At 34.9% G+C, this 288,358-nt stretch overlaps 1 protein-coding gene across 5 annotated transcripts; it reads right to left on the reverse strand.

Annotated features, from left to right (window-relative positions):
* Nucleotides 1-495: 495 nt before the first annotated feature.
* RAP1GDS1 (Rap1 GTPase-GDP dissociation stimulator 1) lies at nt 496-151,009 on the reverse strand. 5 transcript variants are annotated; one of them, XM_081303968.1, is made up of 15 exons: nt 150,827-151,009; nt 122,270-122,377; nt 98,632-98,754; nt 93,426-93,551; nt 60,635-60,781; nt 47,202-47,330; nt 42,682-42,807; nt 33,691-33,834; nt 33,104-33,235; nt 30,102-30,236; nt 29,140-29,265; nt 28,140-28,276; nt 9,737-9,863; nt 6,493-6,621; nt 496-2,310 (listed from the first exon to the last, which is right to left on the reverse strand). In XM_081303968.1, the coding sequence occupies exons 1-15, from the start codon at nt 150,828-150,830 to the stop codon at nt 2,183-2,185; spliced, it is 1,821 nt and encodes a 606-aa protein (XP_081160094.1). In that variant the 5' UTR covers nt 150,831-151,009; the 3' UTR covers nt 496-2,182. The 5 variants fall into 5 exon arrangements, with proteins under 5 accessions (XP_081160094.1, XP_081160093.1, XP_081160096.1 ...); XM_081303967.1 differs by having other exon boundaries at nt 28,140-28,279; XM_081303970.1 differs by lacking the exon at nt 60,635-60,781.
* Nucleotides 151,010-288,358: the final 137,349 nt, after the last annotated feature.

The raw sequence follows: 288,358 nt of genomic DNA on the forward strand, positions 1-288,358 counted from the left end.
CTGCTCTTCCAGTTCTCTCCCTTGGTTTTAACAGTGGCCTTTAAACTAAAATTAGTAATAGCAGATGAGGAATGGAACAGTCTGTGTTCTCCCAGAAACTGCTGTGGTTTAGTGTACTAACTGCTGACCCTGTCATCCTATGGCACAGCCTTCTGGTCCTCCTGTAGAATTGGTGATTTGACCTGCACTTGGTTTTGCTGGAGCTGGGGCACTAGAGTTATTAGTGAATTGATTGTTGGCAGCTAGCCCAAATGGTGACTTCTCTCAATTCTATGATTTTAGGATGTTTCTGTTTTGAGGCTTGCCTTATAATGCTTTTCAATAAGGACAGATCACTTATCAATCAAGTCTATCTGGAATGAATTCAGGCATTCTGGAAACTTCATAAGTAGGAATTCATTCATTTCACCAATACTTATTGAGTACCCACAATGAGCAAATACATGTAAAATACACAAATAAACCGAATGATACTATTATAGTTTGATACACTATTTATTAAGTTATTAATATGGATAGTCTATTATGTAACATTACAGATGTCTTTCAAAACCTAACAAAATAGAGTCCACTATCCAGCCCAGGAGAACAACAATAAATACAAGATCATTCTTACAGAAAGTGTAGCATAAGCACTCACAATAGTCCCTTAGAGTTAGATATCAAAGGGAACAATCAAAAGGTTCTTCATTAGGGTTTTAACATTCTTGAATTACAGCTGTATGAGTCAAAAGTCCAACTTAGATCACACAGAGATGGGCTTCTCAGGTAGAGAGGAAGGAACTCCTGTCCCCTCCTTGGCAGCCCTTTTCTGCTGCCTTGCAGTCCTGGAGTGAAGCCCAGCCTCCCTTGTAGGCCAGTAGTGGTCAAACCTGGGTATGGGGAGAAGGCAGATGGGTCACAGGGACATTCTGATTAATTTACAAAGATCGTGTGTCAAAGCTCTAAAAACCCATAGTGTATTGGCAGTGAAGAGTACACTATATTTTGCCAAGGGGTTCTTCTCAAGTCTTGGCTTTCTTACAGCCTATAAGATTACTGTAGTTCTCAGTGGGAAAGTGGAGTGGGAAACCCGAATAGTGATTAGTATATGAGGCCACCTGCAGGATGTACTGGACTGACTACTATGGCTTTTATAACCTGCCTTCCTTTCTTTAGTCTAGACAAGCTTATTTTCTTCATCTTTCCTCCTATGTCTCACTATAAGGCTTAAAAAGGACTATGAAAGATGAACTTCTTGCTTTCAACCTGAATAATGAAAGACAGAAAAAATACATTCTTAAATGTGCTATACTCAATTTTCCTCAGTTGAAAACAAATGCCAATGGCTTTTAAAGACAAATGTTAACAATGCCAATTAAGTGATGGAAGGAGTTCTGAGATGAAACTACACATATATCAGAATCTAAGGTTCCACAGGCAAAAACTTAAAAAAGGGATTCTTTAACCTCTTAGTGCTAACCACACTGAAAACTACAACTGTTTTCAATATTAGGCTATTGATGACCGTCAATTAAATATGGTATCAATCAGAAACCTCAGAAGTCTTGCCAAGGTTTTGGCAGTTTTCAGTAGTCTACACAGTTAGGAACAGGAAAAATCATAGGATAAAGAGTGAGCACTGGAATTTTATTTAACTCTAGGTACCATGGGATTGACATTAGTAGGTAGGACTAATGAAGGAGCAGCCATACAATTTGTTTTGGTCATTGTGCTTTCCAAGTACCCCCCCCCCCCAAAAAAAAAAAAAAAAGAGAAATGGAGCTACTTTTTTTACTATTCAATTTCATCTTCAAGCTAGACAGATCCTGCTGCATTCTTTGTTTCTAATTTACCAGTACGTTATTATGTGGTTTACTGCATGTGAGGAGCAAGTCATTATGTTGTACCAAGTTTACATCATCATAGGACTACAACATGCACATTCTACTTAATGTAGCTCAAGCAACAGGAATACAAGAGAACAGTTATGGGTGGAGACTTGTTTTGACAGTCATGTTCACACTAACTATGGGTTTAGAAATCTTATTAGGCAGGTACCTACAGCAGTTCTTCAATTGATATTGGAACATTACACGCATGCACAAGTGATGTGGTAGAGAATGAAGTGGAAGAGGCAGCTGGATGGAGGACAAAGGGGAAATTAGATGGGATGGTGCCGCGTGTCAGGGAGAGGCAGTTCTCAGCTTTCCACTGTGAGTCTCTGCTCTGTTAGGGAGGCCTGTTGGGCAACACTTTTGTTCTCATGACTGCGAAGTTTGGATACAACATCTAGAAAGGCCAAATCCTGCACTTCCTTGTGTAGAGATTCTGGAAGGCAAAAACAAGATGGCAGATGTAGTTGTGTTAGGTAGTTTTAATATCACTATATAAACTAGGAACAATTCTAGGCATAGAAATGTAATAAATCAGAAACTATATTTGAAACATTTTTATAAAGAAATCATGCCAAGGTCTATAGTCTAAGGTCAATTAGGATAATGAGTTATAATTAAATACAGTTCATTGTATGATCTCAAAGTTTAGTTATAACTGAACCCTATTCACCAGTTCAAACATGAAGTCCAATGATTTAATAATGAAACCCTTAGAATCTGTTTCAAATTAATCTGGTAGCAAATGAAGTTTATACTTCACATCATTCCAACAAATTTCTGTGACACCGGGCTCCCTTTCAGATTTCCTGTCCTCGTGTTTCTGGCTCTGTTTAACCTTAATTATAGGAAAATATCAGATTCCTTTTAAGACTGAGAATCTACTATGGAAGGGGGAAACCTGATAAATTAAATCAACACTTCTAAAGTTCATATATTTATTTTGATAGGACTGACATCTAATACTAGAATCAGTATTTTTAGTAAAAATGGAAATGATTCAAGGAAAAAATCTACAAAACAATCCTGAAAAAGGACAAAATTGGAGGTCACCACTTCAAAACTTGATATAAAGCCACAATAATCAAAGCATCATGGTGCTGGTACACAGACACACATAACAGACTAATAGAAAGGAGCTCAGAAATAAACCCTCACATATGTGGTCAAATGATTTTTGGCAAAGGTGCTAAGACAATTTAATGAGAAAAGGACAGTCTTCTCAATGAATGGTGCTGAAGAAACTGGATACCACATACCAAAAAATGAAGTTGAATCTTTGCTCTATTTTGAGCTTATTTTTGTATATAGTAAAGAGCTAAAACTTAGTGTTTAGAAGAAAACAATGAAAAAACTCCATGACCTTGGATTTAGAAATGAGTACTTGGATATGACATCAAAAATACAGGCAACAAAAGAAAAAAAATAGATGAACTGGATTTCATCAAAATAAACCCTTTGCGCAACAAAGGACATTATCATGAAGTAAAAAAGCAACCCACAGAATGGGAGAACATTTGTAAATCATATCTAATAAGAGATTAATATCCAGAACATAAAGAACTCTTACAACTCAACACACAAAACAATTTTAAAAATAGACAAGGGACTTGAATAGACATTTTTCCAAAGAAGATTTATAAACGAGCACATGAAAAGATCTCCAACATCCCTACTCATTAGGGAAATGCAAATCAAAATCACAAAAAAAGATAGCACCACACACACATTAAAATGGCTATTACAGAAACAAGAGAAAATAAATATTGGTGAGGATATTGGGAAACTGGAGTCCATATGTTTTACCTGGGGAAAAGTTAAATGGCCCAGCCACTATGGAAAACAGTTATGGCAGCTTCTTAAAAAATTAAACAGAATTACCAGCAATTCCACTTCTGCATATACACCAAAAAGAACTGAAAATAAGGATTCATAGAGATAATTTTATATTTATCTTCTCAGCAGCATTATTCACAAGAGCCAAAGATGGAAATAATATAAATGTCCATTAATAGAGGGATAGACAAAAAAATTTCAACCTTAAAAAGGAATGAAATTCTGATATGTGCTACAACATTGATGAGCCTTAAAGATGTATGCTAAGTTAAATAAAATATCTGTCATTTTGCGTCTTATCATTTCACTTATATGAGGTGTTAAGAGCAGTGAAATTCATAAAGGCAGACAGTAGGAGTACATGGGGAGCTGTGGTTTAATGTGTACAGAGTTTCACTTTGGGAGGATGGAAGATGGTATGGAGATGAATGGTACACAGCTTTAACTATACTTAATGTATTTAATGCCACTATGTACTTAGAAATGGTTAAAATAGAATTTTGTATATTTTACTGCAATTAAAAAGTAGCTCAATAATTATGAACATGCTTAAAACAAATTTTTAAAAAAGTCTTATCAAGGAAATAGAAGATATAAAGAATAAGCAAATGGTATGATTTTAGTATGATTTTTAGAACCATAACTAAAAAAAAAAAAACCTGACAGGATTAACACTGGAATGTAGGGAACAGAAGAAATAATCAGTGAACTTTAAGACAGAACAGAAGAAGCTGGGCACAGTGGCACACACCTATAATTCCAGGAGAGGCTGAGGCAGGAGGAGGGTAGGTTTGGGGCCAGCCTCAGCAATTTACTAGGGATGTAGCTCAGTGGCAAAGCATTCCAGGTTTCAATCCCCAGTACCACTAAACAAAACAAAAATTGCTCACTTTAAACACCAGAAGAAAAAAAAAAGAGAAAAACTAAATTCTCAGGAGCTTTAACACTATAACTAAATCTCTCATCAGATACCTGGAATGAGACAACAGGTCAGAGCTACATAAATACTTGAATAAATAGTGGTAAAAGACATGACCTATAGATGCAAAAAGATAAACAAACTTCACATATGATAAACCCATGTCATAAATGATATGTCTAAAATGAAAACATTTGGGAGACCGAAATGACGTACAATGGCTGTCTCATCAGAAGCCATGGATACCAGAAGAGTCTAGAAGAAAGTGGCATAGCATTTGTTCAAGTACAAAAAACAAAACTAGGAACCCAGAATAGTCTATCCAGAGAAGACACTTTTTAGGAATGAAGGAGAAATAGGAAGGAAAAACTATAAGCTGTTAGTAGATTACTTAACCTAAAAAAAAATGGTTAAGGGAGTTTTCTGATTCAAAGGAAATGATTAAGAAAAGGTGAGGGCAGGGGTTAAATACAAGGGTAAATACAGTAGATTTTCCCTAAGAATTTTTTTGTATCACATTCAATTAGTGAAGCAAAAATTACGAGAGTCTAGTTTTAAATGTATATAGAGAAAATATTAATGACAAATTATAAATACGAAGAGTACAGGAACTAGAACTTGTCCAAGCAACCTACAGAAGGTCTGAAAAAAAAAAAAAAAGAAAAATGGAATTGTACACTTAAACCATAAGAGATTGGTCATGGGCTGAGGATATAGCTCAGGTGCTGCTTGCCTCGCATGCACAAGGCCCTGCATTCAATCCCCAGCACCACACACAATAAAAGATATCAGTCGTTACATTAAATGTAAATATTCATACCAATCAAAAGGCATTGGCAGAGTGGATTATAAAGCATGACTCCACTAAATTATCTACAAGACACTTCAAATATTAACGATACAAATGGAAATTGGAAAGGTGGAGGGAGATAATATGAATATAATTCAAAAGAAAGCAGGAGCAGGGCTGAGGCTATGGCTCAGTGACAGAGTGCTTGCCTAGCATGTATGAGGCACTGGGTTTGATTCTCAGTACCACATATCAATAAATAAAATAAAGGTCCATTGACAACTAAAATTTTATATATATATATATTTTTTTTTTAAGAAAAAAAAAGTAGGAGCAGCTATGTTACTGTCAGATAAAGTAGAATTCAGTGCAAGAAAAAATGGAGAGGTATATTACATAGTTACAAAAGAGTCAATCTATAAAGGCACAGCAATCTTAAATCCACACAAATAGAGTTAAAAAATATAGGAAGGAAAAACTGACAGAACTTGGGGGCTGGGCATATAGCTCAGGTGGTAGAGTGCTTGCCTCACATGGTGGACAAGGCCATGGGTTCAATTCCCAGCACCAAAAAAACAAAAAACAAAAAAAAACAAAAAAAAAAAAAAAAAATTACATTTGAAGATTTCCACACTCTTCTCTCAACAATTGATAGAATAATTAGAAACCCAGCAAGAATATAGGATACTCAACACCATAACCAGCCCACAGGATCTAATTGGAATTTAGAGTAGAACACTCTACCCAACAACAGTAGAATACACATTCTTTTCAAGTGTCCATGGTACAAATACCAAAGATTCCTTGAACAATTCCTTAGGGAGTAGCTTAGCATACGAAATCAGAACTTCTTTTTTTATAAGTTTCATTGACCCTAAAATGTTATTTTATATAATTAACTTGTTTTTTGCTTTTATTTATTATATGATACTTTTCATTATAAAAAATCTTTTGGGAGAATTTTCAGTGTAAAAGAAACCTATAATCTCCATAAACTAATTTCTAATGCTATTTATACACAAAGTCAGCATTTATACTTTATATTTGATGTCAACCATAGAAGAAATATTTACCAGATCCCATGAGAGCACAGATCAAGACCATTGAATTATATATGATTTCAGGAGCACTTCTCTCATCTGCTAGCAGTCTGTGTAAAATCTGTACAAGCTTAGCACTTTCTAGATCTTTTTCAGCAGTTCCTAGAATAGCAAACAATTAAAATGTAAGTTATATCCACTGTGTATGAACCAAGTACCCTTAGCTAACCACTGCTGCTGTTTCTAGAAACTAACCATGTGAACCTTTCCAAAAGGGAAAATATTAAATTCAGACCTTGTGAAAATAGTAAACAATACTAGATTTCAGGAGTTTTGGCTTATGATTCATCATTAAAACATTCCTCTTAATAAAAGGCAATTTAGAAAATAAGACAAACATGCTTATACTAAAATTTACATGGAAAAACCATAGGCCCTAGAATAACTAAAACAACTTGATGTAGAAGAATTTCTCCTATATTATTATTATTTATGATATTAAGGCATATAGTGTAGCTACAGTATCAAAACAGGTGGAGTGATTGATGAAGGGATAGACAGATACACAGATCAAAGGAGCTGAATAGAGGACGCTCTGGGTTCCCACACATATATTATCAATTGGTACTTGACAGTGGTACAAAATCAATTCAGTGGAGGAAAGTTTTCTCAATGGTGGGACAGCAATTTGAGGTACAACAAACAACTCTGAACTAAACCTCTTACCTTATACATATATTAACTCAACATGGAGCACAGGCTTACACGTGAAACGAAAACCATGAATCTTTTAGAATAAAGAACTTTCAAACTTCCATAGGTGAAAAATATTAGAAATGGGCAAAAGAAATAAAATACGGATTTCACCGAAGAATATAAAGATGGCAAATAAAGACATGAAAAGATGTTCAGTATTGTTAACTATTAAGGAAATAGTAATTAAAACTAGAGATATCACAATATAGCTGTCAGCATGGCTAAAATAAAAAAAAATAGTGATGAGATCAAATGCTGGTGAAGATTCAGAGAGAATTAGATCACTTATGTAGTGCTATTGAGAATGTAAGGTGGGACAGCCACTTTAGAAAAGAGTTTCAAAGTTTCTTTAAAAACTAAACATGAAGCTACCATATAACCCAGCAGTGTACTCAGAGACATTTATCTGGAAAAATGAAAACTTACGTTCATACAAAAATCTGTATGTAAATATATTTATAGCAGCTTTATTTTTTAAAGCCACAAGCTGGAATCAGCCTAAATATCCTTAACAGAGAACTGGGTAAACAAGCTGGTACATACATACCATGGAATTCTATTCAGCAGTACAAAAGCATGAACATGAACATGTACCATTGATAACAAATGAGTCTTAGGAATTATGCTAAGCAAACAAACAGACAAAAGAAGCCAAGCCCCCAGAATGACATACTTTATGATCTAATTTATGTAACATTTTGAAATGATTATGTAACATTTTGAAATGATAGGTATAGAAATGAAAGATAGTTTTCAAGGGGTTAGGGACAAGGTGGATGATAAGAAAATAGGTACTGTTATAAATGATTCACTCTATATTACTACTTGCAATATATGTGAATACAGAGGCAAGGGTCTACTTGCCTCTGTGTGAGAATTATGGATGTTCATAATCTTTATAGGTACTGTTATAAATGATTCACTCTATTACTATTTGCGATATATGTGAATATAATTATCTTTAAAAAAGAGATGAAGATTCTTAAAATTCTATTATTCCTATTATATAAAAATTTATAGTGATAATTCCTTAACATAAGATATTCTATAATGACATAAGACTGGAGAAATATGCTTTCCAAAGCATGTTATACATCAAAAAGGTAGAATGACCTTATTTTTGTATTTTAGGCTTAAGAAGCCTAGGAAACACTAGGTTTCAATAAAAATATGCATCTGTATTGTCATTTTATATAGTTCTATATAAGGTGACCAGACTCAGAAACAAATTATCAGCTATCAGGAAGTTCATGAAACTACCTTGTTTGGAAGATACAATATATGTAGGACATAAAACCAGCTTCACCTTAGGCTGGGAGATCAAAATATTCTTTAATTGCTCCCTTCCTGAACCATTTAAAATTAGACCAGCGAAGATGGTTTGATACCACGTCTTGATTCTCAAGGCCTCCGCACTTAGAGTGTGTGGACTTCTAGAGAGACTCTTATAATCTACCTAAACAGTGGGAGGCTAAGCAAGGACCTCCAAAGCATCTCTAACCATCCGCCAAAGTCATTCTCAGTCTTTTTATCTTTCAAATTGAAGCATTTTTACATTCTACTTATAGTATACGTATAAGTTTTATAATTATTTAAATTAAGATGACAAAAATTCACATCTTATTTATAAATCTAGTAAATCTTACACTAGAGGAAGATATGCCATATTTCTCTTCTGCTTTTGCCTTCTCAAGTTGATGGGTCTACTTGCCTCTGTGTGAGAATTATGGATGTACATTATCAGTAGGAATGAGAGATGCGTTAATAGTGTTTACACATATGGCTTAGAACTGGACAGGACATGCCTACCAGTGTATAGTTCTTCATGTAAAGCAGCCTTAGGCCTTAATCACAGGCTGTATGACATTGATACACAGTCCATGAATAACTGTATCAGTCCATTGGTTCCTGAGCCAAAGGTTGCTTCCCATATGTTAGGTGTGCATGAGTTAGCTTGGGTGGAATACTGCCCACAGGGATGATGGAGAAACTAATGGAATAATTTGGACTGCTTTTTGGAAGTTTTGAACACAAAATATGCAGTAGAGTGACAGAAGATAAGAATTTAGAGAAGGCAATGCTACAAAACAATGGAAACCATGGTGATAGAGAAGATGAGCAAGAGAGAACTCTAATAGAATCAGAAGGGATGGAAGAGAATCTCTGGGTCACAAGAAGAATGACAGATTCTTCACTTGCTGTGGTATTCTAAGCATTATTTCATTTTTATGTAAAGCCTACCAAAAATGTTTTCTATATTCTCTAAGTGGCTATAAACTGAGATATAACCTAAAAGTTAAACTTAAAGCATTTCCCTAAAAATGTTAACAAAAACACAACCAAAGGAAACAGCTATGGAAACAAACTATGTAATATGATTTCATTTACTCAGATACAAGGACACATACACACTGGCAAAATGCTTCTGATTAAGGTTTTATGTGACTTTTATTCCACTCCTGTACTTCCTTTTATCCAAGTTAAAAATAGAAGAAAATAAGTTTGTCACTGAGGTACTTACCCAATTCTAAAGCTGCTATTAATGCCAAAGCAACAAGGGCTTCATTCTGCATTATTACATGTTCACTAGTTGCCATGGTAACTAGATGCTTGATGCCACCACTCTGTACAATGGCTTTAATTACATCCTAAAAATAAATAAATAGAATTATAAACTTTAATTCTAAACATAAAAAACAATCATGTTACAATCAGTTAATTCAGATTCATTGTTGAGTGGTTTTTTGACAGAGTCCTGTATGAATCATTACATTTTAACCATAATTTTTTTCCTTCATGGAAGAAAAGGAAAAAGCTTTTAGCTTTAAATAAATTCATCAAAAGATGACAAACTGCTTGAGAGAAAAAGACCATTGCACTTCATATGATGGAATAGAGGCCTAGAAGCCATCAAAGTCAAAGAAATAAAAGCTCTAATGTCCCCAAATGTTGAACTACCTTAGGATCAACAAAAGAGAAATAAAACTTGGAATTAAAAAACAAAATAAAACTTCTCCTTTTTAAATTTTTATGATAGTGCCAGGTAGTGGCTCTCTTGGCTCTAGGTAAAGCTTTTATATGAAAACATTTTTTTTAAAGTACCTTTTACCCCTTGACTCAATCTGATGGAATATGAGAACTGAATGACATGCCAAAGGACTGAACAGAACTTTAATCAAAATTCTTTCTGCCCTCATTTCTCATGGGGCCTAGAGCTCTGCCCTTCTACAAGGGAGAGGAAGCAGTGAGCTCTGGATTTAATAAATCCCAGTGCCAACACTGAGTCTGAGCCAACTACCAAGCCTCTCCCATCCCAGAGACTTCATCTTATGATGCTGGGATGATAAGTGTATCTCTCACACAATTTTGTAATAATTACAAAGTTATAACATGAAAACACATATAAGGATATCTGGCAAAAATCAGATGGAAAAAAAATAATCACACTTATTTCTAGTAACCATTTAGTCTTCATTCCAGTGAGGGTTTTGTTCTAGAATTCTTAGACTAAATATGATTTAGTGGGAAGTGTCAATTTTAGAATATTTCAAAAGTTGCTTTCTTTGCTAGTTTTCACTATTTTTAGTAATATGAAGTAAGCTTTGTATATTTTAAAAAAGTAAACTGTCAAAGTTAGCTTCAGTGTTATAAAACTAAATTTAATTACAGATATTTATTTCAAATTGCTTAAATAAGGTTTCCTTTATCCTTCCATCTTATTTTAAAATTGTAAGACAACTATTTATCAAAAATATCTTTGTTCTGTGCCTAAACTTGTTTAGTGATAAAACATTCTACCATCAATGAAGTCTAAGAAATGAATTTTTATGGTAGCTATCTATATTCTGGCATCCTGTAAGTCTTATCCTATTAACTTCTTTTAGAAAAGCAAGAAACTACCCTTTAAAGTCTTTTCTAACCTTCCAATTTACTGCTTACTTGGTGACAGTTTATTTGAATCTGATACATAATTCTTAAAATTAGTATTTTACAAAAATATTTATGAATTTTATAAAATTTTATAAGTTTCACACAGAAGCTGACTGATTAAAGAGCACAAAACATTCATAGATACATATGCAGTCACCTCAGGAAGGTCCTTGGACTGTCATTTCATCCTCTATTTTTCGAGTCACCCTGAAAAGTCTGCAGTGGTAGAAGAGCAGGGAATAAACAAGGGAGGGCTATTCATTTCTGATGCATAAACTTTCCTTAAGTTCAAATACAGGTGCTACTTCATCTTTTCCACAAGTAAAAGCTATTTCCTTTTAAAATGCCTGCCTTATCTCTAACTACTTTAACAAATGTTTATTGACTAGCTACTCCGTGGGGTTGCTTTGCCTGATAGAATGTGGGATAAAAGAAATAAGGCATTGTACTTGAGTTATATGACAGAAAAGACAGTAAAATTGATGGCTAATCTTTTGGAGCAATGATTTTATGCTGGAAACTTAAGTGAGTAGCTTATGGATAATAGTTCCTTTCTATCCTGCAGAAAATTCCATGAATTACATATTATCTCCAGCTTACACATGAAGAAATTGAAGCTCAGATTAAGTTATAATGTTTGGCGGGCTGACTGATCCGTGCGGCTACAGACGGCGGGGCACCACCGAGAAGCGACCAGCAAGCAGGGAGAAACGGCTCTGTGGATTCTGTGGAATCCTGCCAGTTGAGCCCTCACTGACCCCCAGGCTGAGTTCGGGATTTCAGATGGGGAAGGAAGCGTTACAGTTCTATCCCCCACAAAGGAAACTCCACCATCTTGGAGAGCTGAAGTAACCACCGCCACTCTCTGACAGATGCAACAATAAAACAGGTGTGTGTTACTCAGCTCATCTCCCATACAGTGGGGAATTCGAATAAAATCTCTCCTAGGCTTTCCTGGGGAGGGATTATCAGAGCGAGCCTGCATAAAGACTCGGGGAAAACAAGAGAAACCTGACCTTCAACTCCCCCTCTCAAAAGCAGCGAAAACGAAACCTGTCTAGCCAGCGCTGGGGGAGGCGCAAGTGGAAAAAATCAAAACAACAGAGTGCCGGGGATCCCAATAGCCACCCTCCACACCCAACAAACGGCAGGCCCAGAGTACAGTTTGAACTGACGAGAGGCATCACTCAGGGGAAATCTGGTCTAGCAGGAGAAACCAGGGGACTAGAGGCCAGGCCCTCGTGACTGGGCGGCTGGAGAACGCCCGCCCGCCGGCAACAGCCGGCCCGCCCACCGGCGACTGACTGCGCAACTAGAGATTGCCCGCCCGCCGGCAACAGCTGGCACGCTGCCTGTGCCACTGGGCGGCTGAAGACTGCACGCCTGCCGGCGACCAATCATCCGCCCGCTGCCTGCTCGACTGGGCGGCTGGAGACCGCCCGCCCACCGGCAACAGACGGCCCGCCGGCTGCCCACACAACTGGGCGGCTGGAGTCCGCCCGATCGCCGGCGACCGGGAGCTGAAACCAGCCAGAGACAGTCCAGTCCCACCCCCCCATTCGGACACCCCGGCAAGGAGCCTGGGGCCCGCCATAGTAGAGAGGTACCGTCACTGGAGCTCGGCCGTCGGAATTCCTTCCCAGCGGAATCCACTTTAGCAGGCATAGTCTACCAACACAAAGGAGAGACAACAGAGATATACAAAACCAAAACAAATCTATAGAAGAGAGCAGAAACACAGCAATAAAATAGAGCTGGAAAGTAATGTGAAAATCATGAAAAAACAAGGGAAAAAAGGAGTACAAACAATGTAGGACAACTTAATTCTACAGGAGGACCTAGAAGCATCAGAAACATGGATAGGGAAAGAACTCGAGGCATACCTAACTCAGATGGAAAGGAATATTAGAGAAGACATGAGACAGCAAGTCCAAGCAATAAAAGTATATTTTGAAAATGAATTAAACAAACAAATTCAAATGGCAAAGAACGAGCTTTACCAGGAGATAGAGATCTTAAAAAAAATCAAACAGTAATCCTAGAAATGCAGGAAACTATAAACCAAATTAAAAACTCTAACGAGAATATTACAAATAGACTAGATCAAGTAGAAGTCAGAACATCAGATAATGAAGACAAAGTTTATCAACTTGAAAAGAATATAGTCAACACAGAAAAGATGCTTAAATCCCACGAGCAATCTATTCAAGAGATGAGAGTCCTCGGGATAGAAGAAGGCATACAGATTCAAACCAAAGGAATGGACAACAAATTAAATAATTCTAGAAAACTTCCCAGAGATGAAAGATGGAATGGATTGCCAAATCCTGGAAACCTACAGGACCCCAAACATTCAAAACCGTAATAGACCAACTCCAAGACATATAATTATGAAGACAGCCAACATACAGAACAAGGAGAGAATATTAAAAGCTACGAGAGAAAGGAGGCAGATCACATTCAGGGGTAAACCAATTAAGTTAACGACTGATTTCTCATCACAGACTTTGAAAGTGAGAAGATCCTGGAACAATGTATTTCAAACGCTGAAAAATAATGGATTCCAACCAAAAATACTGTATCCAGAAAAATTAAGCTTCAGATTTGACAATGAAATTAAAATCTTTCATGATAAACAAAAGCTAAAAGAATTCGCAGCCAGAAAACCAGCACTGCAAAGCATTTTGAGCAAAATACTACAAGAAGAGGAATTGAAAAATAGTGCCCAAACCTAACAGCGGGAGGTATCTCAGTAAAGTGGGAGGAAAATAACCAAAAAGTAAAAACTAGCCAAACTAAAATAAATAAATAAATAAACATGACTGGAAGTACAAATCATATTTCAATTGTAACCTTAAATGTTAATGGCCTAAACTCACCAATCAAGAGACATAGGCTAGTAACCTGGATCAAAAAAACAAATCCAACAATATGCTGCCTTCAGGAGACTCATATGATAGGAAAAGACATACACAGGCTGAAGGGAAAAGGTTGGGAATAATCATACCACTCACATGGCCCTCGAAAGCAAGCAGGAGTGGCCATACTCATATCGAATAAAATCAACTTCAAACCTAAGTTAATCAAAAGGGATAAAGAAGGACACTAAATACTGTTAAAAGGAACCATCCACCAACAAGACATAACAATTATCAATTTGTATGCACCAAACAATGGAGCTGCAACGTTCATAAAACAAACTCTCCTTAAGTTCAAGAGTCAAATAGACCACAACACAATAATCATGGGGGACTTCAACACACCGCTCTCGCCATTAGACAGATCCTCTAGAAAAAAGCTGAATAAAGAAACTATAGAACTCAACAGCACAATCAATAACCTAGACTTAACCGACATATATAGAATATATCAACCATCATCAAGTGGATACATGTTCTTCTCAGCAGCACATGGATCCTACTCAAAGATAGACCATATATTATGCCATAGGGCAACTCTTAGTAAATATAAAGGCGTGGAGATAATACCATGTACCATATCTGATCATAATGGAATGAAACTGGAAATCCAATGATAAAAGAAGGAAGGAAAAATCCTACATCACATGGAAAATGAACAATATGTTACTGAATGATCAATGGGTTACAGAAGACATAAAGGAGGAGATAAAAAAATTATTAGAGACAAATGACAATACAGACACAAACATACCAGAATCTATGGGACACAATGAAAGAAGTTTTAAGAGGGAAATTCATTTCTTGGAGTTCTTTCCTCAAAAAAATAAAAAAACCAACAAATAAATGAACTCACACTACACCTCAAAAACCTAGAAAAGGAAGAGCAAAACAACAGCAAATGTAGTAGAAGACAAGAAATAATTAAAATTAGAGCAGAAATCAACGAAATTGAAACAAAAAAAAAAAAACCATTGAAAAAAACTGATAAAACTAAAAGTTGGTTCTTTGAAAAAATAAATAAGATCGACAGGCCCTTAGCCATGCTAACGAAGAGAAGAAGAGAGAGAACTCAAATTACTAACATACGGGATGAAAAAGGCAATATCACAACAGACACTACAAAAATACAGAAGATAATTAGAAAGTATTTTGAAACCCTATATGCCAATAAAATAGAAGATAGTGAAGATATTGATAAATTTCTTAAGTCATACGATCTGCCCAGATTGAGTCAGGAAGATGCACACAATTTAAACAGACCAATGACAAAGGAAGAAATAGAAGAAGCCATCAAAAGACTACCAACCAAAAAAAGCCCTGGACCGGATGGGTATACAGCGGAGTTCTACAAAACCTTCAAAGAAGAATTAATACCAATACTTTTCAAGCTATTTCAAGAAATAGAAAAAGAAGGAGGTCTTCCAAATTTATTCTATGAGGCCAACATCAACCTGATCCCGAAACCAGACAAAGACACTTCAAAGAAAGAAAACTACAGACCAGTATCTCTAATGAACTTGGATGCAAAAATTCTCAATAAAATCCTGGCGAATTGAATACAAAAGCATATCAAAAAAATTGTGCACCATGATCAAGTAGGAGTCATCCCTGGGATGCAAGGCTGGTTCAATATACGGAAATCAATAAATGCTATTCACCACATCAATAGACTTAAAGATAAGAACCATATGATCATCTCAATAGATGCAGAAAAAGCATTTGACAAAGTACAGCATCCCTTTATATTCAAAACACTAGAAAAACTAGGGATAACAGGAACTTACCTCAACATTGTAAAAGCTATCTATGCTAATCCTCAGGTTAGCATCATCCTAAATGGAGAAAAACTGAAGCCATTCCCTCTAAAATCTGGAATAAGACAGGGATGCCCTCTATCACCACTTCTATTCAATTTAGTTCTTGAAATACTAGCCAGAGCAATTAGACAGACAAAAGAAATTAAAGGCATAAAAATAGGAAAAGAAGAACTTAAATTATCACTATTTGCGGATGACATGATAATATATTTAACAGACCCAAAAGGGTCTACAAAGAAACTGCCAGAGTTAATAAATGAATTCAGCAAAGTGGCAGGATATAAAATCAACACGCATAAATCAAAGGCATTCCTGTATATCAGAAACAAAACTTCTGAAATGGAAATGAGGAAAGCCACTCCATTCACAATATCCTCAAAGACAATAAGATACTTGGGAATCAACCTAACAAAAGAGGTGAAAGATTTATACAATGAAAACTACAGAACCCTAAAGAGAGAGAAGATCTCAGAAGATGGAAAAATGTACCCTGTTCATGGATAGGCAGAACTAACATCATCAAAATGGCGACCCAAAGTTCTCTACAGGTTTAATGTGATGCCAATCAAAATCCCAATGGCATTTCTTGTAGAAATAGATAAAGCAATCATGAAATTCATGTGGAAAAACAAAAGACCCAGAATAGCAAAAGCAATTCTAAGCAGGAAGTGTGAATCTGGAGGTACAGCGATACCAGAGTTCAAACTGTACTACAAAGCAAGGGTAACAAAAACAGCGTGGTACTGGTACCAAAACAGGCAGGTGGACCAATGGTACAGAATAGAGGACACAGAAACCAATCCATAAAATTACAACTTTCTTATATTTGATAAAGGGGCTAAAAACATGCAATGGAGGAAGGATAGCATCTTCAACAAATGGTGCTGGGAAAATTGGAAATCCATATGCAACAAAATGAAACTGAATCCCTTTCTCTCGCCATGCACAAAAGTTAACTCAAAATGGATCAAGGAGCTAGATATCAAATCAGAGACACTGCGTCTGATAGAAGAAAAAGTTGGCTACGATCTACATACTGTGGGGTCAGGCTCCAAATTCCTTAATAGGACACCCATAGCCCAAGAGTTAATAACAAGAATAAACAAATGGGACTTACTTAAATTAAAAAGTTTTTTCTCAGCAAGAGAAACAGTAAGAGAAGTAAGTAGAGAGCGTACATCCTGGGAACAAATTTTTACCCCTCACACTTCAGATAGAGCCCTAATATCCAGAATATACAAAGAACTAAAAAAATTAAACAATAAGATAACAAATAACCCAGTCAACAAACGGGCCAAGGACCTGAACAGACACTTCACAGAGAAGGACATACAATCAATCAACAAGTACATGAAAAAATGCTCACCATCTCTAGCAGTCAGAGAAATGCAAATCAAAACCACCCTAAGATATCATCTCACTCCAGTAAGATTGGCAGCCATTATGAAGTCAAACAACAATAAGTGTTGGCGAGGATGTGGGGAAAAGGGTACACTTGTACACTGCTGGTGGGACTGCAAATTGGTGAGGCCAATTTGGAAAGCAGTATGGAGATTCCTGGGAAAGCTGGGAATGGATCCACCATTTGACTCAGCTACCGCCCTTCTCGGACTATTCCCTGAGGATCTTAAAAGAGCGTACTATAGGGATACTGCCACATCAATGATCATAGCGGCACAATTCACAATAGCTAGACTGTGGAACCAACCTAGATGCCCTTCAATAGATGAATGGGTAAAAAAAAATGTGGCATCTATACACAATGGAGTATTACGCAGCACTAAAAAATGACAAAATCATAGAATTTGCAGGGAAATGGATGGCATTAGAGCAGATTATGCTAAGCGAAGCTAGCCAATCCTTAAAAAACAAATGCCAAATGTCTTCTTTGATATAAAGAGAGCAACTAAGAACAGAACAGGGAGGAAGAGCATGAGGAAAAGATTAACATTAAACAAAGACGAGTGGGGGGAGAGAAAGGGAGAGAGAAGGGAAAGCATATGGAAATGGTAGGAGATCCTCAATGTCACACAAAATTACATATAAGAGGTTGTGAGGGGAAAGGGGGAGGGAAACAAGGGAGAGAATTGAACAACAGCAGAGGAGGTAGAGAGGGAAGATGGGAGGGGAGGGGAGGGGGGATAGAAACGGTAGCAGAATACAATAGTCACTAATATGCCAGTATGTAAAAATGTGAGTGTTTAACCGATGTGATTCTGCAATTTGTATTTGGGGTAAAAATGGGAGTTCATAACCCAATTGAGTCAAATGTATGAAAGATGATATATCACGAGCTTTGTAATGTTTTGAACAACCAATAAAAAAAAAAAGTTATAATGTTTGCCCAAGGTTAGACAGTGATTTCTGATACAGCCCAGGCTTGAATCCAGAGTTTGGTTGGCAGATTCTCGTTCTTATCCACTCATGGCCAAAAATGCATAAATATATATAGTAAATTCATAGTACCACACAGAGATGGTCACTTAATGTGATTTGAAAAGGCTCTATGAAGGTATTTTAAAGTTACATTTTAATTTCAAGATATTTTTCCAAAAGGGAAGATTAGCAAAACTTCACAAGAGCAAGAAGGTTCCTCTGGAGAATGACCCATATTTTAAACGACAAACCTCAAAAATGAATCCAGAAATTATCAAACTGTTTCATTTGTAAAAAGTAAATTATATATATAAAATGAAACAGTTCCCTAGGGAGTCCTTCTGAGTAAGCTCTAGATGTCTCTGAAAAAAGTCTCTAGAAATTCTGGAAGGGTTTTGTGGAGTTTGAAACAAAGTTTTGTTTTATTTTATCGTTTGATTTCTCAAGATTTCTTATTGAAAACTAAGCCATATGGGCTACGCTAACAATTTCACCTTCGTATTAGCATTTATAGTCTCTTTTCTTTATTATTTTTTTGCTAGGGGATACCAGGGATTGAACTCAAGGGGTACTTGGCCACTGAGCCACATCCCCAGCCCTGTCTTGTATTTTATTTAGATAGGGTATCACTGAGTTGCTTAGCACCTTGCTTTTGCTGCGGCTGGCTTTGAACTCAAGATTGTACTACCTCAGCATCCCGTACTGCTGAGATTACAGGCATGTGCCACTGCATCCGACTGCCTTTGATTATTGAAACAAACTTAAATTCAAGACTTTGGGGAAAACTGTATAAAAAAATTGATTCTAACAGAGTATTGTTAGATAAGTTTAGATTTGAGATCATCATTTAATAAGATTGCAGGTTGGTGTAACCACTGAGTCACTTAACAAAAATTTTCTTTTTCTACATCATACTGTCAAAGCCTTCTCAGTATGGGATTTAAATAAGTGTTTTTTTGATGAATGATCAAATGACTAAATACATTTATTTAAACAGGTTTATAGCTTAATAACTGATGAATGTTGAGCTCTCAAAGGGTTAAAAAAAAAGTGACTACTTCAATAGGCAGGAGATTTTATAGGATTGCGAGTTCAAAGCCAGCCTCAGCAAGTGTAAAGGCCAACTGTGTTTCTTTTCCTGTTTTAAAATATCTGCAGTTGGAAGGTCTAGCTAGTTGGTTAGGAGCTCTAGTATAAGACACTCTTTCAAGTGAAGGTGTGAACTTACCTATGGGCATAAGCACAAAAATACATTGCATATGGCTCAGATGAGTTAGTACAGACTTTTGGAAGACTAAATTTTTAAGAATTCAGGGTTACTTGAAAGAAAGTATAATCTTCAAAGTTTAGAATTAAACACACAGGTCAGCACACACATGGCTGATGTCTTGTGAGACATGGTGTCCTGCTTTGCAGTGGGTTAGTACTTGGCAACTCAAAGGCTTCTCAGTCATGGAAATGCAAGTTGAACACAACAGCAGTGGCAGTTCACACAGGAAAAGTCCAATTTGTCAAAAATAAAAATCCACAAGTTCAACTGGAAAAGAAGAACCCCAAAACTGGAATATTAATGCTAAACATAGGAATCTAAAATCCTTAGAGAAATTCATAACTTCCCAAGGTTCCTTTTGGACCCATAATATCATGATATTTCCTATTTAGAATAAACTAGCAACATTCATCACCAAATGCCAAAACCCTGAAGTTCAAGGGCAGTACTACAGGATTAGAGGTGGATTCCTTAAGATTTGGACTCCGAGGCAAGTTCTTGAAGGCATAGTGAAGTTGCTGGAATAGTTGTTTCCCCACATAGTCCCTTCACAAATACTAAACTGGATTCTGATAGGCTCATCCTTTAACAGAAGAGACATCTGAAGAGATGAAGAGAGATGGACTAGAAAGGGATATTTCTTTTATACAATACCCACAATACAGTGATTCTACCACAGTTTAAATGCCATTAGATACTACAAAGAGGTGGGGAAAAAGCAGATGTTGAAGTGGAACTCCAGACAGGTTACTCATCCAGTATTTTGTAGACCACCTTCAAAAAGAACTGCACCATTTTCCACTTGAGAATGAGGTGGTCAACAAAGGGGACTCCTATTCTTAGGAGGAAGGTATCAGTGTCCACAGTCATGGAAAGATTGAATTATTCCAATGCTCACCAACTGGTTTGGCAGTCCACAGTTGGTCTGATGAACTGGCTAGGCCCCCAAATAGATGAGACTACAAAGGACTTTGGAGAGGGGGAGAAGGAATATCCTTTTTGTCCAAATGGTACTGGTATGTACCAGTGATTGCAATGAGACACTTCTTGAATTGCACATCAAGTATTCTCAAGTTTTAGCTAATAGGTATGAAGTTGAAAACAACAAAAGAGGGGAGTCTCACTAGGTATGGTGGCCTACACCTGGAATTCCGGTTGTTTAGAAGGCCGAGTCAGGAGGATTGCGAGTTTAAAGCCAGCCTCAGCAATCTAGTAAGGCCCTAAGCAACTTAGTGAGACCCTGTCTCAAAATAAAATATAAAAAAAGGGATAGGGATGTAGTTTAGTGGTTAAGGCATGCCCCTGGGTACAAGATCCAGTACAAACAAGAGTCTTTTAATGGAAATCCACTGTTCTTTAAGGCCTTGGCCAATTAAATTCTGTCAGTAGGAAGACTAAATCCTTGTCACAAGTCAGTAGCAGTCACCCATCCAATAAAATAACTATTCCAAGCAGTACTGGTTTGTCCAATCTATGAAAATTCTGTCAGTAGGAAGACTAAATCCTCATCACAAATCAGTAGCAGTGAGCCCCACCCAAGGAACTCATGTAACTAGACACATGCTCAATACCTCTGATGTGGAGGAGGACAGTAGAGACCAAGGAAGTGGGTCACATTATTATAGACACAGCCTTTGAGCAGAGACTGGTTTCTTCACAGAACTAGAAATTAATATGGAAGCACAGGAGACCCCAAAGCAATGTCGAGCAAAAAAGAACAGAGCTGGAAGTGCCACACTACCCTCATTAAAAATACACTTCACAAAGGTGCCAAAAACATACACTAGCGAACGGACAGTCCCTTCAATAAACAGTGTTGGGAAGACCAGATATCCACATGTAGAAGACTGACCTTGACCCCCATCTTTCCCTATACAAAAGTCAAATTAAAATGGATTCAAACATAAATATAACAAAGTATGAACTACTAGAAGAAAATATGGGGAAACACTTTTAAAACACTGGGATAGACAATATTTTCCCCGTCAAGACCCTAAAAAGCATAAGAAACAAGCAAAAATACACAAAAGAGACTATATCAAACTAAGATGCATCTGCATAACAAAGGGAAAAGAGTAGAGAATCTACGGAATGGAAAAAATTGTCAAAAAAGATTATTATTCAGAATATATAAGGAACTTAAACAAACAAAACCCAAAATAATCTAATTTAAAAATGGAAAAAAGATATAAATAGACACATTTCAAAAGAAATTCAAATGTCCAATACATTTGTGGGGGGAAAAAAAGCTTAATTTCATTAGCCACAGGGACATGCATGTCAAAACTACAATAAGGTATCACCTCACCCCAGTTTGAATGGCTAACATTAAAGAGACAAAAATAATAAATGCTGGCAGGAATATAGAAAAAAGGGAACTCTAAATATATCACTTATAGAAATATAAATTCATACAGTCATATATGAAGAACAGTATGGGGGTTTCTTAAAAAACAGATCTACCAAATGATCCAGATATCTCACTTCTGGATATATACATATACAAAGGAAATAATATCAGCATATCAAAGAGACCCCTATATACCCTTGTTTGTTGCTGCACTACTGACAAAAGCAAGATATGAAATAGACCTTAGATGATAAAGAATATGTAGTGGCTGGGTGTGGTAGCACATGCCTGTAATCCCAGCTACTCAGAAGGCTGAAACAGGAGGATCCCTAGTTTGAGACCAGCCTGGGCAACTTAATAAGACACTATGTGAAAAAAGAAAAAGGGGGTTGGGGCTGTAGCTCAGAGGCAGAGCGCTTGCCTAGCATTTGTGAGGCACTGGGTTCGATCCTCAGCACCACATAAAAATAAACAAATAAAGGCATTTTGTTCATTTATAACTATAAAAAATGTTTTTTAAATGATAAAAAGAAGAAAGAAAAAGGACTGGGGATGGTGCTCAGTGATAATCAAGTGCCCCTGTGTTCAATTACTAGTATGAAAAAAAATGTGTGTATATGTATGTATAATTACAATAGATTACTGTTCTATCATGAAAATAATGATATCCTGTTATTTGTAGCAAAATGGATGGAACTGAAGATCATTATGTTAGTGAAATAAGTCAGACATAGAAAGACAAATACTGCAATGTCTTCTACCATGTGAGGATGACAAAAAGGTCAATCAGAATGTATACTAGTGATTACTAGAGACTGGGAAGAGTGAGGTGGGGGCATAGGAAGAACTTGGGGAGGTTGGAAAATAAAGTACCCAAACACAGAGATAGAAATACCAAGTCCTGGTGTTCTTATGGCACAGTGGGGGGAATTATAGCTTATAATAACCTATTATATATAAGTGAGGAGGTTGAAGGCTCCAAACACAAAGTAACGATAAGATGAAAACACTAATTACCCTCGTTTGAACAGTACATATTGTACTCATGTATTGAAATATCACACTGTACCCCATAAATATGTGTGATTATTAATACAATATTTTAAATGTTTAAAAGAGATGGAAATGTTTTGTTTATCCTGATTTGATCATTATGTACTCTACATGTATTGAATTATCATGCTATACTTCATAAAAATTTGAATAACTAAAATAACACAAAAGGTTCAAGATGCACATCACATTGCTGTTAAGTAGTGACGCAAGGATTCAAAGTAGTATTCTGACAAAGTCATAATGTTATGTAAAATAAATCTGGCCAGGTGCCCTGGCTTGTGAGGTGGAAGCTTCTTGCAGATGGAAGCTGCCATAGGACAACACAATTCCATTATGTCAGTTAGCTTGCAACCTGACATCCAGACTGACTATGGGCCTTTGTATGAGGCACTTTACCCTTCCATTTCCTTATCTGTGTAATAATTTGGATGAGAACGTTATAATACCTTCCAGGTCTGAACTGTGACTTTAAATCCATTCCCACTAATGGAATGGTTAAATGGATGGTTAAATTACTGTATTATGTTGGTTGGTCAATGACCCAAAAGGGGCTGGGGAAAGTGAGAGGTCAGATGAGGGAAAGGGAAATCTGTGATAAATGAAATTCAGAGAAGTACCTTAAAATTCTCAAATTTCAACTTAGTATTATAAGCATTTGAATCATTTAGGCTCCTAAATATGGCTGTTTAAGAGTTGAGATAAATTTTTTGTCCACCCATGTTCTGGTTGTATTAATACTATTGTTTCATACTGAACTGATGGTTCATTATGAATTAATAGTGGCTTTGTTGGCCTTTCTATTTCATGTAACAGGAATTTATCTAAGAGTTTATTTATTTATTTTTTCTTTTTTATTCTGGTACTTTTTGTCATGAGGCTGAGTGAGGTTGCTTAGTTCAGCAGTTTGTGGACAGGCTGGGCAACACAATGAGACCCATTAAACATTAAAAATACTTTCTATGTAGGGCTGGGGTGGCTCAGTGGTACAGCACTTGCCTGGCATGTGAGAGGCACTGGGTTTGATCCTCAGCACCACTTACAAGTAGATAAATAAAGGCATTGTGTTCATTTGGGGAAAAAAAAAATCTTCTATGTACCTGAAGTGACTCTGACTTCAGTGGGTCATCCAAGTGCAGATTCAGATGTAGGTGAGGAGTCACAGGCCTCAGGTCACTAAGATCCTCACAGTGGATGCAACCAGGGCATTCTAAATCAACTTTGGCTGTTACCAACATGAATGGGCTTATAAACACAAAATGCCATAAGGATGACAATCACCAAAAGAGTGCTGAAAATGTTCCTATTAACACCAGGTTCTGCCTGCATAATACTGCATATTGGGCTCTGCTCCCTTATCTCCACCAGCATGGAGCCTCCCTCCACCTGCCCCACCAGGAGGTTACCCAGGTCCAGTTATAGTCAAAGGCACACTGTGTAGCTCTTTCTCAGGTCACTACTGGAAAGAGGCAACCAAAACATCTGTCTCAGTGTTCTAAATTCAGATACAGGAAACATGTCTCTGTTGCTTAATCTACTTAACAGAATGGTAGTTTGCCTTACACTAAACTATTAATAAGAATTCTCATGGAATGAAGCAGAGGATAAATGGTAAACTCTCCAAGTACAGGAAAGTGGGTTGGGAATAAGCAAGTGAGGGAGTGTTATCTGGACCTCTTCTTTTTGTGACTTTTGATGAATAGCACAACCTAGCTGGTACCAAACCCCAAACATGGAAGTACCTTTAAAACCACCTTTTCCAAACTGAAGACCTAAAAAACGGAAAGATCTCCCATGCTCTTGGATAGGCAGAATTAATATTGTCAAAATGGCCATACTACCAAAAGCACTATGCAGATTTTTTAAATGCAATTCCCATTAAAATTCCAATGACGTTGTTCATAGAAATAAAAAAGGCAGTCATGAAATTCACTTGGAAAAATAAGAGACCCAGAATAAACAAAACAATACTTAGCAAGAAAAGTAATGTAGGAGGTATCACAATACCAGACCTTAAATTATACTACACAGCAACAAAAACAACATGGTATTAATACCAAGACAGATATGAAGACCAATGATACAGAATAGAAGACACAGAGACAAACCCCAAATAAATACAGTTATCTTATACTAGGCAAAGACACCATAAACATACATTGGAGAAAAGATAGCCTCTTCAACAAATGGTGCTGGGAAACCTGGAAATCATATGTAGCTGAATGAAATTAAACCCTTATCTCTAACCCTATGCAAAACTCAACTCAAAGTTGATCAAGGACCTGGGCATTAGACCAGAGATCCTGTGCCTACTAGAAGAAAAAAACAGGCCCAACTCTCCACCACGTCAGCTCAGGAATAGACTTCCTCAATAATACTTCTAAAGTGCAAGAAAAAAAAAATCAAGGATCAATAAGTAGGACAGCATCAAACTAAAAAGCTTCTTCACAGCAATGTATGAGAGAGCCTACAGAATGGGAGAAAATCTTTGCCACCTGCACCTCTGACAGAGTGTTAATATCCAGGATATACAAAGAACTCAAAAAACAACCCAATCAACAAATGGGCAAAGGAACTGAACAGGCACAGAAGAAGAAATATGATTGGTCAACAAATATGTAAAAACAAATGTTCAACATCTCTAGCAATTATAGAAATGCAAATTAAAACTACACTAAGATTTCATCTCACTCCAGTCAGAATGGCAATTATCAAGAATTCAACTAACACTAAATGTTGGTGAGGATGTGGGGAAAAGGTACATTACTGGTGGGACTGCAAATTGGTGCAACCACTCTGGAAAGAAGTATGGAAATTCCTAGAAAACTTGGAATGGAACCACCATTCGACACAGCTATTTCACTCCTTGGTTTATACCCAAAGGACTTAAAATCAGCATATTACAGTGAGGCAGCCACATCAATATTTATAGCAGCTGAATTCACAATAGCCAAGCTATGGAACCAACCTAGGTGCCCTTCAACAGATGAATGAATAAAGAAAATATGGTATATATATACAATGGAATATCATTAAGCCATAAAGAACAATGAAATAATGGCATTTGCCATTAAATGAATGGAACTGGAGAATACCCTGCTAAGTGAAATAAGCCAGTCCCAAAAGACAAAAGGCTGAATGTTCTCTCTGATATGTGGATGTTAACTCATAACAAGGGAAGTGGGAAGTACAGAAGTTCATTGGATTAGACAAAAGGGAATGAAGGGAATCCAGGGGGCATGAGAATAGGAGACAGTAGAATGAATTGGACATAGCTTCCCTATGCTCATATATGAATACACAACAGGTGAAATTCCACATCATGTTCAACCATAAGAATGGAATCCTAATTGGAATTGGCTGCAATCCATGTATGTATAATATGTCAAAATCCACCCTACTGTCATGTATATCTAAAAACAACAAATTAAAAAAAAAACCCTCTTCCTGTAACCACTTTTACTTCTCACATTTTCTCAAGTCCTTTTCTTTTCCACCTTTACTAATACTAGTCAGATGAACCATTAAATGAAACAATTACATTTTTTTCTTTGTGACAAAAATGATTCATTAGCAATTTCAAACTGTTCCACCCCAAACCTTCATTCAGGTCTTTATTATCTCTCATATATATATTTTTGTAGTAACTTTTAAACTGTTCTTCCTGCCTCCATTAAATCTTACACTCATCTTTCTAAAGGAAAACCAAATGGAACTTCTGGTTAAGAGCTCCCTATTCTCTAGGGAAATCAAACTCATACACTTTAATTTGGCCTATAATTCATCTTAATTCCTGATTCTCATCCTTTCTAGCCACTTTCTCTATACAGTCCATACTCCAGCAATACTGCATTTGCAGTTTTCTTCTAAAACTATGCCATTTTACAACTCCCCTTTTGTACTGTATTCTATGCCTGAAAAGTCGCTCCCTTACCTTCTTTTTCCTTTCTCCTGAGAGATTCCCAGTAAACTGTAAAACACCATTCCTTCTGTGATACCACCCTAGACCAAACAGCTGTGGCTGTTCTTTCCTCACTGAATGGAGTGTGCAGCTTTATGATGTACTCAGTTGTTTTCAGATCTGTACCTCACTAGACAGTTTACTCCCTTAAAGTAACAATTACATTTTACAACAATGCAAGCATTCAGATACTATCTGTTCAACAGGTCTAAGAGACAGTATGATGGAGCAGGATGAAGCGGGTATCAAAGGAGGCCATTTTCCCATTAGTTCTTTACACTTTCCATCTACTTAGTCCTGTGTTGGTAGCAATGACAATGAATGAACTCCTGGCTGGTCTGGGAAGAGGTAACAGGAAGGCCCTGGCTAACGTGTCTTTCCCTAGGCTGTCTCCATATGTCACACCTGATGGGAAACACTCCTGCGTGAGGGTGAAGTCTATTTATGTGAAAGAGACTTCCAAAAATGAAAGGATATATTTATTTTTTTCTCTTATAGTTTTCTGTGTGTACTATAAATAAATGGAAATGGCTAGTGAATTTGAATTCTAAACTATCTTTCTTCTCATACATAGCCACTATTGCAGTTGTATCATGAAAAAAAAGGCTCACCTTAGAAAAGAATATTTAAAAAGATATTAAAGCAGCCACTACATTGCTAGACTGGGTTCCCATCATTGTGACCTTTAAATTAGTTCATTTTTTCAGTCATATAGCTACTAGGTTGGACACTGCCATAAGTATAGACTGGGCATCATATACCATCTAGATATCCATTAATTTCTCAGTATTAGTAGCTGGCTTAGGTCAGTGCCCACTACACAGAAGATATTCAACACCGATGCTGGTGATGGTAAAAATAATAGTAACAATGACAGAAGCAACAGCAACCTCTATTTACTGGGTACTTCCTATGTCTCAGGTATAAGTTGGGTTCTTTGTATGCATAATCCTTACAACAGTTTTAGATGGGTATTATCTCAGTTTTTATGAAATACCTAGATGTGAAGAAACTTGATTATTTAAATGAAAGAGATAAAAACTCCTTCTATTTGGATAGATAAAAAAACTCTATCTTCATTTTCTCTAGTATACTTACATAAATGTATACGTAAATATACATTTACGTAAGTATACTTAACGTAAAATGCATAAAAATACAAGTTCATGATATAGGATCTACAATGGTGGTTTCCTAAAAGGCCACTCTAACATTTTTTAGGTGAACTGTATTCTCTAGAACTTACTTTTGATTTACTGTGGCGTATGAGGGCAGAGAGCAGTCTGTTCGACTCTCCCATCACACCAGCATGATCTTTGGCTTCACACCATTCTACCAAACGTTCCACTAGCTTAACATTTCTTCCCAGTTGTTCAGCAGCTTCTGCTATAGGAAAGAAGACAAACCCAAAAGGAAAGAATCACTGAAGGGCAATCAGCTGAAATAACTGGAAAAGATATAAGAGTGTGGGCTGGGGTTGTAACTCAGTGGTAGAGTGCTTGCGTAGCACATGTGACAAACTGGGTTAGATTCTCAGTACTACAGATAAATAAATAGAATAAAGGTATTGTATCCATCTTCAACTAAAAATATATTTCTTTTTTTAAAAAAGATGTGAGCTTGAAGGAAAATTATATGTCTAAAAACACAGCTCAATAAACTTTAAGAACTACAAATACTCCTCACCTGATGGGTTTTTTTCTATAAATTTCTATAAACTTTCTATAAATTGTGAACTTTTATAACAAAACACAAAAATAAATGACTTCACACCTTTTCGGTTAAGCTTGGTTGTGTGGTAGACTGTAATAAAGGGTTTTCTCTATGCAATTAATATAGAGAAGGGCTTAGAATTTAAAAATAAGTAAATAAACATAATTCATTCTTAGGAGTGGTTTTCATTACTGTTTTTGCAAATAGAAAAATTCTCTCCCTGTTTGCAAAAGAAAAATTTAAAAAGTTTGATTTTGAAGACAAAGTAAAAGGTATGAAATGTCAAAACACCTCAGGAACTGATATCCAACATAAAACCAGGGTTATATAAATAAAGAAAAATAATGTAATTTCCATTTAAAGTCAGCTATAATAAGCATGAAAATTAATAAATGAGATTTCTAAACCAATCTCTTCTTAACTTTTTATTTGCTATTTGCTTTTATGATAATATAATAGTGAAAGCTAAAAAAAAGTCATTTTTCAATGAGGGGCACACTAAAATGTAATGCTTGGGATAGCATTTCTCTTACCTTGTGCATCTATTAACATTCTTAATGTTCCCAGAAGTTTGAACTGAACTGGGGGCATTTCAGATTTAAGGAATTTCAAAACTGTCTCTGTGACTCCAGCTGATAACATCTTTGCTTTATTTACCACTGAAAAATAGAGAGTATGGTTAAAATGGTGTAGCATTCTTAATAATAAATATTCAATTCAATAACATTTATTGAGCTCTTTCCTTTAGCTTTAAGGCCCCAGGTTATATTTTTCTATTTAGAAAAAATCCTGTCCATAAATTTTAAGAATGGTGTGTGTAAGTATCCTGTTTATAGGAACAAAACAATACAAAACATACTGGTTTTTTAAGCCCAATCTCTAGTGTTTGTCTTTGACCCAATTATTAATAAGTGATCAACATTACAGTATATTAAAATAAACTAGTAAGTACATGTGAACAAAACCAAATGCATATGGATTAGATCTTCAAAGAACCACACAACTTTACCTTACCAGAAATTTACTTTTGGAAAATAAAATAAAATAATAATTTTAATTATTTTCTGTATTATTTCATGGCCCAACAGTTCCTAATCCAAAGACACAGTAAGGCTATTTTTAAAAAATTACATGTCTGCTTGTAGGAAAAGACAAAAACCTGACTAAGTCTTTCTTCAGGAGACTTTGTTAATTGATGTCATTATTTTAACTTCAACAGAAGATACGTTAAAAAGCTTAACTGTACAAATATAATGAAAATGTAAGAGTTCACAAAAGGTAATAGAATCTCTGATCTTAAAAGCAAATATTTTTGTTTTGTCTCAGAAAACTTATTTAACATGATTTTCATTTATTAGTAACAAAAATGTCAACAATTTGAAGACTATTTTTCTTTTCTCGGTCAGGGAAGATCCACAAATCACACACAGTAAAAGTCTTTCAAAAATGATGTATTTTATTTTCTACATAGCTGTCTCCTATTTTTAAGTCTTACCTGGAATAGCCAGATTTCTGAGGGCACTTAGTGCTGCATGCTGTACAGTGACATTTCCATCTTCTACATGTCTGTCCAGTAAATCCATAAGTTTTTCTACAATTCCATTGTCTACCATATGAATACAATTTCCATCTGGTAAAAATGAAAGCAATTTTCTTCCTTTAAAAAATGTTTATGAGGGCTGGGGACATAGCTCAGTTGGGTAGAGTGCTTGCCTTCCATGCACAAGGCTCTGGGTTTAATCCCCAGCACCATTAAAAAAAAGTTTATGAATATTTTGAGATGCTGTTGCCTGCTCATTACCTACTTTAGAGAAAATGAGGCTACAACAAAATGAATTCCAATTTTTTCCCCATCAGATTTATAGATTTTTCTATTTCTAGAATGAGATGTCTGATTATAAAGATGCTTAATTTTTTTTTTAAATCAGAAAAATCCCTATTTTAGAATCTTATAATTTACCTATATATGCTCAAATCATCCCATCCACTAATAATTTTTGTGTTAGTTTTAGCAGTCAACTTTTATCATGGCTGATACTTACATTATTTTTTAGTGAATTTTTCAAATTTTCCACATTTAGCTTTTTTTTTTTTTTTTTTAAAGAGAGAGTGAGATTGGCTGGGGTTGTGGCTCAAGCGGTAGCGCGCTCGCCTGGCATGCGTGCGGCCCGGGTTCGATCCTCAGCACCACATACCAACAAAGATGTTGTGTCCGCCGAGAACTAAAAAATAAATATTAAAAAATTTCTCTCTCTCTCTCTCTCCCCTCTCTCACTCTCTCTTTAAAACAAATAAATAAATAAAAATAAATAGAATTATTAAAAAAATAAAGAGAGAGTGAGAGAGGGAAGAGAGAGAGAGAGAGAATTTTTTTTTTTAATATTTATTTTTCAGTTCTCGGCGGACACAACATCTTTGTTGGTATGTGGTGCTGAGGATCGAACCCGGGCCGCACGCATGCCAGGCGAGCATGCTACCGCTTGAGCCACATCCCCAGCCCACACATTTAGCTTTAATACTTATCAATATTTTTGCCAATCTTCTTAACTCCATCATTAAAGAGTCATTCTCAAAAACAAGAATAAATAATAAGATGTCTGCCACTATACTAACATGGTATTCCCCCATTCAAAAATTCAAAATCGGAACTGCTCCAAAAACCAAGTTTGGGGGTACTATCATAACATTATTGTAGAATGCAAAATTCTACATAGACCTCAGGTGATAGATCACAGTCAAAACGCAAATGCATTAAAAATAATGTTATGAAATTTCTTTTAGGCTATGTGTATAAGGTATGTAGGAAATATAAATTTCATGTTTAGACTTGAGCCCTGTCATCAAGATATGTCATTACATATGCAATATTCAAAAATCTGAAAAAATCCAAAATATGAAACACTTTGGATACCGGATACTCAACCTGTATTGTATAATAATAGTTCACACTGGAATAAAATCAAACTAAAAATCAGCATTTCCTAGACAAAGTGCAAGTTTCTAGAATGAATGAACAGTAAAATAAATATTCTACACTAAATCAGGATAATTCATACTAAAGTTTTATGGGCCTAAGAGTATAAATTAGGGCCCAATAACCCTAGGATGAATACTCAGCCCAAAATAAAATCACCAGGCACAAATGCATATCAGATGTACACCAGAATGGGACTCAAGTTTACTAATCTCTGACAAAGTATTCAAAAGAAGCACTGCATGATTATTGTTTGTGATATTTTAACTATTAGAAATTAGTTGAATTACATAAAATATGTAATTTTTTTATGAAAGTCACTATAAGTATTTGATTTCTGAAGAATTAAGAAAGCAACACACAAATTTCTGAGCTCTTAGTTTTAGTGCAAGTGACAGTTCAGCAAAAATTTTAAAAATGTAGAACATCTCAACATCTCTAGCAATTATAGAAATGCAAATTAAAACTACACTAAGATTTCATCTCACTCTAGTCAGAATGGCAATTATGAAGAATTCAACTAACACTAAATGTTGGTGAGGATGTGGGGAAAAAGGTACATTGCTGGTGGGACTGCAAATTGGTGCAACCACTCTGGAAAAAAGTATGGAGATTCCTCAGAAAACTTGGAATGGAACCACTATATAACACAGCTATTTCACTCCTTGGTTTATACCCAAAGGACTTAAAACCTGCATATTACAGTGATGCAGCCATATCAATGTTTATAGCACAGCAGCTCAATTCACAACAGCCAAGCTATGGAACCAACCTAAGTGCCCTTCAGATGAATGAATACAGAAAATATGGTATATATACACAATGGAATATCATTCATCCATAAAGACCAATGAAATGATGGCATTTGCCAGTAAATGGATGGAACTGGACAATACCATGCTAGGTGAAATAAGCCAGTCCTAAAAGAGCAAAGGCTGAATATTCTCTGATACGTGTATGCTAACTCACAATAAGTAGAGGGTGGGGAATAGGAAAGACAGTAAAATGAACTAGAGATAACTTTCCTATGTTCTTATATGAATACATGACATGTAACTCCATTATCATATACAACCACAAAAATGGCAAGTTATATTCCACGTATGTATGTCAAAATACATTGTACTGTCATTTTTTTTATTAGTTGCTCAAGACAATACAATAATCTTGACATATCATACATTTGATTCAAATAGGGTATGAATTCTCATTTTTCCACTTGTACAGATTGCAGGATCACAGTGGTTATACCTCCATGTGTATACATACAGCAATCCTAGTGTCAGTTGTATTCTGCTGCCCTCCCTATCCCCCCCTCCCCTCCCATCACTATTCTCTGCCCATTCTACTGTGACACTTATCTCTCTCTCTCTTTTTTTCTTCCCTTCCCCCCTCACACCACTGTATATGTGTTTTTTAACTAAAAAGAATAAAAAAATTTAAATGAATAAAAGTAAACATTTTTTCATAAGTAAAAAAAATGCAGAACATCTGATTTACAAAGGAAGAACTAATATGTTTACCATTTCTGGCAAAATTTGCAATTGCCAATGCTCCAGCAAGCTGTAGCTGGTGGTTATTCGATGGAATCCAAGAAAGCACCCTTTGGAACACGTTGCCTTTTCCTCCTTCAAATAGTTTCTGCATGGATTCATCTGGGCATAAGTAAAATAAATAGTTAAAAAAGAGAAATATAATTAGGAGTAACAAATCCATATCCCTAAGTAAATATGTAATTGCAACATTACATACCTCATGAACTATTAAATTCATAATGGAAAAAGCAGTGTCTATTTTTAATAAGCTTTTAGTAGGGGTTAGATAGAATTTTCCTAGAGTAAATTTTGTAGCCATAAACTTTCATTTCTTTGGTGCCACAGCTATCTCTTCTTTATGACAGCTTTTCATATACTGGAACATGACAAAGATTCCTCTTTTTCTGGTTCATCATCTCTAGTACTTTCCATGAGGTATTAGGTTTCAAAATCATCACTTCAACAGGAAGTGAGATAAGAAAATGAGGAAATGCCTAATAATTATATCTACAGAAAAAACTTAATATATTTAAAAATTCTGACAACCATATTCTTTGACATAAATTATAACTCACCTCCAAGAAGTAATAACACCATTAGATCTGAAGCAGTCTTGAGCTCAGCAATGTCATCCTCCTTGTCACTATCCACCTTCTGCTGCACAATCTCTAGGAGGCACTCAACAAGGCCTGCTTCGACCAGTTGTAGTTTAATAGCATCTAAAGAACAATGAGAACAAAGCCACCACAATTTTAGAAGAAATAGAGCTCTACTACAGGCGATCCATTATAAAGAACTGTAGCAACCCAGGGAAATGCAGAATTTAGATAAAACACCTTTTCAGATTTGAGTTTCACAATGAAACACTTGAAAATACAGTTTAATTACACAAAAACTTTACCTCATTTTTCTATTTGAAATTGTTTATCCTTTCACAATGTCTCCCAGCACCTAAATGAATCAATTCTCAGCTCTGAAGGCAATATCACTCTACTATTATTTTAGATATTATATTTTAAAAGGCGACACTATAAGTTACATATTACATATGCCTATATACACACACCTGTTATATAAACTTAAAATACCTTCACCAATGGAATGTTAAAACAAAGCTATTGAAAAATAAAGAAATATTAATAAATTTTAACCTATGTAACAAGTATATTTCCTGTTTGTATATTTCTAGGGCAATCAATCTATATTTTAATGACTTTAATGAAGTAAAAATGCTATAAGGAAAGGATATTTAAAGCATTAGGGATGTAAAGTCATATTTTTAAAAGGACTTAAGATTTTCATTATGTATAGATGTCACATTTTTTTATCCATTCATCTATTGAGGGGCATCTAGGTTGGTTCCACAGTCTAGCTATTGTGAATTGTGCCGCTATAATCATTGATGCAGCCGTATCCCTATAGTGCGCTCTTTTAAGGTCCTCAGGGAATAGTCCGAGAAGTGCGATAGCTGGGTCAAATGGTGGATCCATTCCCAGCTTTCCCAGGAATCTCCATACTGCTTTCCAAATTGGCCTCACCATTTTGCAGCCCCACCAGCAGTGTACAAGTGTACCCTTTTCCCCACATCCCCGCCAACACTTATTGTTGTTTGACTTCATAATGGCTGCCAATCTTACTGGAGTGAGATGGTATCTTAGGGTGGTTTTGATTTGCATTTCTCTGATTGCTAGAGATGGTGAGCATTTTTTTCATGTACTTGTTGATTGATTGTATGTCCTCCTCTGAGAAGGACCTGTGATTGGGTTGTTTGTTATCTTATTGTTTAATTTTTTGAGTTCTTTGTACATTCTGGATATTATGCAGCACTAAGAAATGACAAAATCATAGAATTTGCAGGGAAATGGATGGCATTAGAGCAGATAATGCTAAGCGAAGCTAGCCAAGCCCTAAAAAACAAATGCCAAATGTCTGCTTTGATATAAAGACAGCAACTAAGAACAGAACAGGAAAGAAGAGCATGAGGAAAAGACTACAGTAAACAAAGACGAATGGGGGGAGAGAAACGGAGAGAGAAGGGAAAGCATATGGAAATGGTAGGAGACCTTCAATGATACATAAAATTCTAAGAGGTTATGAGGGGCAAGGGGGAGGGGAAAAAAAAGGGAGAGATTTGAACAACAGCAGGGGAGGTAGAGAGGGAAGATGGGAGGGGAGGGGAGGGGAGGGGGGATAGTAGGGGATAGGAAAGGTAGCAGAATACAACAGTCACTAATATGGCATTATGTAAAAATGTGAATATGTAACATATGTGATTCTGCAATCTGTATTTGGGGTGAAAATGGGAGTTCAAAACACAATTTGAGTCAAATGTATGAAAGATGATATATCATGAGCTATGTAATGCTTTAAATAATCAATAAAAAAAAAGAAACTAAAAAGAAATTCACCAAAAAAAAAAAAAGATTTTCATTAATTTAAAGCTTTTTTGGGTCATAAATATATGGTGATTCATTATACTAAATTTTATTTCAGAATGTATTTTAAAATGTTCATAATAAAAGTTAAAAAAAATATAACTTTGAAGCTCTCTAATGGTTAACCAAAAAAATATTTTAGAACTATATACTAATTACACTAAAAAATTCTTCATAGAAAAATCAAAATTTTTACATTCCTGTTATTTTTTTTCTTTTCTTTAGATCTTATAATCGTACACAGAAGTTGGGTTTGTCCTGACAAATTCATACATACATGGAGAACGATTTCAGTTCATGTTCCCCACTTTTTTCTCCCTTCTTCCATTCTCCTTCCTCTCCTTGATTTCCTTTTTCTCTTCTTTTATATTTGACTGGTTCTTCATAATGTCCTGCCCTTCTCTCCTCATTTCCTTTATTTTATTATATATTCTGCATTTCCTTTATTTTATTATATATTCTGCATAAGAGGAAAAAATTTGACCTTTGAGTTTCTGAGTTTGAATAATTTCACTTAGCATGACGTTCTCCATTTCCATCCATTTACCAGCAAATGCCATAATTTCATTCTTTTTTATGGCTGAGTAGAACTCCATTGTATACCATAATTTCTTAATCTGAATGGATTTCTTAATGCTGTCTATTGATGAGCATAGGGGTTGATTCATAATTCAGCTCTTGTGAATTGTGCTGCTATAAACATTGAGATGGCTCTATCCCTATAGTATGTAAACTTTTTACATCCCTAATGCTTCAAATATCCTTTCCTTATAGCATTTTTACTTCATTAAAGATTTTTTATTTGGATCCATATCCATCTCCTGTTAAGAACAGATACAGCTTATTAATCTTTATTTTTAACCTAAACTGGCTTATCTAAATGATTTGAATTTGACACTTAACCCTTCAAATCCCAAGTTTTAAATTCTGCAAATATAATAAAATTTCAAATATTAAAGTTATCACTAGTTGGTATATTTCTTGTTCAATTTAAGTTTTAGCTGGGCCTGTTAGTGCATGCCTGTAATAATCCCAGCTACTTGGGAGGCTGAGGCAGGATGATCGCAAGTTTGAGGCTAGCTTGGTCAGCTGAGCAAGAACCTGTCTCAAAAAAATATAAAGGGTTGAGGATGAAGCCCAGTTGTACACAGCCCCTAGGTTCAATCCCCAGTAACAAAAAACAAAACAAAACAACAAAATCAAAAAAAAAACAAACCCACCAATAAAAAATCCAAATCCAAAAAACAACCAACCACACCCCCAAACCCTCCACACCCCCAAACCCTCAGAAACCCTCAAACAATATCAATTTAAGTTTTTATAGGTGTTGCACATCTAGGACAATGGGACAAAATGAATTAAGAAATACATTTATAAAGAGTTTTAACTTTAAATTTTATTTTTTGATCATTGATTTCCCTAAGCTGTATATGCACACATATACAGCAATCATAGTTTCAGATTCTCATTTGGAAGAAACAAAGACATAAACATATATTGGATACTTAAGACACATATACTTAAGACTTTGATTGCTAGGCAATTTTAAAGTATAAAAATATAGCTTTTTACTATTACCAGGAAGATCAATTCTCTCTTGAATATTGTCTCAGAATACACAGAATATGCATCCTGGAATACTTTTATAAAGGTATACTTGTACTGTGCCTTGGAAAAAGTAGGGCGTTTCCTTGGTTACACAGTGCTAGGGTTAGAAATGTGTAGCAAACAGAATTGAAAACCATCATAAAAAAATATTTAAAAATACTACATACCTTGAACTATATAAATTCCGACATAAAATTACTCTTCTTTTTATACCAAGAAAACCACAATGATATGCAAAGGTTTATCCAGAAACGAGTTTTCAAAGCTATCCCTTCACCCACTGGAGTGGAGGTAGAGGTAGAGAAGGAAACAAACAAACAAAACCCTCTGATTCCTATGCATGTCCAAGTTTGTCAGGATGAAACCAACTACTATGTAAAACCATAAAAATCTACTAAAAAAATAAAAATATTGTCATTCTCAAATACTGCAAGGAAAATAACAGGTAATTCTCTGGTATAAAATTGACTATTCCTGGCCTTCACTCAGTTTTATGCCAGAGAATTACCTATAGTTTTCTGTAATCCCAGCAATTTAGAAGGATTTCAAGTTCAGGAAGATTTCAAGTTCAAGACTAGCCTCAGCAACCAAGCAAGGCCTTAAGCAATTCAGGAACCCTGTCTCAAAATAAAAAATGAAAAGGACTGGGAATGTGGCTCCCTGGTGCCAGCAAACAAACAAAAAGATCATGATTATGTTTTCACTTTCTAGAACCATCAAATGAGATAAAAAACAAATTTGTTCCTAAAGAAAAAGATCTAAGGCAATTAGAAAATGTAAAATATGTCAAGATTAAAGATCATAGATCTTTATTCTTACAGTTTGACTGTAATCATGAATATATTTAGGAGGCTTAAACTAAATTAATTAGGACTAGCAGGGCATTCTGGCAAAGTAAAAAGCCAGCATATTTATCATTACCATTCTGTCCAAGAATACCCGTTTGCTTATATATATATAAATGCATACATACATACATATATGTATCATATGTATATATGTGTATTAAATGACTTTTTAAATTGTGAAAAAACCCATAAATGCATAAGAGTGCAGAAAATGTAAATGTTAAGCATAATAAATCATTAGAAAGAGAATTACCATGTATCTATCATCTAAATCAAGAAATTAATTGCCAACAATCCAGGAAACCCCTTTGCACTTTTCCCTTACTGATCATGAGCACCTCCCTTCATTCTTCTCAAAGCACTACCTGGGTTGATATTGTAATCACTTCTATATTTTTACTGGTTTACCAAATAAAGAATCATTTCTGAAAACTGGTTTTGTTGCACCTTATGTTGAATTTCACATAAGCCAAATAGTACTTTTTCAGCATTGGTTTTCGCCTTTCAGTATTATGAGATTCATATACATTAATGGTTCTAGCTATCTTTATTCCTTTTCATAATGATTTTTCCATTATTTGAATATACCATGTTTTACCGATCATTCTACCTTTAATGGATATGTGTTGGTTCCAATTATTTTGTTATTATAAATAATGCTGCCTTGAACATCCTGGTGCGTATATGCACAGGTTTCTTGGTGTATTTCTTTTTTGGCGGGGGTATACTGAGGATTGAACTCAGGGGCACTCCACTACTGAGCCACATCCCCAACCCTATTTTGTATTTTACTTAGAGACAGAGTCTCACTGAGTTGCTTAGCACCTCGTTTTTGCTGAGGCTGGCTTTGAACTCGTGATCCTCCTGTCTCAGCCTCCTGAGTCGCAGGGATTACAGGCGTGCACCACCTACCTGGCCTAGAGGTCTATTTCTAAGAGTGGAATTGATGGGTCATAGGGATGAATAGCTCCAACTTCAGTAGGTATGAATTCTGAATTGCACCATTTATACTCTCTCTGGCACTTAATGGTTGATCCCACTGCTCCACACCCTCACCAATACCTAGAATACCAAACTTTCCAGTAGCTAGATAGTGGTATTTTACAGTGGTTTGGTTTTGCATTTTCTGATTGTTGTGAGATTTGGGTATATTTTCCCTCAGTTTTCTATATTTTTCTTAATGATCTGTGGGAATTTTTAATACAGTTTTATTAAAATAAAATTTTGCTATTGTTATCTAGTAAAACCACTTCTGCCAACACATTCTCTTCCAGTAATCTTGGCTATTCCTGACCTTTGGGAAATTTTAATTACAACCGCACTGAGTTTACAAATTGACAGAGAGATATGATATCATTAGAATACCGAGGCTTCCAATCTATGAAAGTGTTACAGTTTTCCACTCATTTAGCTCTTTAACTTATCTCAATGATTTCTTACAGTTTCCTCCCAGAGATATTGGCAAGTCTATGATCAGTTCATTCTTAAGTGCTTTATTTATTTTTCATACTAAGATAAACAGTTCATTTTAAACATTCTATTTTCTGGGTTTTTCTGGCATATAGAAATACACTTTATTTTGGCTTCTCCTTTTTAGATAAGAAAACTTATCTAAATTCTGATTTACAGAATTGACCAATATATTCTTTTGAATTGAACACTCATAATATTATCTTTGAATAACGACAGTTTTATTTCGCTTTCTTCCTTCATTGGGCAGTTCTTCAACACAAAATTGAATAGAAGAAGTGGGGCTGGTCCTCCTTACTTCCAATCTCAAGGGAATGTTTTTTATTTAACTATTGCGTGTTATATTTTCCGTAAGTTTCTTGTAGAGATTCTTTTTAGATTGAAGAAGTCCTTTGCTAGTACTGGTTTGTTAAGAGTTTTTAAAAATTGTGAAGGGATAATGTTAGCAAATTTTTCTTTTGAATCGGAGATAATATAATTTCTCCACTATAATTAAGCTGATGAATTATACTGACTGAATTTTGAATATCAAATTGCTTTACATTTTCAGAACCAATGCAATTTGGCATGATTAACTTTTAAATATATTCTGATTTGCTACAGTTTCAAAAAGAATTTTGGATGTATATTTAGGATGAGACTGGCCTTTAATTTTTTTCTTACATTATCTTTATTGGGATTTGGTGAAAGGGTTAGGGTTAGGGTTAGGGTTAGGGTTAATCTTGATTTTGGTTATTTGTGCTTTCTCTTTATTTCCTCACTGCTCTTACTGTAGGGCTTTACCAATTTATTAAGTCTTTCTAGACTCAACTTTTGGCAATTTGATGCTTGTGGTACATTGCATGTTTTCTTATTTTTTAAATTTAGCTCTTTATATTCCCTTCCTTTTGCTATCTTGGGTTTATTTTCCTTTAAAAGCATAAAATGGATAGTAAGCTCACTGATTTTAGTTTTCCTCCTTTTCTAACATGCATTTGTTTATTTATTTTAATTAATTTTTTTTAGTTTTATATGGACACAATACCTTTATTTATTATTTTTATGTAGTGCTGAGATTCAAATGCAGTGCCTCACCTGTGCTAGGCAAGTGCTCTACCACTGAGCTCAACCCCAGCCTTATCTAACATGCAAAACATTTCTAATTTAAATTTCCAAGAATAGCTTTATGGGCATCACATCAGATTTGAGACATATGGTATTTTAATTTTCGTTATTTGAAAAATTTTTGATTTCTATTATGATTCTTGTTTGACCTCTGAAGTAATGAAAGTATACTTCTTAATATTAGTGCAGATACTTCCTACACACTTAGGTCACAGAACTTCCCATGGATCCTTCTATTAGATAAGTAGTTACATATTATTTTTAAAAACTATTTTGGTAGTTACCTTAAAAACTGAAATCATGGAATAATGAAAGTCATAACAGTATCTTCTACATAATGCATGGGTCTTAGATTCTAATTTCTTTTACTTCTCACCTGATTTATATGCTCATTCTGTGGTATATTTTAAATTAAGTACTATCCATTTTAAACCTCACAATTAAATTAGTTGCTTTTTTCCCCTTTTTATTTTTGGTCTTCATTCTCCTGCATCTATATCATTTTCCTTTTATCTAATGGACCAGCTTTATAATTTTCTTCAATGAGGGTACATTGGTAAACTGAATCTTTAAAATCTGAACACCTTTATATTGCCTTCATTTTTGGAGAGTACTTTCATTTAGAATTCTAGGTTGGTTCTCTTGCTACATAGAACATGGTGTCCCAATGTCATCTTGCACAGTTGTTGTTGAGAAGTTAACTGTCAAACTGTTGTTCCTTTTAAGGTAATCTGTTTATTTATTTTTTCCTGGTTTAAGATTTTGTCCTTTTTTTCCCCTGCATTTTCAGTTTGATATAACCTAGACGTGAATTCTTTTTTGTTTCTTTGGTTTGAATGTCCCCACCAAAACTCCTTTTGAAATTTAATCCCTATTGTGAGGTATTAAGAGAGCAGAGACTTAAACTGACTGTGGCATTTGAAGGTAGAATCCCTGGGAGGTAATTAAGGTTAAATAAAGCCATAAGGGTGGGGACATAATCAAACAGGACTGTGGTTTTATAAGAACAAGAGTGTTTTTCCTTGCCATGTGTTGATGCCCTACAGAAAATTCTCACTAGCAACAACTTCTCCAGATACATCTGCCCAATCCTGAACTTTCCAGCCTTCAGAACTGTGAGCTGAATAAACTCTTATTCTTTATAAATTACAGTTTGTTTTCTATTGCTATGATTAAGTACCACAGACTAAGATTATTTTCATGTCTTAGTTTCATTGGGCTTTTTGAGTCTTTGATATCTTTCATAATTTCTGATTAAGCTTCTGCCAAAATTTCTTTAAATGTTACCTCTCTGCACACCTCACCCCCAAATTCTACACTCCTTCTGAGACTCCACCTCCTCTTTTATGTAAATAGGATCTGCTTTTCTTTACATTTCATTCTGAATTCCTTTCTAATCTACCTTAGTTCGATGATTCTCTATCAACTGTATCTAATCTGCTGGTAAAACCACCAATTAGGTTCTTAATTTTGGTTGGATTTTTCAATTCAGCATTTTTATTTGTTTTTAAAATCTACCATGTCATGTTTTTAATTTTCCAGTTTCCTTCTTTTAAATTTTTAAGCTTGCTTTCAGTTCCTTGTGTTAGCTCTTGTGTATAGTGCCATCTCCTTATGTGCCTGGTTCTCTTTGATTTTGTGCTAGACATTGTATTTGAAAAGTTATTAAAGGCATGGTTTGCTTCCTCTGATTCACTCTTTCTTCTATAGTGCATTACAAAAGATATTTTGTGCTCAAAAAAGGGAGTGGTTTACTAATATTCTCATTGTTGGCCAGCCTGGGACTTCAACTTTTAACCTCTTTGCCATACAAGGGTACAGATATGGAGTTTGGCTTTTCAGCTGCCTTTTCCAAATTGGAACAAGAAAGTGTTAGCTACAGAAGCGTCTTTACTCTTTAAAAATCAAAGGATCTTGGAAAATAGCTTTCACCCATATATAGTTATGGAGTAGAAAATGTAGCTGAAGTTAGAGATACCAAAATAAAACTTAATAATATATCAATAATAATACAGGGAAGGGTTTTGAGTTAAAGAACTAGTAACTAAAACCTGAAAAATTTTACATGATCAAAAGTCAAGAGGTACATTTATTTTCTTACCATTTTCTGCCAATGGAGCAAGAACTTCAAAAATCATTTCTCTCTTATCATGTTCTATTTGTTTCTTGAAGAGTTTTACTAGCTCTTCAGCAATATTGGTACTAGCAAACTGTTCTTTACTTGACTCTGAAAAATAAAGAAAAAAAATTTAGAATAAAGAAAGTAAAACCCAGAAATTTGTTTCCTGTTAATACTTAGTCATTTTGTACTACTACTAAATATAAGCACACTTCAAATACAGGAACAATCAAACTAAGGCCCTTGAAAAAGAAAAATGTCTAAGGCTCTAGAGAAAATATTCTGGCTCAATTATATTTGAGGCTGTAAGAAATGTTCACTAGCGTGATATATAAGTCATACAACAACAAGAAAATTAGTAGGTTATAAAATTCACAGTGTCAAGTCTTTTAGTTGAAGAAAAACTGTTTAAAACAGATTATATGTCACAGAATAAAGGATGACACCATCTTATCTTTAATGTTATTAAAGTGGTATGTTTCTGTACTGGTCCTAACATAAGTATAACTTTTTGTTGTTTTCCTTTGGCGGTGCAGGAAGGTTTGCAGTGCTGAGAATGGGCCTTGCAATGCCGTGTAAGGCATTTGATGACTACTACTTAAAGGCCAATTCTTCACAAGTACTGGGGGAGGGGGATCTCATTCCCCATTCCCTCTCCAGTATGTCCAACCTAGAGCCCTTACTCTGGAGCTTCACCATCAATCAGTATTTAAATATGTAAATTCCTCACATATAAAAATTAAAAACAACTTCCTTTCCTCTACCCTCACTTTATTCATCAACTATATCCAATAAAAAATTTTTTAAAAGTAAATCTCATTCACTTTTGCAAACAAGTTTGATACCATTGTCTACATATATTGCCTCTAATTTCTTAACTCACATGCATTCCTAAGTGCTAGAGTCACTTTTTGTCAAAAACATTTCTAATAAAAATGATAAACCACAGAAACTTGTATGGTTTTGCTCACTAATAATATATAGTAGCTTAAAGATAAAACAAAAAATAGCTGACAAGTGAAATTTTTTTCACAATTGAAGGGAGAAAAGAAAAATCCAACTCTGCCTTATTAAGCCTCATAAATTTTGTGGGATTAAAGATGTTTCCATTTGGGGACCTACAAAGAAGAATGCATCATCAGAGATGGTGTCTGATGCTACAGAAGGAAAGTAGATTGTCTAGGGTCAGTGAGAACCAGGAATGTAAGAAAGCAAAGAACCAAGTCTCAAGGAACAGGTACTTATAGAGATTTGGTGGAAAAGAAGGAGCAAGCATAAGAGACTGCAAAGTGTTGAGTGGGCCATAACCCGCTTACATGGATTTAGATATATTTGTCCAGTATAGTAGGGACAAGAGCAAGGCAGGCAAAGTTGTCTTTAGAAGTGTCTACTTACCTGTTACTTCCCCTGCCAGGGCAGCCCAATGCATGCTGGGCAAGCATGCTATCATTAAGCTATATTGCCAGCTCCTGTGCTGTTTTGGGGAGCCCAGATTATTTTTTCCTTATTAATTTGTTCAATCAAAACTTCCATTCCCCTGTTGCTTCTAACATTATTGTAATGTATTTATGTACTCATTCATGTTATCATTTGGTTAATAAATAATACATGCTAAGCACTATCCAGTAAGGTATACAAAATAAGACTGAAGAATAATTTATAAGAGGTGGATAGAAAATTAAAAACACAATAACTTTGGCTACCTCAAACAGTATTAATGTCTAAAAACGTTGGTAAACAAATGAAATACGGGGCAAATATTTTGCCTGTTTCTGGGTTTTTTGCTTTTGGCAAACCTTTTACACTTTTCTAAAGAATGACTGGATTCAATACTGAGTCATTCCCCTCCTTTTAGTCTTCTAATACCATTTTTGTAGCAATCTCTGAAATTCACAGAGCTCAGTAAAAACACTGCTTACAAAACACAGGCTGCTGGCATAATACAGATTATAGAACTTTAAACTATCAACTTGCAAGTATGTATTAACAAAATTTTCATAAATTCTTAAACTTGATAAAAATCTTTTTACATATCAATTAAATTTTAAATAACTAATTATTTTCAGCCTAAATAAAGCAAATGTTTTAGTAAAATCAGTAACAGATAAGCTATACATATTATACATATAGTAAAAATAATTATAAATATTCAAAGGAGAAGAGAGTATTTGAAGTGTCACTTAAAGATACTTTGTGTGAGAATTCAAGTTTTTTTTTAAATATATAAAAGACTATTCATCTCGAGTACCAGAGTAAAAAAAAAAAAAATTGTTGTTCAAATGATTTTCACATAATAGGAATGTTATATTTTTCAAATGCCAAATTGTAATCCACTAAGTTATAAAAATCAATTTAGGTTTGTGGACCAATACAATAAAAAACAGAAAATAAACTATCAAAATGCACGGAATATGGTGAAGATTAAGTACTGTTTAGTTTCAGGTGTGTTTATGTAATAAGTGGTGATACAAAATGCATTTCTTATTGTGGGCCACAATCCAAAAACTAAAAAATATTGCCCTAATATAAGCAATTTACAATATGGATTTCTGTGATGTGCTTTTGGAGAAATGTTAATATTTTATATTTGTATTATAATTTCTTAACACAGAAGAGCTATATCAATATTTCTATATTGAATGATTAAGGTTCAAATATGCAAGAGATTTGTGTAATTTCAGTAAATTAAAAACACTAACTGCCTTTTATAAAATTTCTCTCCCAGAAGGAAGTTCTCTACTATATAAGCATGAATTCATAGTACTAATCAGTATGACTAATTACTAGTAAGTCACATATTAAATACATCACTGGGTTGAATTAACTGTAAAAATTAGGCCCTATTTACTTCATAGGGCCACTATAAAGGAGAAAGAGGTTTAATACAGATTCAGGACCCTCCTTTATATAAAGTGCAGGACTCTTGCAATGAATACTCTAAAGTCCCACCCTCTTCCATGGTAATATATTCATTTCACTAGAGGAGATATAGTAATCAGTAAATGCTTCTTCTTGGCTCTTACAGGAATAAAACAGTTTATTGGAATATAGTGAACCAATAACCTAACTCCCTTCGCATGAGATTAAGCAGGAGGTCTGCATATTTCCTGAAGTCAAAACTTTTACAAAATTCAGACACATGACCCTAAAAAGAATAAAATAATCCTCAGTGAGCAACTAGAATTATATAAGCTCTAATATAATTTATCTAAGGATTGCAATCATTTCCTTAATTGGTACTAACTTTTTCTTAAGGTTAGGAGAGATAAACTCATCAGTCTTTGCTTTCCTCCACGTATTCCTAAAACCTTAAAAGGAAAGGGAACTTCACAGGGTGAAGGATGACTTTGTTGTATTTTCTATATCATCACTGTCCAATAGACATATAATCCATTTTTAAAATGTAACCACACATGGCTGGGTGCAGTGGCACACACCTGTAATCCTAGTGGCTTTGGAAGGCTGAGACAGGAGGATCTCGAGTTCAAAGCCAGCCCCAGCAATCGCTAAGTAACTTAAGTGAGACCCTGTCTCTAAATAAAATACAAAATAGGGCTGGGGATGTAGCTCAGTGGCTGAGTACCCCTGAGTTCAAACCCCAGTGCCCTGCCCCCAGTGTAACCACATATGCAAATTAAAATTTCCTTATAGACACAGTAAAAAAGTAAATGAATATAGGCAAGATTAGTGGCTATTATGCAGGTCAATGCCATTCTAGAAACTACTCATCCTGAAATATAAAAGTAAAGGACCTCCAGTCTTTGAATATGATGAAACTGAAGGTAAATTAAGAGAGATACTTATATTTCTGGTACAAAGACTGACAGACACTATTGGTATGGGATTACAGCATGATTTCTGATTTATTTCTACCAACTACATTGGACACACCCTACAATCCATTTAAATGATGCAAATTAAGTGTGAAACACTGAATGAATGTTCTTTCCTTTTTTGGTCTTATTTGAATGGTAGGGGGAAAAGTGTTAATCAGGCTAATATGAGAAAGAAGAAAAAAACAGAGAAGAAAAAATATTCATAAATATTCAGATATGACCACTGAATAAAAATGATTTTAAAAAAATCTCTGATAAATAATTCCTATTTTTTAAAGTTTGACATCAAAGCAAAGATATAGTACTAAAATGGAGATTTCAATGTGTAGTGTCATGAGCTTTGAGTTAGAAAAATTAACAGAGTGTTGCTGCTAATTCAAACTAAGATTTGTCTTTTTTTTTTTTTTTTTTTTTTTTTTTGCCAAGTTGTGGGAAGGAAGGAGAAAGGGAAGGGAGAGGAAGCAAACAAAGAAGGAGGGAAAAAAATACATAAACAATACCATCCATCATATGATCTAATTGGATCTTTAAAAAAAAATTTAAACAAGTATTTCTACTACTTAAAACAACATAATCTAAATGGATTTGTGGCTTTTCACATTTAAATAAACATGTATAACTGCATTAATAAGTTCATGACATTTGTGGTTCATGACTCGGACTTACCAAGTTCTGCTAAATTACCAAATGCAACAAGACACATTTCTGTAAGAGCCGCATTGTGGCAGTGGATGCCCAGTAATTTCACTAACGTAGGGATAACACCCATATTGATAAGCTGAGCTTGAAGGGAATCTGTAAAAAAGAAAAAAGAAAGAAAAAAAAGGAAGAAAACTGTTCACATATCAATGAACATTAGTAAGAAGAAAATACCTGTTATTCTCCCTAAACTCAATGCAATTGCAATTACAGTAAAGGAAAATAAAGTCCATTCATATGGTTGACTAGAACATTTAAAAGCCAGTTCAGAATAGAAGGGTTGAATTTTTAATCTTTTCAATGACCAAAAGAAATTTAGAAATGAAAATAATTTAAAGAATATGTAATTCACTTTTTAAAAAAAGAGGGTCTTATACCTTTAATGATCAGGATTTTATGATGTATAAGTAAACATTACCATTGACTTTTAAATGAAAAGGTTAGACAAAGTAACATTTGCATTACAGGAAATCACAGAATATATGAAAATCCTAAGGAAAATAGTAAGTTTAGTAAAGACCAAGAAAGGAGATAAAAAACCTTTAGCATCCTTTAACTGTATTTCTTTATAGTAAAAAAAGAAAATTATATAATACATAAATGATTAAGTATATGCAAGCAGAATGTTCCTTGATGACTGCTAGGAAGAAATATAGTTTTAACAAGGCAAAAATGTTTTTCTTTTCAAAGCTTTATCTAATTATAATAACAGATCATTTCAGTCAAAGAGATGGTTTGAGAAGTGATGAGAAACAGGTCAATATGACCTTGTCATTAGTTTGCCTGCATTTTCTAAGCAGCAAATTGGTTTTAAGGTACTAAACATGCCCTGGATTTCCACAATAGTTCTTTGTGGACTTACAGAATACCTGCAGCAAGCTTGAAGGTACATTAGCCAAAATGAAAAGCAAAAGTACTGCCTCTTAGGATAAGCTGAGAGAGATATGCAAACATTTGTGTTTTTATGCAAAACACTATATTAGCATCAATAACTGGTTCATCCAAAGATACAGTAATACTCTTTCAAAGTTTTCTTTTTCTTTTTAAAATAACATGCCATTTTCATTCTAATAATTTTCTCCATTTTTTTAAGTTACCTATTTGGAATCTAAAGATAACACTGTTTTCTACAAAACACATTTTCCTCATAGTACAAATCCTTGATTGGGTATGCTTGCTAATCTCTATTATTTTCTATAGTTTATTTATTTATTTATTTATTTATTTATTTAATTGTTGGTTGTTCAAAACACTACATAGTTCTTAATATACCATATTTCACAGATTGATTCAAGTGGGTTATGAACTGTAGATAAGGAAGGGGGTAGGTGATTATCAGAACACAAAGGCCGGTTTGAGCTGTCTCACATGCCAGTTGATTACTTGTCTGGTGGACTTTGTTGTTAATTCTTCCTGGCTTTTAGACTGAGGTATGAAGAGATAGCCAATAGAAGCTTGCTGCCCCTGAAAACTGATGAGTGGGTAGTAATTACAGATAATTATCTGGTTTGGTTGTGGGGACCCATCTATACTAGAAAGGAGCTTATTACCAAAGCAAGAATAGAAGATAAAACTGAGAAAAAGGGAAGGTTAAAGTTTAAAGTTTAAATGATGTAATAAAATAATTCTAAATTTTGTAATGGAATTATGAATTTTATTCTAAATGGAGATTGAAAAAGGCTATATACTTAACTAAATGATTTATTTTTATACTTTTGATATAATTTTTTCCTTAAATATATAATACAGCAATCAATAGATGGTTCACAACACTTACAGGCAAAATACTTATGTTATAAGTTATAGTGTTATACCTCCATGTCATATGGGCAGAATACTTGGCATTATGATTATAATTTTATAATGGTCATGCACCAAGGAGCTTTCCAAGTTAGAAATTATTTTGATTACTTACCAGTAGAGTTCTTTATTAGAGGATCACCTCTGCATATCCTTGTTCTTTAGCAGTGTATTTATTTTTTAATTCATTTTGACTAGCTTTTCAAATACTGCAGAGCTGCTGAATTATTAAAATTTCAGGTATGTAAGCGTGAGCACTAGCGCATGCATTGAGTGTGAGTCAAACTCTGCTCTATGTCTGCAGATATGTAAGCATCACACACCCCCTCAGTACTGTTGGTACAATCTATAAAAATCCAACAGTCCAGGGACATCAGAGGAGTAACACGTTTTGTGAAGGAGATAAGAGGAGAATGCCACTTAGAAGATGATGTTCTCCATGTTTTCCTAACTTGGCATCTCTATCACTTTCTTGGACTGCTTTTAAAATGCTATAAATTTTGGTTCCAGGAAAAAGGGGGGCAAAATTTAAGAAATGTTGCAGAGCTTAACAAAGTCTTTAGCATACAAATTGCACCAGTAATATCTGAAATTATAGATCAGGAGAAGTAGCACAGTCAAATGGCAAATGACGTGAATTGCCATAATTCATGAAAATCACATTACTTCTTGAAAAAGAAATTTTAAAATTAATCAGGAGCTAAATTAAGTATATGCTCACATACAACACACATACCACACACAAGGGAAAAATATACATAGTCATCCAATTGGACAGACTCTTTTTGGACCAACTGGGTGCTTTCTTTTATATCTATTTCCATAATGATAACTAAAACAATTATTCTACTCAAATAATTCTAAAATTTGTCCAAACTGCACTCAAGAAATTCTTCTTGGATAATGAAGACCCACAGGAGAGGGAGAAAAAGACCTTTACTCAAACAGGCTTATATAAATTTTCATTTTATGTTAAAAAAAAAAAAAGCATCCTAAAACATGGTTCTCAAAGCAGGACTCCTGAAACCTCTTAAAGGATCACAAAGTCCAAATTCTTTTTATAAAATTACCAGGACATTGCCTTTTTCACTATGTTGACATTTGCATTGACAGGATAAAAAGAATGGTAGATAAAACTGCTTGCACTTTAGCCTGAACCCAGGCAGTTACACCTCATTGTGTAAATAGCTGTCAGATTCTTCACCATGACACACTGTAGAAAAAGATGCTTTTCTCAGAAATTTTGTTTTTGAAAATGTTTTTAATAAAACATTATGTATGTTAATATAATGAGCTTATTGTTATTTAAAAATATAATACAAGTACTTTAAATTTTCTCTATTCTAATTTCCACTGCAGTAAATTTTGTTAGATATTACCCATATAAATTTTTTTGAAAGCTTCAAAAATTTTTAGGTGTTTAAAAGGATCCAGAGACCAAGCGTTTAAGAACCACTGTAAAAGGATTAGCTAATTTTTACGAGAAATAGAAGAAGGGAAGAAAACATGGAAAAGACATTCTTAAGTTCAAAGATGTGCCTGGCAGATGTAAGAACATTAAAAAAAAAAAAAGGATAAAAGTTTAAAGCATTTAGGATCCCAAATTTTGGTGCTTAGATATTTTGAGAGAAATTACTTTAATAAAGCACCTGAATTTCTTATTTGAATTTCTCTTGTTTATTTGAACAGGAGGTCTACCTAAGGGTAGGAGAATATTCCAGATTTAGTCTGTTTACTTATTTCAGTTATAACAATGTTACCATGAAGTAGGTTTTGTTTTGTTTTGAATTACGTAGGCGGGCTGGGGTCCTATTGGTGTAGACAAGTTAATTATTAATTATCAACAGAAGCAAATGACTAGTTGATCACTTTTTAAAAACCTGTCCAATGAAAGCTTATGAATGTTCTTCAAATAATAATTGCTGACACCCATACTAACATGAATAAAATCAGGAATATGACTTCTAGTTGAAAAACCAACAGAAGAAATTCTTAGAACCAGAAATAATTCACATTCTCTAGATATAATGGAGGGAGTATGTGAAACAATTGCAAGACTAAAACTTTTGCATCCCTCAAGAAACACCAGCAACTCCAGGAAAATGTTTATCAGAGCTCAAAAAACACAGCAATTCACAAAAATGCAACCCAGGCCCATACATAGCAAACACTTATGTGTGAAAGACAGTTTTTAGACAACACAATGTCATAAACGTCTGAAGGCTTTTAAAAAAATTGCTCCTGACAAACATCACACACAAATATTGACCAAAATACAGATTTACAAAACTACATAATATCAAGATGACACAGGCCCTACATGATCTATGGGGGGGAAGAGGAAGAAAGGCACTGAGGGGGTGCAATACAGATGCATATACAAAGAGATATAAGGCAATCAACGCATGCGCTGGTGTGAACACTTACCTACCTACATTTGAATTTCAATGGTTCCAAGTTCTTCAGGTCACACTCATGGAAACTCCAAAGAATGGAGATCTGGAGAGAAGATCTTAAGTTGAAGAACCTTTATCCCCCTGAGTTTTAAGTTTAATGTTTAAAACATTGGTATAGACTAGGTTATAGATCCAGAAAAGTATGCTGTGAATTCCAGCAACTCAACTATAAGTTATGTTGATCAATTACTAAAAATAAGTTCTTAAAAAGATTATAACATGTTTACCTTATTCCTAAGGCCCTTACAGACAATGTCATAATATTATTTTTAACTTATTGGTAAATAGGACTTAAGAAATTGTGTCAAAATAAAATACAATTCAAAATATAGTCTCTACATCAGTATGTACATTATTCATAGTATAAAGTTATGATATTGTTATCTATAAAGCCTTTAAAAAAACTCATTCTATAGTCAATGAATTATACATAACAGCTGAGACAGTAAAAACAAGAAAATATGTCTTGGTGAAAAATTCCAATATAATTGGCTTAAAAAAAAAAGCCTGCCTTTGACTAAATTGAACATCTGTATTTCCAAAACCAACATATAAAAATTGAAGATAAAAACTGATGTAAGAGTGAGGTGACACATTGGATGTTAAGCAGGTTTCAGCTCTGTAACAATGAAAAGGAAACTGACATACAGCCACCAACAGAATGAGTAGTGTTAAAAACTTCACACACAAATGTGCAGGTACAAGTACAGACTTCATTGTCAGTTTCATAGTCTGTATCCTTTAGCTGATTGATCAGGAATGTGGAGTTTTATTCTAATCTAGTGTTGAGGATGTAAGACTCATTAGATTATTTACATGTGTTCAAAATCAACTTCAAATCAAATAAAGCCTTTTTTACACAAAACATGCACATGTGTTTTGCACAAAGATTACCCTTTAATTCTCACACAGACACACACAGAGATTTCAAAAAGAAAGAAAACAAAGGAGGAAATAAAGATCTTTTAGTATTCAGAACACTGGAGGTTCAAAACAACATATTTATTCAAAAAGTTCATTAAAAAAAGAATTCAGGGGCTGGGGCTGTAGCTCAGTGGTAGAGGGCTCATCTAGCACATGTGATGCCCTGGGTTTGATCCTCAGCACCATATAAAAATAAATAAATAAAATAAAAGCATATTGTCCAACTACACCTAAAAAATAATTTTTTAAAAATTCAAAAATGTTTTCTGGAATCTGAAAATAAACTCTCTGCACTGCAAAACTTCCCATTGGTAACAGTTCTAAAAAGACTGATGACAAAATTACATGCATGAGAATAATGAAAAATAGCAGCAACAACCAAAATCTCCAAAGCACAAGATGTAAAAAATGCTTTTTTATTTTTCTTAGGAGATCTAACACAATACACTTTCTGTTCTCAATCCAAAATGATACCTAGTGAGTATGTCTTAATTTAGTAGGTAATTTTCCCCTACTTACTCAAGGTTAAATTATTTACTGCAGATCAACTCTTGTTATAATGAATAGTGCTGCAAATGACATTTCTTCACATACATCTACTCTGATTTTAAACTCAATGCTTTCGCCTCAGGAAGAAAATGGTCTTTACAGTACTAGTCCTTTTTTCCATTCTCCCAAAAGGGCTACTAATAGTTGTTGCTTAAATAAATACCTTTTATTAGGAATACCAGTTTGCTCTAATAGGGCACGGATAAAATAATGTACACAAGTTTAAGTATACACCTGAACTTTTGTATAGTGAACTAAGCTAAATGCCAGGTTAATTTATATCCCAACATGCATTCTATAAACATGTATTTTAAAACATAAATAGTCCTTAATTTTAAAATGATTATTGGCTTCTAAAATAAAAAATTCTAGTGACTCTGGACCATTTTATGATTTGGTTTTTACACTTTAAAATCACATTGTTCTGTCCCCCTCTCTCTCACTCTCTCTTTAAATAAAAAAAAAAAAATAAAATAAAATCACATTGTTATTTACAATATATGAATTATGTTAAGAAGACACGTGTGCATAGCCAAAAAACTTTAAATTTCCTGTCAATATCCTTGTTTTTCAAATAGTATTCGACTTTTTTTTTCCAGTAAATGAAACAATATAGGAAGTTCAGTGTTAGACTTTATTTGTTGTTAAAAATCTGGATTGCTGATTTTTTATAAAGTTCATTTACACAATGATAACTTTCTGGCTTCAGTTTCTCTCTGAATGGACTTTTAAAGTGTACTAATTAGAGGGGCTGGGGATGTGGCTCAAGCGGTAGCGCGCTTGCCTGGCATGCGTGCGGCCCGGGTTCGATCCTCAGCACCACATACCAAGGAAGATGTTGTGTCCGCCGAGAACTAAAAAATAAATATTAAAAAAAATTCTCTCTCCTCTCTCTTTAAAAAAAAAAAAAAAAGAATTAAAGTGTACTAATTAGAGATGCATTGGTATTTGATCAAAATCTATTATTCACCTTGGCTTTTAGCCTCAGTACTTGAAAGGCCAAATGGCGGAACACTTATTTCACTGCCATTCCTGGAACCTAGAGATTTGTGCATAATCAATGGTCATGTCCTTGATAATAATCATATTTCAACTAGTATAGCAACATAAATAATAAAAATAAGACCTAGTCTTTAAGATTTATTGTTATTACCTTAATATTCATTTCCAAACAAAAGTAAGCATTCCATGCACAGAAAAAATTTTCCCTATGTGCTTCATATATTGAAAATTATTAAATCAAATAGAATATAAATGTCTATTATTTGAATATTAAAATGCTGCAATAATTAATGATGGATAAACTATAAAATATAAAAACCAAATCAAGCAGAATAGAATATTCTCTTCAGAATTTACAACATAAATTGTTAGGAACTGGTTTTGATTTTAAATAAATTCCAGCCAAACAATAAGTCTTTAATTAAAATGTCCAATTTGGAAACTCTTTACATTTTGTCAAGTAAAAAATAAAAATCAGAAAACCAACTTTGCTATTTCAAATTTTCACAATGAGGAAAATCTTTAAAATAATAACATCTATGATTAATCATCATCAATCCAGACATAAATCAAGTAAAGGAAAGAAAACCATGTTAGAGAATGAGGAACCCCAACTATAGTTTGCTCCTCCACTTCCCTGGGTTAAAGACGGCATCTATGTAGTACTACAATGCCAAATGTGCTACCACTGCAGGAGCAATCTAGAGGATGACAATGCCAAGAAAGTACTGCTCCTGTGATTATGTAAGGCCAAACTTAAGTAGTAGGCTACGAAAAGTACTGACAAAATAACTACAATAACCATTTCACTTTTATGAGATAAAATTTTAGATTTCTGCATTTAGAAGTTTATTCTATAACAGTTAAAGCTGAATATTAAAGCCAATATTTGAACATGTAGAATTATACCAAAATGTGCATTTGATACACTTCTGCTAATAAACATGTTCTCAAGCTGTCCCTTAAAAGTATTGTTGTAGCAATAGTTTAGAAGCGTTGTGACTAAAAGCTAACCTAGTCTAACTGGTTAAACTTAGTAGGCAAAATTAGCAAGAGGCACCAGAGTAACTGCTTTCAGTGAAACTACTTTTTGACTATAACAGAACTTCAAGAATGCAACCTGCTTCAGTCAACTGATTAGAAAGCTTTGTTGGAGACAAAGTGAAAATTAAGAAATTTATTAACTAGCTTGTCTTTTTTTGTACAAAAGTAAATAAAGAACAAAAGTAAATAAAAAAAAAAGTCTAACTTAAGTGCACAGTAAAATATTTAATGCACTTAAGTAATTTAACATACTAGAGTATTTTAATTTGATAAGCTGGGCTCTGAAAGATGTGAACTTAATATTAAGTACATCCCCCATGACTGTATAATCAGAAAAAAGATGAACAGAAAATCCATTAAAAACAGTATACTAGAAAATATCATTTAAAAAAGACGATTGCAAAGATACAATGTTACATTTCGAATTTTTCCCCCTTAGAGTATGACAAAAAATTCTAATACTTATGAAATCCATGAAGTATCAGTTGGCTTGTACTCATAGTAAGTAAATTTTGGAAACAGTTCCTCACTCATGCAAATCAAATCATCTTTCTAAACATCTAACATTAGAGATGTTCCTGCTTACCTGCAATAAAGCTATACCAAAAATATAAAGAGAAATGTGTAGTTCAGGTCAAAGTGCTTTTTAGTTTTAAATCAATATAATTTCTTATTCATTTCTACTCCTTCAATTTTTCAAGTATGAAGAAAGTTAAATTAACCCAAGTTATTGTACCGGGTTCACTGGGAACATTAATAGTATGATTAAACATGTAAAATTATTGAAACAGCTGTCAAAATCAACTATGCATTAAATGATCTTTAAATTGGATACTTCACAGACCTAAATAACTGAGTTTAAGTACTAAGTTTAATACTAAATATAAGTTGTTATCCTTCAATAACATACCCCATGAGTTACATTTCCTACATCACATAGATGGCTTCCCTTCAACTACATTTTTGTTACCACAAGTCCATGCAGTGAATAAATGTGAAAACTACCATGAACTACCATGAAGGTATCTTAGAGAAATTTCAGGAAACCATAAAAACAACAAAAAAAAAAAGGAAAAAAAATAGAAATTAGTTTTTCAAACACAGGATGTTAAGATAGTAGAGAAAAATTAGTTCAACTTGTAGAAATCATAAATATGTATAAAATATAAATATATATATATATATCATATACCTACATATAAAAATACAAGTCAGACGAAGAAGCCATAGAGTATGAATATTATGTTAATATAGAAGGGATTCACTTTTCTTTTGAGATATCACATTTACTACTTCTACTTTTTTCTTATTGTACAGCTTATGTAAAACAATTAAGTTCAGTATTTATTGTTTATCATCATTTAAAACTTCCTTTAGATTTATAAAATCCTTTCTTCCTATTTTGTGTCTCTAGCATAACTGTTATTAACAAAAAAATTACACTATCAATTACAGAGTTTTCCATTATTATTAATCATGGCCACCTGTAATATAACAATGCTTGACCATGAACAGAGGAAACCAGAACAAGGTATTATTCTGGTCTCCAAGTGCTCTGCTTAAGATTACATGCTTGTTTCTACTCAAATCTGTTAACACATTTCAAGTGTACATATGTAGACTTATCAAGTTTGTGAATCACCTATGTAAAATTTTTTACTGCAGTTTTGGAACTTGCTACCTGTTTTCAATGTTCCTTTCTGCTACTGGCATGGATCTGGATAGGAAATATAACTCTAATATACTGGGAAAGAATTTATAAGGCTTCTAACTTATTTAATGAAGAAACTGCTTTCCAATAACATATTTCTCTTCCAAGCCCTGATTTTGTTAATCAAAGTTTTAGACAACACTAAGTATTCAGAAAATTCAACCAAGAAATATTTTCCAAACTATGCTCTAAAAGAGTATAATATAGATAAGTCCCTAACTTATGATGGCTGGACTTGAAGTTTTTTGTTTTGTTTTTGCTTTATGATGGTGTGAATATAGCACAGTGAATCCCAACATCAGGAGTGTGTATGTATACACACACACACACACACACACACACACACACGACACTAATAAGAAAAACTATAAATAAGTAGCAGAAAGGTCAGTAGAATAGAAGAAAGGGAGCAGGGATGATAGGAGAAGGAGGGAAGTGCTGGGGACTGAATTAGAGCAAATTATATTCCATACTTTTGTGATTCTGACAAAATGTATCCTAATGTTTTATATAACTAAAAAGAATCAATTAAAAAAAAGAAGCACATTGTTGGAAGAAAGGAGCTTGAAAGTTTTCATCATAAAGAAATGATAAACAAGGGGATAGATATGTTTAACCTGATTTAAATACTATACAATGTACATATGTATCAAAACATCACATCATATTCATAAATATGTACAATTTTAATGTTTTTATGCACCAGTTAATTTTTTTAAAAAAGGTTAAAATCATTAAAAAATACACAAATTCAGTGTGAGGCTATGAGAAAATACAAATTTTCATAGAACAGTTCTGGATAAGTAGTGGGTAGAAGCAAAGGAAAAAAATCACTGTTGGGTGTGGACAAAATGGAAAAGGAAACTTAAGTATAAAATAATTTGGTGCTTTGCCAAAGTGCTACTTTTCAGGAGGAAAAATTCTTCATGAAACATTCTTTTTGAGGTGTGATTAGTAAAGATTACTTATTTGGCACAAAGTGGACACTGAATAATATTTGTTTAATCATAAAACATCAAAATAAAAATAGTTCAAACTTTTGAATATCTCCTGGGGGCAGTGGCTAATCCCTGTAATTCCAGGGACCAAGGGAATCTGAGGCAGGAAGATCAAAAGTTTGAGGTCCACCTCAGCAACTTAGTGACATACTGTCTCCAAATAAAATAAAAAGGGCTGGGGATATAGCTCAGTTGTGAAGTGCCCCTGTGAAGTGACAATTCACAGTAGTGCAAAAAAAAAATAAAAAATAAAATCGTACAAAAATGAATAGTATTTTCATAATATACCTGCCTTATCTGTTTTCAGTAAATTTGTTTTACTCTCTATTCAAAGGATTTAAAAAGTGGATGTATTCAGAGTTTCACTGTAAATATTCTAAGTATCTGTCCACTTTGAGGACTAATAAACTATCTGAAAATGTTTTCTTCAGGGAAAATGTTAGTGAAACTTTGTGAGTAGTTTAGTACTATCTTATCTGTATGTTTAACCAATTTTATCCACGGAGCTAGAAACTCCCTAACTATGGACAAGGGTTAGGTTATTGGGCCCAAAGACACAGTTAATTTTTCTGTGGTAGTAGAAAGGAGGTATTTAACACTCATAAAATATACAGATGAATAGCAGTGGCTGTGTACTAAAATTTAATGGTAAATCACATAAAAAGGAACTTCATGTGCCAGTGCTAATAAAAGTGCCTCCTGAGATTCATAAAGCTCCATTTTTTGGAGGGGTATGTCAGTGACTCACCTAGGTGAACAGGATTAATATCAGATGTTCTAAGGAAGGCCTAAAAGTTAAGTCTTTAAAAACAAATTTTGGTGAAAAAAGTAAGTAAATAATAAATACAACAATAAAGGTGTTTAGCAGTCATGTAAAGTAAACTAAACAGGACATAAGTTAAAGCATTAAAAAGAAAATGATTCAGTTCACAAACTAAGAAGCTCATGACAAAACAGAAAAAGGAGACAGGGAAGACAACAGTTAAAAGTTTGGTGTTTGTTTCTTAAAAATACTAAAGATAATTTTTGTTTTATCTACTAAATTTTAAAAGGTAAATTCAATGTGCAATGCTTGTAACAAAAACACCACTTGCCCCATAATAATATGAGGAAAGTTAATATACCTTTCCAAAACATCCAGATTATTTCTTGGGAATACCTGAACACTAGAACAAAGGCAACTCTTTAAAAAATTATACACACACACGCACACACACACACACACACACTATTCAAAGTCTGCATACTTTGCATTTTGTTAATCATCACCTTCTCAGTACACTTTCCTATACACTGAAATTCTAGTATAGGACATTCTACCACTTAGCACTTTTTCTACTTTTTCAAGTATCCAAGCTCAAATGAAGTTAAAAGGTAAGAAAGCAAGATGAATGACTGTCCAATGATTTCTTAATGCAATTCAGGTAGCTGTATACTAGGGTCAAATTTCATTTACCTAGGAGCTAGCAATTCATTTTGTAGATTACCTGAACTTTGTCCTTTCAGTTTCTCCTTTCACAGTTAAGGTATTTTCTCTTCAAAAAGGATTCACCAGAGAGGAAGAAAAATAGAAGTAACTGACCATATAAAGTTCACCAAATGTTATTAGTTCAAGTTTAATATGGTGGCCATTTCATTAACAAAAACTATTTTGTATTTTAGAATGGATAATTTTAAAATTTAGAGGTTTAAAACTGGTTGCCCTTGAGCAGGATGAGACTTAAATAATAATTTCTATTTAGCCTGTACAATTAAAAAAAAAGAAACCCAACATTTAAAATTCATCTGTTGTATAAAAAATCCAGATTTTCAGCTTCCTTCCTCCCCAAATAAAAATATTTGACAGTATTTGGCTAAACTGTAACACATTAACAGCTAACTAAATAGTAGTAGCTTTTCCCTTTAAATAAGACAAGGGCTCTTCGATCTGCCACAGTCCCCACAGCTCACTGTCAATAACAACTAATGTTATATGTCAGTAGTCATTTCTCAAAGTTTAACTTTTTTCTTTTTAGTTATTGAGAATACTTCTTTAGAGCCATAAGTACCAAAAGTTTAAAAAAAAAAAAGGAAAAAGAAAAAAGAAAAGTATACTGAGGGCCATGTACTTGTAGAACACATGAAAGTATAGTATCACACATTCATTAGGCAAATAAAATGTCTCTATAGAATGACAACAATGTAAAATGCCATTATGAAACCAACCACAGAAAGACCTTATTTGGCTTACATGCCAGGAACATACTAGAATTTGAGCGTTTGAGCCACACAGTATTTCATATAAGACGATAAAAAATGAATGATATTTTTGACATAAAAATGTTATGAATTTTTAATATCATTTTAATATTCATCTAATTAATCAAATAGGCTATCTTAAAATGGGTAAAAAGCTTTTAAAACTTGTTTACAAAGAAGAAACTGCTGTTTAAAAATACTTTATCCAATTTCTAAAATGAGCTAACTGTAATTACTTTGAACTTTGTTTTTCTAAAGCCAGATTTTATTAAAGATTCTTTTTTCTTTGAAATAATTATCTAGAATAAAATAATTTTACTTCTAAAGACAATTTTATGTCTTAAAGCTACTTCTGGCAGTAATAAAAGTAATAAACTTTTTAATATTGCTTATTTTAAAAACGTTCGCAGCAAGAAAGCTTAAACCAACCACAGCATTTTTTTTTTTTTAGGTTTGGGATTGATTAACAGCAGCCACCATTCAAATACTAGTGCCATTTGGTGAATGAGACCATTTTGTAATTTTCAAACAATTTAACTTAATGTGAATTAATTATTAATTTTATATGCCCTTATGAATTCTTTGTTCATAATTTTTCAAAAATATTTGTTGTGATTATAATAAAAATGATTTTGAATTTTTCCCCCAGAGATAAAGCAAGTTTTCAGTTTTGTTTACCATTCTCATTGCTATAGTTCATCAGCATGCCACAAAAGACAGTCAAGAGCTTCTCATTGGCGGGATCTGTTATACTGCACAGTGACCTTAAATGGTCAATTACAATCTGTGCACCACCTGCTTGGTCAACTGCACTTCTGCCCTCATCTGTAAAACAAAGAGTTAAATTAAAAATAAAACAAAAAAAGAAATGTACCTTATAATTTCAAATACAAAACATAACAGTGTTTGTTATTCCTTATTTAGTGAGTAAGGAGAAAATAAACATAGGTGGGACACTAAATATGTCTTTTTTTGGGGAAAAAAAAGAACAAATACACATGGAAATGGGGGTGGGATGGGAAAAAGAGACAATCACTTTTTATTCTAAGAGAAAAAGATTATCCTTATTGTCATCATAAAGGAGCTTAAGGCATCTATCCTGAAGTTTATGCTGTGAAACTTATCACCCCCACCCTCATTACAAAAGACAATTCTGTGTAAGAAAAAAAAAGGAACTAAGTGATGTTCTTTGGTAGAAGTTTTTGTTCTCAGCTTGGAAATCATTAACTAAATCTTCTTATAAGTGGTATTATATAGGACACAGTATAATTCAAGATCACAATATGTAATTTCTAAGTTTTAGTACCAGGGTCTTTTTAATAGCATTTTCTATTGTCCAGAAGCATATTCTCTCTCTTTGTTTTTCATTCTTGGTTTGTATTTCAATACTCTTATTTCCCCTATTACAGCTCATACCAAATATATTTCAGTATCACAATTAGTGTTCAAGCAATGGTCAAATATTCTCCATTATGTATACATCTACATTTCATAGAACAAATGTCATTTAACTGTTAGAACATATGAATAGCTTTGGAATATCTTCTAACCACTGAACGCTGAAATGGAAAGAGATAAAAGAAAGATGTCATCTTTCTAAATCTGACCTCCTTATATAAAATATGATAGTCTCTAGAACAGTGCTGTCCAACAGAAATAAGTGAACCAAATATGTAATCTAAACTTATCAATAGCCAAATTAAGAGTAAAAGAAAAAAGGTTAGAAATTAATTAATAAAATTTTATTTGATTTGATATATCTAAAATATCAACATGCAATGAATATATACATTATTAATGAAATATTTTATATTCTCTTCTTTGTAACAAATCTTCAATATCCATGTGTATTTTACTCTGATCTCAATTTAAACTAACTACTTCAGTTGCTCAATAGCCAAATTTTATGACTGGCTACCATAATGGACAGCTCAGCTATAGAAAGATAACAAAAGAATTAGTACAATAGCTCACAAGGTAGTTATAACTATGAAGTTAGTAAACAAAAGATTTTCATTTTCCTAATAAAAGGAATAATATTAAGATCATATCTTTATAAGTGATGCTGAATATCACTGAATTAGACAACAAAATTATAAATGATTTGTTATGGTATACACATGCTAATATTTCTCAGGGAAATAATTTTGCAAAGTTTTAAGGAAATTATCCTAAAATAATAAACAAAATAGTTTTGTCTATTCAATTTCATACCATGTCTACTTAGTTTTATTGTACTGCTATAGATGCAGAACAGGACCCTATGCTCATTAGCTAATTAGATTACAGAAAATTCTTATATTGCCAAGGTAACTAACTAGTTAATGAACCAGCCAAAATGTCATTTAAATCTCACTTAGAAATATGATTTTCAAAGTTTCATTTTCCAATAAAATAAATAAAATTATCTAAGTTATTAGGCAATTTGGACATAGATGATGTCTCAGGAATGGGATTACCAATCTACACCCTTGACATTTAATAATATGAATGTACACTATCTCCCATTCTTAAACTGCAAGCTCCAATAGTGTTTGATTCTAATTGCTAAGGAAATATGGGCTTTCAAAATATAAACTGCACATGCTTAGGAAGAAATTTCAGAAAATAGCTAATTATTTTGTGAACCTAAAACAAAGTTTAGAAACAAAGTGGAGCCTATTTGATGTAAAATTTAAAAGCTAAACTAGCTTCCTATCAACACTAAGGCAGTCAATACTCCAAAATTCAATAATTTAATCAATTTTAAAACAAATTTACTCAACAAATTTGTGACGCAATAAATATGATCCTAACTACAATCAGAAGGTAAATTGCTTATTTGTGTTTCAGAGTCACAATGCTTTTCCTCTCCCCTTCTCCTTCCATTCCTGTTTGAACTGTCTATAATATAGTACTTTATTCATGAGTCACTGAGAGTTGGTTACACAATATAAGTCTAACCTCTACATTAGGGAAATTATTACCAAATTGGAAAAGAAAAAGAAAACAAAGTACATATTACAATAGTTATCTGAGTTCATGAAATATTAACCACCACTGCAGGAATGTTTACACAGTTTCTTGGTTATTATCTTTTTTGACAAAACAGGGAAATAAAGTGAAAGAGGATTTTAGTAAAATAATTAATACACTCTAAAGATTCAAAGGAATTCATACATAATGCTGTGTTCTTTTACCAAAATCATGACAGAATTTTAAATACATACCAGAACAACTGTCATTACACAGGTCCATATACACTGGTTATCTATAATCAAGGTAATTCCATATACCATAGTTATACTACCATATTATTACTGATCACTTAAAAATAATTTCTGAAAAGTTCATTATCATAAACTTTCATATTCCTGAATGAAGGTTCACTTTTGGCTTTTTAATAAGTAACATCAAACTTGTGAAGCATCTTGAGCCTACTATATGGTATAGATGGATCTTAATACTGGATATCCTAAACAGAATTTTTTGAGAAAGGTACCAAAGAATTTTTCAGAAATGAGTCTTTAAAAGTAGATTCTCAGTTAAGGCTCAGAAAGTGTTATTATCATGCTAACTAAATGGAAAAAGCAATAGACCTTTTAAAAAGAATTTTTTAAATTTTGTTGTTGATGGACCTTTATTTTATTTTTTTATATGTGGTGCTGGCTATTAACAATACATTTTCCATCTTAATTTTTCATAATTATGAGGTATTGAAGAACAGCCTGCTACAGGTCATGCTACATTCTTTAAGAGGGAGGACCTGTCAGAGAAAGAAGTTTCCAGCATAAGTATGCTCTTTTTTCAAACCAGATAACAGCAGAACTCTGCACTTCCATTATCCTTCTGTAACCAAAAGCGAGAAGCAATAAGATTTAAGTATTAAGGTTATGTCTTATGAATGAAGGGGAAAAGTATTACTAGCTGGTATTCTATTATCAGGTACTAACTATACAATAAGGGTGAGGAAAAGTCCTAAAAAGCAACCACTGGGTATAACTTTTATGTTATAGTGTATCCTGCTTTGGATTTACTTCCCTGAATATGCTGTCCTTATTCATGGACAGCAAATGCCTAACATGTAGTGGGCATTAGATATTATTTGAATGAATGGGGTTATTTGGCTAGATTTTGGTTAATTTACCACTGATCTTGAGGGCATGTGTATATATTAGTGTGTAGGAGAAAACAGAGGGGTGAAGAAGAATAATAAAAATCATTTACTTGTTTTACTCTGCTTTAAGTGCCACTTGTTCTCTATATATTTAACTCTGCTTGTTTCCTGAACTCTATGGATGGAATTAAATATGGAACGAAATAAAATAGATTCATGTATTTACTGTTTTGTACCTAGCTTTTTCACTCAATATTATGTTTGTGAAATCCATCTGCTTTTTAAATGTTTCCTTGTTGAATAAAATTCACTATATGAATATAGCACAATATTTGTCAGTTCTTTAGATTTTTATTTGGGTTGTTCCTAGATTGGAGCCATTACTTGCAATGCACAGACAGTAATGTTGGATCACAGTCTGTATGTCTTCCATATTGTGAATAATGACAAATGAGTTTCCAAAGACAAGTGTACTTTTCCTTCAGCAATGTGAGAGTTCTAGTAGCTCCACCCATTCACTACCCCTTAGTGTTAATTATTGAATTTTTAAAGCTTAGGCAATTTGATGGGTAAGGTTTAACCAAGCCCAGAACATACAGGTGCAAAGACTGAATGTCAGTTCCTTATTCTTTATTTTTAATAGGGCAGTAAATTTAATGTCAAGAGTAAACAATATGCATATATATTTTAAAAAGTGGTTTAAAAGTTGAGGAGGAAGAAGGCAGAGAGATAAACAGGAATACAGATACATAGGTATTAAAATCAAAAGAAAAAAATGAAAAGGAAGCCAAGTAGCTGGAGGAAACTGACTAACAAGTCTTTGTATCATTAGACAGAAATAACTGTGGAACTTTCAATACCCATGCTTATAGAAAACTATTACATCAGCAAATACTCTGTGTGTTTTATAATTTCTATCAATATTGTTTTCTAAAAAGAGACATTAGAAGGCTCTAATCTTTGAAAGACTGAGGAGGAAAACTGAGGAGGAAGCACTCTTTGAAAATCTTAGCTCTACCACTTCCCAGCTGGGTGACTTTGGACAATTACTACTGAAAGTCTCTGACTTTCTATTTTCTCAGTTATAAATGAGGTGTAGTAAGACTTATATGAGATAAAACATAAAGGCTCTAATACAGTGTTTGGCATTTAGAAAGAACTGGATTATCAGTTCCCTTCCACCTCTCAGTCTAAGTCAGTCACTTTTGCCTCAATTGTCTACCAATAAGATGAAAGTGAGTTCCAGAAGAATGCTTTTGATATAAAACAAATCTGTAACCTGAAATAGCATATTTTCATCTGAAATTAATTTTTCAGAATATTAATGTTTTTATAGTTTAAAAATCTATATAATTTTCAGGCTGGCATCAAATACAAACAATGCATTATACCTATACACAACTGATATTAGTTTTCCTTCCCTTTAATTATTTGTATAATAAACGGGGATGGATGCGTTGGGGAACTCCTGTAATCCCTGCAACACAGGAAAATGATGAAGGGGATCACAAAATCTGAGGGCAGCCCAGCAACTTAGCGAAACTCTGTCTCAAAATACAACAAAAAGGGCTGAGGATATATCTCAGTCATAGAGCTATAATAATGAGTTCAATCTCCAGTAACAAAAAATAAAACAAAAACAAAACAGTAATAGGATCCTGATTTCCTATGCACATATCCACTTAAATGACTTACTTCCAACCAGAAGTTAGGATCCTTCCTGACATCAGGAAAAGTTACCGGAGTGATGATTATGACGGACAACCACAGAAAATCACAAGTGCATGAGATTAGGAAACAGCAACAGCTGATCACACTGAAAAGAAATTTTTATCTAAATTTTGTTAAAAATTAAAATGAAGAAAGGTGAGAAAATTTTGTATGGATGAAGATACTACTGAATAAATTACCTTTTGTTTTTAAAGAAATGTTACTTCTAACATTCTAGAGTGTCCCTGTTTTTGTGCACTGGATCCTTCTCTCTGGATTTTATAAAAGTATCCTGCATATAATACTCTCCAAGTGTTAACAAAACTCCCTGTGCATATACACACATACACTACAGTAAGCACTTGGTGTCCTACACAATTAAAGGCAATACATAGCTACAAATGCTTTTTAAAGTTACTGACAGCCAGAAGAATGAAAGCTAAGGCACTGAGGAGCTAGACTGTTAATTATTATTATTTTTTGCGGTACTAGAGTCTGAACCCAGATCCTGCACCTGCTAATCAAGTGCTTTACAGTGAGCCACATCCCCAGCCCTACAAATAACTTTTATTGGAAATATAGTGTAGGGGTAACCACATGGTGATTGGGGAGTTAAGAAGATAAATTAGAAAATACACTTTTTTTTCTTATATTTTAACTTGGATTTTGCTGAAAGAAATCATAGTCAAGTATCAGCACTATGAAGTGGAGAGCCTGAACTTAACTCAATGCTCCCTCAATGAACACTTTAAAAAAAAAATCTTTATTTTTTTAAATTGGCGATTGTAACTATACCTAATAGTGGGATTCACTATGCCATACCTATACATGCACATAATCTGCTCAATCTAAACACTATTTTAAAAAGGTTTATTGCCAGGCTGGGGTTGTGGCTCAGTGGTACAGCACTTGCCTAGCATGTGTGAAGCACTGGATTCGATTCTCAGCACCACATATAAATAAATAAAACAAAAGTCGATCAACAACAACAAAAATTTTTAAAAAACATTCTTTTTAAAAGGTCTATTGCCTTTTCCATTTAGTTAGCATGATAATAACACTTTCTGAGCCTTAACTGAGAATCTACTTTTAAAGACTCATTTCTGAAAAATTCTTTGGTACCTTTCTCAAAAAATTCTGTTTAGGATACCCAATATTAAGACCAATCTATACCGTACAATAGCTCTCTAAAATGCATACTCAACAGAAGGAAGTTGTCTGACAGAATGCATTTCACATCTAAACATTTCAGGGTTTGATGAAGTAAAATACAACACAATTTTCATATCCATATGTAAATAGCCAGGCCTAGTGGTATGTGCATATAGTCTCAGTTACTCAGGAAGTTAAGATAGGAAGATTAAAAATTGTGCCCTATGTGTAATAAGAATTGTAATGCTTTCCACTGCTGTTGTGTATTTAAAAAAAAAAAGATAGAAAGATCACTTGAACTCAGGAGTTGAGACCAGCCTATATAAAACAGTGAAACCCTATTTCAAAACAAAATACAAACATATCAAAACTCACAGAAAGTCATAAATCCATTCATTGAGATCTGTAAAACTCCTAGAGAATATGCTTTAGTGACAACATTTAGAAATGTAGCAAAATATGAACCAATTACATAATCTTTAACTTTATAAACTTATATGCTTAAAAACATGAACAAGCCCTTAACTGCTCTATACAGTTGATTCACACGTCCCTGTCACATTACTCATCGTCTATCCAAACTCACAGGTTTCTAAAGCTCTCTCCCTTTCCCAACTTCTGTATTCTTAATAGAAATCATGTTTTCTACTTCATGGAAAAATCAGAAAATATCAGGTTTAATCTTCTTCACTTTTTCACTCTCTTCACTATTAGACATGGAATCACATGCATTTTCCACAATTTCTTTAGTTCAGTTATTGCTAATTAACAGTAAAGAAATTAACCTTATTCACAATAGCCTAAAAAAATTGTTAATGAATCTAACAAAAGAGGTGAAAGACCGCTACAATGAAAACTACAGAGCACTAAAGAAAGAAATTGAATGAGACCTTAGAAGATGGAAAGATCTCCCATGCTCATGGATAGGCAAAATTAATATTATCAGACTGGCCATATTATCAAAAGCACTATACAGATTTAATGCAATTCCTATTAAAATCCCAATGACATTCTTCATAGAAATAGAAAAAGCAGTGGTGAAATTCATTTTGAAAAAAAAAGACTCAGAATAGCCAAAATAATCCTTAGCAAGAAAAGTAAACCAGGAGGCGTCACAATACCAACCTTAAATTATACTACAGAGCTATAGTAACAAAAATAGCATGGTATTGGCACCAAAACAGACACATAGACCAATGGTACAGGACAGAAAACAGAGACACACATAAATACAGTTATCTTATACTAGACAAAGGTGTCAAAAACATACACTGGAGAAAAGATAGCCTCTTCAACAAATGGTGCTGGGCAAACTGGAAATTCATATGTAGCTGAATGAAATTAAACCCCTCTCACCCTGTGCAAACTCAACTCAAAGCCAATCAAGGATGCAGGCATTAGACTAGAGACCCTGCGCCTAAAACAAGAAAAAGTAGGCCTAAATCTACATCCTGTCAGCTTAGGAATTAACTTCCTTAATAAGATTCCTAAAGCGCAATAAATGGAATGGAATCAAATTAAAAACCTTCTTCACAGCAAAGGAAACAATCAAAAATGTGAACAGGGCGCCTTCAGAATAGGAGAAAATCTTTACTACATTCACCTCAGATAGAGCATTAATCTCCAGGATACACAAAGAACTCAAAAAACTCACCACCAAAAGCAAATAATCCAATCAATAAATGGATAAAAGAAATTAACTAAAGAAGAACAATCAAACGATGAACAAATCAATGAAAAAAATGTTCAACATCTCCAGCAATTAGAGAAATGGAAATCAAAACTACACGGAGATTGCATCCCACTTCAGTCAGAAAGGAAATTATAAAGAATACAATCAACAAGAAGTGTTAGCCAAAATGAGGGGGAGAAGGTACACTCATACACTGCTGGTGTGACTGCACACTGGTGCAACCACTCTGGAAAGCAGTATGAAGATTCCTCAGAGGGGCTGGGGATGTGGCTCAAGCGGTAGCGCGCTCGCCTGGCATGCGTGCGGCCCGGGTTCGATCCTCAGCACCACATACCAACAAAGATGTTGTGTCCGCCGAGAACTAAGAAATAAATATTAAAAATTCTCTCTCTCTCTCTCTCTCTCTCTCTCTCTCTCTCTCTCTCTCTCTCTCTCTCTCTCTCTCTCCCCTCTCTCACTCTCTCTTTAAAAAAAAAAAAAAAAGATTCCTCAGAAAACTTGGAATGGAACCACCATTTGACCCAGTTATTCCACTCCTCAGTTTATACTCAAAGGACTTAAAATCAGCATACTACTATGATGCAGCCACATCAATGTTTATAGCAGGTCAATTCACAATAGCTAAACTATAGAACCAACCTAGATGCTCTTCAACAGATGAATGGATAAAGAAAATGTGGTATATATACATATGATGGAATATTACTCAGCCATAAATAAGAATGAATATGGCATTTGTTGGTAAATGGATGGAACTGGAGACTATCATGCTAAATGAAATAAGCCAATCCCCAAAATACCAAAAGCCGAATGTTTTCTCTGATATGCAGATGCTAACTCACAATGGGTTGGGGTTGGGAATGTGGAAAAATAGAAGTGTTTGGGGTTAAACAAAGGGAAATGAAGGGAAGGAAGGGGGAATGGGAATAGGCAAGATAGTAGAATGAACCAGACATTACTATCCTGTGTGCATATATGATTACATGACCAATGTAATCTATATCTTGTACAACTGGAAGAATGATAACTTATACTCCATGTATGTAAAATATGTCAAAATACATTCTACTATCATGCCCAACTAATTATAACAAATAAAAAATATTTTAACAAAATTGGCAAGAAGGAATAACCCATGGTTTATTCTGGGTCAAGGCACCCTCAACATCATTCCATTTATTTTCTTCTTTAAAATGAGTGTGATTTTTATTGTTCTTTTTTTAAATTGGTTAAAAATATCTGTTTTCAAAAAATACACATACCTGTATTCATTATTTTAAAAAAAATCAAATGACAGAAGTTCAAAGAACAGAATACATGCTAGTTGAAATAAACAATTTAGATACCACTTTTTAAAAAAAAAAAACAGAAAGTGAACTGATTTACTTTAAAGAAAAGGCAAAACTTTCAACTTAGATTTTTTTTTCTTAATATGAGGGATTGAACTCAGTGGTAATTTACTACTGAGCGACATCCCCAGTCTTTTCTTTGAGGCAGGGTCTTACTAAATTGCTGAAGCTGGCCTTAAACTTGTGATCCTCCTGTCTTAGTTCCCAAGTCACTGAGATTATAGGCATGTGTCACTGTGCTTGGCAAGACTTTTCAAGTAAAGAAACCTGTACACATTCATAGGCTAAGGTTTGTAAGAAACTGAGTGGAAAGAGTACTTGATGTAATTCTGGGACGAGTCCTAGATGTCCAAAGGAATTTTAATTTCTTTGCTATCTAAGATTTGAAATATTAACTAAAAAATATCAGTAAGGTAGAAATTTTTAATATTAGTAAAGTTGTTATGCCATTGAAGTAATGACTTATAAAATAACGATAAGGTCTCTAACTTCTGGATTTTGACAAGTTAGACTATAAAAAACCTTTTAATATTTTTCAATTTCCTGATCTGGGAAAGGGGGAAGCAGAAGCAGTTGACTGATGAGGTTTTTTTTTTTTTTTTTTTTAGCTCTACGGCTCTCATATCTGTCTTCTGTCTGATACCATTTTGTGCATACAGAAAATATTTACTATATATAGCCAGTGGTTTGCTTTAGTGGAAACCTTCAAATATTGGTATTTAAGCTTCCCTATTATTAATCATTATAATTTATACTTATTTTTATTTTTTTCCAATTATTACTAGAAACCATAAGGTCTTGTGGCAAAGTAAGCAGAAATCTTTCTTCAAGGTAAGCTAGTAGGTGGCGAGTCATGAAAAATTATACTGTCCAGAATAATTTTTATGTGTTCTTTGTTATCTTTAAAAAAACCCTGACATTTAATTTTTAATTTTTTTTATGATGCTAGGAATGGAGCCCAGGGCCTTGTGCATTCCAGTGGACAAATATTCCACCACTGAGCCATGTCCCAAGCCCTGAAGTATTCTTTCTTAGTAAGAATACATGCTTAAAGTCAAAGTGTTACAATTTATGTCCTAATCATCTACTAGTATTAGATTTTAAAAGTGATGGACACTATAAAGATGCCATAAAATTTATTTTAATTGAGTTCCTCATGCTTTGCCTTCAGACTCCATTGGTGTGCCACTTTTTAACCTCTAAGAATAGTTTATTTTGACAGATTTTAAACATGTATAATATATATACTAGACAAGAACTTCAAAATAATAGACACAAATTATACTCATTTTCAATAGAAGGACACAAATACTACTTAGTTTTTAAAAGTCAATACCAGTCAATTTTTAAAACTGAGATTGGAATCCTAGATTTTTAACTTCAAAGAGTCTATTAGTTCTCAGCGCACAGCAGCCACGTTACAAAATTCAGAGGTCAAGCTAAATAAAAAATATTATTTAAAAATCCCCAAACTATGCCATCATGATTTAAGAGAATGGTTAAATTATTTAATTTCACCAAAATTCTGTGTGCCAAATATTCCAAATAAGAGGCAAATGAGATGGGATTCGTAAATGTTTTCCTTAAAATGTGATTTTAAATTTAGACTATTAGTTGCTATCTTTAAATTTACCTGAATTAAAAAGGAATCAATTATCTAAATTCTTCCTAAAACATTAAAATAAAAATGTACAACACAGAGATTTATTCATGAGTATATCTTCTTAACATGACTTTTTAGATTTGGTACTTTAATATTTTTATCTATATAAGATATTGCTACTAATATGGGACAGACATCATTCCTACTCCTTATAGATCAAACTGTGTTGCTCAAGAGTATATTTTTAAGTCCTACCTGCTAGTACCTCCTTAGAATGTGATATAATTTGGACACAAGGTTACTACAGATGTAATAATTTAAGATGAGGTCATACTCGAGTAGGGTAGGTCCTTAATCCAATATGATTGATGTCCTTGTAACAAGAGGAGAAAGATGCAAAAGGAAGCCCGTGTGACAGAGGCAGAGATCAGGCAGAGACTAGGGTCATGCTTCCATAAGCCAAGGAACACCTGTGGCCATGAGAAACTAAGACCAGGGAAAAAAGCCTCTTCTACAGGTTTCAGAGGGAACAAGATTCTGATAACATCTGGATTTTGGACTTATTGCCTCTGGTGCTTGTAAAACAATACATTTCTCCTGTTTTAAGCCAATCAATTTGTAGTACTTGGTTAAATACAGGAGCCCTAGGAAACTAATAGTGCTCTATATAAACAACATGAAATATTCAAACTTCACATTTTTTAAAAACGTATTGTTTAGAAATCATTTTTTTTTACTCTGCAGGTTCACAGGAATAGTGATGGATGCTCTGTATAGAAATAAAAAATAAGATGGCTGCAGTTTAGTCAAGAGACAGAGAACAAAACCACTTCTCCAAGCCTCAGAAATCACATTTGACAGGGTACAGTTTACTTCACAGATTCAAATTCCTCAATCTAACTTCAGAAAAAGAATGTTGTTTGGAAAAAAAAAAAAAAAAACTGTGCTTACAAGACCTCACATTGTGACAGCTGTCTATCCTGGGCTATCTGCTTACTTGTGACTTCTGAAGACTCACTGCTTATTGACAACCCCCTGGGGACAGCCTCCTACAATCAATGATGTGTAGTTTAAAGTACGAACAGACCTTCAGCACCAAACTACATCCATTCCAAACTCTGTGATAAACAGAACCAACCAAAAATTATTTAAAACAAGTTACTTCACCTCACTCCATTGTCTCTTTTTTTCCCTTGAAAAACCCAGTCCTTCTGACCCTTGATGGAACATTTGTTTCTTTTCCATCTGAATCTGTGTCTTCAGATTTGAAACTCCATTCAATGTATTCTGTGTTTGTTTTTATTTTCACATCATTTATGATGTCTTGATTATATCTGCATGGTTCTTGTAAAGAGCAGTCCACCAATGGGAAAGGAGCAAAAACAAAGGAGCACCTGTGGTTGCAGGCGTGCATGAATGGCTAACTGCTGAAGGGAAAGCAGGAATATTAAGAAAGAGGACCTAAGTACAAGGTAAGAGTGGCCCTGTAGCAAAGGAATTTGAAGAAGATACCACACTGATGTAGAGTTAATTACAACAAAATGTGTATTAAGTATTTTTATTCTTAAACCAGTGCTCAAGTTTGAAACTTGGGGTGTTTTACCACTGAGCTGCATACCCAGCCCTATTTAATTTTTTATTTTGAGACAGGGTCTTGCTAAATTGCTGAGGTTGGCCACAAACTTGCGATCCTCTTGCCTCAGCCTCCCAAATTGCTGGGATTACAGGTGTGTGCCACTATGGCTGTCTCAAACTCAACTCTTGACTAGATTGGCTTGACCTCTACCCCACATAAAGAGCCAAACATCAAAAGAATGGTGATCATTTCCAGAGGTTATATACAGTTAATCTAAATCTATATTGATTTTCTACATAGAGTATTCAGCATCCAATAAGAAGTTGAGGTTTGTTTTTAAAAGAGAAGGTAAAATCCCAGAGTCAAAAGATGAAACAACTAACAAAACCAAATTCAAAAGTGAGCCATATGTTAAAATTATCAGACAGGGCTTTATAATCAATATATTTAAGAATCTAGTAGGAGAAGTGAATAACATCCACAAACAGATGTTGGATTTTAGAGAAAAATGGAGATTCTGTCAGAGTTAAATGGAAATATTTGCAAAAAACACAATATCAAAGATAAAGAATTACTCCAATGGGCTGAATGGGAGGGTCAGAAAAACCAAGGAAAGAATCAATGAATTTGTAGAATAAGAGAAATAATTCACTGGGCACAGTGGTACAGGCCTGTAATCCCAGCTACTTGGTAGTGTAAGGCAGGAGAATCACAAGTTCAAGTCCAAACTCAGCAACTCAGTGAGACTCTGTCTTAAGATAAAATAAAATGGGCTGGGGATATAGCTCAGTGTATAGGACTTGTCTAGCATGTGCAAGGCACTAAATTTAATCTCTGAGAGTGGGGATTGGAGGGGGAGAGAGATAGATCGATTATAAAAGCTAAAACATGAAGACACAAACACAATGGGCAAGGGGACCTAGAGCACCCATGAGATGAAGGAACATAGTGAATAATGTAGACATAAATGAGACTGCAGAAGTGATTGGGGATAGAAGAAATATATGCAGATTTAACCACTGAAAATTTTCAAATACAGTGAAAGACATCATCCAGAGAACCCCAAGAAAAGCCAATAAGACAATTAGACATATCTACACATATCACAGCCAAGGTGCTAAAAACCAAAAGGAGAATTTCTTGAAGGCAAACCACAGGAAAAAAGAAACATTTATTATAGAAGAACAAAAACAAGAAATACAGTAGATGTCTCATATGGAATTATACAAGATTGAAGTTAATGGAATAGCATGTAACTTACAACCCAGAATTATATACCCAGTTGGGGGAAAAATCTTTAAATAAATAAGATGAAGTAAAACTTTCTTTCTCTTTCACCTACCCCACTTTCATCTTCAATTAGCACTAGGATTGAACCTAGGTGTGCATTCTCAGTCCTTTTTATTTTGAAATAGGGCCTTGCTAACTTGCTGAGGATGACTTTGAACTTGTGATCCTCCTACCTCACCCTCCAGAGCCACTGGGATTACAGGTGTACACAACTATGCCTGGCTTGAAGTAAAAACTTTTCAACTACAAAAAAGCTGAGAGAAGTCATTGCTGATAAACTTATTATGTATAATTTATTAATGTAAGTTTTTCAGGCAGAAGACTTACAATATTAGACAAAAAATGTGGATCTACCCAAAGACTAAAAATGCACTGAAAATAATTAAAATGAAAATAACTATAAAGAGTTTTTCTCTTAAAGAATATATAAAGTAAAAATATCAATGTATTAGGTTTCTAATATATATGAAAATAACAACACAAAGCATGGGAGAGTAGAACTGGAATTACAGTTATAAGGTTTTTAAACTACATGTGATGTGACAATATTTGATGATAAGCTGAAATAATTTAAAGATATATTTTGTGAACCACACAGAAACCAGTACAAAATTAGAAGGAGTTTAATAAGCCAATAATGGAGATAAATAGGGAAAAAAATCCAAAAGAAGACAGAAAAAGAGGGGGAAAGAAACAAAGAGTAGTTTTGACTACCAGGAAACAACAAGAAGGTGGTGGATTTCAAATCTAAACCTCTCTCTTAAGAGGTAAAGATAGAAAATCAAAGAAAGGGGGGAAAAGGGTAGCAATATTCAGATAGGATTTTACAAAAAAAGGATCCAATCATGCTGTCCATATTAAAAGTAAAAGGACATATCATGCAAAAGTAAAAAGATGTATCACGCAAACTCAAATCAAAGGAAAATTGGTATATCTGTATTGTCAGACGTAGTAGTTATCAGAACCGGCAATATTACTAGGGATAAGAGTGACTTTACACATAATATGCGGTTAATTTAGGAAAAGAATATGACAATTCTAAATGTATATTCATCCATAAATACAAAATATATGAAACAGATCCTAGGCTGACGTGGTGAAGATTTGGGCCTATTGTTTTCTTCAGATGGATTTCTAGATTTGCCAGCACCATTTGTTGAATAGGCTATCTTTTCTCCAGTGAATGTTTTTGGCACCCTTGTCTGGTAAGAGATAACCATATTTATTTGGGTTTGTCTCTGTGTCCTCTTTCTGTACACTGGCCTACAAGTCTATTTTTGTGCCAATTTTGGTGCCATTTTTGTTACTATAGCTCTAGAGTATAGTTTAAGGTCTGGTATTGTGATGCCTCCTGCTTCACTTTTCTTGTTAAGGATTGCTTTAGCTATTCTGGTCTCTTATTTTTCCAAATATATTTCATGATTGCTTTTTCTATTTCTGTTTAGAATGTCATTGGGATTTTAATAGAAATTGCATTAAATCTATATAGTGCTTTTGGTAGTGTGGCCATTTTGACAATATTAATTCTGCCTGTCTAGGAGCATAGGAGCATGAGAGATCTTTCTATCTTCTGAGGTTTTTTTTTTTTCCAATTTCTTTCTTTAGCATTCTATAGTTTTCATTGTAGAGGTCTTTTACCTCCTTTGTTAGATTGATTCCCTGGTATTTTATGTTTTTGAGGCTATTGTGAATGGAGCATTTTTCCTAATTTCTCTTTCAGTGGATTCATTGCTTATGTATAGAAATGCGTTTGATTTATGGGTGCTGATCTTATATCCTGCTACTTGCTGAATTCACTTATTAGTTTTAGAAGTTTTCCAGTGGAATTTTTTGGATCTTCTAGATACAGAATCATGTCATCAGAAAATAGTGATAGTTTGAGTTCTTTACCTATTTATATCCCTTTAATTTCTTTCTTTTGTCTAATTGCTTTGGCTAGAGTTTCAAGGATGATGTTGAATAGAAATGATAAAAGAGGACATCCTTTTCTTGTTCCAGTTTTTAGCCAGAATGCTATCAATTTTTCTCCATTTAGAATGATGCTGGTCTTGGGTTTAGCATACATAACTTTTACAATGTTGAGGTATGTTCCTACTATTCCTAGTTTTTCTAGTGTTTTGAACATGAAGGTGTGCTGTATTTTGTCAAATGCTTTGTCTACATCTATTGAGATGATCATATGATTCTTGTTTTTAAGTCTATTAATACAATGAATTATGTTTATTGATTTCCATATGTTGAACCAACCCTGCATCCCTGGAATGAATCCACTTGATCATGGAGCACTATCTTTTTAATACATTTTTGTAGGCGATTTGCCAGAATTTTATTGAGAATTTTTGCATCTATGTTCATTAGAGCTATTGGTCTGAAGTTTTCTTTCCTTGATGTGTCTTTGTCTGGTTTTGATATTAGGGTGATATTAGCCTCATAGAATGAGTTTAGAAGGGTTCCCTCCTTTTCTATTTCATGAAATACTTTGAAGACTTCCTTAACAAGACTCCTAAAGCACAAGAAGTAAAATCAAGAATCAATAAATGGGATGGATTCAAATTAAAAAGCTTCTTCTCAGCAAAGGAAACAATTAATAATGCACCTCTGATAAAGCATTAATCTCTAGTATATATAAAGAACTCAAAAAACTTAACACCAAAAAACAAATAACCCAATCAATAAATGAACTAAGGAACTGAACAGACACTTCACAGAAGAAGAAATACAATTGATCAACAAATATGAAAAAGTGTTCGCCATCTCTAGCAATTAGAGAAATGCAAATCAAAACTACTCTAAGAGGGCTGGGGTTGTAGCTCAGTGGCAGACCGTTAGCCTAGCATGTGCAAGGCCCTGGGTTCAATCTTCAGCACCACATAAAAATAAATAAACAAAATAAAGGTTAAAAACAAAACAAAACAACTACTCTAAGAGTTTATCTCACTCCTGTCAGAATAGCAATCATCAAGAATACAGGCACCGATAAATGTTGGCGAGGATGTAGTGAAAAATGTACACTCATACACTGCTGGTAGGACTGCAAATTGGGGCAGCTACTATGGAAAGCAGTATGGAGATTCCCCTCAGAAAATTGGGAATGAAACCACCATTTGACCTAGCTATCCCACTCTAGGTTTATACCCAAAGGACTTAAAATCAGCATACTATAGTGACGCAGCCACATCAATGTTTACAGCAGTTCAATTCACAATAGCTGACTATGGAACCAACCTAGGTGTCCCTCAATAGATGGATAAAGAATATGTGGTATATATACTCAATGGACTATTACTCAGTTTAAAGAAGAGTGAAATTATGGCATTTGCCAGTAAATGGTTGGAGTTGGAGAATATCATGCTAAGAAAAATAAGCCAATTCCATAAACCAAAGGCCAAATGTTTTCTCTTAATATGTGGATGCTAATTCACAATAAGGAGTGGGGCACTAGGGAAGAATAGCATTAGCTTAGATTAGATTAGGTAGAGGGAAGTGATGGGAGGGGAGGGGATGTGGGGATAGGAAAGATAGTAGAATGAAACAGACATTATTACTGTATGTATATATGTGACTATATGACCAATATGATTCTGTAACATGTATACTCACAAAAATGAGAAATTATATCTCAATGATGTATATCAAAGTGCATAAATTGAAGCAAATTTTAAAAATTAAAAAATATATATGAAACAAAACCTGACAAAATTCAGAAGAAATTGACATATCAACAATATATAATAGGTGCTTATTAAATATTAACCCTCGAGTCAGGTACAACAGACATAAACAAGAACATAAAAAGGCTTTGCTTTCTATTCTAACAAGGAAGACAATAGTAAACAATAAAAGCTTCAAAACATTTTTTTTATAGAGTGTCATAGAAGCAGAGAAAAAAAATACAAATCTTTTCTGGATTAAAAAAAAGGAAAAAGGAGTTTTACATAAAATTTTACAGAAGTAAAATGTTCATAACATAAATATATTGCCTAATATTTATAAATAATGAATACTAATAACAAGTTAAATTAAAGTGTTTCCTCAAGCTCACCTATAATCTAAGTTAAATACTACTTAATAGGAGTATTATTTCCTTGTTTAAAGTACTGACTGCCAATATATATTGCATAGTCAGTTTATTGAAGGTATCTCCAAATCTGTGTCCAAATTAATATTCATTCTCCTTCATTTACTAAATATTTTTTGGAAAATGTGCTATGTTTCATACACTAAATAAGATGGGAATACAAGTATAACTAATTTGCAGTATTATTTGAGTAAGGGGAAGAAGTAGGGAGCAAAAACGTGAGCATAAAACTGATGCTGTGAAACAAAAGGGTTCATAGTATAATGGAAGCACAAATAAGGAAATGAATTGGAGGGGTCAGAGAGATTCATGGTCATGTTTCTCAAAATGTCATTAAAGTCTTTAATGTAATTTATTAAATTGTTATATTGTGTTTTTTTATATTCTGATAGGACTCCTTCCCTTTTTTATTAACTCTGCTGAATAAAATTACAGGATAAATTATGTAGAGGCAACATATAAAACTGACGGGTTTTAATAGTTGCAAATACCCTAGAAACCAAAGGTCACAATCAAGATATTGAACATTTTTATCACAACCAAAAATTCCCGCATGTTCCTTTGCAGGTCATCTTCCTCTGCCTCTGGGCTTGGTTAACCACAGTATTCTGTCACTATAGATGTTTGCCTTTTATATAAATGAATTATGTATGTCCGGTTTCTTTCAGTCTAATGATTTCAAGATTTTTCCATAATGTCACTGCCTTAGTTTATTTTCTACTGCTGTAAGAGAATTCCTGAAACTGGGTAATCTATAAGGAGCTGATTTTAGCACATGGTTCTGGAAGTCCAAAGAGCATGATACCAACATCTGCTTGGGGTCTGGTGAAGGATGCATGCAGCTCTGTGCATGGTGGAAAGCAGAAAAGCAGGTAGACACATTCAAAGAGATCTATAACAACAGAGGAAAAGTGCCGAGTGGATGCAAGCAGGGGAACAAGATGCTTTGTAACAACTTGCCCTTGATGAATCACTCTGGATTTCTCTTTCCCTTACTTTTCAAATTCTTCTGATTCTCTCTATTCCTCACTACCATAAACTTAATCCAAGCCACCACTTTGTCTTGCCTGGACTACAAAAGGTCTTCCCATTGGTCTTCCATAATTCTGTCCTGAACTCTTAACTTCCATTCTTCTCAACCTAACTTCCATGCAGCTGCAAGGGTGATGTTTTAAAATCAGATCATGTCACTCCCTTGCATCCCCTAACTTATTATTTCAGGATTATTTACCAGGCTTCCCATGACCCTAAGTCTTCTTTATTTATTGAATCTTACAGCACAATATTCTCCCTGTTCACTGCATACCAGATAACCTGGTCTCTTTTTTGTTTTCTCCTTTCAGCTTTGCAACAGCTACATTTTTATATGCAATATTCTTCCCCTTCTCTATCAATAACTCAGTTATTTTCATTTTTCAAATCTCAGCTTAAATAACATCCTCAGAACTTTCTTCACTCTCAGATGCTCTCCATTATCTCACCTTATTAATTACCTTGATATCAACGATCACAATCTGCAAGTGCCCTCTTTTTGTAATTTTTAGTTTTATTATCTATCTTCTATGTAAGACTCACAAGAATACGGATTTCTTGCTTGTACTTTCTCCTGTGATCCTCATAACTTGGCACAGTGTCTTGAATACAGTGGGTTCAATCAACTTTTGTGGGCTAAACAATTTGGTATATACATCAAAGGACAAAAAGGTATAAAGTAAGAATTTCCTGGCATTTATTCATCATTATATGACCCATGGTACAGATCACAAGATGTTCTATAGGCAGGAACACAAAGAGATGTCTTCAATAATAAAAGGTGTGTTTTTAATTTTAATCTCAATTTTGTCACATAATACTATATTCAGATTTATATAGGAAATTTTTAAGAATTTACATATTTACATATGTAATGCCAAATCAAGAGAAGAAGAGAAGAAACAAACTCATTTCCCAAAGCACTAGTACCATAAATGCAGTTTAAAATTAGGTCATGGCACAGCACTTGATGGATATATCTAGTGATGCATTTTTTTCCTATGTCATACAGAAGGCTTCCTAAAAAGAGAAAGATTTAAAAGGTTAAATCTTTGTTTATTTTTCTACTATGGTAGCATCTCTCTTCTGATCTTGAGTTGCATTCCTCAGCATAATTCTATGGTTAGACTTAAGTTAAATATTTTACAAACAACAAAGGACTATCTTCCAATAGAGAAATTCTAGTCACTGAATCTACACAGTATTAATGAATTTTCTCAATACATAAATTTTATAAGTACAATCATTATTGTTATGTGACCAATATCCTCAAAGAGGGAAAGAGAACAAAAATTTGATGTCAAAAAGGGGGCTTTCATATCCAGAGGTTGGCAGCCAATGACCTAAATATACAAGTAATTCCATATTTTGTAATTCAGATATATTGGCTATTTTGACCTGTATGATTGCTTATATAGGAGTTTTTTTCTGTTACTCTCAAATATACTACAATTTAATATTGTCAACTACAAAACAAAATACTATTTTTCTGGAGCAGAGTAATGGTAACACACCTATAACATTTTTAAAGATAAAATCAAAAGATATTTATGAATTCTATTAGGGAAGAAAATTAATTTCTGATGATTATATTTCATCCTATCATTTAGCCAAAACAGTGAATTTTTACTGTGTGCTTAAAGACACATTCAAATATATTTTAAGCTTTCAAATGAAAAACCTAAACCTATCAACATCTTTTGGAATTTTTTTTATGTTCCAAGTGCAGGTAAAATCCACACACAAAAAAAAAACTAGATACAAATCAGAAGCTATAAATATTACATCAGTGAAATTACCCAAATGAGTCATGAGGAAAAAGTCATTATAATTATTAAATACTCATGTATCAAAAAAAGCACAACATTTGCAATTTTGTGACATAATACTATATTCAGATTTAAATGTTGCTTCTATACGGGGACATTTTTAAGTATTTATGTATTTACTTGTGTAAGACCAGACCACAAGAAGAAAAGAAACAAACTCATTTCCCAAAGCATCAGTGTCACAGATGCAGTTTAAAATTAAGTCATGACAAAGCACTTGGTGGACCCACGTAAGCTGTGCTTGCTGAAATTAGTATTAATTTCTGTTCTCCAATAGATTTCTCACATCACTTAAAACTGTTTGATAATTCTATTTTTTTCCAGAAATCTCTTATATAATAGAAGGTCCATTAATGGTACAACATTTGCTAAAGATATTACTCATGTTTCTTTGCTCCCTGTATTTTTATGTCTATATTATTTTATTAGTAAATCACTATCTATTCATAGTCATTTTGTTAAACTCAAGAATTTAACCTGAGTTGATGATAGTTCTATTTCTCAAAAGTGACAAATGTTACTCAGTGGGAAAAATGTAAATTATTCACCTTTACATAGTATTATTTTTTATATTCCCTCTTAGCCAAGGGAAATGCTTGCAACTTGAGGAAGAGACAACTCTGATCAAAAGCAGAGAATGTTTTCAGTAGTTCAGTTTGGTTAAAAGAAAAACAGAAGAGAAAAAATAAAACATTATTTAAAAGAACAGAGGACAATATGTACCATTAGAGTTTCAACAGGCAGACTAGAAATTTTCTGTTTTCTAACTCCAAACTTCACCTTTAACAGGTGAAACAGGGTGGTAAAAGAAAACAGATTTAAACCACACTCACAACAAAAACAAACACCTTTTCTTGCAGAGCTTTATGAATTAGACTTTTCCTACCTAGCTAAGACTTGTTAATCAGGAAGGAAAATTCCAACAGTCATTCAGGAAGTAACTGGGTATCTCAGATACAAAAATAATTAATGTAGTGAACATACATGATTTCTTATTGAACTCAAGAAATACCATCTATTTTTGTCCTGTACAACATTCTCACATGTTACTTCCACTCTCATAGCTATAAAATTAATAACAATTACTAAAAGAGCAATACTCTATGTATGTTTTCCCTAAGGTGTTACCTTTCTAATAATATAGTACTACTAAGAAACTAATCAATCATTGGAGAAAAAGTGATATAATTTATTCTTTGTCTACAATTATTTAATATAAAAATTTATAAAATCTTAAATTTCTTAAATCCACTTTAATAATAAACAAACTTGATATCAAATACAAAAATGGAAAGATCATAGTTCATCAAAATGTAAACTATCCTATGGGTTACCTAAGTATTTAACATTGCTTAAAGCTGGTGCAGGACTAAACAAGAAACAACTAAACTGGTAATAAACAACTCAATCTGAGGACTATCTCTCACTTCAGATTTTAATTTCATTTTCTTGCCTCATTATACCTGGCCCACTATAGTATTTACTACATCACACCTGGCCTACTATAAAAACTTCCTGATATCTCTGCCTCACATCTCTTCCCATTTCAATGTAAACTATATGATGGTACAAAACTGAAACTATCAATTTCTGTTACTTTTAGTAGCTCTTTCCTGTCCACACATCAAAATACAAAATAGTTCCTTAGCTTATCCTACACACATTTTAAATTGTTAACACACATTAGTAAATGGACGTAAAATCAACATTTCTAACCACGGAAGGCCCACACATTACCATTTGTTTGTTTTTCTATTCTATATTTAAAAGACCCCAAAAATCATATGTTCATGACTATTTATAACATGTCCCACACATCCCAAATTCTGAACTCTCCCCACCTTGCCATACACCCCAAATTTCAAACTATCACCTTAATACTATTATGAGCTTAATTTCTCATTTACCGGGAGGGTAAAGGCCATGCCAGGAACACTACAATCACTGCCCTCTTTACTAGTTTAATTTGTAAAAATACCCTCACATCTCTTCTCTCATTTTTCTCTAAGGCAGAAATGTCCTTTCTGGATGGGAAAAAACATCGCTCACATGGAGCTCAAAACAGGCAGGGGTTTCTACTCTGAAATCAGATAAAGTGGACTTCAAACCAAAGTTAATCACAAGAGACAATGAAGGCCATTTCATACTGCTTAAGGGAATCAAACAACAAGAAATAACTGTCATAAATATTTATGCTGCAGATACTGGACCACCCATGTACATCACACAAACCCTCCTCCAAAATCAAGAATCAAATAGATCACAATACAGTAATACTAGGTGACTTTAACACACCTCCCTCAAAACTAGATAGATCATTCAAATAAAAACTAAATAAAGAAGCTACAGAACTAAAAAATACAATTAATAATCTAGACTTAACAGCATATAGAATATTCCATCAATCAACGCCTGAACACACTTTCTTCTTAGCAGTACATGGGATCCTTCTCTAAAATAGACGAAAAACCAAGTCTTAGCAAATACAAACAAAGAGAGATAACACCCTGTATTCTATCAGACCATAATGGATTGAAATTAGAAATCAATGATAAGACAAAAAGTACAAACTACTCTAACACTTGGAGACTAATTAATTAACTACTGAATGATGAATGGAAAGCAGAAGAAATCAGGGGTGAAATTAAAAAAAAATACTTAGAAGTAAATGAGAATACAACATCAAAATCTCTGGGACACTGTGAAGGCAGTCCTAGGAGGAAAGTTCATAGCATTGAGCTCATTCATTAAAAGAGTAGAAAGATATCAAACAAATAATCGAACATGATATCTCAAGACACTGGAAATCAATCAATCAATCAACACAAAAATCAACAGAAGACAGGAATTAATTAAAATCAGAGCAGAACTCAATGAAATTGAGATTAAAAAAATTTTTCTAAATCAATGAAACAGAAATTGGTGTTTTGAAAGAATAAACAAGATTGATAAACCCTTAGACAAGTTAACCAAAAGAAAGAGAGGAAAGCCTCAAATAGTTAAAATCCGTGATGGAAATGGAAATGTAGTGGCAGCACTACTGAAATACAGAAGATAATCAGAAACTACTTTGAAGATTTACACTTCAATAAACAAGAAAATCTTGAAGATATCAACAAATTTTTAGGTACATATGACCTACCCAATTTGAAACAGGATATAGAAAATTTAAACAGATCAATTTCAAATAATGAAATTAAAGAAGAATCAAAAGCATACCAACAAAGAAAAATCCAGGGCCAGAGGGATTCTCAGCCAAATTCTACTAGGCCTTTAAAGAAGAACGAATACCAATCACCCTCAAATTAGCCCTCAAAATAGAAGGAGGGAACTCTTCCAAACACATTCTACGAAGCTAATATCACCCTGATACCAAAACCAAACAAAGATACATCAGAGAAAGAAAACTTCAGACCAATCTTAAAGAACATGTGTGCAAAAATTTTTTTTTAATTATTTTTTCAGTTGTTGATGGACCTTTATTTATTTAGCCATTCATTTATCTATCTATTTATTTATATGTGGTGTGTGAATTGAACCCAGTGACTCACAAATGCTAGGCAAGTGCTCTTCCACTGAGCTACAACCCAAAAATTCTTAATAAAATACTAGCAAATTACATATTAAAACATGATAAAAAGATATAGTGTACCATGATCAAGTGGGGTTCATCCCAGGGATGCAAGGTTGGTTCAACATACAGAAGTCAATAAATATATCACATAAATAAACTTAAAGACTAGAATCACATGATTATCTTGATAGATGGAGAAAAAACATTTGACAAAATACAGAATTCATTCACGTTCAGAACACTGGAAAAACTAAGAATAGATGGAATATACCTCAACATTCTAAGAGCTATGTACAATAAAACCAAAGCCAACATTATTCTAAACAGAGAAAAATTAAACTATTCCCTCTAAAAACAGAAACAAAACAGGAATGCCCACTTTCACCACTTTCATTCAATAGTCTTTGAAACTCTAGTCAGAGCAATTAGGCAAAAGAAAGAAATGAAAGGGATACGAACAGGAAAAGAAGAGCTCAAACTATCTATTTTTGTCAATGACATGATTCTATATTTAAAAGACCCCAAAACTCCAAGCTTCTAGAACTCATCAACAAATTCATCAAGTAGCAGAATACAAAATCAACACCCATAATTCAATTGTATTCCTATAATCCAATAATGAGTCAGCTAAAAGAGAAATTAGGAAAACCATCCCATTCACAATAGCCTCAAAAATAAAATAAAATACTTAGAAATCAATCTAACAAAAGAGGTAAAGGACCTCTACAATGAAAACTACAGAACACTAAAGAAATTGAGGAAGACCTAAGAAAATGCAAAGACCTCTCTCATGTTCTTTGATATTGATATTGTACAAGTGATATTGTCAGTGGCCAGAGTACCAAAATCACTATGCAGATTTCATCTCACTCCAGTCAGAATGGCAATTATCAAGAGTATAATTAACAACAAATGTTGGCGAGGATATGGGGGGAAAGAGTATGCTCATATATTGCTGGTGGAACTGCAAATTGGTGCAACCACTCTGGAAAGCAGTATGGAGATTCCTCAAAAACCCAGGAATGAAACTATTCTTTGACCCAGTTATCCTACTTCTCAGCACCTATCCAAAGGACTTAGAATCAGCATACTACAGTAATACAGTCACATCAATGTTTACAGCAGCACAATTTACAATAGCTAAGCTATTGAGCCAACCTAGGTGCCCATCAACAGATGAATGGATGAAGAAATTGTGGTACATAGATACAATGGAATATTATTCAGCCATAAAGAAGAATAACTTGACGGTATTTGCCAGTAAATGGATGGAACCAGAGAATACCATGCTAAGTGAAATAAGCCAATTCCAAAAAAATCAAAGGTCGAATGTTTTCTCTGATCTGTGAAAGATAAGCCACAATAGGGGGAGAAGGGGAGAAGTTCAGTGGATTAGTCAAAGGAGAGTAAAGGGAAGTGAGGAGGGATATGAATAGAACAGCAGAATGAACTCAACATATATATACATATATAAAAATAGCTAAGTGAATCCCACTATCGTGTACAAACACAAGAAGGGGGTTCTAATTAGAATAAGATAAAATTCGGGCTGGGAATGTGGCTCAAGTGGTAGCGCGCTCGTCTGGCGTGCGTGCGGCCCGGGTTCGATCCTCAGCACCACATACAAACAACAATGTTGTGTCCGCCAATAACTAAAAAATAAATATTTTTTAAAAAAAGATAAAATTCCATGTTTGTATAATTATATAATAATGAATTCTACTGTGATATATAAATTTTGTAAAAATTTTAAAAAGAAAAAAAATTCACAAGACGAAGAGTCAATTTTTGGAATGGAGAAAATACTTGCAAATCATGGATCCAAGAAGGGTTAATATTCCAAATATATAAGATATGCATGTAAGATAGGAGCAAAGAAGCTCTTTAGCTCTGTTAAAAATGAATAAAAACATGAATAGATTTTTTCCTAAAATATAAAAATAGCAACAGGTCCATAAAAAGTTAATTAATATCATTAATCATCAGAAAAATGCAAATCAAAACCACAAAGAGATATCACTTTATACCCATTATGATGGCTATCAAAAACACAAGTATTGGCAAAGGTATATTAAAAAAAGAGCCCTTGTACAGTTTGTATAAATGTAAACTGGATAGCCATTGAGAAAAAAGTCAGATGTTACCAGTGAATTAAAATACAGAACTATAATATAATCCACAATCCCACTTCTCTCTAGAGGAAACGAAATCAGGATATCCAAGAAATATCTCCAAACCCATATTCGGTGTAATATTATTTACAATTGTCAAGAAATGAAAACAACCTAAGTGTCCACCAATGGGCAAGTAGACCAAGATACCATGACCATTTATACACCCATACATACACATACTGAAATAGCATTCAGACATGATAAAGGAAATTCTGCCATTTGCAATAATACTGATGAGTTTGAAGGACATTATGCTAAATGAAACAAGCCAGATACAGAAAGAAAAATACTCTTACATGTGGACTCTTAACTAGTCAGACTGATTGAAAAACAGAGTAGAATTGTGGTTGTCAGAGGTTGGTAGCTGGTGAATGGGGGAAATGTAGAGATATTAGTCAAAGGGTATAAACTTTCAATTATAATATGAATACATTCTGGGAATTTATGTACAGAATGGAGGTTACATTTAATGACAATGCAGTGAATATTTAAAATTTACAAAAAGGATCGCTTTTATGTGTTCTTACTACATGCATATATACACATTGGTAACTATGTGAAATGAAAATGTTTTAACTCGATTGTGGCGATTATTTCACAACGTATGTGTATCACATCATCAATTGTACACCTTAAATATATACAATTTTGTTTGTCAAGTATACATCAATAAAGGTGGAGAACAAATAAAAAATTTTAAATACCACAGTATCTTTAATTAAGCAATATTTTCTGTCTTCATGTTAATCTTAACTGATAAAACACCTAAACAGCTAAAATTCATCTACCTTCACTTTCCATTCAGGAAGAAAAAAAAGGCACCTTCTTGTTCTCATTCCAATTATACCTTCTGTCAGAAATTCACTTTGTCCTTGTCCAATGGATCCTATCCCAATAATATGAATTTTCTCAAACTAAATCTTATTTTGGGGTTGACTTTTTAAATTATTTTTTTTCCTAATTTTTGGAGGGGAGGAAATAATAGTACAGGCAACTTTACGCTTTACTTTAACTTTACAAATTCAGTAAAAACAAAAGAAAGCATATTTTGGATTATGCTTTAAAATTGTGGGGTTTTTTTTTGGGGGGGGAGGGAGGTACACACCATTCCCCTCCCCAAGAAAGGATAACAGAAACAAGTTTATTTTATATGTATAAATCCTGGATATAGGGAGTCTTGGAAATTTTTATTTTGAAATAATTAGTGGCTCAGAGAAGTTACCAAAGAAGAAAAAACAAACCAAAAACGATCCCAAAAGCACAAGGTCATGTGTAGTTGTGCATGGTAGAGTAGGCCTTTATTTCTATGAGTAGGGAGGATGAGGCAAGAGAATTTCAAGTTCCAGGCCAGTCTGGAAACTTGGTGAGACACTATCAAAATACAAAAGGGCTGGGGATATAGCTCAATGGTGAGAGCCCTGGGTTCAACCCCTCAGTACCACAAAGGAAAAGAAAGAGATAGAGGAAAGAAAGAAAAGAAAGATCTTGTATATATTTCATTCAGATTCCTACAATGGTAACATCAAACAAACTCAAGGACAATAGCCCAACCAGGAAACTGGTTGGTAACATCTACAGACCCTATTCAGATTTCATCAGTGTTTAAAGGCACTAGTGTATGTGTGTGAACATGTATGGTTCTAAGCAATCTTATTATAGGTATAGGCTGATATAATGTTAGCAGTGTGGTATTTTAAACACTTTCATGCAAACTGGACTTTCATCAAACTGACAATACACTTAACAACAAAGATAAACACATTTTTTCATCTTAGATAATACAACTTGTATATGTTTTATGAAAGGAAGAAAATGACCAGAGATAACAAATGAAAAGTAGAATTCTATTTTGACTTCTCGCTCAACTATGCAACACATTCAAATCAAAACTTCTTCAAATTTTAAGGTTGTATGCCTGAACCAAGTTCAAACCATCCAAAGCTAACATGTTTGGGCTATGTTTCACAAATAAAACTGTTCTCACTAACAAATCATTATTTCTTAGATTCTATTGAAGATTAATACAAGAAACAATCACTTGGAGAACACTTGGGCAAGATTTGCAGAACTATTTTTGAACACTCTATACCAGTCAATATCCTTTACAAGTTTTAACTAAGTACATACAAAGAATCACTGGTAAACTAAGGATATCCTATTGATAAATTCCTTCTAGCATTTTGTCTGTTTATTTAAAAAAATAGAATATTTCTTTTCAGCATGAGATAAAAATTACACAGGAAATCAATTTTTCACTTTGGCTACCAAGAAGCTCAAGCTTTCTCTGTAATTACGTATCTTACATATAGTTAAGTATATTATCCCTTATTCCTCCCAGATTTATCTTTGCCTCCTTTTCTGGCTTTCATGTCTTCATTGTAAATATTTTTTTGTGTGTGTTTATGTACATATTACATTAGGCTACAGCACATTTTTTAGAAACAATCATCACAGTATTTGCTTTCATAGTAATTCATGATCTGTATGATACTTTTATATATAAACCTTATTTAATCCACATAATAAACCCAGTTTACCAATGAGAAAACTAAAATCAGAAAGAGTAAATAAAAAATTTAGTAAGTGCAGAGCTGGAAATCATATCCATTTATGTCTGCCTTAAGTGTACATATGTTTCCAAACATGGAACTAATTATATAATATTAATTTTATTTCTGTAAAGAGGAATATTTAATTTTAAAATGTTCATGTGATTTTTCCTTTTGAATAAAAAAGACAAATATTTAATTTTATGTAAGCATTTTCTCCTGCCTCTACTAATATTTTTTTTTTAACTAATGCATCAAACACTCAGTTATTTCCTGACCTCAGGCAAAAATATTCACAAACATGGAAAACTCAATCTCCAGACACCAAATTATTCCCTGAAATTATAAATACAGGATGGGAACTTGAGGCTTTTCAAAATTACAAGACCATTTAACTATATCAATTTAAAATGTGCACAGATGTATAAAATAAATCAATGAAAGAATTGAATGCCACAAAGATGGCCATATAGGAAGAAAGCAACACTCATTTTTTTAATATCACCTCTGAGAAGAATGTGTGATTAATAGGCCAAACAATGTATTTCTGAAATATGATACTGTTTCTCTTTATTTAAAACCACATTCCTGAGCATTTCCTTTCTAAATTGAAATACAATTTTTCTCTCCTCTTTCATCTGAAAGATGTCAAACCTCTCATAAAAAGAGTTATTTTGACAAAGTTAAAGAGCAAAAGTTTTAAAATGTTGTTTATCTCAAAGTCTATTTGGATACTTCGAAAGAGAAACTCATAAATGAAGGTTCTTAGAAGCTATTTGGGAGAAAAAAAAAATTAAGCAGGCATTTTAAATGAAAAATGTTCCCAATCACTGATTCTTTCATCTCTATATGTAAGAGGGGGATTGGGATTCAAAAAGTTCATCAGCAACAAAGCCTTACTCTGTCCCATTTAGTAGTTATGTCAGCCTGTTACTTGCTGTTAAGATTATATAAGACAGTTTTCTTCCATTAGGAAGAGTTCCTAAAATGGGAGCTGTCAAAGCTGTTAAAACTGAAATCTGACCTACTTGTTTTCTAAAGATTTCCATGAATTTTATGATATTTCTTTCTACAGAGGGAGCTTTTCCTCCTTTCAGATAAACTATATTAACTGTAAGGTGTCAGCATATGCTTTATTTTGTAGGTGTCAAAATAAAAACCTATAACACACACGCAAATTTCTTGATTTTTTTTCCTCCAATAGTGAATTGCTTACAGTACTTTCTGTATACATCAGCTCTAGTATCTTCTGCAACCTACTATCATTCTGAATAAAATCACACTAAAAAGTTGTTCATTTGGAGTAAATAAGTAAAATGTTAAGTCAACCACTTAACTTGACAAGTAAGTTTGATGAAATGTAAATGTGAATTTTAAAACATACTATATTTGGAAGAAAAAACTTCCATGTATTTACGAGGCTCTCACATATAGTTTTCTATTTTTCTTCAAAAATGAAGCATTACCTTTTTGAGAGGGAAGAAGGTTGATGAATTAATTAGAATGAAAGCCATTAAAAACTTAAAAAAGAGAAACTTATCTTTTAGGTTTCTTAAAAGAAAACAAATAAGAAACACATTTCAGGTAAATTCATAAGTAACCATACAAGCATCACACTTACAGACTTTTATATCATTCTTAAAATTTGAATATAGACTCTTATGTTACTATAATAATTCTGAAGAAATCATTAAGTCCACAAAAACTTAATTTAAAATTAAAAGGTAATAAGAAAGCATGCAGTCTTATAGAAATTATATGCGTAAGACAGCACAGCATGATGAACACATTCTCATCATATGACTTACAGCAATAAATCAGTTCTTATATATACTCATTTTAAGAAAGCCAACTTCATTTTCCTTAACCAAGGCCTAAAAGCATAAAACTATGATTGTATTCACTATTCTTAATTACTCATTTAAGCAGAATTTCCATTGAACTAAATGAGGATGAAGTAGTTATAAATAAGTGAAACAAAAAAAATTAACTTCATAACTTAAAGAATATCCACAAAACTTTACACTGTATTTCTCATAAGATATAAAAAATGGATTTGGTAAGCACGATAATAATAAGATTTCAGCTTCACCAAAATGATAGTCTTATTAACTGGAAACTTATTACTCTAACTTCAAGTCTTCTTAGAGTACACAGGAAATAAATTACTCTGTGTCCACAAAATATACTGCAGTATTAGATGAAAGGTCACTCACTGGTTTTCTATTTTGCCGATACTAAGTAAAATTCCAGGACAAATGTCCTCAAAACAGATAATACTCCCTATGTTTAAACAATGTACAATTCAAGAATAACTATGCTGAACAAGGCTTAAAGAATTCTTTGGGTAGCCTTAACTTCTAGGAAAAAATAGGATAAAAATAAAAACAGTAATAGTCAATACTCTCCAACTACATATCATTAATCCTTACTTATTACTGTGCAGAGGTCTTTTTAACATTATATTGCTAAAAATAAATCATAAAATGTATAATGGTTCATTCTTGAAAGTTGTGATTATAAGGTAGAGTGTTTAATAAAAATCACAAACATGAAAATACAAAATTATAAACATAAAGCACTAGCATTTTATGAATAAAGCTAATGCTCTAAGATAAAACAAACAGGAGCAAAGAAGCAGATAGGTAAATTTATAGGCAGCACTGGAGACTAGAAACTGTAAGTTAAAATTGATGTAAAGACCTTCACATCCTTGGACATGTTACTGATATTTCAAGCTTAAGGTTCATAACACATTACAGAAAACAGAAGGAGAGGAGAACAAATGAGGCTAGCCTTACCAGTCTATTATAATAACTAGAGTTTCATTTTTTCTTCTCTTTCTTTTATCATAAATTAATGTTCATACTCTTACTTTCCACCTGCTCTTAAGCATGAATCACTTTTTTAAGCACTGATAAAAGGGTCACACATTTTGTGTTTGTAATAAAAACTCACTTGAGATATTAACCCAACAAGGAATTTAAGCATTAAAAGTTATACTAGTTACATAAATAAGACTATATTTTCCAGGAGGCTTTAAAAGTGAATGATAAATATGTGGTTTGGGCTTAGAAAATTCTAAGGAAAATCAGGTTAAGCCTAATTAAATTGGTTACAACTGAGGGTTTTCTGTACTTTGTTTATATAAAGGAAGGAACAATAGAAATCATAACGCTTTTGCAATACACACATACCCAAATTCTTGTTTCTCTTTGTCCAGAACAATGCGTTATAGAAGGTGTTGAAGATGACAATGGCATAATGACAAGTAGCAATGGAGTCAATGTGAATGCCAATCTAGCTTTTGAGAAGATAATGGGTTTTCTGAATATTCTCAGGGTTTTCTGAATATTTTCACTAAATACAAAGCAATTAAAATTTTATTTGGACAGACTCAGAAACTTTAAAAACTGTCCATAAGCATTCTCATTTGACACACATCTTCAATAAACTGTAAGGTTAACGTATGTATTCTTGCTTAATTTAAAAGCCCTAATTTTTAGAAACATGCTTATTTTTTGTCAGAAAATATCTCCTGTGGTAACAGAGGAAGATAATTAATTTCCTGTCACTTCTTAGTTATGAGCATGATGGCTTGTAGGCCACAGTTGTTCTGCTACATGAGCAGAGATAAATCATGCTACCCCATGTTAATGTATTGGTCATTCTAGAAAAGCCACTCCTAACACGAAAATGCAATTAATCTGAAAATCACAATTCTTAAACATTTACAAATGTATTACTGACAACTCAACACTTACGGCTATCATAACATATGTTTCCTAGAGCCCTGCCAGTTTGCAGCAGCACTTCCTGGTCTTTGCTATTTAGCAGCTGTACCAGTGGTGAAATCAATCCAGCATCCACACATGGAATTCGCATGAATTCTGAAAATAAAAAGCATATTTAATTAAAATTCTACAATTTACATAAACAATTCCCATAGTAAAATAAGTATCTACTATTAATTTTTTTAAGGGGACTTACTATTTGAAAAGTACATTTCTGTTCAAAAATGCTCTGTTATGACCCTACTAAACAGTTCATGAAATAAGTACACAAAAATGAGAGGGTCATAGTTTTCTTTGTTGATAATTTCTGCCATAAACCAAAAGGATTTTTAATTAACTTCCATTACAACTAATTTATCACTATCTTCTTAGAATAGCTGGATGTGCTTTGGAAACAGCATGTAATGATGGCAATGTTCTTTCTATGAGCCTGGTAATTAAAGTACCACAGTTATAAACTAATCCATCACATGGCCTAATTCTTCATTATATGATCTCTAACCAGCCAAAATAACAAATTTATTTAAAAAGCACTCCAGTGAATCATTATAAATAATAGTCCTTTTCAATTGGTAAGTCCTAGTGAAATCATGTATTCCATTTCTGCATTCTTATTCTTTATTAAAAATCCATTTTTATGGATCCCTTATAACTGCTGCTGTACCCAAGCACTTATAGGTCTAAAGCACCAAATGTTAGGTTTTCTTATACTGCAACCTCATTTTCCCCTTATCTTTATAGTATATCATTTTCTACTAATTGGCTCCCAATCGTACCACCATGGTCATGATTGGAAATAACTATTTTATAGTGCTTCATGATGGGCCACAACAAAATTTAAGGATAATGAAGATATGCAATTGAAAAAAGTTCTCCAATAACCATATCAGAATAGTCATTTTGGACATCAAAACTTACCAACAGGATGTTCTGGTCAATAAAGTTCATCAACACAGAGCTAATTTCTTAACCTAAACCTATAATTTTTACTACTAAAAAAATAACTATCTTCTCACTCTCACTTTCAAGGAGATCCACTCCTTTGTTTTTGTTTCACCTGTGTTCTTTTAAGCAATAATCCCCCTCTTCCTTCATTTTCAAATTAGAGCATAACAGAGAGAGCTGTGATGTGAACTGTCACCTCTAAACATCTTCTTATTGGGGGTAGTGGAGATGTGGCTCAGCAGTACAGTGTTTGCCTAGCATGCCTGAGGCTCTGGGTTCAATCCCAATACTGAAAACCTAACCAAAAAATCTTCCTGTCCCCCTAAAATAAGGTATTCCACTCTATCAAAAAGCAATGGATTTCATTCCTATCCTTTCTTTTATCACTGAAAACTTTCTGTGATTTAAAATTCCAATATTAAAATTAATTCCTATTTTAAAAATAACCTTAAGTTAAACCTTTAAGTTTATCACTGATATTAAAACATCAATAATAAGAAAGCTTAACAATTGTATCTATCAAGTGAGATGTTAAAAACCTTGCAGATGTTAAAAACCTACCACTTGTCAGAAAAACAAATTATGCTACACATGGCCATAAATTCTGTGATCATCTATAGGAAATGACACATTAATTTACTTATCTACCTCTTACATTAACTGTTACTTTACAAATTTTTATAGATTTCAAATGTAAATTAATGTGTCACCAACTCAAATTAAAGACTGATGTTCATTATCCTCTTCACCAAGCTATACCTAGCTCCAACAGTTAAGATCATCTCATTTCATTGACAACTCTTAAGAAATTTAGCAATAATATGATTTGCACTCATTTCATAAACAGAACCTATTGTTACACATTATTTTATTTGTTTTGTTACTATTCCCCAAGTAAAGGAAACATAGAGGTATTACTATCCTTTGCTATTATGTTCTAATTACCTATATACCAATTTCTCAAAACTGATTCCACAAACAAAAGCTTCAGGTATTCTTAAAATTATTTAAGTTAAATAATATAGGAAAACCATGGCATCAAATAAAACTGCTCAACTGAATTTTATTCAGAAACATAAAAAGATAGAACAAGGCTATGACAGTCCTCAGCCTTACAGTCAATGTAAAGGCAACACTGCCAGCCTCTGAAGAAAGTAACATCCTTTAAAAACAATTTTTTAACTAAGAGCAGCAGCCCTCCTTAGCTAGTTTAAAAACCATGCTTCAGATAGATATATTTTTAAAAATATATTAGATTATCAGAATACGTTTAAAATACTATATCATATTGAGAGGCTTCAGAATGGCTGTGACAGTCATCCTTACTCAAAGGGGTTATTGTTGTATACGTGCCTGTGTTCCCAACAATGAGTCTGCTCCCTCATCACAGCTAGCTGGATTCTAACTCACATCAGCCTATGTAGGGCTAGTCAATAGCCTAAAAAGATGGTTTACGCTTCAAGATCTGCTAAACAGAGCAATGGTGATGAACTAAAGAAAAATCAAATTCTCACTCTTGGCAATTTGAACTCCAGAGAACTGAAAAAAAAACTTCTTGGGAAAGGAAAGGCTGGGGAGTATTCTAAGGGGAGGCTAAAATAAAAATGCATACAGATTAATAATGAATAGATATCAAAGTCAGTGAAGCCATTAGGCTACAGAAAGCAGAAATCCTTAAATTTTTGTATGTATGTATATCTATGTGACACAGAATTCTTTTTTATTTTTTGCATAATGTGTGAACTTCAATGCAGAAATCCAATTCATAGGTTTTAAGGAATAGGCATCATACTACCATAATGACAATAAAGTTTAATAACAAAGTTGATTCCTATTAAGAAAACAGATTATTAAAGAATTTGAAATTATGTACATAATACTTGGCACAATGAAGGCACATTATAGTAGTATTAAAAATTATTATTAGTTACCTTCAGAATCCAATTCTGAAAAGGAAGAAGTATTCATAGAGTCTTCCTATCTTGTTTATTATTCCACTGCCCCATATGAGTCTTAAGTTATTTATAAAAGGGAATAATTTATTTTAAAAAGTCTAAAAATCTTTTACTATGATTTATGGTCATAGCTATCCTCCCACTTGTGCATGTGATATCTTATTATTCCTCTGAAGTGTTAATGTCAGTACAGTCAGCTTTGTTAATTTTTAGAGCTTCTTTTTGTATGCAAACATTTAAACAGACTTTGTTTATTCTGAAACTATGAAGTATATGCTAATTTTCTCCTGTGTATTACATAATAACTGTAAGATAAACAAATAAACTTCCAACCTCATTTTTCTCTGGTTCATACAATGTTTGTTCATTGTAAAGTTTCTAACAAGAATAAATACAAGTATAATTAATATACTCTGTTGTATCACGTTGAATTTCTGAAGATATGTATTTGTGTTAAAAAAGATTCTGATCTACTTTCTCAGTTGGTCACTTCAAAAAAAGTGTCATGGTCATTAAGCAATAAACATCCAAATGTATACCCTTTATTTTTAACTAGTAGAGGCTAACAATACGCCCTTTTCATTAGCCTTTGATTTAAACTATGCATGCTAAAAATTGTATTGTCTTTAGAACACACTCATGTCTTTTAGAGCATTACTTAAAGAATCTCTAGTAGCAGAGTTGTCATGAAACCGTGACAAAGCATTATGAGCAATGATATTAAGAGCATAAAATTTCTGAATTTATACAACAGTATTTGTGCCCATTTTTAAGAAAGAGTGTTTTAACATAAAAATTGTACCTCTACCTCAATTTCTGAAAATCTACAGTATGATTCTAATAAGGCTAAAATTTAACTACCTATCTTAAAAAACAACATGCTTTGTATCTAAGAAGATTTTGATAGGGTTGGTCTAGGCTATAAACAATGCCTAGAGAGGTTCCATCTAGGCAAATCACATCTAAATTTGACTCTCAGATGTGACATTCAAGTAACAACAACAAAATATACAGTGTAACTGAAGCCTAAAGGCATGGTGATAACCTTTAAATAAAAAAGTTATGTGGCTATTTTCTTTCCAAGAACACACATAAGAACATGTTTTTACAGTCACAAGCAATACATAGTAGTACTTTACAAAGCCACCTGGCATAATGATTAAACAAAAGAATCCAGCATTTAAAATTTTTTTCTTTAAAGCATAAAATGCAACATAATAAAGTGTGCAACAAACTAAAATAAAAGACCTAAAAATAATATCAAACTTTGACAAATTGAGGCACACTAAAGTATTATTACATTTACTATGGCTTTCCCTCATGCTTAAAAAAGTACTTTAAGAATTCAGTGTTTTGATATGTCAAGAGCTTTGTAATGTTGTGAACAACCAATAAAAAATTAAAAAAAATAAAAAATAAAATAAAAATTTCCATTTTTAGTTGAAATAAAATTATACATATTTATGGGGAAAAAAAAAGAATTCAGTGTTTTGGGGGGCTAAGGCTGGGGTTGTGGCTCAGTGGTAGAGCACTTGCCTTGCAGATGTGAGGCACTGATTTCAATTCTCAGCACAACATAAAAATAAAGGTATTGTGTACATCTACAACTAAAAAAATATTTTTAAAAAATTCAGTTTTCTCAAACTGACTGAATTAAAATCATATGCAAACATTTCTGCTGTAATTCTTCTAAAAATCTCTCACTGGAGGTTCCATAAACAATGAATTAAGTATTATAAAATCTAACTTTGCTGTTGTTACTTTTCCAAGGTATTCTTACAGGAATTTTTTTTTTAAAAAGTCGATGTTTTCCAGGAAATCAAGTGCAGGAAACAGAACATACATTCCAACTGCATTATTGATGTCAAATGCCAATGTCAGAAGGATAGGCAAGACTGGGGAAGAAAAAAAAAAGCAAGCCAATCTGGCTATAACACAAATCAACAGAAAAGGTAACCTCTCCTACGACAATGAAGATGAATGACTTACTGACAAGCTCAAGAATCATATATGCAAAGTAATAAATTATGCAAATATAGGTAAGACTAGCAGTTCTTTCCCTTAGTTCTTCTCTGAAGGAATGAAACAGCAAATGAGAAATGTATGAATTAAATGACTAGAACTGTAGTCATTTCAAACAATTACATGAAAAAATGTCAAAGAAAGAAGAATAGAAAAAAATCTAATCTATAAAATTAAAACATATAAACATACTGACAAGTAAAGTGTAAAACTGAAGATGTTCCCAGCTGAAAAGTTCTTGAGGAAAACCTCACCATTTTTGGCTACTTCTGCTATGATGTTAGCTACTTTGGCTGTACAGGAAGACTGTGGAGTCAAAAGACTTGCAAACACTTGAAGTATTCCACTTCCTTGCATTTTTTCACTTGTTTCCATATCTGAAAGAAATAATACAAAGAAAATCATTAATACAAACACTGACAACTTAATCTATAATAAATTCTTTAAGAATCTTCCTATTCATAATATAGTTTCAACATATATTCAAATGTTTATTTATATAAATTATCTTCTATGCCATGAACTGCTTTGATCTTAAGTTTTAATCACACAAAACACTTTACAATATTTTGTCTATCTACAATCAGACTATTAAAAGAATTCTTTCTGAAAATATCATGTGCATAGAAAACTTACTTTTAATGTTGGTTTCAACCCTGTCTATTTAGAACAGGATGCTTTCTCCGTGTCTCTTTTGAATTTTTACAGCTATAACAGGATATTATTTTATATAAACTCTATGGTTCCTTATAATGATATTGCAACTTAAAAAATTGGAATTACAGGACTGGAGATGTAACTCAGTGAGAGAGCAATTGCTTAGCATGTGCAAGGCCCTAGGTTTAATCTTCAGCACTGCAATAAATTTTAAAAAGTTGGAAATAATAATGAACAAACTCCCTACTTCATATCATTTTATATAGAATGAATGAGTGATAGTGGACATAGTTCCATATGACTACTATGTTTTTTCATATAACTCATTCTAACCACCACTAATAAAGAAAGGAAATAGTAAACAGTAAAATCCATAACATTCAGAATTCTATTTGGTGATACAGAAAGTCAGGAGGTTTCCAACTTCTTTCCTTAAAAAGCCTATGAAACCAAGCTATTTCATGTATCTGTCTTTGAAAAAAGGGTCTATTAAAATAAAAGATAACAGGAATGATGATGGAAATAAAAGTTCAAGGAAATAAATTTACTCTTTATAAACAATATAGAGAAATGGTATGTGTTTAAAGATAATATTCATTAGAGCATTCAATTTAAATTTGTTTCATTAAAATAACTGTCTTCAGTTAAATACCAACAGGAAGTGTACCTTTAGATCTTTGGATATACATACAAATAATGGAAAACACTACAAAATTCTTGTAAAGTAAATGAAGGCTAATATGATTCAAAAGAGCAGGAAACCATTTTTAATAGGATAATTTGAGAAAGCCCATAAAAATATATTTTTATAGTAAGTGCCAACTTTTAGTACAGCATTTTTCAAACTGTGGATCCCGATTCATTAGTGAGCTCTGAAATTTTATTTGGTGAATGATTATCAGCAATTTCTTAAAAAGAGAGAATTAATACCACCAGCAACAAAAAAGTAGGAAAATAACTGCATACTGTAAGTTAAAACAATGAAATTTTGGGTTGTTATGTATACACACATGCAAATGTGACTGTATGTATGTGTGTGTGTATAAATATATATATATATATTTATACACACACATATAATATAAAATGTATTTCTAATTATGAGTTCTGAATAAAAAATTAAAAGCTGCTATCTCAAGCACTTCTCTAGTGCCTGAGATCTGTGTGAAAATAACATATCACTACCAGTATATGCTTTTATATCTTAGACTAATAAGTTTTTAAGTTACCACTTGAAAAATCTAACACCTAACATTCATTAATTAATTTTTTTAAAGCAAGAAGTCAAAAATAACTGAACTCAACTTGCCATGTTTAAAAAATCCTTCCTTTTCTGACCACTACTACCAGAGAATGTATCACCTGCAACACTGGGTCAAGCTGCCCCAGGGGTCTAGCTCCACCATCTGCTGATGCTGGGATGGCTGCAAGAGTCTGGCATAAGGCATGAATCATGATTAGATGTGGAGCTGAGGCATTTGTGCGAGTGAAGGCAAGCTAATTGCACCCATGCATTTCTCATTTTAACTGAAAGAATGGCTAAATATCAGAGCTGAATGTCAGGGGCAAGGGGAAAATAATGCAGACACTTGCCCTCTGGTAAGACTTTCCACAAATTACAATCAAAGCAATTGGGAGAACAGCTATGCTAAAATAGAAATCAAAAATTTGAAAATAGTATTACCTGCCAGCATATGAATTTCTGTAAAGGTTTACAATCTAAGCATCAGGAATTACCCTTTTCTCTTTGCTGTAAAAACATAAAAAGCAAAATACTACTCTATCACTAAAACATCACTGTTCAATAAATAACTAAAAAGTTTTAACCTTATTTTAGAATACTTTCTGCACTGACATTTTACTGTATCTCAAACTGTATATTTACATTCAAACTCATAGATGTTCTCAGATATTTGTGAGCACCCTTGAAATGATTATAAAAGGCACTGAGGTTGATATTTGCAGGTCCCAATGAACAACTACCTGTTAAAACAAAATAAAAATTTTAACAAGGCACTGTGATCAAGTGTTCTTTTAAAGAAGGGCAGATTTTTCATTATCTTTAGCCAGATTACTATTGGCATTTTTAACTACACTCCTTTGACATGTTTCTAAGAATCAATTCAATATCTTTCTCCTCCTTCATACTTAGGTGCAGTCATAAAAAATGTCTGAGTATGTCTACAAATTACAAGCACCTAGGAGCACCCTTTGAATTATGCAGGACCCATATATGAAGGGCAATTACTATTCTAATAGCAGACATGTAGAAGCTATTGTAGGAGTCATGCCCAGTAGCCCTTGCAGTCCTCGCAAGCTCTACCTCCACACCCTACCTGGCCTCCTGAAGACAAGAGGCAGCCCAGTTATGACACTTAAAACTGGATGTTTAAGCCAGAAAACCTGAAGAAGCCAGTTTACACTGCTGAATGGAGAAAAGTTAAAGCACAATGCTTACAACTCCTCAAGGACAATAACCGGGCAGGACAAAGGATAGAGAAGGTGGAATAGGCAGGAACTATGTAATTTAAGATTATGGTTTGAGAAAAGGTAAAGTTCCCAATAATGCTAACCAAGTAAATACATTAAACTACTTATCTTCAGTTAAATACCAACAGGAAGTTTTCAAGTAAGCTACCACAATAAGCTGAAATTATTACATTATCATATAATCTTCATGAACACAAACTAATAAATAGCATTTGATAACTAAATAACAACTCCACATTAGAAAAACAAAAATATTGACTGCTACTACTATGACTCTATTTGGTTAAAAACATATTTGAATTAGATTGGTAATATAGCTTTAACATAATAAAAGATATTTTAAGTTTTGCTTAGTTTTGAGAATAATATTTTGATATTACATGTCCTATGGATCTTTAAGGCAGACTTTGTGGAGAAGACATATTTTCAGTGAGGACTCAGGTTTGGAATTGACTAAAAGGACCAGTAATATGACTCAAAGGACCATGGATATCCTGGTTTCTGAGGAAATCTACATTAAGCAAGGGGGAGATTTTAAAAATAGGGGTAACAAAGAAATCTGGCTCTATGCCTGGGCATTCTGATTCAAATCCAAGACTTCATTTACTACCAAGTCCCAAATCCTCTCTTATCAAATAGAAAACAAAATATTTGCACTGGGAGATATTATAAATATCTCACATTTAACATCCCAAATCCAATTTACTTTTTGCTTTAAATTCATTCTGATTTTCATCTCAGTAAATAGAAGGGAATCTAAGCCAGAAACCTTAGATCAATTATAAATTTCTCTTTTAGTAAATGGCTTCCTACCACCCACATTTAATAAGAACATAGGTTCCAAAGATTTCCATCTCACTACTATCTTTTGTACCTATTGTTTCCTTTCTACATTCCTGTCATTTCAAGTTCTCAGTTCTGACCTTATTCAATCCAACAGCTTTAAAAATCTCCCTAACTCCATTTTGGCTTCTTCCACCCAATCTGTCATCTATAATAATACAGAATAAACTTCTGGAAATGCAAATTTTGCCACTTCCCTAAATCTTAACAATCCTCCACAACTTTTAGATAAACATTCAAAGGCATTCATATTTTCCGATTGTATCTCCTATCTCCAACCACACTAAATGACTGAAGAGTAACCCAAACCAATCCTTCTATTTCATAACTCCTTTCAGCAAGTGATGTTCCCTCTCTAAAATGCTATTCCCGTGCCAGGAATGGTGGTGCCTTGCTACAATCCCTTGGGAGGCTGAGGCAGGAGGATCACAGGTTTAAAACCAGCCTTAGCCACTTGGTGAGGCCTTATGCAACTTAATGAGATCCTGTCTCAAAATAAATAAGTAAGTAAATAAGTAAGTAAGTAAAAATAAATAAATACACAAGGGATGTGGCTCAGTGGTTAAGTGCCCTTGGGTTCAATTCCTGGTATCAAAAATAATACTAGTAATACATAAAATAAAATGCAAGCCCCACTCACCCTACCATTTTAGATAATTCTTACTCAGACTTACATTGCCCTCATTCAAAGTTACCTGTCAAAAGCTATTCATTCTTATGGGCCCAGCTTTATCTCTTTGTTTTGGTTTTTTTTTCCTTCTTTTTTTTTTTTTAAAGAGAGAGTGAGAGAGGAGAGAGAGAGAAAGAGAGAGAGAGAGAGAGAATTTTTAATATTTATTTTTTAGTTCTCGGCGGACACAACATCTTTGTTTGTATGTGGTGCTGAGGATCGAACCCGGGCCACACGCATGCTAGGCGAGCGCGCTACCGCTTGAGCCACATCCCCAGCCCATCTCTTTGCTTTTAAAACAGTCATGTGAGATAGGCATAAATTGTCATGTTTTTTATATTAAATAAGTAAGACCATATGGTACAATTATATTGGAAAAAACAAGAAACTAGTATTTCTGATTCCTAGCTGGTACTCTGTCCACCCCAACTGTCATCTGGAATATACATATTGTTGACAATACCTTGACTAGACTTGCCAAATTATGAAAAATATTTCTTTCTTAACATATTTTACAGGAATAGAAACTAAAGTAAGATAACTGAATAAGAAAGGAATGTATAGTATTTTGGAACAGCTAAACTAAGGCTGTGATAAGAAAAGAAAGGTAACTAGTCTATAAAGAATAAAGTGGGTTTAAAACACATAAGAGGAATATGCTGACTATAAGTAAACTCATGGACCAACAAATGAGAAATTAAAGTTTTCAAAAGAAAATGGAAGCACATGAAGTGTGTGGGGGTGTATGTGTGAATAAAATGACATTTCTCTCATGACGAAAACCTTTTTTTCCCCAGAGAGATCTTAACCACACAAAAGGAACAGAGATGCAAGAAAAGAAAAGAATGTATGCAGTGGTGAAAAGAAGGAACGGAACACACCCCATTTATACAATGACTCATCATCAGAAATAGGTCTTACTAAAAGATTAAGTTGTGAGACTCATATTGTAAAATTACAATAAATGATTTTGATAATCTTACAGTCATTTAAATTCCAGGGATAATGTAAGTTGTGGGAGTAGAAGTTGTTTAGAAATCATCAACAAAACAAGCAGGAAGACGTGCTAGTTTGACTTTTTCTTTAAAATTACCACTAACTAGGTCATAAAGCAGTTGCTAAAAAACTAAAAATTGTACTATTAAAAAATAAAAGAGATTTACTGAGAAAGTAAACACCAAAAGGACTGTGTTAATGACTAAGGTAGAAGCAGAGAATGCAACTAGAATTATTTACCTAGAAGATGAAAATCATTACTGAAGATTCATTTCCTGTGGAAGTGTGGACTTTCACTTTTCAGACCAAGAGAATGGGTGTGTAACAAAACACAGTGAACAAATATTTTCAATTAAGGATCCATTTCCATTCTATTGTCAAATACCCTGGAGGAATATATCAAGTAAATAAAGCTGAACAGATCTGGCATCTGCAGAATTTTATGAAGTCCTTAATTTCCTAATGTTTACTGTGAGCCTATGGGATTACATACCGCTTTTCAAATAAACCATTTCTTAATGAGACATCTAAAAGAATGAGTGATTTGAGGGATTCCTTTAATGCTAACTATAAATTATACTAACTACAAGTCAATGTGAAATAAATTTTACTCTACTTTTCCAAGAAAACAAAACAAACAAGAAGGGACACAGAAAAGTAAAAAAAAAAAAAAAAAGTTAAGAAGTCACTTAAAATTGACATTATAAGTAACCTCAGTGTAAGGAAAAAAAAACACCTGAATGGATCATTATGTCATCTTAAAATGTACCTGAGAGATGTTCAATAGATAACTACCACTGTTGTCTAGCCATCTAAAAAGCACATTATATAATCATTTTCAATATTTGAAAAGAATATTTAATATCATGACTGATCAAAAATATGCTGTTTTTAAAAAAGAAAGTTATTTATAAGGTATGATTCAAATTTTGAAAAAATAAAAAAAATATTTTCTATATTTCCTAAATTCTATATAATATAGTCATCCACATATTTTATAAACAAAAAATATTTTAAACTTTGTGTATTAAGACATACTGCAAGTAACAAAGTACTGTATAATACATCAATGAGGAATTTACTAGCTCACAGATCACACAGTCTAGAAGATTCCTGAGGTGAAAGTCATCTCACTCAAATCCCATGAGCTTCCCCAAAGGAAGAGAGCTGTGAAACAGAAAAGGGGAGAAAAGGGTTGGGATAGGGAGAGGGAAAGAATCTCAAGTGACAGTAAAGAAAAAGAGAAATGTAGAACTATAGGACATAAAAGAGGTAAAGAAGAGATATAGTGATTTATTTTTACTTTATCAAAGGTAAAGGGAAAACAAACCCAAATCAAATCATGTTGGCTTAAGTAGAACTGAAATGTTTTTAAAGCTTTATGGAAATAAATTATAATTTCAACTAAAATTGTAGAGAGAATAAAAATTCAGTTAGCAAAATGAAGCTCAAGGAAAGGGCTAAGAATAAAAGGAAAAAAGAAAGAAAAGAAAGCAAAAATGAAGGTATCGTTGGCCAAGCATGAATTTGATGTTAATTTCCAAAGGTTAAATAAATTTTCAGAACAGATGACCCAAGGCTGACATAATAAACAATCAATAATTTTATGTAACCTTTTGGTAGAGGATTTTAAGTTTTTAGGGAGAATGGCTAAGACATAGGCTGTGACAGCAGAGTCTTTGACTATAGGATATTTTGAATAAATTTAGTATTTTTAAAAGTGCATGTTTGAAAAAAGGAAGAAGAATGAAGTCTTATTCTGAGAAGTAAATGGAAGGAATATCAAATCTCAAGAAAATTAACATATAAGACTATCATATGAAATTGTGACAGTCGCTGATAAGTCAGTATGAGAGCTTAACGGAGGATAATCGATTATTAAAAGAGTATTGCTGATAAATATTGAATAATAAAATATTTGTCACAGAAAAAGACATGAAGAATATGGCTAAAGAGAGCTGGGGTTGTGGCTCAGTGGTGGAGCACTTGCCTCACATGTATGAGGCACTGGGTTCAATCCTCAAAACCACATAAAAACAAATAAAGGTACTGTGTCCATCTACAACTAAAAATACTTTAAAAATAACACTATGGCTAAAGAACAAGTTGGGAAAATGCCAACAAGTCTATGTAAAATATATTAGCACTATAACTGCACTGAGTCATTCTGAAAAGAGAATGAAATTAAGTAAATTTTTCTTTTTCAGTGCTGGGAATTGAACACAGGGCCTTGAGGATGGTAGGTAAGAACCCTACCACTGAGATGCAGCCCCAGTACATCAGATGCTTTTTTCAAGTATCTCTTCTCAATAGTTTGGCTACAACAACAAAATCCATCAACGTTAACTGAAAACAAAAACATACTTTAGGTCACCATATCTACCAAGGAAAGAGAATAAATGCATTTATCAGGTTTAAATATCCCTTCAAACCTAGTTTTGAAAACATTTTATTGTTCCCTCTTGGACTCCTTAAGGACTATAAGCGGAATCCAAATACTCCTCAAACTCTCCCTCCTCCCTTTCACTTTAGAGCTCTCTCTGGAAATTTCCTTTGAAGTATTCCCAAGCAGATTCCTTAACTACGGTTTACTCAACTTCCTAGCTCAAAAGAATTTGAGATAGTTGTCTTCTGGCTTCATTAAAAAACAATTTTCTCTCTTTTCAGCTACTACCATCTGTTAAGGTTATACTATTCTCGTTATTAGTATTCTAACCATCAGGTTCACTATAGTTTACTTTCAGTTTTCTCCCCGCTCCTCCAATTTTTGCAACCATCTCAAACTCTAAGATGGTTAATAACTTTGCCTCACTTTCCCTGACTTTAACAAATGACCCAATTCCCATTGCTCTTTAACAATCCACAGCAGAATCATACTCAGGGTCTCATGATCATGTAGAACTGCTCCATGCTTGAAAGCTTAAATTTGGAAATCAATTTCTGATACCATGTCTTTTATTTCCTTGTTAATTTTTTAACCTTATTTCTGTAATTCTAGTATTAACTAAATTCCCTAAAAACCCACATCACCTTACTTCTAAATCTTCTGATACTAAATGATTCTAGCTATGTACTATTTCATGTTCCCCAATTTAAAAATAGTTGTCATATTATTAAATATGTAAACTGGTATCACTACAAATCCAAATTTTATAATCTTATTTGACTTTCAACATTGTTCAATAATCATTTTATTCTGTAGTCATTTCCCTTCATATTTCCTAAGCCAGTAAATCAAAACAGTTAGTATCTCCCCATCACTGTCAAAGATAATCTTTCTTGGTAATTCAGAGTGTAAATATTTTGTTCCTTCACACCTCAACCAGTCTATGATATTAACTGATATCAGCCTATGATCCTTAACTCTTGTCTCAGAAAAACATGTCCTCCTCTTCATGGATATTCTCCAGTCTATCTTTCAGACAACCACCACAATTTTCAGTGTTTTTCACTTGCTTTTCTATGATATTAGGATAGCATAAAATGTCCTTTCATAATTTGATCTCTAATGCTTTCAAGTTTTCATCTCTTGACCCGCTCCTGTTAGCAACATCAAAGTTTTGAGTTACTTACTGAAAAACGTTTTTTTCCTACCTCAGGAATTTTCCACACAAGTCCTCACATTTATGTAGCTCAAGTACACTGTACTTTCAAAATTCAGCACTCCTTGTTCAGGCTTATCCAAATACACACCACAATGTAACTGTCTCCCAATTGTCAGAACATACTTAGTAGTGAAGGACCCAGGAGTGGATGAGATCACCCAAGGAAAGTGTGTTTTTACTGAGTCCCTATAGAAACTGTAAGATAGAGGATGCAAATCATCTTCAGTAAACTATCTATTAAGAAAAAGAGTGAGATTAATAAATTATCACAATTAAATGTCATTGATACAGTTGTATAAACATGGAAATGCTCACAAATAAGGTAACACGAGCTGAGCTTTTAAGGACAATAAAATATACTCTCAGCAAAAAAGGAAAAAGATACATTTCACAAAGAAGGAATATGTGAAAACATTAAAGAAATACCAGCTGAAGCTAGAGGCCTTAAATTTGTAATAGCAACATTCTATATAACAGGGCAATTCTGGGGAGGTGGGCAGCAGCCAAATGCTAAGAAGCTGTAAACTGTCTCAGATTTGAAGAAAATCCAGGTAGAAGGAGAAAGAAAAGAGTACGCTATAAAATACATATCTAGTGATTAAGACTCAGAAGACAGGTCATTCTCTGTGGTATTCTGAATCTTATAACCATGAATGGATCCAGTTCTCTATTGCTACAACACTTTGTAATTGGCTCTGTTATACAACATATTATACAGTATTAAAACTTACCTATTATTTATCTATGTAAACCACTAAACTCTCTAGGGCAATTCAACTAATGCGCAGTGGTACCCAATTAATGGTAGGCGAAGAGTGCATCTCTGCCCTTTCAAAATTTATAACTGAAGAAATGAAAAAGGCATACACAAACAATAAATATATATTGATATAAGCTAAAATAGAAGAATATACAAACTGCTATGGGAATATTAAAGATAAAGAAACTGAATTATATTTATTGATGTTGTTGTAGCTGTAATTGCTTTTAAAATAAAAGAGGATCAAGGTTATAAAAAGACTGCCTTATATTTTAGGAATTCTCTTATCAAAAATTTTGAAGTCAAGAATATATTTTTGTAGAATTACAATCACGAGTTCATGCAAGGACTAAACTTTTCACTTTGCATTAAGCTAATCAGGTTTTAGATTATATTTTTTAAAAGCAAACATATGCAAAAAATGTTCTTTAAGCCTTCAAAAATCATTGTAGAAAATTACCTTGCCTTTATATTATCACTCCCACATGCACATCAGAAAGAAAAGATGATCAATCCATAACTAAGTTATTATGAGCCAAATGAAAACATTCTGTTTGCTCCTTTAGTACAATAAAAAGATATGTAACACTTAACTAGGGGAAGAGAAAATTATAAGGATCTAAAATGAAAATTTGCCTCACAGAACACTGTGTGCTAAAATCCTGGACTTTGAATTCATATGCCCCTATCAAAAAAAAATTTAAAAAGATTCTGACTTTTGTAGCCTCATTTTGGCATTTATTAGAATAAATATTAAAAAGTAGGTCATGAAAAAAATCTCAATAAAACCAATTATAGACTTTTGTGCAGAAAATTCTAATTCCAATGCCCTTTTCAGTAGCAGTTATCCCAACATCTAACTACTGTACCATACCATTCATTTTGATATTTCAATAGAAATGTATATTCTATTTGCCATAGTCAAATCTGTGTCAATTTGGCTGGGCTGTGGTATCCAGGTATTTGGTCAAACATTTGTTCTGGATGTTTCTATGACAGTGTTTTTGGATGAGATTCACATTGCAGTCAGTGTTTTGTCGTTGTTGTTTTTTATTTTATTTTATTTTTGTTTCTGTAGTTGTAGATGGACAGCATGCCTTTATTTTATTTTTATGTGGTGCTAAAGATTAAACCCAGCGTCTCACACATGCTAGGCAAGCCCTCTGCCACTGAGCTACAACCCCAGCCCTCAGTCAGTACATTTTGAGTAAAGCAGATTTGCCCTCTACAGGTGAGTGGGCTTCATCCAATCAGCTAAAGACCTAGTAGAACAAAAGACTGGCAAGTTAAGAGGGATCTCTTGAACTGCAACATTGCTTCCTCCCTGAGTCTCCAACCTGTTGGTCCACTCTGCAGATCTGGGCTTCCAGGCCCCATAATTGCATGAGCCAGATCCTTAAAATATTTATTACATACATCCTATTGGTTCTGCTTCTCTTGTGAACCTGACCAATACACCATGGTTCTTCCTACAGGGGAGAATCATCTTAGCCCTTCCAGAAGATAATATTCCAGTAAGAACACAAACATGCCACAAAGATTTTAGGAAAGCATACTATCATCCTTTGCTCTACCATCTTATAACAGCACTCAAATGTCTCTTTGTCATGATATGAGGGTCAATGAAGGAAATAAGGGAGCCATAATTCCAGTAAGAATTTTCAGGAATGTGGCAAAGTGTTACTAGAAGTTTTGATATAATAAATCCATGAGAATAATAAAAACAAAAAAATTTTCAAGACAGATAAATAATGGGAAACTTACGCCACAAGTGACCATAACTGAAATAGCATGGTGATAGCACAATAAATAACAGATTAATGGGACAGAATAAAACCCAGATACTGATGCAATTATATGAAACTATGTGGTCAGTACAGGCTAAAAGGAGCCTCACTAACTAACAAAGAATACATTTTAAAACACACGATACTGGGGCTGGGGTTATGGCTCAGCGGTAGAGCGCTTGCTTAGCATGTGTGAGGCCCTGGGTTCGATCCTCAACACCACATAAAATAAAATAAATGTATTAAAAAAAACCACATGATATTAAGAAAATTGAATGTCTAGGGGAAAAAAAATAGATCCTTACCTCATACCATATCAAAATAAACTTTGAACATAAGTAAATAAATAACAAGAACATGTATATTTTATAAGGAAGCTTCCATTAAGAAAATTTACTCAATAAATTTTATTATTTCCCCAAATAGCTCATTTATAAATTCCAAAATCTACTTAATGATAAAACTTTGTTTTACAATGACAAAAGGGTACTTAGGAAATCTGAAACTTAAAAGGTAAAGAGGAAGGTATTAGACTATGTAAGAAAAGTATTCTGGAGAAAATACAACTCATTTGGACTTTCAAGTACAATACTAAGTAAAAAGTAGCCTAATACTACTCTTACCTTCAGGTTCAAACACCAATAATAATTAGAGAAATGTAAATTAAAACTACACTGAGATTGCATCTCACTCCAGTCAGAATGGCAATTATCAAGAATACAAGCAAAAACAAATGTTGGCAACAATGTGGGGAAAAAAGTATACTCATACATTGCTGGTGGGACTGCAAACTGGTACAACTACTCTGGAAAGCACTATGGACATTCCTCAGAAAACTTGGAATGGAACCACCATTTGCCCCAGCTATCCCACTCCTTGGCATATACCCAGAGGACTTAAAATCAGCATACTATAGTGTACAGCCACATCAATTGTTCACAGCAGTTCAATTCACAATAGCTGAGCTATGGAACCAACCTAGGTGCCCTTCAACAGATGAATGGATAAAGAAAATATGGTTTATATACACAATGAAATATTACTCAGTCATAAAGAAGAATGAAATTATGGCACTTGCTGGTAAATGGATGGAAATGGAGACTATCATGCTAGGTGAAATAAGCCAATTCCAAAAAATCAAAGGCCGAATGTTCTCTCTAGTGTGGATGCTGACTCACAATGGGGGGTGGGGGTTCACTGGATTGGACAGGGTGGAGTGGGGGGAAGGGAGGGAGGATGAGAACAGGCAGGACACTAGAATGTATCGGACATAATTTTCCTTTGTTCATATATGAATACATGACCAGTGTAGCTCCACATCATGTACAACCCAAAAATGGGAAGTCATATTTCATATATGCATGATATATCAAAATACACTCTACTGTCATGTGTAACTAAAAAGAACAAATAAAAAGGAGTAAAAGAAAACAACAAAGAATTACAGTAAAGACACTGAAAACTGTTCAACTTAATCTACATATTACTTCACTATCTTAAAGCATTAAATTATAAGTTTCTGTTGAGAAATTTATTATTCAAATATTAACTCATTCCTCATTCATTATACCCAAAGGTCAATTTACATATTTCATATTCTTTAACACATTCCAATACATACTGGGTGCTGTAATTTGAATACAGTGTTTCATGATTTAAGTGTACCCCCCAAAGGTTCATGTGTTCAAATATAGTCCCCATGATAAGGTATTAAGAAAGAGGAAACTTAATCCACCTATAGTGTGTAGAATTAAGGCCTTTGGGAAGTAATTAGAACTGAATAAAGTTATTAAGGTGGAGCCCCAATAGTTGAATCCTAGTGGCTTTATAAAGAAGAGAGACATGAAAAGAGACACATAAACATATGCATGCTCCCTGACTCTTGGCCATGTGATACCAAACCACCTTAGGACTCTGTCACCAAAGCTATCCCCAGATGCAGCCTCTTGGCCTTGGTCCTCTGTAACAGCCAAAATAAACCTGTTTCATAAGGTAGCCTGCCTCAGGTATTTTATTAATGAAAAATGAACTAACACATTATACCCTACCCAAAATCCAAGTGCTGAAACTTAATCCCCCAAATGATAGTTTAAAGAGATAGGGATTTGGGGGAAGTGAGTAGATTCATGCCATTATAAAAGAGACTTCTTTGTTTCTGTCTCTGTATTTTTCTGTTCTACCTCCCATCATGTGAGGATACCACAATCCGGGACCATCAATGAAACATGGTACCTCACCAGACTTTATACCTGATAATGCCTTGATCCTAGACTTCTCAGCCTCCAGAATAAGGAGTAAATTTCTATTATTTATAAATTACTTAATCTGTAGTATTCTGCTATAGTAGAATGAATTGGGTTAGTATTTATATTAGTTTTCCCTTACCAAGAGGGGATATGTTCTAACATCCCTAGTGGATGCGTAAATTATGGATACTAGCAATCCCAACATATATGCACATATGGCCCCCCAAAACATAGGTACCTAGGATGAAGTTTAAGCTATAAATTTGGTACAGTAAGAGACTGACAATAAAATAATAAAATACAATAATTATAACAATATGCTATAATAAATTATGTAAATGTGGTCTGTCTCTCAAAACATCTTATTGTTTTAGACTAACTCTTCTTCTTGTGATGAAGTGACATGATATGTGGTATATAGTTAGATGAGTTTCAGCTCATGTTTTCCACTTATAAAACTAATGCCTTTTCCATCTTAATTAAGCACTTATGCACAGTGGCCAAAACTTAGTGTGTCCAGTACAACAGCAAAACTAGCATGAATTTCTTTTTCCATCTGCACAACTTTATGGACAGATTTGTTCTTACCATGAACACTAGCAATCTCAGCATGTTTTTTTTTTTCCTTGAGAATTTTTGCCTTTTCACTTAAATGAAGCATTTGTACCTTCTACTTTGTATATTCAAATTGCCAAAATCAGTAGTTTTGCACTTTTGGGCCATTAAGTAAAATAAGGGTTATGTGAACAATAAGTACTGCAGTGCCACAACAGTCAATGTGATAGACAGTTGATCTGATAACAGAGACAGCTATCAGGTGGCTATCAGGTGGGTACATGTACATCATAGATATGCTGGACAAAGGAATGACTCCATCTGCGGCAGGATGCTGTAAGACATCATGCTTTTCTAAGTGAAAAATAAGTGAAACTTATTTCTGGAATTTTTCATTTAAGATATTTGTATTGCAGTTAACCACTGTTAAAGATGGGAGGGGGACTGCTGTACTTAGAGAAGTCAGTTAACTTCAATCAGTAAATCAATATGTAGCCACACTTTTATTATAATTAAGATGCACCAATGAAAAAATACATATGTAAATAAAAGGAAGATCAGATATGAAGAGAAAGGGACATAGAGAGAGGAAGATAGGGAGGAGAAGAGGAGCTATTAGGAAATGAAATCAGAGTAAACCATGTTATGTGCCCCTATGAATGTCACATGAACCCCACTATTACATATAATTATAATACATTAATAAAAACATTAAAAATAAAAGGAGAGGGCTGGGGTTGTGGCTCAGTGGTAGAGCTTTTGGCTTGCACATGTGAAATACTGGGTTCTATCCTCAGCACCACATAAAAACAAACAAACAAAATAAAGATATTATAAAAATGGGAAAAGAGGTTTGAAGCCATAGCTATCTGTAGATGCAGAGTTATAAGGAACTCTAATGACACAATGTTAGGAAGACACAGCAGCACAAACCCATCATTTCTTCCCTAGAATAGTTTAAAATGTACTCCTTAGAGATAGTAAATGAAAGCTGGAATTATAAATACTGAGGATGACAATTTTTTTCAGTGTATATGTGGTGTATAACATGATTTCAAATCACAATTTTTCTCTTATACATTTAATCTATGCTGAGAACCATCTTCCATTTTACACTGCTACAACAGAAGATCTGAGACTGGGTAATTTACAAAGAAGAGTGTTTGATCTCTTTGAATTCTGGAGCCTAAGAAGGATGTAGGACCTTCATATGTCAGAAGCTTTCTTGCTACATCATCCCAGAGCAAAACACAAAAGGGCAACAGAACACATACAAGAGAAAAAAGGGGCCAAACTCATCCTTTTACCAGGAAACCATCTCATGATGAACTTTGGGAAACATGTTCAAATTATAGCAGGAACACAAGCAGTTTTGCAAATTTAGTAATTTAGACAGCAAAAATAACACTCATTAGCTAAAATTAGCAAATTTACATCCTCTATCAAGTCTACAATCGCTAACCACGAACACCAGTGGAGGCTTGCCTATTAGAGACTACACATACTAAGATCCTTTTTTCCTCTCATGAAGTATATGCTTTCAAAGCATTATCAGCACCTAGTATCTCAGTTATTTCTTGCTTTTATTATTAATCTCATAACCTGTAAGATTTTCAAGATGGTCTTCCTCATTATCCCAATCAGATTCAAGCCTTTCCCTGCTACCTTTTCAACAAACTCCCAGATATATATTTGGATATACAGTCTTCTCTTTTCTGCTTCAGACTAAGCATACAAAACATAACTTGGATGCTCTATACTGCCTCTTCCTTAAAATCTAACCCTAGAATAATAAATTTAGGTTCTTACAAAAATATTCTCTTTTGATGAACAAGCCAATTATATTGTATATAAATACAATTATTATAATTATTTTGCTTGTAAGTTGCATTTTTTTAACACATCATTCTGGCTGGGTCTACTTTTAAACCCACTCTGTTCAGCCACTACCTATAATCTAGAAAATGCTGTCCTTTAAAGTGTCAATTAGAAATAAAGCATTTACTGAATTTCACTGAATTTTAAACAAGAGATTCAACATAGAAGCAATATTGCAAAAAACTATTAATGAGATCATTTACATTTTTTATACTTTTTGAAATGTGGCACCTAGTTTAAACTTACATCTCTCCAAATTCACACTAACCTTACTTCAAATGTTCAATAGTCATGTTGGAGCATGCCTACTATAGTAGACAGAATAAGCTTGGATAATTCTTCTGGAAGACTACAGTATTCCCTGGGTTATTCTATGTTTAATAATGTTTTTCTATAGCCTTAATACTTATTGAGTTGCGTGGTTCATTACAAAATTCCTGTTCCTTGAGTTACCTGAAAATTCTGCTAACACATCACTATGAAGAAGTCTGATGCCAATCTAACTTTCTTTTCTTATTAGATATTTTTCCCATTAAATTATTGTTATTTTTAAAGTCAGCTTTCACAAGTATCCTTTCAATGCATAGATTCAGATCTCCATTTACTTCCAAGAAATTTAATTTGGGGATTTTGTTTGTTTTGTTTTGTTTTTCAGGCAAAGGGATGGTGCTGGAGAATATTATGCTAAGCGAAGTAAGCCAATCCCAAAAAACTAAAGGCCAAATGTTTTCTCTGATTAGTGGATGCTTATCTGTGATGGGGGTTGGGGGGGGGGGCATGGAAAGAATGGAGGAACTTTGGTTGGGCAAAGGGGAGGGTGGGGTTGGGTTATGAGGATAGATAGGAAAGCTGGTGGAATGAGATGGACATTATTATCCTAGGTATGTACCAAATGGGGCATCTCTATGCCATGCACCATCAGATAATTGAAACGTTGCACTCCATTTGTGTACAATAAATTGAAATACATTCTGCTGTTATGTACAATTAAGTAGAACAAATAAAAAATTTTTTAAAAAGTTAGTTTAAATATTACCTATATGTCATTGTTTTATCTGTCTTCTTAAGGACTCCAATTGCAAGTATGTTACATCTTTTTGACTGTCTTCTATATTGATCATCTCTTATCTTTTGTTTTTATTTATCTACAAGGTTCTGATTTTTTAGTTTCTGAGTTAAGGGTTTTTATTTTTCATATCTGTGAAGACTTGTTTAAGGATGATTTTTAAAAGAGGTCATGATGTTCTGTTATTGATAACTGCTTCACAGATGATTCACCTTAGAAGTAAAAATTTTAATGGCTAAAATGTTTTGATTCTTTTCCTTCTTTTATTCTCCATTTTTCCTCAGAACACCTTTGATGTATCTCATCTCAAATTTCCCATTCAGTGTATAATTTTAATTTTCCTTAACTGTAAAACAAGTTATATGCAGTAAGAATAAAGATTTGAGATGAATACCTAGGGTTTTTGTTTGTTTCAGTTCAGAAACTCCCATTTCTAAACTGAAACCCAAGGGAGTAATAAGTGTCTTCTGATTTAATGGTTCTTAATTCTTCAGAACATGTAACCTCCCCTTCTTGCTTTTTGTCACCAAGTACACAAGAAGGAATGACTCCTATCCCCAATCCGATATTCTCCTGACCTGGCATATGGGGTCCTATGTACCTTAGGTAGCTAATACCCTAAACTGGCATTTGGGGTCGTATGTACTTTAGGTGGCTAATACCTTAAACTAATCTAAGGCTAGATCTTAGAATTTCTCTACCAGGGTAGGAGCTTACCTGTCTACAGGCAATTTTAATTTTTCTTGAACTTCTGAATCTCCATTTCTCCTCCTTTTTTTCCATGTTGTCATTGTAGTTTTGACAGAACTTTTCTAGAGTGATTTCTAAAGCTGAGTAAGCTAGATTTGAATTTTTTTTTATTCTGACTTCATCATCTCAGGCTTGTTTATTAGTTATAGTGAAGACATAGGTTATGCTTAGTTGGGTTTATTTGGCTGCTTTGTTGATCTGTTTGCATTTTGAGAGAGAATTTTTTGGAAAAATTCAGATTTAGGGGGCTACCACTATTACCTGGCAAACCAGGAGTCTCAATTTATCAAGAACTGTCAATGTATTTTAGTTAATGGCTTTAGTTGAGAGTTTTATATATTCTTAAAACATTATCTTTATTTGGTAAAAACTGAATCCTTGGTAATGTATCACCAGCACTAGTGATCAGCCTTCATGAACAATGAACACAAAGACTAAAAGAGGCACACAATACCAAAAAAATGTAAAGCAGGTAAACAACATAATGAATTTGGCCTGCAAAGGAAATACAGCACTTCTTGTGATGCATTTGATAACTTTAGGAAAGAAAAATCCATTCCATATATCACTATAAAAAAACAAAGTGAAATATAATCTTTCATTTCTCCAAACAGCAGCAATATTCCACATTCAGTAACTGCAAATTTAGCATGGCTATTGAAAAACAGTTCACAAATTTCAAAGTTCCTTACTTAGGAAGAAATAACAGCTACCCGGAGATAAATCTTTCAAAGATATTAAAGGCATAAAGCAGACTATAAGAAAATGATGATGGTTAGAAAAGATACATGGAGTAGTCCACAGGAGCAGCCCGTGTACACAATTATGATGCTTAGGACTGCAACCTAGGTGGGAGCAAAAGTCAATACAACAAATAAAATAAAAACTAAGGACTAGGAAACAACTTAAGGGCTAGAAAGTAAATTAAGAATTCTACAGCTACGTGAATACTATAAGGTGAGGAATGTGAACTAGAAATTAAGCTCTTTTTTCTTTAAAGAGAAGTAAAATTATAAAGAGAAGTAACGCTGTATCACAAAGTTGTTCTACAAAAAATAAACAATTACGTGATTCTTGAATGAACTAGGAATTGTCATCAGGTGAGACCTAAAAAAAGTTAAGAAGTTAACATACACAGGAAAATATGACTAAGGAAGACAATCTATTCTTCAGGAAGAATTTAAAGCTGTCCATGATCATGATGTCACTGCTTTATAGTTCCCCCAGCAAAGGGAATTTGGTCTCCATCCTTTAAAATGGAGTAAAATTAACAGAATTTTCCTTATGAATAGAGCATTAACTTTTCTTGCCTTTGGGACTTTAATGTAAGCTACTCATTTCGCTCACAGGGTGACTAAGATTCCTACTTCTAATGCTATCTCCTTTCTAAATGCTTAAGGAAGATAATAGGTGGCCTATTGTTTAAATTTTCTAAGCATGAGATAGTGTAACCATGCTGTAACCATGCTACGATTTAACAAGCATTTACTGGGAATCTTCTAACTATAATCTGAATCAAGAGAGACTAGAATAAACAGGCTGATTTCTTGGCTGGTGGCCCTCATATATTTACTAAAAACATTTTCAAAGTGAGATGTGAAGTATTTATATGAGTGAATGTATGCCTCATATTAATTTAGATCAGAGATTTATACAAAATGCTTGCTTAAATAAATATTGTCCACAAAATCTAGTAAGTATTCAAAACTTCTAACTTTTGTGTCTTATGATATACATATTATATTTAATGAGAAGGAGGGAAAGTAAGGAGGAAGGAGAGAAAAAAAAATCACTGTGAAATCATATATCAAAGTGAAATTTATAATTTCAGACTATGTTCATTTGTAATACACAATTCAAACACATTAAATTCACATGTAGATATTTGAAAATTGTTTTTCTTTCAGAAATATCCTATCCAATGACAAGTTAGATTATTAAATAAAATAAAATTTGAAGTTTAGATTTATATTACACATATATTACCATTTTATATTTGTATAAAATGGAGAAATTTTTGATCAGGTGCAATTCTGATGCAAAAAGTGATATTTTTAGTCAAAACACCTGGCACTAGGAAGAAATATGAAACTAGATCGCTGTAAAAAGGCAATATAGCTTCATCTAAGTTAAATCTAAATGTTTTATAATTTTACATTTAAGAAGATTGAGTGGCAATGGACCAATCATTTTACTAAAGAACAACTGCAGAGAAAGAAATACCTTACTAGTAAAGCCTTACCTTTTATGGTTTAAAAGCCAGATGCTAATTTTATAAAATATATCAAATAAATATATCAGTCTATATGTCAAGGGAAGAAAAGGCTTATCATTTTCTATTTTAAATTTTTTTTTTTTAGTTGTAGAGGGACACCATATCTTTATTTTCATTTATTTATCAAACCACAGGGCCTCACGCATGTGAGGCGAGCGCTCTACCACTGAGCTACAACCTCAGCCCTCATACTCTTCTTTAATAACAAAACTCTGAAACCATGTTAAAGAATAAGCAAAATTTAAGACATAATAACACTGAGCTCCTTAGAGCAACTTCTTATTCTATAAATTCAGAAAAAAAGCCTCACTTCACTCAGTATAATTTTTGTTAACTAAGAGTTTAAATTCAAACTATGGATTCTGCCACAGCAAGCCAAATAACTTTAAATCTGTTTCTTCTTGAACTATGACAATAGCACCTACCTCTTGAGACTACAGGAAAGATTAGATAACAGAGACCCTATCTTAGGGCCAACACACAGTAGGTGCTTTAATGACAGATTCAACTCTTGTCAAAGACTGAAAATCTGCACAAACTTCCTCCTCTATCTCATTCTTCTGCATCAGTAGTCTCAGACATAAGAACATTTATAAATTTTGTTTCCTATTAAGAAGATGTTTCTTTTGCTGTCTCCCTGGGAAGTCATTAGTTGAACCAGTAGTTTTGTTTTTATTAACACCTTATGGTTAAATGGCCTTAATATTTGTGATAAACAGTTTTAGGACCATTTTCAAAAATGGAGGTTCAATGCATAAGCCTACGGTAAGCCTGAAATTCAATCAAACAGTTACGCACTTCTCAATTGTTCTTGAATCTGTTCTTTAAAAAGCTATAAACCTTGGTGAGGGGAATGGGAAAATTAACAAGGAGAGAAATGAATTACAGTAGACGGGGTAGAGAGAGAAGATGTGAGGGAAGGGGAGGGGGGATAGTAGGGGATAGGAAAGGTAGCAGAATACAACAATTACTAATAGGGCATTATGTAAAATTGTGGATGTGTAACCGACGTGATTCTGTAATCTGCATTTGGGGTAAAATTAGGAGTTCATAACCCACTTCAATCTAATGTATGAAATATGATATGTCAAGAGCTTTATAATGTTGTGAACAACCAATAAAAAAAAAAAGGAAAAAAAAGCTATAAACTTTTCCTTCCTTTATTTCCTTCATTTTCCTTTTCATCTCTCTGCCTTCTGATCTCCTCAAAGGAGAAACAGCAACCTTCCACATGTGACCAAGATCACTTAATTTCCTTCAGCTTCTAAAGCAAATGATCCATTTATAATCTTCTTTTTCCCTAACACACAGAAAAAAATAGGCACTGAAAACATAAAGTTATTAAAAAAAAAATCCTCTTCAAAAGAAAAAATTTGAATTACTTAATTTTCTTAGGCTCGTTGTTATTATGTAAAGTTGCCTACATAGGCACGTGTAAAACTTGTTATGTGATATATCGTATCTACATCAGGGCTATTCAAAGGAACTTTCTATGAAAAATAATATTTGTTTGTTTTTGTGGTATTATAGATTGAATACAGGGGTGCTTCAACCCTGAGCTATTTCCTTAGTCCTTTTTATTCTTTATTTTGAGACAGGGTCTTGCTAAGTTGTCCAAGCTGGCCTTAAGTTTGCAATCCTCCTGCCTCAGCCTCCTGAGTAGCTGGGATTAAAAGTATGCACTACTACACATGGCAAAGGAACCTCATTTTTAATTTTATTAGACATAAATAATCACATTTTTACTATAATGGACAACCAGCGTTAAGACACTTCTTTCCTTTTTTCTTAACTTTCTCCAAGCTTATCTACATGCTGTTATTGCACTTGATCTTAGCCAAAAGGCCGAAAAGCGATCTACATGCTATATTGAACTGTTTCAAACTCTTTACTAAGATTAAATAGCTTGACAGTTACAATCTCAAAAGCAAAGAGAATTACTAAAAAGCAGTTTTCAAAGCTAGTTTTAAAGTATGTTTCTTTATGAAGAGTACTATAATCAATCATTTTAGATTTTCTAGTCATAGTTTACTAAAAAAGAAAAAAAAAAAAAAAAACAAATAACACACATGTCTGAGTCCCTGAATCTGAAACCTAACAATATATACTCTCCCCTGGATTCTTTTTCAGCTACATAGTTAGTGCCAGAATAACAGAATGGCATAATTAAATACCAGTACAACTAAGCAGAATTAAGGGAACAAATGTTTCATTTCATACCTGTCCTATTCACTGTGAAACAAAATTAGTGAACAAAAATATAAGTCAAAAGTAATAATTCAATATGTTAGTCAATGAAGAATTATGTGATTTCTATCTCTAGTATTATTTACCCCAACACCAAACACCAAGCCTTACTTTAAAAGTTTTAAAGGTTGGTTGGCTGGTTGGTCTGCTTATTTCGTACTGAGTATTGAAACCAGGAATACTTTACCTCTGAGCTACATTCCCAATCTCTGTCTTTCTTTAAAATTTTTTATTTTGAGACATGGTCTTTTTAAATTGCTTAGGGCGTCACTGAGTTGCTGAGGGTTGCCTTCCAGATCATCACTAGGATTATAGACATGTGCCACCACATCTGGCTCAAGGGATTTTTGGTTGACTGCTAGTGGTTCTTTCCAATTAAATCTATGCATACATATTGTTGTTGTAATTGTTAGATACCAGGAATTGAACCCAAGCATGCTCAAACACTGAGCCACATTCCCAGCCCTTTTTAATTTTTATTTTGAGACGGGGTCTCACTAAGTGGCTTAGGGCCTTGCTAAGTGCTCAGGCTGGCCTTGAAATTATGATTCTCTTGAACCACTGAGATTACAGACAAGGGCCACCATGCCTGGCTGCATACATGTTATTTTAAAATAAAATTATTCTAAAAGGTAGACCATAAGATCTCAGGAAAAAACTGTTAAGTGTTTCAAGCTCTCCTTTCTGATTCTTCTTTCTCTCCCTACATATAACAAAGTCTTTTTTTAAAAGCGAAAATGTAGGTGTTAAAAAAAAAAAAAAACAACTATGATGCTTATCTGTTGGGAATAAAATAATAGCCTCACTCTGAGACTGGCATAAATGTCATTACTACCAAATCAATTCCTCCTTTCTCTGCCTATCAGTTTGGCTTTGAGCAGACTGGGGGTGGGGGGTAGGTAGGAGGAGGAAATATTTAAAACAATCTCAGTATTCAGGGATAGAATTCAAAAGAATTCAAATTATGTGAAAACAAGTTATGTGCTTAACTACATACCAATTTTTGAACCACTGCTGATGTGATTTTTGTTGTTGTTTGAAATTTGAGTGAGCATAATGAAACTTACTGTTTTGAGCCAGGGCTTGAAGCAGACAATCCAAGCATCCTTCCAAACTATCTTCAGTCCTGTCAACAGCTGTTATCTTCAATTTCTTTAAGGTATCACTGAGATTATCTGTTTATAGAAAAAAAATACAAGTACATTTCACTAACCTTATGATCACCATACTACCTAAGATTCCTATTTGAACAAATATACCAAATTATGGATTGATGACAAAACATGTGCATTTTGCATTATAAAGTTGCATTCTTCTTCTAAATTATATGTTGGTTCCTCTAACCAGATTCTCAAAACCCCTTTACATTATTAAAAATTACTGAGGATCCCAACAATATTTCATTTACATTATTTCTATTGATGTTTAAATTATTTTAAAAAATCAAAACTGAAACTTTCAAAGATTTACAAACTAATCTATTTAAATATAAAATTATAAACCTTATTTCATGCTAACACAATTAGCATTTTAAATGAAAAACAACTGTATTTCCAAAACAAAAAAGAATTTAGTAAGAGCGATAATGTTTTAAAAGTTTACAAATTTCTCCATGTGGTTCAGTAGAAAATAACTGAATTCTCCTATCTGCTTCTATATTCAATCTTTTATAATGTGTTATTTTGATTGCATAGATGAAAAAATTCCCTTAGTTTCACATACATGCACAGTTGGAAAACAGGACATTATTTGATAGCCCTTTCAGGTAATTATGGATATTCTTTGATACTATACCAAAACTTGATAGGTGCTAGTTTTTTAAAAGTTAGTTTCCATGTGAAATCTCAAACAATATCCATGAACATTTTCAACTGTTAGAATAAAATCCATTGCCTCTTACATTTAGAATCTTTTATGCATAAAAGACAATATATTATCAAGCATTAGTCCTTTAGAAAATTGAGTTATACATCTTCTAATTACTGACATGTTTGTCTCATTGTACTATCTCAAAATCTCACACTTGTTGATATTAACACTACTCTATTTCTAAAACAACCTTAAGTATTGAAAAGATGTCAAGCTTAAGGTGATGCAAGTTTTCCAAAATTCTAGTTTTCTCCTGAAAACTTCAGTTTAACACCAGCAACAAATACTACCAAGGTTTTCTTCCTTAAATGATAAATTGAATTTATTTATTTGTGAAAAAATGTCTGCCAAGCCAAAAACCAATTTATCAATTCTCTCAAATAAAAAATGATATTCTATGGGGAAAAAAGTACTTCCATCAGTTCACAATTCAAAAACAGCACAAGTGATTTTCTTCACAACTGTCAGTTTTCACAATGCAAAGATTATGCACCCTTCCAATTTTATCCCACAGAATATTTTTTAAATGCATCCTCAAAAGGTTTTGAGGTTTTAAAATATATTTTTTCCTACCCTACCAGGGATATTCTTCAAGTAAAACTGGTATTTTTCTTTTAATTTTAAGTTTATAATAGAAAAGAATATAGTAACTACCAGTACAATCTGGTGTTGCTACCCTGATTGATGCATACTAAAGCATCAGCAGTTTTTTAAATCCATAATTGTTTTTGTACCATTGTCAGTGCAAATATCAACACAATGAAAAAGACAAATAATGTTCTAAGCAAATAGTTCTGACCTCAAGGGTCTCAAAATAGGATACCCAAGAACCCTGGGTTTGCTGTTTTCACTCATCTCTAAGTAAGGTACACATTTTAATAGATTTCTGTACATTGATAGCTCATGACAATTTTAAAAATCTGATGAAATTCTATTATAAAGGAAGAGAATTCTTGAATCTGCTTTTTTCCCCTGGGAAAAAACAGATTTAAAAATTCACATCAAATAATACTAACATCCTCTAGTTATGCCTAATAAAGTCTCTAATGTAGCAATCCTAAACCGACTCTTACTTAAAAACCTCATGCTATCATTCACAACCAAGGTTAGTATGTTATTTCCTTAAAAGGACCAGACAGTTTTGAGAAACTGATCTTTTTCTAAAGAAAAAGAAAACTATATCCACATGTATCTCTTATCCCTTATAAGCTAAAAGAAGTTGTAGGACATCATATTTCAAGTATACTTGTTCACTAGTATTAAGTAGATATTAAGTTGATTTTTTAAATGTATAACACATAAGTTCATATTTTAAAAATAAAAAAAGTAATTATCACAACACTGATGAAAATTAAGACAATGTAGCCAAATGATAGCAATTTATCAAAACTATCAGTCAAGAAGTTATAAAATCAAGACTTATTGATGGGCTATGGATTAGCTGATTGGTAGTGTGCTTGCCTTCAAGCATGAGGTCCTAATTCCATTCCTGAGCAGTACAAAACCAACCAAATACACAAAAAGTCTATTGAATATTTTTCTATGCTTAAAATGTACTGTTTTATCTGGTCTGCACAATAAGCCTAAGGTAGAATATAAGTGTATCCTTATACTCATTTTACTTGTCTAAGCACTGCTTATTTGATCTGTACAAAACCCTAAGGTAGACTGTACTAGTATTTGATTCCTTTTACTCTTATAGAGTTTATAAAGGAAGACATAGGAAGAGAGATAATTTCTCCCCCAAATCACACAGTTAGTAGAAAGCCAAGATTCAAGGTAAATCAAAGCACTGACTGCAGGGTACATTCTCTTAACCCATATGCCCTACTGTTTCCCTTATGTACTTACCAAGTACCAATTTGTTAATTACCATATTAGATTATACTAGAGAATATTTTGAAAATAAATATCTAAATGTAACACGTTACATTTATGAAGAAAAATCAATAAGAACAGTTTTAAAGAAATAATTTAAAATTGCAAAATACCGAGTAATGTAATATGTTAGAGTCATTCAATAAACATGAATTCACTGATTTTAAAATGCTGTTTCCATAGGGAAAAGATTACCTCTAGATAGAGAAGAGGGGTGGGAAGGAAAAGGAGGGAGAAGGGGAATTGCATGGATGGTGGAAGGAGACCCTCATCATTATACAAAATACATGTATGAAGATGTGAATTCGGTGTATACAGAGATATGATTAATTGTGGTATAAAGGTGTATTAAGAATTGTAAGGCAATAATAATAATAATAATAGAGCTCATGTAAAAAAATAAAGAAAAAAGAAAATGCTCAGTTTCAAACATAACCTTTGATCCTGTTTTCTCTCTGCTATCTCCTACTAAGTAAAAATGTCTCCTTAGATATTTCATCACCATGACAAACTGAGCAGGTCCCAGGTTAAATTTATCATCTTCTCTCTAATTTATTCTCCCAAGTTGCTTTCTAATTTATCATAAGTACCTCCATGCCCCACCTTGCAGACAACCTATATGTTGGCACCTGGTGTCTTTAATTCATCCCATCCCCAATGCTCTGAGCTTGATATCCCTATCATCAAGTTTCAGTCTACCTGTCATCAAGTCAGAGACCACCCAAGCACATTCCACCTATAGTCTTCTCCCTTTTTCTTAACCCTCCAGGGTCACTCCTAACATATGCACCCAACCTTCACAATACTATTCACAACTTGTAATTTTTAAATATTAATTGTTAATATATATTCCCCTACTATAATGTATGGGCAGTTATTTATCATAGTCACTGCACTACACCTATCACTGAGCACACATAAGGTGTCCACTAAACATTCATTACATGAATTGAGTGACTAAGGAGATAAACTCATTTTCAGAAAGGGTCTAGGTACTATCCTCTGTATCACATACTCAAGAGTCAAAGTATTCCAATAGGGCAAGAATGGAAAATGTTACTTGTTAGTACTTACTGTGCACTCCATAGTATTAGAAATAGTCTTAGATTTTAGGATAGGAAGATATCACTAAAGTTAATTTGGGCATTTAGGAGTATAAAATATTATAATTAAAATCTACATAAAAATATTCATTTAAAAAAATTCCTAATCAGTAAAAATGTAATCTAAGAAAATAATTATTCACCTATTAGTCATATGAAAACTTTTTAGGGATAGTTCATTAAATTCCTCATTAGACAACCAAAGCCATCAACAGAACAAATTTAATATAGTAGTTTAAATGAACTAACAGGTCAGTACCTAAAAGAAATTTTACCATGAATCTATTAAATAGTGTTAGAATTTTCCATATCTTGATTACAAGAGTACATCTGTCAAAAGTCATCCAGTAGTACATTTAAAATCTATGCATTTTAGTGTATGTGACTTATATCTCAATTTTAAAATAGCATATTGGAAAATAAAATGAATAGGGGAAAAATTCCTTTCTCACTGGCCTTAAGCTTCCCCATGGAGAAATTTCTGTCAGTGACATTCCCAGCCTTTTCTTCCTCCTTCCTTGACAATTGCTCCTCCTGCCCCCTTCCTCAGAAGAGGAATAACTTATGGGATTAAAAAATTAAGAAGAAGGTCGATGATGTAATATGCACCTGTAGACTCTGCTACTCAGGAGCCTGAGGCAGGAGGATCACTTGAGCCCAGGAGTTTCAGACCAGTCTGGGCAACACAGTAAGATCCCATCTCAAAAAGTAAATAGATGGATAGACAGATGAAGGATGAAGAGACAACATGAAAAGTTCTGTTCCTTCTGGATTTCTATTCTTGCAAAAGGAGCAAGAATTTCTGTTCCTCCCTACCTTTGGCTGTCCAGCTATGCCAGTGACAAAACTGGTAAATATGTAATTCAGCAGTGATCAGCAATTCTATATGACATACTAATATATGATATGTATCCATTTTAAAGCAGATATTCTAAATTCTAGCAAATGATTCCTTTGCTTATAATTCCAGTGTTCTGAACTTGGGTAAGGAACAGAGGGCATTTCCCCCCCTTTTTATGGAATAACTTTTGGACTCCTCCAAACCATGACAGTAAATTTGTCATGAATCCGTACCATGAAAATTATTTTTCACCTAAATCTGTATTTTGCATTTGCTTAATTTAAGATACTAGAACTGTTCAATGAAAATTTCTCAGCCTCTAGCTAGCAGTGAGGCAGTAAGTAGAGAAAGAAAAGGATAATGTCCATGGAAGGTTTCAACATAAAGTGCTTTTCCCCTCTTTTAATTTTGTAGGGCTTTTCGTTTGCATTTGCAATGCTGGGGCCTTGTGCATGCTAGGCAAGTGTAGCTCAATCACTGAGCTACACCCCCAAAGAAGTATTAATAACAAAAACAAATTATGTTTTCTTAAAATATCTCTTTCCAGGACAACATAAGACTTGACTTCAAGCAAAGTTGACTTGGTCATTAATTCCGAGTCCCCTACTTCTTAATTGATTAATTGCTTCTAAAGTCACAATCTAACCAAGTCCTCTGAAACTCTCACAATTTCTCTAGCCAAAGTCTAAAATGATCTACACACAAAAACCAATAGATTTTCTTTCTTTTTTTTTATTTATTGTTGGTCGTTCAAAACATTACATAGTTCTTAATATATCATATTTCACAGTTTGATTCAAGTGGGTTATGAACTCCCATTTTTACCCCGTATACAGATTGCTGTATCACATCAGTTACACTTCCATTGATTGACATACTGCCATTCTAGTGTCTGATGTATTCTGCTGTCTATCCTATTCTCTATTATCCCCCTTCCCCTCCCCTCCCCTCCCCTCCCCTTTTCTCTCTCTACCCCCTCTACTGTAAATCATTTCTTCCACTTGTATTATTCTTCTCTTACCCCTCCTTTCCTCTTATATGTAATTTTGTATAACCCTGAGGATCACCTTCCATTTCCATGCGATTTTCCTCAATCATTTTATTTGGTATTTTTACAGCAATTGTGATCCTCCTTTCCATTTCTGAAGCACTTTTAACTTCACAAATGCCAGTCTCTGAACACTTTTGTTCTTGGACATCTTCACCAGCTTCCCTTCTCTTTCTTTCCCCTTAATGTTAGCATGACCTCAGTTCTGCCTGAGTAACATCACATACATCAGAGTGATGATGTATTTCCTTCTGTCCCTCCTTCCTATATCCAGCTGGACAGACTACTTGCTTTTATCTACTCATTAATATAACGAATAGCCACAGTTTAGGCCTTGTTACATTTGGCTAAAATCTGACTGCTGGTAACTTCTAATAAACCTGGTTAAGTGTTTTCCAGAAATCCCTGTTAAAGACACAGCTATACTTTTCTACTAGAAATTTCAAAGAACCTTCCCAAGCCTTCTTCCCTTTCATAATACTGTATGACATTAAGCACCAGAGTCTTTTTATCTTCCAAACTCTCTCATCTCTAAACCAGAAACTGAAAATTATTCATTAGTCAGTGTGTGTTTATTACCATCAAAGGGTTTTAATAAGACCTAAATTTCTACAGTTATCAATTCCTCTCTTAATATCAATCTAAAAAAACTGATTGAAAAATCAGGCTATTTTAATATTTAATAACTTGACTGTAAGTAAGATCATCAAATGAACTTGATCATCACCATCATCAAATGAACTTGATTATAAGCAAAAGACTGTTCGAAAGGACCAGTTTCAATATAAGGTAGTGTCATGGTAAGTTAATAAATCTTTTAATTCTTTATGTTATCTGTGGTATTTTCTACTTTATCTTCTTGACATCAACCAGAAATGATAGCTGTATTTTCGAAGTTGTTCGATCTACAATATAATGTTTTAAAATGTTAATAAACTCTTATCATTTTATTACATGCTAGGTGAATGGATGGATGGAAAGGTGTGTGTCATCTTTGGACAACTACTTTATATTTAATGATTAAAAACACACAGGAGCTGGGCTCAGTGGCACATGCCTGTAAATCCCAGTGGTTTGGGAGGCTAAGGCAGGAGAGCCACAAGTTCAAGGGCAGCCTCAGCAACTTAGTGAGATCCTGTCTCAAAATAAAAAATAAAAAGGGTTAGGGGATATGGTTCTGTGGCTTAAGGGTTAAGTGTTCCAGGTTCAATCCCCAGTGCAAAACAAAAACAACAACAACAAAAAAAAAAAAAAAAAAAAAAAAAAAAAAAAAAAACTACCAAAGCTAGCAAATACAGGACAAAAACTGCTAACTGAGCTTGTGAAAGTTCAAGGCCTATTTAATTCCCTCTTCAAACATCACTATTCCCCACCTAAATCTATAGCCATTCACTAATAGCAATATACTTTAAAAAGAGATTAAAAATTTCTTACTGTTGAAGCTAATATAATTTTTATGTAACTATCTAGTAACAAACCTTTCCTGACATCATTATCCACATCAAATGTAAAAGAAAAATTATTTCTGTACTAATGTGGTTTTCAAACACCTAGAATGTAATCAATACATTAATGAAGTAATTTCTTTTTTTTTAAAGATAGAGAGGAGAGAGAGAGAGAGAGAGAGAGAGAGAGAGAGAGAGAGAGAGAGAGAATTTTTTAATATTTATTTTTTAGTTATCGGCGGACACAACATCTTTGTTTGTATGTGGTGCTGAGGATCGAACCCGGGCCGCACGCATGCCAGGCGAGCGCGCTACCGCTTGAGCCACATCCCCAGCCCCTAATGAAGTAATTTCAAAGTGAATGACATTAAGTCAATCTGGGGCACCTGGCTTAAGGAGACAGAAATAATAACAACTTCCCATGAATATTATATTTCACTTATCTAAAGGGTTTGATATCTGACAGAGTGAAGCTATTTTAAAAACATTGTCTTGTGAAGTAGGAAAAAATAATTGTTTTGTAAGCAAGACAAGTAGAAAACACTGTATTTAAAAATTGTGAAATATTCAGTTTAATTATGCTATAATTCAGTTTCTATTTATTTCTGTTTAATATATGTTTACAGAGATGGTCCTAAATCAGTCTGAGCCAAAAATCTTTTAATAAATTAACCTAACTTCTCTTCTGTTAAACTGTACTACATGTAAGGGAAAACAACTTTTATTTCTTTCCTTTAGGGAACTTCTCCTAGCTGAGGAAGTTAAAGACCAAGAATGGATTTAAGTCTTCCCTGATTATTACATCCTCCCCCCATTTTAATATAAATTTTAAATTCTCTAAGTTACCTTTTAAAATTAGAATGAGTACACAAATAAAGAATAACTCAGAACCTTTGTCTACTTTCCCAACTTCTTCTATCCATCTAGGCTAGAACTTCAGAAACATGTCCTTGCCCGAACATATCACTACTCTTTCAAAATCTACAGTGGTTTACTAACTGCCTAATGCAAACTGTGTTTGCATAAAAACCAAGAGCCTCAACTAATATTATACCCTCATCTCTCTTTACTTTGTCACACATTATGCACATCAGTACCACTAGGTGTTTTCCCAGGCACCCCTCCATTTTTACAAATGTGCAAATTAATTTCTTTCTGTTTAAAAAGTCTCTCTGTGCATTCTCCTCCTAATAGAATAACTATTACTCTGCAAAGTCAGCCAATAAACACAAATTCTTACATGAAACCCTCTGTTGTTCTTGCAGTCTGATCATACCCTTTCTTTTCCCATATTTTGTTTATACCTCAATTATAACACTGATTTCACTGTTTTCTACATTACTACAAGCATTCAAGTCAGGGTTCACCATAACCAAACAACTCACAGACAGAAAATGTAGCAAATTTTAGAGGTTAAAAATGCAGTCCCTGATAGTCCATCTGGGCTTCAGTTCTGGCTCCACATTTAACCTGTATAAGTTTAGGCCGGTTTATTTTCTCTCCCCACAGGTAAAATGCAGATGACAATTCCATGTATCACATATAGTACATTCTATAAATATAAATTTAAGGCTTATTAACAAAAGTGGTATTCATGGTACGCTGTCCCAACAAATGTTAATGATTATAATCAGTAAGAACTCGAACTGGATTTGTATCTTATTTTCATGTGTGAATGAGGCCTATGATATAAAGAAATGCAATCAAGAAGATAACTTTGTGTTGCCCCCTTTGTCCCACTAAGCAGTAATAAAATTTGTTCTGAAGTTCAAAACAAAGTAAACAATGCAGATAATATCTACCTTGTCAAGTTGTTGTGAAGATTAACTGGGCTTATACATATAATGCTCTCAGAACAGACTCTAGTGCATACAGTAAGCTATTAACCAATGCTGATGACTGTTGATATAATATAATATTAATAACTGCATCACTGTATTACTCACTACCTCCCTATTGTGTTGTCTTCTAAACAGCAGGCACTCAATAAATGATTATTGAATTAAATGGTGACCCAAAATTGTACATTTAAATAAGAAAAATTTAACAAGATGTCTATTACCAATTTTCTTTTTTTAATGTTATTTAATTTATTTCATACATATACATGAAGCACAATTAAAATGCATTAATGTGATATTTTTTCCCCTTTTTGCCTGGTCTTCTTTCCTGCTTTCTCCTTTTTACCTTCACTAACTTCTCCACTCACATGTCAATGAACTAATGTTTTCAAGCTTTGATGCTTTTTTTCTTCTTCTGATAATCATGTGTAGATATACAGGACTTTGGGGGAGTTTTGGATCCTATTATACATCTTTTCTATATCTTCATTTTTTACCTCAATAATAACTCTTGTAAATTACTCCAAAATAATCTATACAGCTCTAACTCATTCTTTTCAATTATTTGAACCATATTCCATGGTTGTAGGTAGCACAGTTTATTCAGCCCTTTACGTATGTAGTTTTTCACTTTCTTTTGTGGCATTTTGTTTTGATCATTGATCTGGGTCTAGGTATTTTTAATTTTGCCTGATCACTTTCCAAAAAGGCTGAATATTTAATTTTCCTTTCAGCTACGCATTAAAAGTATTTTTTTCTAAATCTTGAGTATCAATGAATATTACAGATTTCCACTTCTTGACAGTCTGATGGGTTTAGACTGCTATGTAATTTTTATTTTAATTTCTACTTCTTTAATCATTATAAATGTCAGTATCATCTCATATTCATTAGCCTTTTGAATTAGCTTTATTTAAAAGTGTTCATTCACACTCTTTGCCTAGTGCTCAGATAGGTTTGTCTGTTTCGTTCTTATTGTACAGTATAGATATCAATCTTTTCTGTTATCTATGTAACTTTTTTTTCTAAGATCTATCATTAATCTATTAGTTTCATTATTCCTCTTTCCCTGCAATTTTCTTTTATAGTATCTGGGTTTCCAGCTACAGTTAAGAAAAGTCTTTTGGGCTCCCAGCAAATTGCTTGATTATCTTTCAATATTATGATTCTTTTACTTTTTATGTCTTTGATTCACTGGAATTCACTTTTACATATGGCCTAAGACTGGAGTATAATTTTATTTTCTGTGTCAAGAGGTTTTAATACTCCATTCTTTTCTTGCTAAATTAAACTACTACCTTTGCCTCTTATATACAGAAATATATTTCTGAAGTCTCTTCATTCCAATGATCTTTACCCATTCTTATGCTAATATCATATTGACATAATTACACTGGCCCTATCTCATGTTCTAGTATCTGATAAAACTAGTCCTGACACCACTTTCTCAAGCTTTCTTTGCTATTCAGATTTTTTTCTCCAAAATCTTGCTGATGAATCACTTTAGATCATTTAGATCATTTCATCTGGGCACTCCAGAGTGAACAGTAAATGAATGACTAAAATACCAAATGAACAAATAAATACTCTCTTGGATTATATTAATTTTGTATTTTAAGTTTGAGATCATTTGCATTTTTCACTGTTAATCTTCCTCTCTTCCATATGGATGCATTTAATTTTGTTCAGATCTTGTTTGGGATCTCTTAATAATCGGAATCTTTCAGTAAAATTGTCTTCTTGCATACAGATCCTGTAACTTCACTGTTTATTCCAACATATTTTAGAATTTTGCTATTGGTGAGAATTATGAAATTTCCCATTATGCTGGGCATGGTATCATACCCCTATAATCCCAGCAACTCAGGAGGCTGGAACAGGAGGATTGCAAGTTCAAAGCCAGACTCAGCAACTTAGCAAAAACCTAAGCAATTTAGAAAGACAGTGTCTCAAAATTAGATAAAAATAAAAAGGGCTGGGGATGTGGCTTAGTAGTTAAGCATCCCTGGCTTCAATCCCCAATCCCCAGTACCAAAAAAAAAAAAAAAAAAAAAAAAAAAAGAAGAAAGAAAGAAAGAAAGAAAAGAAAGAAAAAAATTTCCCATTTCTTTGTGTAGGTAGATATGCCTAGAATAAAAAAGAGCAACTGTGTACAATGATGACATATTCAACCAACAATCAAATTATCTTATAAATATGAATCGATTTGTTTTAAAGTCTACTAAATTTCCTGTGCATACAATTATCTGATCAACAAATACAGATCACACTATCACTTATATTAGATATATGCTTATGTTAAATAGGAAAATAGTTCCAAACTCTATTATTTCATACAACATTAAATGATTTAGACTATATTTAATAAAGAAAACCTTCACTTCTGTTCTTAATACCACTGCAACTCTCCATGCATTTCTGAGGATTATTTAAAATTATCATATACACACAACAAAACTGGAAGAAATGAGTTTTTCTTAGCAGCTAAAAAAGGTACAAAAATCATCTCTCTCTTATTTACTACTGCACTGTAGATGCTTGCTGTCAAAATATTAACCAGGAAAAAAAAAAAAACCGAAAGCTCAGAAAGAGTACTTAGAATTTAATAATTTATTATTACCTTCAAAAACTATTGCTTGGTCACTGAATAAAACCTTGACTATTAAAGATTGAGTATGAAGCTAATGTGGATGGGCCATTTTCTTTCATTAGTTGCCATAATTAAATTTCACAGAAGCACAACCTAACATAAATACTAAATATGTTCAGTGAACACACACACACACTTTGGTAAAAATGTATTATTCAAAGTAGTAAATGCAATGTTTATTTTGTAAGACAATTCAAGCAGTTCTTGATGAATTAGGAACTATTAATAATATTTGAAGAGAAAATTCAGAGCTAGAAATTGTTCTATTTCATGAAAACTCCCAACTTATAAAATTTCATTAATCTTATATTCTTCACTTTTATCTCAAAGTGTTTATTTATCGATGACTTTAACATGTAGTGATACTTATGTAGGAGCCTTGCTTTTGATGTGGCTCCCAGAGTCCAATGACATTTTAACTCTGTGGCCATTCCCGTTATGCACACATGCATGCACTGGGTACTTCTTTTTAATTCCACAAGCTAATTATAAAAGAACATACCACATTACTTACTTCTCTTCAGACAAGAAGACTAACAAGACTTCATAAAATATAAGGGCTTAGATGAATTTAACTGACGTCTCCTAATAAGCAAAGCAGTATGAATTCTATGTCAAGTGACTGTATTCCAAAACTTAATTTCATAAATAAGTCCATAAATTTAACTTAGAAATGATTTTTATTCTAAATTTTCTATACTTTTTATTTTGGTGGTTTTATACTTCTAGGCATATACAGTAATACTGTTAGTATATTTCTACTATTAAATGGGAAACTCTTCCAGGATACCTACAGGATTCTCTATGGTAAAAGCAAAATAAATCCTTATGGCCTTACATCACTTTCTCAGTTACCATTCTTGCATATTCTATTAAAAATTATGATACAAATTGCTGTGATTGAGAAATAATTTAGGGGTGGAGATATAAGTCAGTGTTAGAACACCTGCCCTGTATGCACAAAGCCCTGAGTTCAATCCACAGCACTACAATAATAATAATAAAAAAGAAAAGACACATTTTATTAATATGGCCTATACTAAAAATAATGACTTATTTCATTATAAGGTTTCTTCTCTAATTATTTCAGAAGTCTGATAAAAACTTTCTTAGCAGTAATTTTTCATTTATTCTTAAATGGAGTTAAAACTATTTTGGTTTAAATCAGCAACACTGTATGGTATTACTTGTCATGTTTGATTAGAGGGTCAAAAGTCTGATAGAAAATCTTCACAACTACAGTACTAAACCATAATTCCATAAGAGCAAGATACAGTTTGTTAAATTTTATTCTACATAGTACCAAAAGATCTTTTCATTTGGAGCTCAAGAATTATTTCACTGTTTTACATACAACATAACACAAATTACTAAGAAATTAATAAACTATCATATTTCTTAATCACACAGTGATTCACAATGAAATTCAGGTTTAATTAATTATTTGTCTGAAAAATGACCAAGAAAAATATTTGGATGATTTCTTTTCCTCAACAGTATCCTAAATGGAAAGATTTAGTATACACTCACATCAAACAGTGGTCAACACCTAGGATATTATAAGCCAACTTAGAAAATCAATATAAAAAAATCAACAAAGCTCGATAGAATATTGAATGATTTTAAAGGAGACTAAGAAATATACTGGAACAATGTTGGTAAAAATGTAACCTGACGATTACTAACAATTTTTGTGTTGAAGAATTGTTGAAATGACCTGTATATAGAAGACTAATTTTAGAAGAAGCTGGAAAATGAAAAGCATATACTTTCAAACTTCACTTATTTGCCTGCCTCCTTTATTGTATACTCAATAAAGGAGAAATTCTTTAAACAAAAATTGAAAATAACTGCTTGAAATATATTTGCCCTACTCTAGCTCCTTATACCTATAATGTGCCTACATGCCAACCTAAATAAAACTTTGCCATTATCAGTACTCTATTATCAGAATTATTTCAGGAAAAAAATGGCTTTTTTGCTTATTTGATTATCCTTGTTTCTGAATCTCCCAGGCCCATTTTATTTATTTCTTAGCTTCACTTAGTTCCTTAGATTAGTATATTGTTCTTGGACTGTCTTAGCTGTGAACTTCTACTCCTTCACAATACTACTTAAGCATATGTTTACCATGCAATGGTTCCTGACACTTGGATTCAAGGATAAAAGATATCCTATCTCCAAGTTCTACCCCAAACTCTAAGATATGCCTGGCAGCATAGGAAAACCAGACAAGTGACAGATAAAACAATTTCAGTAAGAGGAAATTTTGCCTGAAAATGTTACAGGAATATTTACAGGCTAGATAAGTTAGATAAACAAAAGTGGGATTATCCACTTTGACTTCCAAAAGTCTTGAGTAAGAGTCTTTCCAAAACATATTCAAAGTTGTGACTAACTATATATAGTAATGAGGAAAGAAAGTAAAGACCCTACTTTTTAATATTTTGCTGAAGAGAAAATTTAATACTGACATACAAAGCCAAGATAAAGCGACTTTCTTTAGCTGGAAAAATACAGAAAAGTATTTCATTAAGATTGGTAAGAAAGTCTCACTTGGTAATCTAATAAATAACAGAGAAGAGATAATATACACTAAAATTTAGAGGTTAGGAAACACCAACTTTTCTGGGTAATCAAATGCTACTGAAGAAAAATGATATGCACAAGCAGTTCTAAATTACATGCAAAAGTAGGTAAATGTATTCCTTAATACAGGTTAATCTGTAAGTTTTTTTAATGTATTACTTAATATAAGCATATATTAATACTAAGCAATACATTAAGAACTTTTATAAATCTAATAAAAATAATAACTCTCTGAACTATATCATTTATGAATTCAGGAAGGAAATATAATACCAAAATATTGCTACAGAAAGTAAAAAGAAATTTTAGGGTCAAGATCCTTTTCTGTTCATCAGCATGATGACTGGGTGTTCACACTTCTTGCTGTATGAGAGGTGTCTCCCTTGTTATAGCACTGGCATATGAAGTGTCTGATGTGAAAAGAAGAATGGATAATATTTTAGGGTAGAAATAAAAGATAATTCACACAAAAATAAATATAACAAAGGATAATTAACATCCTTACTTAAAGCTATGATGTACCAGATTAAGTTTAGAAAGAATAAAATTCAACCAATGTCAGTTATCAATTTCTTTCTTTCTCAGATCCAAATTCACCCTTCAAGCCTGTTCTATAAAAACAATGCTGGGCCCTTAATGTATTTTAACTTTGCCAGATGGCATGACATAAGCTTTGTCTACAGTGGACAATAGATAGGAAGGCTCTCTCCTTCTTGTTCAGGCTACATGGTTTTCTTCAGGGCCAAATGCCTACAAGCCATGGCTGTCACCACCTATTTTTTCCACTTTTCAACGCAGGTAGTGGTTCTGCATAAGAGAGCTCCAAACAGCTCAGGTCTGCACCTCAGCCCAGGTCACTGCTTCCTGTACCATCTCCACATCCTTATAAGTACACATGCTGTAAGACCTGTGGACCAGGTCACCCGGAGTTGCTCTGACCCAAACCTGTACATAGAAGTATGCTGGGTTCCTGATGCCTTAACTTCTGCATATCCAACTCTCTGTGTGCCACTCATCAACTTTAGTGTACTTATTCTCCAAAGAGATGTTCCTGTAGGTCAGATGCCTGTGGACCAGCTCTGGCCTAGTAACCTAATGGACTTCTATGCCATCTAGAGAGTTGGAACTGTATCTTTTAATGAAAAACCTGCCCTTCCAAGAAAAAGTTAGTTTCCCCTTCCTTAGATAAAACTCCCTCAGGCTTAGATTACCTTTAGAGTTTGCTGTCTTTTATAGTTACTCTTATTATTGCATAATAAATTTATAAATATACGCTGTTTAAATGATTGTGTGTTGGGAAACAATTTTTCTCTGGATTTCTTGGCATACCTGCATGGTTGGGGCTTTCTGAGCAAAGGAAAATGATAAACTGTACTAATGATAAGTCTACCTCCCTGGAGATATTCCAAAATAACTTAAAAAAAAAAGCCTCTGTTCTTTTAGCTTGCTTTTAGCTTACTTTTAGGGTAATAAATTTAAAGATGCCATTTTCCTCCCCAGGGAGGATTTGTTAATCACCGAATAAGATAAGGATTGTGTTGTTTTTTTCTTGGCTGGGCAGAAGTGTCAGCAACCCAACATAAGCTTCCAATGTCATAAATTTAGGGTCCTTCTCCTGTTACCCTGGTACATATACAGGGTAACTCCAGGTTCTTAACACACTGCCAAATATTGAGATTGAATGTTGGGGAACCAGCATTAAAATGCTCTGTGAATGATAAACTCCGTTCTCTGACATGTAAACCTTGTGTTTCCTGTCAGATATTATATATATATATATATATATATATATATATATATATATATATATATATATACACACACACACACACACACACACACACACACACACATACACATAAATCTAACACTGTGTATTTTGCCTTCTAATTGGACCTAGACAGATAGAGATCTATAAAAAGCCATCCTAGAAAAATGAATTATGTGAGAAAGACTAAGAATATTATGAATAAGGTGATTAATAAATTGAAAAGATAATCCCAAACTTCTACTCATCTAACAGTATGAGCTATATGCCTACCAAGCATCAAATACTGCCCTCAGTGTTAAGATGCAAAGGTAAATGATAATTATTTTCACATATCCCTGATCATTCCCAGAAATAAAGAGCATTAAGTTTTCCCTGCATCCTTCCAGAGGCATGCTGTGTGTATGTGATGTTTATATTTATAGACTTATACAAAAACCTCAACACATAAACAATCCCAATGTTATTACAACCCTACTACTTTTTTCTCATGGTGATGATCTTCATTTAGATAACCTAGCCTTAGATTTATTATTTGAGAAATCATAATATAACTGAAATCCCTTTGTAATTTTATGACAAAGCATTATTTCACTCAGTGGTAATCAACACAGAAAACCCGCTATCTTCCAAGAAAGTGATAGGAAAGCTATGATTTAAAACAATTTTGCCAAAATGCTATTATTCTAAGATGTAAACATTAAAATCAACTCAAGGATAACTAAATTTTCAGTCAGAGAGATCAGCATAGATATTCCTTTGTTCCTAAGATTTATTGGGCTCTTGTATTTCAATAAAAAGTATATAAATTTAATGATAACTATTTTTATTAATTTAAGATTGCAAATGAAACTTTTCTTCATTAGAAAAACTGGTAAAATTTATCAGAAAGCTATGGAGAAACCTACAGTGATGTTAAAACAGATGTATTTATTCCCTGGATGCTAACTGAGTCAAATACTCCTTAATGGGAATTATTGTCACACTAAAGAACAAGTAAAGAAACCATAGGGAAATACTTACTAGGCAAACTTCTCTATTAGGCTATTTTCCTTTGAAACCAAAGAAAAACTCAACAAACATTTATTCAGCAGGTAGTTCTCACTTTGATGAATTTAATAGCAATCTGCTTCTTACTGAGAAAATGTTATCCTTTAGGTTTTATAACTGTTCCAACTATTCTTACGTAACAAATCACCCCAAACTTATGGGCATAAAACAGAAGCCATCTTATTATGCTCACAGGCTCTATGAACCAGGAATTCACAGGGAGCACATTGAGTATAGCTTATTTCTAATCTACAAGGTCTGGGCCCTCAAAGCAAGAGTCTCAAAGGCTGACTCTGGGAGCTGGGGTTGAGAAATCACCTGAATCATCCCACAGTTCATTCACTCACATGTCTGGTGACTGACCTTGGAAGGATTTGAAGACTAGGATTGCTGATCTGACACTTGACAATTATCTACAAGGCTTGGCTTCCTAACAATAAGGTATCCTCAGAATACTGAGGCTGCTCAGGGCTCTAAGCAGGCCAGTGTTCAACAAACAAAGCAGAAGTAAGCATTGCCTTTTATGACCTATATTAGAAGAAAGTCACATAGCATCACACTGAGGCATTCTGCTTAACAGAAGTAAGTAAAAAGTGTGTTCACATTCAATAGGAGAATTTGAACCTAACTCTCAATGGGAGGGTGGCAAGTTCCAGATTATGTGGAACAAGAGATTGCTGTGGCCACCTTTGGAAAATCTAATCTGCTATAATAACTTAATATTCACTAAATGATTTGTTTAAAACAGTACAATAAAACCAGGTGTGGTGGCATACACACCCAGCAACTTGGGAGTGCAAGGTAGGAAGACAGCAAGTTCAATACCAGCCTCAGCAACTTAGCAAGACCTTCAGCAACTAAGCTAGACCTTGTCTCAAAATGAAAAATTAAAGAACTGGAGATGTAATACAGTGACAAAGCACCCCTGCATTCAATCTAGTATTGAAAAAATTAGGACAATAAACAGCATTATATTATTTAATTGGATTTATTTCTGAACACTAGTTTTCCAAAATCGATTATATTACAGCTTTAGAAACAGAAATGAAAACTCAGTAGATATTATTTTATGCAATATCTACTACTTTCCTGTGAAAATAGGTGTTACTATTATTATCATCATCTGCATTTTAACTGATGAGAGTTGAATTCAGACGCTTAATAATTTGCCCAGAATAAGTGCTAAAATTGTGATAAATCCAGACATGTGTTTTCAAAGTCCTGGCTCTTTCCACAGGCAGTCAGCACTTCACAGTTAAATGAAGCTCACACAGATCTTGTATAGATCAGAACTGTGCAATGCAAGGACTGCCTGTATCTTGCTTTATATAGATGTAAGCTTTTCAAGAATGAATTTGTTAGCTGCCCTAGGTAAGAACTGTCTATATATCTGAATATGTGACCTAAATATACAACAAATATATTTGAGAGCAGTCTCTGCATAAAGGTAATACAATGCTGGATATCTATATTCTTGCTTTCAGTAAGTGTTTAACTGAAGAATAAAATCTATGGGAAAAAATTCTAGATCATTGTAAATAATGAGCACTTGTATATATATACTGGAGGAGTTTTGTTAGTTGCTAAAAAAAAAAAAGTAAATATGATCCTCTTATTTAAATTCTTAAGGGTCTGTATTTTCTCTTTTGTGAATAGAAATGATATTTATCTTTTTCTGGTATTCATTTCTTTTATATTACTCTTCATATTATGATATAATATTTATATAATTACATATTACATACTTTATACTACATTATTTCTTTTATACTACTTTACAGTTCTTCAAAATTGGAAAATGTGACTTCTTGTACTACATTTATTTTGTCACCTTCTGCAATGCCTAATACGTTACAGTCTTGTGTTTCTTGAACTAGATAGAAGCCACAATGGACAGTTATACCTTCTTCGGAGCTTAACACCATACCATGCTTCCCCCAAACTCATTTTTGTAATTAAAAGGAAATCAATCCACTCATATGTTTTTTTTTTCTTTTTAAAAACCTAATGTTATAATTTTAAAGAAAAAAATCAATGTTTCAATGAAGCATATGATTTATGTGTGTATATACAGATATAGATCAACATAAATTTTGCTCTTTTATAATGATCAGTTCCATCTCTGATACTGGGATTATCTGAGAAATCTTCAAATAGGAATATTTTAAAAAGGGTGAAAGAAAACAGTTTCTAAAATATAACAAATTTGTTTAAAAATAATACTTTAAGAGGATATGGGTTGGCAGGGGACAGTGGCCCATGCCTGTAATGCCAGTGGCTCAAGAGGCTGAGGCAAGAGGATCTTGAGTTCAAAGCCAGCCAGCAAAAGCAAGGCACTAAGCAACTAAGTGAGACCCTGTCTCTAAATAAAATACAAAATAGGACTGGGGATGTGGCTCAGTGGTTGAGTGCCCCTGAGTTCAATCCCAAGTATACCATGCCCACCCCACAAAAAAGATGGTATGGGTTTTCCACAGCTTTAAAAGCAATTTTTTGTGTGTGAAAGTACAATGATTCCTGGGATTTTTTCCCCTCTTATGAAAGATATCACAAATTAAGGGAATCTTCTAGTTATCTGAAATTATTTTAGATAATTTTATATAATTCTTATGTAATTCTTACAGGTTAGTAAATTCTTTCTAATTTAAAAGAAAATAATCCTCCTTAGAAACAATCCAGCAGTTCTACTGTACTCTCATGATCTTTTAAAATAACATGCCATTACTTCTCCTAGGAAAATGTTTATGCTCAAGGACCAAAACTAAGAAAAGAAAAAATACAACAGATCTTAATTTGAAGTGGTGAAGTTCTTATTAGATAATGGAGCTTGAAGTTTTCCATATTATAATTTGTATTATTTTCCTATGAGATTAGCTCCCCCATCCTTTCCTTTTTATTTGGAATATGTTCTTTGGTTCTTATTCAATAATAATGATAATATTTTAAGGGTACATATGAAATGAGGATATAAAGAGCTTAAGTAACATGCCAAACTACACAGTTTATAGAAAGAGCAGATACTCTTTTCTCTCTCTGAACTTCTAGATAATTCTTGAACCACTCTGGTCATCTAAAAATAAAGTTTAACCATGACTGATGAATGAATGAATAAATGAGTGTATATGTGTGTGTACATGTACATATAAAATAGGTAGTTGTGTTGACTAGTTATACAATTTTTCACAACCTCTTAATTTTAAAATAAATTTATTTTCTAACACAGTGCCGAATAAAAGTGGTTCAAGAGCAGACATCTGCCTTGTTTTTAATGTGTAGGGAGGCAGTCAGCTTTTTACCCTATGGATGATGTGAATTTTGCAGCTACCCTTTCTCAGTCTGAAAAAGTGTTCTTCTGATCCTACTTAACTGTGAATTTTTACCATAAATCTTGAATTCTGTCAAATAAAAAAGTAATTTTCAAAAAGTGATAAGTTCCAACTTTACCACAATTTTTTAATTGGTTTTTTAAAAAATAAATGACAGCAGAATGCATTACAATTCTTATTACACATATACAGCACAATTTTTAATATAATTAAATCTTTAGCAATTCAGAAACAATAACAGAAATCTCATATTTCTGTATATTCAAATACTTCCATGAATCAGAGAAACAGTATTAATGAGTTGATTTTGCAGGTTATAGGAAGTATTAGTGTGGGCTGAGGTTGTACTCAGTGGTAAAGCACTTGCTTCACATATGTGAAACACTGGGTTCAATCCTCAACACCACATAAAAATAAATAAATGAAAATAAAGATATTGTGTCCATCTACAACTAAAATAAAAAAAATGTTAGTGTACAGAGTTTTCTATTAACCCACTTACTGGAATGAATCCTTGGTATTAGTGAGTTCTTATTTGTGATTATGTGTGTGTATGCACTTGCCCAGGGATTCCCTACTCAACTCCAATCAGTTTTGCCACACAGGAATGGATCCTAGGAAGCCATATTTGGGGCTATTCAAAAAAGTCAGAAACTAGATTTTTTCCCCAAATCTTCAGATCACTGCTTTTTTGGACTTCAAAGACAGTGAATGATTCAGGACCTCAAATAATGACATCATGACTCTGTTTTTGTCTAGATTAGGGAACTGGGGGGCAGTGAGTTTAAGAGACATCCCTGAGTTCACCCATTTAGTTAGAGGCAGTGTGAGGCCCAGGATCTTAATCTTCATCTCCCAACTGCTATACTAGTGTTCTTTTTATTATACTAGGTTAGTTCAAATTTGTTAATTTTAAAAAAGCAAGTGTCACTTTTCAGAACATCCATTTACATAAAAACAGGGTAAAAAAATCTTAGGGAAAGGGAAGCAGCATAGCATTACTTTATAATGGGCTGGCAAACTACATTACCTGTTTTTATAAACTAGTGGATAAAAATGTCTTTTGCATTAATAAATGGTTGAATAAAATTAAAAGGTGGCGTCATTATGTGCAATTATATGAAATTCCAATTTCAGTGTCTTAACAGTTTTATTAGAATACAAATTATTCCTTTGTGCATTATTGATAGTATTCAACATATAAATGGCAGTTGTGCCAGAAAAATAATTTTACATACTTTTTGATGCACTACAAATTGCAGTGACATAGCTACAATTTGCCAAAATTTCAAGTACCATCTATATTGTCATACCACACATTCATTTTGACCATCATATCAAAACAAAAAGACTTCAGATCATCTCCAATTTAAATCTTCAACTTTATAATTATGCAGAAACAATATGCACTTAACAGAAACCATACTTTGAATTTTAATCTTCCCAGGCTAGTTAACACTGTCTCAATGCTAGGCAGTGGCAGTGAGCAGTAGTTTTAGTCAGTTACTCTATTGTAAGGTTAAAGAGACATTTTAAGTGTGTTGCTATGATATTCAGTAGGTTAGTTAAACCTATTTTCAACTTACTATGGGGTTACCTCTCAGTAAACCATTGTAACCCCATCATAAGGTAAGGAATATCTTTACTTCAAATGTCAAGCCTCAAAGACATTTAAAATGGTGTCTGGATTATTTTGCTATTGGGTTGGATGGCAAGCCAATCTATTATTCAATGACACTGTAGTTACTGTAGCTATACTGGGAAAATGCAATATACATCATTTTTAACTAGATTAAGTATTGATCACATTCCCTACACACAGGAATGCAGTCATAAGAGAAATGAGGAAATACGAAACAAAGTATCTCATCACAGCAAAATTTCTTTACAAAACTGAATAATGAACAAGTATGGTGGCACATGCTTTTAATCCCAGCAACTGGAGAAGCTGAGGCAGGAGGATTACAAAATCAGGAACTTAGTGAGACCCTAAGCAACTTAGTGAGACCTTGTTTCAAAACATAAAAAGGGTTGGGAATGTGACTCAGTGGTAAAGCACCCCTGGATTAAATCCCCAGTACAAAAAAAAAATTGAAAAATGAAAATGAAGCTATGAAGTTTCAGAGTGTCTCATTTATTATCCTAGCAATGGAACTTTTCATTATGATGAGCTAATTAAATTATACTTGACTACAGCAAATAAATATTTCTAGAGAAAATAAACTTTTTAAAGAATGCTTTTCAGGAAGACTAACTACTTTAAGTGAGGACACCAGAAACAATATCAACATGTAATTATAAAAACAAGGCAAAATATTTCAAGAGGTTTTCCCTGGCTCCTTGTGAGTTGACAGATACTAGTGATATTAGCTATATTTTCAAGAAGTCAATTCCAAGCAACTGAAGAAATTGTCTCCATGGAGAGTATACACAGAATATTAACAGGCAAAAATATTTCAAAGTTCAGCAAATACTATTTCAGTTTAACCTGAAGTGGAATCCGCTAAGATGTGTTACAACTGATAACGGCAAAAGTATGTGAGAAACAGAGAGAGGCTAGCTAAATAAATTTACAGTTGGTGAAAATGTTAGGTGTTTAAAGTCTATGGTTCTTCATTCAATAACTCATCAATATGCTTGTTATTGGGAAAATATTTTAATCTATCACGTACCATTGAACTAGTACTATCACCAATGAACTTTATTTGTCCACACAGATTTAACTGCAGTCAGTTCTATGCATATTCATCAGAAATAGAAACTGAATATCCTGACCTGCTTTATCATGTAGTGGCCTAACAGTTAGTAGTTATAGAGCTTTACTGTGATTTTCTGAGCTTATATACAAACAAAATTTTCTGAACAAAAAGAAATGCCTTCAACCACTAGTATCAAACAATAAATATATCTGAAAATTAGATATCACTACAGATTTGATAATGTTTCCTAATGAATCGGACCTAAAGTCAAGGAGAAATCGTGCTTATATATAAGAACTATATACCCTGATAGTCATTTTGATAACACTGTTCAAACTAAGTAACAATTTGTCTGTTTTGTCATGCATACACAAAGTTTCAATGGATATACTTAGCAAGCTTAAATTACAGTTCCAGGATTCCTTTTCAAACCTCACTACAAGTACAAAGGAAATATACATATTTCAAAATCCATTTAACGTTCCAATTGAGGAGCTCCCACCTAGTCTTCAATTAGAAGTGGTTAATCAGCATATTATATAGCAAATATCAAGAGAAGAATCTAAAAGAATTTGATAAATGCCTTCTATCGAATGAATACGCTCATGAATATGTAGGTCTGGTGATGTAGCTCAGTAGTATAGCTTGCCTAGCAGGTTCAAGCCCTCAGCTCACCAAATACACACAATAAATAAATAAATAAATAAGTTAATTAATTAAATGTAATTGCAGTATGTATCTGTGAAAAAATGCTTCAAAGACAAAATTCATAAAATTGAATTATAAACCTTCATTAACAAATGACTACCTTCTGATGATATCTTTGAACCACAATAAGTGAAATGTTATCCTCCCCTAAAGGCATTCTAGTCTTTTCATTTTATATTATAATAAACTAAACTTTGTTCAATTAATACTATCATTTTTGTATATGGTCAAATATTTGTGGATATTTGTTTTCTCTCACCATATATTTTCTCTTTTTGTATAATACCCTTGATTTTTGCTTCTTGGCCTACAAAGCCTAAAAACTTACCATCTGGCCCTCTGTGGAAAAAGTGTGACAGCAGTTGCCTGGTAGGTTACTATTATTCCTGGTGCAACACCACCTGAGAACCTCCTAACAATGCAAATTCTTAGTCTACCCCACACATATTGAATCCAAGTTTTTGAGGATAGACCCCATATTTTTTTTAATAAGCTTCCCAGGTGATTTTTATATAAGCTAAAACTTGAAAAAGACTATTAGGTTTTTGAGGATTTATCCCCTTGGAAAAATATTTGCTTCTTTGAATCAGTAAAGTGGGGAGAGTCACTCAATTCCTAAAACTGTTAAAAAAGATTAAAATTAAATTTGGAGCATGATAACTGATATTAATAATTCTTAATAAATGGTAATTACTAACTCAATGGTGTACTGGCACCTCCTGCACTAGCCCATGAGATAATGATTATTAAATTTTTAGGAATTTTATGAGATATTTATTAAAAGTTATTATTTAAAATTATATACTTTAAATGAGTTGCATTAAAACAGGTTATATTCAAAACCATCATTACTTAATTACTTTACATTTTGCTATTATCTACTCTCATTAGATTATGTCTATATAGATGACATACTACATAATGATGTGCTGCATCTGATCTCTTCCCAATTCTATACTTGTTGACACCATTTTGGTAGCTTGAAATCTGCAATGGTGGGAATATTTACAACACAGGAAATTCACAGCCACCACAAATTTGGTGTTTCTGGAGAAGGGCTTTTGGTTAAACATTTACCAGCACACCTCTGGTTATCATTATTTAAAATTATACAATTAATACATGCAGAGATGTCTAATAATTTGCTAAGTAAAAAGAATAGCCCAGATAGATACATACATACATTCCATTCCCTATAATCACTCTGTGAAAAACTGAAAAAAAATCATCAGAAGGACTTTGGAATTTACAAGTACAGCTAATCATAGCTAGCAGCTCAATTTAACCACCTCCTTTTATCACTACAGTCCTTGGTTTAACTCCTGGAATGCTTGTAGTAACAACTGTATAAATAGATGCACTGGAAGAAATTGTATTACTCTGCAGTTTGAATCCAGCATCTGTATCTTAACCAGCAGAGTAAATGACTTTTTGGGCATTTATTTAGACAAAGCTAACAAATTATCTTAAACCCTTACACTGCAGCATCAAGTAGATTAGCATTTGAATAATAAAGAGAAAAAAAAACAAGTTATATTGAGATGAATATAAGACATCAATGATACTAAGTATATTTCAAACTTTAGTTTCAAATAGTCATAGAATTTTAGAATCAAAATAATACTTTGTAATTGCAATGGTTTGACTGTTTTTTGCTCCCTCCAAAACTCAAACTGGAAAATAATTCCCAATGACAGATATTATTAAAAAGAGAAAAAAAAAGTACTATGCTAAGTTATAAAGACCTAAGTAGAATGTCAAAGAAATAAGTGTACAGCACTATAGTGAAATTACAAAGTATTCTCAGGCAAGAAAAAAGTATATACTACTCCCTATAAAGTGCAACATTTTACTGCATAAAAATGATTTAAGTCCAAACTCTTCTTCAGTTTGGCCTTTAAGATCTCATATTATCTGGTTGTTATATATTAATATTTTTCCATCTCTGTTAACCATTATTTCCTTATATTTTGTTCTAGCCAAACATAGCTATTTAATAATATCCCAGAAATTCCTCAAATGTTTCCTTATGTTCATGTTATTTCTCTCCCCTCTCCATCCCAATTAACAGACTCGTATCTACTTTTCAGAAACATAACTGATCTTTGGTTAAAATAATATTTCCCTAAGACCTCTTCTCTATCCCTCAAATCTGTAATTTATGCAAAGGCCTTTTATATCACTCATACCTTTATTCGTTATTATAATTATTTGTGTATTTGTCATATTGTTCCTGTTAGGATTATAAGAAACCTGAAACATGAATGTCCTTTTCATTTTTGTCCTCTTACAAAACACTGCATACAATTTATATTTAATAAATAATATGTTAAACTTATAATAAAATGTATACAAAAATAGCTGTGGTCCACAAGTTTATACAGAAATTTTCCTTTACTTTCCTGTGGAGAAAATCACTCCCATAAGAATCTTTTTTAAAAAACTTCACTTTCTTCGAGAAGATAACTAAAAAGCAATTTTCCCCCTATTATTAACCAGTTATCTTATGGATTATTGTAACAACTTCCTTGGCTCAGATATAAAATTGCTTTCCAAGATTCCAATTTTATTATATTGTATGTGCCACTGATCATACACCAAACCACATTACCACTGAAAATGGTAGTTTAGAAGGAGATGGTTGCCTGAGGTTAATCCAAAGCCTGTAATACAACCCAACCTTTTTATCTGGAGAGGCAACACTACAATGATATTTCTAAATATCTGTTTCTTCTATACCTTCATAATATCTACCAACCCAAATGTTTGTTCCCAGCCTATACTTTCAGGTTTAAAAGTTAGAAATAATAGGTGGTTTTAAGAACTAATTTGCCAAAGATTTACTGAATACCTACTAAGTAAAAAGCACTGTAGGAGACATAAAAATTAAAAAGATATTATTTTCATATTCTGGAACTCAAGACTAAATGCATAACACACACACCCATAACTCCATTTCCAGGTAGATTATGTAAGTACTAAAAATTTTCTAACAAGGTACAGATACTATGAGGAATGAGATTAATCTATCCAATGCTTCAAAATAAGAGATGGATTTCTATTTGGCCCTTTATTATTTTAAAATAAACAACAGTATTCAACAATTTCAAGATTACTTTTAAGTAGATACTTTCATTTGTTTCATGTATTTTTATCCACCAGTTCTGCAACAAAATCAGATATTTTTCCCACCAAAAAGTAATGTTTCAACATTTATCTTTTAATTAAATGGATTTTTAAAGCTCACTTTGGAATATGGAAAAAATTTACAGGCAAAACTTGTGTCCTGTATGTTTAAAAGAAAAAACATAGTATGTTCAATAATCTGATTTAATATTCATTAAAAATTCTGCTCCTGGAAAAAAGACAGACATGTATAAATGGGCCATCACATTTTTACTGAAATCTGTTCAGCATATTAATAATACATTAAAAGGAAAACTGAAAATAAAATTCAGGGTTTTAGAGCATTTTTCATTCATACCCCCTCCTGCAACACTGTCTCCTTCCCACTCTATGGCCAAAGGTCTGAATCAGAGCTTGGACCACTTGCTTTTCCAGGAAGCTCCAGGACACCATTTCTAGATTTTTAGAGACTTCCTTGAAGGTTCTGAGTTGTCATGACCTAACTCTGGACATGTTGAGCACTGTATTGACAGATGAAAGGGCCACACTCATCTCAAACCTAAAATATAAGGAAGGAGTGGGAAAAGTCCAAGTGGATTGATGCCAATGGAGCAAATTTTAAAAAGAGGAAATTATGATAGACAGGAGTGGAAGCAAGCTGGAGAACATGTAGAAGTGAGGTATTCCAAGTTCCTCCTATTAAAAGAAACTTTCAACTCTTAATTACATTGCAGAATGCATCAGACGTTTCTGTAATTACCGAACAGTTAAGCAATACATGATGAAAATTTTTTGTGTTAAATTATGTATAGTTTTATAAAACATATTTGCTTTGAAATATCTCGTCCAAACCAATCTCTTTGAGATTAACTATAAATATAAAGGAACTAAAATCAGATTATGCAGATTTGGGCAGGGGAAGCTGGGAACGAATAACTAGCATGTAAATTCAGTAACAATATGTTACAGGGCGCAGTTTCCTGCTACAGTAGACAGACTAAGAAACCAAGAAAACGGCTCCAGGAGAGAAAGATTGAACACTGTAGTCATCTAACACTAATTCAACAGCTAGCGCCTCTACCCTGCCTCACCTTCCTCATGGCCTCTGACAAGTCATCATTTCAAACTATGAAGCTGTCCGCTCTCCCCCAAGGAAAATATTTTCCGAGCAGGTTGTAAATTCATCCCTAAACTACTTGCTTCCACTTCCCCGCCCCGGGAAGAGCAGTTCCCAAGATGGGGAGAGGTCGCACTGACAGGGAAGGAAGTTACACCAAGTGGTCTTTTCTCGCGGTCGGATAGGAGCCTCGAGCCGGGCCGACGCGGGAGCAAGGAAGCGGGCGGCCTCCGGAGCCACCGGGCTGGGGCAGAGGATGTGAGCCCGTTAAGCAGCTCCTTCGTGCCGGCACCGGCAGGAAGAATGGAGGAGGGGAGGCAAGGAGCGAGTGCCGGGAGCCGGGCGGCGGTCCGGCCCCGCAGCCGACCCCACCCCGGCTCGGGACCCTCCCTGTCCAGCAGCCGGCGTGCGTTCCGCGTGCGCCGACTCTCCCCAGGGGAAGAGCCACCGCCTCGCAACCGTGGAATTGAGAAATTCGGCAACTTTGCGCGAGAAATGCTTCCCACCCTGCAGCATACTGAGAAAGAGAAAAATGTCAGGCGATGACGGGGGAAAGGATGACTTACCCATGTTCCTACCAGAGGGTGAGGACCGACAGGGCGAGGCGAAGGTCTCTGGTGCGGGCGGCACGACAGTGTCCTCCCTCTATCTCCGAGTCTCCGGCAGCCAGGGAGGGACCCGCGGGGGGCAGCCGCCAGGGAGGAGCAGCTGCTGCTGCTGCAGGCGGCGCGGCCGCGGCGGGGACGAGCGGCGGGGGGCGGGGCGGGGCGGGGCGGCAGGGCGCAGCCTGCGGCGGGCGCGGCTCCGAGGGGCGGGCAGGCGGGCGGCGGAGGCGCCGAGCCGTCCTGAGGAGCGCCGGCCCCGACGCGCGGCCCGGAGAGCCCCGCCCTCCCCACTGAGCATGCTCAGTGCCGCTTTTTTCCCCTCCTTCGCGCCGCTAGTGAGCCCGAGTGCGCTGGTGGGCGTGTTTGCGCACCGGCTATAGCCGCAGCGAAGCTTGATGGCGGCCGTCTGAGGGGCTGAGGCTGGTAGGCCCGCGGAAGGCAGGGCACGGGGATACTGAGCTCGAACTGCTACTAGGTGATTTACCCCAGGCTGGCGTTCTCACCTATACCTCACACTCGGAATTCGGGCCGCATTCGTTATAGGACGACCGGCTGCTCTAGCCAGAGTTCCCCTGAGAAGAGGCTGAGCCAGCCGCCTCAGACTCGGGAGGGTAGTGGAAAGCAAAGCGGACGCTGAAATGGAGCTGGAATGCACGTGTAGGCGGATGAGGCCGGCTCTTATAGGGATACCCCAGGACGCCCGTGGGCACGCAGCGGGGGCGGGCGCTGGGCAGGTACTTAGTATCAGCTGGCATGGCACTGGGACAGTTGAGGTTGCCCTAGCTGTGGCTGGCCAAAAAACGGGTTCTGGCAGCTGAGTACGCTGACCAGAGAGCGTGTCGCTCTCCCTCTCCGAACATCTGGGCCTCCACTCCCCGAAGGGCTCTTGTAGGGCCCTCAAACAAGGGTGCCGTCGGGCTCCACCCCTCCGGGAAGTGCCAGCTCCGCCCCGCTCGTTTTGAGCTGGAGGAAGAATATTTTCAGGCCTGAAAATAAGCTAAGCTAACCCTGGATGCTCAGTTGTCCTGGACGCCGCCGCCGGTTCCTGACATCCCCTGGGTCTCCGGGAGGCCTTGAGCAGGGACGCTCCCCTTGGAGGGCGCCCTCGAGACTAGGCATGCGCACAGGTTTTGGGTCTGCTGCCCTGGAGGGTGGAGGCCAAAAGAAACCTTTGATTTCTTTTCCCAATGGTCTTGCTGTGACCCCCCCCCCCCCAGGGTGACTGGGAAGACGAATCTGGACACCATCCGGAGGCTGTAGCGACCGCAGTCTTGCAAGGCAAAGAGACAGTCAGCTCTACAACCTGTGGGAGAACAACTGAGTCTAGATTTCTTTCTCCTTTCAACTTTTACCCCTTCAATCAGATGTTGAAAAGGGTTTTTCGTCGTTATCGGCTCACCCTTGTATGTTATTGCTTGTATGACTTATATTACAAGCTTACAAATCAGAAGGGGCCCTTCATCTGCTAAGTAGGGAGATTTTATGTGATTTTTTCTAAAACAAAAAATTGCAACATGATAATTATAGAGAAATATTGGTAAAACTGCGAAATACAATTTGCAGAAGTCAAAGAATTAGATTTTTCTGATGTGTAAGTCAGGCACTTCACTCTTATGATTCGAGAATGCTCTTCCTGTTTGCCTCAAAATCATCTTACACACTTAATTAGTTTCCTGGGACTGCTGTAACAACCACAGTAGTGGTTTAAAACAACGGAAATTATTGTCTAGAGTTCTGGATGCAAGAAGTCAAAGTGTGAGTAGGGGGTGCTCCCTCTGAAGGCACTTGGAAAGGTTCTCTTCTAGGGCTCTTCTAGCTTGTGGTAGTTGTTTGACTTCTGGCAGCATAACTACAAGTTTCGCAGGATGTTCTCCCTGTTTGTATTCAAATTTCTCTTTCTTATAAGAGCACTACTTATTGAAGGGGGGGCACCCTACTCTAGTATGACCTCTTATTCTTAATTGTATCTGCAGTGACCCTATTTGCATATAAGGCCACCTTCTAAGATAGTGACAGTGCTGAGATGGGAAGAGTGCAGGACACAATTCAATCTGTAGGGCACCAAGGCAAGTACCTTACCATGCTTGCATGCTTGCGCACATACCTGCCAAGTTCCACAATCATTATTTTATGTGTCCAAAAGACAACTCTGGGCCTTTGTATTGTTGTTTCTTTTTTCTTTCTCTCCTTTCACTAATCTCTTTCTAATTTTCATGTTCATTTGCTTTATTTTTTTTCTGCTGCATCCTTTTCTAATTATATTTTATACTAATTTCATAAAGCATCTTCTATCATTTGGACGTATGAGTTGGAATTAGAAAAGTTGAAATTAGAAAAAGTGGCTTTGTGACCTCCCACCAACATTAGTTCAAGCACCTTTTTTGTTTTGGCTTGAATCCACAGCCATCCTTTCAACCTTCTTACGATTAAAAACAGCTGGCGCGGTGGGGCACAGAGTGTGTGATCCATGAGTGTGATCCCAGCTATTGGAAAGGTTGAGACAGGAGGAATGCAAGTTTGAGGCCAATCAAGACAACTTAGTGAGACCCTGTCTCAAAAAAATATAAAGTGGTAGACATGTAGCTCAGTAGTAGAGGGCCCCTGGGTTCAATTCCCAGTCCTGCAAGCACACAAAAACCAGGGGGCTATTCAGACATAATGCTTGTACAGAACCCCAGGGACTGGAGCATAATTTTAGAGAGACCCAATAGTGATTGCTATGTGCAGAAGTGGATCACTGCTTCCACATACAACACTACCTGCCTCTCCTGTCATATTCATTACCTCTATGAGACCTTCCCTGTCTGTCTTACCTAAAATGTCAATACTTTCCCACTTTATATCCCTATACTTACTTCATTAACACCAGTAGGATGATTATATATTATATCTCTATGTGTGATATAGCTCCTTTTGTCTATCCCATTTAAATGTAAGTTCCCTAAGGGCAGGAGTTTCTGTTTTTGCCATATTTGCCATTATATGCTGAGACCAGTACTACTACAAAGCAATGTTTAATAAAAATTTGCTGTATGAATAAATCTCTTTTTTTCCTTTTTAAATGATATTTTATCCAGAAAGAGCAAGTGCCGCAGTCTGGCTGGGCACAAAATCACGAGCCACCACACACCTTGTAGATTCAAACAGCAACTCTTTATTTTCGAACTGTCACCAGCACTTTACACACACGTTCTGGGGAAATCCACGTTCTGGGCAAAATCCACGTTCTAAATCCCAAAATACTCTCTGAATCCCGTGAGAACTCAACGGAACTCAAGGAGCAGCGTGCCTGAGGCAGCAGGATACGCCCTATTCCCAGCAGGGTACACCTTAAACCTGGAACCGCCCTAAACCCAAGGAGTAGGATACTCCCTAAAACCTGATCCGCCCTAAACCCGGATCCGCCCTGGTCCTTGAGCAAGGTCACCTTACTCAAGCATACATGCAATGTCACTGCAAATGACCTGGGTCCAAAGGCAAGCCCATTTCCACAATGGAGAGTCCTTCCTCTAAGCAACGTGGGGTAGGCTGACAAGAAAATTTCGATGCGTCATTCCTACTTGGCAATGGCTCTCTCAGCAAGCAAGAATAGTGTTGATTCTCATATTTATAATATTTTGCCAAGTAAAATTAGTTATTCAATAAATAATTATAATGTTGATAACAACTACTGTCTCTGCTGTTTCTGTCTTAAACTGTAAAGTACCCTACTGGGCAGAGTCCTTATACTAATTAATTCACTCATTCTGTTCATAGAGATTTGTGAATATCTACTATGTACCAGATACTATGATAAGCACTTAGGATGTAAAATCAGATAAATTATGGTCCCTGCCCTCAAACAGGTCATATGCTAGAAAAATTGTTTTTGATAATACTTCGGGTTATTGATTACAGAAATAGCTAGAAAATATTCTCCTGATATCCTGCAACTTTTCCAGGAATCTTTCTACTAGTGCCCATGCTGCAGGTTAGGCAATGGCCAGAATTTGATTAGGCCTGCTACAAAATAAAAGAGGAAATTCTGGCCTCATTTAGTGGTTTTCAACTTTTAGCCATAAAGTATGATATTCATAAAGTACGATGTATTTATTTGAAAAACAAGTTCTTTTAAAAAAGTCTTATGTTTTGCTAACTAACTCTTATTTTGGGGGGAAGTATCAAAGAAAATGTCTATTAGAAAAGATCAGAAATAGTACATTTTGGCAATCCTTGTAATATACCTCATTGATACATGTAACTAACCTTAAAGAAGTTAAAAGGTGATATAAATTCTTTAAAGGAAATATACTGGGAGGGACAGTGGGAAAAGAGGTAGAGGAAAGAATGTCTTTAAAAGAATAATAGAGAACTGATTGTCTCTTCTTTGCCATCGTGTTCTGAATATCATTTAAAGGAATCTTACTGGAGTAGGTTAACTGAACTTTGCAGTAATACAAAATAATTTGGTAGTGAACAGTCTTTGTACCTAAACTGTTTTAAAAACCCCTCATTGGTTAAGTTAGATAAATTCAGGTTGAACAACTGAGATGTCTTAACCTTATTGTAACACCACCTCATTTACTTAATATATTAACCATTTTCTAAATCTTATGAAATTTGAATTTTCTTTTTTTCCTATTCTGTCATATCAAACTAATGTCTACATATTTCCAACAACTATAACTCTTTATTTTTTACATATGTGTATTTATATTAGATGGGACATAATATTTCAAAATCAATTGACTAGTTGTTGAGCATCTCTTCTAAACCTGGTACTGTGCTAGAAATAACTACAAGTACATATCATGCAAAACAAGAGAGTAAGACCAGTCTATTTTAAAGTCTCTTCTTATTTGAAAAATCTAAATTTGTGAAGGCAAAACATGTAAAGAAATGTAGCAAAGAAGTCAAAGATGGTTTCATAAGAAGGTATTTAAAGGATGGTTAAGTATTTTTTAGAAATCATAAGGGGAAAGGAATCTATGCCAAGAGAAGCCAAGGCACAGGTGTATTTATCAGACCATTAAAAAAGGGCATCTACTGGGGAATATTTGGATAATAAGACTGGAAATTTAGTATGAGGGACAGATTGTGAGAGACTGAAAAAGCCAGGCAGAGGAATTTAAACTTTATAAGGTAGGAAATAGGGAACCATTGAAAGTTTCAGAGAAATGGAATGACATGAGGGAGAAAGAGTGCATTAAAGAAAGTAATATGTATTGTCATTTAAGTAATATTGTAATTTAAATAACATTGAGAATATGTGTCATTCTTTCTAGGAATAAGGTACACAGGGTGAACAAAGCAGTTTTGTCTCAAGGATTATAGTGATAGAGACAGACAAGTATGTGGTTAAAATAGAGTGCCATTACAACCACAGTGGGGTAGTGAAGAAAAATTGGTTAGAATATTTAATCCTATCAGAGAAAGCATGCTGGAGAAGATGCTACTTAAGGAGAGACCTGAAGGATGAATAGAAGTCAAGGAGGCAGAAAACTATATGGGCACAGGCCTAGAAGCAAGAGTGAATTTTTGAAGAATCTGCATGCAGTTCCTCATGGCTAGAGTGGGGCATGCAGACATGTGGGGAAAGGGAGAGCAAGGACAAGAGTGGACAGGTAAGAGGGATCAAATCTTGTAGGGATTTGATGGCTGAGATTGGTATTGGATACTATCCTGAGGGTAGCCAACAGACACTAGAGGGCTTTAAGTTTGAAAATGACATCATTAAGGTTATATTTTAGTAGTTGCAAAGTAGAAAATGACTAAGAATGGGTTATATACTGGAATCTAGGGGACTGTTGGAAAACTCTCGGAACATTGTGAGCTGAAAGAAAAGTGGGGTTAAAGAATAATGGACAGTCTTGAGAAATACTGAGTATGATGTGATTGATTAGAGGTTGTGTGGTATTTATTTTTAATAATAACACTGCATGGGAAGTATTATCTCAGCTTTACAAATGATAAGACATGTTAAGAAGTTAAATCACTTAGCTTAGAATTTATAACTTATAAGTAAGGGACGTCAAAATATCATCTAAGCAGTTCTGACTTAAATCCTCACTGCAATTATATGTGTTGAGGGAAAATGCCCTATATTTTTTGTGACCTCAACTGATTTTAAAAATACAATGTTATAAAACATTTCTATTAGAAACAAAAGTTTCATATCTTCAAAATATTATTATTTTTTGCTCCTGTTTCTCTGAAATTTACAAATATAATAGGTGAAATCTCTGCATTACTATCATAATTTATTTATGCCGTTTAACAGAGCTTCTCTTGATTAAGACATAGGTTCAGTTATTGTGGAAATAACAGAAAAGGCTTACCAAATTATATTACCTCATTTTATCTTCTGAATTTCATTGTAACAAGAAAGTTCTGCCAAAGTAAAATAAATAAGTAGCTTAAGAACACGAAGAGACCTGATGGTTGAGAACATTACCATAGAGGGAAAGAATTCAAGAGACAGGAATGGTGAGTCTCCTTCCACTACCAACCACCTCCATGGCTATTAATTTTGTCTTTCTGAGCAGTTTATCTCTGACTTTAAAATTTCCTCGTAAAAATTGTGAATTATCTCTCTTTTAAGGAGACAACCCATGAACTGTCTTTTAAATGTAAGGAGTATTTTTTCTCATGGAGTTTGGTTCTGCTAGAGGCATTTAGCTCTACCACCTAAAATTATCTCCATTCCCCACCCCACCCACCCACAAGTATACATCCTCACAGACTCACACTAAAGAAATCCTCCAAGTCTTAAAAAATTTCCTTCCCAAGGCAAAATTGGGAAGTAATTAAAATTACTCTTTGATGCTTTGGGATTATTTATGTGTCAAAAATCTCATGTAATGCTTGCAATATAAATTAGATATTTTACAAATAAGGAAGTGAAGAACAAACATTTTTGTTGTCACATGATCAATAAATGTAAAGTTGGAATTTAAACTGGACCTGTTTCATGTCAAAATTTGTGTTCCTTCCCTTTTAACACACTGCTTCATATAAATTATTTTCCTCACCACTAATCTCACCTCCACTATTACATTCCAGGAGAAAGAGACACCTATATTTTATTGTACTTACTTCTCTACATTGTTTGGATTGGTTTCAATCTAGGAATCCTCTCCTTTCCAGAGAAATAGGAAGCTAATCAATAATCAGTTCCAATAGACTCATATAAACATATTTTTCCAAAATCTTGTGGATTATTATATTTTTACAGAGTCTTTAGATAAAAATAAAATAATTCAAAACATTGTTCTGATAACATTATCTTGCTTCCTTTATAAACATATGTAGTTCTAGTCACCAGTAATTGCCCATTCTCCCTACTCTTATATTTACAGTTCTTCTTCTTGAAGTCTCTTCTGTTTCCTTTTTAAGAGTTCTCTGATATCTTTGAAAGTTCAGCTAACAACTCACTTCCTTTAGGAAACATTTCCTAATTTAATCTTATTTTGTCCTGATTAGTACTTATGCAGCTTCTGTAATAACAACTGGCTCATTCAGCCTTCTGAATAACCTCATTAACCAGCATGTCTATTTACTTACAGTTCACTAAGAATCATGATGACTCTGAGGGGTTTCAAGATTCTGAAGTACTAAATGCCAAATAAAGCTTGCTTAAAGTAATCGTATTAGTTTCCAATGGCTGCTATAACAATTTACCCCAAAGTTGGTGTCTTAAAATGACACATATTTATTGTCTTAACAGTTGTGGAGGTCAGAAGTCCAAAATAGTCTCAGTGGGTTAAAAGCAAAAAGTGGTGTGGATAGGGCTGAATTCCTTTCTGAAGGCTCTTGGGGATAGTCTGTTTTCTCCTCTTTTCCAGCTTATAGTAGGTATCCACATTCTTTGGCTATGTCTGCCCTCTAGCCAGGGATCATATCACTCACTGTCATTACATCTCCTCTCATTCTCCCGCCTCCTTCTTTCACTTTGTGAGAATATTGAGTCCACCCAGATAATCCAGAATAATCTTCCCATCTCATGATATTTAATTTAGTCATATCTGAAAAATCCATTTTACTATGTAAGTTACCACATTTACAAATTCTAGGGCTTAGGATATGGATAGGGACATTTTTAAAAATTTTTTTTCTTTTAGTTGTAGTTGGACACAATACCTTTATTTTATCTATTTATTAATGTGGTGCTGAGGATTGAACCCAGCGCCCTGCACATGCTAGGTGTGCGCTCACCCACTGAGCCACACCTGGTTTATTTTGTTCCATTAAAATTTTTTTTTAACCTAGGGAATGAATACAGGGGTATTTAACCACTAAGCCACAACCCCATTCCTTTTTAATTTATTTTTAAATTTTGAAACAGGTCTCGCTAAGCTGCTTAGGGCCTCACTAAATTGCTGAGGCTGGCTTTGAACTTGTGATCCTCCTGCCTCAGGCTCCCAAGTTTTGGGGATTTCAGGTGTGTGCCACTGCACCTGGATAGTTTCATTAAATTTTTGAAAATTAGTAAGAACCTACATGTATGTACACATGCAAGTATGAAGATGCTTATGTGATATGTATATGTAAATTTACTTGATAAACTGATTAGTTCTCTAATGCTGGAAAACAAACTTTCCTTACTTTTAGTTTTATATATGTGCTTTGGTTATTTCATCAGTATACATTTTCATCTTTTCAGATCCCCCATATATTCCTTTTTCATGTTCTTTTTTCCTCTATGAAAGTTATAATAAAAAGTTCTAAATGTAAACATTTTCAACAAGTATCATTAAATATTCTTTTTTTTTTTTTTTTTTTTTTTTTTTTTTTTTGGTACTGAGGATTGAACTCAGGGGCATTCAACCACTGAGCCCCATCCCCAGCCATATTTTGTATTTTATTTAGAAACAGGGTCTTATGAGTTGCTTAGTGCCTCGCCATTACTGAGGCTGACTTTTAATTTGTAATCCTCCTGCCTCAGTCTCCCAAGCCGCTAGGATTACAGGCATGGGCCATGGCACCCCATTTCATTAAGTATTCTTGAATATCTCTTTAAGATATTTGCATTTTTGGAACTTGGTTTTATGGCAAAAAAATCTGCTTTTGTGGTAACAGATCAATTATAGGAATATCAAAATTTCATGTGGAAATTAATTGAAATAAAAACTTTGTAATTATCAAGCTAGCTGGCAAAACAGATATTAATTATGTTCTAAGTTGCTAGTTCTAAGTAATCACTTATTCAATGACTATTACTTGCCTACTATGACTTAAGCATTGAGGATACAATGGTAAACAAGAAAGACACATGTTTTTATTAGGTACATTCAACTGAGGATGACAAACAATAAGTAAATAAATAACACATGAAGAAGTGATGTTTACTTTGAGAGATGCAGATAAGGAGCTGGGACAGAACAAAATTGCAGTGGACAGTCTTTTTTTTTTTTTTTTTTTTTTTTTTTTTTTTTTTGCAGTGCTGGGAATCAAACCCAGGACCTCCCACATGCTAGGCAAGTACTGTACCACTGAGCAACATCCCCAGCCCTAGGGAAGCAATTTTATGTAACATTGTGTGGGAAGGCTACTCTTAGAATGTGATAATTAATCTAAATCCTAAAGATAAGAAAGAGCCAATCATGTAAAAACCCGAGGAGCAAATTTTCAGACAGAGATGCAAGTATGAAGTGCAGCAGGAAAATTATGGCTCCTTTAGGAAATGGAAGAAGGCCAGAGTGATTGAAGCCTCCTCAACAGGGAATAGTAGCAAAAATGAAGTTGCAGAATTAGAGTTTAATAATGTAGAAGTTGGGACTTTAGTGGGTGCCAATAAATAAAAGCCCTCTACATTACTTCAGAATTTAGGACCAAGTGGGTGATGGGATTCAGGAGTCAGTAGACAGAGATCAAAATAGCAGCTTCATTACTGATTCTGCTGACTGGAGAACTGCAGCCAAATGGCCTTCCCAGTACCTCCCCCCACTTGCATAACCCTGATACATTTACTTCCTCTAGTGTCCCAGGCAGAAATGAACTTCAGGCTTTCACCCCAGGGACAGGCGAGTTACTAAGTAGCCTAGGAGAATTAAGTCTTTTGAAAGAACCCACAAATCCTGCGAGCCACACATGCTCAGTTTCTCTTCCTGTTTCTCCAATGAGAGAATTCTCTCTCCCCTCCTCAGGGGAAAAGAGGAGTACTGAGGAATGAGAGTAGAGGAGGCAGATGCTGAGAGAGGAGAATTTCTATGATTTCCTTCCTGTGGAGAGAATGTTCTCTCCTCTCTATGACATGTGTGGAGTGGGGGGATAAATATTACCCTGACACTCCCTTCAGATGGATCTTATAGGCTCTGAGACACAGTTTGAATTTCATTCTAAGTACAAACCGGAAGCATTGTGAGATTCTCAGCAGTGGAGCTTCATAGGCTGATTGATGATTTGGAAAGATCACTCTGGCTGCTTCAGAAACAAGTGGGGAAAAGCAACTTCTAGGAGTCTGTTGCAGTGGCTAGGATGAGATATGCTTCAGGGAGATGTGGTGTTATGGTTTGGATATAAACCCCCTCACTCCTACCCAGAAGCTTCTGTGTTAAGGTAGAAATGTTCAGAGGTGAAATGATTGGATTGTGAAAGCTGTAACCTAATTAATCCATTTTAGTTTGAACCTACTATCTGGGTAGTAATGGTAGGCAGGTGGGGTGTGGTTAGAAGGGGTGGGTCAGTGGGGGCATGCCCTGGAAGAGTGCATCTTCCCTGTAGCCCTGTGGAGAGGAGAGCAGGTTGTACCCTGCTCAGAGTTACAGCATGATGTATAGAATAGCAATCTTCAGGTTATGCCAGTACCTGTATTACGCCATTTTGTAAAGCAGTAATTTGCCATAGGCTACTCCATTTTGAGTTTAAGCACTGAAGTGGGGTGACTCTATCTTGTTTGTACAAGTAAACAAACACCATTTGCCTGGCACAACCATAAGGCACAAATTGATAAATAAATTAATATGCTAATAAAAATGACCACCTGTGGACTTATCGAATCAATCAGAAGTATGTGGATGCATGGCAAATCAACTCATATTAGAAAAGCCAGGCCCATAAGCTTATTGAACACACTAAACCACTGGATGAATCAACCCCCTTAAAAAAAGAAGCACCGCAAGACTGGACTTGGTAGTACCCTGATCCTTTCACCTGGTTACTCCTTATGAGCCTTCCCCAGGAAAATTGCCAAAGCAATGAACTTCTGATTTTCTTTCCCACTGGACTTTAGCAGAGTGCAGTTTCTCCTGTCTGTAATGACCAGTCATGGCCCACTCCAACTGACATCTCAAGGTGATACTCCAAGCTAATGCTCTGAAACTGTCAGTACCTTTGGCAACTCTATGCCTCTTTGGTTGGTTTATAATCTTATCTGACTCCCACAGTGACTCTTTGCCTTTGTTCTCAGTTCAGCCTTCTGAACCCCTGGGGCTTCCCTTAGCCTCTCTGTTACATGTATATGTATGTGTACACACACACACACACACACACAGAGAGAGAGAGAGAGAGAGAGAGAGAGAGAGAGAGAGAGAGAGGTGTAAAGTGTGATGTGTGACTTGAGTGTTATAGGCATCAGAAATTAAGATTAGAATAAAAGAACTTGAGTTTGCCTGGCTTGTTACTACCAGGTGGCCCACAAGTATTTGGTGAACTGCCAGTGATAAAAGTGGTGTAGCATGTGAATTTATTGTTATTCAGTAAATTCTGAAATTGTGGAAACACACACACATGTTTAGTCCATGTTAATGGCATAGATCATTCATGACAGGCTCTTTTCCTTCTCTCTCTGTCTCTCTCTTCCTCTCTCCATCTCCCTCTCCCTCTCTCTGCTTCCTGGCTTCCATAAATGGAGTATCACTCCTCCACTGATGATCTGCTTCACCTTAGGATTACAGCAATGGATCCAGCACACTGTGGATTAAATCTTTGAAACCATGAGTCAAAATAAACCTTTCCTTCTGTAAGTTGTTCTTTTTGAGTATTTTAGTCACAGTGACAAAAAAAACTAACACATTATGGAAATGAAGAAAAGCAAAAGGTGGAGAGGCCTAGAGGAGATGGCTGGGATTTGCTGACAAATTGGATTTAGGGAAGCACATCAAGGAGGAATTCAGAATTCAGGAATATGGGACTTCTGGTGGACTGATGCCATGTATTGAAATGAAGAGAACTGAGAGAAAAATAAAATGGTAACACTCCTTAGATTTGGGGACATGAAGATTGTTGGTGATTCAGCAAGAAGAGTTTTGGGGAAGGGAAGGGAAGGAAGCCACATTTAGAATTTGAAGAAGGACCAATAGGTGATTGCTGTGTGTGTGTGTGTGTGTGTGTGTGTGTGTGTGTGTGTGTGTGTTGGGAATTGAACTCATGGCCTTGTACATGCAAGGCAAGCACTCTACCAACTGAACTATATCCCCAGCCCCAGGTGTTTGCTTCTATTCATTTTTAAAAGAAGTTTTTCTGTGGAAATAAGCAAAGAAAAGGCATGATAAATGACTTTAAATGTTAGTTTTGTTTTGTTTTTCCATTGAAGAGAAAAAAGAAAGTGATACATTGATTAAAACAAAAAGATAGACAAAATAACTGGAGGTACAAAACTTTTGGACAGGCCAGAGGGGATGTGACCTAAGCTCATAGTGTAAAGGGCCTGAGAGAAGGAATCTTGATGTGAGTTTTTGTCACAGGAGAGAAGGTTAAACAGCTACAGATGGTCTGGTAGATTTGATGATAGAATTGAAAGTCCCCACTGAATAGCATCTTCTTTATTTCTGAAGCTTGAGGGACTATATCATTCATGGAAGTAAAACAAAAAAGGTGAGGGAGAAAGGAGATTTGAAGAGAGAAGAGAGCATGAAGTAGTCATGTTTAAAAATATGAAGGTAAAAAACTAAAGTAGAAATTAACTACTATCACTGGGCTACGTTTGAGATTTGTATCTCTCTTTTTCTTTTTTTTTTAGTACAGAGGATTGAACTCAGGGGTACTCTGCCCCTGAATTACACTCCAGCCTTTTTTATTTTTTTATTTTTAATTTTTAATTTTTTTAATATTCATTTTTTTGTTGTTTTGGGTGGACACAATATCTTTATTTATTTTTATGTGGTGCTGAGTATCAAACCCAGTGCCTCGCGCATGCCAGGCCAGCGCGCTACCACTTGAGCCACATCCCCAGCCCCTTTATTTTTTATTTTGACACAGGACTCACTAAGTTGCTTAGGGCCTTGCAAAGCTTCCAAGGCTGGCCTAGAACTTGAGATCCTCCTGCCTCAGGCTCCCAATTCGCTGAGATTACAGGCATATGCCACTGTGCCCAGCTGAGGTTTGTAGTTATTGATGAGAAAAGTGTAATGTGTCAGTCTGATTGTGTTTTCTTCAAAGATATTTTATTGCTTGTTGGAAATCCTGATGGGATCCAAGAATTGTGGCAATGCAGGTAATAGCAATATGTCAAGAAAGGATGAAAGGTTTAACATTTGTATTTTAAAGGTGGATCAATTTATACTTTCTAGGGTATGACTACAAAAGCAGATGGCTTAAGAGAGCAGAACAGCACTTAAGAAGTCAAGAAACCCAAAGAAAGGGTATAGGCTGAGTTATCCACATGAAATGTTGAAATTACAGAGTGTGATGAAAAAGGTAGGAATGGAACATGAGCCAGGACTAGGCTATCTGTGAGCAAAGAGGAGTGGCCACGAGATCAACTGATGGCAGCAACAAGATTTAGAGAAAGAGGTAGTCAGATGGTTTGAATTTCAAAAATGCAGAGGTCTCTGCAAGAAGACAATGGGGAACAAGGAGGAAACCTACTCTCTTCACTGAAATAGGTGGGCTGTGAGGGGGAAAAGGAGATAGATATTACTTAAGAGAGCTATAAAATATTGTTCTCCAGTGAAAGTTACTTTACAGTCAAAAGCTGGGAGGGCAACTTCCCAAAAGGTTTTGTTATTTATTGATTTTCAATAAACCACACCAAAACTCGATGTCTTAACAATTTTTATTATCTTTCAAAATACCATAGATTGACTGGGTCAAAATGGGTGATTCTTCTGATTCACAGGATACCAGATGGGACTGACATCATCTAGGGCTTTGAATGGGTTGGAACATTCAAGGCGACTCATTTCCATATCTGGTGTCCTTGTGGAGGTGGCTGGAAAGCTGGGTTCAGCCAGCAGGGCTAGGTCAGTCTGTCTGTCTGTCTGTCTGTCTCTCTCTCTCTCTCACACACACACACACCCTGTTTTTCCCTCCCTTCTCAGGGTTTCTCCCTCTCCACATGAACTTTCCTGAACTGTAGCTGGAATTTTCATTCGGCAGTTCAGGATTCCTAAAAGTGCAAAAGTGGAAGCTGCCAGGACTTCTTGAGGCTTAGACCTAGAATTGGTACAGTATGGCTTTTGCTGCATTCTCTTTATTAAAGTAGGTTACAGGGCCAGTCCAGATTCAAGGGAGGGGACTCACAATGATCTCCATGCCTGTAGGTCTGGGAGACATCTAAGGAGATCAAAACAAACGAAAGTTTATTGATAACCAGATTCAGAACTTTTTGAGGGTAGAGAAGAAAGGTTGACTTGGGAGTGGGGACTCAGTTTAAATTAGAGAGCAGTATGGAAATGGAAGAGCAGGTGAAATAGATAACAAGAGGGACTTGTACTTCCAAAGATGACTAAAGTAAGCAAGAATTTGAGGCAAGTTTGGACTGGTTCTACTAAAACATCAATCTTCGAATTTCCTTTTGATCATGCACCCCTAACTAAAAACTTGTGAACATTCTTCAAGTTTAATAACTACATAATTATTAATTCTATATTTAATAATGCTCCACTATAATCCGTACCCTATAAAACAAATATAAAAATAAAGGCTAAAGAGGATGAGATAAAATTTAAAGAATGATCTTTAAATTGTTTTATTTTATCAGTAGTTTAATGACCTTTTTGTTCCGATTAGAACAATTTGGTTAAAAATGACTCACCAGTTTAAAAATCTTGGTTTAAAACCTTGTGATATAATGCACAGAGATCTGGTTCTAAGTTCAGTGTATTCCCATGTCTGTTTTAAGGGCTGTTTCAGCTCAAAGAAAGATCTCACAAAAATAAGTACAGCCAGATGGAAGAAGTGCACCATTGATTGTGCTTGCTAAATCATAACACTCCATTTTCAATCCCATCCCCAATTATGCAAAGGACTTCATTGAAATTCTGCTGGCAAATATAAACCACTCCCAATATCAGTTGTACTTGCAAACTTTCAGAAATTTTTGCATTTTAAAGAAATGTCTTCAAAGCACACTGAAATTACTTCCTTGAAAGATTTCTTTAAACATTTTTAAAACTCTATTTCCATGTTTTTAAGTGGGCAGATATTAAGAGTTTTTACTTTTAAATTGTTTTCAGTAACAAAATTACATAATAATGGAACATTTCCAAGTATCTATTTTTAATATGCTCTTTATGTAGCACAAATGTCCCGAAGAATAGTCACTTTCTCCTTCATTATTAGAAATATTACTTTTACCTTGAAGGAAAGATAAGAGTATTATTTTTTTCTTAATCTGATAATTACTTGTATTCATAGAAATGGTCAGCACATTGGAAATATCTGTCAATTTATTAAAAAGATGTGTTACCCAGCTTTTAGTTTGCGAATTCTTTCTATAAGACCAACAGTGAATGGGTCAATATAGACCTCCATGGACAGTCCTTGTCTTATTGCAAAGACTCTGTTATTATTTTGAAAATATTGTTTTAAAAAACCAACTACATGGACAACATCCTACAGCACATAAACTATGGTACAATGGAGTTCAGGGAAAAAGACTGAATTTAGGAGGGTCTCACTGCCAAGCCCTACTGGGGCTTGTTTACAAGTTTGAATATGAGAGCAACTAAAGACAGCAGTGTTAGCACATCAAATAGTATTAGAACCACATCACTGTATTTATTTATTTACTTCTAGTACCAGGGATCGAACCCAATGGCACTTAACCACTGAAACATATCCCCAGTCCTTTTTTTTTTTTTTTTTTTTTTTTTTTTAGACAGTGTCTCATTAAGTTGCTTAAGGCCTTGTTAAGTTGCTGAGGCTGCCTCAAACTTGTGATCATCCTGCCTCAGCCTCTCAAACGGCTGGGATTAAAGGTGTGCACTACCATGCCCAGCTCTTTTCATATTTTTAAACACAAAATGGATATAAGTGTGAAATCTACTACTTTTCTCTGATCGCTGTTGTTTTGTTTTGCACACTGCCCTTTGGAGCCATCCATGTTCCTGGAGGAGGATGAGGAGGGAGTGGGACACTTTGCTCCAGGAACATGTCTGAGTAAAACAGCAAAACAGAAAAATTCAGGGTACCCTCTGGAAATACCTAGAGTAAAGGATTCATGCCAAAAAGTGTCACTGCAGCACAATTATTAGGTTCCAACTATATGCAGACAAAGGTTTTAGCAGTGCGTTACATTGAGAGAAAGGACTCGGGGAGGAGAAAGAAGGATGAAGAGATTAATACTAGTAGCTTATTTTTTTCACACAAAATTCTTAACTACCAAATCAGAGAGAAGAAAACCCAATAATGTTGGACCAGACTCCAGATGATAAAGAGATCTGATACAACCTATAGCCTTTGGGAACATATCAAATACATTTATGAATGCACTCATGCACTTAACATTTTTTTTGGAACTTTTGACATACATTTTAGATGCAAGGAAAATGGGTTTCACACATTAATGGCTAGTAGTAAACACTGAGCAAAGTGCCCAGGTTTTCTATCTAAAACATTCTTCTCAAGCACTTCAGTTATTGAGATAGAATTTAATCAGGCATGAAATGCTAAAAACAAAAAGAAAATACTTACATCTCTCCCCAAACAAAGGGCACAGCAGGACTTATGCCATCAGAGAAAAGCATGAACATCCAGATGCTGACGTCAGATAACAGTATGCTGAGTTCAGAAATGACTGGTGGGTGGTTCACTGGACAAGAAGTACCAGTCAAAAGAAGGAAGTGGTTAGAAACATTTGTCTTTTTAAGACAAATAAGCACATTGGACCAGTGGCTCTCAGGCAAATCCTGAGTAATATAGGAAAAGAAGATTTTTGCTGGCTGTTTCAAAAGGATCATGAAGTGGGCAATGGATGCAGCAGTCCAGCTCAGTGGAGAAGAATTTGTACTTGGCATCTCCTCATAGCTCAGAGGCTTCTCCTCTGCTGACCTCTAAATAACTGTAGACGCTCCCCCACACTTTTTTTTTCTTTTCTCTCCTCTACACTCTCTCCCTGAATGTCTTTATTTACTCCCAAGACTATAAGTCATGTTTGGTCCAGATGTGTGTATCAGCTACTATAACTACAACTACCAATATAACTCAGGGGCACTCAACCACTGAGCCACATCCCCAGTGCTTTTTTCTATTTTATTTATAGACAGGGTTTCACTGAGTTGCTTAGTGTCTTGCTTTTGCTGAAGCTGACTTTCAACTCATGATCTTCCTGTCTCAGCCTCCCACGCCTGATACAAAATGAATTCTGATTGAGTTTCCATCCCCAGGCTCCTTTCCCAGTCTTTACTATCTCTTCATTTTGTTTAAACCAAACACCTGGAAGTCATGTTGATTCTTTTCTTTGCCTGTCACCTCCATCCTACCCCTGCATCCTGTCCATTTATGTCTTCCTTCTTTCAACACATTTTTTACACCTGTCCACTTCTATTGCTACACCACCCTTGTCCAAGCCACCATCAAGACTTCTTCAAGATCGTCCTAGCTGTTAGGCCCTAATTTCTCACTTGCTCCCTTATAATTTAATCTCCACACAACAGCCAAAATCAGACACACCACTCTTGTGCTTAAAAACTTCCAGATATTTCCTGCTTCACTTAGAAGGAAACCAAAACTCCTTACCCTGCTTATAAGACCTCAAGTGATCTATCCCCCTTGCATTTACTCCATCTTTTTAAACCTTTTCTCTCTTATATTGCTTTTCTTTCTGTTTCCTGCACATGTCAAATTCATTCCTGCTTACAGCCACTAAAATCGCTGTTCCTTCAGCTGGGAATGCTCTTTCCTCAGATATTTCCATAACAACCTCCTTGTCATTCAGGTCACAGATGGAGTATCTCAGAAGAACTAAGTTGCCTCACTTCTGTAATGTACACAAATAAATCTAAAATACTCACTCTACCACAGCACTCTGTTTTTTTATTTTTTCCCCATAGCTTCACTGTTACCTGATATTTGCTTGTTCTATTTATTTGTTTTCTCCCTGTACTGGATGTAACAACAATGAGAACAAGGATTTTTTGTCTTTCTTGTTAACTAGTCTTGTAAGGACAGTCTCTGGCATGATTTTCTTTTAAAAAGCCATTGCATATCCGAGTTGACTGCAGTGGAAGAGAGAGCTTTAAAGATAGAATAGCATGAGCCTCATTACAATGTGTCATATCGAATACTATTTAATGGGTGAAGGGGTCATGTCCAACAACGGTTTTGTTTTGTTTTTGTTGACACAAGAGATGTCTAACAGAATAACTATTTCCTAAAGAGTCTTAATTAGCTTTGGACTTCTGATCAGGGAATGAATGAATAGGTTCAAGGAGCTCTTCTGAACATGTGCTATGCTGGTGATAGTGATAGAATTATACAGGAGATAAGATTGGGGAAGGGTGCCAACTCATTTGTTCAGCTGGTTGTACTGTGAGGGGTTGGGAGAATAGAATAAGAGATAGCAATAATAGGAGAAGTAGAGGATAAAGCTGGGTAGAATTCAAATCATTTGCATAAACAGAGATCAGTTACTATGAAATATGATCATGCTTTCAAGGAAATTTGCAATATAAAGGTGGAGGCAAACGTATACATAGTTAAATGGAATCCAATTCTTAAATTCACTTCATATACACCTTTGGGCCAGATCATTCAATTTTATCCCTTACATAAATCTAACTCTGAGAGTATTGCTGAGAAATATAGACTTATAAAGGTTTAAGTGGAAAACAGAGGAAGAAGTCATTTTAAAAAATAGCCTAGAACTCTGTTCTGTCTGCAAAGTTTTTCCTCACATAAATTGTTTTATTCCTTCTGGTTCTTGCTCAGAATATCCTCAGAAGGTTTTCTAACTATGCTGTTTAGGTCTCCTTTTCAAAAGCCAGTCACCTTGCATGAGTTTCTCTGCAAAGCCAGGTCTAATCTTCTGCCAAACTGTGACCATTTATTGTCCCTCCAGTGCATCATAGGATGGACAGCATAGTGGTGTGGGTGGGGAAAAGAACTCAGCTATTCTGCCACAAATGTGTTGGAAAATAGAAAACAATCCAATTTATTAGAGTTTCAGTTTCATGATGGGGTTTTAGTTGAGAAAAATCTGAACAGGTAGCTCAGGCATAATTAAATTTGAATGCCACTCCTAACATTTTTGTTTTGCAGATCTTGAAGATTTTCAAGGAATAATGTTTAATGATCAGATTTGTGTTATAGGAAGATAACTCTGAGAACAACATGAGAGCTAAATTAGAGAAATAACCAGTTAAGATAAGAACTCAGATTCTAGGCATTTTAAAGGTATTCAGTGATAAGGATTTAAAATAGTGTATTGGAAATGAAATGGCAGAGGTAATTTCTAAATATAGTGCAAACTCAACTCAAGCATATTCAGAATTTTAAGTTTGGTTGAATGTAGATGGTGAGTGTTTCCCTTTCTGGCTTTAGCAACCAGTGGAGGAGTAATACAATTAACAGAGTTAGGAATGTAAACAATGAATAGCTGAGCTATTTTAGTACACATTTTATGATTTGTGTTTGTGGGCAGAAAAAACGATTTAGATGTCAAACCAGACAAGTGTGAGTAGGAATATAACAAGCCCACATGAAGACGTACAGTATTTGGAAATGCAGGTATGGGGTTTTAAAAAGGTTAAAGCAAAAGGGAATTAGTTGTACAGAATGATGGTGAAAACTTTGGAAGCAGATAAATGATGCATGAATAAGTTTGAGCTGTAAGAAAATATTGCTTAGATCAGGTACACATTTTTATTTAAGAAAATTGTGGAGAAAAGAAGAGCAGAGAAGCAGATCAACCATGCGTTGTCAGAAGAAGGGTTATCAAGAAAAAAAGAGACCATTATTTTTGAAAAAGTGAGAACTATGTGAGAATTTAGGAAAAATAATTGGGATAAGTTACAAGTGGATATGGAATTTCAACATGCTATAGGTTGTCAATCACAAAGTTTAATTACCATAAACTGTTCGTCATAAGCCCTGATTACAGTGAAATTGTGGGAGGGCAGGAAGATAAGGGAGACTTTTTAGCTCTGAGAGTGGGAAAGAAAGAACAAAAGAATTCCTATTTCGGAACCTTTTTGTACAAGTCTAGCCATCTAAATTAGACCTTTCTGCTTTCTCTGTATCTGCTTGGCTAGGAGTCAGCAAACTCTTTATGTGAAGAGTCATACTAAATATTTTCTGCTCTTTGTGTCTGTGTCTCTGCTATTCAACTTTACCTTTGTAGAGCAAAAGCAGCCATAGATGTTACAGATGGGCACAGCTGTGTTCCAATAATACTGTATTTATAAAAACAGATGATGGGCTGGGGTGGTGGCTCAGAGGTAGAGTGCTCACCTAGCATGCGTGGGGCACTGGGTTCAATCCTCAGCACCACATAAAAATAAAATAAAGGTATTGTGTCCACCTACAATTAAAAGAAAATGCTTTTAAAAAAAGATGATGGGCTAGATTTGGTCCACTGGCTGAAGATCTGTGACCCCTGTTCCTGATCAAGCAATGCCTGTGAGATAGCTATCTGACCAGGTAGAAGCATATTTGATCTTGATATAAATATTATTTAACTATAAATCTCCTGCAGAGCTGAATCAGTTTTGTCCAGGTGAAACTCACTTTTATAATTTCAGATTCTGGTCTAGGTATGGTAAACATTAAGCTGGTGAACCTTGATGGTACAAAAAAGTGAGACTATACTGTTAAACCAACAAGGGGACTTTTAATGTTGTTGAGGTAAAGACTGGTACAGTTAACTGAATATACACAGGACTTTCAGTGTTCTTTGGGCTGTTGACAGCTACATGCAGTTTCTAGCTCCTTCATTATCTTTTAATCCTCTAATTTAATAGATAAATCAAAATGTTAACAAACAGGTCAATCCCATTGATGTGTTTAAGTTATAAAACAATTAGTTGTCTTATTTGTATGCAGTAATCAATATGATTTGCTTATATGCATGCCATTATTAATCATTATAATTAAAATAGGCTCATAACACTCAATAGGATTATTGTCAGTTTTTCATTATTCAACTAACATTTCCTGTGTGCTTTATTCAATTAAGCTTTCTTCTTTAGTCATAATTAAAAATACAAATGTATTAATTCATTTATTCATTGAAATCTCATTGAGTGCCATGTCTTAGGCAAAATGCAATGTGATAATAAAAAGACAATCCTGATCAATCTTTGCCCTCAACATGTTCTCCAATGTCATATATGGCAGAAAGTTTAACCTTGGGAAGTGGACAGAGGTCATTAGATTTAGCAGGAAGAAAATCAGGAGGGGAACTCAGAGAGAGCAGTTTCAGTATAAGTGGGCATAACTCTTTGATTTTTCACACTTTCCATAATGGCACCCTGTTGAGATTCCCAAACGTACATACAGCACAAGGGCATAGTCTTTGTTTCTTCACAGAGCTTCTACGTTGAACCCTTTCTTTACTTTCCTGGTGGGTTGGACCTCAGAGCTTTCTCAGTTAAAGACTTTCATTTGTAACCAATAGAAATCAGCTCTGCTAAGCATAAGCTGAAACAAAATTTAGTAAAGGATATTGGCTAGTTCTCAGAATCTCAACAAGGATGTTGGACCTTAGCTTGGAAGCTACGTGGATAACTGAATTTGAACTCGGAAGCCAAGCTAGACCCATGATGTCACCATTGCTCACACATTGCATCTTGAATAGCTGTCAACACTGATAAGAAATATTAGATATGGTAACAGGACTACTATCACTAAGGCTTCTCTGCTTCCTTGTGTTACTAACTCCTGAATCAAGTGAAGCCTGGTGCATTTTAGCCTACCTGTAAAGGAGACTAGAAAGGAGAGCACCCAGCTTCTACACTGGGCAGGGAGGCATGTTTTCCCATCAAGATTTATAAAGAGTAGAATTCCCCAAATCCAGGAAAGGGCTCAAATGCTGAGCAGACAAAAGAAGTACCTACAAAAATTCAGAGAGGCACATCCGTGTATCCTTACTTCTTTGATTTAAACCTAATTAAGTCTAAGTTTCAGAATCAATCCTGAACAATTGATTCTCTACTTTTTCCATCCTTGCATCTTTAAGAAAACAGAATTCTTCAGTCCAAAAGATACAAAATAGCCCCCAAGGTCTAAAAAGACTCCAAAGTCCAAAGGATAAAACCCTAAAAGCACACAAATTAAATGATTAAAAGATACAAAAGTGAAAAGATTAAAAAAAAAATCCCTTGCTTCTTCAGTCTCCTTTAATTCTCCTATAAATGTGTTATTGTTTGAATCTTGAATGTCCCCCAAAGTCCCTTGTGTTGAAGATTTGGTTCCCAGCCCATGGTGCCATTAAGAGGTTAGAACCGTTAGGAGGTGGGGCCTAATAGAAAGGAGTTAAGTCACTGGGGGCATCCCCTTGGAGAGGATATTAAGACCGTGACCCCTTCCTGTCTCCTGTTTTTGCTTCCCAACTGCCTTGAGGTCAACAGACCTTATCAGTCACATACTGCCCATCATGATATACTGTGCTGCCACAGGCCCAAAGCAATAGGGCCAACTAACCAAGAACTGAAACTTCTAAAGCCATGAGCCAGAATAAATCTTTTATCTTTTTAACTTGATTTTCTCAGGTATTTTGTTATAGTAAAAGAGCTGATTAACATAAAAGTTTTAATATAGTCATATATTTTATTTATGTTCCAGAGATATAAAGGGAGAGGGAAAAAATCTTCTTTTCTCTCGTTCTCTTCCTTCTTCCTTTACCCTGAAAGAAGAGTAGCTTGCATATGGGTCAAGGATAAAAACAGCACTGGATTGGAGCCCATCTCTCAGCTCTCTCCTGCATCTTCTACCCCCCTGGCTCCTCCTTTGTGCCTACCTTTCTTCCTGTCATAACATTGGAATGTATTCACCCCCATCTTTTTAGAATGTTTCCCTGTTTTTAAAACTTCACTTTTAGCATTGTTCCAGGTTTGGAATATTTTTATGATGGCTCCATGTTCTTCCCTTCATACCTTCTCCTACTGTGTATTTGTAATACCTCTTTTCTTCATCTTTCTCTGAAGTTAATGCAAGAGGGTCAGGATGTGGAATGAATAGAACCATGATTTTTAACAACACCAATATTTATGTTTTTTGAAAAAGGTAGATAGCATTTATTTTCCCAGATCCTCATCCACTTGTGGTACAAAGCGAATTAGATTGGGTTGATGGGATCTTTTCCTTTGTTTCATGTTGTACATAGCTAATCTGTAGATGGGAGTTCGTCATTGCTTTGTATAAATAGGTTCCAAAATTACATCCCTTGGGTCAAATTCTGCCTGCAGATTTGTTTTGCACAGCACACATGGTTTTTAACATTTTAAAATTTGAATACTCTCATTCTCTGCAGGCTGCACCATTCTCTACTATTTATATGCTTATATTTTCTGACTTGATCTTTGAAAACATTTGCATTGAGTCCCTTGCTAATGCTAATCTACACTGATCAGATCTTACTTCCACATTTTTGCAGTTAGATTCAATTGCCTTTAGATGTTAGTCTATCGCCAACTTAATTTTTTTCATTACCCTTCTCCTCCTTGGAATAATTTGGCACTGAGTATATATAGCTGTTATTTTTTTTAACTAACAGTTGATTAACTTTGGATTTTTTATTCCCTTTACATTGAATCCCAACAGTGCCAACTCTGAATTGTATAAAAATTCTTTTTGTTTGTTCTAATTGGATATCTCTTCCTTTCTGTCTGGTAGCTATTTCTATCCCTAGATGAATTGCAGATAATGTGATGTATCAGTTGCTATCAATTCCTCCTGTAGAACAGGGAGAGGCCCAGACCCGATCCAAACAGAGGATCCACCTGTTTCTAGAGCCTGTGCTTCTTCCACACCTCTGCTTCCTGCAGGCATCTTGTGAGCACTTGTGATCACATCTGCCAGCTTTGCCACCTATCTTTAGATTTCCAATGAATTCTTCCTGTTGGCAAGAATCAAATAAGCTGTTCAGAAAGCCTTCTTAAAATGTAGATAATCTATGGTTATTTTAATTGATTTCAGAGAAGATATTTTGGGAGTAAATATATTTTGTCTTTACTAATGATTCAAACAAATCATATTCTTCTTTTTTCCTTGTCTCCTTGATGAGGAGGAGCTTGCATATGGATATATAAACAGCCCTGGATTGGAGCCCATCTTGTCCCGTCTATTTTCTGCATCTTCTATCCCCTGGCTCTCTTTTGTGCCTACCTTTCTTCCCGTCAAGTCACTGGAGTAGTAAGGTGGAGGCTGGAGGAATTTTCAGGCCTCCCTTACCTTGGGAAGCTATGTGGACCAGATGGTGGCCTAACTCTGATATAGGCCTTAAGATAAAGGGGTCAAAAAGTCCTTGAGGCTTTTGTGTGAGTCCAGACAGATTCACAGTTTCATCAGAGTGAGAAACAAAATAGTAAACACAGCAGAGAGTGCTTTTGCCTGAAATGCACCTTGTGATTTGAACATGGCAGCTGGCTAGGAAATAGGGCTCAGAATGCTGACCATATGTCTTTCTTCAGAGACGCATTAAAAACATACTCTACTTTCTGGACTTTAAGTCACGGTTGATTTGCTTGCTATAAAAGACTCATTTTGTCCTATTATTTTAGATTTTCTACTCTGCATTTCTAATTTCTATTATCAAATGATAAGTTAACTTCACCTTAATTCTCATAGCGTCCTATGTTATTCAGCATAATTTTCGGATCTGCTATGCTGGCCTTGCTCCAAGATCCCAGAGAGGTACAGAATATTACTTTTATTTTCCCTTTGTTGCAATTGCCTACATTTTTTTTTCTTTTTTAAGATTATAAAAGTAAAACATGCTATTAACATTTTTTTAAGTATCTTACTATAATTTCTCTCTCAATATTAGACTTTGGATTTCCTTCCAATACATGTTTTATGATAATCCGTCTCTATGAAATCTAGGATAGAGTTCTTTTCACTTCCTTATTTGACTAGCCATTGTATATGAAGCAATTTGGTTTTGGAAATAATTATTAGGTACATATAACTAGATTTTTCTTATTGTAGAAGACTCCTGGTTTTATTTTCTTTACTTTCTTTTTTCACTTTAAATTCTTCAAAGATAAGAGTCCCCATGGGACTGGGGAAACTATAATAGCACCATCTAATAGAAGTTTGTACAGCGATCGAAATGTTCTATGGTTATGTTGTCAAATGTAATAAACACCAGCCACCAGGCTATTGAGCATTAAGATGTGGTCAGTGAAACTAAATAACTAAAAATTTAATTTAATTTGAATTTCAATAGTCATATCTAGCTAGTGGCTTATTACTGGATAGCACTAACTAGAACATATTTTCTAAAATTAGTTTGTTCAGTATATGCCTTCTCTTTCACTCCTTAACATTTCAGACTTGATATATCAACAACATATTAACATTTTATTACCCTTGAGTCTGTGTAGACAATGAAAGCAAAGCTCTAAGATACTTTGAGATTAAAAACTATAGTCTAAAAGAAAAAGTTCAAGTCTGAATAGATTCTTCTGTTTCTCTGTATCCCCAGGAACATTCAGCTCCAATTGAATTCAGAAGCATGAATAACCTCATTTCAAAGTTGAGTGATACAATCATGGTTTCAATGTTCCTATCAAACCAGCATATATTTCACTCTTGTGCATGAGGTAGTGGAAAGAATACTGGTTTAGCATTATAAAATTCATGTTCTACTTAAAGCTCTGCTATCTAGTAAATGAAAGGCTTTGGCCAGATCACTCACTCAACTGAGTTTCAGTTTTCTTATCTGTAGCATGAGGATAATGATCCTTTTCTGCCACAATTAGAAGCTTGGTGAACTATTAAATGCTAAATAAATATAAGATATTATAAACACTCTTTATCATTACTTTTATAGTTATATTAAATAAATAAGTCTAGGAATTTTGGGGCTCCTAATTCATAGTTACTGGATTTTTTTTTGGCTATTAACTGTGGGGAAACCAGGTTTTTGTTGTTGTTTGCACTGGGGATTGAACCCACAGGCCTTTTACCACTGAGCTACATTCCCAGTTCTTTTTATTTTTTTCATTTTATATTGAAACAGGGTTTTGCTGAATTGCTGAGGCTGACCTGGAATGTGTGATCCTCCTGCCATAGTCTCCCGAGTTGCTGGGAGACTATGCACCACCTCTCCTAGCAACAACCAGGTTTTTAAATTTTCAAACAGTTGTGGACCAATCGAAATACAACAGAAATGGACTGCCAGAGAAGATAATAAACATGATGTTTCTTTTAAAATTCTGTAGACAAAAAATTATGGTCAAATGCTATAAAAGATTCCTAAGGTATATTCTTGATTCCTGAACTTAAGAAACTACAGATCACAAACAGTTTTTTAATTAGTCCAAGTCTTTAGAAATTTGAGCAGAACTGTCCTAAACAATCCAGAGCTACATAACTAATAAGATATTTAATATAATATTTGCATTAAATAACCCACTACACTTAAGATACCATATTAATAACTCAGTAAAACAAGTAAATAAGTGAATTAAGAATTTTTATCCTTTTCTTATAAAAATCAACTTGTTTTTTCTTTTTTTCTTTTCAGTGTTGGGAATTGAATCCATGGCCTTGTGCATGCTAAACACATGTTGGCCCAGAGTCTTAATGATTTATTTGTGTGGAATTTGTCATTGAAATAGGACCATATGCATTCTTATGTAAAATGAAGAAAAATGAAATCAATAGAACTATTGAAGCATATAGATACTAAATATATGGTCTAGCTGTCTACTATTTATTTAAAAATCACACAATCATACCATATTCAATACTATGCTTAGTTACACAGATATTAATATGCTCAATTCATAATTTGGGCAATTTTTTGTGGAATAGTGCTCAACACAGAACACAGATTCTGTTGGTTTATTAAACAGGTTTAGGAAATTCTAACAATTTAGCAGATATGTATTCATTATTTTTTAAACATTACATTTAAATCTTCCTGTGTATCCTTCTTCATCTCTTTTCCTTCTCTTTTTTCCTAGAGATAAACACCTTTCATTTTTTCCATTATAGCTTTGTTTTGGCAGAGATAGCTGATGGGGTCCCAGTACATTATTTACTCTAACAGTGCATTCTATCTGGGCATGTGGCCATATAAATGAACCACATTTCCAAGCCTCTCATGCAGCAAGGCATGACTAAATTAGGGACAGTTGCAACTTTCAGGTAAATTCCTTAAAGACGCTTGCCCTCTAACTTTTCCTCCTTCCCACTGGCTGGAAATGTGGTAACTGAAACAACTTTGGCATGGACAATCTAAGAAGCCAGAGCTACCTTGCTCTTTGGCATTCTTGGAGGAACCTCATGAAGCAAAGAATCTACCTATCCTGGAAGGTTGTGTAGACAGAAATAATCCTTAGTTGACTTCTGGGGGACACTTAGTTTCTAAAATGTTTATTATCTGCAAACTGATATATTTATATGGATTGTGTAATACAGCCAATGCATCACATTTATAATGGTGGTCCCATAAAATTACAATGGTACTGAACAATCCCTATTGCCTGTGAACACATAGCTGAAAAAGAGGAAAGAGAAAAGGAAACTGCAGGAGAAGAAAAAGAAGAACCCTAAGAAAATACACAATGAAAGGTTTAGCAGAAGGTTTTGCTGATCTCAATTACCTGCACCTAATGCCAAAAGGTTCTCATTAATAGAGAGACATGTTTATGGTACATTATCTTCTCACAAGCAAATTTATGATTAAAAAAAAGAAGAAGAAGAAAGAAATCAAGGAGAGAATCATGGATATATTTCTACAAAGAGCAATACTTCCTCTGGAAGATCCTTAGGCAGGTTCTTCAGGAGGTATTACAGAGGAGACACTGTTCTCATGGGAGTGTGTTATTGAAGAACTTCCAGTGGGACAAGGTGTGGAGATGGAAGACATTGATATACTGATGATCCTGACCCTGGGTAGACCTAGGCTAATGTGTGCTGTCTTAGTTTTTTTTTTTTTTTTTAGCAAAATAGCTTAAAAATAAAAGAAATTTTAAAAATAGGAAAAACAGAATAAGGATGTAAATATTTTTCTTTAGTGGAGCTGTGCAATATGTTTGTGATTTAAACTAAATATTACAAAAGAGTAAAACAGTTAAAATTTTTTAAAGTTTATAAAGTAAAAAAAAGATATAGTAAGGTAAATTTATTATTGATGGAAGAAATTTTTAGAATAAATTTAGTGTAGCCTAAATGTACAATGTTTATAAGGTTTATAGTAGTAGATGATAATATCTTAAGCTTTACATTAACTCACCACTCACTGAGTCACCCCAAGCAACTTGCATTCCTGCATGGTAAGTGCCTTCTATGGAATGCCAATTTTTAAAATCTTTTAGACCATATTTTTACTATACCTTTCTATGTTTAGATACTCAGATATTCACCAGTGTGTAACAACTGTCTGCAGTATTCAGCATGGAAATATGCTGAACAGGACCGTAGACTAAGAGCAGTGGGCTACACCCTATTGCCTGGATGTGCAGTAGGCTACACCATCTAGGTTTATATGAGCACAATCTATGATGTTAGCACAGTGAATGAAATTGTTTAACAATGCAGCTTTCAGAATCTATCCTGTTGTTAACCAATATATGACTTTATACATATGATTATATATGTGTGTGTGTCCATAAGCAATGTTATATAAATATTTTGCATATTTAAAACTTTATGTAAATTGTTTCTTTAGTGCTATTCTGCATTTTTCACCCCGCAATAGATTTTTTTAATATTTATTTACAATTTTTTTACATGTCAGTAGAGTGTATTTTGAGATATTATACATACATAGAATAAGTATAACTTATTCGAATTAGGTTCCCATTATTGTGGTTGTACATGATGTGGAATTACATTGGTGTGTAATCATATATGTGGATAGGAAAGCTATGTCCAGTTCATTCTACTGTCTTTCTTTTCTATTCCCAACCCCACTCCCTTTCCTTCATTCCCCTTTGTCTAGTTCAGTGAATTCCTAATCTTCCCCTACCTTGTTGTGGGTTAGCTTCCACATATCAGAGCAAACATTCTGCTTTGGTTTTGGGAGACTGTCTTATTTCATTTAGTATAATTTCTACAGTTCCATCCATTTACTGGCAAATGCCATAATTTCATTCTTCCTTAAGGCTGAGTATTCCCCTCTCTCTATATATACCAGAGTTTCTTTATCCATTCACCTGTTGAAAGGCATCTAGGTTGGTTCCATACTTGGCTCTTGTGCATTGAGCTGCTATAAACATGGAAGTGGCTGTATCACAGTATGCTGATCGTAAGTCCTTTGGATATAAACCAAGGAGTGGGATAAGTGGGTCAAATGGTGGTTCTATACTGCTTCCCATAGTGTGGTTACACCAACTTGCAATCCCACCAACAATGTATGAGGGAATCTTTTCCCCCACATCCTTGTCAGCATTTATTGTTGCTCATATTCATGATAATTGCCATACTTCTAACTGTGGTGAGATGGAATCTCAGTGTAATTTTGACTTGCATTTCTCTAATTGCTAGAGATGCTGAACATTTTTTTCAGTATTTCAGTTATTTCTTCTTTTGTAAAGTGCCTGTTCAGTTCCTTAGCCCATTTATTGACTATGTTATTTGTTTTTGTTTGTTTGGTGTTAATTTTTTTGAGTTCTTTATATATTCTGGAGATTAATGCTCTGTTTGAGGTGCTGGTAGTAAAGATTTTCTCCCATTCTGTAGGCTCTCTCTTCACATTCTTGATTGTTTCTTTGCTGTTAAGAAGCTTTTTAGTTTGATGCCACCCCATTTGATTCTTGGTTTTACTTCTTGAGCTTTAGGAGTCTTGTTGAGGAAGTCAGTTCCTAAGCTGACACAGTGGAAAGTTGGGCCTACTTTTTCTTCTAGTAGGTGCACTATCTGGTCTAATGCCTAAATCCTTGATCCACTTTAAGTTGACTTTTGTGCAGGGTGAGAGTTAAAAAGGTTTATATTTTTAAAAGTTACCTATGTTAACTTATGTAACTTTAGTCATTCAACTTGACATGGTATTACATTATTAAGATATGCATTTGATATTTTTATTTTGCTTTTCTGGCAATACTTCTGTGCTCATCCCTGTTTGTCTGATGGTTTTGTGGTTGTCTCAGCCCAAATTCCCTGGATCCAAGGGAAAAATCAGGTTTTATCATATTATTTGGAATCCTTGCTACATGCTGAATTAACAATAGTGCAGATCAAGCCAACTGGTACTTCATAGTCAAAGACCTGTACCTATTTTCTCCCTGTCTAAGCCTGAAGCTTCATGTATACTATGACCAGAGCAGCAGATATAATAATTTTTGTTGTTTGTTTTATTTTAGGAGGTGAGTTTCCCCTCAGGCCCTAGCTCTGCGTGGTGGTTGTCATTTCAGTTCTCCACCTTAAGTGGTATGTTTTCTGTCCCAGTTAGTCTTTAGAAAGTGAATTTCAGCCGTCAGTATTTATTTTTGGATATAAAGTCCAGCAAAGCTTGTGGCATTTCTCATCTTCTTCCTATCCCTGGATATATATCTCTTTGAGTCTGACTGGGACTTTTTGGTTTTCTTTCTTAATGTTTTTATCTATTACTGTTACATTTTTGGTTCTGTGTGAATACATGAAAGTCTAAATTTACAGTGCCATCTTCACTATAAATCTCTCAACAGTCTTCTCAGGGCTAATACTTCATATTTCCTCTGCACCAGATGAGATGAGAAAGACAGAACATTTAGAAAGAATCTCTCTGCTTACACTACAGAAACTACAAAAACTATGCTTTTTGTTGGTATGTGAGCTTACTTTGCCCAAACTTCATGTGGAAGGGAAATCATACTTTCATTAAAAGATAAAATTATATAATCTACTCTCATAGCTTCTCATGAGTAGAAGTTTATTTTAGTGTAATATTTTTGTGACCACTCATTTGTGTGGCCCCAAGAAATTCTAAAAATGTCAGATACACCCATATGCCACTATATTCTGACTATCTAATCCTTAAGATAATCTACTATAACTCTCCAAAATACTGTGGAATTCCATAGTAGTTGCCTCTTATCTTTTAATAATTATTTATAGTTTAATTATTTATGTTATTTTTTGAAGTTTATCTTTGTACTCATTCCTTTATTGTATTTTGTCATTTATAAATTAAGAGGCTTAACAATAAATACATAAATTCAAGGGTAAAGATTTCTTCAGATTAGCCAAAATTTGCCATTTATCAGCAAATTGATGTTACTTTTTAACTTGATATATCTTTGTATCTGAAAGAAGGCTTTCAATTGATCCCATAACAAACTATCACAAACTTTCTGGCTTACACCAATACAAACCTGTTATCCTTCAGTCCTGGAGGACAGAAGACCAAACAGTTCTCAGCTAAAATTGAGATATTGCCAAAAGTGTGTTCCTTCTGGAAGTCTAGGGGAGAACCTATCTTTTCCCAGCTTCTTGAGGCTTCTGGGGGTTGTAGCCCCTCCTCTGCCTTCAAAACCAGGTGCAGAGTATCTTCAAATTTCTCACTGGCTCTGACTTTTTTTTCCCTCTTCTGCTTATAAGCACACTTGTGATTTTACTGGGCCCACCTGGATAATCCAGGGTCCACTTCACATCACAAGTCCATTTGATTAGGAATCTTAATTTCATCTACAACCTCAATTTGCTTTTGTTAATGTCACCCAACATATTCACACCTCCTGGGAATCAGGACATGGACATCTGTGAGGGAATCATGATTCTTCTACTATAGAGATATTAGCATCTTATGTCAGAGGGGAAAAGTGAATATAAATGATAGTGAAATAAGCAGCTATCCACTTGGAAATTAAAAATAGGGATATCTACTTTAATCTCAATAACATAATCAAAATAGTTGAATTAAACAAAATCATAAATATATAAGAAGGAAAATTCAAAGATGGCCAAAGAGAGTTGTCCAGCACTCATCTCCTCTTCCACAAGGAAGAGTGAGAGCAACAGGTAAATAGCTGTATTTTGAGGTAAAGGACCATGATAGAACACTGGAACTCATCAAGGGAGAGACTGGAATCAAGACTTGGAGACTTGAAATGGCAGCATAGGAAGAGGAATAAGATACAAAGGCAACTACTATCTCAGTTTTCCAGCCACAAAGGAGAGACTTTTCTTTGCAGGGGAAAGGGCAAGAGGAGGAGTCCCAGCAAACCTTATCAACACAGATGCTGGCAATTCTAGCTACTGGAAAGTTTCGTAATCATCACAGGCTTGCAGCCCAGGTAGGGGAGCAACTTGGAGTCTGCATACCAGCCTTGCTTTGGAGAAAGAATTACATTATTCCCCCATCAACCTCAGATACCAAGCTGCTGTAGCTTGATGCCTTCTTGAGAAAGGAGCTATTGACTGAATTCGTACTATCTCAAGCATCAGAAAGCTCCATATATCCCAATCCCTGGGACCCCACAGATATTCCACCACACTAACACAGAGGACTGTGCCTCACAAGCCCAACCTGACCCAGCAAAGTAACTGTGACCCCAATGCCCAAGCCTGTGCAATGCCCTACAAGAGATATGTGTTTTATCACAGAAGGGGATGACAGTGCCACTCTCAAGAAGTGAGAAATGAAAGTGCTTGTCCTCTGGGACCTAAGGTGTGGCAGCCCATGGACTGAGAGCGAGCATGACCAATGTTCCCTGTCCACCCCTGCAGGTGGCTGGATGTGGGCCTGTTCCACTACCAGGTCTGGGACTGAGACAGTGCTTAGTGCCAAGGACGTCTGATGCTGCCTCCCTTCACACACATGTAAAGAAAGAAAGTAAGACAGAAGTCAGCTTCTGGGACTGTTGGAACATGATTTAAAAAACAATTACTCTTGTTTTGGGAGTACCTGAAGGGGAAGGAAAGGGAAGACAGAGAAAACCTATTCATGTTATCTGCAAACTTACCCAACCTTAAGAAAGATATGGACATCCAGGTACAGGAGGCCCATAGGCCTCAAATAAATATGACTAAAGAAAGAGTGGTAAGGGTGGACATACTTTATCATATCATGCTCTAGATCTTAGAAGAAAAGTGAAACCTTTAGCTTTATGATATGATGCTGGCTGTGAGTTTGAAATATATGTATATAGTGTTGAGGTATGTTCCTTCTAAATTTAATTTGTTCAGATTTTTTTTGGGGGGTGGGGTTACTGGGGATTGAATTCAGGAATGCTTTACCACTGAGATACCTTTTTATTTTGAGACAGGGTCTTCCTAAGTTTCGAAGCCTGGCCTCCAACTTGCTATCCTCCTGCCTCAGCCTCCCAAGTCACTGTGATTATTGCCATGTGCTACTGCCTGACCAGAATTTGTATCAAAAAGGGATGTTGGATTTTTTTTTAACCAAATGCTTTATTCTGCGCCCATTTCTATAATTTCTTTTGTTGTTTATTTCTAATTTTATCCTATTGTGGTCAGAAAAGCACAATTAGGCAAGAAAAATAAAAGGCATGCAAATAGTAAAGGGAGGAGTCAAATTATCCCTGTTTGCAGATGACATGATTCTATACACAAAAAGTCTAAAGACATCTTCAAAAGTTTATTAGAACTGATAATGAATTCAGTAAATTTGCACAAAATCAACATAAAAATGAGTAGAAATTTTGTACATTAATTATGTGACTTCTGAGACAGAAATCATGAAAGGAATTATATTCAAAATAATTAACAAAAATAAAATAAAATCCCTAGAATAAATTTAACCAGGAATATGAAAGAAAAATCTCTAAAATAACAACAAAAACTATAAATATCTCCCATGTTCATGGAGTAGAAGAATTAATATTATTAAAATGTCCATAATAACCAGAACAATCTACAGGTTTCATTCAATCCTCATAAAAATATCAATGACCTTCTTTATATAACTAGGGAAAAAATCCTAAAATTCACACGGAAGCACAAAAGACCCAAAAATAGCCAAAGTGATCTTCAGCAAAAAGAGCAAAGCTAAAAATACCAACTTCACTTCAAAACATACTACAAAGCAAGAGTCACAAAAAAACAGCACTGGATTGGCATAAAACAGACACAAAGACCCGTGGAATAAAACAATTCCTAGTGGCTTTGAACGTAGGTCAACAGTAGAGTACTTACTTAGCAATATGCAAGGCTAATGGGTTCAATTCCAGTCACTAACGCACAAACTCACTCTCTCTCTCTCTCTCTCTCTCTCTCTCTCTCTCTCTCTCTCCCACACACACACACACACACACACACACACACACACACACACAGAAAGTAGAATGCCAGAAAATAACCCCATACATCACAGTCAAAATTATACATAGGAGAATAGTTGCTTCAATAAATGGTGCTGGGAAAACTGGTTATCCCACATTCAGAAGACTGAACTTGACTCCTCTCTCTCACCCTGTACAAAAATCAACTCAAAATGATCAAAGACCTAAATGTAAGACCTGAACTACTAAAATAAAATACAGGGGAAACACTTGAAGATATCAGCATATGCAATCAATTTTTTTTGGGGGGGATAAGATCCCAAAGCACAGAAACAAAAGCAAAAATAGACAAATAGGATTATATCAAATTAAGAACAATTAATAGAGTGAAGATACAACCTAAAAAATTGCAAATGATTCATCTGATTAAAAAATAATATCCACAATACACAAGGAATGTAAAAAATTCAATAACAAAACCCAAATAATCCAGTGTAAAATGGTCCAAGCGCAGTGGCACACACCTGTAATCCCAGTGGCTTGGGAGGCTGAGGCAGGAGGATTGTGAGTTCAAAGCCAGCATCAGCAAAATGAGGTGCAAAGCAACTCAGTGAAACCTTGTTTCTAAATAAAATACAAAAAAGGACTGGGGATGTGGCTCAGTGATAGAGTGCTCCTGAGTTAAATCCCCTGTTCCCCCACACCAAAAAAGAAGAAATTCAAATGGCCAAACTTTTTTGAAAAAAATGCTCAACTTTGGTTAAAATCACAATGAATTATCACTTCATCCTAGTTAGAATGGCTATTATTGAAAAATGAAAAAATAAATGCTACCAAGAGTGTGGAGAAAAGGCAACCCTTCTACACTGTTGATGAGAATGCAAATTAGTGTATCTATTATAAAGAACACTATGGAGGTTCTTCAAAAAAAAAAGAAAAATAGAACTATCACATAATCTAGCTATTCCTATGGATACATATCCACAGGAAAAGAAATCAACATATGAAAGAAACTTGTACACCATGATTTTTATAGCCCTATTCACAAAAGTTAATAGATGTCCATCATTGGGTGCATGGATAAAGACAATGTAGCATATTACACAATGGAATATTATTCAGCCATAGAAAAGAATAATATCCTATCATTTGCCATAAAACAAATGGAACTAGAGGTCATTATGTTTAGTGAAATAAATTAGATAGTTGTTGTAAAGATAACTATTGCAATTTCTCTCTCATATGTGGATGTTTAAAAATTTATTAGAATATATACCATAGTAATTACTAGGGGTTAAGAAGTGTGAGGGGGTGAGGAGACAGGGAGATTAGATAATAGGTACCAAGACAGAGAAATACTAAGTTCTACAGCACAGTAGGGTGTCTATAGTTCACAATGTTATATATTTTATTAATAACTAGAAGAGAGAGTCTTGAAGATTCCAAATATAAAGTAATGATAAGGAGACAAAACTATTAATTGCTTAGATTTGAAATATTAATTATCAGATTACAGTACATATTCTATACATGTATTGAAATATCACAGTATACTTCATAAATATGTATAGTTATTACATATTAATCGAAAAATTAAAAAATGTTTTCAAAGAAGAAAAATGTTAACTACTTTAATTTGTTTATTATATACTATATAAACATATCAAATTGACAGTGTACCCAAACATTTGTACAATTAAAATTTTAAAATTCAATGTATAAAATGAAAATGTCAGTAAATAAAGTTGATATTTAAAAGAATATCATGAAAATTAGAAGTCATTAAATAATTCTGAAGTCAGTATAAAAAAAGTTATATGTAAAAATCAGCTGAAGTATAGTAAACAGGAATCAACAAACCACAAACTTGAAAAAATTTTGCCACACAGTTGTTAAACAAATGACTTATATCTATAATAAACAAAGAGCTTTTAAAATCAATAGGAAATGAAATTATGGTATTTGCCGGTAAATGGATGGAACTGGGGACTATAATTCTAAGTGAAATAAAGCAATCCCCCCAAACCAAAGGCCAAATAGACTCCTTGATATGTGGATATGCTAACGCACAATAAGGGGAGGAGTTGGATAGAAGTTCATTGGATTAGACAAAGGGAAATGAAGGGAAGGGAGGAGGGAGGTGAATAGGAAAGACAGTGGAATGAATCAGACATAACTTTCCTATGTTAGTATATGAATACACGACCAATGTAACACCACATCATGTACAACCATAATAATGGGAAGTTAGCGGCTGGGGTTGTGGCTCAGTAGTAGAGGGCTTGCCTAGCAAGTGTGAGGCACTGGGTTCGATTCTCAGCACCACATATGAATAAATAAAATAAAGGTCCGTTGACAACTAAAAAGTATTTTTAAGAAGAATGGGAAGTTACATGTATAATATACCAAAATACATTCTACTTTCATGTATAATTAAAAAGAACAAAAAAAAATCAGTAGGAAAGAGGCAAATAACTCAATAGAAAAATAAAGGTGGACAAAGACAATCAAAGAAGTCTGAATGGGCACCAACCATATGATACTTTTACTTTTAGCATGATAGATTTCATATTTCAGAACAAGTTTTTAATGTAGATTTAATGGTAAGTATCTTAAGAGTCCTTCCTGTTGTGGCAAGGCTTCTAAATTTTTTAAGTACTCTGTGAGATTGCAATTTGTATTAATGTAAGAAGACAGTATATTAGTACTGAATTATGCATAAGGTTTTAACTATAGAAATCATCACAAGTTTTTACATCTTGCTAAATTCATAGAGCTAAATTTTTTATTTGGTACATTAAAATTAAAAAACGAATATCAGAGAGATTATTTGTACTGGTAATTCAGAAGATAATCTAATTATTGCATATTAACATTTTAAAGTTAAGGGGACAATTCTTTATACTTCTGGAAAACTACTTAAAATTAAAAATTAAAAACATTTTTTTCCATGTTAACTAGTCAATGAGAACATTATCATAATGGTTTGGTTGGTATTCAAGAATTACAATTTGGTGAAATGCTTTAAATTATCTCTACCTTATTTACAATTTTGAGTTGTGTTTTATGCAGTGACAAATGTAAATGTGTTATAAAAACTTAATATTCAAACTCATAAAAATATTCTCACATCCTGTGGGATTTATTATGAACATTAATCTTGCCTTAATCTTTTTAGATGTCTGCATCCAAAATGGGAGTTATTTAAATAGTATCAAAGTTTTTGGTGATTTTTTCATTTTATTACTTTTATTATGCCAAAAGCTATCATAAAAACAGTACTATTTTTTTAAACTAAGGTAGACAAAAAAAAAAATACTACAGCTTTCAAGTTTCAGATAAGAGTTGTATTCTTGTAATTACTCTAAACAGAGAGGATGATTTAATGTGATAATGTGAAATAATTTTACTTTTATGATCTAGTATTGCTTTTAGCTTTAACATTTTGGTTTAAATTCTTGAACACAATTCATTTGATATGCTTGTTTTGTAGGTGTTCTTTTCCCTAGAGGATTTTTTTCAGAATATTGCATCAGCTTATGCTGCCCAATTCCCCTATCTGAGAATTTGAATAAAACCTTCCAAAGAGATTATAGCTAAGAGGGACCTCATTATCTAAATACACTTGGTTTGAATATAGGCCCTAGGTTTGAATCAATTTATTGTCATCCCTTTTCTGACCTCAATTATCAAGGTAGTTTTATATTTTTCACAGTCACCATGTTTGTAATAGAAATAATATTTTTTAAAACAGCACACCTATCATACCAGAAATGCAACTAATTCTAATTTCATTGTAATTGTAATTGAAATAGAATAATGGCGACTTGTGCTTATTTATTTGTACAATCAAATATACATTATACTATTAACTAAAAACACTTGCAGTTTGGTGGGTATAGTTGCACACAACTGTAATCCCAGTGATTTGGGAGGCAAAAGCAGGAGGATTGAAAACTCAAGGCCAGCCTCAGCAACTTAGTGAGACCCTGCCTCAAAATTAAAAAAAAAAGCTGGGGATGTAGCTTAGTGGTAAAACACCCCTGGGTTTGATTCACAATATCACTGCTTATAAGAAATACTCAGAATTGGATGTGGTGGCAAATGCCTGTGATCTCAGCAATTTGGGAAGCTAAGGCGTGAAGCATGCAAGTTTGAGGCCAGTTTGAGCAATTTAGTGAGACCCTGTCTCAAAATAAAACAACAACAACAACTAAAAAGGTGTGTGTGTGTGGCGGGGGCACTGGGGATGTACCTCGGGGTAAAGCAATTTCCTACCATGTGTGAAGCTCTGGGTTCAATTCCCAGTGCTACTAAAACCAAAACAAACAAAAAATGTTTTGGAGTATTTTAATACATAATTTCCACTATTTTCTAATTAGACATCAAAACAAATTAATTACTCCAATTCTTTAGGTATTTGATAGATACATCGGCTGTAGGAAGAGATGCAGGTATCTTTAGTTTTCAAATGGTCAATGATGATAGGAAAATATTACAAATGCAAAACAGTCCTCTTATTCTCTGGGAGGATCCTTATTCAAGATTCCAAAACCTTTTAATCACTTAGGTTTTCTTAACAGAACTACCATATGTTTATAGGATGGTTGGGGGCTTTATTAATTTATGATCTTTTAGCTCTAAAAAGATGTTTTTAAAGAGTGATAGATGTTAAACTTTTTATTTCTACTTTAGCTTAAATTATATTTTATATATATTTTTTCTATTAAGTAAAATATGGTGTATGTGTTAGCTACAGTCTGGGTCTATGGGCAAAATTCAGAAGTTCATACAAATGTTGTTTCAAACTGAGAAAGTAGTAGTAACCTATTTATTAAATTATGTTTAAAGTACAGTTTTGCAGTGAAAATCACATTTCTCCTTATGTTGGTACTATGATTCTTGTCCAGTTCAATATTGAATGATTCAAAAATAGATGATGTTAACATTAGTTTGCCAGATTATAGGAAGAGAAACTTCGTTTATCCACAGAGTCTTCTAACTCCTTAAAGTCCACTTTATGCAGTGCTCTCCCTTTTGTTCCAAAAATATTTGACTTTATCTTTGAGAAATTGCTACACCAGCTTTTCTTCACAAGGTTTAAGTGAGGAGGGAGGAATTCCCTTGGGATACAACCTCCTTTGGGGCCTTGGGGAGTATTAGGTAATCAAAAGAATTCTAGCTAAGGACCTGCTAATTTTACTGGAAATGTTTTGCAATTTTATTATACTGGCCTGTCTGGTTTTCCAATCTTATAAATATTCCTGTTCTCATACAATTTCTGAGAGAACCAGTTTCTCATTGGCTGCCTGTATGAATCAGGAAAAATAGAGTTTACAGGGATAGTGGGAGATGTGTCATTCAGATGCAGGTCCTAACAATTCTCTGGCATAGGGAAACAGGTATGAGGAGTCGGTTCCAGGGCTGGACCCGAAACTTAAAAAGGTCAGTTTCCTTCATGACCCCCATAAAGAGTTAGGGGTGTTTTGTAACAAAACATTTGAATTTCAAGAGGAAAAAAATATTGTTTTACTCCCCCACCCCCCGCAGTGAATTCAAGTTGTGTCTACTATGTAGTCATAGAATAGATAGCAACTTCCTTCTCACATGAAAGAACTAATGGATCATAATGTTACAGGCCTGGGTCAGAGGCCACAAGACAATAGCTGAGGATATATCATGTTTTTTCAACCAGTGTCATACCCTACCAGTAAAGTGGGACTTAAAGAAATGTGGTTGAGAGACTGGAAAGCATAAACGTTGCTGGCACCTGCCAGGCATGGATCATTTCTTTACTGCCCACACTAATTAGTTCAGCCTTCCGATGGATGTCTATCTCTTTATTGCACCCACCACAAGTCCACTGTAAGTATGTGCACAATTAGTTGGAAATCTTTCTCTCTCATTAGAGAGAAAGGTAGGGAGCATGACTCTCCTATGCTCTGCTACAGTGTTGGTACCAGGGAAATAGCTGATAATAAATACTTTTTGAATGAATTAATGGTAGTAAATTGGGTAAATGCAAAATTAACCTGTAATTCTTTCAAGCTATGTATGCATGAGATTGAATTTAACTTATCTTCTACCTCCTTGTCTTTCAAATCTGCTTTTCTTCCTCTAGTCATTAATATTATTAATTTATCATTGGCATTATCATTTATCTGGTCTCCCAAATTAGAAAGCTCAGAGCCATCCTGAATTCCTGTCTCCTCTCCAATCTATGTCTAATGGTCTGGAAATTTTTTCATTTTGCTTCACATTGTCTCCAGGTTTTGATTCTTCTCTCTCTTTATAATGACATGATTTTAATCTAGCTATTATTATCTATCATCTGAAACATTGCAACAGCCACTGAATGGGACTGTAATTTCTATCATTTCAATGTATGTGCACAATTGGTTACATATTCCAAAGCAATGATATATGGGCAACACTCTGCTTATCATTTTATTCCATTGACTTCCTGTTAACTAAAAAATAGTCTTACATCACTTAAAGAGTGGGCCTCAACAGAATTGGTGCTGTTCCTTAGGGAACATGTGCAAATTTGTGGATGTACTTTATCACAGGGATGGACAGTATTACTGGCTCTTATTGGGCAGGGTACTGGGAAATTAGAAGTCTTACAATATGTGGGTCTTCTATCTCAATGAAAAATTGATTCATATCATGCACAACTTTCAAATATCTCCTCATAAATTAATGTAAGTGATAAATTTGTTTGAGCATTTAAATACAGTTTTCCAGGAATGGAAGTATTGTGTAAATTGAGGGGAGCTGTACCTCGTTTTTTTTTCAGAATGGTACAAAAATTGTTTGCAATTTTGGGAAACCATGTCACTGATGGTACATCCTACTTGGGGTATTTGAGTTGCCAAAAATATATCTACATTTGTGGCTGACACATTCTGGTGAGTTTATATATAGATGCAGGCATCTGACTACTTCATGTTTCCTAGTGTAGTTGTACTCAAGCATCAATATATTGAAATGTACATTATTTTATTGTAAATTACTTTTCTTTCTTATATATGACATTAAGTATTACATTGATTGTTTTTAAAACCACATTAGGTCAGTATTATCTATAAATTTCATTTCAGGAGAGTAATAGAAGCAAATATTTAATAACAGTAAGGATTGCTGGGCTTAAAATAATATATATAAGACCGGCATATATTCAGGTAAGCAAAGAAAATGAAATTCTTTTATTTTATCTAGGGCTGACCTGGTATTTCCCATAAGTCCTCATTTATTATGTAGTGGATAAAATGAAACCTAATTTTTATCCATATCTGAAGACATAGTCCAATAAGATAATTTAAAATATCCCTTTGGCTATATGTGTAGTCACTTGAGGTATAGGGTTCAGTTCCTCAGGTTTCTTTTCCCTCCACTATTCCTAAAAGTCTCTGAAGTGGGAGGAGAAGGTTGTGCTGCTCACACAACCTCATTCCCCCATCAAGATTATCAAGATTACCTCGTCAGAAGTGACATTTGGCATTAAATAAGATCTTTATTCTACAGATGACCGATAACTAATCTCATATCTCCAACACTCAATTCTCCTTCTCTGAACTTGTACATCTGTGTCCAACATGATATATCTACTTGGATATCTAATTCGTACTTCAAAATTGACATGATCAAAACAGAATACTTGATTCTACTTCTTCTCCAAACCATTCATCTCCCACCAAACCTTCCCCCATGTCAGGAAAGTCACTATACCCCATTGTTCATACCAGCACCCAAATCCAACATTGTCTATTCCTCTTTTACCTCACAGCCCAATCAGATCCATCAGTAAGACCTACTGGCTGTCTTTGAGAATATATGTGCAATTCCAACAGCATTCACTCTCTCCACTGTTACAACTTGTTCTAAGCCTCCATTATCCCTCATTTAGAGCACTACAGTAGCTTCCTAATTGGCCTCCCTCTTTTCACGTTTGTCTCTTACAGTCTATCCTTCACACAGCACCCAGAATTATCTTGACCATGTCATTCCCCTTCAGAAAACCCCCCATTGACTCCTATTGTAATCAGAATAAAATACAAACCCTTTACCATGGTTTACAAGGCCTTATGTCTTCCAGGCACTGCCTACACCTCTCACTTCATCGTGGGTCACTATCCTCATTCACAATGCTCTATTCTACTCCAGATCTTTCACCGGTTCTTCACGTGTTGACTGTTTATGGGACTCGACTAAATAATCACTTCATCAGAAAGCTCTGCCTGTCTTGTTCATCTCTAATATCTCCGTATCACATTATCTGGTCTCAGCTGGCCAGATCTTCTGTTGTAAAAATGATGGATGAATGTGTACACTCCTCAGATTGGTGACCATCAGCAATTTTGGTGGTGATACAGTGATGCCTTTTGCTGAAGCCTGGCCATTTGCTGTGAACCTTACAGTACTCTCATAGACTTTCCTTTTGAGTAACCCCAGGCTATCCTGGCCTGCTAGCACTCTCCCTTCCTAAAGCATTCAGGAGCTTCTGGGATCCCTATAGGACGTTCATTAGCCATGAAGGGCCAGGAGCTATGCCTCAGGTAGCCTCCATACCTTGATTCCCAAGCCACTTTGGACACTGCACTGAGAAAACAGGTATCTTTTGGCTTGAGGCCTCCCCCAAACTGCTCCTAAGGAGTGAGTCCCTATATTCATAGTCCTTGGTCTTTGCCATTTTTGTTTTGATTTTTCCAAGTCCCCTTTTCTTTCACACTTAACCCTCCACTTCCAGTCCTTCTCTGTCTCAAAGCACAAACTGGGAGGAAAGAGGAGAGAGGTTCCTGATGTTTGCCCTGTTCTCTCTTCCTGTTTCTTTTCCTTCTACTTTAACCCACAAAGATCAAAAGAGGAAGTTTTCTCCAATTTAACTTTCTTGCCTAGATCTCCCTTACAAAAACTATATAGGCTAGCTTTTGAAATATTAAGGGGAGAGATCAAGGAATTTCATAAATCCTTTAATCTCTCTTATGGAACTTGGATGTTCTTGGATACTATCTTCCTAATGAGGTAGAAAAGTCTGCTTTGAGATTCAAAGCTACTCAAAAGTTGCTTTATATCTTATAGTATTTTCTCTTCCCTGGGAAGATAAACCTGATAGCTTGACTTTGGAAGTGGAAGAATGCAAAGAAACACATTTAAACAGAGACTTACAAAGCATTAGTTTAGTATTTGAAAAGTATTATCCCTGCTATTTATACAAAGCACATCATAACCTGATTTCAATCTACCTTACCATCTTATACTCAATTCATACTATGTTCCATCTGTGGTACAAGCCCTATTCTTTAGGTACAATAAATTTCTTAAATTTCCTGAACAGAGCATGAGTCCATGAATTAACACAGCTGTTTGTTTTGCCTAGAATATCCTTTTCCCACTTATCCTTTGCTTGGAGAAGCCTGTCTTATCCTTTCAGATTTAGCTCAAATGTCACTTCCCAGTGAAGCCTTCCTCAACCAACTTGTCTTCTATAATGTCATAGCAATATATAAATAGAACCATCGTGGCATGGATCACATTATGCTCTTTGTAATTATTTGTTTATCACTAGTTTGTTCAGCACTTTAATAGCAGGGACCAAGTTTTAACCATCTTTTTACCATTAGACTCAGGATTCTAGATAAACATGTCTTCTCTGTTCTTATTATTTAACTCTGACAGTGGAACAAATTTGATCTTACTTAAGAAAAGGTTACTGAATTTCTACAATGATGTAATTCTTCTTTTTATTTGCTACATAAAAATGTGAAAGCAACAAAGAGTAAGAAGGGTAGGTTTATAAATCTAAAATCCTTTCTCCTATTAACTCCCTTCTTATGCAAAGGATAAAGAATTCATGTTAGGAAAATATTGTGATGAATTTTTTAAAACCCACCATTTTATATAAACTTCAAAAAGAATTATAAACTAATATTTTAAAAGTCCCACACATTCCAGTCTACATTAATAAACAATCAGAATGTTTCAGATAAAATAAAATATTTCAATCAAGCCTGAATATGCTAAACTAGAAAAAGAATGAAAGATCAAGATAATAACTAATTGTACAATTTTAAACATCAATTAACAACAAAATAAAAGGTTTTTGTTTTATGAAAAGTGTTAGATAACATGCCTGTGGAATTGTAGCCTATCTTTTTTCTTTTTATTCTTTCATAATGAAATAAAAACAGAACTAGTCTATCACAAGTAGGCAAAGGCATGTAAAAAGAATGCAGGTACCAGGCATTACTCAAGAGAAGACTGGGTTCTCAAGAGGTTATAGGAGGAGAGATGGAAGACCTTGATTGTTCTTTAATGCCCTGGGCTACTCTGCCCCTGTTGTAGCCTTGTGGCTGTTATTTTCCTATTTGAGCTTCAGAATCAGAACACATTGCTTCTTTACCTTTTCAAGACTCAGCCACTATAAGTTTATAGCATTTGCTTTGAGAGATATGACAGCCTGGCTGTGAAATCTTGAGGTTTTTCACATACGTAGTGGATTGGGTGGTGTTCCCAACATAAACCCATGACCACCTGGAATGTCCTAATGTAATCTCATTGGAAATAGTCTTTGTAGATGTAATTAATAAAAGAGGTTTGAGATAGATTCATTCTGGATTCTGGTAGGCCCCGTGTACAATGACAGGTGTTTTCATAAGAAGAGGAGATACGCAGAGAGACACAGAGAAGAAGACTATGTAAAGATGGAGGCAGAGACTGGAACAATACAGGACAAGCCAAGGAATATCATGGATTGCAGAAAAGCATCAAAACTGGGAGAGGATAGCAGTGATTATTTGTTTCCATATTTTTTCTTGTACATAATGGTGGGATTTGTTGTTACATATTCACACATGTACACAATATAACAATATAATTTGGTCAATGTCACTCCCCAGTTTTTCCTGTTTCCCTCTTCTCCTTCCTCTCCCTAGTTACTTTCCTCTACTTACTGATCTCTCTTGGGTTTTCATGAGATCCTGCTTCCCCATCTTCTACTTTTTCCTCTCCAGCTTCCATATGAGAGTAAACATATGACCCTTGACTTTCCTAACTTGGCTTATTTTTGCTTAATTTAAAGTTCTCAAGTTCTATTCATTTTTATGCAAATAACATACTATCATTCTTTGTGGTTAAATAAAACTCCACCGTGTCTATATATTACATTTTCTTTATCTGTTCATCCATTCTAGGCTGATTCTATAGTTGACCTATTTTGAACTATATAGCTATAAATATGGGTATGCATGTATCACTGTAGTATGAGGACTTTAATCTTTAAGATAAATAGATTAAAGAAATGGTACATCTAGGTCACATGGTTGTTCCATGCCTAGTCGTTTGAGGAATGTCTATATTGATTTCCATAGTGGTTGCAATAATCTACAACCCCACCAACAAATGTAAAATTATTTCTTTTTCTCCACATCTTCTTCAGAATTTATTATTTTCTTTATGACTGCCATTCTGACTTAAGTGAGATAATATCTTAATATAGTATTAATTTGCATTCCCTAGTTGCTAAAGATGTTGGATTTTTTCATATATTTTTTTTTAAATTTATTTTATTGTTGGTTGTTCAAGACATTACATAGTTCTTATTATACCATATTTCACAGATTGATTCAAGTGGGTTATGAACTCCCATTTTTACCCCGTATACAGATTGCTGTGTCACATCAGTTACATTTCCATTGATTTACAAATTGCCTTTCTAGTGACTGATGTATTCTGCTGTCTATCCCATTCTCCACTGTCCCCTCACCCCTCCCCTCCCCTCCCCTCCCCTACTCTCTCTCCATCCCCTCTACTATAAATCGTTTCTTCCACTTATATAATTTTTCTCCTACTCCTCCTTTCCTCTTATATGTAATTGTGTATAACCCTGAGGCTCACCTTCCAGTTCCATGCAATTTCCCTTAACTCTCACTTTCCCTCCCGCCTATCATCCCTGTTTAATGTTATTCTTCTTCTCCAGCTCTTCGTCTCTACCCTGTCCTTGGTTACTCCCCTTATATCAAAGAAGACATTTGACATTTGTTTTTTAAGGATTGGCTAGCTTCACTTAGCATAATCTGCTCTAATGCCATCCATTTCCCTCCAAATTCTATGATTTTGTCATTTCTTATTGCAGAGTAATACTCCATTGTGTATAAATGCCACATTTTTTTAATCCATTCATCTATTGAAGGGCTTCTAGGTTGGTTCCACAATCTTGCTATCGTGAATTGTGCTGCTATGAACATCGATATAGCAGTGTCCCTGTAGCATGCTCTTGTTAGGTCTTTAGGGAATAGACCGAGGAGGGGAATAGCTGGGTCAAATGGTGGTTCCATTCCCAACTTTCCAAGAAATCTCCATACTGCTTTCCAAATTGGCTGCACCATTTTGCAGTCCCACCAACAATGAACAAGTGTACCCATTTCCCCGCATCCTCGCCAGCACTTGTTGTTGTTGGATTTCTTAATGGCTGCCAATCTTACTGGAGTGAGATGGTATCTTAGGGTGGTTTTGATTTGCATTTCTCTGACTGCTAGAGATGGTGAGCATTTTTTCATGTACTTGTTGATTGATTGTATGTCCTCCTCTGAGAAGTGTCTGTTCAGGTCCTTGGCCCATTTGTTGATTGGGTTATTTGTTATCTTATTATCTAATTTTTTGAGTTCTTTGTATACTCTGGATATTAGGGCTCTATCTGAAGTGTGTGGGGTAAAGATTTGTTCCCAGGATGTAGGCTCCCTGTTTATCTCTCTTATTGTTTCTTTTGTTGAGAGAAAACTTCTTAGTTTGAGTAAGTCCCATTTGTTGATTCTGGTTGTTAACTCTTGCGCTATGGGTGTCCTATTGAGGAATTTGGGGCCTGACCCCACAGTATGTAGATCATAGCCGACTTTTTCTTCTATCAGACGCCGTGTCTCTGATTTAATATCGAGCTCCTTGATCCATTTTGAGTTAACTTTTGTGCATGGCGAGAGAAAGGGATTCAGTTTCATTTTGATGCAAATGGATTTCCAGTTTTCCCAGCACCATTTGTTGAAGATGCTATCCTTCCTCCATTGCATGCTTTTAGCCCCTTTATCAAATATAAGATAGTTGTAGTTTTGCGGATTGGTTACTGTGTCTTCTATTCTGTACCATTGGTCCACTCGCCTGTTTTGGTACCAGTACCATGCTGTTTTTGTTACTATTACTCTGTAGTATAGTTTGAAGTCTGGTATCGCTATACCGCCTGATTCACACTTCCTGCTTAGCATTGTTTTTGCTATTCTGGGTCTTTTATTATTCCATATGAATTTCCTGATTGTTTTATCTATTTCTACAAGAAATGCTGTTGGGATTTTGATTGGGATAGCATTGAACTTATAGAGAACTTTTGGTAATATCGCCATTTTGATGATGTTAGTTCTGCCTATCCATGAGCAGGGTATATTTTTCCATCTTCTGAGGTCTTCTTCTATGTCTCTTTTTAGGGTTCTGTAGTTTTCATTGTATAGGTCTTTCACCTCTTTTGTTAGATTGATTCCCAGGTATTTTATTTTTTGGGGGGATATTGTGAATGGAGTAGTTGTCCTCATTTCTGTTTCAGAGGATTTGTCGCTGATATACAGGAATGCATTTGATTTATGCGTGTTGATTTTATATCCCGCCACTTTGCTGAATTCATTTATTAACTCTAATAGTTTCTTTGTAGACCCTTTTGGGTCTGTTAGGTATAGAATCATATCGTCTGCAAATAGTGATAATTTAAGTTCTTCTTTTCCTATTTTTATGCCTTTAATTTCTTTTGTCTGTCTAATTGCTCTGGCCAGTGTTTTGAGGACTATGTTGAACAGAAGTGGTGAGAGAGGGCATCCCTGTCTTGTACCAGATCTTAGAGGGAATGCCTTCAATTTTTCTCCATTCAGGATGATGCTGGCCTGTGGCTTATCATAGATTGCTTTAACAATGTTGAGGAATGATCCTGTTATCCCTAATTTTTCTAGAGTTTTGAACATAAAGGGATGCTGTACTTTGTCGAATGCCTTTTCTGCATCTATCGAGATGATCATATGGTTCTTATTTTTAAGTCTATTGATGTGGTGAATAACATTTATTGATTTCCGTATATTGAACCAGCCTTGCATCCCAGGGATGAATCCTACTTGATCATGGTGTATAATTTTTTTGATATGTTTTTGAATCCGATTCGCCAGAATTTTATTGAGGATTTTTGCATCTAGGTTCATTAGAGATATTGGTCTGTAGTTTTCTTTCTTTGAAGTGTCTTTGTCTGGTTTAGGAATCAGGGTGATGTTGGCCTCGTAGAATGTATTTGGAAGTTCTCCCTCTTTTTCTATTTCCTGAAATAACTTGAAAAGTATTGGTGTTAGTTCCTCTTTAAAGGTTTTGTAAAATTCTGCTGTATACCCATCCGGTCCTGGGCTTTTCTTAGTTGGTAGTCTTTTGATGGTTTCTTCTATTTCCTCTATTGTTATTGGTCTGTTTAGGTTGTCTATATCTTCCTGACTCAATCTGGGCAGATCATATGACTTAAGAAATTTATCGATGCCTTCACTATCTTCTATTTTATTCGAGTATAAGGATTCAAAGTAATTTCTGATTATCTTCTGTATTTCTGAAGTGTCTGTTGTGATATTGCCTTTTTCATCCCGTATGCTAGTAATTTGAGTTCTCTCTCTTCTTCTCTTCGTTAGCATGGCTAAGGGTCTGTCAATTTTATTTATTTTTTCAAAGAACCAACTTTTGGTTTTGTCAATTTTTTCAATTGTTTCTTTTGTTTCAATTTCATTAATTTCAGCTCTGATTTTAATTATTTCTTGCCTTCTACTTCTTTTGCTGTTATTTTGCTCTTCTTTTTCTAGGATTTTGAGATGAAGTATGAGATCATTTATTTGTTGGTTTTTTCTTTTTTTAAGGAATGAACTCCAAGCAATGAATTTTCCTCTTAAAACTGCTTTCAATGTGTCCCATAGATTCCGATATGTTGTGTCAGTGTTTTCATTTATCTCTAAGAATTTTTTAATTTCCTCCTTGATGTCTTCTATGACCCATTGGTCATTCAGTAACCTATTGTTCATTCTCCACGTGGTGCATGATTTTTCCTTCCTTCTTTTATCGTTGATTTTCAGTTTCATTCCATTATGATCAGATAGGATGCATGGTATTATTTCTACTCCTTTATATTGTCTAAGAGTTGCCCTGTGACATAATATATGATCTATTTTTGTGAAGGATCCATGTGCTGCTGAGAAAAATGTGTAACTACTTGATGTTGGGTGGTATATTCTATATATGTCAATTAAGTCTAGGTTGTTAATTGTGTTGTTGAGTTCTAAAGTTTCCTTATTTAACTTTTGTTTGGAAGATCTGTCCAGTGGTGAGAGAGGTGTGTTGAAGTCTCCCATGATTATTGTATGGTGGTCTATTAGACTCTTGTACTTGAGAAGAGTTTGCTTGATGAACGTAGGTGCACCATTGTTTGGGGCATATATATTTATGATTGTTATGTCTTGTTGGTGTATGGTTCCCTTGAGCAGTATGCAGTGTCCCTCTTTATCCTTTTTGATTAATTTTGGCTTGAAATCTATTTTGTTTGATATGAGTATGGACACTCCTTCTTGTTTCCGCAGTCCATATGAGTGGAATGATTTTTCCCAGCCTTTCACCTTCAGTCTATGTATATCTTTTCCTATCAAATGCGTCTCCTGTAGGCAACATATTGTTGGATCTTGTTTTGTGATCCATTCGACTAGCCTGTGTCTCTTAATTGGTGAGTTTAAGCCATTAACATTTAGGGTTATTATTGAGATTAGGTGTGTTCCTCCAGTCATATTTGTTTATTTATGTTACTAAACCTGATTAGTTTTCCTCTTTGGTTACTTTCTCCCCTTTACTGTCCTATCTCCCACTGATGGTTTTCAATGTTATTTTCAGTTTCCTCTTCCTGTAATGTTTTGCCAAGGATTTTTTGAAGAGATGGTTTTCTAGCTGCGAATTCTTTTAACTTTTGTTTATCGTGAAAGGTTTTAATTTCATCTTCCATCCTGAAGCTTAATTTCGCCGGATACACGATTCTTGGTTGGAGCCCATTTTCTTTCAGTGTTTGAAATATGTTATTCCAGGATCTTCTAGCTTTCAGAGTCTGTGTTGAGAGATCAGCTGTTATCCTGATTGGTTTGCCCCTAAATGTAATCTGCTTTCTTTCTCTTGTAGCTTTTAAAATTCTCTCCTTATTCTGTATGTTGGGCATCTTCATTATAATGTGTCTAGGTGTGGATCTCTTATGATTTTGCACTTTTGGCGTCCTGTAGGCTTCTAGGATATGGGATTCTGTTTCATTCTTCAAGTCTGGGAAGTTTTCTCGTATTATTTCATTGAATAGATTGTTCATTCCTCTGGTTTGGAGCTCTGTGCCCTCCTGTATCCCAATGACTCTTAAGTTTGGCCTTTTAATGTTATCCCATATCTCTTGGATGTTCTGCTCATGGTTTCTTAGCAGTCTTGCTGAACTGTCTATGTTCTTCTCAAGTTGAAATACTTTGTCTTCATTGTCTGATGTTCTATCTTCTAAGTGATCTATTCTGCTGGTAGTATTGTCAATTGAGGTTTTAAGTTGGTTTATTGCTTCCTGCATTTCTAGGATTTCTATTTGTTTGTTCTTTATTACTTCTAGCTCCCTGTGAAATTGATCTTTTACTTCCTGGATTTGTTTCTGTAGTTCCTTGTCAATGTGATCTTTCATTGTCTGATTTTGCTGTCTCATGTCTTCCCTGAGAGTCCAGATCATCTGAAGCATGTATATCCTGAACTCTTTATCTGACATTCCATCTGTTGCAGCTATTACCTCTTCTAGGGTTGAGTTGACCTGCATTGCTTGTGGTCCTTTCTTTCCTTGTCTTTTCATGTTGCTTGCGTTTCTTTCTGCTTCGTGAAACTGTTGTGTTTTTGAAATTTTTCCCCCTGTTTATTTTTGTTGCTCTTGTATATTTGGGATATCTCTCTTGTAGGGCAGGTAGTGGCTGTGATCCTCCTCTAATCAGGGTGATCTATATACTACGCTGGTTGGTCGTAGGTCTGCCCGCCCTGCGGGCACGGGTGGCTGCTCTACTCTGCCCCCACTCCAATTGCGGTGACGTTCCTACCACGTCCTCGGATCGTTGGTCCTGATCCGGACGTGGGCAGCAGCTCTTCTCCACCCCTACTCCAATTGATGTGACGTGTCTACCACGCTGGTCGGCCTCCAAGCCTGTTCCGCCGGTGGGTCTCAGATCTGCCCACCCTGCGGGCCTGGGCTGCAGTTCTGCTCAACCCCCACTCCCAGTGGGGGTACCTAACTGCCTCTCCAACGGGTCTCTGGGCTCCTTCCGGATGCTGGCGGCGGCTCTGTTCAACCCCCACTCCAACCAGTGTGACGTGACTGCCTCGATGCTACTCGTCCACTACACTGGCCGGCTGCTGAGCCTGTCCTGCCAGTGGGACACAGGACTGCCTACCTTGCAGGGTCAGACGGCAGCTCTTCACGGCCTCTACTCCAAGTGGGTTGACTTGGCTACCCTGCCGTCGGGTCGCTGGTCCTGTTCCAGGCGTGGGCGGCTACTCTCCTCGGCCCCAGCTGCAGTTGGGGTGTCGCGATACCACACCGGCGGGACCCTTAGCCTGCTCTGGGCACAGGAGGCAGCTCCACTCTGCCCGCCAGGCCCCCGCAGTACCCAGCAGGACCCGGACCAAGAAGCAGTCCCTGTAGGATCCCCAACCCTGAGCCAGAGCCGCTTCGGGAGCCAGGAGCCGGTCTCTCCGATCCCCGCCACTTTCTGCTAGGAGCAGGCTCCTCAGGGCAACCGCCACGGGTTCCCCAAACCCAGGCCAGAGCCGCCCCGGGAGCCCAAGCCTGGCCGCACCAGACTCTCCCTGCTAGGTGCCCAAGCCTGGCCGCACCAAACTCTCCCTGCTTGGTGTACGCTCCCCTTGGAGCAGAGTCTAAGACGCACTTCCCGCGGGCTCTCCAGCTCCGGGTCAAAACTGTTCCAGGAGACAGAGTCCCGATGCCCCTCGTCACAAGTTTCACTTGTGGCTGGCCTCAGCTCGCGGTCCCCGCCGGCTCCGCGGCCCTGGGCTCAAGCAGCCACTAGGGCCAGAACCCAGCCTCTCCGATCCCTGCCACACTCTGCTCGGTTCATATATTTTTTGGCCATTTGTATTTCTACTTTTGAGAATTGTCATATTAGCTTGTTTTCCCATTATTAATTGTGTTGTTTGGGGTTTTGTAGGTGTTAAGTTTTTGAGTTCTTTATATATTCTGGATATTAATCTTTTGTCAGAAGAATAACTAGCAAATATTTTCTTCTATTCTGTAGGTTCTTTCTTTATATTCCTTGCTATGCAGAAGCTTTTTAACTTGGTACCATCCCATTTGTTAATTCTTGGCATTATTTCCTGATTTTTAGGGGTCCTATTGAGAAAGTTGTTGCCTCTACTTATATGTTGGAATGCTGATCCTATGTTTTCTTCTAGAAGTTGCATAGTTTCTGGTCTAATTCCTAGGTCTTTGATCCATTTGGGGTTGACTTTTGTGAAGGGTGTGAGATAGGAATTTAGTCTCACTCTTCCACCTATGGACAACCAGTTTCCCCAGCACTGCTTGTTAAAAAGACTATCTTTTCTCCAAGGTATGCTTTTGACATCTTTGTTAAGAATCAGATAACTGTATCTGTGTGGGTTTATCTCCATATATTCTATTCTGTACCATTGGTCTATGTGTCAGTTTTTATGCCCGAACCAAGTAATTTTTGCTACTGTAAGTTTGTAGTATAAGTTGAATTCAATCAGGTATTTTGATACCTCCAACAATGCTTTTTTGGCTTAGAATTACTTTGACTATTCTGAATCTTTTGTTTTTTCAAATGAATTTTAGGATTTTTTTTTAAAAAAAGTGCTAAGAATGTCACTGGTATTATGATGGGAGAGTGCATTTAATCTGTATATTATTTATAGTAGTTTACCATTTTAACAATATTAACTCTGCCTATTCATGAGCATCTAAGTTCATCAGAGATATTGATTTGTCATTCTTTTCTTGATGTGTCCTTACCTGGTTTGGGTATGAATGTGATACTGGTTTATAGAATGAATTTGGAAGTGATCCATCCCTTTTTATTTCATGGAATAATTTGAGTAGCATTGACATTAGTTTTTCTTTAAAGATCTGGCAAAATTAAGCTGAAAATCAATCTGGTCCTAAGCTTTTCTTTGTTGGGATCCTTTTTTTAAAAAAATTAGTGCTTATATCTCGTTATTAGTTTTTGATCTGTTTGTGTTTTCTATGTCCTCTTGATTCAACTTTGGTGGGTTGTATGTGTCTATAAATATATCTATTTCTTCTAGATTTTCCAATTTATTGGAGTGTAAGTTTTCGAAATAGTCCCTAATGATCCTCTGAGTTTGTGATATCTGTGATGGTTTCTCCTTTTTCATTTCTAATTTTATTAATTTGGGTCTTCTCTCTTCTTCTTTTGGTTAGTGTGGCTAAGGGCTTATTAATGTCATTTATCTTTTCAAAGAACCAGCTCTTCATTTCATTGATCCTCTGTATTTTTTTAATCCTCAATTTCATTGATTTTTGGCTTTGATCTTAATTGTTTTCTTCTTTCTACTAGTTTTTAAATTGGTTTGTCCTTCTTTTTCAAGGGCCTTGAGATGCATCATTAAGTTATTTATTGAGGATATTTCTGATATTCTTATGTAGGTACTTACAGCTGCAAACTTAGAACTGCCTTCATTGTTGTCCCACACATTCTGGTATGGTGTCTCATTACTCTTGTTTGATTCTAAGAATTTTTAAATTTCTCTCCTGATTTCTTCTACCACCCATTTGTCATTCTAAAGTGTACTGTTAAAACTCCATGTATTTATATATTGTCTGTAGGGTTTTTGTCCTTGCCTTCTAATTTCATTCCCTTATAACCTGATAAGATATAAGAAAATATACCTACCCCCTTTTTTTTTTGCATTTGCTAAGAGTTGCTTTGTTTCCTAAAATGTGGTCTATTTTGGAGAAGGTTCTATGAGCTCCTGAGAAGAAAGTGTATTTAGATGTTGTTAGATGAAATATTTATAGATGACTGTTAAGTTCATTTGATATAGTATTTTTCAAGCGCAAATATTCTTTACTGAGTTTATGTCTGGATGGCCTATCTATTTGGTGAGAGAGGCATGTTGAAGTCATCAGTATTATTGTACTGGGGTCAATCTGAGGTCTTAATTCAAGTAGTGACTCTTTCATGTAATTGGATGCATCAATATTTGAGGTATGAATATTTACTATTGTTATAGTGTCTTATTGGGTTGTTCTGTTTTTTAGGAAGTGAATTTCTTTGTCTCTTCTGATTAATTTTGGTTTGAAATGTGCTTTGTTGAATATGAGGGTAGCTATTCTTGCTTGTCTTGGGGTTCATTTGCATGGTATATCAATTTCCATCTTTTTACTTTCAGTCTGTGGCCATCTTTGACTGTAGGGTGAGTCTTTTTCAAACAACATAGTTTTTTTTTTTTTAATCTATTCTGTCAGTCTATGGCTTTTAACTTGAGAGGTGAAGCTATTTATATTCAATGTTATTATGGAGAGATGTTTAAAAATTCCTGCCATTTTGATTTATGTCTAATGTTTAATTTGGTCCTATTTCTCATTTGCTTAGATACTCTTTAAATGAGATTTGTTCATTAGTGAGCTTTGGAGTTTGTTTGTTTTTTTTATTTCTTCTGTGTGGAGTATTTCTTTGAGTAAGTTCTGTAGTGCTGACTGAGTAGTAATATCTGAAGGTTTTTAAAATTTCTTATTGATTTTGAAGGATAGCTTTTCTGAATATAAAAGTCTTGGTTGACAGTCATTTTCTTTCAGGATTTGGAACACATCATTCCAAGTCATTCTGGCTTGTAGAATTTGTGCTAAGAAATCATAAAGTGATTCTGATAGGCTTGCCTCTAAATGTGATCTGATGTTTTTCCTCTTGAGTTTTTTAATTTGATTTTTTTTTTAGTTGTAGATGGACACAATACCTTTGTTTTATTTATTTATTTTTATGTGGTGCTGAGGATCGAACCCAGTTCCTCATACATACTAAGCAAGTGCTCTACCTCCGAGCTACAATTGCAGCCCTTCTCTTGAGGTTTTAAAAAGTCTATCTTTGTTCTGTATGTTAGGCACTTTAATTATAATGTGTTCTGGAGTGTTTTTCTTTTGATCTTGTGTATTTAGATTCTGAATGTCTCCTGTGTCTGGATGTCCATCTCATTCCCAATGTTTGGAATTTTTTTTTCCTGTTTTTATTTCCCTGAAGAGATTATCCATTCCATTAACCTCCATCTCACAACCTTCCTTAATTACAATAATTCTTAATTTCAGTCTCAAAATATCTCAGAGTTCTTATATATTCTGATCATGAATATTTATTTTCTTTTCTTTAATATTGTTGAATATTTAATGCTGGCCACTTTGTCTTCCAACTTTGAGATTCTGTCTTCAGCATGGTCTACCACATTAAAGAGACTTTCATTAAAGAGAAAGAGCATTTTATTTGATTGTTGTGTCTTTCATTTCCAAAATTTCTGTTTGGTTATTTTTCAATATCTTTATATCCTTACTGAAGTTCTCATTTGTATCCTATACTCACTTCCTTATTGGAATTCACTGATTTATATAATCATCCTTTCGAATTCTTTATCTGACATTTCATCCATTTCAATATCTTTGAAATCAGTTGCTGGTGAAATATGAACTTTTTAAAATATATTTTTAAACATTTATTTTTTTAGAAGTAGTTGGACACAATACCTTTATTTTATTTATTTATTTTTATGTGGTGATGAGGATCGAAACTAGGGCCTCCCACATGTTAGACAAGTGCTCTACTGCTGAGCCACAATCCCAGCCCTGGTGAAATATGAACTTTAAGAGGCATTATGTTAACTTGATTTTTCATATTTCATGTATTCTTGTGTTCAGTTTTAGGCATTTATTGGGATGTATTTATCTTCTACTCTTGTGTGTGGGCCATTTTAGGGCATGACATTCGCTTGCCAAAGTATCTTTGAATGATCTAGATTGAGATCCTTTTGTAGGTGTAGTATCCATAGGCATTGATTTAATTCTTTCTATTTTTATTTTAGGAGTGGATATCTGTAAATGGGACCTGAGAGCTCATACCTAGCCATTTCTATTTGGGACCTGGTCATTAGTTTGAGTTTTTGTCTTTTCTATTCTTTATATTGAAGTATAACTGAAGTTTGAGTGTCATTAACTTGTGCATGGAGCAAGGTGTACTGTCTTTTGGCTGGATTTAATTCAGGAGCAGAATCGCTACCCTTTGAACTTGTAGTGTACCTGTTTATACAGCACCTCACAGAAAATGGGGAAATAAACAATTGCAACAACTGAAGCAAACAATATACAGCATTAAAATAAATACCTGCTGCCTACTATTATATCTACAACTCTAATTACCACAAACACAGGGATGGCAGGGTCAGAAATTGGCAACAACAACAACAAAAAATAAATAACTGTGAGGTGGATCTGGTGTTAAAGTAAACAGCAGGTGTCAACTATGTCACCCACAGCACTAATAACTGCAACACTATGAATGGGGGGGGCAGGATTATATAAACTAAATAGTTGTAAAAGATGGTAAAAATACCGTTCATTAAGAAAACAGAAAATAGAAGGTAGAAGAAAGTTTAGAATGTTCAAAATGTGAACAGAGAAAGCAGAAGAGATGTAGCAAGTGATGGTTATAAAGAAGGAGGATCAAAACTAGGAAAAGCAAAGTAAAGGGAAAGAGAGAGAACAAGAGAATTTGATTGTCAGGAGAAGAAAGCAGAGAAAGAGAAACAAACAAAACCAAAATAAACAAACCCCAAACCCTATCCCTCAAAAGATAAGACAAGTTAAAATAATGATAAAAATGCTAAAATGAAGGAGCATATGTATATATGTTCATGAACCAATCAGCACAGCAAGAAGCGATCCCTCTCCACCCTCCCCAAAAAAGAGAAAAAAATAGATTCCTAATGAAAATGAAAGAATTGTTTTCACTGAGGTGGTCAGAACAGTTGACAAGAATGAATGGTCATTGCCTCTGCCCAACTGTCCTTCCTTCTGTTTCAGAGAGAGAGAGAGAGAGAGAGAGAGAGAGAGAGAGAGAGAGAGAGAGATTTCAAAGGAAGCCTACATGATCTCCTAACTCTAGGATCCTACAATCCTGTAGAATGAACACCACATCATCTCAAGCAGTACCCAGTCCTCCTGCAACAGCCTCTGAGTTCCAGTCAGCTGAGCACAGCAAAATAACTTTCTAGGCTCCTCTGTGCAAGCAGAGTGCCCCCATTATCTTTTTTCAAAGAAACTTTTACCTTGACACTTTTGAGCTTGAGATGGATGTGGTCTTGCTAATTCCTAAATGACCTCTAGCCAACTTTCCTACTGCTCCTGGCTAAGTATTTAGCATCTCTTTAGTGGCTATACTCTGTTTAATGACTAGAACTTTCTTAGCCTCTATCTTACTTGCAGTTTTCTGGCCCAGGTGCAAGTTTTACAAATATTTCTACTCTGCTTTTTTGCTCCCGATTATCACAGTAAACTTGGTTTAAAGCTGCCAGCAATATTCATGCCACTTACTGACTGCTTTGCTGCCTTGAAATGTTATCTACCAGATTAATTAGTCCGTCACCTTTAAATTCAGTCTCACACAAAGTCTTAGGACATGAGCACAGTGTAAACCACTTCTTTGACAGAATGTAACATGAAAGGCCTCTGAAACCTTAAAAGCCAGTCTTTACTGGGCATAGCCCTATTGACATTCTGGTCTTCTGAACTCCCCCCAGAATCACCCATTAGCCTCTGCTTACAACATTCAAAAGCTTTTCCAGCTTGCTTTTCTTTTTTAAAAAGTTTTATAACCAATGTGATCCTGCAATCTGTACATGTGGTAAAAATAAGAATTCATAACCCACTTGAATCAAATGTATGAAATATGATATGTCAAGATCATTGTGATGTTTTGAGCATCTAGCTTGCTTTTCTAATCTTCAAAACTTCTTCAGAAACTACTCCAAAGACTTTAGAACTACATGGTCAGTTTAATCATAGCAATTGCTCCACTTCTCAGTACCAAATTCTGTTTTAGTGCCACCGGGACAAAACAAACAAACAAAAACAAAAAAACGAAACAAAAAAAAAATGCCTGTTAAGAACAACTTAGAGGAGGAAAAATTTATTTTGGTTCGTGGTTTCAGAGGTTCAGTCAATGGTTGGCCAAATAACAGTTCCAGACTCAAGGTGAAGCAAAATATCATGGCAGAGGAACATCATTTCTTGTGGTGGGGGGAAGCTGCTCAGTTCATGACAGCCGGAAAGCAGAGCCCATTTCTTAAATACTATTTGCCTTGTTTATTATAACCACTTTAGTCCCAGCATTCAGGACTTGTGGCTACAGTGATTTTAACCAGATTCCTATACATTTGGTTTCCTATCTCATGACTTCTATGTGTGACAGAGTTGCAGATTAATTTTTGCAAAGCAAACTTCTTATTATGTCAATTCCCTGATGAGGAATTTATTTACTTTCTTTTACATGTAAAATTCAATCCAAGTTCCTCAATCTTTCATTCAAACCTGTTTACTTACTCTATCCAATCTTTTTTCTCACTACTTCCTAGACTATCCTTTTGAAGTTGATGAATTCACTTTACAACACTAAAGTTGCAGCAGCAAAATTTTGATTCCCCCCCCCCCCATTGCTTATCATTTCTATCTTTTGGCCTGTCACCACTTCAAAGGGATTTCTAGAAAGATACATGAAGCATATAGAGGAAGAAGATCTGGTTCAAATTATTTATTCACTGATAGCTTTAGATATTCTTCTTTATAAAGGCATTTGAAAAGAAAAGCCAAATGTAAATGGTTGTTCTTAGAAATGTTAAGGTCATATAGCTAGTAAAGAAGCAAAAAGTTGACATTTATTAGTAATTATCAATTATTATATTTGATCACAAAAATACAGCTAACAAATCAGTTAATTAAAAATTAATTTCAAGAAACTGTCCATCTATATTGAAATGCATTTTTCTCAATTTTAAGTACCTATTTTTAAAAACAATATAAGCATTTTAATTTATTATTCAATCATATTTAAAAAAACTTTAGAAAGACAATGGCATTGTTATCACTTCCCAATATTATACTAATGTGAAATTGTCAATCTTTTCCTTTTATATCTCAGATAAAATAGATCTTCACATAAAAATTAATAGTAAAAAAGAATTAAAGCCATCATCCTATACTGATACATGCATACCCATGTTTATCACAGTATAATTCACAGTAGCCAAGTTATAAAATCAGCCTAGGTACCCATCATCAGATGAATGGATAAAGATAATAACCTGGTGTGTGTGTGTGTGTGTGTGTGTGTGTGTGTGTGTGTGTGTGTGTGTGTTAGAGAACTGGAGACTATAATTTTGAGCAAAATAGATCAGAATCAGAGAGAAAAATTTTGTTATGTGTTCTCTCTAATATGTGGAAGCTAAGGGCGCGGGGGGAGGGGGGGGAACAATAACAGAAAAAAAAGGGACTCCATGAAAGTAGGGAGACCATTAGGGTAGAGAGGAAAGAAGTTTAGGGGATGGGTGGGTAGAAGGGAGTGCAACTGATCAGATTACGTTTTTATGTATATGCAACAATAAAACCTGACATTCTGTATAAATAATATGTACCAAAAAAATAAGTAAATAAGTAAAATGGCTTTAAAACAGAAACACATTAAAAACAAACAATGATAGCATCCCTTCTAACACTAGGTTGAATGTTAAAGTTCTCTTGCTAATATTTCATACTTTACATATTAATAGGTTTGTCATATGTGAAATGTTATTTATAGTAGATGTCATTCATTTACTTAATATATAAAACTTCAAATTTGCAAAGTTGATAAAATAGGGAACTAACGGATTGTAGGAGGGTAAGAAATTTTCCAGTACAATCATCTTTCTATTCATGCCTATTAGTATATTTTGAAAGTGTAGGAGATAGGAGGAGAATTCTATGTAGAATCTGAATGTACTCAGGCAACACAGAGATTCCTAGGGTTTTTCAATGAAAGATAATAATGAAAAGGTAAATCATGAAGTAGGGAAGGCATTGCTAAGATCTTTCCAAATGTTCAAAAACTGAAGGCAAAATTGCTGATCCCTAGGTGTAATGGCGATCTGGAAAGCTTTTATCTGACAACACCCAACAAATCACAATAATGATCACCATAGCAATAGTTTCTTTCTGAAAGCTGTTGACTCAACCAATTGCAAAATTTGTTTGCCATGGCAATATCTTGCCTATTCTATAATTAAGATATGAAATAGGATTTCATCAAACTAACTTTTCAGACAGTTTCATAGGATCCCATTAGTCCTTAAATAATAGGGTACCGAGTGCTATTTTTGATACTCTCTTAATATAATTAGCAAAACAATAACTGTGTTTTGGCAGCAGCAATCCACATTTATTAACTGGAGCTGCAATTCTACTACTGACATTGGCAGAACAGATGAAAAAAATATGTTATTTAGATTGGTTCTGAGTATCTGGTTTTTCCTCTTTAGTGTTTATTCACTTTGAGCTGAAGAAAGTATAAAGGCCAAATGGGAATCTGACAGTTAGACTCTGCCAGGAGATGCCAACAAATCAGTATTTGTTTTCAATCTAGAAAATTACTCAGAAAAGGATGTTAGAAATAAAGGCAAAAAATAAAGGTTAGAAAAACATGAAGCGTGGTTGAACATCAAAAAATTGACAGATACACCTATGTACATTGTTTTATTCCTTGTGAAAATGTCAGGAATGCCATAATTTATTATTGGCTACATGTTAACAACTCAGAGTGACCTATCACAGTAGCAGAGATGAAAAATACTCAGCTGAGACTTGGGAGGTGGGTGTATTGGACAGGAAAGTGGTATTTAAGAAGAAGCCAACCAGTGGGTAGCTTAGAATAGGAAATTCTTCCTTGAAAACTATATATGGCCTGAGGTCAATTTGAAACAATATTCTAATATATTCTCTGACCCACATGGCACAAAAAAAAATGGGCCCATTGAAGGCCAGTAACAAAAATATTACCAACTTCGTCTACTATTTTTCAGTTATGTTTGTTGTATGTCATGAGTGAAGATGAAAGACTTAAGCATGCATCTTCTTGCACAGATCTCAACCATTATAAAATCCACAATAAATATGTAATTTCACAATTAAAATATGAGGGTTACCACCAGTTTTTATCTTTAACTCTAAATAGGATGCAATACAATTATTGAACATCTTAATGAAGTCTATTTCTATTAAGAACTATAATAACATTGCCTACATGATAGCATTACTTACCTATAATTGTCAATTTTATGAACTTTCCCCTTTACCCCTCTTGTAGAAGACCAGGTTGGGGGTTAGGTAGGAGATGAACCATAGGTTGATTACATGAGGTGGTTACCTGGAATACTAAGAAGATTAGGGGCCTATGTGAATGCAGATGGAGTTTTAGAAAATTAAGAATAAAAATTGAGAAAACCAAATGTCTTCCCAAGAAGTAATACTGCCAGGAATAGGAAACAGGCCAAGAGGATAGGAATTTAGAACGATTGGTTTAGGGACTGCCCATGGAATGGCACTGGATATTTAAAAAGATTCTCATTTTAACTTAAATTACTAATATAATGAAAAGTAGACACATGATTAAAAAAATCAAACAATAACATAAAGGTATAAAATGAAATGTAAAATCTCCTAACACCCCTTGCTTCTAATTCCACTCTCCAGAGAAAACCATTCTTAACAGTTTCTTATACATATTTCCAGGAATTTTCTATTCTTATAGAAACATAGAATTTTTACTTTAAAATTATCTTTCTTTAAAATTATACTAAAATATGAGGTATTTTGTAATACCTCACAAAAGCAGAATTTTCAAATGTAAATCTACAAAATAAGCAAAGTTCTAAAAATCAAGCATCTAAGCAAAAGAAACCATTCATTAGTAAGCACTTTTTAAAATTATATTCAATGAAAATTATAGGGAACAACCAGTTAACTGGAACCAGATACAAAGAAAATGAATATCCTGAAGGCAATGTGCCTTTCAAATTCTTTTTAAAATGATGGAATTATATGAAGAGTTTTTTGTTGTTGTTGTTTGTTTGTTTGTACTTAGATTTATTTTTCTTAGACAATATTTTTGGAGATATTGCCATATAGATCTACCTTAATTTTTTTATTACTGTGCAGTTACTATTATTGGATTTGCTGTAATTTTTATAACTAGTCCAATATTAGTGAACCTATTAGTGTCAGTTTTATGAACTTTCCCCTTTACCCCTCTTGTAGAAGACCGGGTTGGGGGTTAGGTAGGCAGATGGACCATAGGTTGATTACATGAGGTGGTCACCTGGAATACTAAGAAGAATAGGAGCCTATGTGAATGCAAATGGAGTTTTAGAGAATTAAGAATAAAAATTGAGAAAACCAAATGTCTTCCCAAGAAGTAATCCTGCAAAATAGTGTTTTTCTTATTTTAAACAATACTGCAATAATAATTTTCATATGTTTTTACACATATGTGTGTAGATCTATATGTTAAGTTCCTTTCAACCATAATTACTACATCAATTTTTAAATTTTAATAGATGTTGACAAATTGTCCATTTTACATCCATTAAAAGCAGAGGAATGTGCCTATCTCTCCAGAGATTCATGATCACTGTATATTTCAATTTTCTAATCTTTGCTAAAGTCCCAAGTGAAAAAAGAGGTATATCAATTTTTTAAAGTCTTTTGAATTAATTACAACTGAAGTTGATTATTTTTTCATAAGAATCTTAACTATTTTTGTTCCTTTTCTTTATTCCGTTAACATCAGTCTTCTCTCAAAAACCTCCTAAGGGTTTTTAATTTTATCTAAAATAATACTCAAAAGTTCTTTCTGTGGTGTGTAAGACCCAAAAAGTTCTAGCTCCTGGTTTCCTCTCTGACCTTATTTATAATCCTTTTCTTTCTCTCTCTTCTCCAAAATACTGGTTTTCTCACTAATCCTCCAGCTTGCCAGATATACTCATTTTCAGGGTCTTTGTTCTTGCTGTTTTCTTTATATAGAATTCTGTGTCCTTCAAAGCAGCATTACTCATACATTTGCCTTTGCAGAGAGCTGTTACCTTACCACTGAACTGAAGGTAGTACATGCCTCCCTCCATTCTCCCTCTCTTCATCCAATTTTATTTTTCCTTTAACATTCCATAACATTCCACCACAAATATATAAATAAATAAATATCTCAGTAATTGTCAAGAGAGGGGCAGATATTTGGCAAGGTCTAGAAACATTTTTGATTGTCATGATTCGGGAGGGAGGATTGCTTCTAGTGGGTAGAGGTCAGAAATTCTGTTAAACATTCTACAGTGTTCCAGGAAGCCCCCCCCACACAAATAATTATCTGGTCCAGAATGTCAATTCTGCAGAGATGATAAACTATGATGCCATTCAGTCAATCTTGTGTCTCAGCATTTTTTTTCCAGTTAGCCAAGTCCCTAGTATTCAGCTGAACACTTTAATATTTTTTACAAAGTTATTTTTTATTAAAAATATTATTTTCTGTTTAAATTTGGTAATACTTTCAAACATTTTGAGTGATGCAATTTAAAAAATAAATTTATCAACTATATTTTTCTGCTTAATTTTTACATTCCCATTAGAACTGTGGCCTAAGTTTTACAATCTGTGGCTTATACTCATGGACATAATCTATGTAGCTTATACACAGAGACATGGGAGAAGAGGGGAGCTTCCAAAACACTAAAAGTGAGCAGAGTTGGAAACCACAATTTACTTTATTGGCTTGGCATGTGTCCATCAGCAACCTCCTTCTCATATTTGCAGCAATGCTAATATCTGTCTTTTGTGGTCTCCCTGCATGTATAGTCCACAATGGTCAGTTCAGCTTCCAAAAAGAAGGGAGGAGAGACAATTAGTGTGTCTGTAGAACCCTTTGGCATGAGAGATGTTCTACCATTGCCCTTGATGTCTCTATTGGACAGTCATTCTACCTAAGGAACAACTATTTAATACTGCTGCAAATATCCTTTATTGTACAGATGTCTCTAGCACTAGAGAGTTATACCACAGTTAGGCTTCAAGTTTATGCTTATACAAACACCCAGCTATTGGCTCCCCAGCTGACAAGATGCTTGGTGGTTAGGAACTGAAGTAGCATCCTATTTCTCACATGTACTTTGAACAAAGTTGTTTCTGGAGGCTAGATTCTTGAATTGGCTACATCTGAAGCCTACATCCCTATGGGAGAGGTCTACTTCATAACTCTTGGTTCTATTTTCCAATTAAAAATCTTGGGCAAGGGGCTGGGGTTGTGGTTCAGTGGTAGAGCACTTGCCTAGCACATGCGAGGCCCTGGGTTTGATCCTGAGCACCACATAAAAATAAATAAAATAAAGATATTGTGTCCAACTACAACTAAAAAATGAATATTTAAAAACAAATGTTGGGCAAAACCATTTCAAATCATTAGATTTTTTTTTAAACAATGTTAAACCTCACGAAGTTGTTTAGGTCCTGATTCATTTTTTTTCCCTAAGAGACTGCTTCATTAGTATGCAAATTTCCCCTCACTTTACCCCAGAGGCAAGCTCTGTGTACAAAGACTTGAGGAAAATCATCAGGCTATGAGACTTTTGCCCCAAGAGAACAGGTGCCTGAAAATCTTACACAACTAAGAGCAAAACAGAGATCTTCAAGAGAACCAGAATGGGGAGACCGGTACCTAAACCAAGAAGTACTGCCAGCTTATCACTCATGTTCTAAATTCAGCTTCACCAGGAACTCTGTTACACATGCATGCATCAAAAATGAAAGCAGGGCAGAAGGGGGTGTGAGAGTTAAGGGAAAAAGAAGTGTGAAGGTAGGAGGTAATTGTCTAAAACTTTAAAACTTCTCTTGGTGCTTTCAGTGTGACTTCATGGTATGTGGGTGGATTAGCCAGGTGTTAAAGACTATAGACAGAAGAGACACTATATAAATCTGAGTGTAGTATGGAAGTTGTTAAAACAGTCCACACGAGCTCTGTTATGATTAGAATACAAATATCATCTCTCTTAAACATTAACAAAATTATATTCTATCCCCATACATTGCTTTAGGCTTCTCATTTACCAATACACTTGGACATCAGACAGGCATAAATTCAAGTAAATAATTTATAGTGCATAAAAAATCACAGAAATGCTTATTGATTCCTAAATTAGGATAATATATTTTAGCTGGTGCAGTCTTTTATCAATAAATCTTAATTGAATTTTCAGTTAGAGCCTGCAGGGAAAATGTACTCTAGTTTTTTTTTTTTTTTTTTAAGTTTCCCAAATGCTGTGAATATTCCCTGACTAAATGTAACTAGATCACTTTGCAACAAAGATGAGTCAATTCTCTTAATTTTCTCAAATGAAAATCATTCACATATTTTAAGCATAAAGTTTTCATCTACTCTGTAAAAGTAATTAGCTTTTCTTGTAAACTACATTCCAAGCACTAGAATATTATTAAATCTTCTTCCTTTAAAAGCATTCTGAAATTTCAGCACTATTTCAGTGCAATCACACATTAAAACTTTACCTCTGGGATAAACAAAAAAAGATGAATTGATATATTAAAAAGACAATTTCCTTTAGGGAATTTTGCCAACTTTTTTTGGAAATAAATAATGTATGTCAAATACATTAATGGCATAGGAAATCATGGGAATAATTCCACAATTTAAAATATAATATTTAGTATTTTAGCACTTTGACTTTAAGAAAGCAAAAATGGTTGAAACATTGCTTTGGAATTTTAGTTTTAAGTGGGTCTTCTTATGGGAAATGTTCAAAGTTAATGTGTACTATTGTCTTAAAATTGAGCTTCCATCAATATGGTATGTCTTACCAGGCTCCCTTAGGAGCAGATGTAGTTAGTGTATTTAGAAGAAGATCCTATGTAGCAGGCAAGTAGAGGAAGCCAAATTGAGATAGGGAAAGAAGAAAGTCAGTAAAGATAGCATTAATGAGCAAAGTGCAGCAGCAGGCTACTGGGAATTAATTGTATTGGGACTCCCAGAGAAATTGTGTCTGCCATGTTTGGAAACAAATGAAGACAAACCAAAGGAGAGCAGACAAAGGTTACATTCATAGCTTACCATAGCAACAGACTCAGGCATCCTCACTTGGTTTTGGTAGACTCATCACTTATAGCTGGAAAAGGCAGGCAGAGGAGTGGGAAAACTTTATACTGGGAAAAAGGGGGAAAGTTTCAGATATGCTCTGATTGGGGGTTGTTGGTCAGTGGAGGCTATAGGATGTAACTGAGGCATCTGTGTGATTGGTTAGTGGTGTACATTTGGCTATCTCTGGTTGGAAGCGGGGAATAAAACTTAAGAAAGTTGTCAATTATTATCCTGGCCATTTTGGGCTAATTGTTATAGGAATTATTGTTTGATTTCATGGATTGTTTGATAGGGCTAGTAGTCTGACTTCTCTCAAGTCTGACTTACAGAGAGTAGTCCAGCTTTCCATAAGCAATGGGTTGGTTTCCTGGGCTGTTTGCTGCATATTGTAGGTCAGAGTTCTATTTTTATATATGTTCTGGTCACTGTCTATATGTTCAGTGTCTTACATGCTGTAGAATTATCTTGATGGGGGCTAGGAAGCTTGGGAGCACTTATCTACCTATTTCTAGCAGTCATTGGTGTTGCTTTAAATGATTTAAGTAGAAAGAACCCTCAGTCTAAGAGAAAATACTCAGTCAAGGAAGAGATACATGTGCTTGAGGTGGGACACTGTCAGGGTGTTGGAACTGTCTTCTGCAGTTGGCCTCATTATAACATGATTACATCCAACCCTATTTTCAAGTAAGGAAATATTCTGAAGTCCCAGGTAGAAATGGATTTGGGGGAGACACTATTCAATCCATTCTAAGAGGTAAGGACGAGCTTGCCTAAAATGGATTCTCTGCAGACTAGTTACAAGAAAAAGGAGTTGGCTTTCTGCAGAACTCCATAAAAACAGGCCACAACCAAATCTTAAGGTAGTCAGTCCTGGTCAACTATAAGGTCTGCACTTGAGCTCCTGACCATATCAAGTCAAAGGCTCATGGTGTCTATAAATATAAAACCTGGGCTTAGAGAATAGGGCTGGAATCAATAATTTGCTTTGCCATCTTGTTACAGCATTCTGTTCCCTGACCACCTGCTTCCTTGATGATGGATTTTAAAAATCCATAAATAAGGAGTAGGGTGTCCCCCTCCTAACACTCTTTTCTTATTTACAATGCAACAGGTTTCTTGCATGCCTGTTACTTCTCCTGTCTCTACAAATTTTCCCCAATAAACTTCACTTTAGCAGGTCTTGAATGTATGCTGATTGGCCATTAGTCCTTTTTTGAGGGGGGCAGGTAGTAGGGATTGAACTCAAGTGTCGATAACCACTAAGCCATATCCCCAACCCTTTTTTATTTTTTATTTTGAGACAGCGTCTCCCTAAATTGCTTAGGGATTCACCAGATTGCTGAGACTGACATTGTGATCTCCTGCCTCAGTCTCCTGGAATTACAGGTGTACACCACTATACTCAGTTCCATTACTACTTTTTTTCAGGACATTATAACATTTTATTGAATTCTAACACCAACTCTCTAAGGTAGATATGTAGTCATTGCCTGTAATTTCAAGCGACTGAACATAACTCCCTTTAGCGAATTAAACAGAAAAGGGATTTTTTTTTAAAGCACATTGATTAGCTCACAGAAATGTTTGGAATCCTGGACAAACAGTCTTGAAATTAAGCTCCTGGGAATAACCCTGAAACCATATGGCAGAGTTGCCCAAAGGGGAAATTGTCCTACAGAGCACTAGGGTAGGCAGTGCCAACTCCCAGCTTCCTACCTTGGCCACTTCTGTGCCAGGAACTTGACCTTGAAACCACTGAGAAAATGCATACCCCATCGCAGCTCCTACTAAAGGAAGCAGTATTGCTGCCCAGCCCCCACCATGTCAGAAAATGGATTCTGAGTGGGGCCTCCTTTCTCTTGTTGCCCATTTACTACTCAAACTCTCATGCATAAGAGTCTGATTGGAAAAGCCAAAGCCACTTTCATCTCTAGGCCTGGTTGTAAGAGAGACTGCAAACTTGGTTTTCTCTGCATTGTCCTTTGTGGAAGCAAGACTCTCAAGGCTGGGAATTATCCAACAGAGTAACAATGTTTTGAGACATGCTGGGTAGTACCAGCATGACAAATATCCACCACGGCTACTGTGGTAAACAACCTTATCCTATCAATGAGGAAACTGAAAATCAGGAAATTTCAATAATATGAGATTTTTGTATTCTGGCTATTCTGGCTGTCACTGTATTGTCAGAAGGGGTAGAATCATTCCATAAAATGCAAGTCTGTCTTATTTTACATCTTACACCCTATTCATTGCTTATTTTTTCTTTGTCAAAAATCAAAAAAAGAAACAAGTACATACTCTAATATATGGAGTTCTTAAAGAAGAACAGTCCTGTTTATGATCACTGAAGAATGTCAACAGCACGATTCAAATGGGCATCTCTCCTGTTTTTCCATTTTTTTCTTTTTTTTTTTTTTTTGTTGTTGCTGCTGTTTTCTTCTGCTCCTATAGTAACAACTCTTCCTCTGGATACCTATCCTTCTCCACATACATATGGACCTGCTAGGACCATTGTCATAATTTTCTTTTCCATCTCTGAGGAGTGGGCATGAAGATTTGTCTGATGAGTCCTTGACCTAATGCCTTTGGCCATAGTGGTTGGATTGGGGATATGTCTGTTACCCACGCTGGACATTTAAGAGATTTTCCCAGGAGACCTATGCTGGAGCTCAGGTCCTGGGCCCAGGACTGCCCCTGCCACCTCCGGGGAGCCCAGGCCCAAGGTAGGCCCTAGTCAGTGCCCCATCCACTCCTCTGGGAGTCCAGGCCTAACCCAACTCCATAATGGGATACTTCAGCCATCACCATAGCCCTCCCCACACAGTAGCTTCACCTTGTGCCCAAAGACAGGACCTGGAAGCAGTTGCATCTTATTACAGGCATCCCAAAGCCAGTGTAAGGCCCACCCTTTCATCCCCACCTCTGAAAGAGGTTGCATCCATCTTGGGTAACTCCCACTGCTATTTCGAGTCACCTCCACTATTGCCGCTGCCACCTATAGTTGCACTAGTATCCATCACAGGACACTGGCAGGGTTTGGAAGCCCAACACTAAGGTGAGGCACAGATAGTATGTACAGATACTACAAGATTATTGGGTAGAAACTGTAATACCTCAGATCCACACTGCAAAAAAGAAAGACACATAGACAACATGAAAAAACAACAGAAGAGGGCTGGGGATGTGGCTCAAGCGGTAGCGTGCTCGCCTGGCATGCGTGCGGCCCGGGTTCGATCCTCAGCACCACATACCAACAAAGATGTTGTGCCCGCCGAGAACTAAAAAATAAATATTAAAAATTCTCTCTCTCTCTCTCTCTCTCCCCCCCCCACACTCTCTCTTTAAAAAAAAAAAAAAAAAAAAAAAAAACAGAAGAAAGTGCCTCAAATAAACCAGGATACTATAGTAACAGAACTCATGAACAGCACATTTGATGAAATGTCAGAGAAAGAGTTCAGAACATACATAATTAAAATGATATGTGAATTGAAGAATGACCTAAATGAACAAATACATGTAACCATTGATCACATCAATTAATCTCTTTCTTTAAGTAATCTTTAGATAGCTAAAGATTACTTAAAGAAAGAGATAGAGATTCTGAAAAAAAATCAGAAATCCTTGAAATGAAGGAAATAATAAACCAAATAAAAAACTCAGTAGAAAGTATCACCAACAGACTAGATCACTTGGAAGACAGAACATCAGATAATGAAGAAAAAGTATAAAATATGGAAAATAAAGCTGACCACACAGTGATGATAGTAAGAAACCAGAAACAGAACATCCAAGAATTATGGGATAGCATCAAAAGACCAAATATAAGAGTTATTGGGATAGAGGAAGGCATAGAGACTCAAACCAAAGGAATGCACAATCTCTTCAATGAAATAATTTCAGAAAATTTCCTAAACATGAAGAATGAATTGGAAAATCAAATACAAGAGGCTTATAGGACACCAAATGTAGAAAAAAAACAAATCTACCAAAGGTACATTATAATGAAGATACTAGCATATAAAATAAGGGTAGAATCTTAAAGGCTGCAAGAGAGAGGAATCAGATAACATATAGGGGGAGACCAATTCATATCTCAGCAGATATTTCAACCCAGACCCTCAAAGCCAGGAGATCATGGAACAACATATACCAAGCTCTGAAAGAAAATAGATGCCAACCAAGAATCTTATACCAACAAAATTAAGCTTCAGAATTGATGATGAAATAAAAACCTTTTATGATAAACAAAAGTTAAAAGAATTTACAGCAAGAAAACCCCCATTACAGAGCATTCTCAGCAAATTATTTCAGGAGGAGGAAATGAAAAACAACAATGAAAATTAGCAAAGGGAAGAACTACACCAAAGAAAAGGCCAATCAAAGGAGAAACCAAGTCACATTAAAAACCAAAAGTAAACGAAAATGTCCAGGAATATAAATCACATTTCAACAATAACCCTGAATGTAACTGGCCTAAATTCGTCAATTAAAAGACATAGACTGACAGTTGGCTTAAAAAAAAAAGACCCAAAAGGGTCAATAATTTGGACTTAATACACATATATAGAATATTCCATCCATCAATGAGCAAATACACTTTCTTATCAGCAGCACATGGATCCTTCTCCAAAATAGATTCTATGTTATGACACAAAGTGAGTCATAGCAAATACTCCCCCCAAAAAGAGAGATACTACCATGCATTCTTTTTTTTCTTTTTTGATCTGACCATAATGGAATGAAATTAGAATTAAATGATAAAATTAAAAACAGATGTTACTGCAACAGCTGGAGACAAAACAAGATGCTATTGAATGATGCATGGATAACAGAAGACAGCAGGGAGGAGATAAAAAAGAATCTTAGAGATAAATGAGAACTCAGATGCAGCTTATCAAAATCTCTGGGACAATATAAAGGCAGTGCTAAGAGGAAAGTTCATTGCATGGAGTTCATTCCTTAAAAGAAGAAAAAGTCAACAAATAAATGACCTGACATTACAGCTCAAAGCCCTAGAAAAAGAAGAACAAATCAACACCCAAAGCAGCAGAAGACAGGAAATAATTAAAATCAGAGCTGAAATCAATGAAGTTGAAACTAAAGAAACAATTGAAAAACTTGACAAATCACAAAGTTGGTTCTTTGAAAAACCAAATAAAATTGACAAATCCACTCAAGTTACTAAAATTTGTGATAAAAAAGGAAATATCACAACAGACACTATTGAAATACAGAAGACAATTAGAAACTATTTTGAAATTTATACTCCAGTAAAATAGAAAACCTCAAAGACACCAACAAATTTCTAGAGGCATACAATCAACCCAAACTGAGTCAAGAGGACATTCACAATTTAAACAGATCAGTTTCAAGCAAGGAAATAGAAGACACCATCAAAAGATTATCAACAAAGAAAAGCCCAGGACCAGACAGATTCACAGCTGAGTTCTACAAGACCTACAAAGAAGAATTAATACCAATACTCCTCAAATTATTCATGAAATAGAAAAGGAAGGAAACCTTCCAAACTCATTATATGAAGTTAGTATCATCCTAATGCCAAAACTAGGCACAGACCCATTAAAGAAAGAAAATTTCAGACCAATATCCCTGATGAACATTGATGCAAAAATTCTCAATAAAATTCTGGCAAATTGCATACAAAAACATATTTAAAAAATGTTAAAGCATGATCAGTGCGGTTCATTCTAGGGATGCAAGGTTGGTTCAACATACAGAAATCAATAAATATAATTCATCACATCAATAGACTTAAAGATAAGAATCATACTATTATATCAACTGATGCAGAGAAATCATTTGATAAAATACAGCACACTTTCATGTTCAAAACACTAGAAAAACTGGGGATAGTGGGAACATACTCCAACATTTTAAAACCTATCTATGCTAAACCCAAAGCCAACATCATTCTAAATGGAGAAAAATTGGAAGCATTCTCTCTAAAACCAGAAAAAGACAAGGATGCCCTCTTTCTCCACTTCTAGTCAACATAGTCCTTGAAACTCTAGCCAGAGCAATTAGACAGACAAAAGAAATGAAAGGGATTCAGATACAAAAGGAAGAACTCAAACTATCATTATTTGCTGACAACATGATTCTATACTTAGAGGATCCAAAAACTCCTTCAGAAAACTTCTAGAATTAAATAATGAATTCAGCAAAGTAGCAGGATATAAAATCAATACCCATAAGTTAAATGCATTTCTATACATTAGTGATGAATCCTCTGAAAGTGAAATTAGGAAAACTACTCCATTCACAGTAGTCTCTATCAATCAATCAATCAATCAATCAATAAAACACTTGGGAATCAACTTAACAAAAGAGTTGAAAGATCTCTACAATGAAAACTACAGAACACTAAAGAAAGAAATTGAAGAAGACCTTAGAAGATGGAAAGATCTCCCATGCTCTTGGATAGGCAAAATTAATATTGTCAAAATGGCCATACTACCCAAAGAACTATGCAGATTAAAATCCCAACATTATTCCTTATAGAAATAGAAAAAGCAATCATGAAATTCATTTGGAAAGATAAGAAATCCAAAATGGCCAAAGCAATCCTTGGCAAGAAGAGTGAAGCAAAAGACCTTAAACTATACTACAAAGCTATACTCACAAAAACAGCATGGTATTGGCACCAAAATAGACACATAGACCAATGGTACAGAATAGAAGACACAGAGACAAACCCCCATAAATACAGTTACCTCATACTAGACAAAGATGCCAAAAACACGCACTGGAGAAAAGATAGCCTCTTCAACAAATGGTGCAGGAAAACAGGAAATCCATATGCAACAAAATGAAATTAAACCCCTATCTCTCACCATGCACAAAACTCAACTCAAAGTGGATCAAGGACTTAGGAATTAAACCAGAGACCCTGTGCCAAATAGAGAAAAAAGTAGGCCAAACCTTCATCACATCGGACTAGGCCCTGACTTCCTTAACCAGACTCCTAAAGCACAAGAAATAAAACCAAGAATTAATAAGTGGGATGTACTCAAACTAAAAAGCTTCTTTTCAGCAAAAGAAACAATCAATGAGGTGAACAGACAGCTTACATTTTGGGAGCAAATTTTTACACCTCACACATTAGATAGAGCACTAATTTCCAGGATATATAAAGAACTCAAAAAACTTAATACCCCCCCCCAAAAAAAAACCCAAACAACCCAATCAATAAATGGGCTAAGGAACTGAACAGACACATCTCAGAAGATATACATTTGATCAACAAATACATGGAAAAAATGTTCAACATCGCTAGCAGTTAGAGACATGCAAATCAAAACTACTTTAAGATTTCATCTAATGCCAGTCAGAATTGCAGTTATCAAGAATAGACAACAATAAATGTTAGCAAGGATGTGGTGGAAAAGGCACACTCATACATTGCTGGCAGTACTGCAAATTGGTGCAACCAATCCGAAAAGCAGTATGGAGATTCCTTAGAAAACTTGGAATGGAACCACCATTTGACCCAATTATCTCAGTCCTCAGTCTATACCCAAAGACTTAAAATCAGTATACTATAGTAACGCAGCCACATCAATGTTTATAGCAGCTCAATTACAATAGCTAAACTGTGTAAGCAAGCTAGATGCCCTTCAACAGATGAATGGATAAAGAAATGTGGTATATATACAAATGGAATATTACTCAGCATTAAAAGAGAATAAAATTATGGCATTTGCAGGTAAGTGGATGGAGTTGGAGAATATCATGCTACATGAAGTAAGCCAATCCCAAAATACCAAAGGCCGATTGTTCTCTCTAATAAGTTGCTGTTGATCCATAATAGGGATGTGGGAATCATGAGGAAAATGGAAGAACTGTGATTGGGCAAAGGGGAGGGAGGGAAGGTGGGGAGGTGCATGGGGTCAGGAAAGATGGTGGAATGAGATGAATATCATTACCCTAGGTACATGTATGACTGCACATATGGTGTGATTCTATGTCATGCAAACTAGAGAAATGAAAAGTTGTGCTGCAATTGTATATAATGAATCAAAATGTATTCTGGTGTCTTATATTCCTAATTAAAATAAATAAATTAATAAAATTTTGCCTAATATATTTTTATATAGTTAGAGTAAGAGACACCATCTGTGGTTGATTGATAATGGAGCCCCAAAGATGTTGACATCAGAATCTCTAGAATGGTGAATGAATGGTACCTTATACCATAAAAGAGATTTGGTAGAAAGGATCAAATTGAGGATCTTGAGATGAAAAGCCTATCCTGGATTATCTAGCAATTTCATTTTAGGAGAACTTGATGTAATCTTAAGACTTACTTGAAGAGGTATTCAGGAAAACAGAAAGAGTATAAGGCAGTGTGACTGTGGAAGCAGAGATTGTAATCATATATCCACAAGCCAAGGAATTCTGGTAGCTTCTAGAAGCTGGAATAGACATGGAACAAACTCTTCCCTGAAAACTTTAGAAGAAAGCTTTGCCCCCATCTTCAGTGTTAGCCCTAGAAGATGCATTTTGAACTTCTGACTTGCAGAACTTCAAAAGAATAAATTTGTATTGTTTTAAGCTGCTAAAGTTGTGGCCATTTGTTAAAGCAACAAGAAGAGAACCAATGGCTCATCTTTCCAGAGAGATAAAAGAGAAAAATGAGAGACACAGAAAGAACAATGAAGTAAAGATGGTAGTGATTAGGTAGTTTGGTTCAGCTGTGTCTAAGCACCATCTCTGCATATTGCAATTACTTGGCAATTCAAGATTTTGAGGCCCAGATAATTTATATTGCATTTTTACTACCTCTAACTGAATGATACTTTAATGACACAGGATAGTTGTCTCATTTTAAAATTTTCCAATTTGTAAAAGATAAGGAAAGTGAGAGTATAAAGCAAAAAAAAAAATTCCTTTTTTTCTCATGCACATTGGTAAAACGGGTTAGCTGAACAAAGAAGAATGTTTTTAGAACAACCAATAATAGAATTGCTCCCGTGAGCAAGTGAAAACACATGTCTTAGAATTCCAACTAACAAAAGGATCCTTAAAAAATTAAAATAAAGTAAATCATAAACTTAATTGTGAAAGTTAAAATGATTAAATTTCTGGACTAAGTAATAATAAGAAACTCTTGTAATGGTCTCAGGGTAAACAATTATTTTTAAACAAAACATTATAACAATAACAGATAATATTGAAAATTTAGACTTGATTAAATTAAGAATATATGTTCATCAAAAGTCACATTAGGGTCTGGGGATATAGCTCAGTTCATAGAGTGCTTGCCTTGAATGCACAAAGCCCTGGGTTCAATCCCCAGCTCACAAGAAAAAAAAGACAGTATTAAGGAGAAAAAAGGAAATAAAAAATCAGAAGAATGAAATTGCTGGGTTACATAGTAAACTCTTTGATATATAGGGCCAAACAAATATCCAAATTGGTTGTACCCACTAATATAAACATTAACAAAACTACTTTAATATATTTCACAAGATGTAGATTCCCCCAAAGACTGTTATCCACCAGAAAGGCTAAGAATAAAAGACCCACTATAGCAAAGTTAGAATGTGGAGAAACTGAAACTCTCAAACATTGATAATGGGAATGTTAATTTGTATAACCAGTTTGGAAATTTATTTGGCAGTATATATTAAAGGGTTTACCATAATGAATGCTACTTTTACCATATGTATTTAAAAGAATTCCATAGCAAGTTTATTCATAATTTCAAACATTTGGAAACAACCCAAGCTTATGTCAACATAATAATGGAGAAACTAACTGTAGTAAATTGATACCATGTAATATTCAGAAAAGTGCTCTGAGCAACAAAGTGAATGACTCTCACAGACACAATGTTGCACAAAATAAACTAGGGACAAACAGAGTCAATTTATATGAAGAACAAGAAGAGGCAAATCTAATTTATGGTTATAGAGGTAAGAATTGTTTTAAGTTTGATGAGGAGAGGCAAAACGGAGTGCTAGAAATGTTTGTAGTGCTAGAAATGTTTCATCACTTGGTCCGGTTGTGATTACAAGTATATTTACAAATACAAGTATTTGTGTTAGTCAGCTTTCCATTTCTGTGACAAAATACCTGAGATAAATGACTTAAAGGAAGAAAGGTTTATTTTGCCTAATGGTTTAAGAGGTTTCAGCCCAAGGTCAAATGGCTCTGTTGCTTTTGGGTCATGGCAGGGAGTGCATGGTGGCCAAAGCCGTTAACCTCATGGTGGCTGGGAAACAAACAGAGAGAGGAAGGGGCTGAGGTTCCAATATCACATTCCAGGGCATGCCTCCATGACATAACTTCCTTCCATTAGACCCCACTTCCTAAAGATTGCACAGCCTCCTAATAGTGTCATTAGCTGGAGACTGAACCTTTAACACACACGCCTTTGAGGGAGACTTAAGATCCAAACCTTACCAGTATTCATATGTAAAAATATATTCAATTATAGAAGAAAGTCTTTTAGAAGAGCAAAAATTAATCTTTTAGTAGACATGCACTAAAAGAAATAACAGAAAAAGTTATTTAGTGAGAAATAAAATAATTCCATGGAAATGCAGGAGCAACAGAAAAGGTCAAATGTGGGCAAAATTAGCTGTATAAAATAATAATAGTAATCTCAAGTAATGTTTATTAAAATAATTGGCAACAGCAACACAATAATGGAAAGAGTAATTAATAGTAGTTAAAGTGTTTTGAAGATCTGTTTATTTTTTAAAAATTATATCCAGTCTTTACAATCTGGCAACTATTTACCCTTTACAGCATAAATCCATTTACCCTAGCCACATTTCAAGTGCTCACAAGTGGCTACTAGCTAATAATGCACTGGATATCCCATCTCTTGAGCAGGGTTCTCATGAGGGAGGTTTTTTGCCTTAAGGGAATATTTGGCAATATCTGAGGACATTTTGATTGTCACAACTCAGGAAACAAGGATGGTGCTAGTGGTATCTGACAAGTAGAGATATTACTATCTCTGCTGTGGGTGCTGCTGAATATCCATCTATACATATATACACACACATATCAATAATAGCTTTCCTCAATTCCAATAAAGCATTACTAAATCCAAAATATCAGTTGTAACACATTTGAGAGAGTTTGCTATAGAGCAATCCCTAAAATAATAGTTAAAATTATATACATAATAAGCAAATGGTTGGAAAGGGAAGTATAAATAGTAAAAATAATTTGACTAACAAAAAAGAGTAAAAAAAATGGAAAGAAAACAACATAGAATAGATGGGATAAATAAAACAAAAAGTAATTTAGTGAAATTACATTAAATATTAGTGGATAAATATTCCAATTACAAAACAAAGTTGTCAGAGAAAAAGTCTCCAACTGTATGTTGTAAAGGAAACATATAACATATAAGGCTACTGAAAAGTTGAAAGTAAATGATTAAAAAGTCCAGAACATATAAACTCTAACCAAAACAAGACTGGTATAGCTATCTTAATATCAAAATAGATTTTAATGCAAGCTGTATTACTACCAGGGTGATATTTCATATCAATACAAGGGTCTTTCATCAATGTGATGAAAGTGGTTGACTTAAAATGCCAGATGACCATATTACTTTGCTGATGTAAATCTTTCAGTGTCTTCTGTTGACCTTGGATAAAGCTCAAATTGCAATTATGGCAGACAAGATTCTTCATGAATCACTTTCTTCACTTCTAACATCTCATGGCTTTTCTTTCCTCAAAGTTTGAGTGCCGAAGAATATGCAATTACTCAAAATCATCCAATTGTTTTATACTCTGTGCTTTTGTTCCCATCAGCCCCTCTGCCTGAAATGCTTTTCTTTGTTGAAATCATTTATCTTTTAAAGTTGTATTCTACTATATCCTACTTAAAGTTTTTTTATTTACCTCCACAGATAATCCTTCACTCCTCTGTATATCTTATCCCTCATAAACACTTTGAAAGAATCACTTTTTGTACCAAATTTATTTCTAAATTCTGTCTTTCAGCTAACCAGTTGGTAGATGTCAGGCATTCTTTAGCTTTTACTGAAATTCATTTATTTGTGTTGGTAAATGCAAATGGTTAGAGAGATACTTTGCTATAAAGTAGCCTAAATTTTTTGCTAGTATATATTCCCAATATAGTCTTTTTATGTTCAGTTAACTTATAAATTATTTATATGATCTTAATTACCATTTTCAAAACTAAAATCTCATCATTATTTCCTCATTTTATTAACTGTATACTTGTGAATGGATTCATGGGAACAATTACATCATTGGTTAGGCTAGTACAATATCTGAGAAAGAGTATACCTACTTATATTGCTTTCAAGCTACAGGTTACTTGATTTTTTTCATAGCATTGTTAGTTTTCTAGGCTAACCTAACCAAATTATAATCAATCACAAATTAACTTGAAAACATTTCATTTTTATAAAATTATCCATCCATATTTTTTGAAAATTTAGAGCAGAATTTCCAGAAATTGTTCAAACCAGGGTGCTGTCATTAGGGAAATCTGCAATAACAGTATTTGAATTTCTGGATGTGATTCAAAAGGTATTCAGCTCATTCTATAGTTCTTTTTGCTAGACTTGAAAATAGTCAAAAGTAATTTACATTGAACTGATTTACAACTGGGTTTATGATACTTTTATAATTTCAATAAAGGAATTTCATGTCTGGGCTATAATACACTGGCTAAAAATTAAAAATTTTAGGTCTAATTGCCTGTATCAGAATTCAAGCTTTGCTGCACATTACTATATAATTTTGGACAATTTTCTTAATTTCCCTAAGCCTTGGTTTTTTTCATCTGTAAAATCCAGATAGTAATATTACCTATTTCATAGATTATTTTGAGCTTTAAATGACTTATTATAGATTAGATACCCAGTATTAGTTCTGTTATATAGCAAATGCTCAATAAAGTGAGCCAACATAAGAAACAGTGCTAGGTCAAATTCATAAATCATATAGTTAGTTAAAAGGGCTATTTCACCAGGTGCAGTGGCGCACACCTGTAATCCCAGCGGTTCTGGATGGAGGCTGAGGCAGGAGGATTGCAAATTCAAAGCCACCGCAGCAAAAAGTGAGGTGCTAAGCAATTCAGTGAGATCCTGTCTCTAAATAAAATACAGAATAGGGCTGGGGATGTGGCTCAGTGGTGGAGTGCCCCTGAGTTCAATACCCAGTATGCCCCCCACCAGTTAAAGGTCTATTTCACAGGTACCATGTATCTATGTACTACTAATAACAGTTACCATTTAGTGAGCAGTGTGCTAAATATTTTTTATACATTATCTTATTTAAGTTGACTTCATTTTGAATACCTTTGGGAGTTGAGTATAATGTCCTTATTTTTACATGTACAAGTTAACTGAGGCTCAGAGAGTTTGCATCCGAAGTTATAGATTCATAAGAATATTTGACATGATCATTTGAAGCAGACTTTTAATGTCAAGAATATTTTGGTGAAACCTATAAAAAGCAAATCTTCAAACTTTCTGTTTTCCTCTGCAAAGTAAAAGTAGTTTTATTATGCTCTTTTCAAATTAAAAAAAAAAGGGTTGAAAACAATTCAAGAAGACATAAGAATCACTAAATTTCACCACTCAAAGGCAGCCCTAGTTAATGTATTTGGTAACCTAAGCAGCAGACACTGCTAATTTGTCTAACAAATATCCATTCTCACCCTTTTTCTTATTAGCAGATTCAAAGTTTTGCGGGGATCAAGTTAAAGTACTCAATTCCCCAAATAAACAGTAGCCCTCTTCACTAGCTCCAGTCAAAGATTTGTCAGCATAGATAGGTAAACAGGCATTGTTGGAGAGGTGGCAGTCTTGTTTGGTAATCCCCTTCTGCCTTTCCCGGTTTCCTTCTGTTTCCTACATGGAGTACAAATGTGCTAGGTGTGAAGCAGCCTCTGTGTGGCTCAAAGGAAGAAAACACAGAGTCTGGCATAAAGAACCCCGGGTCCCTGGTGGCTTCATGGGTCATTTGGTTGGTTCTGAACTGCCTACTTTTGTGCATTTTTGTTATAAGGGGGAAACTAAAAACTCTGTGATCAATCATAGATTAAAATGCCTTATTTCTGTTATATATAACTAAAAGCAACCTTAATTGATGTACTATTTTTTTCTGAAATAAAAGTAACCTTATTGTAACCTTATTATAGTGCTTACTGTAAAATGGTAACCTTATCATATAATTATAATTTTGCAGTAAACTATTTAATTAACTATATGTCATCGAGGTGGGCATGATTAGCTCCATACCCAACCATTTCTTCTAATTCTTTAACAGAGTTCCGATTTTGTTTAGATGGCACTTTGTCCAGTTCCTAGGATGAATCTTGATTGGTGGATATGTTAATGTTAGCTATCTATTCTCTTTTGTCCATAACTTGCCTAGAAATGAAAATGCAATGCATTCTGGCTATTTTAGTCAGATTTTTTGCTACTCTGATCAAAAGACCTGACAAACACAATTAGGGGAGGAAAGGTTAATTAGGAGAGGAAAGGTTTATTTGGGGGCTCATGGTTTCAGAGGTCTCAGTGCACAGCCAGCCAGCTCCATTCCTTGGGGCTCCAGGTAAGGCAGAACATCATGAAGAAAAGTATGGCAGAGGGAAGCAGCTCAAGACATTACACCAGGAAGCAGAGAGAGAACTTCTCTTAACAAGGACAAAATATATACCCCAAAGGCAGCCCCCTGGAGGCCCACCTCCTCCAGCCACAGTTACCACCCAGTCAGTCCCTATCAGGGGATTAATTCACTGATTGGGTTAAGGATCTCATAACCCAACCATTTTACCCAACCATTGTCTCACACATGAGCTTTTGGGAACCATAATACTGACCAATGAGACCTAAGACTAGATCTACTCTAGCATCCTGAAAAGAGACATGTGAGAAGACACTTTTCCCCTCCTTCAGAGTTTCTTCTATTACAGATTCTATTGTATGAAAACAACGCGTCTGGCACTATAACAGCCACTTGCAAAACTAAGGGGATATATCCCTGGAACTCCCATGAAGAAACAATGCAGAACATCTTTGATACTAACCAGGTTTTCTTACAACAAACCATAAGTGTATATGTTTTAAGGTTCTGTTATTTTTTATTCATAGACTCAAGCATTCCTAATGATATATCTTTTTAAAAACATTATTATGCTCCTTCTGTATGCTGCACTGGAAAAGTACTGGCAAACAAAACAGATTCTTTTCCCTTCAGAGCTTATCTTTGGAAATAAATATATGAAAATAAATAAATTATACCATAAGTAATTAAGTAATCAAGGCTAAGGAAAATGATAAAACAGGAAAGGTACTAAGGCAGTGTGAGAATATTGGGTAGTCAGGGAAGGTTCATTGAGAAAGACACATCTGAGCAAATATTCAGAGTTTGTGGATTTCCAGAGAGTTTCATGCATAGAGAACGGCAAATGCAAAGTCCTTATGGTAGGGCAGTGCCTGGGATAGTCAAAGAGTGCCAAACAAGCCCCTCTGGATAGAAGAGAGTGAATGGGAAGAGAGATTCGGTTAAAGAGATAAGGGAGCACAAGGTTGTATAGATCCATGTTAAGATCTGGGCTTTTGCTCTGAATGAGATGAATTAATTTGAGAATTTTGTCGAAAGAAATAACATGATCCAACTGACATCTTTTCAGGAGGCTGAGAGGATAGTTCAGTGGTGAAGCACATGCTTAGTATGCGTGAGGTCCTGGGTTCAATCCCTAGCACCACTAAGGGGAAGAAAAAAGAAAGAATTTTGTGGTCTGCTGTTTTGAGAAGACATGAAGGAGAATGTAGTAGTTATGGTAAAGAATTAGCTGCTCAAAGACAAATATAGAATATTAAATGAGGTTTATGGAGGTAGTTGTACATGGCTGTGTTCCACGTGCTCAATCAGAAAACACAGTCCATTTATTTTGTTTACCCTCATAGTTAGACATTGTACAAATCTTGCTTGTGTTTACAGGATCATGACATCTTACAGAATGGGAAAAGAGAGTTTCTAGGGCAAATTTCTTGCTGTTTAATAGATGAACCCAAGATCAGCATAATGTCTAATTACTTCCTTAAGCTACATTCTCAATACAAAAATTGCCAAACATTTTGAGTCTGATATATAATACTGATCTACTACCCACAATGTTGCTATATTTAGCCTTTAAAATTTTTACATAGTGGGTAAAAAAATGGAATATTTTTGTTGTTTTAATTCCTATTTTAAAATTTTTATCTGAAATCTTTTTCTTATGTTTATTAATCGTTTATTTATTTTTAGCAAAGAAACATACTTTTTTCGTTTATGTTGTATTAAAAACTATAATTAAAAACTTTAATCCTGCTATGTAGTCTAATTTTTTTCTTTAAAGCTATTTAAAAATCCCCAAAGTCAGAAGTCATTGAATTCTTTAAAATGTGCCCCCTGGGCTGGGGATGTGGCTCAAGCGGTAGCGCGCTCGCCTGGCATGCGTGCGGCCCGGGTTCGATCCTCAGCACCACATACCAACGAAGATGTTGTGTCCGCCGAGAACTAAAAAATAAATATTAAAAATTCTCTCTCTCTCTCTCTCTCTCCTCTCTCACTCTCTCTTTAAAAAAAAAAAATAAAAAAAAATAAAATGTGCCCCCTTTTTTTGTCTGTGTCTTTTTTATTTAAGAACTAAATGGTAGAGATTCAAGATAAGGGGGAAATTTAGAATCTTCTGATTGTTAACTTTGTGTTGAGGAGAGAAAAGCTACACATTGATTTCATTTGTTACAGTGCAGAGACCCACCATGAAACTGAGGCAGTGTGGAGACCCTCTCTTTGGACTTTGATTCTTTCAATCATGCCAGAGATTTCAGGCCTCACTTAGAGCAACAGGCATAAGTTTATTAGAAGGGTAGGAAAAGTAGAAGGGGCACTCTCAAGGGAGAGAGTAGGTCTTCTCAGATAAGAGAGGGGCAATGCCTCTCTCCTGACTCCGCTCCCAGAAGTTCCCAGAAATGTTTCAAAAAATCCCACCCAGGTTCATATCTTGACTTTAACTGACAGAAGAATGACATCAGACTTTGAAGTCCTCACTGCCACAACTCTAGGTCACTTGGGCCCTTGCTGAGCAGATCTAGTTGGAACCTGTTCTTAGAGAGTTTATGGTTAGGGGAAATTACCCTTACAAAACTGCATTCTGGGATCTGGTCTGTGTAAAGGTCACAAAGTCCTCTCCCCCTTCAGAGTAATTTGTGCGGGGTTTTTTTTTTTTTTTTTAAAGAGAGAGTGAGAGACAGAGAGACAGAGAGAGAGAGAGAGAATTTTTTAATCTTTATTTTTTAGTTTTCGGCGGGCACAACATCTTTGTTGGTATGTGGTGCTGAGGATCGAACCCGGGCCGCACGCATGCCAGGCGAGCGCGCCACCACCCGAGCCACATCCCCAGCCCCTGTGCGGGTTTTTATTAGCATTTTGGATCTGTATTTCTTTGCATATAATAGGTAGTTTGCTGAGAAATTTAACATACCCTGTTGACTTAAGCCAGGCAGGGCTGCAGGTAAACTGATTTTTTAAAAAAGAAAACGTGGGGTTCAGCTCAGTGGGCCCAGTTTATGGAATTATTCCCTGAACCTCATGTTCCCACCACTCTGTTCCCTACCAGCCTTGAACAATTTTCTGTGCATCTGGACAGTTGAAAAGGCATGGGGCATGTTCTTTCAAAATTCCAAGTGAAAGAGGCAATGGAAATGCTTCATCTTGGGGCAGTTTCCTAACATTTTATTGCTCCAATAGTTGCAAAGTGGAAAGTAATATACAGAAGTTTGAACTATTTGTTCCAGTTTTTAAAGTCTTTGCTCCTGTGAGAGGATTAGTCTGATCTTTTGAGAATCCTCAGTTCTTCAACATGTTTTCCCTTCCTCAATTCTCCCAAATAAAAATGGAGAACATAACAACAACAACAACAACAGCAACAACAAATGGGCAGTACTCAGAGTGAGCAGGCTCAATCCCTTTCTTGGCAATCTCTTTCTGAGTCCTTTTTTCTGATTTGGCTTGCTTTATTGTGGCAGAAGTTTGTTCTCTGCCTAGCCATTGCCTGCTCTTGTTTTACCTGGACAGTTTATTTCTCAGTGACAACCTCCTACCCCTCCCCAAAGTCCAGACTCCTGACTGTTCCTGGCTGTAAAAGAAAAAAAAAAACTTTTTTTCCACCTCTTCTAAGAACTGCCTTTTAAGCCTTTTTTTGTTTGTTTGTCATGAAGTTCTGTTTCTAGGAAAATTAACACTGGCAATATGATGCAGTCTCATCAAAGTAAACTCCATCCTCTAAGATGTAGTCTTATCCTTTGGTTCTCCCAAATAGGAATGCTCTGTGGTACACAAGGCAGTGCATGTCCCAAATTTGGCTTATTCAGTCTTTACAAATGCCAGGTGTAGGTCACAAAATACATGACACTGATAGAGGTCAAGCCCAATCTGGCTGCCTTACAGCCACTTGGTGTAAACCTACCTGCACAAATGGCCAATTCTTGCTTTGTCTTCCTGCTTTATTTGAGCAACATAAGCTCACACACACATGCACACACACACACACACACACACACACACACACACCACTAGCAATAATATCCTGTGTATATCTTTATTTCATTGGAAACTTAATTTGTGGTAGACATAGATTTGGTAAAATATATACCTCAGTTACATTTTAAACAGAACTTCTAATATCTCAGTATGAGGAGTTTAACTATCTACCTTTTAGTAGGTGGAAACTTGTAAGTTTAAGAGTAAGAGAGAAATAGTGGGGAATAATGTTGAAAATTTTATATTGTTAAATCATGTGTATGTATGAATATGTAACAACAAAGCCCACAGTTATGTATAATTATAAGGCACCAATAAAAATATGGAAAATACAATAAAATTCAAACCTTTCAGATATTCAGAAGAGAAAGAAACTTGTAAGTTGCAATGCAGCAGTTCTCAAAGGGGACTCTCCTAGAAAGGGTTTGGAATTTGTGAGGTGCTTTTTAGTCACAATGATTGGGTTGCACTAATGGAATTCAGATATTGGGAGCAAGGCATGTTGGATATGCTGCACTGTGAAAGACAGTCTCATTTAACAAAGAACTGCCCTGTCTTTTGCATCACTTTTAAATGTTTCACTGCATATTCATGAGTTGGAAAGCCTGCTTATAATTTTCTGAGCCTGAAATCCAATACCATTTTACATATAAACAAAAGTCTTTTCAGAGGTTTTTATGCTTGGATTTTTTCAGGAATGCAACTACTGGGCAAATTGAGGGAGAACTACATTTTTTTCCCTTGTAAACCTCACCCAGAATTGTTTATTATTGTGGAAAATCATGTCACTGACATCCCATACTCTTCATGCATTTAAATTGCTAGTATAACTTACTCTGATAGGTTTGCATTTGTTCTTTCCATGGTGATTTCAAATGTCAAGCAAAAATAAAGAAAGGCGTCAACAGTATTCATCTGAATATTTCTTTTTGTTTTTTTAATGGCAAATTATTCAGTGTAAGTAGGTACAAGCATTTACCTACATTCCATGTATTCTTGTCTAATTGTGTTCATACATTTATAACAGTAAAACATGCATTATTTTTAATTAAATTCCTTTTACTGCTTTCTTGGTGAAATGATATATTTGTTGGTTATGCAACCAATGGCTTGCATTTCAGATGATGATAAAGTGTTTATTCAAAGTATTTGTTCTTAAGAAAGTCTGTTTGTTCTGACAGGCCTAATGAGTTCTGAATCACTGACTTGAGGTTTTAGCTCAATGGTACAGTGCTAATCTAGCATGCATTAGGACCCTGGGTTCCATGCATAGCACTGCAAAAAAAAAGTTCTAAATAGTCTAGATATCCATTCTCAGTTTAGGATTACTTCATCACAATATATATAAAGCATCTTAAGAAATTTGCAACCTAGTTGGGGTGATAAAACAAATACACAGGAATATCGGAGAACAATGAAGTACTCATTGATACTGACCAATGCTTTCTCCAGATTTTTATTTCAGAACTACAGGAGATGACTATGCAATATGACCAAAAAAAAAATTCTTGACAACTAAGATTTCTGAACTAAGCCCCCATGGAATTTACAAAGGTAAATTTGGCTCAGACTTCATCATAATGTATAATTGTTATTGCCCGAGAATGATAATTAGGAATCGTGGTAAGCAATTTTTAAAAAGCTGACTCTAATTATATTACTTTTACAGAGTCAAACTATTTTTTCCCTCTCTCCATTTTTTTTCATGGTACAAATTATTTAAAGACCCACATCTGTACAGAAAAACACAGAGCTTGTAGCTCATGCTTTATAACCAGAATAGCCAAGTGAAAGTCAATACAGATAATTTTTACTTAAGAAAAAGAAAATATATACATTGGAATTGAAGAACTGTGCTATGCTTTTTTCCTTCTTTTTAGAAATGTGACATACACATGTTTTCTGGTCAGTAATATTTTACCAAACATTGATCCTAAACCATGAAACAGACAAATGACCAATAAAACTTTTTACTAGCTTCTACTCATGCTGAGCTACCCCAGGGGAATGCCATTTTGGCAGAGATTTTTTTTTATAGGAAAAAGAAATTATAGACTCCTTACCTATCCTAATGGAAAATCAAATAAACTGTTTCATACAAAGTGGATCTTAAGCAAATGTGCACAAACACACTTAATATGCTATGAGATCTGGACAGCTTTCAGTCTGTGTCTAGGCCATAATATAGCCTAGCACTAATAACTAAAAAGCACACAACATATAATACTTTTATCTTTAAGTGGCATGCTCATTTTCCATATTTAGTAGAACTAATACCTGAGACAATAAACTTATAAAAAGAGAAGATTTGTTTGGGCTCACATTTTTGGAGATTTCAGCCCATAATCAGTTGTTGCTGTTGCTTTTGGGACCTGTGCTGAGGAACATCATGATGGGGAGCTCATGGCAGAGCAAAACCACTCACCTCATGACTGGGAAGCAAAGAAAGGAAGAGAAATGGACTGAGGTGCCACAATTTTCTTCACAGGGTGCCCACAGTGACTTCAATACCTCCTACTAGACTCCACTTCTTAAAGGTTCCACTGTTTCCCTATAGTATCACCCTAGGGTCAAGCCTTTAGCAAAGGCTTTGGGGGGACATTTAAGTTCTGACTATAGCAAATGGGTAATCATGAAAGTTCCAAGATCATATCTACCAAGTTAGCCTGAGTATCATATTATATAAATATATATGTACATGTATATACATATTTTAATAAGGCTTAAAGCTGAATACAGTGGCACATGTCTGCAATCCCAGCTAATAGAGATTCTGAGGCAGGAGGATGACAAAATCAAGGCCAGCCTTAACAACTTAATGAGACCCAGTCTCCAAATAAAATAAAAAGGCCTGGGGATGTAGCTCAGTGGTAGAGTGCTTGCCTAACATGTGAGATCCTGGGATCAATCCCTAGTGTCTCTCTCTCTCTCTCTCTCTCTCTCTCTCTCTCTCTCTCTCTCTCTCTCACACACACACACACACACACACACACACACACATGATTAAAGAGATTTCTAGAAATAGTAGGACTACATCAAGACCAGCAGAAGACACAGTGATATAAGGACTGTGGTTGTAAGACTAAGAGATAATTTTCAAATTTAGCTTTCAGGTAACAGACATCTCTCTCTTTCAGTTGATTCCTACAGCTAAGAAAAGCTATGATTACAGGAGATTCCAAAATCTTAGGACAAGCATCCACTTTGAGTGAGTGACTCCCTAGATAAATACAACACAAACCCCATTGAGGTTGATAAAATAAAACTCTAACCCAGGTGTAAAAGGAGCTGTGAATTTCAAAAGATTCATACAGAGCCAATGGGAAAAAGAGGGATTATGGTGGTGGGTTATTCTACATTGTTGATGCTCTAATGTGTACACTGGGGGAAAGGAACCCAGGTAGAATGCTTGACATGGTTTTCTCCAGAGGAGTCTGCCTCAGAGTCCCTATTTAGGGAGGAGAGGAACACTGGGATTACTTATACAAGAAGGTGTTTCAGGAAAAACAGTTCTAGGGAATCCAGGTCATTTTGGTTCAGGCCTATCAATATTTAACATGAAGGGCTGATGATGTAATTCTGTGACAGAGCACTTGCCTACCATGTGCAAGGCCTTCTTCAATCTCCAGCACTACAAATATTTAAAACCAATCTTAATGTGAATGAAGAGTTGTAGAACAGAGTCAGTCTTTTCAAGATGTGTTCTCTCATTAGCTGAAGCCTCTCTGAGCCTACTTGGATGGTAACATTCAAAATGATTATATTCATTGCTTGGAGGTGAGACCTAGTATCACAGATAGTTCTGAGAAACTGATATAGAAGATGATTTGCACAATGAAATCGCTAGTAAACCACCACTAAAGCCCAGTCCCCAGTCTTATTTTTCTGCCCTGAGGTCCAGAAACTTTTCTTTAAAAGCCAGAAAATCTATAGATGTGAGCAGCTTGTCAAATGTCTTTTATCTTCAATATGTCTTCAGCTATCTACCTCATCTTTCTGGTGTTGTAATGTTGCTGTGAAAGCCACCATGTTAAATCTGGAAATCCACTCCAGGTTTCCAATGTACTTTTCTACCAAAAATACATATTAGTTAAAAATAAGCATGTAGGGGTAGGGGTAGGGGGTCTGGCCTAGCATACATGAGCTCCTGAGTTTCCACTCCAAAGCACTAGATTAAAAAAAAAATTGGGTGGGGTGGGGAGGCATGTAGGTGACTTTATTAAATTCTATGTCTTCAAACTCCTGAGAATACTTGTCCATTAAATTTATTTTTTATAACTAGAATTTGTTATCCACAACAAGGTCTCCTATATATCTAACCAAATTCTGCATCAGAGGCGAAGGACAGACAGAAGCTCTCTCCCTTGGAGGCTTCTAACCCAGCCTGCCACTTCCACAGAGCGGGCCAGCTGGTGAGGGGACCTTCTATCCTGCCGGTAGCCCCTCCCAGTTGGCTGTGGTCAGCAAGCCCCTATCCTCATGCAGGCAACCAAGGTCGACTGACTGAAGTTCAGGCTTGGAGGTGACCTCACTGCACAGCTGAGTCAGCGAATGTGAGACCTGGCTCAGGCTGAGGCCTCCAGGTGCTGCCCAGCTGCCTTGTGTCAGTGGCTGCAGCCCCTGCCATCACCATCATGGATCCCAACGTTGGTTTCCCTCTCTTTTAAAATCAATTTTCCTGAGATTTTTGAATAAAAATGATAAGTATTAAAAGTTTATCTGACTCTATAAGTGATTTAAACTTGATCACACTCACACTGATATTTCAAAATCTAAGATCTTGGATTCCTAATTTACAGACTATGAGCATTAAATGGGACAACATCTCATCTGTTTTAGAGTCATGTCTCAGGGCAGACAAAATGACATTGCTCTTACATGTATCTGCTGATATAGGTGACCTCTTCACATAAAGAAGAGGAATGAATGGAAAGAATAACTCCCAGGGAAAGACCAGGGTTGGAGATACAAAGCATCAGGATTTTCATTCATCCTTTCATTCACAAATATTTGTGGGCCCTTCTTAGTGCTAGTGTTCAAGCATTTGGACATGTATATTCTTTCTTTCCTACAAAGCAGCACAGATGGGGCACGGAAGCTGTGGGTATACACCCAGAGTTAAAATATAGGTCTTACTCAACTTTTCAAAAATACAAGTGCCAGCTATTTTTTTTTTTTTTTTTTGGCTGCCAAGTACATTGACCAAACCACTGGCCAACTCCAGATCTTTCTCGGGGGATTTGGCTTGGACTAGATTAATGAGGATACTTTTTCCTCTGGTGAGGTAGGTCATGTGCCCCTATTCACGTTATTTCATCAGGATTATTTTAGAGGGAGCTAGCAAGGAGGGCCTTGCTTCGAATACCAGAATTAGAAGTTTATGATAAATAGATGCTAGTGGTCCTATTTCTAGGTTTTAAGGAGAATGCTTGTTTGCAGTAGGAGATAATAAAGCTACCAGAGATGGCAGAGATCAGAGAAGAGAGGTGTTAGATGCTGTTTCCAGGTCTCAGGTTCTAAAAGCTAACAACATTCCTCAGGAGTGTTAGTTGATGAAAGATTCTGGGCAGAGGAAGCTGCCTCCTGAACTCTGCATGACACTTCACCATCTGGAGCTCAAAGCAGCATTGTTCCTGCCCAGGGCTCAGAATGTGTCTTATATAAAAGTTCCTTCAACCTCTGGTCCCAGGTCCTTATCTTCTACCAGCCATGTCCTTAATACACCTCCTGAGAAGAGCAACTATATTCAGGCATAGAGAGTCTTAATCTCTGGGGAGATGTTCCCTCAAAGGAACCAAATCTGTGGAAATGTGACTCTTGCCTACAAAGTAAATAACCTTTCATATCATTAAACAAAACCATTGTTCTTTTTCTAACTATAATTTTTCTGTATGTTTACATAACAACAACATAAGAGGTTTAATCAGAACAAGGAGTCATTTGTCCCAAATCTGTTTCCATGTTTTTGTGGGGAAAAAAAAGAAAAGAAAACCAAACTGCTGGCAGCTTTGCCACTTGACTGAATTTTTCAGCTCCCACTCTTCTAAACCCGGGTGCTAAGATTCAGTGCAAGCTCAAGCTCAAGCTCAAGGTACCCTGTACCTTCCTTCCTCCTAGTACTCTGTGTGAAAAGCTCTTCACAGTTAATTCCCCACAAACGGGAACTGAGCCCACAGGAATGGCAGTGCAGGTGACTTTCTTTTCCATTCTGATCCAGATATCACCATAGTGTTTCTGGGAGGATCATAAATATCTGAGTGGAGTTACTGTGTGAGTAGTTAGAAATGTAAGACTGAAACCTAGTGAAATGCCAAGGAAAGAAACAGAAATTTAGGAGCAGCTCCAGTGGAATTAAGAGTTGAATTAATCTGTCATGTGGTAGGTTCAGAATACTGTGACTTCAAGTACAATTGTGGCATGTTCTTGAGGGTAGGGCCAGAAGCCTTCAAAAGGGACCAGGTTAGAGCCTACTGCAGTCAAAATAGTTCTATTTGAAAACTCAAGCTTTCTTAATTCCTTGCCCACCTCTTCACTTCATTGCTAGATAACAGCTGCAATGTCCATCAGCTCCCTTCAACTTGAGTTTTCATTATAGCCCTCTCCTAAGTGACAGTGTCTTTGCCACTTGACTGGATTCCTGAACTGACCTTATTCTTTGTTCTGCTTTTGGTATCAATAGAATAAAGGGACTTTGACTTCATATATCACATGATAAATGACTTGAGACAGTTTAAATTTGTTTCTGTGGTAAAAGTGGTTGGGCATTTTAAAAGAAAGTTCCATAATAACTACAATTAAGATTGGGTTGGAAAGTTACTTAGTTACTTAATGGGAAGCTTGGCTGCAATTGGAGAGTGAGAATGGTCAGATTGGCTTCAGTCTTCCTCCAGTATGGTGGTGTTGTTCAGTAAAAGGCTAGAAGCACACACTAGGGAAGTCTCAGGGTTGAGTGTATAGCAGAGGTACCTTGCATGGTTAGGAGAGTCTACGGTGTCGAACTGTTAGAGATGGCTGTATTCAGTATTGTCATCTGGGATTCTAGCTGTATCAGATACTATTTTGGGCTCACATAATGCCCTTTCTATTCTCTTCACTCACCATCTGCACTTCTTCTTCACCTATTATTGTGGCTGGAAACCTAAAAATCCCTTTTCCTAGCCTCTTAAAGTTAAGGTAGCCATGTGATATGATCCAGGGCAAGAAGGTATGAGCAGATGTGATTTGGTGCCACTTCTTCCTCTTCCTTTTGCCTGGTTTGTGGTTTTGAGTACTAGAGGCATTGATGCCATTTGATTCCATATTACTTGGTACCAGGTAAGAAAACAAGTGAGAGTAGGATAAAGATGGCAGACCAAAAAGGTAGAAAGTGTCCAGGTACCCAGTGGCATTTTAAGGGCCAACTCAGAACTGCCTTAACCTGGACTTATGACAGGTGAGGACCTCAAGTCCTTTAAGCCAGTGCTTCTGGTCCTTTTCCAAGTTTCAGCACATGTTTTCATATGTTGTACTGCAGATAATCTCCCATAACTCAAGTGGTTCACCCCAAGACTACATGATCAATGTCTAAGCTTTTAACCACTTGCTGAACTCAGATAATTCTGACTTAAGCCACTTTAAAAAAATTATTTGTTCTTTTTAGTTATACATGATGGTAGAATGTATTTTGACATACATGGAGTATAACTTCCTGTTTTTGTGGTTGTTCATGTTACACTGGTCATATATTCATATAAAAACATAGGAAAGTTATGTTCAATTTATTTACAGTCTTTTCTATTTTCATCCCTCCTTTCCCTCCCTTTATTCTCCTTTGTCAAATCCAGCAAACTTCTACTCTATCTTCCCCCAACCCCAAAATGCCTTATTGTGAGTTAGCATCCACTTATCAGAGAAAACATTCCGCATTTGTTCTTTAGTTTTGGTTTATTTCACTTAGCACAATAGTCTCTAGGTATATCCATTTACCAGCAAATGGCATAATTTCATTCTTCTTTATGGCTGAGTAATATTCCACTGTGCATATAAACCACATTTTCTTTGTCCACTCATCTGTTGAAGGGCATCTAGGTTGCTTCCACAGTTTAGCTATTGTGAATTGAGCTGCTATAAACATTAATGTGGCTGTATCACTGTAGTATGTTGATTTTAAATCCTCCAGGTATATACCGAGGAGTGGGATAATTGGGTCAAATGGTGGTTCTATTCCAAGTTTTATGAGGACTTTCCATACTGCTTTCCAGAGTGATTGCACCAACTTATAGTCAAACCCACCAGGAATGTGTGAGTGTGCCTTTTCCCACATGTCCTTGCCAACATTATTGTGACTTATATTCTTGATAGTAGCCATCTGACTGGGGTAAGATGAAACCTCATTGTAGTTTTAATTTGCATTTTTCTAATTGCTAAAAATGTTGACTTTTTTCATATATTTGTTGACCGATCATATTTCTTTTTCTGTGAAGTATCTATTCAGTTCCTTTGCACATTTATTGATTGGGTTATTTGTTTTTTGGTGTTATGTTTTTTGAGTTGTTCTTATAACCTGGAGATTAATGATGGGAGTGCAGTTGGCAAAGATATTCTCCAAATCTGTAGGATCTCTCTTCAAATTCTTTTTTTTTCATTTCTTAAAATTTGTTATATATGATAGCAGAATGAATTACAATTCATATTACACACATAGAGCACATTTTTTATATCTCTGGTTGTACACAAAGTGGAGTCACACCATTTGTGTCTTCATACATGTACTTAGGGTAATGATGTCCATCTCATTCCACCATTGTTCCTACCCCATTCCCCTGCCCTTCCCCTCCCTCCCATTTTCCCCTTTGCCCTATTTAGTGTTCATCTAATCTTCCCATGCCTCCCCCTCACCACATTATGAATCAGCAACCTTAAATCAGAGAAATTTGGCATTTGTTATTTTTGTGTGTGTGCGCTTTTATTTTTAAAAATTTTTATTTATATATAACAACAGAATGCATTACAATTCTTATTACACACACAGAGCACAAGTTTTCATATATCTGGTTGTATACATAGTATACACCAATATATATTGTATACATAGTATACCAATTCGTGTCTTCATACATGTACTTTGGGTAGTAATGATCATCACATTCCACCATCAATAATGACCCCATGCTCCCTCTCTTCCCCTCCCACTCCTCTGACCTATGTAGAGTTAGTCTATTCCTCCCATTCTCCCTATCCCACTATGAATCAGCCTCCTTATATCAAAGAAAACATTCGGCATTTGTTTTTTTTTGGGGGGGGGGATTGGCTAACTTCACTTAGCATTATCTTCTCTAACTCCTCCATTCATGGCATTATAAAATGCCATGATTTTATTCTCTTTTAATGCTAAAAAATTCCATTGTGTATATATACCACATTTTCTTTATTCATTCATCTACTGAAGGGCATCTAGGTTGGTTCCACAGTTTAGCTATTGTGAATTGTGCTGCTATAAACATTGATGTGGCTGTGTAATATGCTATTTTTAAGTCCTTTGGGCATAGACTGAGGAGTGGGATAGCTGGGTCAAACGGCAGTTCCATCCCCAGTTTTCCAAGGAATCTCCATACTGCTTTCTATATTGGCTGCACCAATTTACAGTCCTACCAGCAATGTATGAGTGTGCCTTTTCCCCACATTCTTGCCAACATTTATTGTTGTTTGTATTCTTAGTAGCTGCCATTCTGATTGGAGTGAGATGAAATCTGAGAGTAGTTTTGATTTGTATTTCTCTAATTGCTAGTGATGATGAACATTTTTTCATATATTTGTTGATTGAGTGTATATCCTGTTCTGAGAAGTGTCTGTTCAGTTCCTTGGCCCATTTATTGATTGGGTTATTTTTTTATGGTGTTAAGATTTTTGAGTTCTTTATTTGTCCTAGAGATTAGTGCTCTATCTGTTGTGTATGTGGTAAAAATTTGTTCCCAAATATAGGCTTTCTCTTCACCTATCTGATTGTTTCTTTTGCTGAAAAGATGCTTTTTAGTTTGAATTCATCTCATTTATTGATTCTTGATATTAATTCTTGCACTATAGGAGTCTTATTAAGGAAGTTGGGGCATAATCTGACATGATAGAGTTTTGGGCCTACTTTTTCTTCTAGTAGACACAGGGTCTCTGGTTTAATTCCTAGGTCCTTGATCCACTTTGAGTTTTGTGCATGGTGAGAGATAGGGGTTTAATTTCATTTTGATGCATTTGGATTTCCAGTTTTCCTAGCACCATTTGTTGAAGAGACTATCTTTTCTCCAATGTACGTTTTTGGTGCCTTTGTCTAATATAACTGTAATGATGTAGGTTATTCTCTGTGTCCTCTATTCTGTACCATTGGTCTACCAGTCTATTTCAGTGCCAGTACCATGCTGCTACTGTTACTATTGCTCTGTAGTACAGTTTAAGGTGTGGTACAGTGATGCCAGTTGCTTCACTCTTCCTGCTAAGGATTGCTTTAGCTATTTTTGGCTCTCTTATTTTCCCAGATGATTTTATTTCATGACTGCTTTTTCTATTTCTATAAGGAATGTCATTGGGATTTTGATTGGAATTGCATTAAATCTGTATAGTGCTTTTGGTAGTATGGTTATTTTGACAATATTAGTTCTGCCTATCAAAGAACAAAGGAGATCTTTCCATCTTCTAAAGTCTTCTTTGATTTCTTTCTTTAGGGTTCTGTAGTTTTCATCATATAGATCTTTCACCTCTTTCATTGATTCCCAAGTATTTTATTTTATTTTTTTGAGGCTATTTTAAATGTGTTAGTTTTCCTCATTTCCCTTTCTGAGGATTTTTAACTGATATACAAATTTTTTTGATTTATGGATGTTGATTTTGTATCCTGCTACTTTTCTAAATTCATTTACTAGTTCTAGAAGTTGTCTGGTGGAACTTTTTGGGTCTTTTAGATTTAGAATCATATCATCAGCAAATAGTGCTTCTTTTCCCATCTGCGTCCCTTTAATTTCTTTAGTCTGTCTAATTGCTTTGGCCAGTGTTTCAAGAACTATTTTAAATAGAAGTGGTGAAAGAGAGCATCCCTATCTTGTTCCAGTTTTTAGAGGGAATGTCTTCAATTTTTCCTCCATTTAGAATGATGTTGGCCTGGGGCTTAGCATAGATAGCCTTAACAGTGTTGAGATATGTTACTGTTATCCCTAATTTTTCTAATGTTTTGAACATGAAGAGGTGCTGTATTTTGTCAAATGCTTTTTCTGCATCTATTTAGATGATCAGATGATTCTTATCTTTCAGTCTATTGATGTGATGAATGACATTTATTGATTTCTGTATCTTGAACCAAACTTGCATCCCTGGAATTAATCCCACTTGCTCATGGTGCACTCTCTTTTTGATATGTTTGTATTGGATTTGCCAGAATTTTATTGATAATTTTTGCATCTATATTCATTAGAGATACTAGTCTGAAATTCTCTTTCTTTGATGTGTCTTTGCCTGATTTTTAAATCAGGGTGATATTGGCCTCATAGAATGAGTTTGGAAGTGCTCCCTCTTTTTCTGTTTCCTGAAATAAATTGAAGAGTACTGGTATTAGTTCTTTTTTAAAGGTCTTGTAGAACTCGGCTGTGTATCTCTCTGGTCCTGGGCTTTTTGTGGTTCCTATGCTTCTGATAGCATCTTCTATTTCATCACTTGATATTGGTCTATTTAAATTGTATATATCATCCTGATTCAATTTGGGCAAATCATATAACTTAAGAAATTTGTCAATACCTTCAATATTTTCTACTTTATTGGAGTACAAGTTTTCAAAATAATTTCTAATTATCTTCTGCATTTCTGTAGTGTTTATTGTGATATTTCCCTTTTCATCATATATGTTAGTAAATTGAGTTTTCTCTCCTTCTCTTTGTTAGCATGACTAAGGGTTTGTCAGTTTTATTTATTTGTTCAAAGAACCAAATTTTTGTTTTGTCAATTTTTTCAATTGTTTCTTTTGATTTCATTGATTTCAGCTCTGATTTTAATTATTTCCTGTCTTCTACTGCTTTTGTTGTTGATTTGTTCTTCCTTTTCTAGGCCTTTGAGATGTAATGTTAAGTCATTTATTTGTTAACTTCTTCTTCTTTTAAGGAATGAGTTTCATGCAATGAACTTTCCTCATAGTACTGCTTTCATAGTGTCCCAGAGATTTCTATATGTTGTATCTGTGTTCTCATTCACCTCTAAGAATTTTTTAATCTCTTCCTTGATGTCTTTTGCAACCCATTGTTCATTCATTAGCCTATTTTTAGTGTCCAGGTGTTGGAGTACCTTTTATTTCTAACTTTATCATTCATTTGTAATTTCATTCCATTAGGATCTGATAGAATGCAGGGTAGTATCTCTACTTTTGTGAATTTGCTAAGAGTTGCTGTGGGAGACCAACCTTGCATGTAACTAATTTAACTCCCTGCTGGGCGATGTGGCATCAGGCACCCATGCTGCTAGACTGCCTGCTCTTCTATGGTTCCAGTGACTGTGTCTTTGTGCTCAGGCATGTCTTGCTACAGCCCCATGGGTGGAGCTACGCTCACTTGTTTCTTTGTAATATTACCCCTTGCCCTGTTTAGGTTAGAATGTTCCTTGGAAGTGCCTTGTGTTGTTTCCTTCTCTTACTGTGCCCTTGGGTGTGGCCTACTTGATGTCAGTCAATCTGCTGACAGTGGACATCATGAAGATAGACTCAGCCCCATGAAACCTGACCTCTTGCCTCATTTGAATAGCTTCTCCTCAATAAAAAGGGTCAGGGCATGCTTTCTCTCTCTCTTCCTGTTGACCCTTAAGGTCAGAGGAGCCGTCACAGCGATCCCAAAGAAAAAGGTATTTGTGTCTCTTGTGTGGTTATTTTGTGCAGCCCAGTTAGCCCAGTTTACCTGGAGTGATCCTTGAGCCTTTTAGTCATGAACAGAAACCCAGCAACTTGCTTTGTGGCATAATATATGGTCTATTTTAGAGAAGGATCCATGTGCTGCTGAGAAGAAAGTGTATTCATTCATTGAAGGATGAAATATATATCAGTTAAGTCTAAGTATTATTGAGTTCTATAGTTTGTTCAGCTTTGGTTTGGAAGATCTATACAATGGTGAAAGATGTGTGTTAAAGTCATCTAGAATTATTGTGTTGTGGTCTATTTGACTCTTGAACTTGAAAATAGTTTGTTTGTGGAATGTAGATGCTCCATTGTTTGGGGCATATCAATTTATTATTGTTATGTCTTGTTGATGAATGGTTCCCTTAAGCAGTATGAAGTGTCTTTCTTTATCCTTTTTGTTTAACTTTGGCTTGAAGTCTACTTTATTTGATATGAGAATGGAAACCCCTGCTTGCTTCCACAGTCCATGGGAATGATGTGATTCTTCCCAACCTTTCTCCTTTAGTCTGTGGATGTCTTTTCCTTTGAGATGAGTCTCTTGGAGGCAGCATATTTTTGGGTCTTTTTTTAAATCCAATCTGCCAATCCATGTCTTTTGATTGGTGAGTGTAGGCCATTAACATTCAGGGTTATTAATAAGACATGATTTATATTCCCAGTCATATTTGTTTATTTTTGGTATTTAACTTGATTTGGTTTATTTTTTGGGTTTTCCTTTAGTGTAATATCTCCCTTTGCTGATTTTCATTGTTGTTTTTTGTTTTCTCCTCATGGAGTATTTGGCCAAGGATGTTCTGTAGTGCAGGCTTTCTAGTTGTAAATTCTTTTAACTTTTGTCTATCCTGGAAGGTTTTTATTTCATCATCAAATTTAAAATTTAATTTTGCTGCATATAAGGTTCCTTGTTGGCATCCATTTTGTTTCAGAGCTTGGTATATGTTATTCTAGGAACTTCTAACTTTCATGGTCTGGGTTGAAAAATATGCAGATATCCTAATTGGTTCCCCTCTTTATGTAATCTGATTTCTTTCCCTTGTGGCTTTTAAAATTCTCTCCTAATTCTTATGCTAGACATTTTCATTATAATGTTCTTTGGTGTGGATCTGTTGTGATTTTTTACATTTGGTGTCCTGTAAGCCTCTTGTGTTTAATTTTCTAATTCATTCTTCATTTTTGGGAAATTTTCTGATATTATCTCATTGAACAGATTGTGCATTCCTTTGGTTTGAAACTCTGTGCCTTACTCTATTGCTATAACTCTTATATTTGGTCTTTTGATGTTATCCCATAATTCTTGGATGTTCTGCTCATTGTTTCTTATAATCTTCACTGTGTGGTCTACTTTATTTTTCAGATTGTACACTTTGGCTTCATTATCTGACATTCTGTCTTCCAAGTGATCCAATCTGTTGGTGATGCTTTCTACTGAGTTTTTTAAATTTGGTTTTTTGTTTCCTTCATTTCAAGGACTTCTGATTGTTTTTTAATTTTTCCCCAGAATCTCTATCTCTTTCTCGAAGTAATTCTTTGCTACCTGTATTTGCTGTCTTAATTTTTGGTTAATGTGATCAATGGTTGTATGTATTTGCTCATATAGGTCATTCTTTAATTCACAGATCATTGTAATTATGTACATTCTGAACTACTTCTCTGACATTTCATCAACTGTGCTGTCTATGAGTTCTGTTATTATGGTATCCTGGTTTGTTTGGGGCACTTTCATCCCTTGTGTTTTCATGTTGTCTATGTGATTTTCTTTTTTGCAGTGTGGATCTGCAGTATTACAGTTTCTACCCTATAATCTTGTAGTGTCTGTGTAGATTATCTGTAAGTCACCTTAGTGTTGGGCTTGAAGACCCTTCTGTGTCTCATGATGGATGCTCCTGCAACTACAGGATGTCATGGCAATAGCAGGAGATAATTCCAGTTAACAGTGGAGGTGCCCCAAAATGGATGCAACGTCTTTCAAAGATGGGGCTGAACGTGTAGGCCTTACACTATTTGGGATGCCTGCTCCAAGAGCAGATTCTAGGTTGTGTCTGTTGGTGCAAGGTGGAGGCTACTGCATGGAGAGGGCTATGGAGATGGCTGTAATGTCTCAAGATGGAAGCAGGTTAGACCTGGGCTCCCAGATGGTGGGGGGAAGGGGAAGACCCAAGCGTAAGCTGGGCCCTGGCTCCTGCACAGTTCAGTGAGGCAGGTCTGGGCAGGGCCTGAGCTCTGCTGGGTGTCTGCTGGTGGCTGGATGGACTTAGGCCTACCTTGGGTGCTGGCTCCCACACAGGTCAGCAAGGCAGGTCTGGGCCAACCCTGACTCTGCTGGGTGTCTGCCGGTGGGCAGAGGCTATCCTAGGCAAAGGCTGAGCTCCAGTCTCTCTCTCCACATTCTTGATTGTTTCCTTTGCTGTGAAGAAGACTTTAAGTTTGATATCTTTCCATTTATTGATTCTTGATTTCACTTCTTGTGCTGTAGGGGGTCTTCTTGAGGTATTCAGTTCCTAAGCTGACATGATGGAGATTTGGGCCTATTTTTTCTAATAGGAGGTGCAGGGACTCTGGTCTAATTTAAGCCATCTTTAGTTATGGTTTCTCTTCTGTGAGGTTGAACACCTCATGAACCCTTTGGAGTTTGAACAGAGTCTTGGGAGGCAAGGAAGTAACAACCTGAAAAAGAGAAAATGATCTGGTAACTTAAAGTCACAATAAAAGCACAAAGCAAGTCAGTCTTTGTGAGATTAAAGTGGGAAATGTGGCAATTAAAAAAGAAATTCTGTTAAAGCAGGGGTTTCCAAGTTAAAAAAAAATCTGAGAATTGAGCATTATGATGAGAAGACTCTGCTGGGACCTAGCTAATGGAATGGATAGGGAGGCCTACAGTCAAGGAAGGAAAGCAACATGAACTAAAGGAACTGGAGCTATGAAATTATCTAAGCATGTAGATGGCGTGTCAGGTTTTTGTCACTTGTGACAAATGCCTGAGAAGAATAACTTAGAGAAGGAAAGATGTATTTTGGTTTACTCTTTAGGAGGTTTCAGGGCATGGTGTAGGAAAGCTGCTCCCTTCATGGCAGATGGAAGGATGGGGAGAAAGAATAAGAAATACCTTTCCAAGTCATGCCCACAGTGATCTACTTCTTCCAACCAGGCTCTAGCTCCAAAAGTTTTCATCACCTCCCAATAATGTCATCCAATTATTAACCCACTTACGGACTGATATATTCATGAGGCCAGAGCCCTCAGGGTCCAATTATTTTCCAAAAGCCCGTTTCTGAACATTGCTGTATTGAGGACCAACGCTTGAACACATGTACCTTTGGAGGATATTCCAGATCCAAACCATAAGAGGTATTGGTGTACAGAAAAAATGTTCTATTGTAAGTTGAAGGTATTAAAAGAGAAGAAATTGGCTTCTACTAGATGAGAACTACAACACTGTGAAGTGGAGGAAAGGGTTTAGACTAAGGATGTACAGTTCAAATGATGAGACTTGAAGGGAGGTTGCTGGCTGTATTCTCTATAAGCAGCATTGCAAGTCTAGAATAAAACAGTTTTGAGGAATGGATTGTATCTTTTTGCCTTTTCTCACCCTTATTATATCTCTAGTTCTTCTCTCACGCTTGTTATGTCCCTAGTCCTTCCCACTTGTCATTTTCCAGCTCCTTCTCTGATCAGATTATAGCACTACAAACAAAATTGAATACAGCTAAAATAAAATAGACTCTATAAAATATATAGAATATCCCACATCTCTGAAACATTTTCCCTGATTACAAATTAATAAAAATTTAAAATAAGAATTATTGCTTTAAAGTATAATATAGATATATTACATAAATATTATATATAATATATTATGCAATACACAGATAATATAGGTCTCTTCCAGAGGTGAGGGGTCCACTTTCTTTCCATTCTTATTTGGGGCTGATTTCAAATGGGGTCAGTAGTAGACTGGATCAAGATACTATTGGCAGGCCAGAATTTTAATAGGGCCATAGATTACCGGGCGATGGTATTGAGTCTGGGATGAATAGCAGGTCCACATAGGATCCTTTATGGCTGAAATTGGCTTTGCCAGGGTCCATTCTGCATCTGGTTTCACGACTACCTCAGAGGTCCCAGATCTCTGCATGACTAGCTAGATGGGGGTCTAGTATGGAACAGAACACTGGTTGGCAGAAAGGATTGTTTCTCAGGATTTAGGAGTGCATTTGCCTGATGACACAGATAATTACATTGTTGAATACATAATAGGTTTCTGACACCATCCAAAGTGTTAAACGTGTATTAACTCATTTAATCCTCACAAAAACCCAATCAATTTTGCATTAAAGAGGCATCAAGTATTATAATTTGTTGTGTGAAGGACAAAATGCTCTGGACAATTGAGATGATTTTATTTGGGCATTTGCAATGGGAAAAATTATTAATGAGGAATGTCAAACAGCTCAAAGAATAGAGAGGAGCTGTGGGCTTATAGTGGCAGATAAAGAAAAGAGCCATGTGGTGGGGGGGGGCGGTGGGAAATGAGGAAGGATGGAGCCACCTTGGAACATTGGAGGTCAGATTGTGCTTTGCAATTAGCCATTTCCCTGAACACAAAAGATTACAGGAATTTCTTAACAATTGCTGCTCAGAACACAGGGATAAGATAAAAGTTTAACACTGTTAGGCCACAGAAGACTGAGAGGAGCATGACAACTTTCAAAATATGTACCCCTAATTCAAACCTTTGACATGAATTAAGTGCAAGGTCTATTATTCTACAAGTCATCTAAAGTTTTCTACTATTAAATTTCTGGAAACTGAAAACTTAAGATCATCCTCAGTGCTCTTTCTCTTTCTTTCTTTCTTCCCTTTTGCAGTACTGGGGATCGAACCCAGAGCCTCCAACCACGCTAAGCACTCACTGTACCACTGGGTTACATGTGCCCAGCCTTTCGTGCTACCTTTGAAGAAATGTCAAGTATTTGATAGATAATTGAGAAGTGATTATTTATGATACAAAGTGATTGAAGTTATGAGAAAGCCTCCCACTGATATATTTTTGGTGTCAACAGTGAGAGGCCACCGAGAACTTAACAACAAGAAAATAAACATTGTACCAGGTGCAGTGGCACATGCCTGTAATCCTAGTGGCTCAGGATGCTGAGGCAGGAGGATCACAAATTCAAAGCCAGCCTCAGCAAAAAGGCAAGACACTAAGCAACTCAGTGAGACCCTGTCTCTAAATAAAATACAGAATAGGAGTGGGGATGTGGCTCAGTGGTTGAGAGGCCCTGAGTTCAATCCCTGGTAAGCCCCACCCCACTCCCAAGTCCCCCCAAAAGAAAAGAAACATTGCCCTCAGGGAAAGCTACTCTCTCTTTCTGATTTTATGGTACTGCAGATTCTGGGTACTTTTACTAAGACACCCAGGCTTCCCCCAGACTTGTCATCCTCCTGCCTCAGCCTCCCAAATTGCTGGAAATACAAGTATGTGCCAGAGTGCTAGATAAAAACCATTCTTAATAGCTTAAAACAACAACAATGAGAGACAAGAACTGTGCCTGCCTAGGTCATGGGTTATATCCTGAGCAACAAATCATGCTTCATAGAGAATAGGTAATCAGCTATTTGTTTAAATTAGTGACTTTGCCGAAACTTGGAGACTGCATAGAACAGCAGGACGAAAGTAATTCAGAATATCCTGAATTTCATTCTAAATAACTTGAGTGTAGGCAGGTCTGAAATGTGATCACAATTTAACAAGTAAAGCTCCATGCAGTGGTTTTGTGCCTTAGTTAGAAAGACTATGTAAACAAAAAGGTAAGTTCTATTCAGAGTAGAGAAAATGGAAACCCAAAATGAACAGTTGCTAACAGCCCTTCAAAGATTGTCAAGGTAGGAATATTCAGACAGATGAAAATGGCCTGGGGAGGTGAAAGCTCCCAGCCTTAACCTGATTCCATTAACCATTTGAATTGTATAACTAATGTTCCTATTCTAATTCTATGCTTATTAAGCATTATTGTAATTCTAATTCAGCTTCCTGTGGATGTCAGAGGAACAAATCTTGGTTGTAGTGAGATTTGTATTGTCTGTACTAACCATAGCAGAATTGAGCTGCAACCATGCATTTAGCTATTTCTTTACAGATATATCATTAACTACTCTACCTCGGAAACTGAGCAGCTGAGAAACCCAAGTGGTAATTTGACTAGAATTATATTTTAGAAATATATCACAGGCTTTAGTGTGAAGACAGGATTTAAGAAATACAAGACTGGAATCAGGCAAACAAGGTAGAAGTGAATTGCTGAGATTGTCCAGGCATGAGATAATGAGGACCTGAATTAGGGGTGTATAGGGCTATAAGAATGTGGAATAGAAATAGGAAACATTTCTCTGCACCCTTACCAGAACTGGGTATTGTTTTTTAAATCTTCATCTTATAGGTGAACAATGTAATATCATTGAGATCTTAATATCTCTCATTACTAAAAGATGATGAAAATGTATTAGTTCGTTAATTCTTTGTTTAACTATTGTTTATATTATTATTTCTCTCTCTGTGTGTGTGTGTGTGTGTGTGTGTGAGAGAGAGAGACTAGGGATTGAACCCCGAGCTTCACATGTTAAGCACATGTTCTTTCACTGAGTTATATCCCCAGGCCCCTGTTTAATTTTTTGAATTTAAATTTTATTTCACAAACTTTTTAGACCTTAAATTTATAAGAGGTTGAAAGTACCAAGAATAATCAATACTGGCAATAGCAGCATTTAAACATGCAAAACCAAATAGAACAAATTGAAATTCAAAACAATTCTATTTTACTATAATGTAATGCATTAACTTTGGTGTGACCTTCAGCTTTGATTTACACAAAGTTGCCAGGGAGACAGAATTTACTAACTCAGAATACAGTAAGGGACTTGTGTTGTAAGAGTCCAAAAAAAAAAAATTAATTCTAAGGAATGGAGTATGTTCTTCCATACAGTTTTAAAGCTCAGGGGAAAAAAATTATCCAATGAGACTAGAAGAGCAATCCATAAGCGAATTCCAATGTAATATTATTCTTCCTGGTATTTATTTATTGCAAACATATTAGCAATACTCAAAGCAAAGATAATAGCAATAAAGGACTTTTTTTGACAAAAAAGTTAAATCATCCACAATCCCATAACCATAATGCATGGTTCATTTTAACTTTCTTATATTGTAGCTTTTGTGTTTGTGTAGCTGGTGTGAGTTTGAGACCTTTAACAGTGTTTGAGAGTTCCATCAAATGGATTTCTTCCCTCTTAAATGCCTCCTAAATGCCTACCTCTACAGACGCTGCTGGGTTTTCTGGAGCAATTATACCCCCTATTCCATTATAACTATAATGGTATGCTGAACAATTTCTTTCCATGGACCAAAGATTTTTACAACCCGAATTTAAATTTGAAAGATGTGCAAATAACATCTTTTAATCACATTACAAATCGTTTTGCCCTTAGTCATTTCCTTTTCTTCTGTAGCTCTCAATACTTGTTATCATGAAAGTAATGGAGTAAGCACTATAGCACTATAGCACAGTGAAAGTGTTGCAGAGGAGACCTGTCTGCAGAGGCAAAGCAACCATGGGGATCCACAGTCACCGGTCCTCATGATCCTTCCTGCAGGAAGAATTCCAAACAAGTCACAGAGTATATATAGGAAGAAGAGTTTCCGACAAATGAGAAATGAGGATAACATACAGTATAGGCACTGCATAGACCGCTGATAGAAAGAATGGTAAGGCTCTTATAGAGTCTGGGGTTTTATAAGGATTTTGGGTCCCTTGGTTCTTGTCATATTGTCTCATACACCCTTAAGTTTCTTACCCCTTTATTTAGAGGGTCATGGTAACCTAGTCACAAGGGATGGATGTGAATGGTTTCAATGACCACCCTTCACAAGAGAGAGACTGTGAAAACATAGTCACAAGGGATGGGAATGACATGAATTCCCTTAAGGGTTATAAATAACTATGGCTGGGAAAGGTTTAACAAATCAGTTCCCATTTTCCAGATGTTCTTCTGTTTCAATGAGGTTCCCTATGACTCCCAGTCCTGTGACCTGTGGGCACTCTTTGATGAATATGTCTGATGTTCTTTAATGAATATGTCCAGTAAGTTACTGCCTTCATTGTCCTTCCTCCACCCATTTGCTCATGGCTGTCTTACCTAACAAAATGTACTCTGGTATCAGATCTTAACCACAGGATTTATAAAGCACACACTTGGAGCAATAATTTTAACTTGTTTTCTCTTCAGTTAAAAATAAAAAATTTTGCAAGATTTTTCTGAGGATTAGATACTGCCAAAGGATAGATTATATACTTAGTGAACTTTAATTTACTTTTAATTATGAGTTATTTTAAAATATGATGCTGTTTGATACTGGATTATGAATAGACTTTATGGGTGTAGTCAAAAAAGATCAATGAAGAAAAATCCATGCATATTTTGGCTTTCCTGATTACATGTAAGACTGGTCTTTGATTAATGGCTATATTGATATCTGAAATACTTTTACCTAATTTTTCAGTACTGCCTCCAATTCTTAAGATTCCTTGATCAACTGCAAATACAAAAAAATACAAAACAAATTTAAGGCCTATAACAAAGAGAAATTTACGAAATTATAAAAATTCTTGAAAATTATGAATACAATACTGATTATATTTAAAATTTCTTAAAGTCTTCTCATTTATGTCATCTTTTTGTTGTAAATATTACTCCTCCACCCTTGCTTTGGTACTAGGGATTGAACCCAGGGGCACTTTACCACTGAGCTACATCCCCAGTTCTTTATTTTATTTTATTTTTAATATAGGATCTTGCTAAGTATAGGGTATTGATTTAACATCTGAGAAACCATCTTAAATGTTAGCTGCCATCTTATAAGTTTCACTTTCCTGTACTGCCTCTTACTCGCACTTCCCCCACCCCTATTAGTGACCTACTTCATGGTACCATACCCTAAGCCTATCCCATGAGGATAGGACCCCTTGATTCTGGAAAGCCCCATGGTGCCATAGACCTAAGCCAATCCCGTGCTTTTCCTACCCGCCTAGCTCTGATGAAAACACCCTGAGCCTATCCCACAACTCCACAGCTTCAACTCCAAACCCCTACCCTACAGAAGCTCAACACCCCAATATCTCGGGGCCACTCTATACTCCATAGAGAGATGGTCTTTATTTGTCAGCTTTGACAAATAAACCTTTGTGTGGGTCTTTGCCTGGTCTCCGTCCTTCATTTCTTGCTTGCTCATCTCTCTCTTTCTCAATTTCCTTTCACTATGTTGCTTAGGGTCTTGCTAAATTGCTGAGGCTGGCCTCAAACTTGTGATCTTCCTGCCTCAGTCTCCTGAGTTGCTGGAATTACAGGCATGTGCCACTATGTCCAGTCATACTGGATATAGCTTGAAGGAGCCCCATATATATGCTGTATGCTGCCCATCTTATGGAGGGAAAGGGAAATAAACATCAAGCATTATCTGTAAAACTAGGTTTTGGTAAGCTGAGATGGATTTTGGTTCTTATGCCTTGTCCCTTGCAAACATTCTCTTCTCTTTTCTTCATTTTTGTAAATTTTAATTTGTTATATATGAAAGCAGAATGCATTATAATTCATATTACACATATAGGACACAATTTTTCATATCTCTGGTTGTATACAAAGTAAAGTCACACCATTTGTGTCTTCATACATGTACTTAGGGTAATGATGTCCATCTCATTCCACCATCTTTCCTATCCTCATGTCCCCTTCTTCTCCTCTCCCTCCTATCCTACAAAAATATCAGTGTCATGAAAGGTTAATGAATTTTTCTAGATTAAAGATGGAAAAAAAAGACATAAAAATCAAACATAGAGTATAACCTAGGGCTGAGCATATGTCTCAGTGGTGTTCTTGCCTAGCATGTGGAAGGCCCTGGATGTAGATCCCCATCCCAGAAAAAAAAAATTAGACACAATAAAATAAACATGCACACATACACACATGGAAAAGCATTCAGCAGTAAAGGGACATGCTGTCTATATCCTTCTCTCAGGAAGAAGGGTGTATATATGTATATATGTTTATATATATATATATATATATATATATATAGAGAGAGAGAGAGAGAGAGAGAGAGAGAGAGAGAAAGTAAATATGTCCAAATATTAAAAATTATATATCTGAGTAAAGATTATATGTGAGATTTTTATAGTGCTAATAACTTTTCTGTACATTTAATATTTTCTGAAAACTTAAAAATATTTTACTAATGCTTAATAACATTAATGTTTTAAAAAATAAAATAACAAATAATTTCCATTATGTAAGCATGGAAGCAGGAAGGTATTAAACCAGGAATGAGCAGGCTTTGTGTGTGTGTGTGTGTGTGTGTGTGTGTGTGTGAGAAAAGCTAAATAGTATATTTTCAACTTTGCAGGCACTGTGGTCTCTGTTGTGGCTCTTTAACTGGCTACAGTCACTGGGAAGTCATCATTGACAATACAAAAACTAATGAGTGTGATTGTGTTACAATGAGATGTTAGATAAAACAGGTCATCAAAAGGATTTGTCCCAATGTCTGCTATTTGCCTACCCCTGTACTATACTATAATATCTTTGACACTATCATTGCTTCTTCAGTGCCCTACTAAGACCTAGCACTCAGGAAGTCCTCAATAAGTTTATCAGTTAAATGAAAATTGTCCCTCTCTATCTTAGTTCCAGGTCTTTGATTCTCACAGATAGTAAGATCTTATTCAAATTGCTTTCTTCTTATGACTGAAAGATCTTACCCTTAAGTATGACAGAAATGAAGTAGGATAGAAGAAATATAAGATAGGTAGAAAAAAGATATACAGGAACTGGGGATATAGCTCAGTTGGTAGAATGCTTACCTTACATGTCCAAGGTTCAATCCCCAGCACCACCACCACTACCAAAAAAAAAAAAAAAAAAAAAAAAGGACAGGAAAATAGGACTTTTTTGTTGTTGTTGGGGGGGTGGGTACTCAGAAGCACTTGATCACTGAGCCACATCACCAGCCTTATTTTGTATTTTATTTACAGACAGGGTCTCACAGAATTACTTAGGACCTCACTTTTGCTGAAGCTGGCTTTGAACTCACAATTCTCCTGCCTCAGACCCCCATGCCGCTGTGATTATAGGCGTGTGCCACTGTGCCTGGCAAGAAAATAGGATTTTTTTTTGTTTTTAGGTGGACACAATATCTTTATTATTACTATTTTTTTAATGTGATGCTGAGGATAGAACCCAGTGCCCTATGCATGCTAGGTGAGGGCTCTACCTCTGAGCCACAACCTCAGCCCGAAAATAGGATTTTTAAATTCAGAAGTTCCACACACTTTTCCAGGCTTCTCACTCTCTATGTCTGTTTGCTTTCTGGGCCTCCTATTTCCAAATTTGAGGGAAATCTATAAATCTACCTGTTCACTGTTTACTAAACCCCCAATAAATTAAGTAAAGAAATTTGCAATATTTTTGAGAAACCTATAATCTAGGAGACGTTTCAGTGTGATATACTGATCAGAAAATGAAGATCCCATCAGCCTGAGGATCCAGAGATTGTCCAAATCACCAGAAACCATCTTGAGAGCACAAGATTTCTATTCTTACATACCTTCCCACACCTACCTCTCACCAAGTTTCCTTTAAAAGAAAAGCAGAGAATCCCCCAAAACACATCTCTCACTCTGGAGATGACTAGGATTCTCCCTTGAATACATATCCCTTGCTTTACCCTCATAGGCATATCTCTCTCTCTCTCTCTCTCTCTCTCTCTCTCTCTCTCTCTCTCTCACCAGTATTCTCCCTTCACTAAATAAACATCTCAATTGTTGCCTGCTGAGATTCTTTTTCATCACTTAGCCAAGGACCCTGATGGTCCTGGGTTGAGTTTCCCCTTTTCTCCAGTAACTCCTTGGACCTTTCTCTGAAGACACTTCTCTCATGACTATAATATGGTATCAACTGGGTCTATCTTTAAGGCTGCTGGAAGAAAACAGTATATTATTCTTGTGAAGGAACAAATTGATCATGGGAACGGGTATATTCTACCTATTTGCTGGCAAACCTCTTGGAGTTGAGTTGTAATCCGTCTTCAGAGAAAGTGATGTTGAGATTTTCTTTTTCTTTATAATGTTACTATGGGTTCCTTACCAGAAGGAATTTGGTAATCTTGTTGGAGGACAAAATACAGATAGAGATGAAAAAATTATAGAGCAGTAGGAAATTCTTCCAAATACCTGATTTTAATTTTCTTCCTTCTTGCCTCAAGGTTAATATGTTATTGACTAATTAGAAGTCATTTCCATTTTCTCTTAATAGTACTCATTTTCTATGGATTGAATTGTGTTTCTTCAAAATTCATAAATTGAAATCCTAATTTCTAATGTGCTTGTGTTTGGAGACAGGACTTTTAGGTAGTAATAAATGTTAAATGAGGCCTTAAGCAATTCAGTGAGACCCTGTCTCTAAATAAAATATAAAAAGGGCTGGGATGTTTTCTTCCTTGACCCTACCATTTATAAGGATGCAGTGAAAAGGTAACTGTCTACAAGATGAAATGAGAACCTTCCTCACCAAGAACAGGATCAGCTGGCACATTTTTTGTTTTTGTTTTTCCTTTTTGCAGTACTAGGGTTGAACCTAGGGGTGCTCTTCCACTGAACTACATCCTCAGACCTTCTTATTTTTTATTTTAAGATAGTCTCACTAAGTTGTCTTGTTAGACCTTGAACTTGTGATTCTCTTGCTTCAGCCTCTTGAGTTGCTGGGATTAAATGTGTGTACCACTGTGCCCAGTTGGCACCTTGTTCTTGACTTTCCAGTGTTTAGAACAGTGAAAAAAAATTCCCACTGAGTTTAAGATATTTTGTTATGGCATTCTGAGCAGACTAATACATCTGTCTATACCTTGAGTTATACAGTTGTCCTCCTTTATCCAGAGGAATTAATTCTAAGGCCCTCAGTAAATGCCTGAAACTGCAGACTGTACTCTATACATACTATGTTTTTCCCCTATACATACATACTTATAATAAAGTTTAACTTATAAATTAGACACAATAAGAGATTAACAACTAATAATTGAACAATTATTACAATGTTCTGTAATATATGTGAATGTGGCACTCTGACTCTCTCTGTAATTTTCCATTTAATAATTTTAGATTATAGTTGACCTCAGGTAACTGAAACAGAAGGAAGTATAACCTTGGGGATTACTCTAATAATTTTTGTGCACATATGTTCTCTGTTGATTCTTGTGATAATTTTATGTGTCAGCTTACTTATGCCATGGTAACCAGATATTTGATCCAATATTATTCTAGATGCTTCTAAAAAGATTAGACTAACATTAAATCAGTAGACTTTGAGTTAAGCAGATTATCTGCATAATGTGAATGGGCCTCATTCAATCCATTGCAGGCTTTAAGAGAGAAAAATTCTATGGTCCCCTGAAGAGGGAATTTTGCCAGCAGATTCAAACCTTTTTCCCACGGTCTGTGTTTTAGTCAGCCTTTTCACTGCTCTGGCTAAAAGACTTGACAACAACAACTTTAGAGGAGGAAAAATTTATTTGAGGGCTCACGGTTTCAGAAGTCTCAGTTCATAGACTACTGGCTCCATTCCTCAGGCTTGAATGAGGCAGAACATCATGGTGGAAGAGTGTGGTGGAGGGAAGCAGCTCACATGATGATCAGGAAACAGGGAGAGACTCCACTATCCAGATACAAAATATATACCCCAAAGGCACAGCCCCAATGCCCACCTTCTCCACCCTACCAGCCTTCAGTCACCACTCAGTTAATCCCATCAAGGGATTAATTCACTAATTGGGTTAAGATTCTCATAACCCAATAACTTCTGTAAACTTTCTTGCATTGTCTCACACATGAGGTTTTGGGGGACATCTCACATCTAAACCATAACAGTCTGTGATCTACCTGGCAGATGTTGGACATGCCTGACCACACAATTTCTCAAAACAAATCTCTATGTACAGATCTTGTTGGTCTTCTTTCTCTGGAGACACTAATGTAGTTCTTTTAACTAGCAGAACAGGTATACTTACCCTTGTGCATGGGTGGGCTTTCACAAGTGATTTTTCTTTCATTCTACCTCCATACCAAATCAACACCTTTTTCTTCTTTTTATGGATACATTTGATCCTTGCCTATGCTAATATATACAATAATGTACAGTAAGATCTTGCTGACCTGACTTGGCAAGAACTCTGTTTTTCAAGCAACTTTGCCTATAAATCAATCACATATATGAAAGTACACAGTTTAAATTTTGGAGGACAATCTTATTTACCCAATATTCACATTCTTGTGAAACCACCCACTGCATCTCTCTGCACTGACAATGTATAAAGTAAATTAATGTTTACTTATAGCTGCACTTGAAGTTTGGGAATCAGCCATTTCCTGGACATCAACAGCTATTCTGATTGTATAAGATAGTGTCTTAGGAAATCTCGTATGCATTGTTCTTCCTTATAATTATTTCACTTGAGCTTAGGTACCCTGCTGTTGTATTATTTCCATGTGCCCACATTTGCATATTTCCATTGTGATAAACATCTGCATGCATCCTTACTTCCTTCTTTCCTGTCTCATAAGATGAAGTGTCCCTCCTACTGCTCAACCCACTGCAATCTGGCTTTTGCCTATTCCCCACCTGCTTCACCCTAAGACTGAAATTATCTTTACTGAAATAAAATAATACATTATGCTGGCCAAATTCAGTACAACCATTTAAAATCTTTGTCTTACCGAATCACTCTTCTGCTTCTGATTGTTGGATAAGCATTTCTCAAAATTCTATCTTCTCTACTCTTGGCTTCTCTGATATTATTTATTTTAATTCTAATCACATATGTCCATATCCTAACCAATTTTATTTTTTCCTACATAGGCTCCTCCTCTTTTGCCTACAAATATTTAATCTTGGTTTGTTTTTGTCTTCAGGCTTTGCTTTTTCTTTCATTATCTCCTCATGTTGAGTGATCACTGAAATGGTTTTACTGCCTTTTGTATGCAGAATTCCAATATTTCCTGTACTCTTCCTTAGATTCCCAACCAGAGTCAAATTCCTAGTATGGATAATAGAAATGAGGTCATGGTGTTGCATTTTCTCCTGGTGTCCCAGGTTTTATTGGGGTAGGAGGGAGAGTTTTAGAAGATCCAATCCAAGTATCATCTCTTGGCTCTATATTGACAGACTACATAAGCTAATAATCTAAGCACAACTTTTGGTCATCTTGGCTTGGTTGACAGGTCCTAATTGGAATTGGTTTTATAGAATTTATGATCGATCATCTCCAGTCTAAATCATCCTGCTTTCCTAGTCTGGGAATCCGATCCGTATTGTTTGTGAGGGTTTTGTTTAAGACATCTTAGCATATTAGCTAGGTATGGTAGTCAGGCTTCAAATCCTAGCAATTTGGGAGGCTGAGGTAGGAAGATTACGAATTTGAGACAAGTCTTAGCAATTTAGTGAGGCCCTAAGTAAATTAATGAGATCCTGTGTCAAAAAAAAAAAAAAAAGATTAAAGAGGATAGTAGGCAATGCATCTTAGTTGTAAAGCATCCCTGGGTTCAAGCCTCAGTACAAACAAAACAATAAAAAAAGATGCTTTTGCAATTAGGCCCTTCAGAGTATCTTAGTGCTCCCCTAAACTTTCCTATCTTTCTTCTATTGTGAGAGGACTAGTTTATAGGACTGGGATCAGACGAGGATCCTGAAATAGCTATCTTGTCAGACCTGGATATACTACTGAGGCAGGGCTGTTCATTACTGATTTACTCTGCATTAAGTATTTTCTCCTGACCCATTGCTCATGTCTAATGGCTACATAACAATATTGGTAATATTTTGATATTTCATACTATAATAATAACATATCACTTAAAAAAATATTTTTGTAGTTGTAGATGGACACAATGCCTTTATTTTATTTATTTATTTTTATGTGGTGCTGAGGATCAAATCCAGTGCCTCACACACATGAGGCAGGTGCTCTGCCACCAAGCCAAAATCCCAGCCCCAAAATAACACTTTTGTTGAAAAAAATTATAAATTTTCAACCATATGCATTGACATTAGGCAGAAATTTTTCATGTCATCATAGAGCTATCTTCTATATAACCTTTTTGAATTTGTTCAATTTATTTAGTTATATGGATTGAAAAGGAAAGAAAATGAGATACTTTCTTTTTTTCAGGGATTGAATCCATTGGTGCTCTGAGCTATATCCCCAACCCTTTCTAATTTTAATTTTTAGGAAGGGTCTCACTATGTTACTGCAATCTTTCTGCCTCAACCTCCCAAGTAGCTGAGATTGTAGTGTGCACCACCATGCCTCGTCTAGATGTTTTCTTAAATTGGTGAGAAATAAAATATATAATCATGGTTTGATGTGTTTACATTAAAATACAATTACCAAGATAAAATGAATAATAATTTAATTCAAGCACATACTGAGACTTATGTTTAAGTTTGTTATTTTTGGAAAGTATCAATCTGATATTGTACCAAACACACCAGAGAATACAATTGATAAAATGTGAGTACTTAACATTGTCATTATTACAAAAGCAACTTTTTCTTTTCTCTTAAATGAAATGTTTATTAAATATAAGAAATATAATAAATTTACATAACCATTTATATAATTTTATAATAATTTATATTCTCTGCTGAAGGGCAGAGAATGTGTCTTCAGAAGTGTTACATGTTGAGTTGTGTCCTTCTCAATTTTGTTCATTGAATTTTTCACCTTCAGTACTTCAAAATGTGACTTTATTTGGAGAGAGGACCATTATAGAGGTAAATAAGTTATAATAAGGTTATTAGAGTGATTCCTAATTCAATAATTGTGGTAGTTATAAGAAGAGTAACTTTGAATACACAGAAGAAATATGATGTGAAGAACCCTATGAAGAAGATGACCATCCCTAAATGAAGGTCAGAGGACTGGACAATGGTCTTTCCTCATAGACCTCAGAAGGAATCAACCCTGCTGGCTCCTTGATTTTGGACTTTAAGCCTCCAGAACTGTGAAACAATACATTTCTGTTGCATAAGTCACCCAGTTGTGGTAATTTGTTATAGTATACCTAGGAAAGTAAACAGTTGGGATAACTACTGACTGGATTTGGTTCTTGAAGCACAACAATTGCTTCATAACTGGTTATTTTAAAGTTGAAACATATCCTTTTGTTCTCCAAACAATCAGTGGCTTCTTTAAAAATTTAAGTAAAGCAATCAGACAAGAAAATGAAGAAAAATAATCTGTCAATATAAATTTTTTTGATACTATATATGTAAGCTGGGGTGGGGGGGGGCTTTACCACTGAGCTACATCCCTAGCACTTTAAATTTTTTTTAAAATTTCCATATAGAGTCTTACAAGGTTGCTTAGGGCCTCATTATGTTTCTGAGGCTGGCCTGAAACTTGTTATCCTCCTGCCTTAGCCTACCAAGTAGCTGGGATGACAGACATGGACCTCTATTCCCAGCTTAATTTGTTCTATCAGTTGCTTTGATTGCAAGCTCAATTTTTGACTAGGAAATTATTTTATCTTTCTCTTAACATTGAAATTTGGTTCCTAACATAGCTAAGGCATAATACTTAAAAAATTCTCTTTTTGACAGTTTTGTGTACTTTAAAGTTGAACCATTTTAGCTAGTAATGTAATAATACAATTCTATTATTTGGTTCTAATATTAAACATTTTCAACACTTATTCTTTACTATACCTTTAAAAAAAGCTTTCCATTTTTCTTGGTTAATAATTTTCTTCCTGAACTTTGCTTCTTTGCTTTTTATTTTATTTGAGGGTAGTGTTCTCTTATTAAATAATTATTATATCTCATATACTATATAATTTGTAGTATAATTTCACATTTTGCATCATATTTAGTCTTTACCATAATCCAGTGAACTGGTTATTAGTACTTCCAACATTTAATTGAGGAAATAGAGGCAATGCTCAAATATTGAGCTACATCCATGATTGTTATTTCTAATCTCTCAATTCACTATCTAGTGTTCTTTCAACTAAAATGTGTTTCTAGATGTAATTTACTAGTTTTAAATAAAAAGGTCCATCAGTTAGAACATCTTACCTATAAATAATAGCAACCCTGACTCAAACAGGTTTAGAAATAAAGACAGTTATCAACTCACTTATCAGTAATTCCAGAGGTAGGGTAGCTTCAGAATTAATTTCTTCATTGGCTTATGAGCATGTGTATTTGCTCCAATGTCTAATAGCTCCAACTTTTAATTTATATATGTCCCAAACATTATTTCCATGTAGGTTTTATTTTATGATTTGTAAAGGTGATCTAGTTTCCAAAAATCCATCAACATAATCCTTTACATTATAAGTCAGCTCTAGCCATAAAATCTAAACACAGCAACACCTAAAGAGAGAAGAGATACCATTTTATCCTGGGGCTCTTTCTCAGAATTAAGCAAAATTTCCCCATAATCCCTAGCAGATTACATATTTTATTTTATTTTTTATTTTTAAGTTGTTCTGATTAGTTTACCCATGACAGTAGAATGCATTTTAACACATTGTACATAAATTGAGCACAACTTCACCTTCCTCTGGCTGAACATGGTGGAGAATTGCATCAGTTGTGTAATCATACATGTATATAGGGTAATAATGTATTTAGTTACACTGTCCTTCCCATCCCCACAACCTCTCCCCTCCCTTCACTCCTCTCTGCACAATCCAAAGTCCCTTCATTATCCCTCTCCCTCACTATGAATCAGCTTCCACTTATCAGAGAAAACATTTGGCCTTTGGTTTTCTGGATTGGCCCTATTTCACTTAGCATGATATTCTCCAGCTCCATCCATTTATTTGCAAATGCAATCATTTCATTCTTCTTTATGTCTGAGTAATATTCTGGGGTGTGTGTGTGTGTGTGTGTGTGTGTGTGTGTGTATACTGTTAAAGGGCACCTAGATTAGTTCCATTGTTTAGCTATTGTGAATTGAGCTAGCAGATTATATTTCACAACTCTTTGGTCACTGTATTAGTATTAGTTTCCTATTGCTGACATAACAAATTGCTACATGTTTAGTAATTTAAAATAATACTTTCTTATTTCACAGTTCCTATAGGTTGGAAGTGCATGCAGGCTCCCTTGGGTTCTTTTCACAAGGCTAAAGTCAAAGTAGAAGTGAGACTGGCCTGGACTTCTATCTGCAGGATTTGAGGAAGAATCTACTTCCTAGCTCAACCAGGTCACTGACAAAATCAAGATCAAGTTCCGGGTGGTTCTAAGACCAATGATCTCCCTGTTTCCTTGCTGACTATCAGTCAGGTGTTACTGGAGGTGACTCCACAGGGCTGCCTTCATTCCTCATCAAATGGTCCCCTTGAATCCTTCTTATGCTCACATCTCTCTGGATTTACCTTACTTCTGCATTTAGTTAAAGAAATCTCTGCTTTCTAGTGCTTGTGTGATCAGATTAACTCACTCAGACATTCTCCCTGTTTTAAGATAAACTGTTCCTTATAACATAATCTAATCATTATGGGAATGACATCTCTTTGATGACAGTTTTCAAGGATTAGTGTGTGATGGGGGGGCATAACAGCTGCAGTTGGATCACATGTACTTTTCTGAACTAATGCTGGCAAGGGGAATGTATTATTGTAATTTGCTAACATAGTCTTCTGGGATGGAATGGAAACACTGAGGAATAAGCCACATGTTCATTATGTATCCACATTAAAATGCTTCTTTTAAAGAATGCTGGTTTCTGGATATAGAATACTATTTTCCCATTATTTTTATAATGCATAGTACATGTTGCTTAGGGTATTGGTTAACCATTATTCTAGGGGAGACATTAAAGACTTTTGATGTTAAACGTAGTGTTTTAAAATTAAAAAAGTATTTTTCCTATCCTATCCTGGTCAATTATCTTAAAAAGAGAGAGAGTTGATTAATTTTTGTGGCTACAATTTAAGTTTTCTTACAGGTCTTAAAACTTGTAGTAGAATTATGGCAGATATAGAGAATATTGGTCCAGATGTTATATGGGTCAGATACATGGTAAGGAGATATATAGTAAGGAGATGTCTGGAAACCACTTCCAATAAGAAACCACTGTCTATTTAGCAGTTCTAGAGAAGCATTTCCAGACTGATTAACCTTCAATGGTCTCCAGTTCTGATTTCAGAGTTCCTCTGCAGGAATCATCCAACTTCTCTATTCCCTCCGTCCCTGTCATTCACCACCCTGCTATGTCTAGCTTGTTGAAGTGTAAGGAAAATAAGGCTGTATCATGTCACTCCCAGTGTGGCTTGGGAAGTATAGCTACCAAGGAAGATGTCATTTTCCCTATTCCTCTATTCATATATGACTTTTCAGAAACTGTTCCTTTGCCTGAGATGATGACTTTCTTCATCAGCCCAGAGTATCTTTTCATCAGGCAAGAGTCTCTAAGCTTGGGCATTTCCCTCTAGAATATAGTTCTACCACTGTTCCCCCCGCCCCCTTACCACTGTTAATTGTACCATCTGACAGGAGAGTCCACCGAAAATGGTTAGGCAGGACAGCTTTGAGATTCTGAACCAAGGGCAGAATTTAGTACAGGTGAAGTGTACATTCTGCTTGTTGTGTTGATGTGCTATGACTTATGCCAAAAGGTTGCTCAAGGGTTGATAAACATTTTTTTTTGTTTGTTTCAGGGATTGAACCCAGGGGTACTTGACCACTGAGCCATATCCACAGCCCTGTTTTGTTTTTTATTTAGAGGCAGGGTCTCACTGAGTTGCTTAGTGCCTCTCTTTTGCTGAGGCTGGCTTTGAACTCTGGATCCTCCTGCTTCAGCCTCCCGAGCCTCTGGGATTAAAGGTGTGTGCCACTATGCCAGGCTAAACTTTTTGAAGTATGAGTAATTCCAGGATATTATGTGAAAATGAAAAAATTAGAAAGATCTGGAACTTTGGCTATAATCATGGGACTTTTAACAAATAAAAAGGGTCAACAGAATGCTAAATCTGGTAGATCATCATCATTTCCTATTGTTTTTAGAGTTTTTTCATTTAAGTTTTTGATTTGGGTTATTTAAATTATTCACCCAGTATTGGAACTGTCATTACTCTGTTTGCAGATAAGGACATAAAAGATAGTATATTAGAAATATTACATTCTAGCTGGGCGCTGTCGTGCACCTGTAATCCCAGTGACTCAGGAAGCTGAGGCAGGGTGATGGCAAGTTAGAGTCCAGCTTCAGTAATTTAGAGAGAATCTCAGCAACTTAGTGAGACCCTGTGTTAAAATAAATAATCAGCTGGGTGTGGTGGTGCACATATGTAATCCCAGGGGCACAGGAGGGTGAGGCAGGAGGATTGTGAGTTCAAAGCCAGCCTTTGCAAATGTGAGGTGCTAAGCAACTCAGTGAGACCCTGTCTCTAAATAAAATACAAAATAGGGTTGGGGATGTGTCTCAATTGTTGAGTGCCCCTGAGTTCAATTCCCAGTACAATAAGTAAATAAGTAAATAAATAAATAAATAAAAATAAAAATAAAAAATGACTGTGGATGTAGCTCAGTGATAAAGTACCCCGGTTCAATCCGTAGTACCAAACAAACACACACAAGAAAGAGAGAGAGAGAGAGAGAGAGAGAGAGAGAGAGAGAGAGAGAGAGAGAGAAATATATTCTAAAGAATGCTTCTATTTATTGTTATGTAGGATTCCTGTTGAATTATTTAGCTGTAAGTATAAGGCTAAATTATTTTTTATGTGAAGTAATAGGAGGATGAATATACTTTATTAGCATAAATTGGTGAAATTGTGCCATCTAGTGCCCTTTACTAAAACAAGTATTTTCTTAAGATTTGTTTTTCTGTTGCTAGAATCTTAAACATAACAGATTAAAATGTGTCTAGAAATCTATTTGTTTGATACCTAATGTTATAGATAAAGAATATGAGCACAAAAATGAAAATAAAATTAGGTCATACATTTCTGGAAGAGTATATTCCAGGGACAGGAGAAATCCAGCCAATCCCTGAGAATTAATGTGGTCATTCTAAAGCACTTACCAAGATTTGTTTACCATCGAGTATAACATTCTCTGTGGATTGTTTGTGTTAGTGAGGAGTGAGAAGATGTGGATAATGAGATTCGCAGTGGTTGGTGGTAGAAGGGAAGGAAGATCTCCTGGAGGCTGAGGTTTCTTCTCCCTTCCTCACCTTTCCTCTGACAAGTGTGTTGCCACTCAAGCTCTATCCTGAGATCTAGGGGAAATAGAGTTGTGCTGGGTTTTGATAGGAGGAATAAGAGAGGAGTTACAGGCTGCATTAGTATAAATGGGGGAATGTGAGGAAGAGTGTGGATAAAAAAATGATTTTTTTTTTTGCGCTGGTAGCTGCAGTTGCTTGATACAACTTTATTCATTTATCCAGGTTTGGCTTTGTGTGAATTTGAAATTACCTAATTACTTTTGGAGACCTATTTTAATTTATGTGTTAACAAAAAGTCAATGTGGAAGATAAAAGGGTAAATCTGGTACCTTATAAAATAATTATGCATACGGCTGGGGTTGTGGCTCATAGGTAGAGTGTTTGCCTAGCATGCATGAGGCACTGAGTTCGATCCTCAGCACCACATAAAAATATTGTGTCTAATTATAACTTAAAAATAAATATTTAAAAAATAGTTGTATATAAACAGAATGAATTCTTTGTAACCATGAATGTGTTAAAAATTCCTGGAGCTAACTACCTTTCTATATAGGATATATGAACATCATTTATGTTAGCCATTGTGCCTGTTCAATTAGGCTGATTAGGTTATAGAGTAATCTTCACTTAAAAATTAATCATATATTGTGACTTGTTATTTTTTTTAACATTGAATTATATAACTTATGTTTTGGGGATTTACATCAAAACTTATATATTCATATCTCCAGATCTAGAAAAATGTTTTCAATGTCTTGTTGATAGTAGGTAAGTGATAAATATCTGCTATTTACTGGATTTCAGTAGAATTTGCCTTTATCTGTGTAAAGATAGATTGTCAACAAATGCTTTACATTATAATCATTAAAAGAAAGTATGCTTTGTGTCAAACACCTCTGAGATTTCACATAGCACTCATGTGATTTAAGGTAATTTTTTATTTTTAATTGTAATAGAAAACACAACACAAAATTTAACGTCTTAATCTTTTTAAGTATACAGCCCAGTGGTTCAGCATATTTACATGGCAGTGACTCTCCAGAACCTTTTAATCTTGCAGAACTGAAACTCTATTCTCCTCAAACAGCTAGTCTCCATTTTCTTCTCCTCAGCCCTTGGCAACCACAATTCTACTTTCTGTTTCTATGAATTTGACTCCTTTTGATACCTCATATAATACAGTCCTTGTCTTTTTGTGACTTATTTAATTTAGTTTGATTTTCTTAGGATTTATTCATGTTATATTTTGTGACAAGATTTCCTTCCCTTGTAAAGCTGAATAATACTCAGGCAATTCTTTTTAAAGTATTGAAGTACTTTAATCAATAAGAACTATAAATCAATTTAACATTGTGCACACACATAACAGAAAAATACAGCTACCTTTATTTACTAGAACTTAGCACAAAGCTGAGATAGAATTCCAAAAACTGATAATCTAAAACTGTAATAAGCTCCTTTGGGACCATTATGCAAGACAATCATTTTTTTAAATGCTGTGAAAATATGTTGTTAAAATTTTTATTAACACTTTTTAATCTATAAAATTGAAGATCACATGAGATTTGTACTCAATACCCATGTAGTTTCCAATTCACCAATTTTTTAAGTTTTTAAAAGTACATGACATATTTTTAAAAGTGCTTCCCTTATATAACTCCTTAGAAGGAAAATTAAAATGCTGTACACTTTCAAAAAGAATTTTACTTTACCAATATATTGCATTTTATAATGTAATACCAATACATTTTGTATTGCAATACCAATACTTTTGATATTGCTCCCCTTGTATTCATATCATAAAAAGTAAATTACTAGTAAACTATGAATTAGAATTACCCATCCTAGGAAGACCTAATCCATGAGAAGGACAGAAAGTGCAACCAGTGGATAAAGCTGTGCATTTGCCTTGATTTCAAACCCAGTTTCCATAGGGCACCAGAAGAACAGCAGTTGCCATTTCTCTCAGGTAGATGATTTACTATCTGCATTGATTTTGATGAGTTAGTAAAAGAAACATTAGATCTGGCCTTTTCTGAGGTCCTCCTAAGTTTACAAACTTCAGTAAACTTACTGTTTCATAACTTCTGTTATTCACTTCTTGACCCTACACTTTGTAGCAAAAGCTCTCCCAACTGCCTCTCCACATCTTCTGCTATGATGGATTACGTGTGGTTTTGCCTACAATTACTGTTTTATTTGACATTGGATTTTTTTCTCACTGTAGTGTCACTTGACTCAGTGTGAGACCTTATTCCCCAAATCAACCTATATATGCTTATATGGTACAACATTTATTGCAAACTCTACCTGATTTAACTCTTGCTGTGTTCTTGCTTTATCTCACTCATGGCAAGGAATTAACATTTCACAGCTATACCTGCTTTCTTTCCCTGTATTGTCCCTTTAAACCAAGGTTTCACACATTATATTTTATTAATCATAAAAGATTTTATAAACAGCATGTAAATGTGATTATTTATTCTTTTCTCAGTGTGTCTTCCCCACCTCTACCCACTGTTTATGCATGCATTCTGTACTTTTTTCCATTATTCCTAATAATAACTATATATGTATAATACATTTGACATATGGGGTTTGCTTTATTTGTAATTCCTTGATTATAAAATACTGTATCATATACACTTTTCTGAATATTGCTTTTCTCAACCATACCTCATAGAAATTATGCTCATTAACTGGAATGATGAATCTTTAAATTGTCTAGGATTACCTAGACATTTTTGTGTTGAGTCATTCCCCTTATTAATAGGCAATTCATTTGTTTCTCTCTCTTTTTTCTGGGTAATTTTATTTTATTTTAATTTTTTATTCTAATTTGTTATATATGACAGCAGAATGCATTACAATTCATATTACACATATAGAGCACATTTTTCATATTTCTGGTTGTACACAAACTAGAGTCACACCATTCATGTCTTCATATATGTACTTAGGGTAATGATGTCCATCTCATTCCATCATCTTTACTACTTCCATGCCCCCTCCATTCCCCTTCCTCCCATTGTTTTCTTTGCCCTCTCTAGAGTTTATCTAATCCTCCCATGCACCCCCACTACCACATTATGAATCAGCAAACTTAAATCAGAGAAAACATTTGGCATTTGTTTTTTTGGGATTGGCTAATTTTACTTAGCATTATATTTTCCAGCTTCTTCTATTTACCTGCAAATGCCAAGATTTAATTCTCTTTTAAAGCTGAATAAATTTCACTGTGTATATAAGCCACATTTTCTTCATCCATTCATCCATTGAAGGGCATCAAGTTTGGTTCCACAGTTTAGCTATTGTGAATTGTGCTGCTATAAACATTGATGTGGCTGTGTCCCAGTAATATGCCATTTTTAAGTCCTTTGAGAATAGACCAGGGAGTAAGATAGCTGGGTCAAATGGCAGTTCCAGTCCCAGTTTTGCAAGGATTCTCTATACTGCTTTCCATATTGGCCGCACCAATTTACAGTCCCACCAGCAATGTATGAGTATGCCTTTTCCCCCATATTCTTGCCAACACTTATTGTTGTTTTTATTCTTAATAGGTGCCATTCTGGCTGGAGTGAGATAAAATTTTAGAGTAGTTTTGATTTGCATTTCTCTAATTGCTAGCAATGATGAACATTTTTTCATATATTTGTTGATTGATTGTATATGCTCTTCTAAGAAGTGTCTGTTCAGGTCCTTGGCCCATTTATTGATTGGATTATTTGTTCTTCTGGTGTTAAGATTTTTGAGTTTTTTTATATGTCCTAGAGATTACTGTTGTATCTGTTATGCATATGGTAAAAATTTGTTCCCAAATTGTAGAATTTCTCTTCACCTTGCTGATTGTTTCTTTTGCTGAAAAGAAGCTTTTTAGTTTGAATCCATCCCATTTATTGATTCTTGATATTAATTCTTGCACTACAGGAGTCTCATTAAGGAAGTTGGGGTGTAATCTGAACATGATGGAGATTTGGGCCTACTTTTTCTTCTAGTAGACACAGGGTCTCTGGTTTAATTCCTAGCCCTTGATCCACTTTGAGTTGGTTTTTGTGTGCACGGTGAGAGAAAAGGGTTTAATTTTATTTTGTTGAATATGGATTTCCAGTTCTCCCAGCACCATTTGTTGAAGAAGCTATCTTTTCTTCAATGTATATTTTTGGTGCCTTTGTCTAATATAAGATAACTGTAACGATGTAGGTTATTCTCTGTGTCATCTATTCTGTACCATTGGTCTACATGACTATTTTGGTGCCAATACCATGCTGTTTTTGTTACTATTGCTCTCTAGTACAGTTTAAGGTGTGGTACAGTGATGCCAGTTGCTTCACTCTTTCTGTTAAGGATTGTTTTAGCTATTTTGGCTCTCTTATTTTCCCAGATGAATTTCATTTTATGAATGCTTTTTCTATTTCTATAAGGAATGTCATTGGGATTTTGATTGGAATTGCATTAAATCTGTATAGTGCTTTTGGTAGTATGGTCATTTTGACAATATTAATTCTGCCTATCCAAGAACAAGGGAGATCTTTCCATCTTCTAAAGTCTTCTTTGATTTCTTTCTTTAGGGTTCTGTAGTTTTCATCGTATAGATCTTTCACCTCTTTCATTGATTCCCAAGTATTTTATTTTATTTTTTGAGGCTATTTTAAATGGGTTAGTTTTCCTCATTTCCCTTTCTGAGGATTTTTCACTGATATACAGAAATTGTTTTGATTTATGGGTGTTTATTTTGTATCCTGCTACTTTGCTGAATTCATTTACTAGTTCTAGAAGTTTTCTGGTGGAAGTTTTGGATCTTCTAGGTATAGAATCATGTCATCAGCAAATAGTGCTAATTTGAGTTCTTCTTTTCCTATCTGTGTCCCTTTAATTTCTTTAGTCTGTCTAATTGCTTTGGCCAGTGTTTCAAGATCTATGTTAAATAGAAGTGGTGAAAGAGGGCATCCCTGATTTGTCCCAGTTTTTAGAGGGAATACTTTCAATTTTTCTCCATTTAGAATGATGTTAGTTTGGGCATAGCATAGATAGCCTTTACAATGTTGAGATATGTTCCTCTTATCCCTAATTTTTCTAGTGTTTTGAACATGAAGATGTGCTGTATTTTGTCAAACGCCTTTTCTGTGTCTATTAAGATGATCATATAGTTCTTAGCTTTAAGTCTATTGATGTCATGAATTACATTTGTTGATTTCTCTATGTTGAACCAACCTTGCATTCCTTGGATGAACCCCACTTGATGGTGGTGCATGATCTTTTTGATATGTGTTTGTACTAGATTGGCCAGAATTTTATTGAGGATTTTGAATCTATGTTTATTAGGGATATTGATGTAAAGTTTTCTTTCTTTGATGTATCTTTGCCTGGTTTTGGTATCAGAGTGATATTGACCTCATAGAATGAGTTTGGAAGTGTTGTCTCTTTTTCTATTTTCTGAAATAAATTGAAGAGTATTGGTATTAATTCTTCTTTAAAGGTCTTGTAGAACTTGGCTGTGTATCCATCTGGTCCTGTGCTTTTCTTGGTTGGTAGGCTTCTGATGGCATCTTCTATTTCACTGCTTGATATTGATCTGTTTAACTTGTGTATATCATGCTGATTCAATTTGGGCAAATCATATGACTTAAGAAATTTGTCAATGCCTTCAACATTTTTTATTTTATTGGAGTAAAAGTTTTAAAAATAATTTCTAATTATCTTCTGTATTTCTGTAGTGTCTGTTTTGATATTTCCTTTTAATCACGTATGTTAGTAATATGAATTTTCTCTCTCCTTTTCTTCATTAGCATGGCTAAGGGTCTGTCAATTTTATTTATTTTTTTCAAAGAATCAAATTTTTGTTCTGTCAATTTTTTCAATTGTTTCTTTTGTTTTGATTTCATGGATTTCAGCTCTGATTTTAATTATTTCCTGTCTTCTACTGCTTTTGGTGTTGATTTGTTCTTCCTTTTCTAGGACTTTGAGATGTAATGTTAAGTAATTTATTTGTTGACTTTTTCTTCTTTTAAGGAATGAAGTTCATAGAATGAACTTTCCTCTTAGTACTGCCTTCATAGTGTCCCAGAGATTTTGATATGTTGTATCTGTGCTCTCATTCACCTCTCAGAATTTTTTAATCTCCCCTGTCTTTTGCAACTCATTGATCATTCATTAGCCTATTATTTAGTGTCCAGGTGTTGTAGTAGCTTTTATTTTTTATTTTATCATTGATTTGAAATTTCATTTCATTATGATCTGATAGAATGCAGGGTAGTATCTCTACTTTTGTGTATCTGCTAAGAGTTGCTTTGTGGCATAATATATGGTCTATTTTAGAGAAGGATCCATGTGCTGCTGAAATGAATGCGTATTCATTCACTGAAGGATGAAATATTCTTTATATGTCAGTTAAGTAAGTTACTGATTGCATTATTGAGTTTTATAGTTTCTTTGTTCAGCTTTTGTTTGGATGATCCATCCAATGGTGTAAGAAGTGTGGTTAAAGTCACCCAGAATTATTGTGGTGTGGTCTATTTGACTCTTGTACTTGAGAAGTTTATTTGATGAACGTAGACGTTCCATGTTTGGGGCATATCAATTTATTATTGTTATGCCTTGTTGATGAATGGTTCCCTTAAGCAGTATGAAATGTCCTTCTTTATCCTTTTTGTTTAACTTTGGCTTGAAGTCTATTTTATTTAATATGAGGATGAAAATTCCTGCTTGCTTCCACTGTCCATGGGAGTGGTATGATTTTTCCCAAACTTTCACCTTCATTCTGTGGATGTCTTTTCATATGAGATGAGTCTCTTGGAGGTAGCATATTGTTGGATCTTTTTTTTTTTTAACCCAATATGCCAGTCTATGTCTTTTGACTGGTAAGTTTAGGCCATTAACATTCATGGTTATTATTGAGCCATTTTTGTTTATTTTTGGTATTTAACTTGACTTTGCTTCTCCTTTGATTAGTCTTTTGTTTAGTGTCATACCTCCCTTTGCTAATTTTCATTGTTATTTTTAAATTCTTATTCATATAATATTTTGCCAAGGATGTTCTATAGTGCAGGCTTTTGAGTTGTACATTCTTTTAACTTTTGTTTATCATGGAACATTTTTATTTAATCACCAATCTAAAGCTTTATTTTGCTTGATATAATATTCTTGGTTGGCATCCATTTTCTTTCAGAGCTTGGTGTATGTCATTTCTAGGATCTTCTAGCTTTCAGGGTCTGGGTTAAAAAAATCTGCACATAATCTAATTGGTTTCTCCTAATGGTAATCTGATTCCTTTCTCTCATGGCTTTTAGTATTCTCTCCTTATTCTGTATGTTAGGCATTTTCAGTACAATGTGCCTTGGTGTGGATCTGTTGTGATTTTGTACATTTGGTGTCCTATAAGCCTCTTGAATTTGTTTTTCCAATTCATTCTTCATATTTGGAAAATTTTCTGATATTATTTCATTGAATAGATTGCTCATTCCTTTGGTTTCAAATTCTATTCCTTACTCTATCCCAATAACTCTTAAATTTGATCTTTTTATGCTCTCTCATATTTCTTGAATCTTCTGTTCATGTTTTTTTTTTTTTACCATTTTCACTGTGTTGTCTATATACTCTTTAAGATTATATATTTTGTCTTCATTGTCTGCTGTTTTCCAAGTAAGTAGTCTCATCTGTTGGTGATGCTTTCAATTGAATTTTTAATTTGGTTTATTGTTTCTTTCATTTCAAGAATTTCTGTTTTTTTAAGAACCTCTATCTCCCTATTGAAATAATCTATTATTTCCTGTGTTTGTTTTTGTAGCTCTTTGTCAAAATGATCTTTTGCTGTCTCTATTGTCACTGATATCTTCCTTTAATTCACAGAACATTTTAATCACGTACATCCTGAACTCCTTTTCTGTAATTGTGGCCATGGATTCTAATAATGTTGTATCTTGATATGTTTGGGGAACTTTCTTCCCTTGACTTTTCATATTGCCTTTGTGTCTTCCCTTAGAGCACTGTGGATCCAAGGTATTGCCGTTTTTACCTTATAGGCTTATAGTGCCCCTGTTCGGATCCAATACCACTCCTTTGAAGTGAAGGACAATGTTATCAGATCCCATTATAAACAGTATACACCCTAATATACTATTCAGATGTCCCAGTCCTCAAAATCCTAATTCATGCAAAGTACTTGGTTTCACATATGTTGGGAATGTGAGGGTGGGAGAATGGAGAGGGAGAGGGAAAGAAAAAATCTTAAAGGAAGAAACAGGATTGTTTTTGATGGAGATCAGTATTGTTCCTGCTTTCCTTCTCATCCAATACATGGGGTCATCTTGTTAGCTGGTATCTCCACCCTGAAGATGGTGAAGGTAACCAGGGTGTCACTGTGCCAGGGTAGCGGCTGCTTCGAAGAGGGGGGAGTTAGAAACTGGGTAACCAGCCAGCTGGAGTTCCAAACTGGGTGTTGCCCCCCACTGAAGATGATGTTGAAGGTGACCCAAGATGGATGTGCCCTCTTTCAGTGGTGGCCTGTCCGATTGTGTGGGGGGAGCCAAGTGATGGCATTGGATGATGAGTTCAGAGATGAGCTCTGTGACATGCAGTGTGTGGCTATCGGCTGACCTCAGAGCCTGAGTAAAGTTCTCAGGTGCAGGCAGGCCACTGAGCACAGTATCTCTGCTGCTGCTGAGTCCCAAGATGGTGTCAATGGGGGAGCCCCAAGTTGGGAGCTGGAGGTCAACATGGGAATGGAGGCTGGAATTCTGCATGTTGGGAAACTGCTGGGTGTCCTTCGTGGGAGCGGCGTTAGTGATTTTGGCTCAAGTGGGTGGCCAAAATTTCTGTGCAGGTGCTCCTGGTCCTGCTCAGATACCTGATAGTCCTGCGTGGGCACCTGATAGTCCTGCGTGGGTGAGTAGTTGGGAGACCTATTCTGATGCTGAGGCCTGAAGCCTTGGATAGGCACGGGACTGTGATTCCTGTGTAGGAGCAGGAATATCATTGGCAGAGAATCAGAATTCTCACTACTCGAGTCCCAGGTCATGGACAGAATGCTGCCTCACTCTGGCCCACCATCTTGGATCCATCTCTCATTTATTTCTCTTTTTGACATTTGACATGAGCAGAAATTAAAAATTATGTTTAAATATATGTGTATTTATACCACTGTATGATAGAGCCCTGTTAATATGTGTGTGTGTGTGTGTGTGTGTGTGTGTATGTGGGTGTACACACACACACACACATACATATATACTTTAAGAGTATCTCTATTAATCTATATATCTATATATCACATATAACTTTCAAAACTGAAAGCAAATAAAAGGGAAAATAAAAGAAATGGAGACAAATCTCAATGGATCAGCGATGCTTTATTAAGCAGCAGAGGGGCACATTTTCAAGAGGAAAATGGTAACTCATTACAGTAGGGGTCTGAGTTTTATAGGGTTCAGTGAAACTGGGTCATAGCAGAATGCATTGGTTGGGCAGTTAGGGGGAATGATTGTAGAAACAGGAAATTTTTAAAGTTCAGAGCAAATTGTTTTCCTTTTCTCCCTGGGGGTTGTAGTTTTTCATATCGTTCAAAAACAGTAATAACTCATGTTTCTGTCATGTATAACTATGAGATTATAATTTCCTGTGTTCTCCCCAGAAAACAGATTTTATTGGTATTTTAAATCTTTGCAATTTTGTTGGATAAAAAAAGTGATATTTCATTGTGACCCAGATAGAAATTTCCTCACTACTAGTGGGTCAAATATATATTTTAGGTTATTTCACTTAGATCCTCTGTAAATACCTTTGTATATCCTTTTCCATTTCTCTACTGGGTTTTCTTTCTTTTTCTCATACTTTGTGAGAACTGTGTGATTACCATGGCTTGTATGTGATTTGAGTGCATGCCTCAAAGATACATGTACTGAAAGATTGGCCCCCAGTATGGCAGTGTTGAGGTGGCAGAACCTTTAAGAAGGTGGGGCTCAGTGGGAGGTCTAACCAGACCACTGAGGACTAGCCTTGAAAGGAATTAATAGTTAATAGTTAATAATTAATAGTTCTAATAGGATCCTAGTTAGTTTCTGCAAGTGTGGATTGTTATAAAAAGAGCAAGTCCAGCCCCTTTTTCCTTTTTGCTTTCTGTCTTTGCATGTGACTGCTTTCTTCTTGCATGCATTCTCACTATGGTGTCATATACCATGTTGTGACAGTCAAGAAGATGTATGCTGGGAACCTGCTTTTAAATCTCTAGAATTGAGAGCTAATGAAATCTCTTTTCTTTATAAAGTACTGACCTCAAGTATTTTGCTCTAACAATAGAAAACAGACTAAGACAATGATAGTACAGATATTAAACCTCTTTCTGCACACTGCATTGTACATAATTTTTCCAAACTTGCTGTTTATCTATTGATGTTCATTTATAGCATTTACATAATGTAAAATTTAAAATTTTTGATATGGTCATACCTTTTTTTCTTGCAGCTTCTAAGTTTTAAGAGTTAAGAAGCCCTTCCTTGTCCATACGTATGATTTTCTAGATTTATTTTTGTGTGTGTTGTTGAGAGCCACAGCCGAGTTGGGATGGTGCCTGGCATTGCCAGAAGGAGTGGTTGAGAGGTGACGCCAGTGAGCCATTAAGATGATGATAATTAAGTGAAACTGTGTATAATTGCTGTGACTGGATGACGCTGGATTGAAACAGACTGTGTACTCAGTTGTATATGGATCCCTGCTGCCTTGGGCGGGCACCCCGCTACTTTTGAGTTCTCCAGGAGTTTCCCCTTTGAGTTCCGGTTGAGTTCTCACGGGGTTCCTGTTGAGTTCACGTGGAGCCCTGTGGAGAGCTGAGGGAGTTCCCGGGGAGTGCAAGTGCATGGAGTGCCCAATAAAGGAGTTCCTGTTTGAACCTACAAGTGCCTCCTGGCGGCTCGGTTATTTTGTGCCCAGCCACATAGCAGCATGTGTGGTACTGAAGATTGAACTCTAAGATGCTTTACCATTAAGCTACATCTCCAGCACATTTTATATTTTAAGATAGTGTCTTCATAAATTGCCAAGATGGCTTCAAATTTGGGATCCTTTCTCAGCCTCCTGAATCACTAGGATTATAGACATGTGCTACCAAGCCTGTCTTAATGTTTTATTTATGCATGAATTTTATTGTTTCATTTATTGTATTTCAGCCTTAAAATATTTGGAAATTATTTTTCTAAATGTTCAAAATTTGGATTAATTCTATTTTCTTATAAATGTGCAATCAGAGTTATGAGACTGCCTCCTTTTCTAATGTAATAAAAATACTATCTTTGTCTTATGTTAAATGTTTACATATACTGGGAAACATTCTGGATTCTTTCTTTAGTTCTCCTGATCAATTTGTCAATTTTTCTGTTAGCAGTGTATTGATTTTATTATAGTTGCTTTATTATTTATTTTTTTTATTATAGTCTCTCTTCTGATTTTTTTGGGAGTGGGAGTTATTCCTCACCATCCTATTTTTTTCATAATTATTTTCCTATACTTATTATAACAAAAACCAACTGAGGTTTTAACTGAAATTATATAATATTGTATACTGATTCTAACTGGAATTTTATAAGATTACATTAAGAATTTTTTTGAAAATTAATATTTTATAATGTTGTTTTACTCTTTAACTTTGGTGTGTCTCCACATTTTTATATCTTATTTATATTTTGTGTCTTTCATATTGCATAATTCTATGTAATTATTTTTATTATAAATGAAATATTTTTCCAATTTCATTTTTGAAGTACATGTTTGGATAGATAAAATGACTGGTTTCTATATGTCTAAGCTAAATTTAGTCACTTCATTTATTTTTCTTATTCATTCTAGGGTAATTTTTAATACATTTTCTTGTGCTTTTTTGGTATTCAATCACATCATAGACAAGAAGATAAATTTTTTAATCTCTTTGTTTCCAGTTCAGCACCAATTATTCTATTTTGTTATCTCCAATGGTTACATTATTATTAAATTTGCTTTTTAAAAATTCTGTAAGTATTCTTTATTAAATAGTACCTTTCAATTTCCTTTATAAGTAGAATTCTTGTTAAGAATACTCTTTTATTATATCATGCCTTTTCTGCATCTGTTGATATGAACATATATGATTTCCTCTGACAATTTGTTAATGTAGAAGATTATGCTAATAGTTTTCTAAAATGTAATCATCCTTCTAATTAAAGAATATGACTGTTTAATTTTAATGTATTATACTATAAAAGCATGTTGGATTGTTTGCTATTATTTCATTAGAATTTTTCCATATGTACTTATGATACAGATCAATACTTTGGTAATATTTATTATGTTTTAGTATTAAAGTGTTATAAATTAGTATTAGTGTTAAAGTTATATAGATTCATGAAATAAAATGGAGTAATCTATCTTTGTGATATGGAATATTTTGTTATACTGGAACCACTGTTTTCCTCTTTTAGGTTATCTAAGACATAGTTGTGGTTTTTATTTGGTATTTATACCTGCTTTTAAAATAATTTTTAAAAATTTAAAAATAGTTTTAGATTTCCAGAAAGGCTGTGAAATACAGAGAAACCCCATTCATATCCCAAGCTCAGTTTCCCCTATGGTTAACAACTTATATTAGCAGAGTCTATTTGCTATAATTAGTGAACCCATGTTGATACCTTTTTTAGTAACTAAAGTCCAAACTATTTGGATTTCTTTTTTTTTTATTCTATAATTCTTTTTCTTTTCTCATCCAGTATACCACATTACATTTTCTGTTATGTCTACTTAGCTACTTTAGGTTGTGATAGTTTTTCATACTTTGCATGTTTTAGATGATCTTGACAGTTTTGAGGAATACTGCTCAGATATTTTGTAGGATGCCCTTCAATTTACAAATGTCTAATGAGTTCTTCGTGATCAGATGTGTTAATAGATTCTGGGGAAGAAGATCTAGGGGTAAAGTGCCATTTTCATCATTTCATATGAATGACACATTCTATCAACATAACTTATCACTTTGATGTTAATCTTGATCAACCACAGTTGTAGAGGGCTTATCAAGTTTTCTACTATAAAGTTACTTTTTTCCTATTTCAAAAATATATTCTTTGGGAGTAAGTCACTTTGTACAACTGAACTTATGCAGAGGAGAACTATTCTTTCTTCCTTTATGGAGTGTGACTACCTAAATTATTTGGTGTTTGTAATAATTTTATGTTTTAAACTTTCTTAAGGTTTCTTTATGATCAAAGAAAAATTTTAAGTATAAAGTTTAATAATTTTATTATTTAATAGTTATTTTCATTCTATCTGATCTATCAGTTCTGGAAGAAGTACTGAAATATCCAGAAATATCTATTATATTTGCCTTTTAATCAAGTTTTTGTATTTGTATTAGACTTTATGTATTCATTTGTTTTGTCATTTGATGCATAAAATTTTATCATTGTTTTATCATCTTTATAAACTTGACTTGTATACAACTAGATATCTCTCTTACTCTTGCTTACTTCTTTTATCCTTAAATTCCCTATTGTCTTCTACCTTGTTTCAATTTTGTTGGCATTTTCCTGATATAATTGGGTCTGATCCTTTATTTTCAACTGTCATCAAAGTATTTTAGTGACTGTTGTGAAGAGCATCTAAGATTTTAAAAAGAACTCAGTCTGGTAATCTCTTAGGCTTTACTAGTAATTATTATTAATTCTATTTTTTCTCCTTGTCAATGTAGAAGTTCTACTCTAAGGTTTTCATTCTATGGGTTACTTCTTTTCCTGTGCTTAAAATCAGAAACATATTTCTTTACTATTACTTGAAACTAAGACATTATTTCTCTTAATAAGATATTTTATTTCCTACTTAATCTTCTAAGCATCTTTAGAATATTTTCATTTTCTTCATTCTTAGCTCTTCTCTTCCTTATCAGCCATTATGTTTGGGACATGCTGTGTCATGTCTTTCTGCAACTCCTCAATTCCTAGTTTTTATCCAATATTATTTATTATATTATTATTAATTTTTAATTAGTTCTTTATAGACTATAGTTTTTTCACATCTTTTAAGTTTTTTGAATCCTTACTTAGACTTATTTATATAGTTTTGGTCCATCTGTTATCATATATTTGTATTTAAATATTTAGTAATCTGTAATCTGTATATGTCATTCCTTTGCCTACTATAGGGTTGAAGTTGAGGACTCTGATTTCATTCTGATCTTTTCACTTTATAGGTAACTTATTCTGTCAGCTTCTATATAAATTTTTCAGATATGTTCAATGTATGTCACCTCTCAATAATCTCAACTCAATCTTGGTCACTTTAGCCTGAAGTTATAGATTTTGCTCTCCAAGACTATTTTTTTCCTTCCTTCCTTCCTTCCTTCCTTCCCTCTCTCCCTCCTTCCTTCCTTCCTTCCTTCCCTCTCTCCCTCCCTCCCTCCTTCCTTCCTTCCTTCCCTCTCTCCCTCCCCCCTCCTTCCTTCCTTCCTTCTTTCCTTCATTCATTCCTTCTTTCCTTCATTCCTTCCTTCCTTTCTTCCTTCCATCCCTCCTTCCCTCCTTTCCCTCTGCCTGTTTATCTTTTCTGCTTTTATCTTGCATATTATTTGCATATTACTTCTTTTGGACCCATCTGCCAAGTCTGCTATTTCGTCCTTTAGATTTCTGTGTTTTTATATTTATTGCTCTCCATTTTGACATATACCTTTTATTTGGTCTTCCAAGATAATGTGGGTTACAACAATGACTAATCTTCCTTCTTGACTAACTTTCCTTCACTTAATCTACATAGTTGTTTATCTGGGAAATCATGTTTAGCTCTAGAATCTATTTCCTGTATTTCATTAAATTTCTTTTTCTTTTCTTTCTACCAGTGATTGAACCTTGGGGCACTTAACCACATCCCCACCCTTTTTATTTTTTATTTTGAAACAGGGTCTCACTAAATTGCTTCAGACTTTACTAAGTTGCTGAGGCTGACTTTGAACTTGTGATCCTCCTGCCTCAGCCTTCCAAGTTGCTAGGATTACAGGAGCGTGCCACTGTGCCTGGCCAGCTACACTGAAATTTCTTAAGTGCTCTTCTTATTTTGCTAGTTGCCATCTATCTCCTCCAGCAACTTAATTTCATGTTCTGAATTTTATTTGACAAAAATCTTCCTCTCTTTGGAAATGACCTTTATTTATTAGCAATGGGGTCAGACATGCTTGTTGACACTCTCAGTGGCAATAGTTTTGAAAATGGTGGAAGGTAAGTATCCCATGTGAAAGGAAGCCTTTCTTTCATTGCATCTATTGGAACATTTTGAGAACTTAAGGTTTCATGGCTTCAAAAGGCCTTAGAAACAGTTTCAGATACATTAAAGTTGGTAGTGGAGGGGAGAGAAGGCACATTTAGATTATTATATTCCCAGATTCCCTGTGTAAAACTCATTTTTTCAATTACTTTTTAAACCATAGGATTTCAGAAATTCAATTTAATAAACATTTATTAAGCTTTCTATTACACTTGTAAGACTCATAATGATAGCATGATAAGGTAAATTGGTATCATCATCTGATTCTCTAATACATTTTTACTTAGACTTATGACCTTATATATCTTCTTATTAATAATCAGTAGTTAACTGGTACATATGTACTTATTGGTATAGACATATTTGATGTGGCTGGACAAGTAGAAAACCGATTCTTCATGCTATTTATAAAAATCTGGCTTCCTAAGTTCCCAAACTTTTCTTCTTGGCCTCTTTGTTTTCTTTCATCTAACAGAACAGTATTTTTAAAAAAGCTATCAGAAAACATGGATGATTATGAAGATTTTTGGGAGCTGAATTAATTACTGTAATTATAATTTATTTTATTTTTGAAGGAATAGCTACTTATTTGCTTGTTCTATAACATTTTCCCTTTTATTCTGTAGTGCTGGAGCAATAGAACCCAGGCCATGGCCTTGTGCATACTACACACTCTACCATCGAATTACATTTCCAGCTCTGTTTCGTACTATTTTAAAGAATTTTCTACTCTCATAACATTTAAACTACTAAACTGGCATCAAAAGTAATATTATTTGGCTTATATTTCATTATATATTTTGCTGTGCTTCTAATCATAAGTTCAATAAACATAACAATATACTCTTTAAAATGTGCTATGCTAAATGCTGTGAAGAATCCAAAAAATAAATATTCTACACAGTTTAGCATTTCCAAGCAGAGATAAGCTTTGGAAAAAAGTACCTGTATGGGAAATGCAAGGTTTACTTGACCAATATGTAACTTGTGTGACAGTGGAATAGTGGACAATACAGAATAGAATGTATATTGGCTTCCTTGATAAACTTACTTAGTGAGCAACAGGAGATTTGGTTGACCCTAGTACCTCCTTTTCCTCAACAAATGTTTATTCTGAAGAGAACCAGCAGGTAGAAATGAAAATAACTCCAATTTTGAAGTCAAATAAAATATTAGTTCAAATTTAAGTTACATCTCTTATTAATACTGTAGAAATGGTCAGCTAATGTGTGGCTAATTAGCATTAAATATGTTTTGCAGGAATTATGAAGTAGTGAGCCAAAATCTTTGTGCTTGTAGATAATTATAATTTTGTGCTAATGTATTTTGTTTTTTAGCAAATACTCATTCCAGACTATCCAAAAGATGTTTACTACAATGTAAGACAATGGAAATTATTTACTTTTCTCATTTAAAAATATTTTCCAAACCTGACACATGTGTATCATTCTGGTTGCTGAGCCATAAGAAACAAATAACAGCTGGGAAATATGAAGAAGAGCAACCACAGTAATAAGTAAGTAGGTGTTTTCATACTATAAAATATATATGTATTTCATACTAAATATATAAATATATATTATATATACATATTTTATATCTACCTATTTATCTATTGATATATATATCGATAGATAGATTGGGGATTGAAACCAGGTCTTGCTAAATTGCTAAAATGTGGAGGCTGGCTTTGAACTTGTAATCCTTCTGCTTTGGCCTCCCAAGTTACTCAGATTATAGG

The sequence above is a fragment of the Spermophilus citellus genome (genome assembly GCF_964194105.1).
Source record: "Spermophilus citellus genome assembly, chromosome: 8".
Taxonomy (NCBI): Eukaryota; Metazoa; Chordata; class Mammalia; order Rodentia; family Sciuridae; genus Spermophilus; species Spermophilus citellus.

What these genes read in the sequence shown, in the direction of transcription:
- RAP1GDS1 (XM_081303967.1), bottom strand. An exon ending in GAACTATAGCAATGAGAATG is followed by an intron (nt 47,331 to 60,634) that starts GTAAACAAAACT and finishes TCTTTTTTACAG; the next exon opens with ATTCCCTTCAAGCTCAGCTT. An exon ending in GGTGTTATTACTTCTTGGAG is followed by an intron (nt 33,236 to 33,690) that starts GTGAGTTATAAT and finishes ACTTATGCCCAG; the next exon opens with ATGAATCCATGCAGAAACTA.